The sequence below is a fragment of the Nyctereutes procyonoides genome, unplaced genomic scaffold (genome assembly GCF_905146905.1).
Source record: "Nyctereutes procyonoides isolate TBG_1078 unplaced genomic scaffold, NYPRO_anot_genome, whole genome shotgun sequence".
In the NCBI taxonomy this organism is placed as follows: domain Eukaryota; kingdom Metazoa; phylum Chordata; class Mammalia; order Carnivora; family Canidae; genus Nyctereutes; species Nyctereutes procyonoides.
In genome coordinates this window covers 68,248,606-68,536,963 of record NW_026575052.1, presented here as the reverse complement: position 1 = coordinate 68,536,963, position 288,358 = coordinate 68,248,606, and the positions used below count along the sequence as shown (strand labels likewise).

The 288,358-nt window shown below is 38.1% G+C and overlaps 1 protein-coding gene and 1 pseudogene across 1 annotated transcript; both read left to right on the top strand.

The window, feature by feature from the left end:
- The first annotated feature begins 58,733 nt into the window (after nucleotides 1–58,733).
- MYO3A (myosin IIIA) lies at nucleotides 58,734–283,954 on the top strand. The gene is made up of 33 exons (XM_055332397.1): nucleotides 58,734–58,901; nucleotides 61,666–61,800; nucleotides 86,156–86,260; nucleotides 86,800–86,899; nucleotides 105,027–105,103; nucleotides 108,079–108,224; nucleotides 111,336–111,401; nucleotides 114,649–114,804; nucleotides 149,577–149,676; nucleotides 151,308–151,424; nucleotides 152,667–152,771; nucleotides 152,880–152,963; nucleotides 157,176–157,378; nucleotides 169,049–169,147; nucleotides 169,235–169,349; nucleotides 192,107–192,233; nucleotides 196,277–196,487; nucleotides 197,277–197,424; nucleotides 210,842–210,995; nucleotides 212,957–213,045; nucleotides 215,187–215,316; nucleotides 222,250–222,329; nucleotides 222,788–222,865; nucleotides 225,852–226,057; nucleotides 234,518–234,629; nucleotides 236,977–237,139; nucleotides 238,956–239,073; nucleotides 242,802–243,699; nucleotides 245,703–245,847; nucleotides 267,706–267,812; nucleotides 276,249–276,289; nucleotides 277,676–277,819; nucleotides 283,837–283,954. The coding sequence occupies exons 1-33, from the start codon at nucleotides 58,734–58,736 to the stop codon at nucleotides 283,952–283,954; spliced, it is 4,845 nt and encodes a 1,614-aa protein (XP_055188372.1).
- On the top strand, nucleotides 270,724–272,161 carry LOC129513561 (protein ARV1-like; annotated as a pseudogene).
- Nucleotides 283,955–288,358: the final 4,404 nt, after the last annotated feature.

Sequence of the window (288,358 nt, the reverse complement as noted above, 5' to 3'; positions counted from 1 at the left end):
GGTGCCTGGGTGGCTCAATCTGTTAAGCATCAGGTCACAAGTTCCCAGGGATCAAGTCCCCAGGATCAAGCTCCCTGCTCAGCAAGGAGTCTGCTTCTCTCTCTCTCCCTCTGCCCCTCCCCCAGATCATGTGTGCACGTTCTCTCTCTCTCCCTCTCTCTCTTGCATGCTCTCTCTCTCAAATAAATAAAAATCTAAAAAATAATAATAATACAATTTTATAAATAAATCTTTTTTAAAGTAGGTTTTTGACTGGACACATTGTCACCGTGATCAAAATCAGGCTTCTCTACTATTCTAACAATAAAGAAATGCTGTTGGGGAAGCTCTAGAATGGCCTTCACTCCAGAGCTAGTTTAGCTCTGCTACTAAGGCTTAGTGTACCCTGGGCATTCAAGGAGCTTTGTCATTGGCTAATCAAAACTCAACTATTTGGAAATCTTCAGTTTATCACTCCCTGGTAGTTCCTTGCTCTGCTTCACGACGTTTCACCCTAGAGAGACATTATTTCTATATATCTCCCTCCTCCATGAACCCCACAGTCTCTGCCGATGCATCTCAGGGAGTCATATTCTGCTTGCATTCCCCGTTCTTATGACACAGTTCTGCAGTACTTCCTGACCAAAATCTGGGGCAATCAAGGGCTCATATGACTTGTTTACATTGTCTCAGGTATCCCAACTGTATGCTGTCTGTCAACAAATGTCTCAAAACACTTTGTCAGGTTTTCCAGTTGTTTCCAGGGGAGGGCAAGTCTAGTGTCACTTACTACACTGTAGAGGAGGTGGAGAGGGAGCTTTCTGACTATCCATTTGCATAGTTTAGGTCATGTTATATAAACAAAAAATAATAATTTACTTCTTTTGAGTTACATATAACTCTCCCTTTGTTAATTAGTTGCTTGGAAAACAAAATTCATTTCCTATAGAAATCTCATTAAATATTTGTACATTTACCAAAGATGTAGGTTCCATGGCCTAAAATTTTAATCACAATTTATAAGACTGAGTTGGTAGGAAAATGCCTGAAAAATTCCAAATAGCATCCCAATGTAACAAGATGACCTCTATGCCACTAATCCTCCATTATCACAGAGGTCTTGCTTCCAAAAGCAGATCCCAATCATTCCAAATCTTTTGAAAATTATTATTATATATCACTTTGAAGTTATAATTACACAAATCTGTTATATCTTATAATAAGTTGTTATTACATATATGTCTTCCACATTAAGTAAAATTTAGGTTACTATTTTTGAGAACTTTACAGTTTATTTTACAACAGGCCTTAAGATGGAGGCTATGTGACTAAGATTCACAAATCTTATCATAGTTCATCCCGGATAAGAACAACTTTTGTAATTATATTAAATATATAATAATACATATAACATGGGGATCTAGGGTTAATTAGAAGTTAATGTGAATTTTCATGATTATGCTCTTGTTTTTATTTGATTTTGCTTTGTTTACTATTCAAAGTGCTTTTGAATATCTCTCTAAATATGTCTAACTCAAGGAGTTAAAGGTATTAGCTCTCATAAAGAAGAAATAATTCTCTGGGGGATCCCTGGGTGGCTCAGTGGTTTAGCGCCTGCCTTTGGCCCAGAGCGCGATCCTGGAGTCCCAGGATCGAGTCCCATGTTGGGCTCCCTGCATGGAGCCTGCTTCTCCCTCTGCCTGTGTCTCTGCCTTTCTCTCTCTCTCTCTCTATCATGAACAAATAAATACATAAACCTTTAAAAAAAAGAAAAGAAAAGAAAGAACTCTCTGCATAAAATGATTAGATGTAGCAAAAAGGCTGGTCTGCATTACATCTCTTAGCTTAGGATCATAGCGGAGAAAGATCCAGTTAAATCCAATGGGTGAAGGTTGACTGGAGCTGTTCCTAGACATGGTTTCTTGGGTTGGCCATACACTATAATACAGGTTCCAAGGCAGCCTGGGTGGCTCAGTCGGTTTTAAAAGGCTTATCAGGGTCATGAGATCAAACCCCACTTTGAGCTCCAAGCAGAGCAGAGAGTCTACTTGAGACTTTCTCTCCCTCTGTCCCTCCCCTACTTGAGCTCCCTCTCTCTCAAAAAGAAGAATAACAACAACAACAACAAAAATAGGTTCCAGAAGAAATGTCAGTCAAGTTAAAAGTGTTTGGCATCCAGAACCTAGGAGATGGGGCACAAAATATTCTGCATGTTGACATGGTGGCAGGAGAGGGGATTCTACACACACAAGGAGAAAGTAGCACATGTAATTCCAAAGCAAAGGCATTTAGAATCAGGCAAGCAGAGAGAATTAGCATTGAGGGAAATCTATCAGAGAATAGCAGGAACCCAGCAGAGTATCTAGGATTTGGGGCAATGGTGCAAGATTAGAAAGAGAAATGTGGGTTCTATTTCTAGAAAGACAGTAGTACTAGTTGAGCAGCAAGACAGAAAACCTGAGGTTCAAGTCAAAATGGCTGTGAAAGGACCCATCAGAGTCTCAGAGTGTTAGACAAGAACTCCAATCCACTTGGTCTTCTATATAGGTTTATCTGTTCAATTTTTGTGAAGCTGAGCCCAATGGAGGGAGAGGGAGAAAAAAAGAAGTCATTGGATGGGAACAACAGCAGGCCAGAAACCATCAGCCTGCCTGCCATGTGTTTAAATGTCTCATATTTAAAATCATTTTGGCTTTTTTAGAGGATCTGTTAATTTAAAAAATATTACCAGAGAGATAACACTTAAAGTCCCTAAGAGACCAGGCTTTAGCATTTATTAGGTTATCAGATTAGCTGTTAGGTTCAAGTGGAGAGAGTAAGGTCCTAGGGGAATGAAATTCAGATATTAGATTTAAGGGATATTTGAAGGAAATAGAGTTCCAGAGCAGGTAGGTAATATTATACATATCGAAAATTAGGAAGAAATTTGTCTTTTATGCCTCTCATTTCACATTTCCCTCTAGGCAACATGCATTGAGAATTTACTATGTGCCAGACACTTCCAAAGCCCTTCAAATATTTATTTCACTTAATCTGTCAACCCTATGGGTACATCTTATCATTTCCATACTAGAACTAGGAAAACCAAGACCCAAAAAATCTTCATGTCTGCACAGCTAGTAAGTTGCAGAACTTGGAATTCAAACTCATCTGTGTCCAATGACCCAACTATTCTTATAGGAGGGTCTTTCAAAGACCCAAGTGAGAGGCTTTGATAATTTTACTAGGGAAGGTGTCATTAGGAATGATGGGATGGGACTGGGGAAAAAAACCCACAAGTGTCATGGAGAGCAGTTCAACAGTCAACTGCTACTTGTGTGCCAACCATTATCAGGGGTTGTGCTGGGTACCAGGGATACTGTCATGAGAAACCAGATATGACTTAGAATTCATGGAGCTGACTGTCTAGCAGAGAGAAAACATTCAACCAATAGTAATAAATAACTGTAAATAAGTATCACCTTTAGGAAGAGTTTGACATCCAGAACCAAAGGTGCTGGGTGATGGTTGCCATCAATGGAACTGATACACCTGTTTTTGATAACTTATATTTAAGCAAAAGAAGGAAAGGAAAAATAATGCTGGAGGTGAGAGACAATGGAAGTAGGAAAAGAGGAGAAAGAGTAGTTTTGTGGGGGAGAATGTGCTGACATGGGCCTGTGACATGTTGAATTCAGGGTGAGTTTGAGACATCCAAGAATTGTCCACTACACATCTAGAGATAAGATCAGGTGCCAGAAGCGAGGGAAAGAGATGCCATCATGAGCTCCAGAGAAATACGTGGTATACAACCAAGCTAGATGCAATGAAGGAAGGTGCTCTGGGCTTTCCAGGGCATTATCTTCAATCTTGCCCAAGTCTCTAGCAGCCCGGGTGGAAGTGGAGAGGAGGGAGGACCCATGAGGGCCTGACAAGAAAACATGGTAGCAGGAAGTATGTGAAACTTTGTAAGGATCCCTTAAGAAAGTCATAGTCTCTTTTTAAATAAAAAGAAGAAAAAGAAGAACTAATACCACTCTGTGCTTCTGCTGTGCTTGGGTGCTGAGTTAGTCCTCTTAACACTGTGAAGAAACACCAAGAAAATGGAGCCCAGGGAGGGTAAGTAACTTCCCTGAATCCCATCACTAGGAAGGCCAGATCCAAGATGTAAACTCAGATGGGGCTTTAATCACTACAGATCAAGGGAAGAAAACCAAAGGACCTTTTCTTCCATTGAGTCCTGGTGTAAATGGGAGAGAATGAAGTTCCCTATTTTATCTTATAAAGATTTAAAATGCATAATTTTATATCCCAGGGCTAGAAGGGAATTGATATTTCTGCATCTCTGACTTCTACGTATTTTAAATACATTTTATCAGACCCTGATACTCTGAATTTCCTCTCATCATTTCCTTCCTGGTCCCTCTGAGTGGTCAAGATAGCAGGTGCTCCATCCACAGGTTCATACTAAGCTCCTCTCTGTGGCTGCTCCCATGAAAACTTTGCAGATCAGATGCAAGGGGAGAAGTTAGGATGCCAAAGGAGACATCAGAGGATATCTAATACTGGAAATTTTGGCTTAACGAGAAACTTCCAAAGTAGCCTCTGAAGTCTATGGGAAGTTGGGCCAGGATAACAAAACTCAGAAAGAAGAACTATCCCTTCTCTTAGCACTCACTAGAAATGGAGCATAACCATGGGAAATGACCTGACCTCTTTAACCTCTGTTTCCTCACTGATTTAATAGAGCTTATCTGAAAGTCACCCCATGTTGCCTTTGTGAGGATTTAATGAGATAATGCTTCTATACTCTCTGGATCGTATCTGGTGCTGACAAGGCCTCAACAAATGTTTGCCTTAAAAAGAAATGAGCTAATGTACATGAAAACATTTTGTAAGCCCAAAGTACTATAGAAATACAACTATATTTTTAGGTGCAGAAAAGAGAAAATAGTAGTATATGGTGAATGTGTAGTCAGTATGAAGACCTATTTCAAACTGAAATATTGATACTATTGTTTCTCTTTAAGGTTCTTCTTGTTTGTCATGCTTAACATAATATTATCTAAAAGTCACTTAGTATTTTCTGCACAAACATACCATTGCAGAACTGAATAATAAAAAAGTTGCACCTCTGAAAACAATATGAAACATTTAAGCACCAATGACCTATATTCTCATCTAGCTTTGTGACTTGTTATCTTCCAACATCAATGTTTCCATTGTCACTCTGCTGTTTCAGATAACAATACATTCTGGACACTTGCCGGCTAGCCATTTAAGAAATTAGGGGCTTTTTAAAAAGTCTACCACTGTGTTGATTCCCAGCTATACAGTTACCATGTGTAAATCAGTGGAGCAAGAAATTAAGGACTCACTGGCAGCCCTGCCTGTAAAATACCGATAACAACAAATGTACAGGATCATCTTGCTGTCTCTCTGCTGCCTGTTGTACTTTCCACTAAAACACCCCTCCTCCAAATACACATGTTTGTCTTAATCACCAGGAGGAATTACACAGGGCATGATGATAATCAGACTAGTATGTGATGAAATAAACTTCTTGCATTTTATAACACAAAAATGAAGATCTGTTTTTAATGCATCATTTTCATTATAATTCTTAGGTCTTAACTCTTACGCTATCTGTAGTTGTTTCTTCGGTTCGCTTAGAAATGCAAATTGTTCTGCTCCAATGATAGCTAATGACGAGTAAACAAAAGAAAGGAGTAGAAAGTTGTTGAATAATATGACACCTGAGTGAGGTTGGTTAGTTCCCAAACTCCAAGTGGTTTCCTCAGTCATTTGACAGTGCTTCTAAATGTTCTGGGAGCAACATGATATTAGTCCACTGGCATGCAAGATTTCTGGTGCAGGAAAATTACTCTAACACATATTAAAATATAACAGATATAAAAACACAACGTAACGCTACAATAATGAAAACTAAATGTCTGAGGCAAAAGAGCCAACAGACAGAACAGGCATCCCTGAAACTCTAGTATCTAATATATATGACAATGTATTTGAAAACAGAATATTATAAATGAAGAAGGGATAAATATGACTCTATAAATTCTACTGGAGATTGACTAATTACTTGAAACAATAAATAGGCAAGAGTTTCATCTTACAACATACTCCCAAATAAATTCCAGGTGAGAAATTCAACATAATAAGGAAACCCATTAGAAAATCAGAAGATGTAAACAAGCAAATAATCAGCTTGATGAGCAAGGACTTTAATGACATAAAAATAATGGAAGACACTATAAATTTTAAAATAGTGACAGATTGCATAAATATACAAAAACTGGTGCTTTCAATATAAACAGTTACATAAATAAATATCGATATGAATATATATGTATTCTTTCTATGTCTCCCCTCTAGTTTTGCTTACCGAGAGGGTCTGGGAGCAATGATACCACAGAAGCAATGAGCAAGCATGGTATCAAGACCTGGTTTCTAAATACCAACTTCCACTAAAAGAAACTAAGACTCTCAGGAGGGAAAAAAATGGCTAATTCCAGGGCTGAGGTGGGAAAGTATAAAATGAGCCTAGAACATCTTATTGTGCCCAAAGTAAGAAAGTGCTCAAAGAATATTGGGGACAAATCAGAAGGTCATAGGAACTCCCACTGGCCAAATCTGGAGTGATTTGTGCATCAAAATAAGTGATAGTTGTGGAGGCCGAGAAAATCAAGGCCATTCCACTTTAAGTTCAGCGTTAGCCCCAGTACAGCCATCCCAGGCCCCTGGGAATAAGAGCTGAACTTTACCTTACTACACTTACAGGAAGAAAACAGCTTACAGCTTAACGTCCTAGAAAGCCCCATATTAGAACAAGAACAGAGCCCAAGCCAAGGGCAAGAAGCCCCTTCTATTATTAGAATTATTATTATTACTATTCTATTAGAATAAGAACAGAGCTCAATGCCCTTGAAAGCCCCATATCAAAATGTAAACAGAACTTGAGAAATTCCTCCACCCCTTCTGGAGGTCCCCTAGACCAGCCTATACAAAACTAAGCTGAAACCCACCTCGGGGTGCAAGTCCCTGCTCCGCTGTGTCGGGTGTACTTGGACCCAAGCTCGAGCTTGTAAATAAACCCTCGTGTGCTTGCATCGGTGTCGGCTCCTCGGTGGTTTCTCGGATTCGTGATCTGGGGCACAACAATAGTAATAGATTACAACCCATTGAACATTGGGCAGCCCGGGTGGCTCAGCAGTTTAGCGCTGCCTTAGGCCCAGGGCTGATCTTGGAGACCCAGAATCGAGTCCCGCATCGGGCTCCCTGCATGGAGCCTGCTTCTGCCTCTGCCTGTCTCTCTGCCTCTCTCTCTGTTTCTCGAATGAAAAAGTGGAATCTTAAAAAGAAAAAAAAAACATTTTGAACAAAACAGGAATCCACGAGCTCATATTGATTTAAATTAACAATGAAGCAATTGAAAATTTGAGGTGAAAAATCCTTCCCCTCAAAATACTTATTGATGACAAAGACAGAAGGATAACTTTACAGTGAAGAATCCTGATTAGAGGGGCAGCCCTGGTGGCCCAGAGGTTTAGCGCTGCCTTCAGCCCAGGGCCTGATCCTGGAGTCCTGGGATCGAGTCCCACCTCAGGCTCCCTGTATGGAGCCTGCTTCTCCCTCTGCCTGTGTCTCTGCCTCTCCCTCTCTGTGTCTTTCATGAATACATTAAAAAAAAAAAAAAAAAAAGAATCCTGATAGACATAATGTTAATCAAGTGTTTCAAGTGAACATCACCAGGGTACCTGGGTAGCTCAGTCCCTTGGGTGTCTGACTCTTAATTTTGACTGTAGTCATGATCTCAGAATCATGGTAGCCCTGAGTTGGGCTCCATGCTCAGCAGAGAGTCTGCTTGAGGTTCTCTCTCTCTTTGCCCCTCTCCCCTTTCTTTAAAAAAAAAAAAATCTTAAAAAATAAAATTGAAAAAAAAACAAAAAAAATAAACTAGAACAACAGGGAAAAAAATAAATAAAAATAAAATTGATTTGTCACCAATAATGGGACAAATCCAAGTAGCATTCAACCTGATAGAAGGTAATAAGGCCATCACCTCTGGGATATTCCTGACAAAGCTGCATAACCCAAATCTAATCCCAAGGAAACATCAAACTCATTAGGGACCTTTCACAAAATAACCGATCTGTAATCTTCAAGACCAGAGTCACGAAAATTGAGAAAATACTGAGGGATTGTTCTACATTTAAGGGAGCTAAAGACATTGGCAACTAAATGCAATGTAATCTGGATTAGGTCTTTTTATATAAAGGACATTTGGGGGACAGTTTTTGAAACTGGAATGCGGAGGAAGATTAGGCAGTAGTCATGTAGCAATGTTAATTTCCTGAATTTGCTCCTAGGAAATATACACTAAGGTTTTCAGGAGTGATGAGGCATCATGTAAGCAGGTTGGTCTCCAATGGCTCAAGAATAAATAAATGTTCTTGCAACATTTTTAGAAGTTTGAGATTGTTTCAAAATAACATTAACAAAAAACCAAGTGTACCTCTTCCAAATTCTCGTTTGTCTTCTTCCAGTCCTATACATCTGAATATTGTGTTAGCATCATTATATATTTTTGGTGTATTATTGAGAGCAGTGCAATCTTTCCTTGTGCAATTTTAATGTCAAACATTAGGGAAATTATTAGATTATAGCTCTATCCTATAAATATTTTTAAGTGTTTATGTTTTGACAAATAGACAACGGCATGGAAAAATTCTTTTTTAAAAAAGATTTTAGGGGATCCCTGGGTGGCGCAGCGGTTTGGCGCCTGCCTTTGGCTCAGGGCGCGATCCTGGAGACCCGGGATCGAATCCTATATTGGGCTCCCGGTGCATGGAGCCTGCTTCTCCCTCTGCCTGTGTATCTGCCTCTCTCTCTCTCTCTGTGACTATCATAAATAAATAAATATAAAAAAAATTAAAAAACATTTTATTTATTTATTCATGAGAGACACACAGAGAGAGGCAGAGACATAGGCAGAGGGAGAAGCAAGCTCCATGCAGGAAGCCTGATGTGGGACTCGATCCCTGGACTCCGGGATCACACCCTGAGCCAGAGGCAGACCCACAACTGCTGAGCCACGCAGGGATCCCTAGAAAAATTCTTGTAGTGTTACATTGTTTTAAAATAAAATTGAAGTAGCGAATACAAATTAAACTGATTCTGCATATACATTTATGGCTTGGAGGAATGACAACATTTCAACCATCATTCTATCTGGGTAATGTGAATGTGAGTGATTTGCTTTTATTTTTATTTTGGTATCATGTCTCAATTCCCTAAAATGACCACCATTTTTAAGAACAAATATTGAAGATATAAATATAACTAATATAAAGTTAGGTGGAGGGACAAGAAAAAGTAGTTGTTAAAGGAGAAAGTCTCTGAGGATGTGTAAGCTGCTGTTGGCCTCATTTTCATTCTCTGTAATTTGATGTTGAAGATCAAAGACAGTATATATGAAACCCCCAGAACAGTGGCTGGTGTTCAGAAGAACTCTGCTGAAAGATGCTCACCATGACCTGCATTCATGCACATAAGTGACCCTCTTTCCCACCTACCCCGGCTGGTGAGGTGTAGATTGCTCAGCCTGCAATAAAGAAAGGGCAAAGATGTTATCAATAACCCATGAAATACAAATATTCAGTCTCCTGGCATACATGGAATCATTCTTATTTTCAAATCAAAAGGGTCTCTTTTCTACCAAACAAAACTAACTGCCTTTAACATTGAAACTACAGACAGAAATCCTCTAGAAAAACAACAGACATTATGGATTTGACAATTCATCATGCTCTCTATTCCAGGCTCAGTTTCAACATATTTGAAATCAAGTAGGAGGCTTATGCTGATACAAAATATTTGCAGACTTTGATTTACTGAAGCTAAAGTGATCACATACAGATGGTGAAGAAATATTAACTAGAAATGCCATATGACGAAGGGAAAAAGTTTCTTTGCGGAGAAATGTTTGAAAGTGTGATAAAAGCTGTCAGAGAATTAACATTTCAAAAGCCACAAATTCAGTATGTAGAAAAACTATGTCAGCCTTGGAGTCCAGCTTTCTGGGTTTAATGTCATGTAGATATATAATGTGACTTGGAGCAAGTGACTTAAACTCTGTAGGCTTTGGTTTTATCATACAATCAATGGGGGTAATCTCTCGCGATTATAGCAAGGATTGATGAGAGAAGGTATATACAAGACCTAGTATAGTCCCTAGTATATATGCAGAACATGATCAAAGTTATTATCATTATTATTTTTATAATATTAACAAAGGTGTGGTATTATATTTAATTAATATCTGCATGCTCGGAATGTATCCACAGGCATGCAGAAGAAGGTGTGAGAAAGGAGGAAGAGAAAACAGCAGAAAGTCAACGCTAATTCACTCTCCACCCCTTAACACTCACATCTTGTTTCTGTTCCTGGTCCTCTCCATCTCAGCAAATGGAACTACCCTCTACCCACTTGCTTTACGGGAGTATCTCAGAGTCCCTCTAACCATGCCCCTTTCCCTCCCTTGCCGGCCCGCTCACCCTCTGTGCAATCCCAGTTATTCCAGTCCCTATCATCCCTCCCTAGTGTTCTATACGGGCCTCCTAACTCCTTTCTTTGCTGTTGCTGGAAGCTCCCTCTGGTTGGTTCTCCACACAAAAGCAGAGCCATCTTCTTGAAACATCCATCAGATAATTTCTCTTCCCAGCTGGCAACACTTCAATGACTTCAGATTGTCTTTGAGTTAAATCTAAATGCCTCTGAGGCCCTACCTGACCAGCATCCTCTTATCCCTCCTAATGTCTCCCCCTGTCACTTCATCCTTCACTCCACGTCAGTTGTCAATCAAACCACACCCTTTCCCACCCCAGAACCTTTGCACATGCTGTTCTCTCTACCTGGGACACTTCCTTTGTATCACAAATGTCCAGTCCTTTCCTGACCCTCAAGCCAGAACTTCAAGATGACCTCCTCAGAGAGGCCTTCTCCATACTCCAGTGAAAGCAGCTGTCCCCTTTACCTCAGTTATTTTCTAGACTGGCACACTGTCTTCTTAACAGCACATAAAATAGTTTCTAATTATTTTATTTCGTTTTTTACTTTTTTGGGGGGAGGTGGGTCTGGGTCATCCAAAGATTGTAAGTAACAGATCGGGGGCCATATTTTTTTTTTTAAAGCATTTCCAAGATGTTCAGTAAATATCTGCTGAAACCTGCAGGCAATTGAATAACTGAATCTTGTAAATGTCCATGGTTAAAATATATTAGATGCATAATATTTTTTTTTACTCTTCATTGAATTTTCAGAGAGGGAGAAAGAGATACATATATTTTATATATGTATAGGTTTTTGGTTAGAAATAGCTCAGTGGGGGATCCCTGGGTGGCGCAGCGGTTTGGCGCCTGCCTTTGGCCCAGGGCGCGATCCTGGAGACCCGGGATCGAATCCCACATCGGGCTCCCGGTGCATGGAGCCTGCTTCTCCCTCTGCCTGTGTCTCTGCCTCTCTCTCTCTCTCTGTATGTCTATCATAAATAAATAAAAATTAAAAAAAAAAAAAGAAATAGCTCAGTGTATATGGAGAAGTTGTTTATGAATTCTCTGCTAATCAAGAAAAAGTTCATGTTAAACAGGCAAATGTAAGCTCAGGAATTTTGCTCATTGTAGTCACTTAAAAATTGATATTTTGGGGCCAATGGATCACATGAATCCATTTTCTAAATCTCTCTAATTTTAGAGGATACTGTGGCTTGAAACCAACAACATGACCACGTTTTATAGGATTCACATCTTTTTGATCAGGGATGATCAAAGACTAATTTCAAGTAGGTATTTGTTATTTGGGGGCTTATGTTCTCATGGGCCCCTGAATGATGCTTTTCTGAATAATTTTCTCTCAATATAGATAGATTAGATATAGATAGATATAGATATAGATATAGATATAGATATAGATATAGATATAAGCTGTCTGCAGTGGATGCTGTAGTGAGTCACCTGGATCCTCCATCTAAGATGGAGACCTTCATTCTCAGGCTGTTGGGGGTAGAGCTAAAGAGTAGTGCTTTGTCTAAGATCATGCCCCATCCTTGGGGAGGGTCCTCATCTATAAACTTGCCCTGGATATATGTGAGGTGGGGAGATCCAGCCTCTTGTCTGATAGGTCTCAACTTGGAGGGGCCATCCCAGCTCTGGAGCTCTGGATCAGCTCAGGCTTTTGTTGCACATACACTGCCAGCACTGGGTCCAGTACCTCCCTTTGCCCAGCCCTATTTCCTTCATAGATACTGATCCAGAGAATTCCTTAGTATACTGCCTGTACCCAAACCCTCCTCTCAAGATGGATATAGTGTCTCCTTCTTGAGACACTGACCGGATGCCACTCTTTTCCACCATCTTCCTTTTCCTTGGCTTGAAAGGACTACTCTCTGGAAAAGGCAAACAGATAGAATCTGTTGCCAGCTCTTCCCCAATGATAAATAGTATCTGACAGCAGGATTGGAAATGGTGATGACCTAATCCCCTGTGCCCTTGCCTAAACTGTCCTCAGTTTCCTTTTTCTACTCTTCTCTGGTGTCTTCTCACTGCAGAGAATATGGTAATAGAGACTACTTCTTTACTAATTAATTAATAGGAAACTAACCATAAGTATACACTCTGATATAATTATTTTTAAAATATGTTATGGGCTGAATTGTGTCCCCCCACTCCCAAATTCAGATGTTGAAATCCCAACCTTCAGTGCCTCTGAATGTAGTGGTATTTGGAGATAGGGTTTTTATAGAGACAGTGAGGATTAAATAAGGTCAGTCAGGTGGACCCTAACCCAATATGACTGGTGTCCTCATAAGAAGAGGAGATTAGGACACAGATCACACAGAAGGAAGGCCATGTAAAGAAACAGGGAGAAGATGGCCATTTATAAGCCAAGGAGACAGACCTCTGCTGAAACCAGCTCTATTGACACTTTGATCTCAAACTTCTAACCTCTTGAATTGTGGAAAAATAAATTTGTGTTGTTTCAACCACCCAGTATTTGTTACAGTGGCTCCAGCAAACTACTCTAACATGTAATCATAAAACCCATGTATTTTGTTTCCTGCCTTTAAATGCACAAAGCACACCTAACAAGGCCAGAGAGGAGCATCCATAGGAGGGCTCCAGGGAGTTCCGAGGGTGTGGGAATTCTTCATCTCTTGCCCTGCCCCATTTTTGTTTCCATAGTTTTATTTCTGTTTAATGTGGGTACATCAAGTTGACCACATTGTTTGGTCATGTTTCCTCCAGCCAGACCTGACCTTGCACTCTTGTATGTATCTTCTTTTGTTTTGATGCTGTGGTTTGGCCAATTCCTTATCCTGTACCCTGTGCCCTTGGCCCCAGGAAGCCATCCTGGCCAGCTTCCATGAGTCTAGCCTTCCCTGAGAGAGCAAATGGGCTAGATATCACAAGAACTCCCCATAGCTCAAAAGTCCCAAGTTACTAACTAGGAGCTAATTGCATTGATTTTATCCTGACTCTCCATCTAGAAATTTGGAAATTAGGTCTTATGGACAGCATCACAGCTTCCTCGATGTAGGGCATTTGACTATAGTATCAAAATAATTAGGAAAGGAAAAAATTAATACATATATATTCCACAAGAGAACATCATTGTGATGATTCCTGTTGTCCTCAGGAATCCTTCGTGTGACACCCTAGACTCCAGCCAGTCTTCTCCAAACTCTCTGATGATCACATCATCTTAGATGACAGCCTCCTACACTATGCTTCTATCATCCAACACCTGGACCACCTCAGATGCGTAGGAGTCCCTGGGAACCTGGGCTGGTCTACAGCAGAAAGGGCATGTTGGTGTCCTCCTTCTAATTGTGTTTAAGGAACATCAAATCTGTGCTGCCCACACAGAAACTCAGCTTCTGGTGTAACAGCTGCTCAATTGCTTCGCTTATAGCTTCCATCCTCGCCCTTGGACTCAGTCAAGGTCCAGGGACTTGGTTGAGTGACAGCTTTTGCTCCATGCTCCCCTCTGATGACTAAGGCTTTGTTTTTGGGTCAAGCTTGTCACGACTCTTTCCTCCCTTAGGGGAAGCTCTCTCCTAGTTCACTCCCAGTCACTCATGCAGAGATTCCAAGAGGCTGTCCTGCCAGCACTTGGAGCATGCCTGAGAGAGCCGAGTGCTAGCTTCAGAACACGCCAGGGACTTCCTTTACCCAAAACCCCCTTCACATATGTCCTCAGAGAGTGAGCTCCAGATGAAAATAAAGAAAACATGGCAGCTTCCACAGGGACAAGCTGAAATGCTGACAGGATTCTCCTCAGGAGAGTCTATGTTGCTCTTCCCCTCGTTGTCTGGTCTGAGACAGGACATCCAACTTCTGCACTATTATTACAGCAGATGATTCTATTGCCTCAACTTATTTACCAGAGAATGACCATGACACATTCTAGTTCCATCCCCTGAGTGCCCCATGCCTGTAGATTTCCTGTCAGCTGAATGAGTCTTTCTTAAGAAATTAGTGTTACTGGGGGCACCTGGGTGGCTCAGGGGTTGAGCATCTGCCTTGGCTCAGGTCATGATCCTGGGATCCTGGGATCAAGTCCCACATCGGGCTCCTCATGAATAAATAGAAAGGAAGAAAGAAAGAAAGAAAGAAAGAGAGAGAGAGAGAGAGAAAGAAAGAAAGAAAGAAAGAAAGAAAGAAAGAAAGAAAGAAAGAAAGAAAGAAATCAGTGTTGCTGTTCTGAGCTGGCTCATGAATTCCCTCAGTGGCACCTTGATCAAGGGAGGAATTCAAGAGCCCTTTCCGGGACAGTAGTCTAGAGCCTAAATGAAAAGTGAACACTCCTGGAGTGTCTGGGTGGCTCAGTCGGTTAGGCATCTGCCTTCAGCTCAGGTTATGTATGATTCCCAGTCCTGGGATGGATTCCCCACATTGGGCTCCCTGCTCAGTGGAGAGTCTGCTTCTCCCGCTCCTCCCAACTTGTGTTATCTTTGTCTCTGTCTCTCTCTTTCTCTCAAATAAATAAATAAATAAAATCTTAAATTTAAAAAAAAAGTGAACATTCCTATAAGTTTTACTTTAAAAATCTCATGTCTGGTTTGATGTGAATTTTTTTGTTTGTTTGTTTGATGTGAAATTGATTAAAGGACAATATGATGTGTAAGATGACATTACATTTTGGACCAGAGAGAGAATTATATTGTGTAGCATTATTTAAGAGTTTCCCATCACCTAATCCTTCAGGTAAGTTATTTAGAACACCTGCCAGCTGGAAATAACTTTGCTAAATAAACCCTTCCTAGAAATAAGTGATATTTTTCTCTTTTTTACTTGCCCGTAAATCTAAAGTGCTGTTGTTAGTAAAACAAGAGGGTAAAGCTAAGGTGCAGTGGGATTTTTTGTTTGTTTGTTGGCTAGATTTTCCATCTGGGAAAGGACAAGCAAATCCACTTTGAAAAAGACTGAGGGAAAATGGAAGCAAGAAGATAGATAGAAAAGAGTTAATTCAGCTGTTGTGGAAGAATGGCCCTTGACATCTTCACAGTACCTTCATCCCATCCAGAGACACGTTGTGAGCTGGTGGAGGAGATTGCTCAGGGGGCAGCTGCCCAAGGCCTGGTGTGATCTGGGTTTTTTTGCAGCTATTCTCTCTGCAGTGTACCAACAACCATGAGTAGTAAGTCTTGAGTGGGATCAAAGTTAAACACCAGATCCAAAGGCAGAACCACAGGAGGATATGAAGGAATACAAACTTGAGAAAACGCCAGATGGAGAACATCCACTTTGCAGCTTTGAAGTCTACAATCTGTGGTTGCGTCTTTACACAAGAGTGCAAATAACAAATCGATGGCCGTAAACAATAAAATTAGTACGAAAAAAAATCCTAAATTATTCAACTGAATTTTCTACATGTGAACTCTGCTATTATTCTTCTAAGCTCACATCCCTGGCTTTTAATTCTCCCTCTTACATCGATAATGCTTATTGCTAGGGCACTTGGAAAAGATTGCTGGGTGAGAGTATAAATGCAATGGGCACAGATTCCCCAAAATATAAATCATGCAGCAACCTTCCCCCTCATGTATGGTTTTTGTTTTGTGCAGTTTCAGTTACCCACGGTTAACTGTGGTCCAGAATCAGATGATTCTCTTTCCATGTATGGTCAGAAGATCAATAGTGGCCTAGTGCTCCCTCACAGTGCTTCTATCACTCTCCTCACTTTGTCTCATCACATAGGCATTTTTTTCATCTCACATCATCTTAAGAAGGGATGTGCAGTAAGATATTCTGAGAGAAAGAGAACACATTCACATAACTTTTATTATATTGTATTGTAATAATTGTTCTATTTTATTGTTATTGTTATTAATTGTTTATTGTGCCTAATCTATAAATTAACTTTATCGTAGGTATGTATGTATAGGGAAAAACATAGTATATATACGGTTTGGTACTATCTGCTGCTTCAAGCTGGGGGTCTTGGAACATACCTCCTACAGATAAGGGGGCACTACTGTATATTGGATTTTCACTAGTCTATATCAACTATTGCTTTATTTAAAGTTTATGTGTTCTATTTTCTTGTCCACATCATCTTCTCTGCCATCCTAGAGGGGACAAGGATCACATCATTGCCAACTACTATGTCTTTCTATTACAGGCTGCTCTGCTGGGACTTCTGTGCAGTTCCCAAAGGAGAGCACTGTTGTGATACTACCCAGGAGATATTTCCCAGTGGAGGAACTAGCCATCGTGGAAGAGAGCACCCCACTCTCCTTTCCTGAGAGAGCTACACTGAACCAGATATCCAGCCTGATTATGAACTGAATGTCCAGGCTATTAACTGGGTATCAGAGATCATGGTAACCCTAGATATGTGATAGGAGTCAGTGGTGGTGGCTTTGTAAAGGCAAATCCTCTTGGGTACCCTAAGGAATTTAAGTCTGGCAGTGGCCAAAGTCCTTGACATTCCAAACAATTGTAGAGTGTTTCCAAAAACAAGTCACTCCATTTTTTTTATGACAAAAACTAAAATTATAATAAGATGTAAATATGTTTGAACACTAGAGGTTGTAGAAGACAAGTAGAGTACAGGGAAACAATGGTCTATTACCCATGAAACTGAAAGGAAGCTCAAGGGTTAAACAAATACTTCCAAGTTTGAATATCAGCTTGGCTTTTTTGCAAGTTGCAAAAATCTCTCTGAGCTTTATATATTGCTCTGAGATGTAAAGGGTGTAATTTATGCAAAATACCTCAGGATGGGGCGTGGCACATAGTAATTATGGAAAATCCTAATTAAGGATTAACAGGTACTGCCAAAAAAGACTTTCAGGTTTAATCCACTCAGAAATTATAACCAAAACTTCATGGTAAATGATAAAGGCAGGATACCAACCAATAAACAAATAAGACTGTAATTGGAATTTTATCTCAAAATATAAAAACAAAAAACTTCAAAGGCTGGTTTTATGTATAATTGGACTTAGACTATAATCAATAGCAAATTCCTGTTCTAATCCCGTCTGTGGAAGGCCACTCCCTGGGAGCAGGAAGCAGACATAAGCAACACATTGCCTGCAGCTTACCTCCAGCCACCCAGGACGGCAGAAGAGGGGCGGGCCACCTTTTCCCAGTTCAGCTATGCTGACAAATGGAACAGGATATGAATATGCGTACCTTGGGCACCCGGGTGGCTCAGTGGTTGAGCATCTGCCTTTGGCTCAGGGGGTTGTGATCCCGGGGTCATGGTATGCAGTCCTGCATGGGGCTCCCTACTGGGAGCCCACTTCTCCCTCTGCCTATGTCTCTGCCTCTCTCATGAATAAATAAATAAAATATTTTAAAAAAAGAAAGATTATGCATACCTCTGATTTGCCATTTCCCCTGATGTGATCCAAAGGCCACTGGGACAGGCAACACCCAGTGGTTCTCAGGAGCTCCCACAAATTCTTTCCCTCAGGGCCTCAATATTTGCCTCTGTCATAAATCTGTCCCAAATTCCTCCTCAGAGCTTCCCTTAAGATGGAACTGAACAGACTACACATAGTTCTGCCTCCATTGTTTCCATTTATCTGGCTTTTCAATTTTAATGTAATTAGCCTTGTTGAGAAGTAGCCTCATTACCAGAGCAGCCACACTGGGTGTACATAGCTGAACCATGGTTCAATTTCCTAGTACATGTGGTCAATCTCCATATGAGTTCTTAAAGATCCAGAACATCTGGTGTCAGCCTTGATGGAGTAAGCCAACTTACTGGGACTGCAGGTAAAACCTAAATAGTGATCTGCAATAGGGGTGAGAATCCCTGTTTGTTTTTTCCCTCCCTTGCTGTCCAGCCTTGACCTGTGGGCAGGCCAACTGGCAGAAATGTGCTGCCAAAACTCCAAGAGAAACTCCCTCGTTCTAGTCAGTGGACCAGAAGAAGAGTTCTCAGTGCCAGACAGTGTGGCAGGAATCCCCAGTGGTTTTCTTTTTTCCTCCCAGCCCTGTCCTGAGGCCAGAGCCAGCTAAGCAACTGCTTTGCTGTGACAGCAATTGTTTCATTTAAAACCCAGGGAGAAGAGAGAAAACCTCATGTTGTCTAGAGGAAGAAGGGAAAGCCAGACACTGTGTGGGTTACTCTAGAGATAACGATGTTAAGAAAGTGATCTCCTATTCATTTTATGAACTCATAAGTCCTGAACTTATTACTGAGCTAAACATGTCCTGAACACACCCAAAGGAGCAATGAACTACGATATAAACCACTAGTCAAGTCCTAAACTAACTCCAAAGTGGTAGTCTACCCATCAGGCAGACCCAACTAGCATGACTAAGGTGAAAACTAAACTGTTATTGAAACCACCACCCAGACAATAAGAGATTGAAATTATGGTTGAAACCTAACTCCATTAATACCCATGAACATATATACTTAAATTATTGTCATGGTCAACAATACCATAATTACAAAGATTCAAACTACCTAAAAAATATTCTAGTCCCCAGAAAGGATGTGTTCTGACTATAGTTAATACTGGTTGATAGGTAAATAGGTACTTCTCAAATAGTTGAGATTCTTGAAAAGAAATAATTTGTCAACTTTTTAAGCGTTAAGAACCATTGTACAATGTATAGTTAGCAAAGAAAGGATCTGCTAATGTGAAAGCAAATTTAGACTGACTGTATCAACAATTTCACAAAATCCTCAGTAGTGGAGGACAAATGAGTATCTGTCATTCCACAGAACCAAAAGGTGGCAAAGCCACTAAAGGACAAAAGAGAAGATAGTTTTCTCTTAAAGATATGGAAGGGGTACAGATTCATCTCTTTTGTTATGTACTATTTAATAAGCCTTAACTGATAAGAAGTCAGGAATTAGTGTCAATCAAATTAAGTAACGATCTCTACCTAAGAAAATATCTAAGTGCTCTACAAATTCATTAACTGGCTCTACCAATGAACAATTTAGACAGAGTAATTCATCCAAATTTGTTTTTTTAGATGAAAACTTTTTGCCTAAAAATAATAATGCTCTTTTCATTTAAAAGTTCAACTTAACTTTCATTTAAAAGCCAAGTTTCATAAGTTAATATGTGGAGAGTGATTTTTTAAAAATATTTTTTAAAATTTATTTGAGAGAGAGAGAGAGAAAGAGAGAAAGCACAGGCCAGGAGAGAGACAAAGAAAGAGGAGAAGCGCACTTCCCACTGAGCAGGGAGCCCGATGTGGAGCTTGATCCCAGGACCCTGAGATCATGAGCTGAGCTGAAGGCAGATGCTTTACCATCTGAGCCACCCAGGTGCCCCGTGGACAGTGCTTTTATAGGGAATATTGGAAACTGTTTTTACTTAATAATCAAATTGAGAAATATAGAGATTCCTGTTTCTTCAAAATAGTTGGAAAATAAATAGTCTGTCTACTTGTATTTAAATGTAGGCTATGGGGCACCTGGGGGGCTCAATCAGTTAAGCACCTGACTCTTGATTTTGGCTCAGGTTATGATCTCAGGGTTGTGCAACAACAAGCTCTGCACTGGATGTGGAGTCTGTTTAAGATTCTCTCTCCCTCTCCTTTGGCCCCTCCCCCCCTAATTTTTTTCTAAAACATATAGACTGATGCAGTAGAATAATAATTTTGAAATGTTAATCTTTCTGAACATGTGTTATGAGTTGTTTAGCAGAAAATACATTTGTAATTATATTTGAAAATAGATTTATTCCTAGAATTTCTTTTGCCTGATGATATTTCCCTAAGGCATTAGCTAAGGTTCAATGATCATTTACATAAAAAGAAAAAAATGAGAGGCCTGGATAGATGAGGGTGGGAACAGAAATCCCACATAGATCTGGAGACTATGGCTGACTTATATCCCTCTATCCTGGATAGATATTCAGAAGGGAGGGGTACCTGGGTGGCTCAGTCAGTTAAGCATCTGCCTTCAGCTCAGGTCATGATCCTAGGATCCTGGGATTGAGCTCCGTATTGGGCTTTCTGCTTAGCTGGGAGCCTGCTTCTTCCTCTGCCCCTCCCCCTACTTGTGCTTTCTCTCGCTCTCTCTCAATAAAAAAAAAAAAAAAAAAAAAATCCTTAAAAAAAAAAAAAGGTAGTGGGATCCGAGAATCAGGACAGCTATTTGACAACATCTCAGAATTTTCCCAGATAGCAGGGTCAGGAGAGGCAGCATAATGAAACTAGGGCCCATGAGAAGCATAATAGTTAGTAAAAAGAATGAGAAGGAGGGCCGCCCCAGTGGCGCAGTGGTTTAGCACCCCCTGTAGCCTGGGGCGTGATCCTGGAGACCTGGGATCGAGTCCAGCATCGGGCTCCCTACATGGAGCCTGCTTCTCCCTCGGCCTGTGTCTCTGCCTCTCTCTCTCTATGTCTCTATGAATAAATAAATAAAATCTTAAAAAAAAAAGAGAGAGAGAGAATAAGAAAGAGCTAAAATCTGAAGTCAAAAATGGAAAATAACTCAGCAATGACTGTGAGGTGAAATGGAGTCCTATTACAGTTTTATAGATTAACCACCTAAAGCAATAATTGCAGTTAAGCATCCAAAGGCCATACAAACAGTAAATAGAGAAGCCAGGATTTATACCCAAGTAGGCTCCCTCAAAGTTGTGCAATAGCATTGTCACATAAGTAAAGAAGAAACCAATGGAATAGAGTAAGTAACCTAGAAAAAAAAATCCATTTATTTAGAAACTTTATTTATGACATTATATATCAGTAAGGGAAAAAAAATGGCCATTTACAAAAGTTGGCCTGGGCAAATTTTAATCAATATGAAAAGAAAGAAAGAAAGAAATTGGAGTCTTTTTAAATCATACATAAATTCCAAAAGTGAATTCTAAAATTATAAAACTTGTAGAACACGTAAATAAATATCCTTACTGCTGATATGGGGAAGGACTCCACAAACAAGATAAAAAAAATTGTAATTCATTACTAAAAATGTTAAATTAAAATTTCCAGTGTACCTGAAGACTACATAAAGGAAGAAGGAAAAAATGCATAACCTGGAAGAAGTTTCAACACATATGGGATGCCTGGGTGACTCAGCGGTTGAGCGTCTGCCTTTGGCTCAGGGTGTGATCCCAGAGTCCCGGGATTGAGTCCCACATCAGGCTCCCTGCGTGGAGCCTGCTTCTCCCTCTGCCTATGTCTCTGCCTCTCTCTGTGTGTCTCTCACGAGTAAATAAATAAAATATTTTTTTTAAAAAAATCAAATATGTGTAACTGACATCACATTTATACCCAAAAAATATAAGAAATTATTATAAAGCAGTAAAATGACGAGGAAACATGTTGGAATATGGGAAAGGACTTTTGGCAGAATTGTGCCACAATGTGTATGATATTCAGAACATATAAAGAGTTGCTGAAGACCCAGAGGAAAATAACAAACAACCATATGGAAAATGCACAAAGTGACACATAACTATTAACTATTTGAAGACAGGAGCCATTTCATTGACTTTTCTGTTCATTGGGTAACATAGCTCAGTGCTACACAGATGGGTGATTTGAATAGAGAGGAAATAAACACTTGGTCACTGAGAACAATCACAGTGTTAATAAGATATAACATTCTAAAGAAAGACACGAATAAGTTAAAGAAGAGGAAAAAAAAATGAGAGATTGAGGGTGGTGTGGGGTGGATTGCTAATGGAAAATATCTCCCTCCTGATCAGATTCACTTTGCCTTTTCCGGGGGCTTATCCACTAATAGCAATGATATCCAGCCTCTTGAAGTCGGGTAGCTGCTGGCACAAAAGATGATTTTGAGAAAAAGGGGCTCTGGTATCCTGGATCAAAGTGTCAAGTGTGGTCATGTATTTACTTTCAGAAAGACTCAGGCAATCAGATACTAACTGTGCAAAGTGTTTAAGAATCAGAAAGATAGGTCATAACCACGGAGAAAGAAATAATATATCACCCAGATACATATATGTTGTCTATTAATGTCACTATACGTGAGGCACTCAGGTTGGACAATCATGACCTTCAGTGACTTGTCCATGGAAGTCTCAAAGAAGTAAACAAGCAGTTTAACTCTCTAGTGGGAGCAATAATAGATTTAGCTAAAGAGTCTTTTTTTTTTTTTTTTAAAGAATTTATCTACTAATGAGAAACAGAGAGAGAGAGAGAGAGGCAGAGACACAGGCAGAGGGAGAAGCAGGTCCCCTGTAAGGAGCCCGATGTGGGACTCCATCCGGGATCCCAGGATCACACCCTGAGACGAAGGCAGAAGCTCAACCACTGAGCCACCCAGGCATCTCCCCACTTTTTTTTTTTTTTTAAGATTTTATTTATTTAGTCATGGGAGAGAGAGAGAGAGGCAGAGTTAGCTGAGCAGTCTAATTTGAGCTTTAATGTTTGCTATATTTTTCTGTGTGATTCAACCCACAGAGAAATTTCCTGATTATAAGCTTTTCCTAACTAACACCAAAGGAAACCTGGGGATCCCAGATCACAAAAGTGAGGTGACAACAATAAGATGGCGGCCGTATCGGTTAGGCAACACACATTCCATGAGTCAGCCTCCCTCTAGCTGCTAGATTTGTTCTGTCTCTCTGTAGCTTGTGGTTTGGGTTAAAGAAACTTCTGTGATCAAAGTTCACTCCTTAGTATAAAACACCCTCTGAAAATTAATCTGGCTAATTTTTGAGGAGGCTCTGACTACTTCTAGAGAAGGGCACAAGACAGGAAGTTTCTAGCCTTGGCTTATCAAGAAAAAAATTAACAAATTAGAAAGAGTGGGGCCACATGGATTCACTTTCTGTCCTGCCATCTTCCTGGACTAGACTTCTAATATGGGTGTTGCCATCCTGCAATGGGCTTCCTTCCTTGACTTTCTGCACCATTCACCTTCTAATTCTCTATCTTGAATTGCCAACCACTGTGGGATAAAAGATTCTAGTCCTGTGCTTGAATTGACATCCACTACTTTTCCCTGTTACACTTCCTCTTGGGTACCCAGCAATGTCCTGACTCTCTCCTTCTAGTTTCTGGCTACCAAATCCTTCTCTAGGAGACCTGGCCTCCACCCACACACATGCACAAGTACATGCTCTAAGTATACAACCATTTACTCTACTGAAAAGCACCGTATGGCACCAGCCCCATCTTCCTTTTATGTTCATCTCTCAATTTCAAATTCTACATATTTACTCTCTACGTCTTTTCCTGAAGACTAGCATTACCTTTCCATGGCTAGCAATGCCTGGGTATTCATGAGCCTTCTCTTTTTTTGCATTCTTCTAGACTCACTCTTTACTTCTTCCTCTTCTCTCTTGTCTTCTCATCTAGCCACTTATTCAATTGCCAAACAGAATTTCCATCCTGTGCTAAAGCACTGAGGACACAAAAATGAAAAAACGGTGGTCTTTGCCTTTGAGGAGTCACAGAAACAAAGATTCTAATATAATGGGATTGGAGTTGTTCTAACAATACTGAGGGAGAAAAAAAGAAAGTCCATGCTTCAGAGTTGTCTGAGAAAACATATGGCAAGTCATTTGCACAGGGCATGATGTATGTCCTTAACATATGCTGTATATTTTCTTTTCCAAGGTAGATTGGCATAGGATCTAAAAAAAAAAAAAAAAAAAAAAAAGATTGGCATAGGATCTTCAGTTGCTCCTTTTCTGTTGTCTCCTTTTTCTTGCTCTCATCTCCACAAGTCTGGAAAAAGCCTTTCCTACACCATTATCTTTCTTTCCCTTATCATCAGGCTTCTCAAAAGAGTCTCACCTGGTTAGTTTTTCTTCTTTGCTACCCATTTATTCTAAAAATATTTGTGAACTTGTTGAAATAGGAGTCATTCCAGATATGTATGTATGTTTACACACACACTATGAAATTCATTTTAAAAACAAAATCTTTGAGATTGTCTATATTTGTGTGTATGTGTGTGCACCATTAGAGATATTTGGCAAGAATAGTCATCTGGTATTCTGGTCTACCTGGTCTGTTATTCTGAGGCTTTTCTTGACCTGCTTTGCAGAATTATTTTAATCATACTTTGTTCTTCTAGGATAACTTTTTGAGATGTCAGACTCTCCAGAGTTTGCCATTAACCTGAGTCAATCCCTTGGGGAATGATAAAAGTTTATATCCTAATTTCCAAGACCATTCTAAAAATTAGATCTCCCTCCATGAGCCAGAGAATCAAGTAACATTTGCTGAGGAGGCATGTGGCCTGGTAAGTATAATGAGCCATGGATATAATCTTCCGTATAACATTTTCCAAAAGATATAGGTACTATCTATTTTTATTTAAAGACTTTTAAGTAAGGCTCCTTTCTTGATATTTTGTGTTGCCTAATTCACAATCTTTTTTGGAACAAATGCAGAGTGTCACTGGTAATGTGCTTCTGTGTAGATAGTTTCAATGTACATAGTGTAGATGTGCTTCTGGTAGTTTGTTTGGTTTAAACTTATACTTACTGGCCATAGTGAACGTGTGAATTATAGTCACCATAGGCTCACTTCAATGTAAACAGGAAATACTTTGAAATGGATGTGATACTATAGAAAATTATTTTTATTAGGGATACCTGGTTGTATTAGACCATTCTAAAGCTTATTCCCACAACCTTCTCTGTTTTTTTCTGTCTATTCATGTTTCTAATTTTGTCTCATGTCTGAATTCAACATATAACTAATACATTCCTCCAAATTATTTAAGTAATAAAATTGGTGGGTTACTAAATGGTTATCCATATTCTAAAGTTCTTAGTGTCAGTTGATTAGATAATGAAGAAGTGAATGGGATCATAATGTCTGATCTTTTTATTTCCTACTGTCCAACTTGGTGTAAAACACTGATCCAGACTTCATCAAGATAAGAAGCTTTTGCACAGCAAAGGATACAGTCAACAAAACTCAAAGACAACCTACAGAATGGGAGAAGATATTTGCAAATAACATATCAGATAAAGGGCTAGTTTCCAAAATCTATAAAGAACTTATTAAACTCAACACCAAAGAAACAAACAATCCAATCATGAAATGAGCAAAAGACATGAAGAGAAATCTCACAGAGGAAGACATAGACATGGCCAACATGCACATGAGAAAATGCTCTGCATCACTTGCCATCAGGGAAATACAAATCAAAACCACAATGAGATACCACCTCACACCAGTGAGAATGGGGAAAATTAACAAGGCAGGAAACAACAAATGTTGGAGAGGATGCGGAGAAAAGGGAACCCTCTTACACTGTTGGTGGGAATGTGAACTGGTGCAGCCACTCTGGAAAACTGTGTGGAGGTTCCTCAAAGAGTTAAAAATAGACCTGCCCTACGACCCAGCAATTGCACTGTTAGGGATTTACCCCGAAGATTCAGATGCAATGAAACGCCGGGGCACCTGCACCCCGATGTTTCTAGCAGCCATGTCCACAATAGCCAAACTGTGGAAGGAGCCTCGGTGTCCTTTGAAAGATGAATGGATAAAGAAGATGTGGTTTATGTATACAATGGAATATTACTCAGCCATTAGAAACAACAAATACCCACCATTTGCTTCAACGTGGATGGAACTGGAGGGTATTATGCTGAGTGAAGTAAGTCAATCGGAGAAGGACAAACAGTGTATGTTCTCACTTATTTGGGGAATATGAATAATAGTGAAGGGGAATATAAGGGAAGGGAGAAGAAATGTGTGGGAGATATCAGAAAGGGACACAGAACATAAAGACTTCTAACTCTGGGAAATGAACTAGGGGTGGTGGAAGGGGAGGAGGGCGGGGGGTGGGGGTGAATGGGTGACGGGCACGGAGGGGGACACTTGACGGGATGAGCACTGGGTGTTATTCTGTATGTTGGTAAATTGAACACCAATAAAAATTAATTTATAAAAAAAAATAAAAATTCTGTTATTAGACTGTCAAACATAGTAAAGCTTTTTTTTTTTTTTTTTTTTTTTTTTTTTTTTTTTTTTAGTGAATAGTATCCGTAGTAATTTTAGAGCTATAATATAATAATTTCTGAAGGGGAGTTTAGCATTTCCATATACAGAATTTCATTCTAAATATTCAAGTTCTGTGTTAAACACAGAAAGAATGTTTAACTATCTTTGTCATTTTCAGAGTTAAACCAAGTAAATAAAATACAGTAAGTATTTTTCTCCGAGAAGTTTAGAAAATGTTACAGATTCAAAAGTTTTGGTTTTTCCTGTAAGGAAGATCTTTGTTTAGCAAGTCAAAAATTAAGGAGACAAACAATCTTGCCCAGTGCATGCAGGTGTGTAGGTAGCAAATCCTCAAGAAGGCAAAGCCCTCCCTCTGCAAAAGAGTAGCACTGGTAATGATTATATTCAGTTTTTCTCAATTTTCACTCCAATATTCTACTCTCCTGAAACTCCCCCATTTTGGATGGTAGGATCCTTCATTTGAATTTAGTTTCACTTCAACCCCACCATCAAAGTTAGTGGTGCCAAGTCGCACACTCCCTCAGCGGTCTCTACTCATCAATCCAATAATTTTTTTTTTAAAATTTATTCAGTGGTTTAGCGCCTGCCTTTGGCCCAGGACACGATCCTGGAGTCCTGGGATCGAGTCCCGCATTGGGCTCCCTGCACGGAGCCTGTTTCTCCCTCTGCCTGTGTCTCTGCCTCTCTCTCTCTGTGTGTGTCTATCGTGAATAAATAAATAAAATCTTAAAAAATAAAAATTAAAATTAAAAAATTAAAAATATTTATTTATTTTATTTTAGAGAGCAAGAAAACAAGTGAACTGGGGGAAGGGCATAGGGAGAGAGAGAATCCTCCCACAAATTCTCTGCTGAGCTCAGAGCTTGATGTGGGGCTCAATCCCAGGACACTGAAATCATGACCTAAGGTGAAACCAAGAGTCTGACGCTTAAATAACTGAGCCACCAGGTGCCCCATCAACCCAACAATTTTTAACTTGTGATAATAATTTTCTCTTGTTAACAACCCTCCTCAACTGCCGCTAGTCTCAGCAGGGTGGGACTCTCCAGGATTTGGAGCCAGAAGATCTGAGTTTGAGTCTGAGCTCTTGACCTGTTACCTCATGTGTAACATGGGGATAATAATATTGACCTCACAGAAATGTGCAAGGATTAAACATATGTGAAAACAATTTCACAAATGCTATTAATCATTAATAACTAACATCCATTCTCCTGAGAGCCTTGAATGATTCACACATTGCAAGGAATTTCAGATTCGGTTGTTAGCAAATGGAGAGGATATTTTGAGATATCTATGAAGTTTCCTACCTTTCTATGCAGAACCAAATCTATGCATTAAAAGGCAATCAACCTCACTCCCCACCCATGAAAATGGCTACTGTCCAAAACAATGAAACGAATACTGAAGAAGATATGGAGAAATTGGAAACCTTAGGCACTGTTGGTGGGAGTGTAAAATGATGTATGCAAAGAGTCTCATGGGCATATGGAACAGTCAACTCTCAACATGTTTCCTTGTATAGATAAATTTGTTGAAATGAGAATTAATTATACCTTCAGGGTCACAATCAAAAAAGATGGTCACAGATATGTTTGGAAGGAAGGTTGGTGATCTCATTCTTTTTCTTGAAGGTAATGGGGACTTTGTGGCTTTGTAGCATCAGATGTACATTAGGCATCAATTTCTTTTTGGCACCACAAGAAGCAATAGTTTTGAGTGCTCACATCTCTGGCTCACCTGCTCATCCAGTCTAGACTGTCTCCACCAATGGGGAGAGCCACCCACAGCAAGGGCTAAAATTATTTGTTCTAATTTGCTCTGCCTGAAAGACATCCCTGCATATATTTTTAAACCTCAAAGCCTACAGCCTCAGAGGTGTAAAATCCACATATTTGGTGGACCTCAGGGGGAAAAACATGACATGGATCTGAAAACATTTGAAAAGTATTTCCAAAGGTGGATCTCGTCCTTTCTTTTTACTTTTTTAACATTTGCTTTCCTGGTTTTCCTGCTTTTCAGAGCTATCTTGTATAGAATCTACTGCTCCCATTACACTAATTAGCAATGTAAATATTTTAACAAACTCTGCGGGATTACTTTACCTCAGCTTTAAGCAAATGTATAATTTAACACCAGCAGGACAACTTGCATCACCCCATCATTTGATGCTTCTCAGCCTTGAATTCATAACGTGATAAAGAATTTTGCAGTTTTGAAATCGGAAATGAGTTTGTCAAGTAGGAGATGAGGCCATGCCTTCATTTCAGCTCCAGGAACTTTCAGAAAAGAATGTGCATTGGAATTGTTATTGATGTTGCTTAAATCAAAGAGAACAAAATGTACACGTCCTGAACCCTTGGCCTTCTAATTATTATAATCATAGGGAAGGCTAATTATATTGCTAATCAGGAAAATTTCACCCTGAACCATGTTTGCCTAAAAACTCCAGTTCATGGTCTTTAAATGACACTTATGTAATCACTCTGTGTCCTTTCCATTGTGTTGAAGGAGGCTTATTCTGGAGTTGGATACACAAAATTTATTTTTTTTCTGGTGACTTTTCTACCTCTCCTCTTTTTCTTCTCTTTCTGCTCTTGTTGCCACCGCCTCCAAAGTGCAGTATGTTTGAAAGTCTCTGTCAAAGAAGGAAGTTTTAGCAGTAATGAACTAACATGTAAACATGGAAAAAAATGCAATTGTTTCATAAGAATGGTTGCTTCCATCTGTTCTATGATTCACCTGTAATTGACTGTGTGATTCCTCCCTAGAATGGGTGGATCTGGCTTAAACCCTGGGGCTGTTCTTCTGGGGCTCCAGCCTGCCTTTCAGTTTTGAAGAGGTCAATCAAACGAAATGTGATGCATCTGAGTGGCAGTTCTCTGTCCTTCTCCATGAGAACTTGAGTCTGAGGTTCTCTCTTCGGTGACAGAACCAGACCCCCCCCCCCCCCCCCGCCCCGGGTGTGTTAGCCATGAAAAGGAGATGGGCAATTGCTCTGTGGGTCTTTTTATTTTGAAACATTCAATCATCTACCTGAAGGAAGATAGGATTCATTTACGCAATTCAAGATCCTCATTCAATGAAAGAATATGATTAACATGAAATTGTAGATTCTCAGGAGCCGTGAACACATCTTTATTTAGATTTCTGCAAATACTTAATATTGGGCAGGAAAGAAGTAAGAAACATTCAATTCTTCAGTGGTATTTCTGGAGGGAAAAATCTCTATCAGACTTGACTTTGGCTAGTTCTGTTTGAAGAAAGGCATAGTTTTTTGTTTTGTTTTTTTTTTAAAGATTTTATTTATTTATTCATGATAGACAGAAAGAGAGAGAGAGAGAGAGAGAGAGAGAGAGAGAGAGAGAGAGAGGCACAGGCAGACACAGGAAGAGGGAGAAGCAGGCTCCATGCAGGGAGCCCGACGTGGGACTTGATCGCGGGACTCCAGGATCACACCCTGGGCAGAAGGCAGGCACTTAAACTGCTGAGCCACCTGGGCTGCCCGAAAGGCATAGTTTTAGTATCAGGATTTTCCTGAAAGAAATAATAACTAAAGGCAATAGTTATTATTTGATGAGTGAACAAAGTACTAGTCCTTACATATTATTTTTTCAATTCTTAACATCTTTGAACTTGAGTATACCTATTTCTGTGAAGGCATTAACATCTATCTTGTTATACAAATGAGAAAAAAACAATGCTCAGAGAAATTAAAAGAATTGTACAAAATTCACACATCTAGTAATAGAGTGAATTTCAGTGCTAATAAAGACCACTTTCTTTTCGTGAGATTTTAAAGACCACTCTCCATGAAATTATCCAAGTTTCTTGATTCAAAGAGTTGGCATATTGGAAGATGAAGAAAAGAATTTTGTTATAAGCCCCTGACATCCTTTTGCGAGAGGAGAATGATAATTATAATACTGATGACAACAGTAATAATTAGAGCTAATACATGTTAATTATGTATTTTATGTCACTTAATGTACAGAGTTCCTACAATGATAACTTCATTTAATCCTCAAAATAGCTCTACAATGTAGATAATAGTCTTATTTTCCACCATTTTCTAGATGAGTACATTGAGGCACAGAAACTTTAAATAATGTACTAATTGCAAATATATATTGTACATCGCTAATAAGTAGTGGAGTCAAGAGGTCAACTGACAATAAATTAATTAAATGTGTATGATGAACTCTATTCTCCTTTTTTACTGCTAATCTAAATAAGAATTGAGTTTTGTATGAAAAAAATAAACTGACATAAGTGAAATAAACTATTGAAATATAATGGTGTGGAAGGGTCTAGATAACTAAAACATGCTGAGTATTATAGAATAGAGAATAGTTAGGGGGTGCCTGGGTGGTGCAGTTGATTAAGCATCTGACTCTTGGTTTCGTCTCAGGTCTTTTTTTTTTAAAATATTTTATTTATTTATTCATGAGAGACACAGAGAGAGAGAGAGAGAGAGAGAGAGAGAGAGAGGAAGAGACATGGGCAGGGGAGAAGCAGGCTCCATGCAAGGAGCCGGACACGGGACTTGATCTTGGGACTCCAGGATCATGCCCTGGGCTGAAGACAGGCACCAAACCCCTGAGCCACCCAGGGATCCCCTTGTCTCAGGTCTTGATTTCAGGGTCATGAGATTTGGCTCCATGCTCAGCACAGTCTGCTTGAGTTTCTCTCTCCCTCTGCCCCTGCCCCCATTCTCTCTCTCTAAAATAAAACAAATATATATATATATATATATATATATATATATATTTTTTTTTTTAGAAAAAGCGTAAAGAGTATGTTGGAAGCACTCATAAATTGGCAGTACTTTTATGACTCTAGGATGCTCTTATTCTGTTTACTCTTATACTTACTTTCTGCCATATTTATCGCTGAGGATTTTCTACATTTGTAACATCCTCAATGTTTGCCTGCTTTAGCATGGATATGTTCAAGCTTTCCTAGATATTATATCAAATATTAAAATGTCAATAGGAGATGTTAATACACATGCATATTGACCTGATAATTCCTTACATCCTAGTATCTGATCATATAAAGTGTTAAATGCTTTATTAGTTCCATAATTTTTGAAGTCAGGCATAAGATTTCTAAAAATCCTGGTAACTGAGTGGAAAACAAGAACTTGATTATATGTTTTTAGGTCATTTCCTTCCAAAATTGATTACACATCCATCTTTGTCACATTGTGCTGTGTGTACCCAGGAGCATCCAAATAACCACTTTACACGATTACTGGAGTCACTATTTTGTTTCCTGAGTGGTAACAATTTGCATGATGCTGTTAAATTAAGAATATTCAACCCAAATGTCTGTCAGCAGATGAGCATACACACACACACACACACACACACACACATATGCTCATATATATATATATATATATATATATATATATACACACACACACATATACTCACACACATACACACAATGGAATATTATTCAACCATGAGAAAGAAGGAAATCCTGCCATTTGTGACAGCTTGGATGAATCATGAGGGGATCAAGCTAAGTATCAGAGAATTACAAATACTATATGATATCACTCCTAAGTAGAATCTAAAAAAGCTAAATACCAAGAAATAGAAAGTAGAATAGTGGTTGCCAGGGGCTATAGGGTGGAGAAATGGGGAGATGTTGGTCAAAGGATGCACACTTCCAGTTGTAAGAATAATAAGTTCTGGGGATATAATATATAGCATGATGATAGCTAATAATTAATACTATTATTATATACATGAAAGTTGCTAAGATTGTAAATCTTAAAAGTTCCTACCATGAAAATGAAATGAACAAGATAGAGGAGTATTAGGTAATTCTATGGTGGTAATCATTTTGCAACACATAAACTTACACTAAGTTTACAACACATAAACTTGGACTCCCTAAACTTACACAGTGTTATATGTCAATTAGATCCCAATACAGCTGGAAAAAAAAAAAGAATCTCTCCACCCTGAATTTCCACAGAATTACTGTTGGATCAGAGCAGAACCCAGTGGCTGATTGATGTTCTTTCTTCCTTCTCAACCAGCTTCAGGAAATAAAGGTCTTCAGCTGCAGGACTAGTTCTCCAATGACTTCCTAAATTGTCCGGCTTACACTGTGTTTCACATTTCTCCTCCCCCAACATTGTGTCTATGTGTATATCAATGAAGCTGGTTTAAATGAACATCAGGAGAAACTGTGATCCGTAGAACTCAAGAAGCAAACACTGAGGGATGGCAGCTCAGGAATAGAGATTGTCTTCAGGGCAAATGTCACACAGCCTGAGAGAGTCATGAAAGCCTGTGGTGGGGAGGGGGGCATCAAAGAGAGCGGAACGGGTTGGATTCTGTTGGCAGTTGTTCTGCACAATCTCAGACTCATTGTGGGTTAGCTTCCAGCTCTGAGTTTCTTCTTCCTGTGTTTCCTCCTTCATTTCAAATTACTAAACACAGCATAGTTTTAGACAGAAGGTAAACTCTCCGTGGTCTCACCTCCATTGAGAGGAGTGAAGAGCAAGGAAACAAGGCACCCTGAAGATCTGGGTCCTTCTGTAGAGACAACCCTGCCCCATAAGAGGACATTTCATGGGGTCAAAAGAGCCTCCATGTTTCCCGTGCTCCAGCCACCATTTTGATTCTTGGATCCTCATTCCCATAGAGTTTGAATGCCACCTTCTTGGTAGGCCCTGCCCCTCCCCACACTACTTTTTATAGTCTCTCCCTCCAATCTGTTTATCCCCTCCTCTGCTCCATTTCTTTTCATGTTCGTTACCCTCTGACATGAAATATATTTGATTTATTTAGTCTCTACAACTAGAACATAGTCTTTATACAGGCAATTTTATCCCTACACTGAGAATACACGGGTATATAGGAAGCTTTTGATCCATATTTTTTAATGAATGAAATGGAAAATTATTTTCTTTTTTTAAAAGATTTTATTTATTTATTCATGAGAGACACAGAAAGAGAAGCAGAGACATAGGCAAAGGGAGAAGCAGGCTCCCTGTGGGGAACTGATATGGGACTCCATTCCAGGACCCCAGGATCATGCCCTGAGCAGAAGGCAGATGCTCAACCACTGAGCCACCCAGGAGCCTCAATTATTTATTTTCTTAATTCTCTTTATATATATTGATCCTGGATTGATGACTAGGATTCCATAACATTGACATAAGGCCATCTAAGTGGCTCTGTTTTCTGTATTGAGGTCCACAAGCATAAGTTTAACAATAAAGATCATAATAATTTGTACCTATTTGTATACCATGGGTCCTTCCCAACTGAGTTCCCTGCAGCTCAAACCCTTCCCTTTTAGTTAATCAGGCAGTGAGTGTAGTATTCTCGCAAGAATGTGAGCAAAAAGAAAGGTCAGGGCTCTTCCTTGGGTATATTACCTACTTGATATGTGACCTCAGGCAAGTGAATTAACCCCCAATGTCCAACTCTATAAAATAAGGTGTTGAAGCATATGATGCTGAAATTTCCCTTAAATTCCCTCCAACCACAACCCTCTACCCTCCAACCCAAAATGCTCCATGAGGAAAAAGGCACAATTATAAACAACCTGCAACAATCCAGAGAGAGCTTAAAAAACAAAAACAAAACCAAGAAATCTGTCACCACATTTCAAATTTTTAAAAAGCCATGTTAGTTATAAATATTCTGAAAGAAAGCTGTCAAATACCTTCTTCTACTTTCTAAAAAGATTTTATTTTTATTTTAATTAAGATTTTATTTATGTATTCATGAGAAACACAGAGAAAGGGAGGAAGAGACACAGGCAGAGGGAGATGCAAGGTCCATGCAGGGAACCTGATGTAGGATTCGATCCCCGGACTCCAGAATCATACCCTGGGTCGAAGGCAGGTGCTAAACCGCTGAGCCACCCAGGGATCCCTCCTCCCCTTTCTGAAAAAGATTTTACTTAATTCATGCCCTCAAAGATCCACCCCTCAAAAAGGACTTTGTATTGTAAAGTGCTTATCTTTATTAATTATCTTCATTAAATTTTCTTGGAAAACATACCTTCTAAAAAGAAACTTTTATTTTAAAAAAAAAGATGTATTTATTTATTTGAGAGAGAGAGTGAGAGAGTACAGCAGGGATGGGCAGATAGAGAGAGAGAGAGAAAGAGAGAAACTTCAAGTTGACTCCCCGCTAAGTGCCGAGCCCCGTGCAGGTGATCTCAGGACTCTGAGGATACAACCTGAGCCAAAGCAAGAGTCTATCGCCCAGCTGTCCGCACCACCCAGGTGCCCCTAAAATGAAACTATTTTTCATCTATTTATTTTTTAAAACAGATTTTATTTATTTATTCATGAGAGACACACAGAGAGAGGCAGAGACATAGGCAGAGGGAGAAGCAGACTCCTTATAGGGAGCCTGATGCAGAACTAGATCCCTAGAACCTGGGATCACATCCTGAGCTGAAAGCAGATGCTCAACCACTGAGCCACCTAGGCATCCCAAAATGAAACTATTTTAAAACTATGGTTTTATTTCTGATTCAGAATCCAAACCAAATATTTTTATTTTGATAATGTTATCTTGCCAATTCATGAGCTTCAGTGGAAGTATCTGATACTAAATGAAATTAGGTCAAGGTAAAAAAAAAAAAGTGACCACCAACAAAAAACATCATTAACCAAATAAGACATGTTATTTCTTTCTATTCATTGTTTTACTGCCTGAAACATAAGAAGCAAGAGAAGAAAGCCTATGCAATAAATGCTATTTGAAGCAGCTTGCATATGCTTTACAGTTGTGCACATTTCAATTAAATTACCTAGTGATATTATACAGCTCCTCCCTCCACACAGCATAATGCAAAGCAATGGCAGGAGTTCAAGATTCATAAAGAAAAATCAAGTAGGTGATCCCAAAGATCTCCAAATGTGGAATATTTTACAATCACATATAAGTCAAACCTTGGACTCTGCCTGAATAGATGAAGTAAAAATGATAGTTTTGATGTACTTAAACTAGCAGTAATGCATATGTAAATGTTTGTAGGTCCTTAGAGCTCAGAAGGTGATAGCAAGAGGGTACCCAGCCAAAGAGCCTGAAACAAAGATTAAGGAAACACTTGGGCCAACTTTTTGAACCAGTTATGAATCCAGACAAGTTAGATGATTTACATAAAGACTGTGGTGAAAGAATGTGTTAGTCTCAACTATCTGAGTATCATTTATATTAATAATCCTATATTAGCAGTCTGCCACATAGTTACGGAGTGTCAGCTCATAGAGAAAGAGCAAGGCTGCCAATGTTTTACAGGCATATATGGCAAAGAGGGGTTTCAAATTCAATGTCTTGTACAGCTCTAGACTATAGAAACACTTAATAAATATTTATTGAGTGATGAATCAAGAATGAAGGCATGAAATTCTTTTAAAAAATGCCTACTGTATCCATCATATTGATTCTGACAAATGCTTTTCCACAGGAAACAGACAATCAAGTGTATCATGACTGAGATTTGAATGGTTCAGTAAGAATCAAGGAGAGTGAGTGTTCAGTGTGAATGGAGCTAGAAAAAGGTCTTGAGAAAGGCTCACCCGGCCAAAGTCTAGCCCAACACCGGGAAGCCATAAATGGTATTTAGATAATTTGAGGCATCCTGATTTCATCCTCAATACCTCTGTGAAGATCAAACTCTATTTTGAGCATTTACCAAGGCGGCAGCCTTTGGAATTTCTTATCTTGAGGTGATTACCTTGATGAGATTGTGGCCTTTGAGACGTCATATTGAGGGTCTGCTTCAGTTTCCTTGTTGGTAAATACAGATGCCCACCTTACAGCAATTCCCATGAGAGAGGAATATCATGCATATGAAAGGAGATAACGCACTTGAAGAAAGTTTTCATATTTACAAGAGAGAGCAAGACCTGTTAGTAAGATCCACAGACTATTTATTATATTTTCTTGCCCGAGAGAATCACCACATAAGATGTGCTATCAATGTAAGGAAAGTTCTTACGAAAGGGTTGGGGAATGATTTAATGATTTAACTTACTATAAAATTGAAAGCACAGGGCAGAGGCAAAAATCCAGAGAGAGGTGAAACACTCTAAATGGTCTTGTCTAAATTAAGGCAACCCCAATGAAATAGAGATAAGGATACATTTAAGAATAAAAAAATTTTAAAGGACTTATTTATTTATTCATGAGAGACACAGAGAGAGAGAGAGGCAGAGACACAGGCAGAGGGAGAAGCAGGCTCCCCACAGGGAGTCCAATGCGGGCTTGATCCCAGATCCCAGGATGACACCGTGAGCCACCAAAGGCAGATGCTGAACTGCTGAGCCACCCAGGCATCCCCATTTGAGAACAAATTTAATTGGACTGAGGTTCATGTACAGATAGGGCAGGGTAGTGTTTCTGAGGTTCAGAAAGCAGGACTGAGTGTGTTCCTTCCTTTGCTTGCCCTCCTGGCTCTCTGCACCTGTTGTAGTGAGCTCACTCACAAGGTGCTATGAGCGTCCAAGGTGGAGGCTGATTCTGGCAAGTCCACTGAGTTGTCTGCTTTTGCCAGGCCTCCCTGCCTGACACTGGATGGGTGGGTTACAACTGGAATGAGAGGTAAGAGGCCAGGGCTCACTCTTCAATTCTGTTTGAACAGTAATGAAGATGGCATTCTACTTTGAGCTTGAGCTCCTCGTGGCTCATTTCTGATTTGCTAGAAATAATTCAGAGTATATGTGCGATTTACTCCCAGAAACCTCTGATGGAAAGGATGAGCATCTCCTGGATAAAACAGAAAAAAATACCAGTAGAAAAAAAAATATTATGAGAAGGCAGAGAACTAACCCAGTAAAAAGAGCTTAAAAGCAGAAAAAAAGTGACACAGAAGACAAAAGAAAAGCAAACCCTATCCTTTCTTGGGCAATAAACAGATATGGATCTATTCTAAATGAGAGAGACTCTGAACACTCTCAAAAAGCTTTATCTTATGCCTAATAATCATTTACACTTCAAACTCAATATATAAAATTTAGAATTCATCCTTTCCAATCCCAAATCCCATCTCCTACTGTTTTCTCTTTGGTTTCTGGGACCACAATTCTCTAGCTAGTTCACATAACTAGAACAGGTGGGTCTGTCTGAAGTATCTTGAAGCCAGATTTCAGAATTCATCTTATTTCCATCCCCCATCTTCCTAATCCCTCCTGTAGATTTTACTAGGGATTTTCATGTAAAGATGGAAGAGGTGGTTCCACCCCCTCATCCTCCAGCAAAATGTGATCAAATGGCTCCTGGGCCTTTCATTCTTTCCCCAGAATCTTTTCCTAAACTTTTTTTTTTTTTTTAAGATTTTATTTATTTATTCATCACACACACACACACACACACACACACACACAGGCAGAGACACAGGCAGAGGGAAAAGCAGACTCCATGCAGGGAGCCTGATGTAGGACTCGGTACAGGATCACGCCCTGAGTGGAAGGCAGACACTTAACCACTGAGCCACTCAGGTGTCCTGTCTTAAACTTTTCAATTCTATTCAGCAAAACAAAGCCCTTAAATGGCTGAATCCAACTATCCTGGAAAACAGTTCTGTCTACTGCCAAGAATAAGACTTAAATAAAAAATAAGACTCCTTAAGACTCCTTTCTATGTTATAACAGCCAAGGCAACATTTCGTTGATTCTCAACTCCTTTGCCTCTCTTCCACATTCAATCACCAAGTCTGGTCATCAAAAATCCTTAGGAGCCCTCAAAGTCACCTCTTTCTCTCTGTGTTCACTATCAGATTTTGGTATTCACTACCAAATATTCTTTAATAGCTCCCATGATCAAATATATCTATACTCTTTGGCTGGGCATGCAGGCCTTTTGGCCAAACTCACCCATTTTGCAGCTTTATCTCTAATGCCTCTTCAGCCATATTTAAGTGTTTTGTTTTCCTCCAGGTCTCTTGTTTTTCTGCACATGGTACTCTGTCTGATGTGAGATTCTTTCTCCTGTCTGATGAACTCCTACACTGCCTTCTGCGGCAAACCAAATATCTCCTCTGGGAAGCCTTCCCTGACTACCACCCTCTTCTGACCTTTATTCAACTTCTCAATCCAAACCCACATAGAATTTCCAACTTAATCCTTCATGCTTGTATGGCCTCCTGCCCTTCCTCTCAACAGAGCATTTATCATCTCTATAGAGATAAAAGTCCTGGTGCTTAACAATTTCATTGCACTTTTAAAAATATATTAAAGATATAAACCCTATTTGATCTGTTACATTTATTTCTTCTAGAGTATTGTTTCCCTTTTCATGTTTGTTGTTTTTTGGTTGTTTTGGTTGATATTTTCAAAGGGCATACCACATTATTTAGTTAAATTTGCCAATTGTTGGGGCATCTGGTGGCTCAGTGGTTGAGCATCTGCCTTTGGCTCAGGTCATGATCCTGGGGTCCTGGGATCAAGTCCTGCATGAGGCTCCCCACAGGGAGCCTGCTTCTCCCTCTACCTATGTCTCTGCTTCTCTCTCTGTGTCTCTCATGAATAATAAGTAAAATCTTTAAAAAATAATAAAATAAAATTCCCAATTGTTTTCCTATATGGTTACTTTTGAATATAAAATCTTTTTCCACCTAGATATTTGATAGATACTAATTTTTTTTTTCTAGACTTCGGGTTTGGTTAGAAGAAGATTAAATCCTTACATTATTTCTTTTGTGCACGGTATGACACACTGGTCTAATCATATCTTTGCCTAAACTAGCCAACACTCCTAAAATCATTTATTTTTCTCCTATATTGCTTTCTATGGCTTTACATCATATTCTAAATTCTTGTATTTATTAGCAAACCATAAAGGAAAATAATTGATAAATTTAACTCAAATCTAGTTTGAACTATTTAATCAGTTTCTTTTGAAAAACAAAAAGCCAGATTGAGAAAGTAAAAATCTACCTGGCTTTTTAGCAGACTGCTACAGCCAGCTGCAAGATGAACAGGAAACCATTATCCTTCTAAGGGCATGTTGTAGCTCTAAAGTTTTACTACAGCCATCTTCTTTGAGTAACTGCTACTTTCTTATTCGCTGGAAAATTATGTCTCTAAAATTACAGAAAATCAGGAATTTTAATTTTTAAATTATATCAGGAAGCAGGAAACATCCCATTCTTCCTTGGAGGTTCTAATTCATTTTGACACAGAGAAATGGCCACGGTTTTTCAGTTCAGGAACAGAGCTTCACGTGAGGTGTTTCTGAATATGACATTCCATGTTTATCCCAGGAAACAAGCCCTGGGTTCATTTTGCAGTCCTAACCTCATATTGACCCCTTTACTCCCAGCCTGGCTCTACTTTGAGCTTACCAAACCTCTGACTCATGGTTCCTCTGGTGGGGAGTCTCCACTGTTGCAATGAGTCAGTACACTTGACTGCGAGACCACAGGTTTTGTCCTTAACGGTCTTAGGCTGATTGGATTGTACCTACTGTTCTATTCTTGTGTTAGTGCCTTACTCTTAATTATTATAGTTTATTTTTTAAAAGATTTTATTTATTTATTCATGAGAGACAGAGACAGAGGCAAATACACAGGCAGAGGGAGAAGTTCCTTAAAGGTTCTCAAGCTTTTTAGTCTTGGACCCTCTTTTATGCTCTTAAAAATCATTTGAGGACACCAAAAAGCTTTTACTTATGTGTTATATCTACTGATATTTACCATGTTAGAAATTAAACTGAGAAATTAAAAAATACATTTATTTAAAAATAAATTTAAAAACACTAGTAAATTAATTAATGTTAGTGTAAATAACATTTTTTTTAACGAAAAATAACTGTAATTTCCAAAACAAAAGAAATTTAGTGGAAGAAATGACATTCCTTTACATTCTTGCAAATTTGTTTAATGCCTCGCATGACAGAAGATGTATGCTTCAGCATTGGATCTCTTGTGATAACACATAGTATGTAGTCACTGGAAAACTTGCCTCTAAACTTATAAAAGAATGTGTACAAAAAAGGAGTGAAAAAACCTCTTAATATTATTGTGAAAGCAATTTTGATTTTGCGAACCCCTTGAAAGACCTCAGATGCCCTATGACCACAGTCTGAGAACCACTGGTCTTAGATTTTCTAGTTTATGTGGTTTCTCAGATGAATTCTAGAATATTTTTGTCTCTTAATTTAGGAGGTAGTAATTATATATTTAAAGTCTTGTCTTCTCACTTAAGGATATCCTATGTCTCCCTAGTTAACAAAATATTTTATAAGTACTTTCTCAATACTTTTTCAGATCTGCTACATTTCTCATTTTTTAATCATTCCTAGTTATTTCATATTCTTTGCTGCTATTGTGAATGCGATCCATTTTCCCATTGTATCTTATTTATTTTTTAAAGATTTTATTTATTTACTTGAAAGAGAGGGAGAGGAAGCGTGAGCAGGGGGAGGGGCAGAGGGCGAGGCTGACTCCCCGCTGAGCGTGAAGCTTCATCCCAGGCCCCTGGGATCATGACCTGAGCCTAAGGCAGCTGCTTAACCAACTGAGCCACCCAGGTGCCCCATTCCCATTGTATTTGAGATGCTTATTGTTGGCCTATTTTGTATGTGGCCAGTTGGTTACTTCTTTTTATTATGCTAAATAATATATTTTATATCCTGGTTTTTAAAGAAGTAACTTGAAATTTTGGGTCTTTTTACATAAAGTTACATAAAGTTAGTATTGATATATTCTCAATATTCTGAGATATCCTCGGATATGAGATAGACGATATTCTGAGGGGGAAAAAATCGCTATTCAATTTCTAGATTTCGAAGGTATTTTCTGAGGATCTTGAATACGCTGAATGCCTTTTTCGTCCTCTATTCCAATGATCACTTTTTTTTTTTTTTAAGGCAGATGCGTTGATTAGGACTAGATAACCTCCGTCCTCTTCTAGAATTCTCACTTAGCTAACATCATTAATGTCAGGCCCATTTAGATCATTAGCAGAATGAAAGGACCTTTTGACCGCGGTTCGCACCTGTTGAAAGGGAGAAAGGCATAACCACGTGCAGTACGTTCCCTGAGGCTGTGCAGGGGACTCGGTCAGCGTGGACCCATTCGTGGAGCTCAGGACTGTCAGGACAGAGGACGGGGCTGGCAGGACGGCACCAGCCAGAGGACTGGTGGTTAGCAGGCGCCTTCCCGAAGCCCAGTTTGCAGCTCATTCGGCCCAAGCCGAGCGCCAGGTTCCTTAACCCGCCAAAGACATCTTGTACGTGGGGGCGACTACCTCCTTGGTCACTTATTTTCGGCCTCACGTAGCTTGGGGTAAGTTGGGGGGGAGAGGGGGGCGGGGACGCCGCGCATTAAAAAGAGGTGAATTGGGTCCAGGGCTCCAGGGCGCCCCAGGTGGGCGCTGCGCTACCCCCCCGCCCCCATCCCCGTCCCCCCGGTCCCGGGCGCCAGGCCGCGGAGGCACCGGCAGCCCGGGCCGCCGACGCGCAGGCGGCGGCCAACCCTCTCCGCGCGCTCCGGGAGCGGCGGCGGGCGCGCGGGGAGTGGGACGCACGTGCCCGCGCCCCGGGAGCCCAGTCGGCGGCGCCCGCTCCCGGCCCAGGTAGGGGTGACGGCCGCGCGGGGCCGGCGGGCAGCCTCCGAGGGGCGGGGCCTGCGCGGCGCGGGAGGCGGGGCGCTGTCCGGCCCCGGGGGGCGTGTGGGGGGGCGCCCGCGCGCCCCTGCCCGGCGCCGAGACCTCGCAGCGGGGAGATCCTGCGGGGAGCACGCACCTGGTCCCGGCGGTCCCGGGGGACCTGCGGCGCCGCGCCGGGTTGGCCCGGGAGCTCCTGCTCGGGGCTGATTTCTCTAGAGGCAGGTCGGTGGGGCGGGGGTTCCTGCAACTCCGCGCGCCTCTGCAGAGTTCTCTTTCTGAGGACAGAGAAAGTGCAGACGAGAGCATGGTGATCCTTAAGAAATAGGAGAATCCTACCTGAAACGACGTCATTTCGACTTGCCAACAGCCCTGTTTGCCTGTAGTTTCTGTTTGTACCTTGCAGAAGTTTTCCTAAGTGAGGTTTAAGACAAAAAAATTTAAGTAGTCGTTTATTACAGCTAGGGTGATAACTGGACGGAAGCCTTGCAATAGCCGTTGTATTTGGCACTAAAAAAAAAAAAAAAAAAAAGACTTTGGAAAAGCCGAAGAATCCTCATGGGTTTGTTTCTGCAGTTTTCTTGGTGATTGTAGGTGCTCTTAAAGCATTAAGGGTGTTTTGTTTTGTTTTGTTTTTAAATGATTCACATTGATCCAGTGACTCTAGGTTTGTTTAGTGCCAATACAGGAAATGAGGTGCTTTGTGCCCGTGTTAGTGGTGTAAAAATGCTAAGACGGGAGAAAAAAGTTACGGTAGTGCCACACTATGTAAGTGTTTTAAGTTCACCTTTAAGTTTATTTTCCCAGCTCCTAGATGCTTATCCGTGTAACACCAGGACTTTTTTGTTGTGTGTCGCAGGCCAAGGATCACAGCGGCAGCCTGGACGCCTTATCTCTTGTATCTGAGCGTTATTCATTACTTTCAGACTTTTCTAAAGGTAGGTGATCAAGTTCACAACATTTCTGGATTTGCTGGAGCCCAGGTTCCAAGTTTGGACAAATAAATGAGGGTCCGTGTTATTCACGCGTTATTGATTTTTACTACCTTTGAAAAGAATTGTTTTCAAATGGGAGAATTTAGAGATGCATAAGATTTCAACGATAACTTGTTTTTTATGAATGTATTGATGGGATGTTTAGCATGTGTGAAAATTACTCTCATTTGTCTTAGTCCTTTTTTTATTATTATTCGTGGGGTGAAAAAGTGCATAGTGAAAGATAATGAATGGTCTTTCACACCAGCTTTGTATATCTACTTGAAGAGATTTTGGTCACATCGCAGAAGAGGATAGATAGCATTGTCTTGCACTTCCTTTTTCAACTGTATCTTTACAGCCTAAATTTTTTTTGTGCAGATGTTTGAAAAGTAACTTATCTGCCAAATCCAAAATATTTGAAGGTCCATTAGTTGCTACCATTAGTTTGGTGAACAAATAAGTATTTGTAAGTGCAAATCTACTTTAGAGTATATGACTGTAGTTTTTTTTTTTTTTTTAAAGATTTTATTTATTTATTCATGAGAGAGAGAGAGAATGAGGCAGAGACACAGGCAGAGGGAGAAGCAGGCTCCATGCAGGGAGCCCAATGTGGGGCTCTATCCCAGGACTCTAGGATCATGCCCTGAGCCGAAGGCTGACGCTCAACCGCTGAGCCACCTAAGTGTCCCTATGACTGTAGATTATATAAAGTTTTGATATAAAAATGTTTTATGGGCAGCTCCGGTGGTGCAGCGGTTTATCGCCGCCTGCAGCCCAGGGTGTGATCCTGGAGACCCTGGATCGAGTCCCACGTCAGGCTCTCTGTGTGGAGCCTGCTTCTCCCTCTGCCTGTATCTCTGCCTCTCTCTCTCTGTGTGTCTCTATGAATACATAAATAAAATCTTTAAAAAAATGTTTTATCATTTTTATAATTTCTGCAGTGTCAGTGCTCTAAATTTTCATCTACAACTTTTTTTTTTAAACAAAGATCCTTTCATTAGTCTTCCCTTTAGATCTATAATTTGAAAGATTGTTTCTAACAAACTCCCTTTCCTTGGTAATAAGAAACAAACTCAGTTATCTGTCAGAGGGTGAATAGAAGATTTCCATTAGACTTTCAAAATAATTCACGCAAGACCCCTTACCACTTTGGGGACACATTGGGAGTCAGGAACCTCAAGTTGGGCACCATTACTCTTCTAAACTGAAATCATCTATCATCGATCACCAATTTTCTACCATAACCTTTGATCTGACCTTTTTCTTGACTCTACCGTATACCAGCTTTATAACCTTAAAAATTCTCTAATCCCAATCTTCTTTTCTGAAAATGTGAGTTACAGTAATATCTTTATGGAATATTTCTGATGAGTACTAAATCACATAATGCATATAAAACTATAAGTACAGTAGGCAGCTGGCATATGGCAGTCAGAAAAATGCTAGCCATCACTATTGTCTGTTTTTCCTGAGATTTGAGGATGATCACACCATGTGGTTAGGTTTATATCTGTTGGTCATTTCTTGACAAATAGCACAAAACCTCATGGAGAAGTCCTTAGGTGATGGCATAAAAGCTGAATTTGGTTTTTGGATATGTTGATTTGGGTCAGATCATTACTTTACAATAATTGAATACCTTTAAATTATTATTTTTTTAAAGATTATTTATTTATTCGAGAAACAGAGAAGCAGAGACACAGGCAGAAGGAAAAGCAGGCAGAGGGAGAAGGAGGCTCCATGCAGAAAGCCTGATGTGGGACTCGATCCTGGGTCTCCAGGATCATGCCCTGGGCTGAAGGCAGCACTAAACCACTAAGCCATCCAGGCTGCCCAAATACCTTAAAATTATTTACCAATATTTTAAAATTAGTTCATTTTACATAAATTCCCAAAGTCCTAGCTTTTCCTGAAAAAACAAGAGGGCTAGCAGAGGTAGAGCTTGCATCTGATTGCAGCTAATGCCAGGATGTGGTTGTCCCCTTTGGATGGGGTGCGTGTACACCCCAGTGTCCATCAGGCCCCGGCTTTTTTTTTTTTTTTAGGCCCCTGCTTTTAATTTCCTCCCACTTCCTTCCCTTATGTATTTCACCTCCCTTGCTCCTGCAGACTTTTCAGGCTGCGATTTCTGGAATATACTTTACTAATTTGAATGGGTAATTTGTAGGCCAAAACCATAACCCAAATTTTATCTTTAAAAAGAAATGGAATAATCCTATATTACAATTTATGAAGCATTTCCTTATTTGATGCTTAATGCAGAATTAGTTCAGACATGCATTATCATTCCACTTTATGGCAGTGGACATTGAAGCTTAAAGGTTTGTACCAAAGCTTAAAATTGTGTTCTGATGACTTCAAGTGTTTTTGGGTTCTCACTAATGCCACTTTTTAACTATGGAAAAATTTTCTAGGAAATGATAGCTTTTCTTTTGGTTCTAGCGTTTATTTTAAGCAAGTACTTTTATCCCCATAATTACAAACTAAGAAAATGAGTGGTAGAAAGAAGACATGTATGGAAGTATATAAGTAGACCTTGTTTTCCCTCTCTACAAAGCATCTTTAAGCAAATTGAAGGGAACAAAACATTGATTATGGCTCATTCAAAACAGACCATACATATAACTCAACTAGACAAGGTCTGTTTTAAACCATGCTTTATTACTATGTTATTGGAAAGCTGAAGGGATGTGTGTCCAGTTCATCTGGTCTGCATTTGGGCTAGACCAGAGATTTCTGTGGATCTGTTGTAAAGTTCTGTGAGAAAGGAAATACCCAGAACTTGTTTGGTGATTCAGCCTGGTGTCTCTGTAAGGTTGTTTATTATGGCAAACAGACTTTGTAGTGGCTTCTTTTAACCAGGAAGGCTTTATTACTTTCAGAATCATGCCAGCAGAATAATCTGTACAATAAATTGAAAGCAGGGATAATTCATCTGTGGGTGTAGTAACCGTATGTGATCCTGATGGTGTGTATATAAGGGAAGGTCACGCCAGCCATGCAGAGGGTTTGGGAAAGCGGCTAGGCCAAGACAACATGACATCCTGTAGCAAAAGAGGGTTTACAGGGTTCTAAGACCTGTCAGAAGGCAGGGGATCTAAAGACACAGGGAGTAGTGAAGAAAAACTTAGGGTGAGTTTAGGTGTGTCAGAAGGAGCCAGATCATTCAGGATCTGGAGACCACAGTAAGAATATGGATGTTGAAGGCTTGTTAGCAGGAGATAATGTGATCTGATTTTCTGTGTTGAGATCATCCTGGTGCCATGTGGAGAAGGACTATTTAAGTAGCTGACCTGTTGACGTTCCAGCATCTCTTCCATCATAGAAAGGAGCTCCTTTTGAACATAACTTAAACTTTATGTGGTGAAATTGAAACAGCTAAGCAGAAGTGGGTGCATTAAGGGAAGGATCCTCCAGTAATGTTCTGCAAAAATATATGATGAATATTTTAAAAAGTAAGAATCAGGTATTACAATATTGCTTGGCTTTGAGTAAAGCCACCTGCTACTTTCTTTACATACTGGTATTTTGAGGCTCTAGTGTTTAATGTATGTATTTAAAATGAATATTTATCTTAAAAGTTTGAAGTTATTCTTTCTAACCTCCCCTTTAACCATATACAGAATTTAGGAGTATTTAAATCCTATTACTACACTTTTCATTATTACTCATTATTATTCACTCTATTAATTTCATTATATTATAATTCATTATTATCTATTGTTGTGCCTTGCAGTCAGTGCTAGTTTAGATCTATGTGTATGCATAATAGTTTCTTTACTGTTTTTGGCAACAAGACCTTTCTTGTGGATCATTATCATTCTTGAAAGGTATTCTATAAACGTGCTCTTTCTCCAGGGTCATCATTGTTTTGTTTTGTTTTTAAAGATTTTATTTATTTATTCTTGAGAGACACACAGAGAGAGGCAGAGACATAGGCAGAGGGAGAAGCAGGCTCCATGCAGGGAGCCTGATGTGGGACTCGATCCCAGGACCCTGGGATCATGCCCTGAGCCAAAGGCAGACGCTCAACCACTGAGCCACCCAGGTGTCCCAGGGGTCATCATTGTTTTTTTTTTTTTTTTTTTGGTCATCATTGTTAAACACAAATTTTCTTTTGTTAAAAAATGTCGTTATCTTGCCTTTGATCTTGAAAGATACTTTTGTGGGTACTTTTGTTTATGAAAGTTATTTCCTTTCATTTGAATATATATGTATATATACATATATATATTGAATATTTCATAGTACTGCTTTCTATTGAAATATTAGTAGTCAAGGGGCACCTGGGTGGCTCAGTCAGTTGAGCGTCTTGATTTCTGCTCAGGTCATGATCTCAGGATCCTGGGGTTGAGCTCTGTGTGTGGTTCCCTGCCTAGTGGGAGTTTGCTTCTCTTTCTCTCTCTGCCCCTCCCCCAGCTCTTTCTCTTGCTCTCTCTCTCAAATAAATCTTTAAAAAAAGAAGAAATATCAGCACACATTCTAATTGTTTTCCTCTACATGGAATATATCTTTTCTGTTTGGTTGGTTTTAAGAGCTTTTCTTTGTTTTTGGTGTTTCATGGTTTTATTGTGGTGTGTATCTAACTGTGGATTTCTTTTTATCTACCCTACTTGAACTTCCTAAATTTGAGTGTTCACACCTTTCACCTCTTTAGGAAAACTCTCAGCCATTATCTGTTGCTTTTTCTCCATTTCTCTATTCTCTCCTTCTTAAATGGATTGGATGTGTATTAGACTGAATCAGTCAGGAAAACAATGAATACCGGCTAGTTCAACAGGGAATTTAAGATAGTGCTATGATCTGAATGTTTGTGTCCTCCCGAAATTCCTATGCTGAAATCCTGACCACCAGGGTGATGCTTTTGGGAAGTGGGGCCTTTGGGGGTGATTAGGTCAGGAGGGCAGAGCCTCATGAACAGGATTAGTATTCTTATAAAAGAGACCCCAGAGAGGTAGCTCATGTGAGGTTATTGTGAAAACACAGCTGTCTAGGAAGTGGGGCCTCACCAGACATTGAATCTACCAGTACATGACCTTGGACTTCCCAGCCTCTAGAATTAGGAGAAATAAGTGCTTGTTGTTTATAAGCTGCCCAGTTTATGGTATTTTTGTTATAACAGCCTGAACAGACTAAGGCATATGAAGAATTAATTATAAATGTTTTGGGATATCTGAATACCAGACAGGGCATAGGGAGTAAGTTAATGCTTAGCAATAGCAAAACACTCTTATCACTGCTTGGGCTGTAGGATTGCAATAAGGAGATGGTCTCTTCAGAACCCAGAAGCTGAGGCCATTTTGAACCATGGCAGATTCTAATTTAGACATAGCCACTGATGGAGATATCATAAAACCCAGAGAAAACAGAGGAGAAATATCCTGGTACCCTTTTCTTCTACCATCCAGTCTCCTGCCTGGGAGTCCCACGGACAGAATCTAGCAGAGGAGGAAGCCAAGGGAACAAGTGGTGTGGAAAATACAATTTTGAGATCTCAGCTTCCCAGACTCAGGACATGGAAGGTCATGCATGGATTTGAGGGCAAGCAGACCCTTCCATTCTCCTTTCCATATATTTCAGTTTGGCTTTCATGTTTTTCATTACTTTGTTTCCCTGTACTGCATCCTGGGTAATTTTTTATTGTAATGTGAATTACATACAATTTACACATTTAATCATTTTAGAATGTGCAGTTCAGTGATATTAAGTACGTTCACATTGTTGTACTGTTATCACCACTATCCATCTCCAGAACTTTTTCAACTTCCTAAACTAAAGCTCTACCCACTAAACAATAATTTCCATTCATTCTCCTTCCTCCATGTCCCTAGTAACCACAATTCTACTTTCTGTCTCTGAGTTTGACTATTCTAGGTACTATGTATAAATGCAATCATGCAATATTTGCCCTTTTGTGGCTGCCTTTTTTCACTAAGCATAATGTCTTCTAGGCTAACCTCTGTTGTAGCATGTGTTAGAATGTCCTTTCCCTTCTAAGGCTGAATAATATTCCATTGTATGTACATATAGCATTGTGTTAATGAATCTCTTCCATTCCATTGATGGACAATGTGAGTTGTTCCCACCTTTTAGCTATTGTGAGTAATACTTCTGTGAACATGAATTTACATATATCTCTTTGATAACATGCTTTTAGTTCTTTTGAATACATACCCAAAAGCAGAATTGTTGGTAATTCTGTGTTTTTCTTTTCTTTTTTTTTTATTTTAAAGATTTTATTTATTTATTCATGAGAGAAAGAGAGAGGGAGAGAGAGAGAGAGGCAGAGATGCAGGCAGAGGGAGAAGCAGGCTCCATGCAGGGAGCCTGACGTGGGATTTGATCCCAGGTCTCCAGGATCACGCCCTGGGCTGAAGGCAGACACTTAACCACTGAGCCACCCAGGGATCCCTTCTGTGTTTTTCTGAAGAACCATTATCTCATTTTCCATAGTAGCTGTAATATTTTACATTTCCACAATGCACAAGAGTTCCAATTTCTCCCAACCTCAACAACACTTGTTTTCTGTGTTTTTGTTAATAGCCATCCTAATGGGTATGAAGTAGTATCTCATTATGGTTTTGATTTGCATTTTCCTAATGAGTAGTGGTGATGAGCATCATTTCATTTGCTTATTGTCCATTTGAATATCTGTTTGGACAAATATCTCTTCAAGTCCTTTGCCCACATTTTAAATTGGGTTATTTTGTTATGTTGGTGGAGTTCTTTTTATATTCTGGTTAACCCTTTATGAGATACATGATTTGTAAATATTTTCTTCAATTCTGCAGGTTTTTTCATTCTGTTGATAGTGCCCTTTGATGCACAAGAGCTTTTAATTATTATGAAATCCAGTCTGTTTTATCTGTTGCCTGTGTTTTGGTGTCCTATCCAAGAAATCATTGCCAAATTCACTGTTACGAAGTTTTTCCCCTATGTTTTCTTCTAAGTTCTTTAGTTTTAGGTCTTATGTTTAAGTCTTTGATGCATTTGAGGTTAATTTTTTCTTTCTTTTTTTTTAAAGATTTATTTATTGATTTGGGAGAGAGAGAGAGAGAGAGAGAGATAGAGAGAGAGATTGAGAGATTGAGCATAGTGGTAAGGGGTAGAGGGAGAGAGAGAGAGAGAATCCCAAAAAGACTTCTTGCTGAGCCCAGGCCCCATGCAGGGGTGGGTTGGGTGTTGGGTTAATTTTTTGTGGCATAACATAAAGATTCAGCTTCATTCTTTTACATATGGTTGTCCAGTTTTCTCAACCCCAGTTGTTGAAAAGATTGTTCTTTCCCTATTTAATTATCTTGGCAGTCTTGTTGAAAATCATTTGACCATGTATATCAAGTTTTATTTCTGGGCTCTGTAATTTATTCTTTTGGTCTATATGCCAGGATCACACTCTTTTGGTTACTGTAGCTTTGATATAAGTTTTGAAATCAGGATGTGTTGAGACCTCCAAATTTATCCTTCTTTGTAGGATTTTTTGGGTTATTTGAAGTTCTTGGAGATTCCATGTGAGTTTTAGGATTTTTTTTTCTATTTCTTTTTGGGATTTTCGTAGGGAATGCATCTGTAGATTGTTTGAGGTAGTATTGACATCTTAACAGTATCAAGTCTTCCAATATGTGAGCACAGGATGTCTCTACATTTCTTTGTTTCTTGTTTAATTTCTTTCAGCAATGTTTCGTAGTTTGCACTATACAAGTCTCTTGTCTTGCCTCCTTGCTTAAATGTATTCCTAAGTATTTTTTTCTTTTTGATGCTATTGTAAATAGAATTGTTTTCTGAATTTCCTTCTCAGATTCATTGTTAATATATAGAAATTAAACTGATTTTGCATCCCACAACTTTCCTGAATTCATTGATTAGTTCTAATGATCCTTTTGTGGTTTCTTTAGGGCTTTCTACATAGAATATCAAGTCATCTGTGAATAGAGAAATAGGGATAATTTTAATTTTCCCTTCCAATTTGAACGTCTTTTTTTTTACTTTTGATATGGAAATGCTTTATTCTTTTTTAAATTTAATTTTATTTACATTTGATTAATTAACATATAGTGTATTATTAGTTTCATAGGTAGAGTTCAGTAACTCATCTGTTTAATATAACACCCAGTGTTCATTACACATTCCCTCCTTAATGCCCATCATCCAATTACCCCATCACCCCATCCCTCCAGGAATCTTCAGTTTGTTTCCTGTGGTTAAGTGTTTGGTTTGTCTCCGTTTTTTATTTTTCCCTCTCTTCCTCTATGCTCATCTGTTTTGTATCTTAAATTACACATATGAGTGAAATTATACGATAATTGTCTTTCTCTGATTGACTTATTTCACTTAGCATAATACCCTCTAGTTCCATCCACATTGCAGATGTCAAGATTTAATTTTTGATGGCTGAGTAATATTCCATTGTGTGTGTATGTGTGTGTATGCACACAACATCTTTATCCATGGATGTCTTTTATTTCTTTTTCTTGACTACTTGCATTGGTGAGGACTTCTGGTACTTTGTTGAGTAGAAATGGCGAAAGTAGGCCTTGTTGCCTGTTCTTGTTCTTAGAGGAAAGGCTTTCAGTCTTTCACCAAAGAGTGTGATGTTAGCTATAGGTTTTTTTTATAGATGATCTTTACTATCTCCAGGGAGTTTTCTTCTATTCTTAGTTTGAGTGTTTTTTTTTAAATCTTGATTATTAAATTTTATCAAATGCGTTTCTGCATCAATTTAAATGATCATTTTTTTACATTTCATTTTGTTAATGCCATGTGTTACATTGATTGATTTTCATATATTGAACCATTCTTGCATTTCAAGAATAAATCCCACTTGGTCATTGTATATGACTCTTTGGCTGTGCCATTGAGACACTTTGAATATGCTATTGAATTCAGAGTGGTGGTATTTTATTTGAAGATTTTTGTCTCAGTGCTTATTGGATTATTGGTTTGCAGCATTCTTTTCTTTGCCTGGCTTTGCTATCAGGGTAATGCTACCCTCATAGAATGAGTTAGGCACTGCTAAGTCCTCCTAAATTTTTTGGAAGAGTTTAAAGATTCTTAGTACTTGTTTTTTAAGAGCTTAAGGTGTTAATTTTTGTTTAAGGTGTTAATTTTTCCTTTAATGTTTAGTAGAATTAACCAGTAAACACATGTAGTCCTAGGCTTCTTTTGTTGTTGACATGTGTTTGATTACTGATTCAATTTCCTTACTTGTTATAGGTCCATTCAGATTTTTAATTTTTTCATGATTAGGTCTTGGAAGATTTTGTGTTCCTAAGAATTTACCCATTTTATCTAGTTTATCCACTGTGTGGGCATGTAAATTTTCCTAGTTCAATCCTTTCTATTTTTATGAAATCAGTAGTAATGCTCGCTGTTACATTTCTGGTTTTACTTATTTATGTCTTCTCCATTTTTTTCTTAGTCAGTGTACTACCTAAGATTTGTCAGCGTTATCTCTTGAAGAACAAACTCTTGGTTTTGTTGGGTTTTCTCTTTTCTTTTTTTACTTATCACTGCTCTAATAATTTGTTATTTCTTTTTTTTACTTTTGGCTTTCATGTGTTCCTCTTCCTCTAATTCTAGTTTTAGGGTATGAAATTAGGACTTGAGATTTTTCTTCTTTTTTAACATAAGCTTCTGTACCAATAAACTTGCCTCTTTGCACTGCTTTTGCTGCATACCTCAAGTTTTGCTATGTTGTATTTTTATTTGCTTCAAGGTATTTTCTAATTTTCCTTGTGGTTTCTTGTAGGACTCATTAGTTGTTTAATAGTGTGTTGTTTAATTTCCACATAAATGTGGATTTTCCAGTTTTCCAGAATTTAGACAGAATGATGTCTAAGTTCATTATGTTCCGAGTGAAAAAGGTATTCTGTATGCTTTCAGTCTTTTACATTTACTAAGACTTGTCTTATGGCCTAACATATGGTATATCTTGAAGAACGTTCCATCTACACTTGAGAAAAATGTGTATTCTGCTATTGTTAAATGGAACATTCTGTATGTGTCTGTATAGACCACCAATTGATCTATAGTGTTGTTCAAATTCTATGTTTCCGTACTGATCTCTGTCCCATTGTTTTATCTGTTACTGAAGGCAGGGTACTAAAGTTTCCTGCTACTATTGGAGAGCTATTTATTTCTCCTTCAATTATATCACATTTGTTTCATATGTTTTGGAGCTCTGATGTTTTGTGCATCTATATAATTGTTATAACTTGATGAGTTAATCCTTTTAGCATTATATAGTGTCTAGCATCTTTCATTTCAACCTGAAGGACTCTCTTTAGCAGTTCTTGGGGAAGTGTTCATGTCTCTCATTTTTAGGACAGTTTTGCTGCATATAAAATTCTCAGTTTATAAGTTTTTCTTTCATCACATTAACTATATTATTCCACTCTCTTCTGACTTAAAAGATTTCTGCTGGGAAATCATGTGAATGATGAATTGCTTTTCTCTTGCTGCCTTCAAAATTCCTTCTTTGTCTTTGACTTTTGACAGCTACATTATAATGTATTTCAGTGTGGGTTTCTTTGGATTTATCCTTGCAGTTTGTTGGGCCTCTTGGATCTGTAGATCCATCTACATGGATTTGTACATCCCTGTCTTTTCCTTAAATTTACAATGTTTTCAGCTATCACTTCTTCAAATAATCTCTCTGCCTCATTCTCCTTCTTCTAGTACTCATAATGCTTATAATGGTTCTTCTGATGGTATCTCGTAAATCCCTTAGGCTCTGTTCATTTTTGTACATTCTTTTTTCCCCTCAGACTTGATAATTTCAAATGACTTGTCTTCAAGTTTGCTGGTTTTCTTCTGTCTGTTCAAGTCTGTTTAAACCCCTCTAGGCAATTTTTCAATTCATTTATTTTAATTTGCATATCCAGGGTTTTTGTTTGGTTCTTTTTTTTTTAATAATTTATCTCTCTTTGTAGGTACTCTCAAGTGTTCCCTCTATCTCTAGTCTCTGAAGATAGATTGCATAAGATGACATACTTTCTTAAATATTTGATTCAATTCCTTGGTAAAATCATGTGAAATTTTTCTATTCATTTCTATCCAGCATTCAAGAAATACTTAGAATACTTCCTCTGTGCCTGTCATGGAATTAGAATCTTTGGGATATATCATTGAACAACCTGGATAAAATTTCCATGCTCATGGGCTTACATTCTAGTAGTATAGAAAAACAATAAATAAAACATAATAAATAGGAAGTGATGTAGTATGAAAGGAGGTAAAAAGTGTTATGAAAATAGAGCAGGGAAAGCCAGACCAGGAATTTGGAGGTAGGATGGAGTGGAAGAGGTCAGGTTGGCATTTTAAACAGGATGGTTAGGATAGGACTTCTTTAGGAGGTGATGGCTGATGCAGATATTAAAGGAAGTGAGGGACTAGGCGATATTGGTATCTGGAGAAAGAGCATTCCAGGCAGAGCGAAGACACAGCCCAATGGGAGATCACTCCTGCTGTGTTTTAGAATAAGCATGAAGGCAGTTTGGTTATTTTAGTAAAGGAGAATGAAGTGCAGGTGTACAAAATAGTCAAAATAAGTGTTGAGGTGAATGATAAGATCCTGAAGTAAGATACTTTTTTTCACTATATTATGGTCTTTTTTCTATCATGGAAAAAAAGAAAAACCCTCAGCAGCTCGATATATAATAAATCAACTTATTTTATTTTTTTTAAAGATTTATTTATTTTTTTATGAGAGAGACAGAGACAAAGGCAGAGAGAGAAACAGGCACCCTGCAGGGACCAGCACTCTGGGATCACTCCCTGAGCCAAAGGCAGATGCTCAACCATTGAGCCATCCAGGCATCCCTATAATAAATCAATTTAAAAAGATGATGATCTAGCTTTTAAAATGGAAGTACCTTTCTGGAATTATGGTAAATACATATGTCAAAATATAGTAAGTATATATGCCAAAAAGTTATTTAGCATATATGATCATATAATTAAGAAGTTAGTTTTCATTTTTTGAGGTAGAGACTTATTTTTTATTCTGTGAGTACTAAACGATTAGAAAAAAAAAGGATTCATTGCCATGTAGAATACTACTGTAATCATTAAATAATTAGTTGTTTACTAACTCACATTTTAATTTAATATTCTTAAATAATCAGTAGTGGAAAAGTACAGCTTAAGATTCAGAAGACTTGCTTCTATTCTAAGTTTTTGAATTCTTTAAAGTTTAATTTTGAGGAAGTCATTTGAGGCTTCATTTTACCTACTTGTTGGGAGTTTGTTTTTTTTAAATAAGATTTCACTAGGTGTGCTTTTGCTATTCTGTGATTATTGTTTTATAATGTTTTATAATAGAACAATGCACTACTTTAAATATTTGTCTTACCAAGAATTGTTAAAGAGGAAATTATGTTTTGGACAACCTTTACTTCATGTTTAATGTCCAGCTCCAATACTGCTTATTTTCTGTATCTTTTCAATATCACTTCAGAATTAATTGCATTTTCACCTGGCCTACTCTAGCACTTTATGCTTGTTTCTATTATCTATCACTTTTCATATTGTTACTTAGATATATCTATCTTTAAGTTGCATATCTTTGTATCCCCAGGACTCTAAAATACTCTAAACACGTTAGGTGTTCAGTCATTCTTAATTGAATTCTTATGCCTGTATATTTAAATACCAGGAGTTAATTTCTAATAATTAATGTAGGAGAAATTAAAACCGTGTTCAATAACACTACCACTTGAAAGGCAGTATCCCATATAATGAATGTTTCTTGTGGTTAAAAACGCTTATTTCAGGCATTTAACAAGATTTAATTTGGTCTTTTGGTCTAACTTTTACATTATATGGGTGGCATAAATGCTTATTTGCATGACTCAAGCATATAAATGTAAGAAGTAGTTATCTTGTCACTGATTGTGAAATCACTAAAGTGGATGATTATTACTGATTACTTCTTATTTATTCCATTGCATTTTGGATCAAAGGTACAAATTTCATAAAGATTAAGTGTTCTAAGAACTATTCATAAGTGTGTTTTTATATAGTGATGTAATTTTTAGCAGGCATTTATAGCCATTTACAAGATGATGTGCCCTTAAGTATAATGAATCAGAACATGATCGTTATTTTGTTCAGATTTTCAAATTCTTTTCAGCTCTCCCTAATCCTTATTTTTCTCCCTCATTTAAAAACTTCTTTTGAAGAACCACATTGATTAATTTATTCAACAGCTGTAATATTTAGCATCTAATATATGCCAGGCATAGAGTCAGGCATTATTAGATTTGGATGTGAACAAGATAGCTGAGGTCTATGTTATCAGAACAGGTAAACATTTGCCCATTTTGCCAAATTTACTAATTGCCCACCATATGCTAGGCATTGTTCTGGGATTTGCAGATACAGTAGTTAAAAAAAAAAAAAAGTCTTTACCCTGTTGTAGCTTACATTCTAAAGGAAAAATAAAATATGTGGGGAAAGCTAACTTTATGTAGCCTTTCTTTCTTTCTTTCTTTCTTTCTTTCTTTCTTTCTTTCTTTCTTTCTTCTTTCTAGATTTTATTTATTTATTCATGAGAGACACAGAGAGAAAGAGACATAGGCAGAGGTAGAAGCAGGCTCCCTGTAGGGACCCCAGGATCAGAACCTGAGCCAAAGGGCACCGCTCAACCCCAGGTGCCTCCCAAGAAAGGCCTTTCTAAGAAAGTGATGTTTGAGTCAAGATCTGAAGGTGGAAAGGAACTGAAGAAACAGATTAATGGAGGCCAAACAGCAAATTTCAATGATAGGTAATGAGAATGAACTCATGTTTGATGCGCATTGGTATGTAGTTTTCAGGATGAAAAGTTCGTGGTGTTAAGGCATTTATTGTGGCTTTTATCTTTTAAATTAATTGTTAAATAAGGGCATCAGTTGGGAAATTTCATGGGAGAAGATAGAGAAAAACACTTTGTTTGAAAAGAGAAAAAATGTGAGCAGAGGGATCACTGTGGAATATTGAGAAAGGAATAGGCAAACTAGGGAAGCACAGTAGGACATTTAGTGAGTGGTGAGGGTCTGTGTAGGTTTGTTATCTGAAGTGGAACCAGTCAATGTGGCTGGGTAGTTTTCTCTAATTACAGGCACAAGTGTGAAGAAATATAGGGTTTAACCAGAATTGGGGTTTTTTGTTTGTTTTTTTTAATCCTGGGAAACTGATGTTAGAGAAAGAGGAACAAGAGTGTTGAGGGTATTTGCAAGGAAGTCATAATAATTCAAGCTATAGAATTTATGCTGGTAAAGAAGCAAATGAAGAAGGAATGAAGAATGAATAGGGTTGGTGGCAATACGGAAAGTGAGAACTCAGCAGATCCATGGCGTGGCTGAGATTGAAAATTGTGGTTAGACAAATGGATTTCATGGGCTAACCTTATTACATAGTATTAATACCTATTTGTTAATAGATGTATTTCTGCGTGTTCACGTACACATACAAGCACAACTGTAGGCAACTCTTTAACATTGAAGATAGTGAGGGTTTGCACAGATAATTGAAAAACTATAAGGGCCACCAGAAGTTCTGGGAGCTCTTTCTGTTACTTTGTTTTTCCCTTGTAATTTTATACAAATGGTTGAATGTAGTATAGGGAGACTATAGAAGGTTAAAAACACTACTGGGAAGTCAAGAAACCTGGGGTCTTATTTCAGGTTACATATAACATCTTCATTTAAAAGTCACCTGACCTCATTGGTCATATGCTCCTAATTATTTCAGCACCGTGCCAGGTGTTGGGCCTGTTGTGTGATCTGGTGGGATCATGGATAGAGTGCTATGCAAGTACAGAGGTGAGGCATGCAACCCAAATGGAATGGAGAATGGTCTCATTGAGAGGAAATGACATCTAAGCTAAGATCTAAAAGATAAGTAGATGTTGGAATTTAGTAAAAAAAAAAACACAGGTGGGGGATGCCTGTGTAGCTAAGTGGTTGAGTGTCTGCCTTTGGCTCAGGTTGTGATTCCAGTGTCCTGGGATCGAGTCCTGTATTGGGCTCCTCACAGGGGGCCTGCTTCTCCCTCTGCTTGTGTTTCTGCCTCTCTCTCTGTGTCTCTCATGAATAAATAAATAAAATCTTAAGAACCATAGGTGGAAATGGGAGGGATTCATGTCCATTAAGATCCTTAAGCAAGAAAAAAATGACTCTAAAGGATCCTGAGTGACTGGTTTGTAGTATCTGAGAGAAAAGTTGAGGCATTAGCCTAGGGCATAAAGCAAAGGCCATACTTTAAAGGACCTGGTAGGTTGTGTTAAATTTCCTCATAAAAGAATTTTAGAGGGGACCCATTTTTTTGTTTTATAGAGGAGTGATATTGTATCTTATATGTGGGATTTACCTTGTCAACATCGAATTTTATCATCTTTAAGGTTAATTCTAAAATTTTTTATTCATTGTATTAATACCTGAGTATAAAGCAATATATCAAAGTAATTTAATATGTGCCTCTTATTTTAATGAAAAGAATGAAGAGCAATTAATATGGGACTATATTAAACAGAAATAAAGCCCTGTTTACAAAGCATTATTAAACTCATATTAATCTGTTTGCAAAAAGAATTGAAATTAAAATTTTCTATAATTCTGAGTGCATTTGGTTGCTGCTGTGTATTTTCCATCATATCAGTGAAATGTTAGATAATTTCCCATGAGTTTATGTGTGCCATTTAATATCACCAATCAAATGTAGCTGAAACTGTATTTTTTCTCTCCAGTGATTTAAACTTGTGAGATGCTTCCATTAACTGGAAAAACAATTATCTTTGATAACTTTCCTGATCCTTCTGATACATGGGAAATCACCGAAACTATTGGCAAAGGAACTTATGGGAAAGTTTTTAAAGTGTTGAATAAGAAAAATGGCCAAAAAGCAGCAGTGAAAATCCTGGACCCAATTCATGTATGTCAGATTATTTTTCTTTTCTCCTGCTAATTAACTTTGTTTTTATTTGTATGAAGCAGTAAGAAAAAAATCTGTAAGTAACTTGATTTATTTGTCATAACATCAATTACAGTTGAATGTAAAAAAAAAGTCTATTTGTTAGGTTTTTCTTGTTTATACACTTAACTTATAGGGACCAATAAATACTTAATAAACGAACAAATATATGAGTAAACAAATAAATAGAGCTCTCAAGAGCTCAACAGTTGACTTAATGTTATTTTCTATTTCAAAAAAATTCTAAGAACATGGACTCAAGGCTCTAGGAATAATTCTAAAATGTCATCTTGGTCAGATCTCTTTTTCTCCTGCATTTATTTAAGACTTTAGGCAGAATGTCCTTAAGCTAATGCAGAAATATTTTATTTTAAATTATAGTTCTTGCAGAGATGGGAGATTAATTTTCAGGTTTGCCAAAATGTTTGCAAAGCAGAAATGATATTCACTTATAATCAGAGTGAGTTTCCTTGTGAAGAACTGAAATTGCACGTGCAGTCCTTATGGCCTCTTTAAGTGATGCCTTAGTGGAGATCCTCTTTTGCCTTTTTTTGAAGCCTTTTTTTTTTTTTTTTTTTTTGCCTTGAAGAGCATAAAAAAGTTGATGAGGGTTTTTTTTTTTTTTTTTCTGGGAATGACAACTGGCTGTTTTAGAATGTTTTCAGCTCCTGGGAAATATATAGTTCTCCCATAGCACAGAGGTGAGCCAGAATGAGCTCAGTGATCACATAATCCCCAAAGTTCTACTGAGAGCAGTTTCTCCAGTTACTTGACTCTTGCCTTGATGGAGTGTGCCATGACAGACGTGACGTGATATGTCTGGGAAAGACGTGGGACTCCTGGTCCCTTTCATAGCTCTACACTAACAAACTGTAGGATACTGCAAAGGCCTCTGAATATCTTAGGATTGGTCTTTCCTTTTTATTGTTCATTTCTGCTAAACCAATTATAACTATAGTGTTTCATATTATTTTGAGCAGAGGAGAAGGGAGAGTGGGGGTTTATTTTCAAGCAGTAAGTTAGATACACCGGAAGAAAAAAAAAGACAGCTATATATAGGCTTAACTGATGCTGAATGTTTCCATATTCACCTGTTGGAAAGTTCTTACCATTTAAAAAAAAAAGATTTTATTTATTTATTTGAGAGAGACCAAGAAAGAGAGAGAGAGTGAGAGCAGTGGGGGGGAGGCACAGAGGGAGAGGGAGAAGCAGGCTCTCCACCGAGCAGGGAGCCCAATTCATGACTCAATCACAGGACCCTGGTATCATGATCTGAGCTGAAGGCAGCTGCTTAACCGACTCAGCCACCCAGGAGCCCCAGTTCTTACCATTTAAACTAAAGGGAGACACAAACCAAGCTGTACCAAAGTCACTGTACCTCTCTCCTTTGGTCTTTGCAAGTAAGGTTTGGGATTCTTGGTGGCTAGAGAAAGGACTCCCCCTGGATCCCGTGTCTGGCCCCATAACCACCTATGTCTCTCCCATTCCTCTACTTCTTAATGGAGAAGGAAAAATGGATTATGAATACATATGGCCATTATTTTTTTATAATTTACTCATGTTTCATATGATATGAACCTTAAAAATCACATTTGGTTTTATTGCTTTAATGAAATATATCGGTTTTATAACTGGTATAAAATTTGTTCTTTTACAGTGCTGATTCTTGTCATAGTACATGTATGTTTCTCTAAGAATTATTTATTTCCTCTTCATTTATCATGTCACAAGCCAAATAAAAAAGATTTATAACTGAGAGATTATAATCTTAATAAAATAAATTTAAATGCATACCAAGCATTTTGCAGAGTGGCTTTTTTATTAAAAGAATCTATTATGAATTTTGATATGGTAAGTTTCTATCTGAGAAAGGGAAAAAATGAACGGGCTTAGAAGGTGGAAACAGTCAACTTGCAGTCTGGTCGTGGATCTTATACTAACCAGCTCTGTGACCAACGTCTCTGAGCTTTAGATTCTTTTTCTAAAATTAGAGTTCTCCTCTAAAATTCTTTCTGGCTCTCTGAGTACATGATTTTGTCATAAAACAATGTGAACACTAAATATTACTGTAAAAACAGTATTAGAAAGCCTTCTAATTACTCTTCTTATTACTCTTGAGTTGTTTCACATACTGTGGTTTTCTAAAAACATGACTAAGTGGTTATCCTGCATCTTTGTTGACAGGGTAGCAACCTCTTCTACTTCTGGCAAATGGGCCTTTCACTAACTAAAGCTGTATGCCATGTTATGTATAACTTTATTTTACTTTTTTGGAAAGATAGGAATTTATTGCTTATATGACTAGCTTTTGAAAGCTTTTAAATATCCTATGTTTCAAAGAAACAAAATGAACCGGCTAGGTTTTTATTTCATATCAATGGCTTTGCCACTGAAACAAAGTTAACACTGCAAGGAAAGGAAGATTCTCTGGAATTGTTCTTTGTGTATGTTTCTAATTGTATACAAAAATAGTCTTTTATTTGTCCCCTTTTAACTCGATGAAATCAACATAATTAGAGATGTATTTGATTAGGAAAATCACAACCTCTCCCCTTAAATAATGGCATGAGAAATTTCAGTACATACTATTGAGCACAATAAAAGCCATTAGAACAATGGCTTGCTTTGACAAAATTAAATTCTCTATTTGGTGGTCTCTAATATGTCTCTTTGCCATAATTCATGTTTTTCTCACTGTTTTCTTCCTACGACTTTTTGTAACTAGGATATGGACGAAGAGATTGAAGCAGAGTATAACATCTTAAAAATGCTTTCTGACCACCCTAATGTGGTCAGATTCTACGGGATGTACTTTAAGAAGGATAAAACAAACGGAGACAAGCTGTGGTTGGTTCTCGAGGTAAGTGTTTCAACATTTCGTGTGGAAATTTAGTGTCCTCTCGGAAGGACCGAATGTTCATATGACATCGACACTGTGAAGCTGTTCCTTTGTTATGTTCCTGGCTGGCGATGGCCTCAGCAAAATATTCTGTCTGGTACTGGCCTTATCCTTTTTTTTTTTTAATTTTATTTTTTTTTAATTTATGATAGTCACAGAGAGAGAGAGAGGCGCAGAGACACAGGCAGAGGGAGAAGCAGGCCCCATGCACCAGGAGCCCGATGTGGGATTCGATCCTGGGTCTCCAGGATCGCGCCCTGGGCCAAAGGCAGGCGCCAAACCGCTGCGCCACCCAGGGATCCCTGGTCTTATCCTTTTAAGACACATTAGGAAATTAAAGAAAAGCCTCAAAGGAAAAAAAAAAAAGCCTCAAAGACTATTAAAGAGTAAAGGGAAACATTTCCACAGTGAATGACTCAAGAAACAAGGATGCTTTTCCTTGCAGAAGAACAAGCTTAAAAGGGACTCCATTATAATACTGATTTATTCATCCGTATTTTGCTCAGCTAACACGTGTCGGAGGGTCTGTGCCAGGTGCTAGGGCATAAGGGAAAATTAATGTAAGTGAGGCTTCATTAGACAAAAATGGTAAGCTGTGATTTTTTTTTCTGTCCTCCTTGAATACTAATGCCATAAACTGCAGAACCAGGTATTTACATTTATGGGGTAAAACCTTATCAGAAATGGTGTGGAATACTAAATAAGTTGTCAAAAGGAAAAGCTGTAGAGTGTCCTGAGAGGAGGTTTGGACAGTTCTCTCTGATGCAGGAATGCATAGGGGAAGGTGCCCTGTTAAAGTAACTGCCAGCCCTAGAAGAATGTAGTTTTTCTAATTTTCATTGAATATTATTAAAATGAGGTAATTACTTATTTTGATAAAATTTAAAATTTACAAGTGTTTTTAATAGTTGCTTCTATCAAACTCAGGACTAGTAAAACCTTTATTGGTTGACTGTAATAACATATATTTATTGTGTTCGTTATGATTTTTATTAGTGTTTGATTATTGTATTTCTTTCAGAATGTCCTGTTGGTTTTTCTGCAGTGACATACATATAAATTGTACTGTTTTCATACTTTTTTTTCTATTATGGTTTTTGAATTATTTTTAAATGACTTTAAAATGGATGATCATTGTAGAAAATACTTGAAACTATAAAAAGAACCCCTCTTAACATTTAACAGTTCCTTCATCTTTTTTTGTATGTTTTAAATGATTGGTAGTATTATTTATGAAGTTATCCTATCTTGTTACTTAATATAATTTTAGATAGAATTAATAATTTTTACCATTTACAAAATAAATACGTTCACTTGGTTAGCAAAAAGCACGTAGAACTGAAAGGCTTTTAATACAGAGCAGTAGTAATGTGGACCCAGTTCAGTGGGACCACCTTCTCCTGAGCAGATCTGTGCTTTTGATGTGTGCCTGGAAATGTATGGCTGAGCTTCTCTACTCTTTCATTTTGTAATCTGTGTTTTGAATTTTTAAAAAAAGATTTTGTTTATTTATTTGATAGAGAATGAGAGAGATCATAAGCAGGGGGGATGAGGGAAGGGAGAAGTAGGATCCCAGTGGAGCCTGGAACTCCATGAAACACTTGATCCCAGGACCCCGGGGTCATGACCTGAGCTGAAGGCAGATGCTTAACCAATGAGCCACCCACGTGCCCCTGTGTTCTGAATTTTGGCAAGGTTGCTAGTTGTGCCCCTAGGACCCTCTGTCCTCCTTCTCCACAGAGGAGGTCAGCCATGTATCAGACCTACCTCTCTGATATCTCTGATGCTCACCTAACTAGAAACCCACTCTTCCCCGAGTATCTCCCCTTTCCAGTTCACTCTCCTGTTTTAGACACCATTCAGTGGTCTATGCCTTCTTCTCATTATCCACTGTACTGATGTCACCAAATCTTGTGTCCATTCAGTTCAGTTTCTCTAGGCAATAAAACCTCCAGTTTCTTGCCTGGATATGTGTGTGTGTGTGTGTGTGTGTGTGTGTGTGTTGTGTGTGTAGTGTGATGTTGATATTTTGTATGTGAGATGAGAGGGTGTCAGTCTTTTGATTAGAGACTTCAAAAGTTCCCTTGTGTCCTGCCCCCTCTTCTCCCAGCTTCTGGGTAGATGTGCCCAGGTAACTACAAAATAGCCCTCACCTAGAGCTTTATTTTGTGGCTTCCTCTGCACTTCCAAATCAGCCCTCCCCGCTAAACTGATCTCTATGACATCATCTGCTTTCCATATTGAAAACCTCTGTTGAAATCTCCTGTCCACTGCTCTCCCCTTTTTCCATTCTTTTTTCTTGGGGTTTAAACTTTTTGATTTCCTTACCAAAATTTTTAAAAATTCTTTATTTGTTTATTCATGAGAGACACAAAGAGAGAGGCAGAAACATAGGTGGAGGGAGAAGCAGGCTCCCCATAGGGAGCCAGATTCAGGACTTGATCCCAGGACCCTGAGATCACGACCTGAGCCCAAGGCAGCTGCTCAACCACTGAGCCACCCAGGCATCCTCCGTTACCAGCATTTTAATGGAGATTCATGAGTGAGAGGAAATGCATTTATACGTTTAGTCTGCCACCTTTCATTGAACCATGGAGCCTTTCAGAATTGTGAGATAGTATTTTCCAGAACCTTTTCAAAACCCAAAAGTATGTATTACATTACTTTATAGAAGTTTAAAAGTTTTTTAAGTCATCAGTTGTGTCCTTTAAAAATAGGCAGTGTATTATGATTTGAGAATTACTTTGTTTTTCTCTATTAAGATTGCCTTATATTTATAGTTAAATCACATTAAACAAAGCAAAACTTTTAGTCATCTGAACTTTACCTAAGTAATAGAATGTACATTATGAACTCAAAACATTTTGCCTTGAATAAATGGAGAATTTTCAGTTTACTTCATGTTCGTGCATGTGTATTTGAGATCTAATGCTGTGCTGATTCTTAATGCAGTCTTGAATAAAAATCTGTATATTTATATCCTTAAAAACATTTTCAATGATGCATCTTTAATTTTTTTCTATGTGGAATCATTGGTATATTAACATTTGAATGGAGTCACAGGTATTCTGCTTAAAGTAGGCCTACATGGGCAAGGGCACAAGGTATAGATCTTTGCCCAGACTTTAAAAAGATTGAGTGAGATCAGTCATTTTCTTTTATGTCTATCAAATCCGTGTTCTAACTATATTGTGATTTCTCAGTATTGTCACTTGGAATTAGGCAAGAGTTGGAGACACCTGAACATAGTTAAATGTTCTTTTCTGACAGCAGAAAAGATTTGATTAAAAGGGTTTGGAACATCCAGTACAAAGCAGCTTCCCGAGCTAATGAATCAGTAGAGACTTAACAGCTTCTTTGAACTTTGTCCTTGTGTTTACTATCAGATGGAGGAATTAGAAATATCCCTAAATGACTTGAGAGAAAAAAAAACCTGGTAGTTTATTAAAATGGTATTTTGAAAATCTGATCTATCTCAATATACAACATGGGGGGATAAAGGGAAGCAGGAAGTTGGCAAACTGTATATAAGATAATTGACATATGTAAATTAGACTAATTACATATACACTGAAGTGGCTAGATGTACAATTACCTGATTTATAAACATGAATGGTACAGGTGCTGCTCTAGAGGTACTTTCAGAAAATTGGCTTGTGGCGTCAATACTTTATTCTACAAATGACTGCTAATTATACCTCTTACTGTAATAATGCCCAAATAAATTAGTTTGTACGAGGATAGCAAAAGAGTGGCCAGAGAGAGGCTGTAATATTACCTAGAGTCATGCTCATAATACTGGGCTTCTAGTATGAATCTTCTTAGACAAGGTGTGTCCTGCAGGGGGTGAGCAGTAGGTGACACCTCTCATGGTCAACCTGGTGTGTGGGGAGTCTATGCCAGCTTGGAAAAACTCCTGCTCAGTGACGTATCACTGTGAAAAATCATTTTACTTATATTTTAATCCAGAATTCAAATCCTGAGAAAAGCAATATTTACTCAGATCTTACTGGCCTCTTTTCTCTATTATTTAGCTGTGATTCTTGAATTTTTCTTTCACTTTTTTTAAAAAAGATTTTATTTATTTGTGAGAGAGAGAGATAGGAGAGCTTGAGCAGAGGGGAGAGGGAGAAGCAGGCTCCCCGCTGAGCAAGGCACCCAACTCAGGGCTGGATTCCAGGACCCTGGGATCATGACCTGAGCCAAAGGCAGATGCTTACCCAACTGAGCCACCCAGTGCCCCTATTTCTTTCACTTTGATACAGTTTTTCTCTTTTTTCCTTTGTATTTCCCTTTCATTTTGTTTTAAGTTTTTGAGCATGAAATAATATACAGAGCCCTGTTCGGGAATTATTTCCTTCTCCATTCTGTATGTTCACTTTCAGATGCTAATTGTTGCCCAGATTTAGGAAAAGAGTGCTAGTTGCTAGCCCTCTGGAATTCCAGTTGCATATTTGTAATGAAACTATCTAATAAGAGATGGTGTAGAATATTTTCTGCTGTGGAAACTGATAGAATGTCTATGGGGATTTTTTTTCCTCTAAAGATTTTATTTATTTATTCATGAGAGACATGGGGAGAGAGAGGGGCAGAGACACAGGTAGAGAGAGAAGCAGGTTCCATGCAGGGAGCCTGATACGGTACTCGATCCTGGGACTCCAGGATCACGACCTGAGCCGAAGGCAGACGCTCAACCACTGAATCACCCAGGCGTCCCTGTCTATGGGGATTTTTACTGCCACTTAGTATTTTAGGTTTTACTGATGATGTAGGCATAAAGGGAGAACCAGATTTTTCTTTTTACCTATGTCCCATTTAAAAATATCACACGTATATTCATTTCTACTATTGTTACCATATTTCTTGGCTGACCTGCATAGTAAAATATCAATACCTCTTTTGGCTTTGTGTCCTTTAGCTGCTAGTGTCTGTTCCTGATGGTCAGTAGCAAGGATGGAGGGGAGCCGAGGAGGTGTGAGTTGGTAAGGTTTCTACATATGTTTATCACTACTGACCCAGGAGACTAAAAACCAAGAGTCAAAATTTAGTTAAATCAGTCTGGTATTAAGCATTTGCTACTGATGAACACAAAGGGAAAACCTGAGACTTAACTATAATTTTCTCCTCCTTGGTTGGATGAACAGCCATATTTTAAGGATATAAAGAATCTAGTCTTCTGTCCCAGGGGCTCTTTGCTTAGTGTGCCCTCTGCCATAGTGGAGTCAAAATTCAGATTTCAGACATCTTTTTTTTTTAAGATTTTATTTATTTATTCATGAAATACACAGAGAGTCAGAGACACAGGCAGAGAGAGAGAAGCAGGCTCCCTGAAAGGAGTCTGATGTGGGACTCGATCCTGGGACCCTGGGATCAGGACCTAAGCCAAAGGCAGATGCTCAATCACTGAGCCACCAAGATGCCTCTCAGACTTCCCTCATAATCCAATCTTAGCTGTGATTTCTCCTTTTCTGGTGATGCTACAGATTACATTCTGTTATTTATCTGAACTGGTCCTGCCTGATTTGTTCACTCTTAATAGTGACATTGCTTTTTCTCATTGTTTTCCAATTACGGCAATTTTTCTCTATAAAATTATTATCCCTTTCAAGAGATCAAAGACTAGAAATTACAGGTGGCATTCAGAAGCACAAAAATTCAGTAGGTAGCCATAGAGGCTCTCAAATGCACATTTCAGGTAAACAAAGTGGTTTTCACAGATAATAAATCCTACTTTCACTTCTCACGTGTTATTGGTTATTCTGTTTTTATATTTATGTCTAGTAAGTAAGATAGAACCTGTCATGAGGGAAGGAAGCATAGGATGATAGAAAAAAAATGAGTCACCTCGAAACAAGTTGTTCAAGTTAACCCTTTAATGTTACTGTGCTGGAGATAACGTGGACACAGAAGGGGCCACTGCAGTGGTGCAGTTTTGTATATGTGGGCGGGGTCAGGGGAAGCTGAGAATTGTGGGAAGCTGGGCTTCTCTTTTGCCCTAATAGCATAGCATTGTTCCTTCCTTCCTTGAACAGCCCACAATTGCAGTGGAGTAGCAGGCTGACAGGGTGATTCCTTTCATGTTCTTGGGGCTGGAACAACCCTTCAAGCTCTCATATAAAAGGTTGTTATTTAGTGTACTTGCAACAGAACAGACAGCAAATTACTTAAGAGTTGTTTCATTTTATTTTTTTACTTAAAGGGCAAGATGGAAAAGCAGTCTAAATGTACTTCTTCATACTCTTCTAATGTAGGAAATTCATGCCTGTATGTCTTTCTTTCCTCATAGTGCTCCAGTGATTGCAAAAGCATCTGCTCTCTGAGTAGGATTGGAATTTATAGTGTTATTTCAGAGGAAAAAATATGAGGTCACCAGGGATGTTTTGCCATTTGACAAATACATATAATTTTACCATACACATTAAACTATTTCTGCTAAGTTCTTTCCTTTTGATTTTTTTTAATCATGGGTTTCTTGTTGCTAACATTACCAATATTTTATGGCATTTTCCCAAGAATTTTGAAACCTTTTAGGGTGAGAGAATTGTTTTATATTTTGATTTAGTGGTTATATGATCATATACAAATTACCAAACAGCATCAAACTGCATACTTAAATGAGTCAATTATGTGTCAATAATACCTTAAAAAATGCTAGCTTGACATTAGAAAAGTAATGTGAAAATTTATGTTAGAAACTACACATTAAGAAATATCTATTAGGTGATAATGCCTTTCTCATTAATATTTTATTGGAATGCAGAATTTGGTACATTACTATATTTTATTGAAATTAAGTCAGACATCCACACTTTGAAGAGGTACTTTCTAGATCATCATTTGAAAAGATGGCCTTTTGTCATTTTGTATGTGTGTACCTGTATGTGCATAAGTGTACAGAACTTAAGTTTTTTCATGCAGTCATTTATTAATCCGATAGATATTATGTTACTTTGGGCCAGGCCCAAGTTAAAATAATCTAAACCTATTAGTGCCTCTTTTTTGTTTTGTAGGTTTTGGGCATTCAATAGAGTACCAGAAAAACTCTGTCATCATGGTGCTCATAGTCTAATGTTGGAGAAAGACAACTTAGAGCTAAATAAACTAATTAAATATTTATCCATTTTTGTTAGTGCTATGAAGAATATAAATGAGATGTTAATAATGAAAGAGAAGACCTTTTATAAAGAAAAAAGTCTATTTGAGTAGGGAACATTTTAATCTGCCACCTGAGAGAAAAGGATAGTTTGGGTACTTTTATTTTTTTAATATTTCCTCCATTATTCTGGTGATAAACATCACCTTCATCTTAAAACAAAAACTCTGAGAATGAGTTCTTGAGAACTATTTTTTTAATAACAAGTACTAAAGTGATTCTTATCAAAACAAAGTTCAGAAAACACTATAAGAAGAGGTTCTTAGATCTCAGTGTACATAAAAGTAATCCTGGAGTTCTATTTCTGGCTATGAGAATAACTTGTGTCATCATGTTTTTATACCACAGATAACTAGAAAACTGAATAAAATATATTTTTATACATCTTTATATATAAAATATATTTTTGTATAGACATTGGAAAAGAGCTTAGGACTGTGACATTGAGAAAGGAAATAAGTAAGGGGAGCCCTACAATCACTTCAGTTTTATCCTTGGAAGCAGTCTCCAGCTCACAGGCACAAGGAGGGTGTTCCCATGGAGGTCACAGCAATCATGTTGAACTGGAAAGATTGGAAAAGCAAATGTGGCTGAGATTTGCAGAGAAGAGATGCTAAGTTGAAAGAAAGCATCAGAAATCTGCATAGGGGTTCCCTTGAGTATTTGATTGAAAACCATGCTGGATATGTATGGAGCAAGATTTCTGGCAGTTGGGCAAAGAACCAGGGAAAGAATTGCTGAAAAATTGTACTCTGAACAACTATCAGAGTTTGTGCTGGGTTGAGAGATGCTTGATTTCTGACCATCCAAAATGGAAAAACTTTGTTGAAACCTGAGGCATTTAGTAAAGCTCCTAGAAGGATTATGCATTAGAAGATGGCTAGACTAGCCCCAGAATAAGAGCTACCCTAGGCACACCCATAAAAAGTTCAAAAACAGGGCTTGAAAGGTTCACATTGGTCTATAAGTAAATTAACTGTATGCCAGAAGAAAATTCAACATTCATTAATGGAAGAGAACGAATCTAGGAATTCAAATATAAAATTAATAATATCTAGCATCCAGTAAAAAAATTACTAGATATGTAAAGAAGCAAGGAAATGTGATCCATTATCAGAAGAAAAATCAGTCAATAGAAACAGACCCAGAAATAATGAAGGTGATGGAATTAACAGGTAAAAACTTTAAAACAAACACTACAAATATGTTAAAAAATATCAAGGAAAACCTGAACATAACATTGAAAGAAATGCAAACTATAGAAAAGAACTGAATGTAACTTCTAGAACTGAAAAATACGTCAGTAGTGAAAAATATATAATACTATGGTTAATAGCAGATTAGAAGTAAAATGTGTGGAAGTGAAGATCAGTGGACTTGAAGACAAGAAAATTGAAGCTGTCCAGATTGAGCAGAAAGAAAAAAAAAGGGGGGGGAGATAAAAAGCCTTTGTGACCTATGGGACATTACCTAGTATTCTAACTTACATGTAATTGCAGTCTGAAAACAGGGGTGATGATTAGGGGAGGTAATGACTGAAATCTTGCTGAATTTTCATGAACACTGAAAAGCTGCAGATGTAAGAAGCCCCGAACCTCCCTTATAGGGTAAACAAAGAAAACCACATGAAGATATGCCATAATCAAGATGTCAGACACTCAGGCACCAAGAGGAAAAAAGACATTTACGTGTAGGAGTCAAAGATAAGAGTGGCCACTGACAACCAACAATGGGGGAAAATTGTGCTCTCAACCATTCTGTGTACAGTGAAAATGTTATTCATAAATGAAGTATGTATGATACTGATACTGATAAAGTATGTATGATGTCTGACTGATAAAGACAGACATCTTTATCAAAGAAAAAAAATTTACCACCACAGACATGCACTATAGAAAATGTTAAAGTTTTTCAGGCTGAAGGAAAGTGATTTCAAATGGAAACTCAGAGGGGCGCCTGGATGGCTCAGTTGGTTAAGCATTTGCCTTTGGCTCAGGTCATGATCCTGGGGTCCTGGGATTAACCCTGCTTCAAACTCCCTGTTCAACAGGGAGCCTGCTTCTCCCTCTCCCTCTGCCCCTCCCCTGCCTCCCACTCATGTGCTCAAATAAATAATAAAATCTTTTTTAAAAAAATGGAAACTCAGACCTACACAAAATAAAAGAAAAATAATATTAGTGGTAAATATAAGAATAAATAAGAAATTTTTGATTCTATATTTAAAAAATATTGTTAATAATATTATTTTAATATTTTTAAAAGAGAAATCTTGACTTAAAGCCACAATTATAGCTATATATTTTGGGGGTTTTAGCATGTAAAACTAAAATATATTTCAAAAATAGCAAAGAGGAGGGGGAAGGGGCAGGGAAAAAAAGAAAAAATAGCAAAGAGGAGAGAAAAAATGGAAATATACAGTTTAAAAGTCTTAAGTTATGTGTGAAGTGGTGCAATATTATTTTAAGATAGACTGTGGTAAACCACTAAACCAGTAAAAAAAAAAAATAAAATGAATAAGCGTAGCTAATAAGCCAATAGAGGATAAAATGGGATACTATGAATATTAAAACCAGAGAAAGTAGGAAAATAGGAAAAGGAGATTAAAAAAAATAGAAAAAATAGGACATAAATAGCAACACTGTGGACTTAAACTTAACCATATTTATAATTATATTAAATGGAAATAGTCTAAACTTCATTTCAAAGGCAAATGGTCAAACTGGATGAAAAGCAAGATCAAATACAAACACACTTTAAATATATATAGAGATAAAGATAGAGATAGATAAAAGCAAAAAGAAGGTGAAAGCTTTAAAATACATAAAGCAGAAACTAATAGAATTGAGAAAAGAAATAGACATACATCATTAAATGGAATGTTCAACATTTTTCCCTTAGTAACTCAAAGATTAAGTAGAAAATCAGTATGAATGTAACACTTGAGTATTCTGGACTATGAAACAAATCTCAACAAATTTAAAAATAGTGAAATAATGACAAAGTATATTGCCTGACCATAATAGAACTAAATTAGAAATAAATATATCAGAAAAACTCCCAAATATTTGGGAATTAGACCATACACTTCAAAAATAATCCTTAGCTCAGAGAGAGGAAATTTCAAGGAAAATGAGGAAATAGTTTGAAATGATAATGGAAACATGACATATCAAAATTCTGAGATGCAGTTAGGCAGTGCCTAGAAGGATATTTATATTTCCTTTCAATGCTTATTTTAGGAAAGAAGACAAATTCAATATCAATTATGTAAGATTTTTGCATTAAGATGCTAACAAAATCAAAGCAAATTAAGTCCAATATAAGTTGAAGAAAATACTGACAATGATAGTCATTTTAATTTCTCAATTAAATAGAAAATGAACAAAAATAATAAAAATGAAAGCAAAAGTTGATTCTTTGAAAGTTATTAATAAACTTGATAAATTTCTCTAGACAGATCCAGAAAAAAATAATAAAATACAAATTGCCAATATTAGGGCTCAAATAGGGAATCACTAGTAAATCTATAGATATTAGCATGATAGTAATGAAATATAATGAACAACTTTATGTTAATAAACTTAGCAATTTATAATCTGATGTTTTCCTTGAAAGATATAAACTGTAAAACTGACATGAGAAGAAGTAGAAAACATAAATATCTTTGTAATAATTAAAACCCTTCTCATTAAAGAAAATACCAGTCCCAATGTCTTCACTCATAAATTCTACTAAGTATTTATACCAGCTTAATTCCAGAGATAGAGGAATTATTATTCCTGAATAATTCTATTCCATCTTCCTCCTTTTTGCACCTTTGGTGTTATACATTTCACATAAATAAGTGGTACAATAATTTTTATAACTACTATGTATACTTTTATTTATTTTGAGAAAGTTGAGAGAAAAAGGACGGCAAGTATATAATTGTAGAGTTTTTTTTATATTAACTTTCTTTTTAACATTTCTGGTTCTCTATTTCTTCCTGTGAATTCAATTCCAGTTACCATCTGGTGTCATCATGTCAATATAGCTTTGCTCCAACTCACCTCTTTTGTGCTGTTATTGTCAAATATATTGCATTTCTATATACTAGAGAGCCAACAATATAATTATATAAATATTATTTTATAAAATTGCTTTTAAATCAGTTATGAAAAAAAGAAATATGCATGTATGTTGTCTTTTATGATAAAATAATTACCTTTACTGATACTCTCTACTTTTTCATGTGTTTCAAATAACTGTCTATGATCACTTGCTTTTTTTTAAAAAAAGATTTTATTTATTTATTCATGAAAGACACACAGAGAGAGAGAGAGAGAGAGAGAGAGAGGCAGAGACACAGGCAGAGGGAGAAGCAGGCCCCCTGCAAGGAGCCCAATGTGGGACTCGATCCCTGATACCAGGATCATGCCCTGAGCCAAAGCAGATGCTCAATTGCTGAGCCACCCAGGTGTCCCTGTAATTACTTGCTTTAATCCTAAAGAACTTTTTTTAGTATTTCTTATAAGGTGGATTTGCCAGCAACACATTGTCTCAGTTTTGTTTACCTAGCAATATCTTCATTTCTTCTTTAATTTTGAAGATAGTCTTGCTGGATATAAGACTCTTGGTGGCCGGTTTTTTTATTGAGTACTTTGAATAGTTCTTGATGAGAAGTCAGCAGTTGACCTTATTAGGGTTCTTCTTCCCACAATAATTCATTTTCTCCTGCTTTTTTCAAGATTTTATTTTTATTGTAGGCTTTCAACATTTATATTTTATATGACTATGGATCTCTTTGTGTTTATTCTACTAGAGTTCATTGATCTTCTTGGATATATAGATTAATATTGTTTTTATCAAATTTGGAAAGTTTCAGCCCTTATTCCTTCCAAGATTTTTTTTCTGCTCCTTATTCTCTCTCTCTCTTTTTTTTTTTTTCTGGTACACCTTTGCTTTTATATTAGTATGTGTAATTTGCTGGACACTGTTCATTTATCTTGATTTTTCTTCTCTCATATTTCATAATTTCCATCAATCTTCAAGTTTGTGAGTTTTTTTTCCTTACCAGTTCAAATTTACTGGTGAACCCTTCTGTTGAATTTTTCATTTATATTACTGTAATATAATTTTCAAATCCAGAATTTTTACTTGTTTCTTTTTTATTCATTCTATCTCTTTATTAACATTTGTTATTTGAAGAGAATTACTATCAAACCATTCCTTGCTTCTTAAAGCATGATTTTCTTTAATTCTCTGAACATATTTATAATTCTTACTTTGAAGTTTTTGTCTACTAAGGTCATCACCTGGCCTCTCTCATGGACAGCTTCTGTTGCCATTCGCTTTTGTGTGTATGAGTGACAGCTTTCTGTTTCTTTGCATATCATAATTTTTTTGGTTGACAATTGGACATTTATGTCATATATTTAATGTATTATAGACATCTAGATATTGATAAGGGGGAGCTTATTTTTTGTTTGCTTGCTTGGTTGTTTAGTAACATGGCTGAACTATTTTGGTGAAATTTGTCCCCCATGGTATGAAGCTTCTGATGTCCCTCCTCAGAGTACATTACATAGCTTTGGGCATGTGCAGTCACCCTCAGATGGCAGTGGTTTTAGCAGTGCATTCCTCCTCTCCTTCCCTGATCTTTCTATTAAACTGTCAGTCTCTGTTAGTTGAACACTCAGTTATTAGGCTCCACTAATTGCCAGCTGATTCTTCTATTATTTTCAACAATGTCCTAGGGCAAAAATTGCTTCCCATCTGATCTAATTAATTCAGGCCTCTATGTCTGGGTGCTTTTTTGAGGCTGGTCCTTTGATTTTTCTGACCCCAAAGAATTATTCTTAGCTATTTCTTTCCTTGAATCTCTCTGCTAAACTAGCTAGACAGTGGTTACCTTCTTGTTCTATTGGTCTTAGAGTTACCTGCTTCCTTATAATTACCAAAGCCTCCACTATTTTCAAGAATAGCCTTAATCTTGATCTTCCCCACTCTATCTCTCAAATGTCGGGTTCAGCTTGGAAGCTCTCTGTTTTTGTGGCCTGTCTCTCTCCCTGGGCAAAGTATCTGAGCCACTCTTCTGGAGCTGGCAGCATGTCTTGGATAGTGGCCCATATCATTTTATTTTATAAACAGCACTGTAGATCAGAGAGGTGGACTCTGGTCTTCTTAGCTGGCTTTACAGCACAAAGTTGGTTGAGGGGTGAGAAATGCTGATGGTGTGTCCCTCCCAAAAAGATATTGTAGATTTTAAATGGGTGCTAGTGGTAGGGTAAGCCCATCATCTTAGTAACACTCACATAGAGTAGAGCTTTTGTCACTTTGCCCTGGTTGGGGGTGAGGACAGCAGGGTCATTCAGTTGCCACAGAATTTTGCCATTCTTACCAAGAGTTAGTTATGTTCTCAAATGTTTCTCCATTTGCTGTATGTCCTTACAGCAATTCCAAAGACATTAAATGGCTGTTTATATTTATAATTCTTTTTAAAATATTTTATTTATTTATTCATTCATGAGAGACAGAGAGAGAGGCAGAGACATAGGCAGAGAGAGAAGCAGGCTCCCTATAGGGAGCCCAATGTAGGACTTGATCCCAGGACTCCATGATCACAACCTGAGCCAAAGGCAGATGCTCAACCATTGAGCCGTGCAGGTGCCCCCTGTATTTATAATTTTTACAATTATGGTTATTTTATGGCAGAATAGGTCCACAGAGTTCTTCACACCACCATTCTGAGAAAAAGAAAAAAGAATCCCATGAAATCTTTAAGAGAGAAACAGAATCTTGGTGACTTTCTATGAGGCCAGCATTATACTGACAAAAGGAGGCAAAGATATAATAAGAAAACTACAGTCTAACATTCCGCATGAACATATATGTAAACATCCATCACAAAATATTAACAAATTCAGTAGTAGATATAAAAATGTTAATATATCATGCCTGGATGAGACTTTTCCCTAGCATGCAAGTTTCCTAAAATATTTAAAAAACTAAAATTCTACATCATAATTCACTGCATTAACAGAATCAAAGGAAAAAAATCATGAGAAACACATGCCAGCATCCAATATCCCTTTTTGATAAAACAGTCTCAGAACACAAGGAATAGATGAAATTTCACCTAACAAGGTATATCTACCCACATTTTAAAAAAGTGAACAAAAAGTTTGGACTCTTCACAAAAGTGTATATATAAAATATGTTCAACATCTTTAGAAAATTTTAAATTAAACCCACAATCATACTATAGTATGATTGGTGAGATTGTGGGGTACACTGAACTTACATGTTGCTCAGGCAGTGTGAAATGGTGCAACTACTTTGCACACAGTTTAACAGTGTCTTATAACATTACACGTAAACTTACCATATGATCCAGGTTTCACTTGTAGGCATTCACTAAAGACTGGTTTCTACAAAAAGATTCAAACATGAATGTTGATGAACGAAGTAAGAACTAGAAAGAATTTGAGAAAATAGAAGTTTCTGCTTTTGTGGCCTCCCACAAAATATGGTCAGACTAAACAAATGGCCTTAGAGCATTCCTGGAGTAAATGAAAAACAATGGAAGTCACAAAGACTTGCCTGACCAAATATAATTTTTGCTAAAAAAAGACTATAGTTAATTAATATGGTGGATATTATTGCACAAAAAGTCAGAGAGGTGAATGCAGTGAAAAAAGAATCCAGAAACAGATCCATAATGAAAAAAAATTAAAAATAACAAGTCAGAAATGCCAATTATAGAAATTAGTAGTCTTATTTCAGAAATTTGAGTAAAAATGTATGCTCTCCAAACACAGTGTAGACAGAATACATTTAGAAAACTTGTAAAGGCTGTCTTTAGAAGTTAGTTGTAATGGTCTGTTTATATAATCTCATCCCTTTTGATTTAGATTGTTTTTTAAAATGTTTGACTTCAGTCTGATTAGAGAATTCATTTTTAGTGCTGCTCTGTTATTAGTGTAACTCTTGGTTTAAGAAAATTATACTTCAATTTTGTTAGGTTAAAGAACTTTAAGGGCTTCTAATAGTATTGTATTGCAAAAGTATATTTAAGGGTTTTTCAGTCCCCCATTACAAATCTCCATTTTAGTTTATGTTGGCCATTTAAGAATTGCATAGGCTAAATAGGATATTATTAATTCATCTTGATGCAGTTCTTTTTAAAGGGAAACCTAAGGTCATTTTCATTTTTAATGATCTCATGCCTAATTCAGAAACATCTGCGTTTCATTTTATATATTTTAATCCTTCATGATCATTTAAGAACAAATATACTTCCATTTAAAATTTATTATTTTTATTTCTCTTTATATGAAAGGCACATTATGCTAGTTGAGCAAAAGCATATTTTGAAATTTCACTAATTCTAAATGAGGATCTTGAGAATTCATAATGCTGTTTCATTTTGAACATCTTTACGAATAGTTCAACCACAGATTAATCTGTGGCTTATTGACATTTGGCATCTACAGTCTGTTTCATAATTTTCTTATTTGTTGTATTTGTCCTCTTCCCCCCCCACTGGGCTTTCATTTCAACCTAATTTATTAAAAGAGTCATTTGGAAGACTCTTTTCTATCCTTGAAACTAAACCACTATTCCTGCCTCAGACTGCAGCTAGAGAAACAAACTTTGCTATTCCCTGTTTGAAACATGTGTAGGAGGCGTTGGCAGGGTCCAAGAAGGGGAAAATGTTCACATCTTCAGTTCCTCCTGGTCAGGGTCCACGTGAAGCTTCACCTAATAATTTTCCCCTAACAACCATGGTCAAGCAGAGCAAATAGCATACACTTAACAAGGGAGAGGTTTCAATTTAAAAATATTTCGTTATTTGTGATTTTCTCTGTCATTAATCTCTTAAAAAAAACAAAATACTTGAAGGCAGTTTTTTTCTTCAAGTGTAAGTAACCAAAAAAATAAAATAAAATGAATCGATAAATAAGTGGATAAAATGTATATGACTCAAGCTATGTAAAATGGGAGTTTTATGAATTCAAAGGGCAAGTGTCTAGATTTACACTGACTCTTTCCAGCTTTTGGAGCTGTAAATACCAGAAGATAAAAAAAATTTCTATTCTTTTTTAAAAAAAATATTTATTTATTCATGGTAGTCACAGAGCGAAAGGCAGAGACACAGGCAGAGGGAGAAGCAAGGCTCCCTGTGGGGAGCCCAGTGCCGGACTTGATCCCAGGACCCTGCGATCACGAAGACGCTTAACCACTGAACCACCCAGCTGCCTCTTCAGTACATAATCCTTATGAAGTAGATGCACAGAAGTAAAAGGCATGTTCCCCTTTCTCTTTATTTCCTACCTTAACACTACATCCAGATGGAGAATGAGACCGCTTGCTAAAAATATCACACAGCAGAGTCTCTGGGGAAGTTCTGTCTCTGATTTCATTGTTGCTTTCCATCCCTTTGAAATTTTATGTTGTTTTGTTGTTTCTTTGTTTCCTGGTTTCTAAACAGGAGTTATTTTTGGCCTTTGTACTATAATCTCTCCTTCCCTGTTAGGATAGTGTTTAGGACCTTGGTTAGGTGAGACACAGATGAATATTGAAAACAGACTAGATGCTCCCGAGGAAGGATGGTGAGAGGAGGTCTGTGCTAGGCAAGGGTAAGGGACCATCCTGTTCCTCATCAGGAAGACTGATTCTCAACTTGAGGTAGTTCATCAATAGCTGTCATAGGGTTACACATGTAATAAGCATCAGATACTTAAAGTGTACTCTCTAACCAGGCACTGATTATTTAATGAAGCCCCAGAAAATCAGTGATGATATGCAAATGGTTAAATTGGGCATGGATTTTAATGAAACCTAAGTATCAGAAATTAGACATTTTAAAAACTGCAAGTATTTGGATATTTAGTTTAAATAACACTTCTGAAAACAAGCTGCACATTTATTATTGACACTCACAATATATAGCAAACAATACAGTAAAAGATAAGAGGAAATAAGGCTTCTGTTATTTCAAATATGCATTATCTGTAAGTAAAATGTGAATATCTGATTTTCATAATTTATGTATTCTATTTAATTTATTCTGTTCCTCCCAAGTATTAAACTCAATTGATGTTTTAGAGTTTATATTTGTTTTTCATAAGGGTCCTTTTTTCTTGAAAAAGTAAGCATTTGTTAGAAATAGGAATAAAGCTCTTAAGATTGTAGTTTACTATTTGTAAAAAAATTATTTAGCCTATGTAAAATAAAATATAAACTAATTATATACTCTGTGGAAATTAGTATCTTAATTAAAATGCTTAAATTATCTAATAGATTTTTAGGGAATTATCAGGTGAAATTAAAGCAACAAAATTTAAATTTGATGGTAAGAGGGTATTTATTTGGTTTAGATTTCTGTATTTATATTTTCAGATAGGCTTAGATGTCTAGCCCCTTGATAAGGCACCATTATTGCTAGTGATGGCAGTTAGTATATTTGATGTGTGTAGACTGTTATCATGGCCTCTTGTTTGCCACTTCATTGTCTAGAAATGCCTAATTTTTTCCATATTGTTTACCTAGATTTATAAAATACAGGATTATACAGGAAAGGCATTTTATGCTAGTTGAACAAAAGTAAATTTCATTCAAGAGCATATTTGAGATTTCACTAATTCTAAATGAGGCTTTAGGAAAGTTATGGTGTGATCTTACTTTGAGCACCTTTAGCAAGATTTCAACCACAGATTGATATGTGGTTTGTTGCTATTTGGTATAGTCTGTTTAAGTCATTTCTTTTTGTGTCACCACTGACTTTCTGTGAAGGCCTAGAACATTGGTGTTCATGTCTTTTACTTCAGTTTCACACTGATTCTAGTGTGACTTTCTTTCTTTCTTTCTTTCTTTCTTTCTTTCTTTCTTTCTTTCTTTCTTTTCTTTTCTTTTCTTTTCTTTTCTTTCTTTTCTTTCTTTTCTTTCGTTCTTCAGATTTTATTTACTTATTCATGAGAGACACAGAGAGAGAGGTAGAGAGAGACAGAGGGAGAAGCAGGCTTTGTGTGGGGAGCCCCACGTAGGACTCAGTCTCAGGACCTCAGGATCACGCCCTGAGCCAAAGGCAGATGCTGAACCACTGAGCCACCCAGGTGCTCCTGTTCTTTCTTTTTTAAGAAAGGAGCTCATGGAAAAACTGCATTTTATTGTGGCCAATTGTGAGGTTCTGTCTTGGCACTACAATCCAGCTCAGTGGTCCTGCAGAATTAGAGCACAGTATTACTAGTTGTTAGAGTGAATGACATTCTTTCTTTTTTAAACTTTAATTTTTTTCTGCTTTGGTTCTAATATACATATTTGTTTTTAAAAGTCCAGTGAACTTGAGTAAAGTCATGGAAGGGAAATAACTTAATTGCTATGTTGTGAGGCTCATAGAAATCTTCCTTGCGGGGCAGACCCGGTGGCGCAGCGGTTTAGCGCCGCCTGCAGCCCAGGGGCATGATCCTGGAGACCCTGGATCGAGTCCTACGTCAGGCTCTCTGCGTGGAGCCTGCTTCTCCCTCTGCCTGTGTCTCTGCCTCTCTCTCTCTCATGAATAAATAAATAAAATCTTAAAAAAAAAAAAAGAAATCTTCCTTGCATAGTTACAAATCTCACCCCAAGAACAGAATTTCAGATTTAAGAGGAAGAGCTATATGTGCTTCCTTGATTCCAAAAAATCTCCTTTTTATAAAGGCTGTCTGTACTGAAGTAACTTGTACCTTGTGTATTTCTTTTGAGTCTGTCTCTAATAACAGGCTATATTTGCTCTTGGCAATCTGTCTCAGTTTTCTTTTTTTAAAAACTAAGTCAAACTTTATTTTCAACACAATCTGTTCTAATTACCCTATCCAGTCTGGTTGCTTCTTTACTTAAAGTGACTTTAGCGTTCTTCATGAACCATTATTGAAGGCTGGATGCCAAGGTAAGAAAGAAACTAGACAATGTGTTGTAACTCAGTAGCTTGCCAGCTAGTGCCGTGGGCTGCTTAATCTGCAAATTTCTCCATGAATCAGGTTTTTTCTTACATAGCTCTTCCTCCAATTACTTGCCAACTTTCATAAATTAATTTGGATGAATATTTATTGGATATGCCAACTATTGCTTTTATAAATAGTATAGCTCTTTGAGACAGTCCTTTACCCATCACTGTCTTCTTCATCATCATCATCTTTTTTTTTTAAGATTTTATTTATTTATTCATGAGAGATACAGAAAAGCAGAGATATAGGGAGCAGGAGAAGCAGGCTCCCCCTGGGGAGCCTGATGTGGGATTTGATTTCAGGATCTCCCAGGATCACTACCAGAGCCAAAGGCAGAGACTCTAACACTGAGCCACCCAGGTGTCCCCCATCACCGTCTTCTTTTCTCTCTTCCCCTAGACCTGCCACATCCCTTTTCAAGAGTAACCTGATTGATACTATATGAGAACTTCCTGTTGAGCCCTTTGGAGTTCTTTATTGATGAACACATTTTTGCTAACATCATATTTATATAGGAAGTACCTATATTAAATATAAAATATTCTTCTAATATTTCCTAAGCATTAATAAACTGGAGTTTTATTTTTCTTTTTTGATCTATAATTTGAGAATTTTAGTGGGCTTTAAAAAAATCTTACCCACTTTGGAAGTTTTCTTTGTTGTTTATTTTTTTAACTTTTAGCCATTAATTGGTCATTGGTGATTTTTTTTTTTTTGTAACTTTTGGTCATTCTAGCTTCATATTGTTAAGAGTTTCAACCAATAAGGGGTCACTCTTTTTCAAATGTCTTATGAAATAATTACATTATTAAAATAATGTATTGCGTTCAAATTATTTATAGCTCTATCTTTAAGAAGCTGATTCTGAATTTCATCTAGAAGTGCAAATGTGCAAGAGAAGCCTAGAAATTTTTGGAAAGAGAGTAAGAGTTGACTTCTTTTATTTGATAAACCAACTCTTAAGTTACAGGATTTATTTATTTATTTATTATTTATTTATTTTTTAAGCTACAAGCTTTAAAACAATTCGATACTTGACAAGAATAGAGAGATCAGAAGAATTTTATAGATAATCTAGAGAAAGACCTAGGACATTCACTAGAAGCCAGTATATAGCAATGATGACATCTCATACGTTGCTGGACTATCAAGCTGGAACAAATATTTAAAACCTTGTAAGTGAGGGCCACCTGGGTGGCTCAGTCAGTTAAGTGTCCGACTCTTCGTTTCAGCTCAGGTCACCATCTCAGGGGGGGCATGAGATCAAGCGCCACATTGGGCATGGAACCTGCTAAAGATTCCTTTTCTCCCTCTCCCTCTGCCCCTCTCCTGCTCTCTTAAATAAATAAATAAATCTTTTCAAAAAATAAAATAAAAGGGATGCCTGGGTGGCTCAGCAGTTGAGTGTCTGCCTTCAGTTCAGGACATGATCTCCTGTTTGGGGATCAAGTCCCACAGCAGGCTCCCTCCAGGGATAGTCCCACATCACTATCACCCCAAACCCATAGTTTACATTAGCATTCAACTCTTGGTGTTGTAAGTTTTACAGATCTTGAGAAATTTCTCCCTCTGCCTATATCTCTGCCTCTCTCTGTGTCTCTCATGAATAAATGAATAGAATATTTAAAAAATAATAATAAAACCACTGTAAGTGAATTAAAGATCAAAACATGTTAAAAGTGACAAAATTATAAAAATAAAACAGAAAGATATTTTAATGGTCTTAGTTTAGGGAAAAGCCTTCTGAGCATGACCAAATAAGAGAAAACAGTGAACATTAAGAAAAGATAAATTTGAATCCCACCCTCCTCCCCAAAAGTATACTTCTTAATTGCAGAAGACACTATAACCAAGGTAAATATACCAGGACAACCTGGAGAAAACTGTTGTTAATATATACAAGTCTATCCTGTCATTAAATCTTTTTCTTTTTGGGGGCACCGTGGTGGCTCAGTGTTTGAGCATCTGCCTTTGGCTCAGGTCATGGTCCTGGGGTTCTGGGATCAAGTGCCACACTGGGCTTTCCACAGGAAGCCTCCTTCTCCCTCTGCCTATGTCTCTGCCTCTTTCTCTTTGTCTCTCATGAATAAATAAATAAAAATCTTTAAAAAATAATCTTTTCCTTTTTTTCCCTTCCAACTTGATGTTACCAGCTTGTAGTATTCTTTAGTACTTGCTCATTATTATTTTCCTGTATAATTTAAGACCTAACATATAATTTAGGTGATTTTTAAAAATCTCTTTAATGCAGTGTTTTTCAGTCTTTGGCTATTAATGTTTTGGCCTGAATGATGTGGATTGTCCAGTGCAATGTCAGATATTTCGCAGTGCCCTTGACCTCTAAATGCTAGTAGGAGCTTCAAGCCTCTTCCTAACAATCAAGAATATCCAAACATTACCAAAGGTCCCCTTGGAGTAAAATTGTCTCTGTTTGAAAACCACTGGTCTGACACTATTTCAAGTTTACTGGGAGCCAAAGCTGCCCTGGTCATCTCTGACCTACTTTAGTGTCTCAGTGCTTTGCATATAGTACCAATTCATTAAATATTTGTTGAGTATAAAAGAATAATAATGATTCTTTTAAAAATCCCTTATACCAAATATACTATTATAAGGAAAACATATATATCAAGAATATTTTCTGTGTTTATATATCATTTATGTTAAATGGATATAAAATGCAATGGTGAGTAGAATAATTTAGTTTCTGAGAAGACATTTTTGTAAGGGGCTTGTTATGACATAGATAAATTTGGTATGTTCCTTCATTATTATTTTAGGACCTTTTCACATTTTTGTTTGAGCAGTTTTAGTTTTGTGGGAAAACTGGGTGGAAGGTACAGAGAGTCACCATAAACCCCGTGCCTTCCATGTTCCCTGTTATTGACATCTTGTGGTTCACATGGTTCAGTTGTTACAGTTGATAAGCCAATAATGATCCCTTATTATTAACTAAGGTCCATAATTTACATTAGGGCTCATTCTTTGTGTTGTACCTTTTGGGATTTTTAAAGATTTTATGTTATTTTTTATTTATTCATGAGAGACACAGAGAGGCAGGGACATAGGCAGAGGGAAAAGCAGGCCCCTCACAGGGAACCCAATGGGGAACTCGATTGCAGGACACTGGGATCATGCCCTGAGCCAAAGACAGATGCTGAGCCACTGAGCCACCCAGGCGTTCAGGTGTTTCCCATCTGGATGCAGAAGAAAATGCAGATTTTGAAATGCTGGGGCTGCACCTACTCTATAAAGCTGAAAGAAGTTTTCTTTGAATGTAAAAAGATTTCAGCTACAAATTGGTTTAGTGTGAAGGCTCCATTCTAGAATCACTGTCCAAGTTCCTGGCTCTGTCACTACTGTAGGATCATTCATGAGTTACTTTATCATTTTGTGATAATTTCCCAGTCTTTAATTTGGGGATGATAATACCTACTTAGAGGTGAGGTATAGAGATAACTCATGGGAATGGATTAGAAATGTTCCTGGCACAAAATAGATGCTCAACACACCTGAGCTATGATTACCTAATCCATAATGTATCAGGAGTGTTGGGCATCCAATAAAGTTGAATTAACCATATTAGAAAAAAGTTTGGGAGAAAATGTTCAGTATTTCAAACAAGGATGCCAGGAGTTAATTTCCTCTACCTATGTTGTCTGCCTCCATATTTGTTAGTGGAGTCAGGGAAATTATGGCTTTTAGATCCCAGACACTGGTGGGTCACAAGGCAGGTGGGAGAAGAAGCTAACAGGTCAGGGTGAAGGGCAAGGTGACCATGGACCAGAGCCCCAGAGGAGAGTCAGGCAGAAGGTAGAGGCGAGAAAGAGTCAGAGATGAATGGATCAGGTACTCATGGGATCCAAGCTCCATTGGGACCGTTTAACTAGTTATCGTCCCTTATATTCCATTGATAATAACAGTGCTTCTCTGTTCTGCAGATCTGCAGCTTTTTTGAAAGTTTTCTATGGGATTTAATGTTACCTAACTTTGGAGAACCTGACTATGAAAAATCCCCTACCATGGTCTTCCCTTTTGTTTTTTTCACTTAGATTCCCCTCCTTTTGGGGAGAAGGGGAGGAAGGAAGGTAAAGAACATGAGAAGCATGGTATTTAAAGCAGTTTTCTGAAATGTTATTTGTAGTCCTCATTTCAATGCATTCTGAAATTTTGCCAGAAAGGAGGCAGGTTTTTTTTGTGTGGTTTTTGTATGTGTATGTGTGTTTTAAGATTTTATTTTTATTTATTTGAGAGAGAGAGAGCGCATGAGATGGGGGAGGAACAGAGAGAGAGGGAAAAGTAGACTCTCCACTGAGCAGGATGTGCTCAATTCCAGGACCCTGGGACTATCACCTAAGCTGAAGGCAGACACCTAACCAGCTGAGCCACCCAGGTGCCAAGGGGGCATATTTTTAAATTAATGGATATACAGAATAGCCTTGTATTGAGGTCATGAAATCTTTTTTTTTGTATATTTTTTATTAGAGTTCAGTTTGTCAACATAAAGCATCCCGTCAATGCCCCCCTCAGTGCCTGTCACCCAGTCACCTCAACCCCCAACCCACCTCCCCTTCCACCACCCCTTGTTCGTTTCCCAGAGTTAGGAGTCTCTCATGTTCTGTCACCCTCTCTGATATTTCCCACTCATTTTCTCTCTTTTCCCTTTAATATCTTTCACTATTTTTTATATTCCTTGAATGAATGAAACCATATAATGTTTGTCCTTCTCCGATTGACTTACTTCATTCAGCATAATACTCTCCAGTTCCATCCACGTTGAAGCAAATGGTGGGTATTCAAAGAGATCATGAAATCTTATTACTCTGTAAATTAAACAATCGGAAATCAAGAATACTTTTTTGAAACCCTAGATCCTAAATTTGGGACTAATTTGCAGAACCATAATTATTATCCTTGAATTTAAAAATCAAGCCCCCCCCAAAAAAAATAAAAATAAAAATCAAGCCCAAGGCTTTTCTGGATTCTCTTCTAAAAGGTAACTCATCTGAAAACTGTGTTCGAATAATTAATTGTGCATTAGTACAATTTACATGTTCATTTTATTTATGAAGCCATAAAGATGAGGATAATCATTTGAAACACAAAATCAGAACAGTTCTTTAAAAAATGTGTCTAGAAAACCTTTTAGAGCAAGTACTAAAATGTCATTTTAATATTTTGGAATATTCCTTTATAGCTGTGCAATGGAGGATCAGTGGCTGATCTCGTGAAGGGATTGCTGAAGAAAGGCCAAAGAATGAGTGAACCCATAATTGCCTATATTTTACATGAAGCACTATTGGTAAGGCAATTTAAATTGTTCATGCATTAATTATGAGGCAGCCCTAGTTCAATAAAAAATGTGGATTTTATTTTTAGAAAAATGCCACTACATTAGTATTGATTGTTGCAAGAGTATATGCAAACTCTGAAATGTTTAGCATTACTAATTCCTTGTTTTATTAGACACCTACCTACCTTGTGTGTCAACAGAACTCTGATGTCCCAAGTAAATTTCTGAGACTGATCGTGATGAAGGCAGATATTGTGTATTTTTTATGAATAGGTTCTTCTTTGCCATTATTTAGAATAAATATACAGAATGTTTCATCTACTGAGATCAGCATGTTTTTAACGAAATATTTGATGAATGAAGGAAGGGTGTCTCTGGTTTATGAATTTTTATTTGACTTTGATTTGATTAATTCAGTGTGAAAACATTTTAAGGATGTTTGCATGTTAATTTTGACAAGTATTTCCTATTAATTTTGCACAAATGCATCCATCTGAAAAAATGTTATTTGATGCTTTGAAAGTCATTATCTGTTTCCCACCCATTAGGGACTTCAGCATTTGCATAACAACAAAACTATCCACCGTGATGTAAAAGGAAATAACATTCTATTGACCACTGAAGGTGGAGTCAAACTCGTAGATTTTGGTAAGTTTGGCTTGAAATGCTTGAGTTTGGGATGCAGAATGAGTAGTATGAATATGATTTGATCATTTTCCATCAGACTCACTTTCTAGGCATTGAAAATGGAGGAAAAACAGTATCCCACTGAGGTAAGAAAGTGCAGAGGTTTTTTGTAAATTTGGTCAGTGAAAGATTCCCAAGAATGACTCTTTTCAACAAATCAGCGAGCTTGTACCCAGAACACCACTATAGCAGTATGTGTGGGCAGATTCCCACCATAGACAGCACCCCAAATGATTCCAGTCAGCCTCATGGCAGTCCCATGGCCCTTATAGGTTGCTTTCTTGTTGCGGTCCTAAGAAGGAGGCACAGAGAGAGGTGGTCTGTTTCTTGGGACCCTGTCTGTCTTATTGCCATGCATGAACCTGCTGAGGCACCTCACCCTATCCTGAGGTGCTCCATCCCAAGTGGAGAGCCACCTTGGGAGAGGTGGAGATGAGAGGTGAAAAGAATGAGGGCCCTTGATGGTATTATCCAGCCACTAAATCACCAGATGCTGGCACCTGCCCTATCTCTAGACCTTTTGTCATATGAGATAATACATTTCCATATTTACTAAGCCAAATGGATTTCTGTGTCATAGCCAAAGGCACCATACTGATAGCACTCTGCATCTGGGCAATTAGGTACAACAGTGTCCTTCTAACACCTCCTGGCATAGTATTCCTGTAAGTGCACTACTCCCAGGAGGATGTACCAAATTATTCTAGAACTCTTAGTGTCCTCACTGTGCCTGGGGAAGGTGAGCCTCCTTGTGCTTCTTTACCTTTATATTTCTTGCTTTTTGTGTTTATCATAAAAAATAGGATTTTCATTACCTATTTTGGTCCTTATACGTTGTTAAGGATACTTAGGAAGATAGGTACACGGGGTCCTTCAGAGGTAGAATTTCGTCTATTTTGTAGACCTAATGCTTTGGGGTGTAGTGGAATTCTAGTAGTGGAATGAATGAATGTAACTTCATTTTGCATTTTGGAAACTGAAACTTAGGGAAGATGGATATTAATTGTGTTTAATATCTAAGTGTATAGCTCCCTAGTAATCTGGCTCACCCCAGGAATGAATTTCAGAGCACCTATAGAGGAATGGATAGATAACATATCCTTCAAACAGCCATGCATGTACCTACCTTTTTTTTCTCAGTTGAGCTTTTGAAAGCTGTGATCAGCAGTGAGCTTGACAGTGAGTTTCTAATTAACTAATTGGATGCAGCTATCTGTGCTGCTGGTTGAGCTCAGAGCTGTGTGTTTGAACACTGACTGGATTAGGACTAATGTGTGCCTGAAGTGGAAAAGAACAACAGCAAAATACTTTTCATTGCCCCCCCCCAGGAAGGGCCATTCTCTTCATTTTCTTCATGAAAGAAGAACTGGTAAACCAGTAGCTTTGAGAAATGCAATTTCCTGGGATACCTTCCACAGTAGTCTGGATTAAAAATGTAACCCAAATAATTAATAAAGTGGCCTTCTATGTGATACCTTTGTAAATAATCATAAGTTGGGAAACTGACAAAATGAGAGCTTTGGTTTTAGATTAATACTGTTACAGACTTTATTTTTGTCAACAATTAGAAAAGAGGGCCAGTCACCTATTAGTGTGTTCATAGTGTCTGATACTAAATTGCTATTATTTGCATGTAAAATAATGTTTCTATTCTTATTCTCCATGGTAAGAGGACATGGATTCAGTTTGCCTAAAATAATTTGTAGGTTTCCAGATGAATTAAAACCTGAGGGTGGAGGTGCATGTATCATGAAACTCTTCAAGGACAGTAAGAGTAAGATGTGATAAGCCACTGAAATGCTGAAAACTGATGTCCTCATTTAATGTTTAAATGAAATTTTCAGGCAAGGCTGAAGCTGGGAGTAAAGTGTTTTAGAATACATCTTATTTGAATTTCTCACCTCACCAAATAGATAGTAAGCTTATTATTGGCTTCCGAAGAAGTGTACCTGGATGGCTGCCAGTCCTTAAAATGTCCAAATGGAACTCCACCACCTCAACCATCCCCAGAAATCTGCTTCATTTCAAGTTCTTATCTTAGAAAAAGTCACCAGTCCTGTTTTGCTGCTTAAGTCAGAAATCTTAGGCTCATCCTGAGTCTTCCTTTCCCAGAACCAACATCCAGAACTAGTCACAAAGCTCTCTCTATTATATATGTCCCCAGACTCCCATTTTCTTGCCTAGTCCTAGCCATCATCTCTGACCTGACCTCCCACACTTCTACTTCCCTGAATTCCTTGCAGCCAGACTTCCTCCCTCCCTCCCTTCCTTCCTTCCCTCCTTTCTTTCTTTCTAGTCCATTCTCCACACTGCAGACAAAGGGACCCTTTTGGAAAGCATAGCTGGTACTGGCATTGTCTTACTCAATATTCTGGTCAATGGCCTCCCATAGCCCTGTGTAATTCTTTGCCTTATGATCCTCTGTGCTGGCACAGAGTAAGCACTTAATAATTGATGCCTTTTTTTTTTTTTATGCCCCTTTGTGTTCATCAGGTACCTTCTCCTGCTATTACCTAGGAGCCAGGTCAGCTTTTTTCAGTTTCTGAAATGTGCCACATTCTTGCTCATTCGGGCTCTTACACATGCTATTGAGTACTTCGAAATATATTCACATGCTTTTCTTTTTTTGCCTAAGAGCATGATCTTCACCCCAGTCTGCCTGAGGCATCTCTCTATCTTGGGGGAAGATTAAGATTTGTTCCAGAAGGGGGATGCCTGGGTGGCTCAGTGGTTGAGCATCTGCCTTTGGCTCAGGTCATGATCCTGGGGTCCTGGGATCAAGCCCCATGCGGGGAGCCTGTTTCTTCCTCTGCCTATGTCTCTGCCTCTCTCTCTGTGTCTCTCATGAATAAATAAATAAATAAAATCTTTAAAAAAGAAGATTTGTTCCAGAAGGAATGCAAGAAAATGACGGGAGTAATGTTCAGTTTTTAACATTCAAAAATAAGAATTTGTAGCAAGACCAGGCTGCCTCTTGAGAAAGATCTGTCTAAATTGTTTTATCTCCCTCTTTAGCATATAGAGAGGAAATTTCCAGGGATACACCAGAGGGTTTCACACAAGAGACAACAGAAAGAAGAGGGAATTCCTTTCCAATCCTGGGGAGATTGTGGAAAGATGAAACAGATAAAGAGGCAGGAGAGTGAGGTGAGCTCTCAAAAAGTGAAGCTGCCAGCGAGGGCAGAAAGAGGCTCTCACCCACATACTCTCCTCCATTGTCATCCACACTCCAGAGAGGCCATCGCTGAATCGAGCTATGTCCTTGTCATTTACACCTGGAGATGTAAAGTGATTAAGTAGAAGAAATACTCAAGTCGAACTTCCCCAAACCCTTCCCTTAGTGTCCAGAAACTCAAAAGTCACTGAGAATCTGGTAAGTTCCTAGAGGGATTCTTCAGGATGGGCAGTAAGGCACAGCATATCACCTGGGCCAGGTCTGAATAAGAATCACAGCCAGACCCCAGAGTGTTCTCAGCTCCAGTTGAAACCAACGTGGACCTTAGTCTGCCCAGAGGAATTACAGGAAGCCCTGCCTGTAGGAAGAGAGTGGACCATGAGCTCACCTGATATCAAGGCCAGTGAGGGAGGCCAGTAGCCAGACAGCAGGTACATGACTCCAGAGGCTAGAGACCCACCACATCTGAGGACCCTCCCTCTTTTCCCTGCCTGAAGGTCTTATATGTCATCCCTTATCCTGTATGCATGGTACCATCTTCAGGAAGGAGGGAGGAGAAAGGTTGCCGTCTGAGAGATGGAGCAGGCTTTCATCCAAGAGAGACTCAGCTCCATCTGAAAGGACGTTACAGGTTTATTAGATCTGACTAAGGTTTACTGCCTTCCCAGTCAGTAGGTAGGAGCATAAAGAGAGGCCATAACAGAGGCAAAAGGAAGAAACTACAGTTTCTCTGTGTGTTAGTATAGTATTATTAAATTTTGTGATCAGTTACAGATGTGATGCTTTTCCTGCATAGAAACTTCCTTTTATTACTATGCCCAGCCGACTTCTGCTTGCCTTGATGAGCACCTCCCCAACACCCCCTGCTTAGTTTAGCCAACCAGTTGTCATGCTTGATTGCAATCACATGTTTGATTTGACTACCTTCCCTGCTAAACTATAAGCTTCATGATGACATGGTCTCTGTCTGGTCTAGCACTTTGTACCTAGAGCCAACCATAGTACCGACACCTTGAAAGTAATAAATACTCTCAAATGAGTGAATGAATGAGACGTAGGATTTTCCATATAATTGTGTGACCTTGAGAAAGTCAGTGACAGTCTCCAAGGACATCAAAATGCTCATCTACAAATAGGAAAAAAGAATAGTCTTTACCTCATATGGTTGATTGCTGTGATGAATAAATGTCATGGTACAGGCAAACTACTTAGTATAATTATTGACAGTAATTTTAAAAATTTGAGTTATTACCATTATCATGAAATAGTATTCTCAGCCCCTAGGTCAGTGTTGTACACATAGTAGGTACTTGATAAATAGTAAATAAATATTTTTAAACATAGTCGCTAAATACTGAAAATATGAGTTCCCAGAATAGCTTTTTTCTGTTTCAAAAATAAGTAGCCCTTTGCTAGGATAAATCCTGTATTACTTTAAGTATGAAGCTACTTAATTAAACTAAAAGTGAGATTGAGTTTGCTAATGCTAGTTATGAATACAGCCTTTAAGAAAACCCTTTTTGTTGTTGTTAAATGGATATGTTTTTACAGAAATCCCCCAGACACCCCAGAAAGTAAAAAGACAAAGGAGCTTGTAAACGTTATTAATGAAATACATTAGCAGTCACTGGTATATAATCAATCAATAAATAATATGATCTCCCAGTAGGTAAACCCCTTTAGGCAAATTGACTAATGTCTGGAAAAGCAGTCTTTATCTGGACTGGAAAATGAAAGAGAGACTAAATTTGAAGGGCAGTTCTCAGTTCTCATTTCTATGGATTTCTCTCTGGGGAACTTCATTTCTAATAGGATAGTTAACATTTCAATACAAAAGTACAGAATGTACTTCTTGTGATTTATTTAGACATTCTTCTTATGACAGAATATTTTATGGCTTTAAATCTCTTATTAGCCACATGCCCAATTTTAGATCAAATCCCCAATGAGTAATGTAGGTCAAAGAGAAGTTGTGATTGATTTATTTATTAATAACCCACTTTCAGCACCAAGTGAGGCAGTCATACCTGAACTTGAAAACTGTGAAGTTCCTTTCATTCCCTCCTTTCTCCCCAAATAATTCAGAATTAAAGCCTTTAGGTGGGAGTGAGCAGGCATGGGAGTGTGGGGTGTGGCTCAGCATGTGGCTTGGGCCTGAAGTGGGTAAGGAACGCATCCACGCTGGGAGGGTGGTTGTGGTGCTTGCTGAGGAGTGCTAAGTCCCCGAATGGGACAAGTAGAGCATCTTCCTAGGAAGATGATGATGACAATCACATCAGGTTGTCAGAGCCCAAGCTGGGTAAGAGGGACATTTGTGTAATGGTCAAGATGGAGACATGAGGTTGTTACATAAAGAGGGATTAATACCTTCAGGAAATATAATGAGAACAAGGGGAGTCCGGTTTCTTTTATTTATTTATTTATTCATTCATTCATGACAGACATGGAGAGAGAAAGAGGCAGAGACACAGGCAGAGGGAGAAGCAGGCTCCATGCAGGGAGCCCAACATGGGACTCGATCCTGGGTCTCCAGGATCACACCCTGGGCCGAAGGCAGCTCTAAACCGCTGAGCCACCCAGGCTGCCCAGGAGTCTGGTTTCTTAATGTTAGAGAAAGGAGTTACAAATATGGAAAGGAAGAAAACTGAACTCAGTAGTGTTTGATTGGAATCAGAGGTATCAGTGTGAATGCATGGTTTTCAATTTATAGAGACAAATATAAAAATAAATATGTTGGAATGTGCATGTAGGGTGTGTGTGTATGCCTGTGTATGTGTTACTTAGCTATTTCCATTGAGAGGGCTAGCAAACATTGATGCCCCAAGAACAAGCCTATCAAGCACATAACTCTTGGTTTTTAAATATAATTCTCAACTAAGAGGAAGCCAAGAGTCTTGGAGAAAGGCTGACTTTAATGGCTGTATTAAGGATACAGCCTGAACCTGGAATTTAATGTGCCAAAAAGGAAAGAAATATTAAAAGAATAATGGAGATATGTTAAAAGGACGTAAAGGACAGAAGCCACATTGAAGGAATTCTCACTGGCAAACCTGGGAATACTTGAGCATCAAAATAATGGTAATAATAATGGTAATGATGATAACCCACTGAATAAAATAGAAATTATTAACCCATACTTGGATACTTACATATTTAAATAAATGAATGGAGAGAAGCAAAGGTTTTCCCTTACAGGAGAATGCCAACTAATAAATACAGAAGGAATAATACTGATAAATACAGAAGGAATAATGAAATTTTTTAAATTATCATTTGGCAATCATCATAGTAATAATTCATCCCAAAACTTCAGTGGATCCAGTGAACTAGTACGTTAAGTTTTGGTTAGACCTAGGATATTTACATAGTCTCAAAATACTTCATAAAATACATAATTACAAAAGAAAAACAAAACTTTACATCAGAGAAGCCACGCAAGCAAAACTTAATCAATTGATCAAAGTGAACCCAACCAATAATGTGGAAGTGGAAAATCACATACCATGGGGCAGGTGCAATAGAATGACCTGAGTATCACTTCCGTGATCTTCTCACCAGAAATATAATCGTGAGAGAATATCTCACAAATCCAAATTCAGGAATATTTTACAAAATAAGTAGCTTGACATTTTGAAAAATGTTGAGGTCATAAAATTCAAGGAAAGATTAAAGAACTCCAAATTGAAGGAGGCTAAAAAGACATGACCGCTAAATGCAACACATGATCCTGGATTGGATCCTTTTGTTGTAAGGACAGACATGTTTGGAACAATTGATGAATTTTGAATAGAGTCTGTAGATGAGATGGTAGAAATGTATCAGTATTAGTTTCCTGACTTTGTTAGTTGTACAGCTGGTGTGTTAGGGGCATGTCCTTGTTTGTAGCAATCACACACTAAAGTCTTTGAGGTTAAAGGAGCATCATGGCCTACTTACTTATAAATGGTGAAGGAAAAAGGTTACTTGTACTTCCCTTGCCAACTTTTCTCTAAGGTTGAAATTATATCAAAAAACTTCTCTAAACTATGGAATAGAGTTGGAGGTTGAGCATAGAAGTCAAAAGATATTTATATACATGCCTAAAGATACTATATGTGTGTGTGTGTGTGTGTGTGTGTGTGTGTGTTGGTAGTTGGATGTTATGAATCCTGAAAATTTGAGAGCTAGTGCTTTATTTTTTTTTAAGATTTTATTTATTTATTCATGAGAGACACACAGAGATTGAGAGAGAGGCAGAGGCACAGGCAGAGGGAGAAGCAGGCTCCATTTAGGGAGCCCAATGTGGGACTCAATCCCGGGACTCCAGGATCACGCCCTGGGCCAAAGGCATGCACCAAACTGCCGAGCCACCCAGGGATCCCCAAGAGCTAGTGCTTTATAGAATGAAGTAATGAGGAAAAAAATAGGAGGAAGAACCATTTTTATTTTTATTTATTTATTTTTTAAAGATTTTTATTTATTTATTCATGAGAGACACAGAGAGAGGCAGAAACATAGGCAGAGGAAGAAGCAGGCTCCCCTGCTGGAGCCTGATGCGAGACTCCATCCCAGGACCCCAGGATCACGCCCTGAGCCAAAGGCAGATGTTCAACCACTGAGCCATCAGGCACCATATTTAAAAGTTGGCAAAGCTTTAGAATTTTCATACCTATACAAAAATTAATATTTCATTCAGCTAGAATTTATTTTTGTGCTTTGGGGAGATGACCTTTATTGGAAAGAAAAGACATTTGTAATTCCTTAGTTACCTATAGCAGAACCATGAATAAAGAGACTGTTTCTTTTATAGCTTTGTGGTTCCAGCTGATTTTAGTATATGTGCTACCAAAGCAAGCACTGTGGTTCCAGCTGAACCTATAGGCTTAAGTATTCCAAACTGAACATTTTCCAAAGTTGAGGTACATTATTTAACATTATAGATAATGTTGTACGTGTCAGTCAAGAGTCTGCATTGTAAGGACAGGAAAACCAAACGAGTTCCAAAAAAGAATAAGATAGAAAAGGCAATCCCATAGATAGGAAGAATAGGACTCAGGGGACTGGAACCAACAGAGGAATGGAAGGTAAGACGTGTAACCACTTGCTGCCTCTTGCTCTCTCACTAGAGAAAACAAATCTCTCCTCTCTATTCTCTCTGGGTGTCTACACACCAGCCTCTGGAGTTTTCATGTTGTACATCATGGCTACTCAAAATAGCAGCCCCAGTCTTCTCAGCCTATATGACCTGTGGGTCCAGTGCTAGCAGCTAACTGACCTGGACTTTTAGCACCCCAAAGCAAAAGGAATTTGAAGTAGGACAAGGAGCTCAGTTGGACAAACTAGGTCAGATAAGCTTTTTTGATCCAGTTAGCCATGACCAGGAATGGGCTGTTGTGGTATAAGCAAGCCTACCTGAACCGTCCCATTTTGCAAGTAGCTGTGAATAAAGAAATATTTTTTTTAAAAAAAGGGTTATGGCAAAGGAAAGACAAAGATATTCTCTAAATATTCTAGATAACATGTTTTCTGATTGATGCACACAGCCATATATTCCAAGAGATAGTCAAAATTTTAGTTTTCTTAATTTTAGTTTTTAATGGTTGAAATTAAACTACATGAAGTATACCTAAAAATTCTATTATGAAGTCAAGAATGGATTTCAGATGTTTTGAAAGAGTTTTTATTTTTTAACGGAGAAAAGAAAACTTTATATTTAGGGATTTACCCAATATTAAAACAAATTATCTCAATGCAGCTGTAGAAATTTTAATAAAAGTACTAAGTATGCTTCTCCATAGAATGATGACCTTAGGTGAATCAAAGAGGATTTTCCTTATATTTTTGTAAGAATCACTTCTTTGCTCCCTCAGTTTTTCTTTTCTTTTCTTTTTCTTTTTTTTTTTTTTTTTTTTATTTAAGAGAGGGAGGGAGGAGGAGGTAGAGGGAGCAGGAGAGTGAGAACCTTAAGCAGGCTCCATGCCCAGTGTGGAGCCCAACACAGGGCTCAATCTCACAACCCTGAAATCATGACCTGAGTGGAAATTGAGAACCTGATGCTTAGCTGACTGAGCCACCCAAATGCCCCTAGTTTTTCTTATTATAACTCAGTGTTTTGGACTAAAATTACATGATTTTGGTCTGCAGCTTTAAAATTTCAATTCCTGAGAAGCTTCAAGCAGAAAGATTTTTATAGTAGAGCAGGAGACAGGACAGTGGGAGAGGGGATTGGGGATAAAAGGGCATGAAAAAATAAGATAAGAGATCAGTGATGATAGTGTACCATAAATGAAGAGTATTCTATATACAGTTGGCCCTTGAACAACACAGGTTTGAACTGTGCAGATCCACTTATATATGGATTATTTTCAATACAATATAGTAATGTAAGTGTATTTTCTTCATGATTTTTTTTTTTTAAAGATTGTATTTATTTATTTGAGAGAGAAAGCACAAGCAGGAAGAGCAGAGGGAGAGGGAGAGAGATAATCTCTAGCAGACTCCTTCACTAAGCATGGAGCCAATGTAGGGCTTAATCCTGTGACCCTGAGATCATGACCTGAGCTGAAACCAAGAGTCAGCTGCTTAATTGACTGAGCCACCTCAGCATCCCTGTGATTTTTTAAATAACATCTAGCTTACTCTGTTCTATGAATACAGTATATAATACATATGACATAAAAAATATGTGATAATTGACTATTTATGTTATAGTAAGTTTTCCAGTCAATTGGTAGTTAAATTTTTGGAGAATCAAAATTTATATGCGTATTTCTGTCTGTGTGTGGGGGATTGGCACTCCTGGGCCCCCCATTGTTCAAGTGTCAACTATACTGAGTTATATATATATGCTCAGTTATATATATATATATATATATATATATATATATATATATCTCCAGTACTAAGGTCCAGTACTATACATATATACACATGTACAAAGTCATACATAATGAAATGACACATACAGCTCAAGGTGTGTGGTTTATATGTTTAAAGCCAAGGAGAGTACAGTGAGCAGTGTGATCTTGATGTCTTTCTTAGAGAAAGTACTACACACTCTCCATTACAAGGTATGAGCTGAGTATTAAAAAAAAGTGAAAGATCTAGTTCCAGGTATACTGGAGAGAGGACAGATTGCTAAGAGAAATCACATTAGTATGGATAGGAGTAGTGGTTGCACAGAATCACTTACCTTGTGTCATCTTACAGAAAACTAAAGCTAGAGATAACCTTGAATGTCATTTGGTATATTAAGTATGAGAATGTCAGGAGATTTTCAATATCCTTTATATGCAAAACTTTATGTGAATATGAATTTCCTGGTGAGAAAGTATAAAGCTTTCACAAAACTCACAAAGTAGTTTGTGACCTAGAGGTCATAAAGAATCATTGGTTTATTCCAGTCTCCTAAACTGTCAATAACAAAACAAAAGCCTGGGCTGTGAGATGCATCTGAACTAAACCTCATTGCTTACCTGCCCTCTGCTAAGTCTCTGCTCTGACTGATGACAGGCAGTGACATTTGGGGTCTCCTGGAATTAGTGTCAATTAGTGTCAATTCAGATTTAGCCTCTAGCAATGGAAAAGTCTCCTTATTTCCGTTTCCCCAGTGCACGGTCACCCATTACAAGGCTATTGGTCCCTTTGGGGAAGGCTGGAAGACAATTTAACAGTGTAAATTTTTGGCAGTATACTGGGGTCCTTTCTCAAGGGGAGACCTCCTCTTCATTTAAAGGGTTCTGGGTCTGTAAATCAGCTCAAATTTTGGGATCAATTGAGGGACACATGAGTATTTTGATGATTCATATTAGACTTGTTCACTTGACTTAGAACTATTTTGCTTTCCATATTAATGTAAGAATTTAGTAGGCTTCCCATCTATTTTACTTTTAGTAACACCAAGATCAACTGGGCAACACCATAGATGTCTGCAATTCAGAGACTTCTGATTGCTGCTTTGGCTCTGCTGCCCATTATGGTGACTGTGCCCACCTTGCCTGTTGAGGACCACCACTGCCACTGTGTAATCCAGTTACTCCTATTGCACTTAGCTTTCCTAATTCAGTGGCAGCAGTTACTGTTGTAAGTTCTAGGCTATACAGAAGAGTGATATCAGAGCTCTCAAGGTTGCCGGGGTCCTCTCAAAAATGTGTTTCTTGCTGTTATATTGAAAGGCATGTCCTCTGGATGCTCCCTTGTTGGGTGAGGAGGTCTTAAATGAAAAATCCTCTCTAACATTCCAGTCTTAGGTCTTCGAGTCTCTTCCTCAAGACCAGTGTTGTTCTGGCATTTCAAGGTCACTTACTAGGGCAACTTTTTGGTCTATGTCTGAGCCAACCAGCCAACCCTTTCTGACTTTCTAAGCTACAATATTAAATGCTTAGTATTTGCTTAGTAGTCCATATCTGCAAATTCAGCTTGATCCAAGTTTATGTTCCTTCCACCATTACTTCACACCATTAACAAGATGATTCTAGATTTGGCTTTCAGTGATCTCAACTCTGCATCTACTGGAGAGAAGGGTCTCTTTCAGGAAGAACATAGAAGCTTTCAGGTCATTTATGCAGCAGTGCTGGAGCTGGGAATTTAAATCTCTGAGATCACCCTTTCTTTCCCCTCACTTTGTCCAGCGACATTAGTAGAAACCAGCCAATTTTATTATATTCATTAGTTTGACAAAATGTTCAAAAATACCACCATGAACCATAAGTATTTGATTAGAAGTATCCAATGCTGATATTTTGTGTACCTATTGCCACATCATGCCATGGACTGTAAGTGTTCTTTACTAATGGAAATAGAGCCATTAATGTTTCTAATCTAACCAGATTAGAAAGCGAATTCCAGAAACCCCAGAACCAATTTAGAAAACTCATCTTTATGATTCTGTTCCTCTAGAACCACTCTTAGTACCAAAATCTGTATCAGCCAGGGTTCTCCAGAGAAACAGAATCAACAGGCTATGGTGGATGGGGGTAGGGGGTGGGAAGGGAATTGACTTGTTTTAAGGAAAGGTTCATGGGACTGTGGAGGCTTGGTGACTCCAAAATGTGATGTTAAGCTGGCAGCGTGAAGACTGGGGAAGTTAGTTTGAGTCCAAAGGCAGTCTGCTGGCAGAAATCCTTTTTACCCTGTGGAGGTCAGTCTTTGTTCTGTTAAGGCTCTTCACTTACTGAATGAAGCTTATCCACAGTATGGAGGATAATCTGCTTCACTTACAGTTAATTTCATCCAAAACACACCTTCATGGAAACATCCAGAATAATTTTCACCAAATACCTGGGTACCATGTCCAGATTAATCATCAGACTCTCCTGACTTCATCAACAAAATGAGGATATTAGATGGTGTAATAAAACGTATGGCCTCTTTTTATTGAAAAAATACGTATTTTTATAATTCTAATTCTCATTCCTGCGGTATTTTATTTTTAGCAACAGCAACAGAATCCCATGCTATTCCTGTTGCCCTCTTTAGATGTCAAGGTTTTGCTGTATTTTTATCACAAATCAAGTTCCCTGAAGTTGTCTGGTCTATTGAAACCATATGGGAAACCACATATTTAATGTTTCTTCTGACTCCCTAAGGCTCTTTGAGACCTCTTGGCATGTATTTCTCCCTAGAAACAGGATGTATGCAATAGGGAAGAAAGTGGCTGTACAGCCATCAAACAGCCCAGGGAGGCTTGTTGGAAGGGCTACAAATAGCATGGAAAATGGATCATCATCCTCTCTTCTAGCCTGTTTTCTGCTCAGCCCTGATCTCTCTCTGGCCTCCTATTCCTTCCAATAGCCTCGCACTATCCCAACTTTCTGCCTGAAATTTTCCACCTTTTAGCATCTTCTCCCTTGAGACACTTACATAACTGTTTACTTTGGCAACTTATTCCATTATTTCCTCTCTAGACAAGATGCTTTTCTTAAGCCCCTTTACTTCCTAGGGCTCCTGAACTCATCATTTGGACTCCTATTGCCTTTTAAAGTAATTTATGGCAATCTTTTAAAATAAATTTGGCATTTTTCTACCTTCTTAACTACTTTTCTTGTGAGAATTCATACAAAAAAAAATGCCATTTGTCCTCAGGAAACTTACTTTTCTCTGTAGCTGAAGTTTACTAACCTGAAAATGAACATGTTAGACTTTATGACCATTAAGTTGCCTTCTTAGCTCCAAAGCTATTTGTTTGTGTTGGTAAAATAATGTTGAGGTTTAACAATGGCAGAAGCATTCAACACACACGAAATTTGGTAAATGCCTTCTCTGTCACTCTTTCATAGTTGGGTATGTGTCTTGCTTTTTTGTTTTTGTTTTTTAAAGATTTTATTTATTTATTCACAAGGGACACAGAGAGAGGCAAGGACATAGGCAGAGGGAGAAGCAGGCTCCCCACCGGGGAGCCGGATTAGGGTCTCAATCCCAGGACCCTGGGATCACAACCTGAGCTGAAGGCAGACGCTTTACCACTGAGCCACCCAGGCATCCTGTATGTGTCTTGTTGTTAATGTGAAAATCATCCAATATTATCAGATTTAGGCATTTCTTTATTTCTTAAGGTTTTTTTTTTTTTTTAATTTGAGAGAGAGAGAGCATAAGTGGAGGGGGGGGCGGAGGGAGAAGCAGACTCCTCTGAGCAGGGAGCCAAATGCGGGCTCAATCTCAGGACCCTGGGATTAAGACCTGAACAGAAGGCAGACGCTTAACCGACTGAACCACTCAGGTGCCCCAACTCAAGGGTTTCTTATTCTACCTAGTGGCATTGTTCCTTTGTCACTTATTTGGGAGTTTTTGTTTTTCCTTCTTCACATTCTGGGCTACATTTTTCTTGTTTCTGTACTGTTTATAGTTTTACAGTGTCTTTTTACCTTATACAACCAGGTGTCAGTGGAAACATTCTTTCTGCAAGTAAGGCCTCCCAAAGGCCACTAAATGATATGTGAGACCCCATGAGCACTGTAATTTATTATTCCTGCATTCTGACCAGTGGTCTTTGAAGGGGGTGTCAATACCAAAGTGATTGCAAATCATCATTGGGGGGCAGAAAAAAATTCGTATCTAATTATGACCTATTCATGATATAGTTATTATTTAATCTCATCCTTTAAAATTATCTTCATATGCTTCAGAATGCATATATTAATATAGTAGTAAATATATAGAGAATATCTATAGCTATATCTATATTGAGTATGCTTGCTCAAAAGTTTCTTCTTTGGGATGTGTGATTTTTTTTAAAAAAAATTTATTTATTCATGAGAGACATAGAGAGAGAGGCAGACATAGGCAGAGGGAGAGGCAGGCTCTTGAGCCAAAGGCAGACGACGCTCAATCACTGAACCACCCAGGCAACCCGTGATGTGTGATTAAAGAGTTTGGAGGCCAAACATTTTCTTAGAAAATTTTTTTTTCTTAGAAAATTCTTAATCTCATAGTAATATATAAATGTAATATAATCTGATATTAATATAAAATCTAATGACTCTTAGGCTTTGTAAACTCATTATTGACTATTACCCTTATTAATTTGCTCCTTTATATGTAAGATCATTTGGGTCTTGTATTAGTTAGAGTTCCTTGGTTGTGAGCAACAGATACTAACTTTGACCAACTCAGGCAAGGATACTGAAAACAATACTGATAGGCTTACAGAGTCAAGGGAGAAAGAAGTTGGGCCATCTGACCTCCTAAGAATAGAGCTATGGGAGCCCTGGTCCTCAGGAGCAGCATCATCTGGACTCATCCTTAGGGCCCTGCCATCGGATGACTTAGCTCTAGTTAACTCCTCTCCAAGTGTGCACTCCACTCAAGATTCACATTTCTAAGAAAAGGAATCTGAATGGACTACCTTTGGTCACATATCACATTAAAAAACGTTTTTTCCAGTATCCTTCCATGTATATTTATTTCCTATGGAGGGTGGCAAGAAGGTCCTTTCCAACCATCCATGTTTATAAATTCAGACACTGGGACATGACTACTTGCTAAGAAATGCCAACTTTAGTGACATAATCTTTTCTTCATATTCAAAAAGGGAATAAAAATATCACATGATTACTCTAAAAGGTCATTTCCATGCCTGGAACAAAAGTTTTGATTTTTTTTTTATTACTTGGTTGGGTTTTTTTCCTTTCCCTTTACATTTCAGTTAAATGACATTTGAATTATTATTATTATTATTATTATTATTATTATTTGACATTTGAATTCTTAAACTATCTTTATGAAATTGAAACAAAAATGTTGGGTAAGGATCAAGTATAATATAAATTTAAATAAGTAAATAGAAGTCCTTAAAATAAATGTTAGTAAATTTAGAATCAATTTTAAATTGAATTGACTTTATCTTTTAAAAAAAATCTGTTTATTTATTCCAGAGAGAGAGAGAATGAGAGATAGCACAAGCAGGGAGAGGGGTAGAGGGAGAAGGAGAAGCAGACTCCCCACTGAGCAGGGAGCCAATGCAGGGCTCAGTCTCAAGATCCTGAGTTCATGACCCAAGCCAACGACAGATGCTTAACTGACTAAGACACCTATGTGCACCAAATTAATTGATTTTAAAATCCATTTGTGGGGCACCTGGGTGACTCAGTTGGTTAAGTGTCTGACTTTGGCTCACGTTGTGATCTCAGAGTCCCTGGTTCCATGTCAGACTCCACACTTAGTAGGGAGTCTGCTTGTCCCGCTCCCTCTGCCCCTCCCCACACTCATACTCTCTGTCCCTCAAATAAATAAATAAAATCTTAAAAATTTTAAAGATCCATTTGCTTTTCCCACTTATGTAAATAAATTACATTAGTCTGATACTATCACAAAATCCAAGCTTTACCACTTCTACTTTTAATTCATAGAAAAAGACAATATGAAATGTTTAGATTTGAATTTAATTTTTCTGGGGTGCCTCAGTGGCTCAGGTGATTAAGGCATCAGCCTTCAGCTCAGGATCCCAGGGTCCTGGAATTGAGCCCTACATCGGGCTCCTTGCTCAATAGTGAGCCTGCTTCTCCCTCTTCCCTGCCTGCAGCAACTCCTGCTTATGTTCTCTCTCTCTCTCTCTCTGTCAAATAAATAAAGAAAATCTTTAAAAATAATAAATAAATAAATAAATAAATAAATAAATAAATAAATGATTTAATTTTTCTGAAGGTTAAAATCCCTGCAGTAGCAGTGGAGGTAGAGGGTGTATTATTCTGGAGAAATATGCCATTGAGTGATAATTCTCTTTCTTCAGATAGTTAGAAAATGTTCAAGGGAGAATCTTCAAGCACAGATTAGATAATCTCCTTTGAATTTGAAAAATTATTTAGTGAGGATATTTTTTCTGTCAAATAACTTTTTTGAAGACCCAATTTGAAGGCCTTAGATGAAGATTCTGTTTAGGACAGGATTTATGCATCATTAGAATAGATTAGTTAATTGTGAGATGCAGTTAATGTGGAACTGAAATGTACTGCCTATCCCTCTGCCCAAGTATATTCCTCCAATATTTAAGCATATTTCCACCACCAAAATACCCTTTTGGCTGGATATGGCCTTTAAGTGTTAGGATAAATGTCAAATGGCAACTTGGAAGAATCAAATGTATTCTAATTTAAATCTTAATTAGTGTCTTTGTCCTACTTGGCTTATAAGATAAATAGCCAGAGCCTAAAATAAATGTGACACCTAGCAGGTACTTTCCAAAACAGGGAAATCAGGGGGCACCTGGGTGGCTCAGTTAATTAAGTGTCTGACTCTCGGTCTCAGCTCAGGTCATGATCTCAGGGTCATGAGATTGAGCCCTGTGTTGGGTCTGCACTCAGCATGGAGTCTACTTGAGATTCTCTCTATTTTCCCCTCCCACTGCTTGCTCTCTCTCTCTCTCTCTCTTTCAAATAAATAACTAAAGTCTTCAAAACAGGGAAATGAGAGAGTAGAAGCCTATGGTTTTCATGTAACCCATCAAATTCGGAGCAGGTTAGGAGAAGAGCACTGGACAGCCAGAGGCCACCAGACCTGCCTGCATGGAGAACAGGAGTGTTAAATGTGAGGAGAGACTTTATTCCTATTTTTCTTAAGGATCAGTTATAATTATATCTAACCAGGTGTAATTAGTGGGATGACATGATTGAAATATTTGGTTATAACTCTTCATTGTAGTCTGTCCTGCAATCTCTCTAAAGGAAAAGAACTGAACCTATTCATAGTATTGGATTAAATAGATACCATTAATTTCAAACTTGTAGACAGGTGTGATTTGTCCGAAGGTGATCATGTAATAGAAAATCATTTTATTCACATTCACAAGTAACCTACTATGTACATACCACTGTAGAAAAATTCTCAAATTCACCAGAACTTGGTAGTGGGCAGAGAAAGGAGGAGGTAGAGGAGGAAGCATATCATTCAAATAACAATGACAGGGGCACCTGGATGGCTCAGTCATTGAGTGTATACCTTTGGCTCAGGTTGTGATCCCGGGTCCAGGGATCAAGTCCCGCATCAGACTCCCCACAGGGAGCCTAACTACTTCCTCTGCCTGTGTCTCTGCCTCTCTCTCTGTGTCTCATGAATAAATAAATAAAATCTTAAAAAAAAACACAACAAATAACAATTACATGCCAAAGTATGTTTTAACTGTCTCCAAAGACAGTTAAAAATGTAGAAGGTCAAAAAATAGAGGTCAGTGTGATCAGGAGCAGATTAACTGTCAGCATAGGTAAATAAAACTTAAAATGGGTCTTTAAGGATGAAGATATTTGGATACGAGAAACAGAAAGAGGACCATTCTATATTTTGGCTATGACAAAATCCTGGCTTAGATATTTTAATGTGAAGTTCAAGTCCTATGGCAGCTTTCAAGAAACAGAATTTTAATATTAGTTCGTAAGCAAATTTACTACAAGTGGAATCTCTGTGAGCAATTAATGCAGGAATTGAAGTGTTCTGTCTTTCTTCCAGGTGTGTCTGCACAGCTCACCAGCACTCGGTACCATCGGAATACATCTGTAGGAACACCATTTTGGATGGCTCCTGAGGTCAGATAGTTTTGGAAGGAGGGACAAGTGTAATATTTGAACCTTCTCGACCTTCTTTTTCATGCATATCCTATCTCCATATGTGCTTTGGAATGTAGCAGAAGAAAATGTCAGTTGTGTTGTTTTTATGCAAGATTTTTGCATGGGTTAGAAAGAACGTGGAAGGTGCTCAATAAATGAGCTGTGAATGATGATGTGAATAAATGAAGGATTGAACAAATGAATCAGATGAAGAGAAATTGCTTGCATTCTTAATTTTCTATTAAATTTACTTTTAACTGCTTAGTATGTCTATATTATTGATATTTAGATTCTGGTTTTACATGATAACAGAAATATTATGAAAATCCCTAGCCTTTGTTTAAGATCATATTTTTGCTTATTAACCTGTATAACAGGTTCCTCCACTGAGTCAGTCTGCTTGTGGACAATGCTCAGCTTTAGTAGACTCTTTTCAAACCATTACCTTTGGGAAGTTGTGGATAAACTGCCAAAATTGCTGAGGGAAGAAGTTTTCTAGAGTCCCATCTTCTCTCCACAGCCACTGTTAATGCTTTAATCTTTTTAATTATGTTTATCAGTAAAGAACACTTATGTTTTGAAAGCTCTTTCTTCAACCTCTGGGAAAAGTTCTGCTATTTATTTACCATTTTCTAAGGAGTGAAGGGAGGAGAAGTGGTTCAAATACTACATTAACATTGCAAAATCTTAGAATTAAATGTGTTTGAGCATTAAACCCTTGTGTGCTGTTTCTATTTTAATACTAATTCAATTATTACTTGCAAAAAAGTAAAATATAAATGGAATATAAAACATGGAGAAAGGATACATTATCTTAAGAACCTTTTAAAAAATCCAGTGGATTCAAAAAATTTTAAAGGGTGTACATCTTGGAATAAACATAGGAAGTGTAGTCAGACATATAAACAGAAATAAAATTGAATGAGAGAACCTCAAAGCGAGAGCTTCTTCAGTTTGTTCTGATATATTACTAGTGTTTTAAAAGCTTATGAAAACATTTAAAAAATGAGAGATTAATAAAATATAGGGATAATATTAAAGTGTGGCTTATTGATGTATATTAACAATGTACATAATAAATACTATAATATGTAATAACTACTATTTGATTAATATTAAATATTTAATAGTCTAGCTTTATATTTTCCATGTTACAGTAACAAAGCCATTGTTATATGTTTAAGTTTACTTTTAGTAAAAAAGCAATTTTGATTAATGGACCTTAGAACCACTCTATAAATAAAAGATCTATCTAAAATTTAATTACTAGAGTAAATAAAGTAAATGAGTTAATAATTAAAATCGACACTCCTTAATATGCAATTACCAGACTGTCATTTCACTGGTAAGTCATTATTTATTGTTAGTAAGCCTCCTAAAGCACAAACAGGATTTGAAAGTGCTTTTCTGCTTAACAAGCCAATGGATGTTACATAAAAAAGATAGGTTTGGTGTGGTCTTTTCAAGCTGTCATGTCAATATGTTTATGTTCCAGATTTTGTGCATATTATACTCATTTCTGCAATAAACATATTCCAACTTATGCATGATTGGCAATATTTCAATAAATTTCCATTTATCTACAATTGTTGAGGTGTATGTATTTTGAATAACCAGCTCTCTAGCTCATGAAGGCGTAACATATATATCAGCTCTATGTTATTAATGACATATCTCTTAGAATTAGAAAGCAGCAAGGTAAATAAAATTTAATATATTCTCCATAATTAATGGCTTAGAATTATTTTAGTGTTTTTAGGGCCTCAGAGGCAAGATCATTTAATTATGAGTTGAAAAGTGAAATTCTTGATTTGACATTTTTAAATTAAATTCTAGTTCAAACGTAGCATTTGTAGCAGTAGTTGGTTACATGAAGCCATCCTTCCCAAGCTGGAATCTGTCAGGATAAAAAGGGTAAGGGAAGTAGTGACAATAGTGACCATATAATTTACAAGCCATGACACTTTGCAGAGAAAATGGGGATGGTATTTTTTTTTTGGAAGATTTTATTTATTTATTCATGAGAGACACAGAGATAGAGGCAGAGACATAGGCAGAGGGAGAAGCAGGCTCCCTCTGGGAAGCCCAGTGCAGGATTCTATCCCAGGACCAAATGACCTGAGCCAAAGGCAGATAGATGCTCAATCACTGAGCCACCCAGGTGCCCAAGGGAATGGTATTTATAATAACTCTAGGAAAGCATAAACCAAGGATGTCTTAGGCAAATTGGGACATAAATTCAGCCAAGCTTTTGGCGAGATATTCCCAGACCACATGTATGAAGCCATCAGATAATGAAAAAATTGGTGAGGCAAAATACATTTTTATACTAAGGAAGACAAAGATACACAACAGGACGTTCATAGGAATGTCTCTTTTTATTTTTAACAGCTGCTTTGAGATAAAATTCACATATCATAGAATGAACTCATTTGACATGTGCAATTTAATGATTTTTAGGTGTATGTTTATAGGGTTGTACAGCTATCACCACAGCCTAATCTGAGAGCATTTTCTTACCCCCTAAAAGAAACCCCTTAACAGTCACTCCTCATCTCCTTCCAAGCTCTCCTATACTGGGTAACCACTAATTTGCTTTTTGTCTGTAGAATTGCCTATTCTGGACATTTCATGCAAATGGAATCATACCATATGTGGCCTTTGTGTCTGGCTTCTTTCTCTTAGAGGTGTTTATGCATGTTGTAACATGTATTAATAGCCCTTTCTTTTTGATGGCTGAATAGAATTCTGTTGTATGTATACACAGTATTTTGTTTATCCCCTGCCAGTTGATGGACATTTGCATTGTTTTCACTTGGGGCTGTTATGACTAAAATTGAATATTTGTCCACATGAATTTTTGATATAAAACTTAGGACTTTTATGCTTGCTTTTGCTACAATGCTTGCTAAACTCATAAACTTCACCTTTTTTTTTTCTTCATTTTCTACTAGGTGATTGCATGTGAACAGCAATTGGATACCACTTATGATGCCAGGTGTGACACATGGTCCCTGGGGATCACAGCCATTGAGCTAGGGGATGGAGATCCTCCACTGGCCGACCTGCATCCCATGAGAGCACTTTTCAAAATACCAAGGTCAGAGGACTAACATGGGGTACAGCATCTGTAGCCCATCTTACTTACTCCAGCCAGTGAGTGCTCATTAGGGAAATATTCAATATATTTCAGCAAGTTGAGAGCACAGGGCTGATGCTGAGCCTGATGTGGGACTTGATCCCTGGTCTCCAGGATCACACCCTGGGCTGAAGGCAGGCGCTAAACCGCTGAGCCAACCGGGCTGCCCCTATTCCCAAATTTGTTAGGAAGGCTGTAGGCCATAGTTGGTGCAATAGTGATTAGCTTTGTTTCACTCTATCGATCCAATAATTTTATACTACTTGCTAAGACTATGGAAGTTTCAAATGGTGTTATTAATAAAATTATATACAACATTTGCTGATAAAATAGTAATGACTTTAAATATGTTAATATTTGAACACATTAATATAAAACAGTAAACTTAGAATAATCTCTTTGAAGCCATGAAAGCACTTTCCTATCTATGTAGACTCCTCCCCTTCAGTGTGTATATTAACACTCTTTCCCTTCTTTATCCTATTACTAATTAAAGACTATTTTTATGTATTTTGGGGGTAGTTCCTAGATGTTTCAGGAGACTGATGTGAAAAGACTGCCTATTGATATTATATATGTGTTATCTTTTAAGGACTGTGTTAAAGGATTGTACCTGGTACCATAATCCCAATGGAATGCATACCCAAGGCCTATGGTGACAGGGGTCCAGGGCAGTGGTAGGGTGGTATGTTATATAGTTTTATGAAACAAATTGTGTCATCCTAGTGCCCATAGCACATGGAATCATATATATAAATCCCTTGGGAACAGTTCTCCTCCTAAAGAAGTAATGCCAATATGTTATATTCATGTCTAAATGGGTCCTTTAGGAATATTTGGCATGTATTTAAATTAGTATAAGACCAAAGAATTTGAATGTATTTTTAATTTTATCTTTGAACTTCCTGTCTGATATATATGTTCTGAATTATAGTGTCTTACCATCCTTTACATAACAATTTCAACATAAATCTCAGACCTAGCTATTTGTAAAATATGCTGTTTATTTGGTAAGTGGGGAAACAAGATTACAAAAAAAACAAAACCTGCCATATACCAAGTCTAAGATATTTCATTAAATTTAAAGAAAACAAAAAAAAAATCTGTTTCCTAACTCCCACTGTCATTCCATCTGTAAGATGAAGCCCTATAACTTCTTGAGCCATTTTAATTATGGTTTAAGCTGCCGTAAGTAGTTGGATGCGGTTATTCTTGGTGATGACACCAGATGGAGGAAGGAGGACACCGCTGCTGTTTATTGTACCTGTGAGCCAGGTGCTTCTGTAATATAGGTGAGGTATGGTGGGGTGATGCCTGCAGCGATGACCAAGAAAGAATTCTTGAGATGTTTGGTGCAAAATGGTGGTTTTACTAAAGCCTGGGACAGGGCCTGTGGGTAGGAAGAGCCGCTGTCCTGGACTTGTGAGGGGTGGCTGATTATATACTTGGGAGTTGGGGAAGGTAAGGACAAGAGAGGTTTCAAAAGGATTTTCATATGCCAAAGAGGACTCACAGGATATTGGAGGCCTTGCCATTGTCAAGGCAAGGTTATTTTTCCCTCTAGTAACGCATGAACATGAAGGCAGTTGGGAGGTCCCAGGAGGAATGTCACACATAATCCACCCCAGAGTTGGGAGGCCGGGAGGTTTGCAGTGTGTCAGCTTGTGCTTTGTCCTCAGCAGTTTTCTGTTCCCTCATCACTCTTAACTTACTTCTTACTTCTGCCACCAGTGTGTCTCTAACATGAAGGTCTTAGAACACTAACTGTAGAAATAATTAGAAAAAAACGGGATCTGAAATCATACCTGTTCCGAATGTTTTAAAATCATCAAAACTTTGGGATCCCTGGGTGGCGCAGTGGTTTGGCGCCTGTCTTTGGCCCGGGGCGCTATCCTGGAGACCCGGGATCGAATCCCACATCGGGGTCCTGGTGCATGGAGCCTGCTTCTCCCTCTGCCTGTGTCTCTGCCTCTCTCTCTCTCTCTCTCTCTGTGACTATCATAAGTAAATAAAAAAAAAAATCATCAAAACTTTGTTATACCCAAAGCAAGCCAGTAAATCTCCAAGAAAGGAAATTTTTAGGAGGGCAAGAAACAAAAACAAGACTACTGGGAAAGAGAATTCCTTCTTTTAATGTGCAAATCAGCAATCTTCAAATAGTCCTAAGAATTGTACAATGAGCTCGAGGCGTGATCCAGGGTAGATGAGTGGCTGCACTTTTCTTTAATGAGCCTATACAAACTGTACACTAATTTCATTAGACGCTATTTAAGGAGTAATGCAGAACTGAAGACAAAGTGTTTCCATTCCACTAATGAAAACAAAGAGCTGTTAAGGATTAGTGTAAAGCCATACTTCAGCAAATTCAGCTATCATGGTTGATCAATGCTGCTTGATTACAGAGTTAGATCAACCTCATTTCCAAGTGATGTGCCTTTGTATTCATGAACATGCCAAAAAAGAAAAAGTCTTCTTTGGCCTAAAAATAAAGGGAACTGGTAACAAAATCTTTTAAGTGGCATTCAGAGCTTTATAGCTAATCATATTTTCCAGTTCCTTACTGTTGTAACTTTGTTTCCAGCAACAACAGAACAACTCCAAAAGGCATTCTACTATGCCCCTGTCTGCTACAGTTTCCCTCGTGTTCGGAATGACACACCTTTCAGGTCACCTCTGTGTACTCTGGATAGTCCTCATGAGGCTTCTCCAGTACTCAAAGTAAAAAACAAACAAACAAAAAACAATTCCCCAGTATTTGCTGTTTTTGCTTTGCCAAGTATTGATATTTGCCTCTAGGGCACTCAGGTAAAAGCAAAAAGATTCGTTAAAAGAAAAAAATGATCAGTTAGAAAAATTGGGTTGTATATGAAGTGCTTTCAGAGAAACAAGGAAGCTGTCATTTTATATGAAGAATGATTAATAACTAATTATCTGTCTTTGAATTGGAAAATTGTGGTCATGCTTGATAATGCCTAGCAGAACCTGATTGCAGTGATGCATCAGTCTGTCCTGCTCTGATTTTGCACTGACTAACCAATGTGCACAATCCAACCTCGATGCTTATTTTTCTAGGAATCCACCCCCCAAACTAAGGCAGCCTGAGATCTGGTCAGCAGAATTCAATGACTTCATTAGCAAGTGAGTAACAACGGAGTGTTTTTTTAAAAACAAATGGATACCATCCTGCTAGAACTTTGAAATGTGCCTTTTACAACCTTTCCTCTAAGCTTCTGAATCTCCTCATTTCTTATCTGTTGAACAGCCCCAGAGGGTTTCCATTATTGTCTTAAAAACCAGCATTTGTACTGTCCTCTGAATGTTCAGTGAATCCATTATTCCTCAAATAATGATTTTAGGGTCATGTTCATTCGCCTAAAGATAGTTATTCTTCTGAGGTTGCTTTCTTGTCCATGAACACATCCTTCCGTCTACCTGCCTTTTGCAAGCTGTGGCCTCTGCATGTCCCCCTCCTCACCTACCATCTATTCAATCAGTATTTTTAACCCTTCATTTATCTGCATCACTTGTTCCCATCAAAGGAATTTTCATTGCATTTGGTGAATCTGATAATTGTATCGATAAAATTCTTATGTATTTGAAATGCAGTGAACATTTTCTTTTAAAGATTTTATTTGAGAGAGAGTAAGAGAGAGAACACAAGCAGGGATTAAGAGTAGAGGGAGAAGCAGATTTCCTGCTGAGCAGGGAGCTGATGCGGGACTTGATCCCAGAACTCTGGGATCATGACCTGAGCCAAAGTGCTCTGTAGTGAACATTTTTAATTTGACAAATATTTAGCATAAGTGTAGTGCCTCTGGACAATCGGCTGGAAGATATGAGTCAACAGTTTTTAAATATCTGTTCCATGAACTTGTTTTCAAAATCTTTCTATGTCTTCATCATAAATGATGATGATGATGATGACAACGACAATGACGATGCTAATGCGGAGGATGACCCCAGGTTGTAAATAGGAGGCAGGGGACATTAAGCTTACATATATAAGGGGTGTCTAGATGGCTCTGTCTGTTAAGCGTCTGCCTTCAGCCCAGGTCAGGATCCCAGAGGATCCCCCCCCCCCTCAGGCTTCCTGCTCAGTGGGGAGTCGGCTCCTCTGCTCCTCCCTCTCCTTTTGCCCCTTACTTCCTTGTGCTCTCTCTTTCTCTCACTTGCTCTCTCTCTCAAATAACTCAAATAAATAAAATCTTTAAAGAAAATCACAAGTGTCAGATACCACTCAAAATGTAGAAAGGGCAAAGAAAGTGAAGGAACTAGTTATACATGTACTACAATCATTGGGTGTTGTTTTTTATAAGATTTTATTTATTCATGAGAGACACAGAGAGAGAGAAAGGCAGAGACATAGGCAGAGGAAGAAACAGGCTCCATATAGGGTGCCTGATGTGGGACTTGATCCTGGGACTCCAGGATCATAACCTGAGCCAAAGGCAAACGCTCAACCACTGAGTCACCCAGGTGTCCCTCATTGGTTTTTCTACCAAGAATATCTACTTATTCCTTTATTCCTGTAAAGACAAGAGGTTTAGAGTTAAGGGGTGTGAAAACCCGAGGATTGAGAGTCCACTTTGCTCCCCGGATTTCGCATAAGCATATATTACTGAGTATCTACTGTGTGCACTACAGAGTGTTTGATAAAGTGCAGTCAGATTTCATATGTCTTGGGAGAACCCCTGGTAACTTTGAAGGTCTCCCCACAATTCGTAATTCCCCCCACGTCTGCGGTCCCTCCACACAGATCCTCAGTGGAACTTGGTGACTTTGACATGTGTCACACCATTTTACCTCCGAGAAACATTTCCTAATTTCCTCCAGGCAACTGGTTAGTATCCTGTCCTGTGTGCTATCACTGGATTCTGTTCCTCTTCCATTAGTAACCCTGCCACTTTTGCTTAGCTGCCTGTTTAGATGCCTCTCTTCCCAGCTAGACAGTGAATAACTGCAGGGCACTGAATATGCCTCACTTGTCACTGTAATGCCAGTGTCCAGCAGAGTGCCTGGTACATACCAGCTATTTGATACAGTTTTACTTGGATCAAATAATTTCATATGTGACTATAATCAATCGATCGAACGAGTACTGCAGATGTCAGAAGCGCATGCATTCTGTTAAGCTAGATGGACATTAAGAGCACTTATTCTTATTTTCAGATACTGTCATCCTTATTCCTTAACATATTTTACCATCCCTGGGAAATATGTTACTGGTTAAGCCCAGGAAAAGAAATTGCCAAATTATCATCCCCAGGGAGAGCAACAGTATAGATTAGAAATGCCAATGCCCTAGTCAAGCCATGGGTTTCTTCTTCCTCTCTTTTTTTTTTCTTTTCTATGTCCCCAAGTGCCAGCTGAGCTCTGACCAGTTGTCTCACAACCATAACTCCTCTGAATCTCAGGGTTGGAACAATACTAGAAATTGATACAGCCCAAACCGTACCCAGAGCGTAAATCCTTCTCGAACATGGGTGCTGAGTGGCCATCCCATCAGGATATCCTCATCCCTAATAAAGGTGATCATCCCCAGTGCAACCCATTCTAACTCTGATAAGCCTCACTGTTGAAAAGTTCTTCCTTATACTGACCTGAAATCTGTTTCTCTCTTAATTCCACGAATTGATCCTGGGTTCTTTGTCTCTTGTAACCACAGAAAGCTAGTCTAATCCCTCTTCCAAATATTTGAAGACCTCTGTTGTGGCTGATTAAATGCCCTCTTTGTTCAAATGTCCCTCCCATGTTGCTGTTTCAGGTGTTCTCACTAGCTTTATCCTTTCTCATGCAATGATCTCATGGAACCTACTGATAGGTATGGCATGCTTTAGTACCTCTGATAAAAATATCCCCTGATGTGAAGTTTCAACATCCCCAGAACATTATTAGCCTCCTCAGATAGCTTAGCAGTTTTATCACGTAGAAAGAAATAGATCAATTGAGAAGCCTTTAAAAGTATTAGGGGAGGGAAACAGAAAAGTTTGTTTTAATTTTAGATAAGCTTTCAAACTGTAATGACTTCAATGCCTCATTCTTTAGCTACTGACTTGTAAAGGAGACTTTGCAGGGGAGGCCTCATTTAATTACCACTAGGCCAAAATGCTTGCTGGGGCCCTAGGGAGTGGAGTTGAGTCAGAAACTGGTAACTCTGCAGTAGCATTGCTCACAGATGTGTACTTTTTCACAAACATGCATTTCATCATATTGCAGTGTAACATTTTTTGAGATATGCTGCTCAGGATGAGCATTTGTGAGGAGCATTGCTTTCTTGTGTTATAGTAGTTTTTAGGAATATGAATAATAATGTCAAAACTCGAACTTACCTAGTAATTACATGTTCTTTCTTTCTTCCTTTTTTCTTTTTTTTTGGCCAGTGCAGGTGCTTGACTAAAGATTATGAAAAGCGTCCAACAGTGTCCGATCTTTTACAGCATAAATTCATTACTCAAATCGAGGGCAAAGATGTGATGTTGCAAAAACAACTAATGGAATTCATTGACATTCATCAAGGCATGGGAGGCACAGAAAAGGCCAGGTAATCCAATAACATCTTCACTCACGAAGTCCAAACATCGTCTAACAACGCTGAACTATTTTGTAATGCAATCGTTGTGAAGGCGAGAAAAGACCTCATTTGAATTAGTTCCCTGTGGTTTAGAGATAAGGGGATACTTGCATGTAAACTGAATTCACGGTTGAGTTGCATCCCAGTATTGGTAACATTGCTCACAGCATTTCTAAAGAACTTCACCAGAAGAAAGAATGTAAACTTTAGTAGATGGTTAGTATTGGCATATATTTTCTTGTGTTTTCTGCTCTTCTGTAAAGTTAAGGTATCTTAGATTTGAGATTTAAAAAGGAACATAAACTTTGAAAGACTTTCTGATAAGTATTATTTCTTGGTATCATTTTTTCTGGCTTAGCTGCATTCAAAAATCATTTTAAATATCATTATCCTACTTCCTATTTGGATATCTAATAATCTGTTATGTATAGTTTATAGAATATTGAATGTGCCTTTTACTTATTATAGATAGTATATATGTTTATTTCAAGGAGTTTAGAAGATAGAGAAGTATATAACAAAATCAATCGAGTATTACATTTTAATCTATAACCTTTTAGTATCTTATGAATCGATACACATTTTTTAAAAATTGGAATTTACTTATGTGTGTTCCAGAGCATGGTTTTGTTTTTTTCTTTGTAATCCCCATCACCTATTTCATCCATCCCCCTATACTCTCTCCCCTCTGGCGACTACCAATGTGTTCTCTGTGTTTATGAGTCTGTTTTGGGGTTTTTGTTTGTTGGTTTATTTGTTTTGTTTTTTAGATTCCACATATAAGTAAAATGATATGGTATTTGTCTCTTTTGAGTTTATTTTACTTAGCATAATACCCTCTAGGTCCATCCATGTTATTCAAATGGCAAGATCTCATTCTTTTTTATAGCTGAGTAATATTCCATTTGTGTGTGTGTGTGTGTGTGTGTGTGTGTGTGTGTACCGTATCTTCATCTGTTCACCTTTCCACAGACACTTGGGTTGATTCCATATATTGACTATCGTAAATAATGCCACAGTGAACACAGGGGTGCATATATCTTTTAAATTAGTGTTTGCATTTTCTTTTTTTTTAAGATTTTATTTATTCATGAGAGACAGAGAGAGAGAGAGAGAGAGAGGCAGAGACACAGGCAGAGGGAGAAGCAGGCTCCATGCAGGGAGCGTGATGTGGGACTTGATCCCGGGTTTCCAGGATCACACCCTGGGCCGAAGGCAGGCGCTAAACTGCTGAGCCACCCAGGGATCCCCAGCGTTTTCATTTTCTTTTTTTTTTTTTTTTTAATTTTTATTTATTTATGATAGTCACATTGAATGAGAGAGAGAGAGGCAGAGACACAGGCAGAGGGAGAAGCAGGCTCCATGCACCGGGAGCCCGACGTGGGATTCGATCCCGGGTCTCCAGGATCGCGCCCTGGGCCAAAGGCAGGCGCCAAACCGCTGCGCCACCCAGGGATCCCCGCGTTTTCATTTTCTTTGGGTAAATACCTAGTAGTGGAATTACTGGATTGTATGGTATTGCTATATTTAATATTTTGAATAACCTCCATACATTTTGCACAGTGGCTACACTAGTTAATATTCCCATCAACAGTGTGTGAGGGTTCCTTTTCTCCATATCTTCAGCAACACTTGTTTCTTGTCTCTTTGATTGTAGCCATTCTTCTGCGTGTGAGATGGTATTTATTATGGTTTTGATTTGTATTTCCTTTCTTCTACATCCTCACCAACACTTTAGTTTCTTGTCTTTTTGATTCTAGCCATTTGAACAGGTATGAGGTGATATTTGTTGTGGTTTTGATTTTCATTTTGCTGATGATTGGAGATCTTGAGCATCTTTTCATGTGTCTGTTGGCCATCTGAATATCTTTGGAAAAATGTCTATTCAAGTCTTATTCCTATTTTATTTTATTTTATTTATTCATGAGAGACACACAGAGAGGCAGAGATGTAAGCAGAGGGAGAAGCAGACTTCCTGCAGGGAGCCTGATGCGGGACTCCATCCCAGGACCCCAGGATCACGACCTGAGCCAAAGACAGATATTCAACCGCTGAGATACCCAGGCGTCTCTTCTTCCCATTTTTAATCAGGAAGAAAGAAAAGAACATGTAATTACTAGATAAGTTCGAGTTTTGACATTATTATCCATATTCCTAATTTATTTGTTAGTGTTGGATTGTATAAGTTCTTTTTATATTTTGGGTATTAAAACCTTTATTGGATATATCATTTGCATATATCTTTTCCCATTCAGTAGGTTGCTTTTTTCATTTTGTTGATGGTTTCCTCTGTTGTGCAAAAGCTTTATATTTTGATGCAGTCCCGATAGTTTATTTCTGCTTTTGTTTTCCTTGCCTGAGGAAACGTATCCATAAATATGTTGCTAAGGCCAATGTCCAAGAGACTACTGTCTATGTTATCTTTTAGTTTTATGGTTTCAGGTCTCACATTTAGGTCTTTATCTCGAGCTTATTTCTGTGTATGGTGTAAGAAAACGATCTAGTTTCATTCTTTTACATGTAGCTGTCCAGCTTTCCCAACACCAGTGAAGAAACTGTCTTTACCCCATTGTATATTCTTGCCTCCTTTTTAAAGGTTAAGTGACTGTATGAAGTGAGTTTATTTGGACTCTCTATCCTCTTCCATTGATTGATTGTTGGAACCTGCTTTTTTTCACTAAATAGTGAATATTCATGTCATTAAATCTATGTCATTCATATTCTATGACAGATCTTTTTAATTGCTGCAGACATTACCTTGCATGACTGCTCAATAATTGATTTAAATAATCCTCTATCATTAGACATTTAGGTTGTTCCTAATTTTTTTTTAAAGATTTTATTTATTTATTCATGACAGACATGGAGAAAGAGACAGAGACATAGGCAGAGGGAGAAGTGGGCTTCTTGCAGGGAGCCCAATGTGGGACTTAATTCCCAGACCCGGGATCACAACCTGAGCCAAAGGCTCTCAGTCCCTGAGCCGCCCAGACGTCCCAAGTTCCTAATTATTTTTAACTCTAATAAGTAACACTCATGAACAGAACTGCACACGAATCCCTTATTGTTTCCTTAAGATAAATTCCTAGAGACAGTACTAAGTCAAAGAGTAGTCTTTTATAGTTTCAGTTGATTCTTGAGAATTCTATTAGTTCCATTTCAGGAGCATATCACTATTTAGGGCTAAGTTAGGAGAAGTGAGTAAAAAATAGTGCATGACTTAAAAGATGATTCTGTTTGAATTCCTGTCAAGGTTTACACGTTTCATTGATATTTGCTTAATGCCTAACTGAGTGCCAGACGTTAGGACTTTCTATTATCTCATGTGATCTTACAATAGCTCTGAGGGAAGTGTTATAGGATGCCCCATTTTCACAACTAAGAAGAACCAAAGTTTGTGGAGGCTAATTAACTTGTGCAAGGCTACACAGGTAATGAATGGCTTAGCTGGAATTCAAATCCTGATCCCTAAACCCAGGCTTTATTCACATGAGTAAAAAGAGTAAGGACGATAGACATCTCTGGAGGTAATAGTCTGCCTATATGAGTTTACAGCCTTGCTGGAGAGACAGAACTCATATTCCTGTAATGAGGAAACGTTACGTTGTGAGTGGAATGCATTGCAGAAAAGAAGGAAGCAGGCGTGTAGTTTACAGTGAGTAGGTGGCCGTGGACTCATACATGTTCATCCTTTCTTTGTGTGAATTCAGTTCCATGGTTGGCCATGACCCCATTCTTTCCATAGCAAGCAGATAAACAACAAGCAAACAAACAAAAAGAACAGAAACTGAAGTGTACCAGCACTGTGTAGGGTGTTCAAGAACTATGGAGGATTTGAGATTTTACTTTTTTTTGTAAGCTCATAGTTGAGCTTGCATATTGACAGAAGATACGAGATGCCAGGATCAGAGACAAAGGGCTTTACTACTCTTGTTAAGCTAACAACATGAGTTTTATATTCATGTTGGTTGTTCTTGCCCCACATGTGCTAGGGCTGATGTGAAATGACCTAAGTGGATGGGTATATACAGTGGGTTTGCCTCCCAGTGTAGGAACCTGAGCTTAGAAAACTCCAGTCTTTGAAAACAGCTGGCAAACTTGCCCAAGGTTTGTCTTAGAGTGACATTATCTTACTATCCTGTTCAACAAACAAAACTTCTATCTGTTCTGGAGAGAGACATTCTAACTTCCAAGACCATTTGCTATACAAGCATCATTGGAAATACAGTCTGGAAAAAAAGCTAATATAAGACATATAGAAATCTGAGAGACCCATGGAGAATTGCCTCCCAACATCCAAGCATCATAAGAATGGTTGAATTACACAATATTTAGATTCTAAGCCTGTTGCTCCAAGTTCCAGAGATTAAAATAAGGAAAAAAATTATTGAAAACAACTATAGATTGGGTACCGCATTAGGCTCAACACTTGTATTTCTGAGTCACAAAATTGATTCTTGTTTATCCTGTTAAGAATTCAGAGTATGTCTTTGATATGAGAACTTTTTTTTTTTTCGATGTGAGAACTTCTGTTTCACCCAGTTGTGGAAAATTTCCAGTCTTTATTCTGTTAAATATTGATCCTCTTTTATTCTTTTTATTTTCTACTTCTAAGAGATAAATATTGCAGTGTCTTGTATACCTCAAGTATCTTATACTTTCTCTTTTATGTTCGTCATTCATTTATTAATTTCTGCTTTTTTTGGGATGATTTCTTCAGAATTGTTTATCAATTCACTAATTCTTAGGACTTGTCTAGAGTTACCCTGAATACGTATTTTTCATGCTGATATTTCTGTCAATAGCTCTATTTTTATTTCTAGAATTTCTTACTTTCTGTAAACATTTATTCTTTATTTATATCTGAGTTTATTTCTGGCTATTCATATCTGGCTACTTTTTTTTTTCTTTTTTTGTGAATGTGGTTCTTTTCTTTGTCTCTGTAGACTCTTTAATAGTCATTTCTTGATTTGCATTTCAAAACGGATGAGTTGTCCTGATTATTGAGTTCATTTGTTCCCTTAATATTTGGTTTTCTTCTGGGGTTTAGAATTTTGGTTTGCTCTGCCACTATGAACCGGAAGGGTTTTTGTTCTTCTTTTTCTTTCCTTCTGCATTTTCTTCTTCTTCTTCTTCTTTTTTTTTTTTTTTTTTTTTTTTTTTTTGGAAGCTTTGCTTTTGCCATAATCTGGCTTCAGGAGCCCTTCTGCCCAATAGGATTTGGAGGGCATTATAGATTTGGTCACTGAACCAGTGGGAAGTAGACCTTGTGTCTGTGACTCCTCTTGTCATTGCAGGCACTTGGCTCCATAAAAGGAAGAAGATGCAGAATTTTTTCAATGCTCTCTTCCAGGTAAGAGACATCCCTTCCCCCACATTCAGCTGCATTCTCTCTCGCCAGCCTAGGTCAAGGCCTTCATTGTGAGTGGGGCATTTTGTTTCCTTTACCTTCCAAGCCTCTTCTGCCTTTTTCTGGTCCTGGGCTTTGTGTCAGCCTGTGGTTTCTGCCGTCTTGTCCAGGGTGTATCTGACCTGTTTGGTCCACTATAATGCTCATCTTGCTTTCAAGAATGTCTTTGCTGTTTTAATACTACTTAAAAATATTCAAACAAATATTCTGTCTTTCACAAGTATATATTTGGAGGAGATGGGAGTAGAGTTTGGATCATTAATGCACAACACCTTTTGACCATGGATCTTAGTCCATGAAAAGAGTGAAACATACTCTGGCAAAAGGAGGGAGGCTGCGGGGCGCCACTGGCAACATATTGGTGGGGGGGAAGTAGTCTTCAATATTAGGTGGAATTATTTGATCCCAGCATTTTTAAGGTTGATCCAAAATCTGTGCTAAATCAACATAGCTATTCAAAGCTGACATTTTTTTTTTAAGATTGATTGATTGATTGATTGATTCATGAGAGACACAGAGAGAGAGAGAAAGGCAGAGACACAGGCAGAGGGAGAAGCAGGCTCCATGCAGGGAGCCCAACCCCAGGTCTCCAGGATCGTTTCCTGGGCTGAAGGTGGCGCTAAGCCGCTGAACCACCGGGCTGCCCGACATTTTTTGTTTTTTGTTTTTGTATGTGACATTAACCTGTAAAATCAGATTGATACATGTCTTTGGCTGGATAATTCTTAAAGAATCATAATTCAGTTTTAAAGACGACTGTCCTAAAATAAATTGAATACAAACTGAGTACTTTAAATTTCCTGATAACGGCAAGGGGGCAGTGTTAGAGGGCACTGTGGGATGGATACAAGAACTTTGTATCTTAAGTCAAGGCCAGGTCACTCTCATAACTTACTCACCTGCTCTGAGGAATCAAGAAGCATATGCAGGCAGCAACTGCTTCTGTGACAGACTCTCCAGCCATGGAAATGTGTTTTTCACCAAAGTTAAATTGACAGTGTTACAGTGCAGACTGTATCCATGAAAACTTTAAATTATAAAAGATTTTAAAAGAAAGGTTTGGCCCTTGAATCCAGTATTTTAAAGTATTCAATTGCATGATTTAATGGGAATAGATAAAAGTCATTTGTAATTGAAATGTACTATTCAGCATTCTTGACTAAAAACAATACAAGCCAATTTAAGAAGAAAAGCAATTGAGTGAAAAATACTGAATGGCTTCAGGGGATTGAGAGGAAGGCAGAGAGCCAGGCCTAGGTATGAAACAAAGGAAGCCTCAACTAGCTTTCCCCAAGAACTGCCTAGGAAGCCACCACTGATACCTACTCTCCACTCCAAGTCCTGCGGCAACACTGGTTTCTTGAATGCCACAACCACTTCAAAATGTTTGCAAACTGACCTTGAGCTCTGTCGCTCAAGATTCTAAGTTCCATACAAGGCCATCTGGTTCCCTATGCTTAGATCATAGATTCATATTGTACAGGTGAAGAAATGCAGTGAGAAACACTTGCTTCTCCCTCGCTTCCAGTTTCTTTCTTTCTTTCTTTCTTTCTTTCTTTCTTTCTTTCTTTCTATTTATTTATTTATTCATTCATTCATGAGAGATACATAGAGAGAGGCAGAGACATAGGCAGAGGGAGAAGCAGGCTCCTCGAAGGGAGCCCGATGTGGGACTTGATCCCTGGACCCCAGGATCACTCCCGGAGCCGAAGGCAGATGCTCAGCCACTGAGCCACCCGGGCATCCTTCACTTCCAGTTTCTGTGTGAGAGGCAGAATGCTTTCTTGCAACCATCTTGGAATTTCTTCCCACAAAGGATATATTGAGATACTATAGCAGTGAATTATGTGGAAAATGGAAACAGGTTTCTAAAATTCTTTATTTTTTATATCTTGAACATATACCTAAAAGTATTATTTAAGGTATGATTTGCATTCCTTAAATAAAGGAAAAACCTAGCCCAGTACCCACTTGAATGATAAATCCCAACTCAGAATTTCATTTTGTGGGGCACCTGGTGGCTCAGTTGGTTGAGCTTCCAACTCTTGGTTTTGGCTCTGGCCCTGGGATGGAGCCCTGGGTCAAATTCCATGCTCAACAGGGAGTCTGCTTGGAAGATTCTCTCCCTGGGCCCCTCCCCACAACTCACTAGCTAGCAATCAATCAACCAATCAATCAATCCATCTTTTAAAGAATTTTGTTTTGTGGTTATATTATTAGCATGTTACCTTGAAAAATTTATTTTGTTTTACATACAAAGCAAAGTAACTTTAATATTTTACTTGATACCCTGGATATGCTAGTGGTGATTAACTTTGATGTGTGTAAATTCTGTTTTGCATATAATTTTATAAAAGCAAAAAGGAAGGACGCCTGGGTGGCTCAGCAGTTGTCTGCCTTCAGATCAGGGTGTGATCCCTGAGTCTGGGATTGAGTCCGGCATCGGGTTCCTTGGAGGGAGCCTGCTTCTTCTCCCTCTGCCTATGTCTCTGCCTCTCTCTCTGTGTCTCTCATGAATAAATAAATAAAATCTTTAAAAATAAATAAATAAAAGCAAAAAAAAAAGTATTTGTAAGAATTTAGTAACCCAAACATAGTCATTTCTTAGGCCCAAAATACAGCTGTACTTGTGATGCTCTTACAATCACCCCACTAGTCCCAGCATATATGGTTTTGAAACCAAGATATAAGGCAACTTTGAGACATATCTGACAGGATTAACAAATGAAAGACAAACTAAAAAATTATACAACCATTCAGTACTGAAAGCCTGATTCAAGCTGTCAATTCTTTATTTAGATATAAGGCTTTATGTCATGTAAATTTCAGTTGAAAGGGATTTTGATTTTACAAAAAAAAGAAAAGAAATAAAAAAAAGGAAGCAGAAAAATCAGTGGGAGGTAATAATAGGGATTTATTCAGTGGGATACAATGCGTGATTCTATTTTATTCTCTATTTTCTGGGCTTGATAATTTTTCTCTAATGGCTATAACTATGTCTTTGTGAGAATTATTCACCCTTTGGAACGTTATACTCATTTCCCCTAATATGTGGGACTTTTAAAAAGCTTATCCTGGCTGCTCTCATAATAACTACTCTTTTGATTCCCATATCTGTGTGAATATTTCAAAGTTTCAAAGACACTTCAAACTGAACATGTCCAAAATTGAATTTATGCTGTCCCATCCAAAATTAGTACTTTGGTCCCTTTCTTATTAATGACACCACCACTCAATTCCTTCTGCCAACCAGAAATCTAGGGATTATCTTGGCATAGTCTTCTTTTCTATTTTCTGTTTTTAGCCTACAGCACGACTAAATTTCTTATGCCTTCATTCAACCCAACACCAATTGTGATATGATCCTTGCTACCACGGAAATCATTATTTATTATTTGGTGTGTGTATCTGTGTATGTGTGCTTATAGTCTAAGTAAATTTTATTTTGGAAAATTCCAATTTTATCTTGGCCAAAACAACAGGTAAAGGAATTGTCCGTATGAAATCCAAGAGAAGAGTTCTCATTAAGGCATGAGCTGGTGACAGTGTCTGTCCAAGAGAGGGAACTTAGAAAAATGATAAGTGGAGCTGGGGGATATAGTAAGGGTTCATTTAGGACTAGGAAATTTAGAAAATAAATAATAACTTATCTTTCTCGACCTGAAATATTTCCTTATGCCTTTCTTTACTACTTCCTCTTCCAGAAAAATTCCCAAATAAGAGCTTTTAAGCATGATCTCTTGGGGGAATTTTATAGGAATAGGCTATTGATTAAGCATTCCCAAGGGTAAGACCATTATGACTATCTCTGCTTTTAAGCTGCAATAAATAAAGGAATTCAAATAAACAGGAAGAATAAGTTGTTAAAATGTGCTAACAAGCTATAAATAATTTCTAGGAGTTAAGTTACTTTGATGCTTCAGAGTAAAATGCTTTATAAACAGAGTGAAAAACCATCAAGGAAAGGGAACAAACCATCAACCAAGGGGAAAAACAAGGCTTGTTCTGGGTCATTTTATATCCTGTCATGCAGAAGAGCTGGAGCCCGACCCTATTTGCCCTAACACCTAGTTCAGTTCCTGTCTGGATCATGCTGCACCCTTTTTTTCCCACCAGAGAATAGTCATGCCAAAATAGATTTATTACTGGAAGGGAACTTTTCTTCTGGTTACTTATTTGAGAGACCAGAGAAACTGAAGTCTTGCCAATTCAATAACTAGTTCACAACCCATGCAGAGCTGTAGCTCAGATCCCATGATTTTCAGACCAGCCCTCTTACTAGTTTCTGTATCCCTCACCAGTAGTAGAAATTAGCATTCACAAAACTAGTGATACTAAGAGTTTTTGCTGGATTTTTGGGAGCTGCTTTGTATGATTTACTCATAATGGGTATTTCGGCTTTCACCAGCTTCTTTGAAATACTGCAGTTGGAGTTTACTGAGTAGTGTATTCAAGGGTCAAGAAATCTTTGCTCATGTTTCCCTAGATTTTTTTCTTTTAATTAAGAGGGTAGAGTATAGAAGTAACTAAGTTTAAAATAATTTAGCACCTTTGAAATATTTGGGATACAGTCATGTTGTAACTTGATTTTAGTGACTGTTTGACATGAATTGATGATCATCAACATCATGATCTTTTCCTTTCTTTTGAAAAGAGTTTAGGGATTTGCATTTGTTGTTGTTGTTTTTTAGATTTTATTTATTTATTTATTTATTCATGGGAGACAGACAGAGAGAGAGAGAGAGAGAGAGAGAGGCAGAGGGCGAAGCAGGCTCCATGCAGGGAGCCTGACCTGGGACTCTGTCCAGGGTCTCCAGGATCATGCCCTGGGCTGAAGGTGGCGCTAAACCGCTGAGCCACCAGTGCTGCCCTGCATTTGTTATTAGTAAACAAGTTATCAGCAAGTGCCAACAAATCTGTGTTAATTTATAAAAGATTTCGTCTCCTTTCTCTGGCAATTACTCCTTGAAGTTATACCACACTCTAAGACTTCTAGTGTGCTATTTTTCAGTCTTTAGTTTCATCAAACTCTCAGTGACTCCCAGTATGCCACTGATGACAGTCTGTGGGCCTGTGAGGATCAGTGTGTCCATCCCTCCCCCTGTATCCTCACCTTGGCCACGAGGCCACTTGCTGGGTGCTAACACTGCTATGCATTTTCACTCCTTTCTATTGGAGCTTATACAGCGTTCTTTCCTTGAAATCTCCCATCTTCACTCTGTCCTTGAAAACATACTTCAAAACCATATCTCCAAAGGCCAGTTTAGCACTTTTGAGACACCTTTCCCCAAAGCCCCGAGTATGTATTTACATTTTCTGCCCTCTGTGGTCATGCAGCCCTTTGTTCTTGCTTCAAAGTCAGAAAGACCTGGATTTAAGTCCTCATCCTTCAGGGTACTAGTCGTGCCACGTACTAGTTTTGTGACCTTGGGTAAGTTACTAAACCTCACTTATGACCCAGTTAATTCTTGTTTATGAACTGAGAATACAGATGATACCTACCCCATAAACCTGTGAGGATAAATGTAATAATGCCTAAAAATGGGCTGAGCAGGGACGCTTGGGTGGTTCAGTGGTTAAGCGTCTGCCTTTGGTCGTGATCCTGGGGTCCTGGGATCGAGTCCCGTATCAGGCTCCTTGCAGGGAGCCTGCTTCTCCCTCTGCCTATGTCTCTGCCTCTCTCTGTCTCTGTCTCTCTCTCTCTCTTTCTCTGTGTGTCTCTCATGAATAAATAAATAAAATCTTTTAAAAAATGAGCTGAGCACAGTACCTGACATGGTGTAAGTTATCACCATCAATTAATGGTACTTACATACAATATATTTTGTGAATCTTAATCATCTTTGTATCTCCAGTGCTGAGTCCAGGACTTTGCATGCAGTGAGTGCTCAATAAAGATACAGATGACCCTTGAACAATATGGGGTTAGGGGTGCCAACCTCCTATGCAGTTGAAAATCCAAGTTATAAATTTTGACGTCCCCAAAACTGAACTAATAACTCACCGTTGACCAGAAGCCTTACTGAGAATGTAAACAGTTAGCACATCATGCATATTATATGTATTACAAACTGTATTTTTACAATAAAGGAATCTAGGAAGAAAAAAATGTTATTAAGTAAATCATAAGGAAAAGAAAATACATTCATAGTGCTATACTGTATGTCTTGAAAAAATTTCACACACAAGTAGACCTGTGCAGTTCAAACCCATGTTGTCCAAGGGTCAACTGTGTGTATAATCTTGACTTGAAGAGTTTGGGTTGAGATCTGGGTTAGAAAGCCCTCATCTGGCTTTATATATTTAATAGACACAATTAATAGTGCATTTAGCTATTTCTTAAGTGTAAAAAATAAAGGAGAACCAACATGAAAGATTTTTCTTGAGAGAAATGTTTTTAATTTTTTTTCTAGAGAAAACTTATTATAGTTCTCTTACTGGGTTAGGGACAAGCAAAAAGAGGGGGGCACCTGGGTAGCTCAGTCAGTTAAGTGTCTGCCCTCTGCTTAGGTCATGAACCCAGAGTCCTGGGATTGAGCTCCACAGGGGCTCTTTGTTCAGCCAGGAGTCTGCTTCTCTCTCTCCTTGAATGCTTGCTCTCTCTCAAATAAATAAAATCTTAAAGAAAAAAAAAAAAACAAAAAGAGGACATGGAAAAAATGATAAAATTTACATGAACATCTCCTTTGTTCCTAGAATCATTTCTATGAAGTTGTGTGCTATGGGTCATGGTCCTTCTAGAAGAATGCCATTGAGGCACAGTGAGCTCCTACAGAGCCAGGACTAGAAGTTCTCACTTTCATCTCTGTGTCATTTCTTGAAATTCAGTTATTCATTCACCAAGAGAATCTAACCAATACCCCTAAGGGTAAATCAGAGGTGTTTAGAGGGGTTTTGGTAGTGGAATTATGGACTGAATAGTATGGCTATTCCAGTGTCTTATAACCAGCACACATGGTTCTACAATGTAGATGCTGGCTTTTGCAAGGGAATATTGCATTTTCTGTTTGAGGCCCCAATTTAAAAGGCTCAAGTTCTCATTATCATGCTGGTTTTACCAGTTTTGCCAATATGCTCCCTCTTAATCTTTGCCTGTCTCACTCCATTACTTTTCTCAGATAGGAGCCATTGGAATCTTTTATTTTGAAACCTGTTTTGGTTGTCTCTGCTTCTTAATTCCTCTGTAGGAATAATGAATGTGAATATTAGTTTATTTGTAAAAGTGACTGTTACTTATTATAAACCCAATAAATACATAAAAATATAAAGAGGTTTTAGGAAATCACTTGAAACCATAGCACCAAGGGGAGAAAAAACCAAGCACAAACATTTGATGAACACAATTCCAGATGTCTTTCTGTATGTGTATGTGTGTGGCAAGAGAGATAGGGAAGTTCTTACAAAAATGGAATTCTATATATATTATTTTTGTTGAAATTTTCATTGGTATAATTATAAATTTACATGCATTTGTAGGAAATAATACAGAGAGACCCATGTACCATCTACCTACCCAATTTCTCTCAATGGTTATATTTCACCAAACTATCTAAATACTGTTTTAAGTATTTTACTCACATTTAACAGAAGAAAGAGAAACTTAGGGCAAAAAGGAAGAAATTGTTGAAAGTCAGAATAATGTTTTTCTTCACCACAAGACTTTTGCTAAAATTAAAAGGTTAGATTCATTCTAATTCCAATTCCAGACAATATCTATTAAGCTCCTTGCTCTGGAGAATGAAGCACAGTTACACTTCCTCCCATCTCCTTGATTTCCATGTCCTGGACTTCTTACACTATTCTTTTATGTAATCAATGCTTTGCATTGGTAGTATATAAGCTTAATTTGTAGGGCTGTTTAATCTTTTTTCTGTATTTAAGTTGGTTCAGTGCTCACGTCAAGTCTTTTTTTTACTATGCCCTCCCTTATTTTAATCATTCTCTTGGGTAACTAAATTGTGTCATCTCATAGTAATTTCCTCAAACCCTAAACTCTCGCCTGCTTGAGCTCAAAGCTCACTTTCGTTAGATACAGTATACTTAGCTTAGCATTTACTTTTCCTTAAAACATCGCAAACACTGTTCCACTCTGTATTTGGCAGTGTGTATTGCTGTTGAGAGAACCAAGGCAGTGAGCCTTCTCCCTTTGTTCATGGCTGGTTCCTTCACAGAATGTCTGTGGGTGTTCGCAACATCACCAAGCTGTGTTTTAGCGACCATCCTTCCATATCCATTTTACTAACATCCTGCAATTTACAGGAGCCAGCTCATACTGCCTCACGAGAGCCAACTGAATCTTTGTTCTTTTTTTTCTTTCATTTTGTATGCCTTAACCCATGTATCTCACCCTGTCTATGAATCCAGTCATGCTTGGTTTACATCTTTTCTTCTGTCATGATTTTTTCTCCATTCCTTTTCTGATCACAACCAACTCAGTTTTTATCTCTTTCTGTTGTCATATGTGATTTGTTTATTGAAGCTTCGTACCATCTCTTTCAAGAGAAAAAAATCTTCAGATTTCTCCTTTTTAATGAGAAGACTGTATAAGAAATACCTTTGAAGGATGGAGAAATTTTCTCTGAACTTTTTCTGTAATTCTTTCCTGTGGTAGACGCTCTTCTTTTGCCTTTGGCTTATAAGCAATCTGTATTAACTTATAAGCAATCCTTAACTCTTACCTCACTTTTTTTTTTTTTTTTTTTTTGGTTAGAAGTATGTATGGTGATGAATGTCTTCTCAAGCGGGACTGGAAATAGTTGTGTTCTAGCCAAAAAAAGAAGTGCGAATGGAGGAAGGATGATTTGAGAAGTCTTCACTTTGGATTAGGTTGATATTTTTGAACACCTTCCCACCCACTCTGTATATTGTCTTCTCCCTTCAGTTTGAAGTCACCATACAAGGCCATTGGCTGGTACAAGCCCAGGGAGCACCATTCATACTGTGTCCTCTACATGACAGTCTTCCTGTGTCATGATGGTGTCATGACATATCTAGCGTATTGAATGCTGCCACTTCTTTCTCCCTTCCCCCAGCCTTCCACTGGCCACCAGCCACTCCTTTACTGGATGAGCAGATGATAGGTCACTTTCCCATGGTCTTCCTCTCCCACTACCTGCTGTCCTGAATATGAACTGAGTCTCATCAGGACTTTTTTCCACTTCCCACTATGAATTCCTCATGCCCTTGGAACTGACAGCTCTAAGCAAAGGCTCATTGAAACCGCCTCTCGGGGAAGTGCACTTTCTTTTAGAAAAGTCTTTTTTTCTGGAAATAACCATGCGATGACACAATTTAGCTATCCAGGAGAATAATTAAAATAAAGAACTCAGAAAAGGAGAGGCATAAGGAGTTATGTGTTGGTTCTCAGCTTCCTTTCTCATTTTAATACAGATTTAGTGGTATTTGACAGTTATGACTGTGGTTTGGGACTATGGCCATTTCTGTTTTTCATTAAAGAAAGACACTTAGCCACTCTTCATCTTTTTTGTTGTTTAGTGAGTTGTCAGGGAAGGGAACAGTTACTTTACTCTGTTATCTTTAATGTGAAGTAACTCTTTCCCAGCTTCTTGGCAAAATAGGACAGGGTGTAGATTATAGGTTGCCACAGTTTTCAGATGCTTCTTGTTGGGGAGTCTGTGTTGCTCACCCTTAAACCCCAGCATTTCCTGTGACTTCTTCAGTTAATAGAAGATAGCAGAAGTAAGGCTATGACATTTTTAAGCCCAGGCCTTAAAAAACTGGCAGTGTCTGCTTCATGTCTCTTGAAACATTCTCTGAGTGCCCTGAACTGCCGTGAAGGAAATATGACTACCTGTGGTCACCATGCCAGAGACACGTGTAAGCAGCCACTCTGATCAACAATCCTAGTTGAGGGATCCCTGGGTGGCGCAGCGGTTTAGCGCCTGCCTTTGGCCCAGGGCGTGATCCTGGAGACCTGGGATCGAATCCCACATCGGGCTCCCGGTGCATGGAGCCTGCTTCTCCCTCTGCCTGTGTCTCTGCTTCTCTCTCTATCTGTGTGACTGTCATAAATAAATAAAAAAAAATTAAAAAAAGCTTATCAAAAAAATCCTATTAAAAAAAAAAAACAATCCTAGTTGAGACCAGCTTCCCAGTGCCAACTGTATGAGTAAAGCTGTCTTGGCCTCTCCAGACCAGCCTACCTACTAGCTGGATACCACTGAATGACCTTCACTGATGCCACATGGAGTGGAAGAATTTCCTACCCACGAATCGTGCATGAATCCCTAACTCACAAAATCATGAGATATACAATAAAATGCTGGTATGAAGCTGCAGAATTTGGGGATGATTTGCTACACAGCAATGAATAACCAGAATAAGAGGGTATTGAAATCACCAATATTCATAGTATTGATGGAGCTTAAAAACCCTTAGGTGGTTTATGTAACAAGTCCCACCTTGAGTGTAAGGGAGATTCAGACGTAACTGAGCAACCAGTGAGGTGAGTCTGTTCACATAGGCAGAGGGCACCCAGGCCTTTTGGGAAAGGAATGGAAACTGTGCCCACTTCAGCAAGCCAGGCATTTCTAGTGAGCAGCAAATTTGCCCAGCAGGAGTCTTTTGGCCAAGAGTCGTAGAATCTTCTCACAGATGACTGATACTAAGGGAAAGAGCACAAATTTGACCTAATAACAAAGCCCTAGTTGTTACAGGGAGTCACAACTCTAAATACAAGTATTGGCTGTTAATGAAAACCATCCCAAGCCAAATCCATCCACAATGGGTGTATATCCATGACCTAAGGAAGGGTGAGATTAAAAGTGAAAACTGAAAGAGGTACTTCACTCAACCTATAATTGGGGTACAAGCAACAACTTGCCCTGTCTCAGTCAGCATGGAACCCTAAGGAAAAAGATCCATCATTTCCACTTCCCAAAGGACTCTTGGTGACTAGGACAGCAGAAGTGTGATAGCCATGCTTGATGGGCTGAGTAGCCACACAACAGTACAGGAATCCATCCAGAGGATCATCAGCAGAGGAATAAACTACCTGATGGAACACCTGGAGAGACTGCTTTGCCTGCTGAGTGACACCTGGAGAGACTGCTTTGCCTGCTGAGTGACAATACCCAGCCTAGCTGGCAAGGACTCCACATGCTAGGGAGCAGCGAGAGCTCTGAGTAACCAACAGCCACTGTCTGCCTGGCAGTGTGGGAAGGAGACAGATACTCAGTTGAATACCAACTGCGTAGTAACAGTAATGTCTAGCTGAAGCAGACTTGTCCGTGAGCAATTGTGAGACATACTTATGGCAACTTTCTAAGACAACAAGAGTCCTACGTTGATGGTAACAAACCAGCAAAATATGATTACTTGTGTTATGACCTCTGTTGTACCCCTAAGTGATACAGGGTGGCCCAGGCTGTACAAATCCAGGAGGCACCATTTGTTTCATATTTTACGTGAATGGTTTCACCCTGGAGCACTGAGGTACAACTTCATGGTGCCTTCTAAGGTTGTGCAGTGTGAACTGAGAATCAGGAGCCTGGGGGCAGCCCTGGTGGCTCAGGGGTTTAGTGCTGCCTTCAGCCCAGGGCGTGATCCTGAAGACTTGTGATCAAGTCCCACGTCAGGCTCCCTGCATGGAGCCTGCTTCTCCCTCTGCCTGTATCTCTGCCTCTCTCTCTCTCTCTCTCTCTCTCTCTCTCTCTCTCTCTCTCTCTCCCTGTCTCTCATGAATAAATAAATAAAATCTTAAAAAAAAAAAAAAAGAATCGGGAGCCTGGGAAAATTCTGAGTACATTTGTTTTACAACCGAAAATCTCTGTGATATTAGCTATGTACACATGATTTTAGCCCAGGCAGAGAATTAGATAGAGTAAAAAGCTCTCCCTGGTTCATTGTTTATTATTAGGGTCCTGATTTGCCCTGAAAAATGTTGTCCCCCTAAGTTCTTTGGCATAAAATTGCTTTGACATAAAAATGTTATCAGGGAATACATACAAAGATGAAATCTTATGGTATTTCCTTGAAGTTCAGGTAGACTAATTTATGTCATTTTCTTGATATCTTCAGCATCAGTTAATGGAAGGTTGTTTTCCATTAGTGTTTAGTATTAAATATGCTATTTATAGTATATATATAATTTATAGGGAGATTTAAATTTTTTCAGATATTAGGACACTTTACAAATTCTGAAAGCTTGTATCAGATTCCCAAATTCCTATAATATTAATTTGGCAGTGATATTCTAGAAATCATTATTTTAATGATAGCATTACCCATTTTTAGATATATTAAAAGGAGTCAAACCCTTACCTGTTTTAAAAATATTTATGCTGTTTATTATAATTATTTTATTTAAAGAGTTTCTGAAAATGATCACATTTGATTTCATGGGGTAAAATGCTATTATGAATCCACTTAGTGTATATACTTAAATAGAGCAAAATATGACATTTTTCTAAAAGTAACAAAATTTCCTGAAAAAGACTAAATCTTTAGTCTTTCTTTTAAAGGCATTAGTCTTTAAAAAAAAATTTTATTATAGAGGGGAAAAAATAACCTAAGGGATTGTCAAGAGCCTTGACCTACATTTTAAAGATCGCAAAAAAAAATACTGTAATATTATATGTTTCTTTTCTTTCAAATTAGCAATAGCCTAGGATTTGAATGCATCCATTTTTTGGTATTGTTGTCAAAAGGCAAGATACATTTGCATAGAATCATGTTAACTGTTGGATTCTACAGTGTCTCACAGGAGACAGGATACCCAGTATGGATATTAATGTGTTTTTGTTTTTTCTTTTTGCAGCAGAGCAAGATGCACAGGGTGAGTGGAGGGTAGACCTACCATTTTCCCTGAGCATTTTCACATGTTTAATCTTTTAAATATATTTTTGCCATCATGTCAAAGATATTAATAAGACAATTGAGCATAACTTACTGGAAAATTTTGTGCCTTAAACAAGCTAAAACTTTTAACTGTCTTTTGCTGGGGAAGAGGAGAGAAATATTTTTTAGGGATAGGAGTCAAGGTTTAGAGCATAATATTTCAGTCTTTGAGTAGAATTTAAAATGACATGCCCCTCATTCCTTACTGCCAGGCTCATAAAGCTTTATCTCTGGCTGTTCAGCTGCCGTAATCTTGTTTGTGTCCCCATTTAGTTTTGTAATCTCTGGGGAAAAAAGCTGTATTTAACAGAATTTTTTTTTTTTTTTTTTTTTTTTTTTTTTTTTTTTTTTTTAGTTTGGAAAGATTATGATTCACTGGGAAGTTAGATTTTTATACATTTATATAAATACAGCTGGGTTTTTTTTTTTTAGGGAAAAATTTGAAGTCAAAACGTTCAGGGTTTTTTCAAAAAGAAGAAAGAGAAATAAATAAATACTTAACTATGGCAATTCTAGTCTTGGAAATAGAAATTGAAATGGAGGGGCACCTGGGTGGCTCAGTGGTTGAGCGTCTGCCTTTGGTTCAGATCGTGATCCTGGGGTCCCAAGATCGAGTCAGGGAGCCTGGTTCTCACTCTGCTTATGTCTCTGCCTCTCTGTGTGTCTCTCATGAATAAATAAATCTAAAAAAAAAAATGAAATAGAATACTATTATGTCATGTTTGATTTTTATATGGCTATTACTGTACCACAAGTTCCTCAAAAAAAAAAAAAAATCGGGATCCCTGGGTGGCGCAGTGGTTTAGCACCTGCCTTTGGCCCAGGGCGCGATCCTGGAGACCTGGGATCGAATCCCACGTCGGGCTCCCGGTGGATGGAGCCTGCGTCTCCCTCTGCCTATGTCTCTGCCTCTCTCTCTCTCTGTGTGTGACTATCATAAAAAAAAAAATCTATATCTATACTTATATATCTGTCTATGTAAACATTCTCTGGGCAGCCCAGCCTAAAATGTGGGTGTTGTTCATGGTTTATGGATGATAATATCATTCGCCTGTATTTATACAAATAGGGTGGAGGGTGGTTGTGCATTCTCTTTGGGGGGTGTTAAATTTGACTTGCCAATGAAACATAAGTAGAGTCACTAAGTAGGTAACTGGATATAGGAGTCTGGACTTCAGAGAGGAAGTTCATGTTAGAAATGGTTTGTATGTCACTCACTTATAGAGCAAATGTCATGGCGCTGAGTAAGGTTACTGAATGTGAGTATTTAGAAAGAGAAGAGAAGGGGACCTAGGTCAGAGCTCAGGGAGACACCAACATTTAGGAATGTGGCAGAGGAGAGGGGATTGAGGGATGTAGTCTGTTGCAAGCCACATGAACCAGATGTTTCAAGGAGAGAATGGTCCACTCTGCCAAGTAGCACTGAAAGTATAAGAAAAAAAGGTTAAGGAGAGAGGTGTGAGGAAGAAGAGCTAGGGAAGATGGACTACTCTTTCAGAAAGCTCAGCTGTAAAAGGAGGAGATATGGCACAGCTGCTGGAAGGCATGGAACATTAAGGGAGAGATATTTATTCATTTATTTATTTATTTATTTATTTATTTGGGAGAGATTTTTAAAGCTGGGAGCCAGTAGAGCATATTGATGGACTGACAGGGAGAGAGGTTGGCAATGCCAATAGGAAGGGTTAGAGCAGTGGCTCTGGGAGAAAGCATGGAAACAAGTAGATGAGCCGGCCTTTGCTCAGAGCACAGACATTTCATCCATCCTAACCAGAGAAGAGGCTGAGAGAAAAAGTTGACTTGTTTAAAACATACCATATATAGAAAAAAAGACTAAAAGGAAACACTGAAATGTTAACAGTGTGATCTCTTCGTGATGGAGTTATAGGTGATTTTTTTCTTATACCTTTTGACATTTTTCAATTTCTTAAAGAATGTATTTTATTTTCATACTTGGAGAATAAGTGAATGTGATAAAGATAATCACACACTTTCAAATGACCCTTCATGCCATCATTCTTTGACCAGGCAAACTACTCAGAACTCCTCAACCATGTTTGTTCTTAACCAGATAAACTTCCTATAATGGTATTTGCCCTATTGTGGATACTTACTGTGGCACTGGTAACTCTGCATATGAAAGGAAATGTGCTCTCCGTCTTTGGCACAAAATTCTACTTAACAGAAACACTCTTCTCTCCTTCTCCTGTCTCTAAGCTAAGAGTGTGGAGAATAAAGAGGTTAGGAGCACTTGGCAGATGGACAACATCCATCAAATATTCTTGCAAACTCATATGTCAGTCTTATTTCAGCATCATAAAACAGATCAGTCTATCTAGAATAACAGCCCAAAGAAGTCACATTCACAACAGAGACAGACAAGATTTCCTACAAAGAACATTTTTTTGTCAGCCTCCAGATATCAGATTCCTTCTTAAGAGTACCCACGGTCCCTTTCACCCTGCCCAACACGAGAGATTACCAGGTGGCATGTGTTACTTAAAATCTGCTAATTGCCCTAATAAAATTAGTCCTTTTAATAAATGAGATTGTGTCCGACTCATAAAGGATTATATCCTTTTTCTTGATGAGGTTGCTTCGTAGTTATAAATCAAAATCTGAACTAGAACATAACCTACATTTTCTTTTATTCTGTTTTTTGAATAAGTAATGCATGCATATTGAAATAGTGCAATAGGGTAGTCAGCAAAAAATAGTCTCCTCACTTACGTCCCTTCTCAAGGCAACCAATATGTCCAGTGTTTTGTGTGTATTTCCAGAGATCTATTTATACACAAACAAATAAGTACAGCATTAACAGAAGATTTAACAAGGCTCTTAAGCATTGTTTTAGCATTCTTTATCACTTTATCAAAGACATCAAGGATGCCTATAATGTTAGAAGCCACTGAAAAATAGTAGTTGGGGAATTTAATATTTTTCTGAAATAAAAATATGAGTGATTAGAGAAAAGATTCACTTTCTAAAACCTTGATCCCCATACCTCTTTCATGGGCACATTAATTATATTAAATGAGATACCTCACTTGTTCTGCAACTAGCTTGTGGGTTTTAATGTAATACCAAGCACTTCATGATTTAATTTTTTTAATAGTTTTATTCTCTTGGTCATCAAACATACATTAATCTTTAATACATTTCTTTTTTTTAAAAAAAAAAAGACTACCTTTTGACCCTCTGATCATCAGTACTATTTGCTGTCCCTCTCTTCTAGAATCTTCTTTTTGCCCCAGATCTCTTGCCTAGCAGAGGGTCAGCAGGCTCTGGCTTTCAGGCCAAATGTGGCCTGCCTCCTAGTTTGTAAATGAAATTTTATTAGAATAACAATCATGCCTGTTTGTTCATATATTATCTCTATGGCTGCTTTCACACTTAATGACAAGGTTGAATAGTTGTAACACAGGTCATATGGCCTTCAAAGCTGAAACTATGTATTTATCTGTTTTTTTACAGGGAAAACTTGCCAGTCCCTATTCTAGAGTATGGAATGGTATGAATGGGTAAATAGCATTAGAGAAAAGAAAAATCAAGAAGTCATTTTAAATGTGTCAATAATGAAATTCTAATGGTACAGAGCATCATATAACAACATGCAGAGTATACACAAAATCCTTGGGTGTTCATTTATTTCATATGCTTCAGTACTCACACAGAGAAAGTAGTAGAGAGATTTAGAATAGTAGGGAGAAAATAGGATGATTTAGTGCAGAGATTTAGAATAAGTTAAGGAAGCTACTAACACAGGTATAGGTTTTCATCTGCTTTCCTATATCACTTTCTCAGCTTCATCCTTCCTTTTAGCATCGCCACAGATTTTATGAACAAGTGTGTATCTGTATGATCCAGGTGAAAGCACATCTTTACAAAATTATATGTGAGAGAAGAAGAGCTCTGTGAATGAAAAGGGCAATTAGAAATGTAGTGGAGGTTTGGTGACTATGATATCTGTCACTCCAGTCCAGTCATTGTCGGAGTTGGCCTGCTGATTAGGTTGGCCAGTCTGATGTGTGCCCCCTTCCCCGCCATCATTTCAGAACTACATACTGGCCAATGGGGCGCAAGTGTAGGTATATAAAAACTGGTCTTCCAGGCTATACCAGTGAGAGCCTACAATCCCATTGGTACCACCAGTTGTGACTTAGTTACTGGAATTTAAAGATGGATAAAGAAACTAAAACAAAACTGTTGATTAGATTTATGTTTGATGAAGGATTTCTGTACTATCCCCAATGGCTCCTGAATCACCTTGGAAGGTAGGACTTGATATTTACAAGAATATATTTTACCAAAGTAAAAGCAAATAAAGCTATTGCATTACAGTAGTACAACTGAATAGTAAGGATAAAAATTTAACATCAGGCAGCAATAGTTGTTTCTTTTTTCAGTGTGTAGAACTGAAATACAAGTGAAGCTATAATAAGCACCCTAAGGGTATTTGTGACCTTTGACAACACAGAAAGAAAATATTTATAGTCTGAAACTATGTCTCTCTAGTATAACAGAGTAAATGAAAAATATAATCTGTTTAACAAGCTGTACTTTTTACAAAAGGACAAAACTTACAGAATGATTCTCACTTTGCTTTTTCCAAGTCTTACAGAAACAAAATATTTAATAAAGTAACAGGAATGGAAACCATTTCTATAAAATTAACGCAAAAGGAAATGTTAGAAGTGTAAAATTATCTTGAAAAAATATATATATATACATAATTTCAATTGTTTATTACCAGAGGAAAAAAAATAATAAAATTTCTTTGGCTCCATAGTAAATGAACATTTAGTAAAGCAAAGTATTCACTCTTTTATCCATGAAATATATTTTGAGAACCAACCATTCAAGAATCAGGTCTAGGAGTAAGGGGTAAGGCAGCCAACAGATTAAAAAACAAACAAAAAGTGAAACAAAACATTAAAACTGATATGTGGAGCTTACATATCAAAGTCAAAACTTAAAATAGTAAATGATGTAGTATGTTAGATGGTGATGTATGCTAGAAGAAATGTAGAGAAGGGTAAGGAGGATTGTGAGTTCTGGCAGGGGTGGGAGAGTAGAGCTGTAGTATGTAAGGGGATACCCAAGTGAGACCTCCCAATGGGGGAGGTGCATTAATTAGCCTGTGGCTCTGCAGGTGGAGGAAGAGTCAGGAGGCCTGTGAGGCAGGAGTGTGTCAGGTGTTGGAGGCCCTGCCAGGAGGGGGCAGGAGGACAGCTTTAGGAGACAAGATCTGACACAATGGGGTAGGGAGGCAGTTCATATTGGCCCCTTCTCTGTTACGGGGCCATTGGAGGGCACTGACCACAGAGTGACCTATCTGACTTACCGTTCTAAAAAGGTCATTCTCACTATTTGTAATAACCCAAGTAAGAATAATGGGAGCTTAAGATCAAGAGAGTAGTAGTGGAGGTCTTACCTTAGAAATAGACATTTGAGGTTTTATTAAATACCCTCTCCGAGTTAGGAAAGCAGAATATTGTTCAGTTATAAGAAATGACCCCCCTTTCCCCCCCATGTATTAAGTCAGCCGCCCTGGGCAAACTTTCTAAACTGTTCTTACATGTGTTCTATAGCTTTCATGACATCCTTTTTTTTTTTTTTTTCCCATGCCTTTCTTATTATTCCTAACCTCGATCAATGGGCTGTCCTCTCCTCACTGGAGATGGAAACCCAAGAAATTTTAAGGAGATGAAAACAATGTAATCTGGTGATAAAGTGGATATAGGAGGTTAGAGAGAGAGAGATTTCTAGTATGCACAACTAATCAGGTGGTGGGTCAGTCAATGAGACAAGGAACACTGGAGAAGTTCTAGGCTCTGTTGTGGAAGAGTGTGTTTTGCGTCTTAGACATTTGAAATTTGAATGCATTGAAGACATCTGTGTTTCTCAATAATCATGCCCTCCCCAATCTAGTTTCCTCAACCTCTGGCATCTCCCACACTAGCACTCTACATTCTGGCTACAGCAGATTGACACTATCCTGTGGTGCATGCCCTGCATTGCCAATTCACATGTGCTACTCCCTCAGATTTGACTACCCACCAGTCCCCACCGCACATACAAATACTCTTCCCCAGGTTATAGAATCCTGCTCCTACTCAAATACCAAGATTGAATGCTAAATCTACTGGGTGTCATTCCCCATTCACCAGAAGGAAAGTATTGCTCCTGCTATTTACATAACATTTAATTTTTACTTCTGTTTTGGCACTTGCCATATGCCATGTGTTGTTTTAAATGTTTTTATACCTCCCACTTGATTGAAACTCATTGAATATAGGGTCTAGATCTCTTTTCACTTATAGTAACCCCTCAACACCTAGGACAATGCCTTGCACATAGCAGGATCTCAATAAATATGGGTTAGATTAAATTGCACAGTTAAATTTTTATTAAAATGACACTGATGTAAGAAGATTCTAAAGAAAATGCCCTTCTGAAATCTTTGGCTATCACTTCTATAGACATGTTTTTTTTTAACTATCAAAAATTTTTTGCCTTACAATTCTATTGTCTGGTACTTAGTATGTAGTTAAACCGAACAAATCATTGTATGCATTTTTAAATACATTTGGTACCAGAAAAAATGAAAGTTGACCAAAACAATGGTAGTCATGATTAACTAGATTTTCGCTAATGTAAAAAGTTATAGAACCATTTAGATGTTCTTTTGAAAATCTATGTGTACTTCCTCATTTTAAGAAATAACCAAAGTATACTAGGAAAAATTCAAAGCTTTTATTTATGTATAAATAAAACTCTAAGGAATTCAGTTTGTGTCAGACAAACATGGATATCATATTAAGTAAGGTAGTGACAAAGATTGGACGAGACATCTTCCTTTGACAAGTAATCATTTATTCAGTTACTTGTATTTATTGAGTACCTACTATCTCAGCACAGATACTGTTTAGGTGCTTAGGATACATTAGTGACCAAAAGAGATGTAAGATATAAAATATTTTCACAATTACCAATTCTTTTAAAATTTTCATTTGCAGAATATAATTCAGTTTTTCTTAATCATTTATTACAATTTTAATAGCTTTCTAAGTGTTTAACTTATGGAGAAAGCTTTTATACACTAACTGTATGCACCTGAATTAACTGTGAATGACATATATTTTCAAAACCCATGCAAGCAAATACAGCTTTGTCAATTAATTGAGTAGTATTTAAAACGGTAGCCAGTGCTACATCCTTGATTTTAACATATTCTTCTTCAAAAATGAATCTATCCAAACATATCAGTCCTAGCTCAAACTATCTTTTTTGTTTATATGTGTATTGTTAAGTATTCCATCAGGATGTGTGCTCTGTATGAGCAGGGACCTTGTCTGTTTTCTTCATAGCTTCATCTGAGCTCCAAATTGCCTGAAACATATCAGATGCCCCAGAAATTTAAATATTTGTTGAATGAACAAATGCAGTAATGGATATTGAAACATGTATAATGTAAGGTTGTGTGTGTGTGTGTGTGTGTGTGTGTGTGTGTGTGTTTGGGGGGGAAGGGAAGTGTAACAAACCAGAACAGGAATGGAGATGGCCTATCGATCAGTACGTCTGAAACTAATGATGTACTATATGTTGGCAAGTTGAATTTAAATAAAAAAAAATCACCTGGTTCATTGAGTTTTGCCACAAGGTCAGACACGTCACAGGCTTGCTGACCTCGTTTTTCACAATTTTTAAAATGGAAGGAAATTGGACTGTAATATATTTAACTGTTCTTGTCAGTCTTATACCCTCTGATCTTGTGTATTGTTAATTGGGTAGATTTTAAATGTTAAGCTAATTTTAAAGCTGAACAGGGATATTATTGATGCAACTAGTCATGTATCAACGCCACATAAAAGAGTAGAAATGTGAGTCACTCACTGGTGGTGCTACTTTGTTTTGACAGCTGTAACTGTTCTTTTTTTGCTTGTTGTCTCCATAATGCGTAAGACTCAACCAAGTGACAGCAATGCTGACCATGCTTCCAAGAGCAGCCCATTGTGATGTCCCTAACAGTAACTGATGGTGCAGATGTACAGAGAGGCAATTCCAGTGGCCAGGGGGCTTCTCCCATTCTACTGCCCTGGCAGGGAGCAGCACTCAGTCCTCATCAGTGAGAGATGGGAGGGAGGTGTGCTGGAGCCAGCGTGTCCCTGACAGCTGTGTATCTTCTCACCGTGAACCTAAGCTTTGACTCTGCTCTGTAAAGTCAGTCTTGGACACTGCAGTGAGTACAGAGAGGAGAAAAAAAAGTTGTTTCCCTGTCATCTGATAAAATGCACAATTCCTGTTGAGCTACTATATATAGGATTTAATAATAAATACAGCGAAATCTTTTGTAAGACCTGGGCCCAGATTCTGCTTGATTTATGCTAAGTCCAGTGTCAGGTATTTACAGTTCATGTTCATTGAAGGTAGAAGAGTATCTGTGGAATGAGAAGAGGATAGAGACAACTAAATTTGAAATATAATTAAATAGGAATTAAAAGTAAATATTAAATATAAATATAAAGTAAATGAGGATTGAACGCATGACCATAAAAATAATAATAATAGCTAAAATTTATTAAACACAGAAGGTACTGAATGAATCACTTCACCTATGTTATATAACTTCATCCCACAACAATCTTATGAAATAGATTCTTATTATTATTATAGATCTGAGAAAGCAGAGTAAGTTATTTGCCCCAGGCCACATGGCTAGTAAGTGGTAGAGCCACAACTGGAATAATAGTAGCTGTTATATATTAGGCATTTCCATATGCCCATTCTAAATAAGCATTTTCCATGAAATAATCTATTGTACTTATTCTCACAAAGTCTTTTGTTGTTTGCTCTGAGCATTCTCATTCTAGAGCCCATGCTCCTCATACTACTAGGGTGTCATGAATATCACAATCTAAACAAAGGAAAGCGTTAGTACAGCTTCAGAAATAACTTGATTTTCTGTATAACCATCTCAGAATTCAGTTCAGGGTCTAATAACTTGTCAGTGAAATCTACAATCCACCCTGACTTTATACCCATTATTGTAACTGGCTCAACCATCCTCCACATCCCTTAGCCCCTCTACTCTTGAATTAAAGAGAAATCTTAATAGAGGAGTCATGTTCTAGAATAGGGTCAAGCCATCTTTACAATCACCCCAATAAAGTCTTTATAAGGACAAAGAAAAAAATGAGTTTTTTGGAGTCCATTATGAACTTTCTGTTCATAATGAAGCAGTCACCGAACTCCTAGGTAATACACCTAATCAATATGCAAAATTATCAAGCCCATTAGGTTGACAAATTATAGAATTCCAGGACTGGAAGAGGCAACAGAGATTATATGATTCACCTATTTTAATACCATCAATCTAGGTAAGATAAGTAGCTTTCAGTATTTTCTGGTGATATGTCTTTCTTGGAAATGGTAGTGATAGATTTATCTTTCCAAATCAAAATAGAAAAGCCTAAAATTTGTATGTTTAGTACAATTTTACTATCCTAATATCTCGTGATATCTCACTTTCAGTGCTCTTTTTATTGAATTTCAAAAGCTCTTGAAATGTTAAACATATTAATCCTCTGTCCATCATACATACTGCAGATTTTTTAATTTTCCTTATAACTTGTGTTTCTTATTCTACTCAGATTAAAATTGTTATCCTGCCACATCTACCCCATATTTTTCATTCTCTTTTCTATCTCAGTCATACTTACAAATTCCATTCCTATCCATTATTATTTTACAACCGTTCTTCTGTATCTTCTCCAGAAACTTTTATGATTATATTTTTAAATCTTTAAGTTTGTTAATCCACCTGGAATTTATTTTTATATAAGGTACATGATTCCCAAATTTTCAATTAGCTGTCCCTGCACAATTTCTTGAATTTTTTATTTTCTCTACTAATCTGAAATACTACATTTATGATATGTTCTTAGAATGTATTATCCTCAATTATAAGATATTCACTACTGGAATTTTAACAGTTCTTGACTGTCCTTAGTGTGATAATGTTTAGCAATAATGTTTATTTTTAGAGTATAGTAAAATGATTTTTTTGACTAAAATATGCTACTGCATTCTATTTCCAGACTCTTTCCTTTAAAAAAAAAAGATTTTATTTATTCATGAGAGGCACAGAGAGAGAGAGAGAGAGAGAGAGAGAGGCAGAGACACAGGCAGAGGGAGAAGCAGGCTCCATGCAGGGAGCCTGATGTGGGACTCGATCCCGGAACTCCAGGATCACACCCAGGGCCAAAGGCAGGTGCTCAACTGTTGAGCCACCCAGGCATCTCTCCAGACTTTCTCTCTTGATTAAAATGTTTCATTGGCTTCCCGTTATGTCCAGAGCCCAAGTTCACCAGGCACCATGGTCCCTCTCACTGTTTCAACTGCAGGGCTCTTCCCCGAGTGCATGGAGTACACCGTGTACTCTCCTGCCTCTAGGCCTCCATGCATGCTTTTCCCAGAAGATATCAGCCTGACAACCTCCCTATACTTGGGTATAAAATTCTAAATTTCATATTTTCCATTAAAACTGAATTAACGGGCAGCCCTGGTGGCTTAGCGGTGTGATGCCACCTTCAGCCTGGGGTGTGATCCTGGAGACCCAGGATCGAGTCCCACGTCGGGCTCCCTGCATGGAGCCTGCTTCTCCCTCTGCCTGTGTCTCTGCCTCCCTCTCTCTCTCTCTCTGTGTGTGTGTGTCTCATGAATAAATAAATAAAATCTTTTTTAAAAAACTATTAATTAACCTGGGTGGTTAATTCACTGAAGTGTCTCACTCTTGATTTCAGCTCAGATCATGATCTCAGAGTTGTGAGATCAAGCCATGCTTAGCATGGAACCTTCTTAAGATTACCTCTCTCTCCCTCTCCTTCTGCCTCCCCCCACTGCCCCTCCCACTTATGCTCTCTTTCCCTCCCCCCCCAAAAAAACAAAAAACCCTGTGAATCCCAGAATTCAATTAAGTGGATATTAAAAGAGTTGTAAAAGTTTAGAAAGATGATAGGTCAGGTAGGTTTTGATGCCAGCTGACTTACTAAAGGATTTGCCAGAAATCATGGGATATGCACTAAAAGGGAAGGACATAGGATTGGTCACACCGAGAGATATTATTCTTTGCACACCAGCTAGTTGGGTGGGGCTCAATGTTATGATTCAAACCACCAGTATATTTCATGCCTCTGTATTTTTGATGCCAGACATAGAAAGATGAATTCCACTTGGGCTCTCCCCACAAGTTTCTCCTAGTCTGGTAAAAATGGTGAACATACCCAGCTAAAGGTGAAAGTTTCTCTGTTAGTGGCACATTCTCTCTCCAAAGTCCTGCAACAGCTTCACAGAGAGGTTGATATCTGAGCCTGATTTTGCATGATAAGTAGAACTTTGCCAGACATGGAAGGAAAATAATTCCAAGTAGAGCAAATGGAATGAGCAAAGCACAGAATCTCAAAATACTTGGCATGTTGGAGAATATTCAGTACAGAGATGATGGCTGATGATGCTGGAAATGCTCTTTGAAACAGGGCTGTGAAAGGCCATCAATTCCACACTAAGGAGTTGTTAAGCCATCCTGTAGAAAATGGGGAGCCATCTGAGGCTTTCAATGATTACAATAACAAGATTTTGTCTAAGTTTTTGGAAACTAATACCAGAAGCATCAAGGAGGATGAATTCACAGGAGTGGAAGAGTGAGTGTACTAGCAGCCAAATATTGATCCCCCTTATCTTCACCATCTGCTTCTTGTAATTCTCCAGGAACAGTCTTTAGCTGCCAAATGGGCCCATAAGAACAGATGAAAAATTCAGGGTCCTTCAATTAAATGGATAATTGGATTTCTTTCTCTGTTATCTCAAAAATAATATGGATCTCTTTGGAAATAGGGGGATAACTAACATCACTAACTATTGAATTCAGCAAATGTGGAAATTCTGTGCCAGAAATTATGTGGGATATACATTGATTCATTCATTCAACTAACATTTATTGAGAACCTACTATGTTTTATTTTTTAAGATTTTATTTATTTATTCATGAGAGAGACAGAGAAAGAGGCAAAGACAGGCAGAGGGAGAGGCAGGCTCCATTCAGAAAGCTTGATGTGAGACTCAATCCCAGGACTCCGGGATCATGCCCTGAGCCAAAAGCAGACACTCAACTACTGAGCCACCCAGGCATCCCAAAGAAATTTTCTTTAAAAAAATTTTTTAAAAAAATTTGACAGACAGCTCCTTACAGAGCTAGGGCCTGATATGGCACTTGATCCCAGGACCCTAAGGTCTACTTGCTTCCCAGATACAATGGGGAACCAAAGACACATAGTCTCATGCATCATGGAATTTACAGTGTAGTAAGGGATTGAGATATTAACTAAATTATCCATACCAGTAAGTGCATATTCATGAATTTCTGTAAATGTCATCAAAATTGAGGAATCTAGGAGTTGAAAATAGGAGTAAAACTAGCCTTATTAAATACATATCCTTTATCGGGTATGTGATTTGCAAATATTTTCTCCCAGTCTGTGGCTTTGCTTTTTGTTGTCTTAACAGTATCTTTCATAGAGCAGGAATTTTTTGTTTTAATGAAGTCCAACTTACTGATTTTTTATTTCATGGATGATACTTTTGATGTTGTATCTAAACACTCATTTCCAAACCCAAGGTTATCAAGATTTTTCTCCTGTGTTATCTTCTACAAATTTTATAGTTTTGCATTTTACATTTTTGTCTGTGATCCATTTTGAGTCAGTTTTTGTGAAAGGAGCCAGGTTGGTGTCTAGATTTTTAAATTTTTGCATATCGTTGTTCAGCTTCTCCAGCTGCAATAGGTTGAAGAGATAGCCCCATCCTGAGGAACTTTACAATTTAGTAAAGGAACTAAGATCCATATACAAATGATTGACTGAAATGATATAACTAAAATATTTGTCCTGAAGATGTATAGATTTATGCTGAGAAGTTTTAAAGAGGGGGCATTTGAGGTGAAATGTGAAAAGTCAATAAAGTTTCATCACACAAGGAGCTGAGGAGCTGAAGCACAAATCTTACTGATTACCATGTTATGGAAAGTGTAGAAGGCAAAGGTGGCACAGGGAAACCTCTTGGGTGGGAGGCAATAGTGGTACTGGGATGCAATATGGTGGAAGGTGATGGCAGTGAGAAATGGCTGGTTCTAGATAGAATTTAACAATAGAGCCGATGGAATTTATATATGAATTGCACAAGGGAGATAAAAAAAAAAAAAGAGCCAGGGATCACTTGAACAATCAGAAAAGGGAAGTAACCACCTATTGGGATGAGAATCATGAGGCAGGAGCAGGTTTGGGGCTACGTATTCAGGAATGTGTTTTGGGATGTGTTGTTAGGTCTGCCTATTAGACTTCCAAGTGAAGTGTTGAGTAAACAGTTGGATGCTTAAGCATGGAGATCAGCAGAGTTGTCAGTGAGTGAGTGGTAATTAATGCTATGAAATCAGGAAGTGAATGTAGGCAAAGAAGGAAAAAAATGCAAGGATTGAAGCTCGGGAGATCCCAAACATAACAGAAAGATGAGGAGGAACCAGAAAAAGATTCTCAGGTGGAGATGCCAATGAGGCAAGGAAGAGAATCAAGAGCAGTGTACAGGACACCAAAACAAGTGATTTAAGAAGGAATTTGTCAGTACTGCCAGTATGCTAAGTAAAATGAGATCTTAGACTTGCCCATTGGATTTAGCAGTGTGACGCCATTAATGTTCGTAACAAGAGCTGTTTCCGTGGGGTGAGAGATGGTAGCCTGATTGAAGTGAGTTTCCTTCATAGATGGAAAGAAATTAAGTATAGATAATTCTTATGAGGATTTTTTGCTATAAAGTAAGGAAATAGAGCAGTAGATGGAAGAAACTGGAAGTCAAGGCAGGATGTTGTGTTTGTTTCTTTCGAGAGAAATACTATAGTAGTTGAGGGAAAATGAGTGATGTTAGGAGTGAGAGAGGACCAATGGTGTCCTTGAATAAGTGAGAGAAAACAGAATCCAGGGAACCAAAGGAAGGGCTGGACGAAGATAGAGTTGGGGACAGTTTATCAATAGTAACTTAATTCTAAAACAACGGGGATGTGGAGCAAAAGGAACCCTTGTGCATTGTTGGTGGGAATGCAAAACAGTGCAGCCATTGTGGAAGATGGTACGGAGGTTCCCCACAGAGGGAAAAATAGAACTACCATAGGGGCACCTAGGTGGCCAGGGGTTGAGAATCTGCCTTTGGCTCAGGTCGTGATTTTGGGTCCTGGAATCGAGTCCCACATCAGGCTCCCCACAGGGGGCCTGCTTCTCTCTCTGCTTAATCTTTGCCTCTCTCTCTGTGTCTCTCATGAATAAATAAATAAATAAAATCTCTTAAAAAATAGAAATACCATATGATCCAGTAATCACACTACTGGGTATTTTTTTTTTTTTTACACTACTGGGTATTTACCCAAAGAATACAAAAATGCTAATTCAAAGGAATACGTGCACCCCTGTGTTTTTTAAAAATATTTTACTTATTTATTCATGAGAGACACAGAAAGAGAGGCAGAGACATAGAGGAAGAAGCAGGCTCCCCTTAGGGAGCCGGATGTGGGATTCATCCATGAACTCCAGGATCGGGCCCTGAGCCAAAAGCAGAGCTTAACTGCTGAGCCATCCAGGCATCCTGCACCCGTGTGTTTATTGCAGAATTACTTACGATAGTCAAACTGTGGAAGTAGCCTTAGTGCCCACAGATAGATGAAGGGATAAAGAAGATGTGCTATTATTTAGCCGTAAGGAAGAATGAAATCTTGCCATTTGCAACAATCTAGATGGAGCTAGAGAGTATAATGCTAAAGCGAAGTAAGGCTGTCAGAGAAAGATAAATACCGTATGATTTCACTCAGAAAGATAAATAACATATGATTTCACTCATATGTGGAATTTAAGAAACAAAGGAATAAAACAAACAAACAAAAAAAAAAAAACAGACACTTAAGTATAGAGAACAAACTGGTGGTTGCCAGAGGGGAGGTGGGTGGGAGGATGGGTGAAATAGGTGAAGGAGATTAAAGGACACTTATCATGATGAGCACGGAGTAATGTATTTTGAATCACTGTATTGTACATCTGAAATGAATATAACACTATGTTAACTACACTGGAATTAAAATTCCTTAAAAACTAGTGACTTAATTCATAAGCAATAAAAAATCATTAAAGTTTGCTGAGTAAGTGGTATGGTTCTTATTATTCCTTACAGTCTACTTATTCCTTTTACTAATAGACAAATTGAAATGTTTAAATGTACAGTTGCTCCTTGAGCAACACAGGTTTGAGCTGCCTCAAACCTTGCATACAGATTTTTTTTAAATAAATACAGTATTAACAATGTAAGTGTATTTTTTCTTCCTTATGGTTTTCTTCTTTTTTTGTTTAAATTCAATTAGTCAACATATATGCTTACTTTCCAATGCAGTGTTCGATAATTTATCAGTTGCATATAACACCCAGTGCTCATCATATCATGTGCCCTCCTTAATGCTCATCACCCAATATTCTTAATAGTATTTTCTTTTACTAACTTACTTTATTGTAAGAATACAGAATAAAACGTAGGAAATATGTGTTAATCAATTGTTTATGTTATTGGTAAGGCTTCTGATCAATAGTAGATTATTAGAAGTCAAGTTTTAAAGAGCCAAGTTGTACTTGGATTTTTGACTCCATTGGGGGTTGGCACCTCTAACCCCATTTTGTTTAAAAAGTTTATTGTATCTCCAAAAATAAGCACTGAAGATACAGTTTTGTTCAAAATACCAAGGAGATGATAATTTCATGTCCAGAAAAGTTGAAACAAACCCTGATGTTTATCACAGCAACTTCTCCAGCCTTCATGTCAAATCAAGATCTTCTGGCTGTTATCAGAAGTTGCTGAAATGTTTTACTTTGAAAATAAACTTCGTACTGCCTGAAGCCAATTTCCCACATACATTTAACCATTTGGAAATCCACAGTGGTGTTTATTTTGTATTCCTCTTAAATTTTTTTGGATAATAATTTTTGATCTTACCATTCCTTGGCCACCAATGGCCTGACACTATCTCAGACAAAATCAGAAATCTAATGAATTCAGATCTCTCTGACTCACCACTTTCAAACAGATTGAATCACACATAGGAATTTAGAGGAAGCTTTTTAAGGCAAATTATATATAGGAGAGTTCTTGATAGAAATAATGAACTCTTTTCATCATCCGTGAAGTAAGTTTGACATGTTGCAATTTTCCAATAGAGAGGAGAAAACAGATCAAATATATTAGACGATGTTCTGGTAAATGATTAGCACTGAATTGAAGAAATCAACTTCACAGAAGTTTTGTAAGTCTCATATGTATCTAAAACTTACCTCCACGGTGATCAGTAATAAGTTCTCAAGACAAAAAGTGTTTCTCTCTCTGTACTGCTCCACAGACACGAACGTCTTCACACCAAGAAGAGTAACTTCAGTACATCACTAATGTCCAGTCTGAAGGATGTAGATGATTTAGCAACCCTAGAAGTTTTGGATGAGGTAAGAGACTCAGTTTAATTAAACTTAAACATTCTAGATTTTGTTTTATTTACAGAGGTGGTATGTGCAGGAGGTTGTTTGAATAATAGCATCTGTAAGCTTTCCTTGTCTCTTAGCTTCCCGATTATCTCTCCTATCTTACTTTGACTACATGTAACTCAAATTCCCAGATCTCTACAGCCTGATGTCCATTTTTTCCTTTTTTTTCTTTTTTCTTTTGATAGTCAAATTACAAGGATGTGGGATCCCATTAGCATGTGTTGTCTATAAATTACAGACTCTCCTTCCCCTGAATTCGTTTTGGGAGTCTCAGAGGGATGATTTACTGAGGTCAGAAAATGGTCTGCCTCCTACAACCTCCACACAGCATCCTCCCTGTATTTCTTCTGCTCCATGCTCAGTGGCTGTATCCAGAGGCCTCTATGAAACCCTGAGAGGCTCTCTTATCTGGTCATTATTCCCCTCATGAGATCCCAAAGTTCCTGTTCTCACAGGGCTAGCCCTTTAGGGCATTGAATTCTGCTTGAAACTCCTTATCCTAGTGACTTCAGAACTATTTCAAGTATCTCTTGTGAAGGTACAAATCCAATTATAGTTATGGCTTCCCTTCCCCCTCATCTCCCTTTATTCTGGTAATCAGATCATTAGAGAAATAAATAGCTCCTTTTCAGTCAAAGATTAGGATCTCTATCCTGCATGATCAACTGGTTTTTTCAAATACATCTAATGCATGCCTGAGATATGCTTAGAAATTCAACAAATCAGGAGACATTTTCTGAACAGAAGTAGTCATTTGGTAAATTAAGGGTTGCTTAAACAACTCAAGTACTTCCTCAAAATAATCTTTCTTGAGAATATCAAACATTTTGTAATCAAGTAGTATTTGCCAGTCGGAGATTACCAACACCTTTATGAATCTTTTCATACCGAATTCTCCAGTGATGGGAATTTCTAGGCTCATGGATTATTAAGAAGGCTTTGTTCATCATATTGCTGACCTATATATTAAACATTGGGCTTGCTTGTTTCTGTTGTCTGTGCTTTTGTTTTTGTCTCATTTTTGAGCTATGGTCTTCTATTCTCCTCTTGTGTCATACTGTAAGTGATGATTTCTGACACAATTAAAATTGATTTCATATACTCACGATTTATCAACTGTGAAAGTTACTTTTCTGAACTTTTTACTGTGCCTCATAAAGCCAACTGTCTCAGCAAAGGGCTAGGACATTCTATACAGCCAATAAATAACCTTGATTTGCAATAAAGTCATGTTCACTCTATCTTCCCCTTCCTTTTCTATTAATTTTTCCTTTTTATTTCATCTCCTGCATTCACTTATTTTCTGGAAGGCTCCCTACATATAATATCTATGTAATATATAGCCTTTGGAAAACACACAGAACAATGCCATCCCTCTGTGGCTCTCAAGACCAAAGAAAATGCCTGTCAGGTGGAAGAATAACACTGACCAGAACACTGCAGAATGCTGATCTAGTGTTATACTACTTACTATCAGTATAGCTATTCCTTTCTGATCTTTGACCCGAATTCCAGATGTTTTATTTATTATTGTTTACATTTTAAGTTATAACTGACCATAATGATTTTTTTAATTTATTTTTTTATTGTAGAATACAGTCTCAGAGCAACTTGAGAAATGTTATTCCAGAGATCAGATTTATATCTATGTGGGAGATATACTCATTGCTCTTAACCCTTTCCAGAGTCTGGGTCTTTATTCCACAGAGGTATGTGGTGTGGCTTGCATTCTTTTACTTTGTGCTAATAGTTATACTATTAAGATACTCAAGTTAATTTAGATGATGCCAAAGATAGTTTTATTCAGTGCCTTGAAGAAACAGTGAAATCAGTTGTTAGAACATAGAGATAGAAATAGAAGGTGAGTCAAGCTGGATGTGATTCGTGGTTTTTTTCCGAAAATATATGGCAGAATGGTAATTACTTACAGTCATTAGTAACTGGTCTATACTATGTATTATATTAATAAAGAGATACCTGCAAAAGTGCATGGGTATTGTTTACCTCTGAACCCTGTATGGGAGAGTCAAAATATAATTATATTGTCTCACATGTAATATATACATAGTGGCTGTGAAACTTGTCATTATGAATTTAAGAATTCCTTTTGACATATTGGTTGGTTTTTAGTATCAGACGATGTGTGTTTTATGAATACAAATATATAATTATCCATTATTCAAACCCTAATGGTTTAAATGTAGAACAGTATTCTGGAATTGAACTAAGCTGTCTTTCATTTTTAATTGGACCTATTCTCTTTTAGCTATTTGTATATTCTAGAAAATCATTTAATACTGTGAATAATAGGTTTTTTTATATGTGAGAAATAAATAATTCTGTCATACTCTACCACCTTAAATTTTACAAGAACAATGGCAAATTTATGAACCTTGAGCTAAGTTCCAGAAATCTGGGTTTTCTTCTAATTCTTCTATCAGTTAACTTGGTGATTTGGACAAATCAAAGACTGTATGTCAAATGACATGAAAGGAGAAAAGTGGCAATCATATGTCAGACATTATCATATCATATCCAGACATCACCATATCCAGGGAATAGTCAACAAAATGATACCTGGTTCTTATTTATAGTCTATTTTTATTTAAAGAAATAATAATATTTTGAAACATCAAGTTCTGCTTTGGAAGTGATATGCACTTCCCAGAGTCTTCTTTTAAATACTGCTATCAGAGTGATACTATATTCTATTATGTCACATCATATTTCTGGGTTCTTTTACGTCAGGCTTTTATTTTATATAATGTGTATGATTTGTATATATGTGTGTGCAGTATGTGTGTGTAACATATGTAATGTTTTGGTGATATGAAAATGTATTTTGATTTATGTTTTGCTTTAAAAATTGGGTGTTCTGCCTGTAAATAATCTAGGATTTAAACAAAAACAAAAAGGAAAGTCTCACAAAATGTGTTCATTTTGACCTTTAGCATTCCAGATTATATATTGGAGCAAAGAGAACTGCCAATCCTCCTCACATTTTTGCAATGGCTGATTTAGGATACCAGTCAATGGTAGCATATAATTCAGATCAGGTAAGGAGAGTCTCACTTCCTTAGAAATTTCTGGTTTTAGCTTCTTGTGTGTGAGCCAGATGTTGTGAAGAGGAAGTCTTCTCATGGTTTCCTTTTCTCACTGTGCAGTGCATTGTTATTTCTGGAGAAAGTGGTGCAGGAAAGACAGAAAGTGCTCATCTTTTGGTTCAGCAGCTGACAGTGCTTGGAAAGGTACCATGTTTTCTCTCTATCCTAACAAATACTTGTTATATTTCAGAACCTAATAGGGCTGATTCAGTTAATGTTCACTAATTCCCACATTTAATAATCTAGGGAAATGATAAAACACACATGCTATTCTCTGTGAATTTAAAATACAACAAACAGTAGAAAAAGTATATACAATGTTTTGAGGATATTCTAACTTTTGTCTTTTGTCACTCTTACTAGGAAAGACTTTATAAATGTGATTTTCTCCCTTTAGCCCCAGCACATTTACTGAATACTTTCTTTGCTTTTCTCTTTTTGTTGCTTTCAGGTTAAAGGGAGGTTAATATACAAAAAAGAATTGTATTTATATATTTTATATACATTATAAATGTATATACATCACATATAGTACAAAATTTAATTTGCATTATATATATATATATAAACCAGCAATGATCAATTAGAAATTTAAATTTAAAAGTCTTATTTATAATAGCATCAAAAAATTAGCTATTTAAGTCTTATAAAACTTGTATGAAATTTGTCTGCTGAAAAGTAGAGAAAATTGATAGAAGATATCATAGAATACTTAAATAAATGGAGAGATATACCATGTTCATGGATTAAAAGATTCAATATTATTATGCCAGTTCTTCACAAATTGATCTGTAGATTCAGTGCTATTACAGTAAAAATCTCAGCAGGATTTTTTTTTTTTTGTAGAAATTGACAAGCTGAATCAAAAATTTATATGGAAAGGCAAGGGAACTGTAATAATCAAACAATTATGTTTGAATCCTCCAAACAAAGTTGGAGGATTAAAACTACCTGATTTTTTAGACTTACTAGAGAGCTACAGCATTTATATTCCACATTAAAAATATAATCCACAAAGGAAAAAATTAGATTCACCAAAATTAAGAATTTCTGTTTCCTAAATGACATTGCTGAGAAGATGAAACCACATGCTACATGCTCAAAGAAACTATTTACAAGTCACATATCTAATAAGACTTGGATCCTTAATGCATATATTGTAAAAAGAAACTCTTAAAACTCAGTAAGAGACCAAGTAATAAAAAATGATCAAAAGAGTATATTAGCTATACTTAAATAAAAATTTATTTTAAAAATGAACAGATTTGAAAAGTACTTCACCAAAGATAATCTGTAGATGGCAAATAAATAAAAAAAATGGTCAACATCAGTTGTCATTAGGGTAATGCAAATTAAAACACAATGAGACATCATTATACATCTATTAAAATGGTTATTTTTTTTTAAATTAACAATACCAATTGCTGAGAAGGATTTAGGATAGCTGGAACTCTCATATATTGCTGGTGATATGCAAAATACTGTGATCACTTTGGAAAAGTTTGGAAGTTTTTTATAAAGTTAAACTACACTTACCTCACAGCCCAGCAATCCTACTGCTAGGCATTTATCCAAATAAAATGAAAACTCATGTTTATGCCAAAAAAAAACACCCACAAATAAATATGTATAGTGGCTTTATTTGTAATCTCCAGGAAGTGGAAACAACGAAACTGGAGATTGGATAAACAAACTGATACATCTATACAGTATAATACTGCTAAGTAACAAAAAGGAACAAACACTGATACAAGAATAAAATCTATAATCTTATTTGCATTGTACATTTCTGTCAAAGAAGTTAGATTCATAAGATTGCATACTATCTGATTCAATTTATATGTCATTTCTCCAATTTAAAATTATAGAGACAGAAACAGACCAGTGATTATCAGAGGCTGGGGAGGAAGGGAGGGGCTGATTACAAAGGTAATGATATAGTTTTGGGAAGGGATGGAACTGCCCTATGTTTGGGTTGTAGAGGGGGGTTATATGATTTTATATGTTTTTAAAAACTTTTAGGGGGCCTAGGTGGCTCATTCAGTTAAGCATCTGACTTGGGCTTAGGTCATGATCCCAGGGTCCTGGGATCAAGCCCCAAGTTGTTGGGCTCCCTGTTCAGCGGGGAGTCTGATTCTCCTTCTCCCTCTCCTTGTGCTCTTGCTTGCTCTCTCACTCTCTCTCTCAAACAAATAAATAAAATCCTTAAAAAAGTATCTATTGTAAAAACCTTTTAGATCTGTATTCTATAAAGGATGAATCTCACTGTATGTTAAATATACCATAATTTTTGAAAAAAGGAAGTTGATGATAGAGATTTGGCTTGATTCTCCAGGTAGGGTCCTTGAAATAAGTCAAGAATTAATTATATGTTCTTATTAGAATGACTTAAAAAAGAAAAAACAGAAAACCATTCTGTACAACTTATCCCTGTGAATATTTTTATTATGATCCACATAGTTGTGTAGTATTATGTTAAACTTTTTGCCATCACTGTGATCATAAGAATCTTGTGTTATAAAGTACTGCAAGTGCAAGCATAGATCTAATCTCTCTATAAAAGGATAAGGCCTCTTCTTCCTATCAGAACAACTGCTTAATTGAGTCTAATTCATTTTTGGAATAATGAGTTGAAATATTTCTGTGTTTATATTAAAAACCAATTAACTAGTTTGAATATTTTCAAACATATGTGTGGGTATGGAATAGAAACATAACTTTGCTCAGTGGGCTAATTTGCCCTCCTTAACTAACTAGACCTGTGACATTCCCCCTCCCCCTGCCTCGGGACTAGAAGAAGAGCCAGAAGAGACCAGGAAGCTAGTGCTCAGGACTGTCGTCTCAGTCCTTCCTCATCTCACTGCCCATCAACTTCCCCTCTCCTTACTTCTAAAATAAGCATCACAGTGAAAAAAAGATGTAATTTTGGAGGGAGTATGGTGGTGAGGCACAGTATACTGTCCTACCATAATTAATGGTTAAATTTTTTTAAATTAATTTTCTCAGGGGCCATCCATGAGGGCCTTTGCTATTCTTTCTTGGTTTGTGGTTTGATAGAGGGTCTCATCAATGATGGATTAACTTGTGTGAATTTTGTTTTGTAGATGCCAGCCAACTTGCTTATCTAATCACTTTACCTTATCCTAGATGTAAAAATGGGACTCAATATTAATCTACAAATCTAAATAGTAATCTGAAAATGGGACTTAATATTAATTGGGGATATAGATAGATAGAGCTCCCAGAATCCTAACCTTATTAGATCTTAGATCTTATCATGTTTTTACTTATCTTTTTGATAAAGATTTACCAGATACAAAAAATGGGATGTTTGGTGGATTGAATGCTTTCTCACCTTTCTATGAATGCAAGGCCACCCCTAAACATTTTAGAAGAGTCAAGTATGCCCCAATGCTCATTACTCTCTTCTTTTAATTCTCATTGCCTCTTTTAGAAGATACTAAAAAGTTTGATATGCACTCAAACCCTCACTGTGAATGCCTCCTCCAGCTCATCTATGTACTAATGTGGGCTATGTTCCAGAAATACCAGCTGTTCCTCTCTCTTATATAATTTGCTTACCTTTCACATAACTGATCTCAACAAGGTTTTACATGACTCATAATCTACTCAATCTACTTTCTACTAAGATGTGAATGACTGATATCCCCTTAACCATCTTAGAGTGGGGAATGCTTCTAAAAGAGGTTGATTTTTTAACCAAATAAATTTCTACTTGGTGGAATTTCCAATAAAGTAGTAAGTAAGTAAATAATAATAATGACAATGCTTGTTCAAGGGAAGGAATATATGAGAGGGGGTAGGAGAAAATGGGGACAGCCAAGCCAAGCAGGCTCTCTGACCTTGACTGGGGTTCACTCCTTCCATCCACACTTGAGCTGTTCTTAGTTTTCACAGTAACTCCATTTCCCCTGCTTCTGAATTCACAAATTATTCCCTTATTTCGATGTTAGCAGCTTCCATGGAACCAACAGAAATGTTTATGACTTTGGGGAACATTTAGATGGGGGCCCAGGGTGGGAGAGGAGGAAAATAATAAAATGAGAGGTTTACCCCACTATGTATAGACTGCTTATAAATTGTGTTTATAAATCAGGCACTGAACAGAACTATATTTCAATAGAAGTATAGAAAATCTCTGCCCTTTGAAGAAAGCAAATGGGAACACACTTATGGAAAGGGAAAAATAGGCCAGGTATTGTAACGTCTGGTGGTATGCCAAGAATGTACTCTCAATACCTTTATGTCTATGTAGAGTGCTTATCAAAGAAGAGACATTTTATTATATACAAAATTAATTTTTTACATTTGAAAAAATCTTGACATTTTCTCTAGGCTAATAACAGAACCCTGCAAGAGAAGATTTTACAAGTGAACAATTTGGTGGAAGCCTTTGGCAATGCCTCCACTGTTATAAATGACAATTCCAGCCGATTTGGAAAATACTTAGAAATGAAATTTACCTCTTCTGGAGCTGTAGTGGGAGCACAGATTTCTGAATATCTTCTGGAGAAATCACGAGTTATCCACCAAGCTCTGTAAGTACATTTCAAATATTTTTTTTCTGGGAAACTAGCAAAGATAAAACTTTTTGTTTTTAAAATAGTAAAATGTCTTACATATTTAAAAAACTCAGCGAAATGGTATTGATCATCCACTATGTGCAAGGTACTTACTACTAGAGTCAAAGAGGTCCCTCAGCACTGTCTTATCCTCACAGGTTACATCTAGTAGACTAGTTAATAAATCACCTGAAATATATGATATCAGATATAAAACCTATGCCTATTATAGATACTAGCAGGATAAATTGGAGTGATTTCTGAAATGGAGGGAATTTATTTCTCTACACAAAACTAATGTGAAACTTAATTAGAAACAGGAATATATATATATATATATATATATATATATATATATATATATATATATATCTTTATATTAGCTCTTTCCTTCCTACGGTTGTCCCTACAAGGGACCAGATCACCAAATAAAAGATTCAGGTATGGGCTTAATTGTATTGCCTTTTTAATTTCTAGCTGATCAAAGCCACCAATATGATATTTTGATGTTAGGTTGAATGAGTTCCTTTTGGCAGCTTGTACCTGAATGACAAAAGTTCTCTCCTGTCCTCATGATTCCAAAATATCTTTGTTATTCTTATATGGAAAGTATAATCAAAACATTAGATTTGTACCCGGGTGTATGTATTATTTTTAAAAACTGTAGCAAGTTCTGGGGGGCACCTGGGAGCTCAGTCAGTTAAGCATCTGCCTTCAGCTCAGGTCATGATCTCAGAGTCCTGGGATTGAGCCCTATATCAGGCTCTCTGCTCAGTGGGGAGTCTGCTTCTCCCTCTGTCCTTTGCCCCTCCCCCAAAGCTTGTGCTCTCTCTTTGCTGTCTCTTTCTCAGATAAATAAGTAAAATCTTTTTTAAAAAATGTAGAAGTTAGGGGCACCTGGGTGGCTCAGTCGGTTGAGCATCCAGTTCTTGATTTGGGCTCAGGTCATGATCCCAGGATTGTAGAAGCAAGCCCGGTGTTAGGCTCAATGCTTAGCATAGTGTCTGCTTGCCCTTTACCTTCCCCATGCACGTGTGCTCTCTCTCTCTCTCTCAAATAATAAATAACTCTTTTTTTAAAAAGTATGGCAAGTTAGAGTCTTTCACTTGTCTTATGTAGATTTTACACCAAGCGTATCTCCATTACTATAGTAATAATGTCATTTGTTAAATTCATGAGAACACAAATTTTGTTATGTATTAGTACATTATTATTTAACATAAATACCTTCAAATTTACTACTCTTCAATTTATGAATAAATTGTGAATATAAATTGCCTGGAGTCCACCTCCTGAATTCAGCTTTCAATGTGGAAAATTATCCTTTGGTCCTCAGTTCAAAATACATAAGGAATGATTACAAGATGAATACTTTGAATTGCAGCTTCACCACATACTAGTTCACTTTGGGTAAGATATTTAGACCCTAAAAACCCTTCTCAGATCTTGGTTCTGCAATTTACTGTGTATGTGATTTGAAATACTTAACCTCTCTGTACCTCAGTTTTTCATCTTTAAAATGAAAATAACAGGGATCCCTGGGTGGTGCAGCAGTTTAGCGCCTGCCTTTGGCCCAGGGCGCGATCCTGGAGACCCGGGATCAAATCCCACGTCGGGCTCCCGGTGCATGGAGCCTGCTTCTCCCTCTGCCTGTGTCTCTGCCTCTCTCTCTCTCTCTGTGTGACTATCATAAATAAATAAAAAAAATGAAAATAACAGTAGTACCTACCTATCAATTAAGATAATGCCTATCAAGGATTTAGCATGATAAACACCATAGTAAGAACTTCATAAGTTTAAGGCATTATTAGCAGTAATAGTGTGGATAGTTGTGTGAAGCTTAGAAATAACACCTAGTGCAGTACATGGGACATTGAAGATGTTCAGTAGATGGCAGCCACTATTATTGATGTGCTGGGTCCCCAGAACTCAGTGGACATGCATGTGCCTCTGCCCATGCCTAGAGGAACCTTGGAGTCTTACACACAGATATGGAGACTTCACTGGTTCTCAAAACAATCTGTCCTGTTCTCATAACCATGTAAGACTCTCCTTCAAGCCTTTGGGGAAGAACTACCTAAGGGACTGAATTACTGAGATTTAGGTGGGACCACCATGATACACAATATCAAGGGGCACCACTCACAGTGGGTTGTATGGAGCCGTGTGCCAAAGCACCATTCCCAAATTCCTTGTGTACAGTGACCTTTGGAGCTACACAATGAGGCCCTGGGTTTGTAACCAGAGAAATAATCTTGTTCATACCTATTGATATATTTTGTAGGATATATTCTAGGAGATTGCATAATTCGGATTATATTTTGGACATACCATGAATTAATTAAACTTTTCTCCAACCTCCCTAAAGAACTGTTCTAGTTTTACAGAGTTGTTTATTAAGTCCCCCAATAAAGCACTTTAAGTTCCAAATTTACAATTAGGTTGAAATCCAACTCAGTTTGTAATTTGAGCACAGCTGCCTTATAATTTTTCTATTTTTTTACCCCTATTTTTTTAACTTAATTTCAGTTGCATTTTTAAATTCTAGAGAAACGTTGTGTGATCTTTGAAAATGAAGTATCAAACAGATAATTGAGGAGTTCTTTGCATCACAGAGCATAAGGCATAGAGTGGAGAATGGATCTGAGGTGGCAGAAAAGAACCAGAGCGTTTTTGTCTTTTAAATGAACCTTTTTTTTAAGGGAATAAGTTCTTTACTCTTTTTGCCTCTGCTATATCATCCCATCCTAATCGCTGATTACATTTATTTTTATGTATATTTTATTTATATATGTTCATATATATGTTTATATATTAAAGTGCTTATAAATACATATGTATGTTATATATGTTTATATATATTTTTGTTTCTAATGGTTTCTAATGTCCGTTGTGGCTAGAATTCTCATCTAAATGTAGATGATTTTATTTATTTTTATTTTTATGTTTTTTAGATTTTATTTATTTGATACAGAGAGAGAGAGAGCACAAGCAGGGGGAGCAGCAGGCAGAGGCAGAAGGAGAAGCAGGCTCCCTGCAGGGAGCCCAATGCTGCACTTGATCCCAGGACCCTGAGATCATGACCTGAGCCCAAGGCAGACACTTAACTGACTGGGGCACCCAGGCATCCTTAAATACAGATGATATTAAAGAAGAAATTCATAGAAGAGGTATTTAATTTTAAGAAGAAAGTGAGCATATTGAAGTCAATGCTCAATAATAATCACAAATATAAATTATAGATGTTTCACTGCACATTTCTCCCATTTCTAGAGTTTCCTGCAGCAAGTATTGATGGTGTTTCTCTCAGATGCCCAGCACTTTACCAGATGCTGTAGGAGGCATCTACAAAAGTGGCAGATGTGGAGTAGTCTCTCTGTGGAGGAAGGAAAATATTATTTCTGGAGCACTTACTGTGTGTTGGGCACTGTGCTAATAAACTCTCTATATGCATTATCTATTTTAATTTTTATAGTGATAGGACAGGATATTATTGTCTATTTTGTACATGAGACTAGAACTGAGAATTGTAATGAGTCGCCTAATGCCAAAAAGCTAATAAATGACTGAGTTGGGTTTTGAACCCATGTCTCTATCTGACTCCAAAGTCCACCATTCATTCATCCATTCATTCATCCATCCATCCATTTATCCATCCTTTTGGCAAATATTTGCTGAGTGCCAAATATGTGCCAGGAACTGTAATAGGCACAGGAAATATAATGCTGAATGAGATAGGATTCCTCCAGTAAAGCAGCTCAGTCTTCTGGATAATGTATGCTTTGAAGCAAAGCTTGCTGATTACTTACTTGATGGTTTCTAGTCTCTGTGTAAAGTAGGCATTGAGTTCATTGTGAGCAGGTAGGGGGCAAGGGAGAAGAATTGAGAAGACCATGTGTCTTGGAGGAAGGAATCTTGGTGGAGGAAGCTGGAATTAAAAGTGAAAAATGAAAAGCACTGTTTCTTGAATATCCTATGAGGCCTTATGAAGACAAAGCTGCATTATTGGCTTTCCAAGCCTTCTTGCTCACCACTTTGTCAGTGATTCAAAGGTTTTGTGAGACCTTTGTGGTTTTTTTTTTCTTTTTTTTAAAGATTTTATTTATTCATTCATGAGAGACACACACACACAGAGACAGAGACACAGGCAGAGGGAGAAGCAGGCTCCCCCAATGGGGAGCCTGATGCAGGACTCTATCCCAGCACCCTGGGATCACGACTTGAGCTGAAGGCGGATGCTAAACCACTGAGCCACCCAGGTGCCCCCCATCTGAGAACTTTGCCACAGTTTTGAGAGTGTTAGAGGTCTTGGCTGCATAGGTGATCTCAGGGGCCAGAGTAGGTGAACACACGTGAGATAGCCCTGAGGACCTTCCTCCAAATGGCTGAGTGGAACTCTAAGGAAGATTCCCAATTAGGGGTGCGGTCAGAGTCAGAGAAATATTTGGTAACTTGCTGAGCCCTACATTTCCCCGTAGCCATTCTGACCTGGGAACCACTGGTCATATGAACATGTATGGGATGCTATGGTCCTCTGTCTCAAATGCAGTTTTGATGTAGTTAGGGTAAGATATGGGTAATTATTGGCAGTATCTTCTTTTCCTGTTTCTTTAATTCTCTGATTGTTTATCCAACTGAAGGTCAGTGTGTTTCCTATAGCATCTCCAGGCCCTGTCAAATTATAATTCTCAGTAAATGTAAACTGATAATTAAAGAGAAAACCACCAATTTTGTGTGTCTACATTTATGACTCACATCTCTAATTATACACTGCATCGTTTAAGCATTAAAGGTGTGACACATAGGGCAATCAAAGTGATTTCATTAGAACAAAGCAAACTAAAGTATGTGCTGTGCCAGTCTTAGAGAACTTTTATTATTTTGTGGTGATAAAAGACAAGAAGTAAACTTTTAGCTTTGTTCTAACCTTCTCATGTACAATGTTGGTGTTCATTGAAATATCACTGCTCACTGTACAAGAAATGACAAGTAGCAAGAAAGGACCTCCATTCTGAAGGACATGCTGGTCCTCACTTCAACATCTGAGTCTATGGACCACCCTTTGCTTGAAAAGGTCACCTGTCTTTGGCTGCCTGACTAGATTCTCCTGATTCCTTTCCTACTTCTCTGATTTTTTTCTCTCTGATGTCGATTCGTCTCTGAATCTATCCAAGTACCTAGCTATCCTTCTGCCATATAAAATTTGACTGAATATGCATTGTCCTAAATGTCTTTATTTTCCTGTGATCATTTTTGGGGGTAAGGAAACCATCCTCCTCCATTTATATGAAGCCTCTGACCCTTCCTTCACTCCACATGTCTAAATACTTGTGAATCAATTATTACACTGGTTTTCACAACTCTGCTTTCCCCTCCTCTGCTGCTATTTTATCTCAAGCCCTGTTCCCTTGGCCTCAAACTTTTGAAAGATTTGTATTTTCTGGGCATTTGAACTGTCTTCCATGGCGGGGTGATATTATGCCCTCCCACACTCAGGGAACAGTCTCAACCCAGAATGCATACTAATAAAAAGCAGTATTACTTTTTTCTTTCAAAATGTTTTCCTTCTTTCAGAAATACTAACAAGGAAGAGTAGGAATCCACATTAATCACTTCATCAAGTTGCACACCTTTGTATTTTTATTTGTTTAAGACCAAATAAAGCATCTTAAATAGTGATTGATGAAGCACAAATATCAAATGTTTAGCCATGTTATTTTAAGCCAGCATGAATTGTGTGTTGGAGCCCAAAATGAGCTTCTGTAAAAATTATTCTTGTAATAGTTTTTGGCAGAACCTTGAAATAAAGCTAGAGATTATAAGATAAAGCCACCAATACCCTGTAAGTCCAAATATTTTTTACTGCATGATTGGAGAAGTAAATGCATGTGGATATGTTCATCTTTGTTTCTTAGGAAAACTATGTACCAAAAGAATAAATAAAATTTGGAAAGAGAACAAAGGTAAAATTTCTATCTCAACTGAAATTATATTGCATGCAGGAAGAGAAGACCTAGGAAAATTTTAAGACTTTATTTTTTACAGCAGTTTTAGGTTCACAGCAAGAGAGACACACACAAAGAGAGACTGAGGAAGTCAGTGGGATTTTGAGTGGGATTGAGGAAGGTACAGATACATTCCTACCCCATACATGCCTAACCTCCCCTATTATCAACAGCCCACACTAGAGTGCTACATTTGAAACTATACTGACACATTGTAATGACCCAAACGGTGGAGTTTACAATAAGAGTCACTCCTGGTGGTGTACTTTCTTTGACTTTGGACAAATGCATGACAAGTATCTACTATAGGAGTATTGTATATGAGTACTTTTACTGCCTAAAAAGTCTTTTCTGCTCTGCATAGTCATCCTTACTTCCCCCAACTTCTGGCAACCACTGATCATCTATCTTACTGTCTCCGTAGCTTTGCTTTTTGCAGATTGACTTCTTTCACCTAGTAGCATATGCTTAAAATTTCTCCATGTCTTTTCATGTCCTGATAGATCATTACTTTTTAGCCCCGAATTAATATTCCATTGTCTGGATGTACCACAGTTTATTTATTCATTTACCTGCTAAGAACTTCTCGATTGCTTCAAGTTTTGGCAATTAGGAATAAAACTTCTACAAATATCCTGCACAGGTTTTTGTGGGAACCTGTTTTGAACTCCTTTGGGTAAATACCAAAGACCTTGATGGTTGAATCATATGGTAAGAGTATGTATAATTTTCTAAGAAGTTGCTAAACTGTCTGCCAAAGTAGCTATACCAATTTGCATTCCTACCAGCAGTGAATGAGAGTTCTTTTGGTTCTACATCCTAGCAAGCATTTGGTTTTATCTGTGTTTTGGATTTTAGCCATTCTAATAGATATAGAGTGATATTTCCTTGTGATTTTTATTTCTTTTTAAATTTTAAAAAAGATTTTATTTATTCATGAGAGACACACAGAAAGAGAGGCAGAGACATAGGCAGAGGGAGAGGCGTGTTCCATCTAGGGAGCCTGATACGGGACTTGATCCCGGGACTCCGGGATCATCCCCTGAGCCAAAGGCAGATGCTCAAGCACTGAGCCACCAAGACGTCCCTTCCTTGTGATTTTAATTTGCATCTCCCTAATGAATATGATGTGGAGCATCTTTTCATATATTCATTTGCCATCTGTATATCTTCTTCAGTGAGGTCCACTTTTTAATTAGGTTGTTTTCTTGTTGAGTTTTTAAAGTTCTTTATATATTTTGAATCACAGTCCTTTATCAGAGATATCTTTTATAAATGTTTTCTCCCAGTCTGGCTTATCTTCCCATTCTCTTGAAAATATGTTTTATAGAGAAGTTTTTAATTTGAATGAAGTCCAGTTTATCTTTCACAGATCATGGCTTTGGTTTTGCATCTAAAAAGTCATCACCATATCCACCATCAGCTAGTTTTTCTTAGTTGATCTTCTAAGAGTTTTATAGGTCTATGAATTTTTTTTTTTTTTTTGTGAAAGGTATGTGTTTAGATTCCCTTTTTTTTTTTTTTTGGCATGTGGATGTCCATTTGTCTGCTTCATTGTAATGCTCTTGGCCCTCTTTGTTTGATATATTTGTCTTTTTTTTTTTTTTTGATCAATACTATACTATCTTGATTACCATAGTTTTATGTAAAATCTTGAAATCAGGCAGTGTCAGTCCTTTAAACTTTTTCTTTTCCTTCAATATTATGTTGGCTATTCTGGGTCTTTTGCTTCTCCATATAAACTTTAGACTCTGAATGTCAGTATCCACAAAATAACTTGCTAGGATTTTGAGTGGGATGATTGACTTGTATATGTTAACCTGTATCCTGCAGACTTGCTATAATTGCTTATTAGTTCAAAGAGGTTTTGGGGGCAGCCTGGGTGGCTCAGCAGTTTAGCACCGCCTTCGGCCCAGGGCGTGATCATGGAGACCTGGGATCGAGTCCCGCATCAGGCTCCTTGTATGGAGCCTGCTTCTACCTCTGCCAGTCTCTTTGCCTGCCATCCCCCCTCTCTGCGTGTGTGTCTCTATGAATAAATAAATAAAATCTTAAAAAAAAGAGGTTTTTGGTCAGTTTTTTAGTTTTTGCTATATAGATGATAATCTCATCTGTAAAGAAAGACAGTTTTATTTCTCCCCTCTCAAACTATATGCATGAGTTAGGACTTCCAGTACATTGTTGAAAACAAGTGGTAAGAGGGGACATCCTTGCCTTGTTCTTGATCTTAGTGTGAAAACATTGCTTCTCACCATTAAGTAGTTTTTATAGACATTCTTTACCAAGTTGAGGAAGTTCCCCTGTATTACTATTTTACTGAGAGTTTTTGTCATGAATGGTTGTTGGATTTTGTCAAATGCTTTTTCTGCTTCTGGTGGTATGATCATGTGTTTTTTTCTTTTGTAGCCTATTGGTATGGTGGATTACATGGATTGATTTTTGAATGTTGAAACAGCCATATATACCTGGGGTAGATCCCATTTGGTCGTGGTATTTCATTCTGTTTATTCATTGCTGGATTCAATTTGCTAATGTATTGTTGAGGATTTTTTCATCTAGGTTCATGGGACCTATTGGTCCATAGTTTTCTTATGGTATCTTTATTTGATTTGGTATTAGGATAATGCTGGCCGCATCAAACAAGTTAAATATTCATTTTGCATCTACTGAAAGAGACTGTAGAGAATTGGTATAAATTCTACATGGAATGTTTGGCATGGGACGCCTGGGTGGCTCAGCGCTTGAGTGTCACCCTTCAGCTCAGGTCATGATCTTGGAGTCCTGGGATCGAGTCCCATATTGGGCTCACTGCATGGAGCCTGCTTCTCCCTCTGCCTGTGTCTCTGCCTCTCTTTCTCTCTGTATCTTTCATGAATAAATAGAATTAAAAAAATATTTGGCATAATTCAACAGTGAACCCATGTGGGACTGGAGCTTTCTGTTTTGGAAGATTATTAATTATTGATTCAATTTCTTTAATAGATTTTGAGCCTCTTCTATTTCTTCTTGTATGAGTTTTGGCAAATTGGATCTTTCAGAGAATTGGTCCATTTCACCTGGGATGGAGTTGCTTGTAGTACTCTTTTATTATCCTTTTAATTTCCATGGGCCTGTAATGATATCTCTTCTATTATTTCTTATATTAGTAATTTTTATCCTCTTTTTTTTTCCTTAGCCTACCTAGAAGCTTATTGATCATTTTTTTAAATGCTTTTGGTTTTGTTGATTTTTCTCTACTGATTTCTGGCTTCTAATTTCATTGATTTCTGCTCTATTTCATATTATTTCTTTTCTTCTGCTTGCTTTGGATTTAATTTGCTTATTTTCTAGTTTTCTAAAAAAAAACTTGGATTGGTTTTAGATCTTCATTTTAATATAGTCATTCAAGGCTATAAATTTCCCTCTAAACACTACTTTCACTATATCCCACAAATTTTGGTAAGTTATGGTTTCATTCTCATCTAGTTCAAAATATTTTAAAATTTCTTTTAATATTTATCTTTTGACCCATGTGTTACTTAGAACTGCATTGTTTAAACTTCACATATTTTGAAATTTTCTAGTTATCTTTCTGTTACTAATTTCTAATTTTATTCCATTGGTGTTTAAGAGCAGAAATTATATGTCAGTTATTTTTAATTTGTTAAGGTGTGTTTTATGGCCTAAGATGTGGTCTCTCCTGGTGGATGTTCCATATGATCTTAAGAAGAATGTGAATTCTGCTATTTTGGGAGGATTTAGTCTAGAGGGTGTCAGTTATATCCAACTGATTGATATTGTTATGTTCAACTGTGTCCTTACTGATTTTCGGCCTGCTGGATCTGTCCATTTCTGAGAGACATGTGTTGAAGTTCCCAGCTATAATAGCGGATTCTTCTATTTCTCTTTTCAGTTCTATTAGTTTTTGCCTCACATAGTTTCATGCTCCTACTGTTATGCCCATAAAAATTAAGGATTATTATGTCTCTTGGAGACTTGAACCCTTTATCATTATGTAAATACATTTCTTAATCCCTGATAACTTCCTTGAAGTCTGCTCTATATGAAATTAATATAGTTGTTCCTGCTTTCTTCTTCTTCTTTTATGATTTTACTTATTTATTCATGAGAGACACAGAGAGGCAGAGGCAGAGACATAGGCAGAAGAGGAAGCAGGCTCCCCTTTGGGGAGCCTGATGCAAGACTCAATCCCGGGACCTCGGGATTACCACTTGAGCCAAAGACACACTCAACCACTGAGCCACCTGGGTGCCCCTTCTGCTTTCTTTTGATTAGTGTTAGCATGGTATATTTTTCTTTATCCATTTTTTTTAAAATTTATTCATGAAAGACACAGAGAGAGAGAGGCAGAGACACAGGCAGAGGGAGAAGCAGGCTCCATGCAGGAGCCCGATGTGGGGCTCGATCCCGGGACTCCAGGATCACGCCGTGGGCCAGAGGCAGGCGCTAAACTGCTGAGCCACTGAGGGATCCCTTATCCGTTTATTTTTAATCAATATGTGTCTCTATATTTAAAGTGAGTTTCTTGCAGACAACATAAGTAGAGATTTTGTTTTTTAAATCTTTCTGACAATTTTTGTCTTTTAATTGTTGCAATTAGACCACTGATGTTCAAAGTGATTACTGATACAGTTGGATTAAGATCTATATTTGTTACTGTTTTCTAATTGTTGCCCATGTTCTTTCTTCCTATTTTGGTCTCCCACTCTTTTTGTGGTTTTAATTGAGCTTTCTCTATAATTCCACTTTCCCTCCTTTCTTAACATATTTCAGTGGTACTTCTTTTTTCACTTTCTTAGTGGTTGCCTTAGAGTTTTCAATGCACGTTTACTACTAATCTACCTTCAAATAACACTATAGTCAGCACCTTATAATAATAAAATAACCCTAATTTCACTCTCTAGTCCCTTGTATCATTGCTATTGTTGATTTGATCACATATAAGCATACACAGCATATATAAACATGTATATTTATTACACGTATGCATAACCATACATTGTTGCTATTACTCCCTTATTTGATTTATTGCAGAATCTGGGGAATGTTTATACATAGGCTACAGAGAAAGATTTCTCATGCAAGAGAGAAAACTGAGCCCCTGAAAGGCAGTTAACAAGGTGGTTAAAGATTCAGGCTTCAGAGTTACACAGCCCTGGTTTAAAACCAGTTTAGCCATCAACTGTGACCAAGGGAAGAATGGTACCACCTCTAAGCCTTGGAATCCTATGAGTAACTAGGGTGTTGTGGCAGGTAAATGAGATAATGTAGCACTTCTGACCATCTGGTGTATCATCATAAAAATGTTTCTTTTTCTCTCTGCTCCCACTGGCATGTAAAACCCAAGAGTTTAGAGTTGTTGACTGTTTTACTCCTGCTACATTTCCAGTATCTAGAACAATGTCTGGTCATCACTCACAAATGTGCATTGAATGATTCATATAAAGTGTTGAGCAGTGTCTGGAATTTAATGACAGTGGTTGTTGAAAATAATAACAACAATAAAAAGCCAAAGTCCAGTACTCTGGGAGCCCCACGGTAGCACTCATAGTTGTTGTTCTGATAATTATATTGCCAGGTAATTTTAACAATTAGTAAATATCCTTACTAATCATCTTACAAAAATATCTTATTTTTTCAGCGGAGAAAAAAATTTTCATATTTTTTACTACATCTATGCTGGATTAGCTGAAAAGAAGAAACTAGCCCATTACAGATTGCCTGAAAATAAGCCTCCCAGGTAACCTGGCAGATGGTACTTTTATAAGTAATATTTTCACTTTCCATTGAACTTTAGATTTTGACCCATCTTTTCCTATTTTTTCAGATACCTACAAAATGACCACCTCAGAACAGTACAGGACATGATGAATAATAGTTTTTATAAATCCCAATATGAATTAATTGAGCAATGTTTCAAAGTCATAGGTTTCACAATGGAGGTAAGTATGAAAGACATTTGAACCTCTTTAGGAAGTATCTTTTTGTCATCACTAATGGTAAGAATTGGCATTTATTGAGTGATTAATCTATGCCCGGTGTTGTGCCAAGTGTTTTATGTGAATTATCCTTTTAATTACTGAAACAACCTTATGAAATAACAAGAATATTTACTAGAATATTACAATATTTATACAAAAAGAAACAGTGGTCTTGACATATAATTGAATTTGGTTTTGTTCTTATCCTTTCACTTAGATTTGCATCTCCCACATATATTTAACATTTTACATAAATGCATAAATGGGAGCATATGACATTCTTTCTTAGTGCAGTCTTTTTTAGTGCAGTTTTTTAATACAGCTTTATTAAGATGTCATTTACATACCATACAAGTCAGCCATGTTAAGTGTACATTTTAATGACTTTTAGTTTATTCCCAGAGTTGTGCATCCATCACCATAATCATTTTTAGAATATCTTCATGCTCTAAGGTGTCACCCTCAAAAGAAACATGCTAGCAATTAGTAGGAGTTCCTCTTCATTCCTACCCAATCTCTGCTTTCTATCACCATAGGTCTTTTTATTCTGGACAGTTCCATGAACAGAGTGATGCAGTGTGTCATCCTTTGTGGCTGGCTTCTCTCTTTCCACATACTAATGTTTTCTTATTGTAGCATCTATCGGTACTTTAGTGCTTTTCATTGTTGAATAGTATTTCATTTTGTGGATATACCTCATGTTATTTATCCATTCATCAGTTGGTAGACATTTGGGTTGTTTCCATTTGGCGGCTATTATGAATAATGCTGCTATGAATATTCATGTATAATTTTTTTGCGTGGACATAAGTGTTCATTTCTCCTTGATATATAACTAGGAGCAGAACTACTGGATCATTGGGTAACACTGATTAACCTTTTGAGGAACTCCTAGACTGTTTTCCAAAGCAGCTGCACTGTTTTACACTCATTTAACCAGCAGTGTATGTAGGTTCCAATTTCTCCATATCTTCCCCAACCCTTAATCCCTTAATGTCTGTCTTTTTTATGAGAGCCATCCTAGTGTGTAAATGTTTCTCACTGTGGTTTTGATTTGTGTTTCCCTAATGGCTTATGACCCTAAACTTCTTTATATGTACTTAATGGTCATCTATATATCTTTTTTGAAGAAATATCTATTTACATCCTTTACCTCTTTAAAAAAATGGGGGTTGTGTTTTATTATTGAGTTGAAAGAATTATTTATGTTGTAAATACAAATCCCTTACCAGATACATTATTTGCAAAAATCTTCTCCCATTTATTCTTTTTCCTTTCTTGAGTGTCCTTTGAATTGTACACATTTTTAATTTTTATGATGTCTGATTTACCTCTTTTTTCTTTTGTTGCTTGTGATTTTGGTGTCAGATAAGAAACTCTTGTCTAATCCAAAGTCACAGAGATTTATGCCTTAGTTTTCTTCAAAGAGTTGTATAGTTTTCACTCTTACGTATAGATCGCTGTTCCTCTTTGAGTTAATTTTTACCTCTGAGGTAGCTTCTTTTGCTCATAGATATTCAGTTGTACCACAACCACTTGTTACAGACTCTTCCATCCCCATTGATTGGTTTTGGCCTCCTTGTTGAAAATTGGTTGACCATAAATGTATAAATGTAGAGATTTATTTCTGAACTCTCAATTCTATTATAATGACTTCTCTGTGTTTATGCTAGTACCATGTTGTCTTGATTACTGTGGCTTTGTAATATGTTTTGAAATTGGTTCCTCCAATTTTGTTCTTCTTTTGCAAGATTGTTTTGGGTCTCTGGAATTTCTATGCAAATTTGAGGATAAGCTTGTCACTTTCCAGTGCAGGCTTTTGAAACTTTCCTATTTCACTCCTTCCATCGATATCTGCTCTCTTTCTCTTTCCCCAGCAAGTGGATGTTAACAACTCAGCATATATACTCCATTATTTCCTATTTGTCTCCCTGCTCATAAAACACTCTTTGTAGACACAACATACACATGTGTACACATACACGTACATGTACACGACTCTGAGGGGGATGGTCATTGTTTTATTAATATGGCATTATATTACACATACTTTTCTATGCCTGGTTTCTCTCACTCGGCGATACCCTGCAGAAATCCCTTCAAGTCATCTAGTCATCTAGCACTAAATCATTTCTCTTAAAGGCAACATAGTATCCCATGGTATGTACCACCATGATTTATTCTGCTATTCAGATTGAGGAGGCATACAATTCTTAATGTTTCCAGATCTTTGTCACTCTGAGCAAAGCCAAAATACGCCTTTATTTCCTGGTGCTTTTATTTCTATGGAAATATCCCTAGTGGTGAGATTGCTGGGTCAAAGGGTGTGTGTATTTTAAATTTGAATATGAATTGCACCACTGCCTTCTAACAACTATGAAACACTTCATATTTCTACCCAGCAATGTGTGAGTACCCACCCCATCACCCTCTCTGCCATGTGTTGTAGTTTTTTAAATATTTGTTAATCTATGGGTATAAGTACCTCATTTTGAGTTTTCATATCCTTGATTAATAGTGAATCTGAATATCTTTCCATTTGTTTGCTGGCTACTTAGGTTTGTTTTTTTTTATGAATAGCATATTTATGTATGTTGCCCTTTTTATTGAGCCATTTCTGTCTTATGTCAATCTGTAAGTTCTCATTGAACATTATAGACATATTTTTATCATCTGTATTATAAATATATTTTTAGTTGTATGGCTTGTCCATGACATACTTCCTTTTTTTTTAAAGATATATATTTATTTATTTATATGGGGGAGTGTGTGCACCCAAGCTGGGAGGGGGCAAAGGGAGAGGGAGAAAGAGAATCGCAAGCAGACTCTGCACTGCTCAACACAGGGCTCGATCTCACAACCCTGATCAGGATCATGTCCTGAGCTGAAACCAAGAGTCAGACCTTAACTGACTGAGCCACCTGGGCACCCCTGTGACATACTTTTTATCATATCTTTTATCATATAAAAATGGGGTTTTAATTTTCGTATATTCAGACAAGTTTAATAATATCTGGGTTCTAGTCTTGGTTTGAAAATTCTCCCCTTTGTCTGAATTATACATGTAGTCTCCTAGATTTTTTTTAAAGTTTTAAAAAGTATATTTAATGTATTAATTTATTTAATCCATTTGTAATTTATTTTTTACATAATGCCAAATGGGGCATCATTTTTATTTTCTTCCCTATGGAGAGCCAGTCATGCCTCACTTCAAGACTATACCCTTTGCCTACTGGATTGACTTCTTACATATGAAAGTCTTATATAGCATGGAATCTCTTTCTGAGTCTCTGTTTTATCCACCAGTCTATGTTTCTGTCTCGCTATCAATATTCTGTTGACTTGATTATGGTGGTTCGATACTATATTTTTAGAAAGGCATCCCTATCAAGAAAGGCATGTTTCAGTTTCTTCTTTTCAATACCTGCCTTAGCTATTGTCTGGCATTTGTTTTTCCATATAAACTTTAAGATCAACCTATTTGATTCTCAAACCCCCAGCTGAAATTCTAAGGAGAATTATATTAAATTTATATATTAACTTTTGGGGCATTGTCATTTTTATGATGTTATTTATGTCTTCTCATTCCAGATCATGACATGCTTTTCCATTTGTTTAGATGTTGCTTTGGTTTCTAACAATTTATAGTCTTATTTATCTGGAACTTAAGCTTTATTTTTAGTTTTTCTAACCAGGTCATGGTTTTTGGTGCCATTCTAAATATTTTTTTCTGCTAGTAGACTTTTGTAAATATATAATCGTGTCATCAGCAGAAAGAATAGTTTTATACTTCTTTCCTGTTATATATTTTATTCTTTTGTGTACTTAGAGCATCTAGGACTTAGAGTGTAAGTCAGTATTATTTACTAATGATTATAACTTGCCTCCTTCTCTCCTTTCTGATTTTAAATAAAATGGTTTTAGTGTTTTGTTCTTATTTCTGATAAAGAGCATTTATCACAATAATTTCCTTTTATTATTGCTTTGCATAGGGCAGTTATTAGGAATCCTGCAGAATTTTATCAAATGTCTTTTTATCATCAATTGACATAACCATATTTTTCTCTAGCAGCTTGTTGATATCACTTATTATGTTGATAGACTTCTTTAATATGTAAGTGTCCTTACATTTCTGGAATAAATCTAATGTAATCAAATAGTACTTCTCTTTTGGCAGATTTCTGGATTCCATGTCTTGGTGTTTTATTTAGAATTTTTGCATCTATATATATAACAATGGAATTTATCTATTATTTTCATTTTCTTTTATATCTTTATCAGATTTGTATATTAAAGGCTTATCAGTGAACTTTTTAATCTTTTTTCTTTGCCTAGAAATGTTTAAATCAGAGGGGTGCTTGGGTGGCTCAGTCAGTGACTCTTGGTTTCATCTCAGGTCATGATCTCAGAGTCCTGGGATCCAGTCCTGCATCCAGCTCCCCCACTCAGTACCACTGAGTCTGAGATTCTCTACCTCTTCCTCTCCTCTGTTCCTCCCCTACTCCTGCACTCACATATGTGCACATGCTCTCTCTCAAAAATAAATCTTTTTTAAAAAGTTTAAATCAGAGTTAAAATTAGTTCTCGGTCTCTCTGTAGACATAAGACACCTGGAAACAGATACTTGGGTCCTATCCAGACCTGGATATAGGAATATCCAAGGAAGAGACATATTCATCTGGGAACTTTTATAAGCACCCCAACTTATTCCTATCATCTGAGAAGATTGGGCAACAGTGGTCTTTAAAAATTTGAGTTAAGAAAGGGGTGGGGCAAGATGGCGGAAGAGTAGGGTCCCCAAGTCACCTGTCCCCACCAAATTACCTAGATAACCTTCAAATCATCCTGAAAATCTACGAATTCGGCCTGAGATTTAAACAGAGAACAGCTAGAATGCTACAGTGAGAAGAGTTCACGCTTCTATCAAAGTAGGAAGAAGGGGAAAAAAGAAAGAAACAAACGGCATCCAAGGAGGAGTTAGAACAGGATCCCAAGAGGGGCCGGGATGCCGTCAGGCTCCCAGGAACACTAACAGAACACCTGCGCCCTGGGGAGAGTGCACCACACCCCGCAGCCGAGCTCCCTAAATGACTGCAGCACGGGGCTGGACCCGGGAGCAGCTCAGAGGGGCTCGGCCAGCGGCCCCGCGGGGAGGGGCCTGCACCGCCAGGATGCGAATCCAACAGCGCAGGCTGGGAGCACAGCCCAGGATCCGGCCTCCCCCCGGGAGAGGCAGAGGCCGGGAGGGCCCAGGGCCGCAAGGACACTCCTGCCCCGAGCTGAGCAGATCAGTGGCCCCGCCCCGTAGCATCCAGGCCCCTGCAGACCTAGAGCTCTGGAGTTACTGCGGGAGCTGACTCCAGGGCTCCAGAGCTGGCCGCCACCACTGCGGTTGTTCCTCCTGGGGCCTCACGGGGTAAACAACCCCCACTGAGCCTCACAGTGGCCTCACCGGATAAACAGGATAAACATCACTCACTGAGCCCTGCACCAGGCAGGAGGCAGAGCAGCTCCCCCAAGTGCTGACCCCCGAAAATCAGCACAGCAGGCCCCTCCCCCAGAAGACCAGCTAGACGGACAGGGGAAAAACAAATTATTGACCAAGCAGTTGGAAAGTTCCAGGGGAAGTCGAGGGACTTACAGTATACAGAATCAGAGGATACTCCCCCTTAGTTTTTTTTTGTTTTTTGATTTTTGTTTCCTTCCCCCCCTTTTTTTTCTTTTCTTTTCTTCTCTTTTTTTCTTTTTCTTTTCTTCTTTCTCTTCTCTCTTTTTCTCCTTTTCCAAATACAACTTGTTTTTGGCCACTCTGCACTGAGCAAAATGACTAGAAGGAAAACCTCACCCCAAAAGAAAGAATCAGAAACAATCCTCTCTCCCACAGAGTTACAAAATTTGGATTAAAATTCAATGTCAGAAAGCCAATTCAGAACACTATTATAGAGCTACTGATGGCTCTAGAAAAAAGCATAAAGGACTCAAGAGACTTCACGACAGCAGAATTTAGAGCTAATCAGGCAGAAATTAAAAATCACGTAAATGAAAAAAATCAATTAAATGAGATGCAATCCAAACTAGACATCCTGGGATCCCTGGGTGGCGCAGCGGTTTGGCGCCTGCCTTTGGCCCAGGGCGCGATCCTGGAGACCCGGGATCGAATCCCACATCGGGCTCCCGGTGCATGGAGCCTGCTTCTCCATCTGCCTATGTCTCTGCCTCTCTCTCCTTCTCTCTCTGTGACTGTCATAAATAAATAAAAAAAAAACAAAAAAAAAAACTAGACATCCTAATGATGAGGGTTAACGAGGTGGAAGAATGAGTGAGTGACATAGAAGACAAGTTGATGGCAAAGAGGGAAACTGAGGAAAAAAGAGACAAAAGATCATGAGGATAGATTAAGGGAAATAAGTGACAGCCTGAGGAAGAAAAATCTACTTTTAATTGGGGTTCCCGAGGGTGCCAAAAGTGACAGAGGTCCAGAATATAGAGGTTCAAATACATATTTGAACAAATCATAGGTGAAAACTTTCCTAATCTGGGAGAGGAAACAGGCATTCAGATCCAGGAAATAGATCTCCCCCCTAAAATCAATAAAAACCGTTCAACACCTTGATATTTAATAGTGAAGCTTGCAAATTCCAAAGTTAAAGAGAAGATCCGCAAAGCAGCAAGAGACAAGAGATCCCTAACTTATATGGGGAGAAATATCAGATTAACAGCAGACCTCTCCACAGAGACCTGGCAGGCCAGAAAGGGCTGGCAGGATATATTCAGGGTCCTAAATCAGAAAAACATGCAGCCAAGAATACTTTATCCAGCAAGGCTCTCATCCAGAATAGAAGGAGAGATAAAGACCTTCCAAGACAGGCAGGAACTGAAAGAATATGTGACCTCCAAACCAGCTCTGCAAGAAATTTTAAGGGGGACTCTTAAAATTCCTCCTCTTTAAGAAGAAGTCCAATGGTACAATCCACAAAAACGGACTGAATAGGGATCATAATGACACTAAACTCATATCTTTCAATAGTAACTCTGAACGTGAATGGGCTTAATGACCCCATCAAAAGGCGCAGGGTGTCAGACTGGATAAAAAAGCAGGACCCATCTATTTGCTATCTACAAGAGACTCATTTTAGACATAAGGACACCTACAGCCTGAAAATAAAAGGTTGGAGAACCATTTACCATTCAAATGGTCCTCAAAAGAAAGCAGGGGTAGCCATCCTTATATCAGATAAACTAAAATTTACCCCGAAGACTGTAGTGAGAGATGAAGAGGGACACTATCTCACACTTAAAGGATCTATCCAGCAAGAGGACTTAACAATCCTCAATATATATGCCCCGAATGTGGGAGCTTCCAAATATATCAATCAATAACTAAAATTAAGACATACTTAGATAATAATACACTTATACTTGCTGACTTCAATCTAGCGCTTTCTACACTCGATAGGTCTTCTAAGCACAACATCTCCAAAGAAACAAGAGCTTTAAATGATACACTGGACTAGATGGATTTCACAGATATCTACAGAACTTTACATCCAAACGCAACTGAATACACATTCTTCTCAAGTGCACATGGAACTTTCTCCAGAATAGACCACATACTGGGTCACAAATCAGGTCTTAACCGATACCAAAAGATTGGGATCATCCCCTGCATATTCTCAGATCATAATGCCTTGAAACTAGAACTAAATCACAAGAAGTTTGGAAGGACTTCAAACACGTGGAGGTTAAGGACCATCCTGCTAAAAGATGAAAGGGTCAACCAGGAAATTAAGGAAGAATTAAAAAGATTCATGGAAACTAATGAGAATGAAGATTCAACCGTTCAAAACCTTTGGGATACAGGAAAAGCAGTCCTGAGGGGGAAATACATCGCAATACAAGCGTCCATCGAAAAACTGGAAAGAACTCAAATACAAAAGCTAATCTTACACCTAAAGGAGCTAGAGAAAAAACAGCAAATAGATCCTACACCCAGCAGAAGAAGAGAGTTAATAAAGATTCGAGCAGAACTCAATGAAATCGAGACCAGAAGAACTGTGGAACAGATCAACAAAACCAGGAGTTGTTTCTTTGAAAGAATTAAAAAGATAGGTAAACCATTAGCCAGCCTTATTAAAAAGAAGAGAGAGAAGACTCAAATTAATAAAACCATGAATGATAAAGGAGAAATCACTACCAACACTAAGGGAATACAAAAGATTTTAAAAACATATTATGAATAGCTATATGCCAATAAATTAGGCAATCTAGAAGAAATGGACATATTTCTGGAAAACCACAAACTACCAAAACTGAAACTGGAGAAATAGAAAATCTGAACAGGCCAATAACCAGGGAGGAAATTGAAGCAGTCATCAAAAACCTCCCAAGACACAAAAGTCCAGGGCCAGATGGCTTCCCTGGAGAATTCTACCAAACGTTTAAAGAAGAAACCATACCGATTCTACTAAAGCTGTTTGGAAAGATAGAAAGAGATGGAGTACTTCCAAACTTGTTCTATGAGGCCAGCATCACCTTAATTCCAGAACCAAAGACCCCACCATAAAGGAGAATTATAGACCAATATCCCTGATGAACATGGATGCAAAAATTCTCAACAAGATACTTTGTCAATAGGATCCAACAGTACATTAAGAAGATTATTCACCATTACCACGTAGGATTTATCCCTGTGATGCAAGGCTAGTTCAACACTCGTAAAACACTAATGTGATTCATAGTATCAGCAAGAGAAAAAACAAGAACTATATGATCCTCTCAAAAGATGCAGAGAAAACATTTTACAAAATACAGCATCCATTCCTGATCAAAACTCTTCAGAGTATAGGGATAGAGGGAACATTCCCCAACATCTTAAAAGCCATGTACGAAAAACCCACAGCAAATACCATTCTCAATGGGGAAGCACTGGGAGCCTTTCCCCTAAGATCAGGAACAAGACAGGGATGTCCACTCTCACCACTGCTCTTCAACATAGGACTGGAAGTCCTAGCCTCAGCAATCAGACAACAAAAAGACATTAAAGGCATTCGAATTGGCAAAGAAGAAGTCAAACTCTCCCTCTTCACTGATGACATGATACTCTACATAGAAAACCCAAAAGCCTCCACCCCAAGATTGCTAGAACTCATGCAGCAATTTGGCAGTGTGGCAGGATACAAAATCAATGCCCAGAAGTCAGTGACATTTCTATCCACTAACAATGAGACTGAAGAAAGAGAAATTAAGGAGTAATCCCATTTACAATTGCACCCAAAAGCATAAGATCCCTAGGAATAAACCTAACCAAAGAGGTAAAGAATCTATACCCTAAAAAGCTATAGAACACTTCTGAAAGAAATTGAGGAAGACACAAAGAGATGGAAAAATATTCCATGCTCATGGATTGGCAGAATTAATATTGTGAAAATGTGAATGTTACCCAGGGCAATTTACACGTTTAATGCAATCCCTATCAAAATACCATGGACTTTCTTCAGAGAATTAGAACAAATTATTTTAAGATTTGTGTGGAATCAGAAAAGACCCCGAATAGCCAGGGGAATCTTAAAAAAGAAAACCATAGCTGGGGGCATCACAATGCCAGATTTCAGGTTGTACTACAAAGCTGTGGTCATCAAGACAGTGTGGTACTGGCACAAAAACAGACACATAGATCAATGGAACAGATTAGAGAACCCAGAAGTGGACCCTGAACTTTATGGTCAACTAATATTCGATAAAGGAGGAAAGACTATCCATTGGAAGAAATACAGTCTCTTCAATAAATGGTGCTGGGAAAATTGGACATCCACATGCAGAAGAATGAAACTAGACCACTCTCTTTCACCATACACAAAGATAAACTCAAAATGGATGAAAGATCTAAATGTGAGACAAGATTCCATCAAAATCCTAGAGGAGAACACAGGCAACACCCTTTTTGAACTCGGCCACAGTAACTTCTTGCAAGATACATCCACGAAGGCAAAAGAAACAAAAGCAAAAATGAACTATTGGGACTTCATCAAGATAAGAAGCTTTTGCACAGCAAAGGATACAGTCAACAAAACTAAAAGACAACCTACAGAATGGAAGAAGATATTTGCAAATGACGTATCAGATAAAGGGCTAGTTTCCAAGATCTATAAAGAACTTCTTCATCTCAACAGCAAAGAAACAAACAATCCAATCATGAAATGGGCAAAAGACATGAACAGAAATCTCACAGAGGAAGACATAGACATGGCCAACATGCACATGAGAAAATGCTCTGCATCACTTGCCATCAGGGAAATACAAATCAAAACCACAATGAGATACCACCTCACACCAGTGAGAATGGGGAAAATTAACAAGGCAGGAAACCACAAATGTTGGAGAGGATGTGGACAAAGGGGAACCCTCTTACACTGTTGGTGGGAATGTGAAATGGTGCAGCCACTCTGGAAAACTGTGTGGAGGGTCCTCAAAGGGTTAAAAATAGATCTGCCCTACAACCCAGCAATTGTACTGCTGGGGATTTACCCCAAAGATACAGATGCAGTGAAACGCCGGGACACCTGCACCCCAATCTTTTTTTTTAATTTTTTTTATTTATTTATGATAGTCACAGAGAGAGAGAGAGAGTCAGAGACACAGGCAGAGGGAGAAGCAGGCTCCATGCACCGGGAGCCTGACGTGGGACTCGATCCCGGGTCTCCAGGATCGCGCCCTGGGCCAAAGGCAGGCGCCAAACTGCTGCGCCACCCAGGGATCCCCACCCCAATCTTTATAGCAATAATGTCCACAATAGCCAAACTGTGGAAGGAGCCTTGGTGTCCATCGAAAGATGAATGGATAAAGAAGATGTGGTCTATGTATACAATGGAATATTCATCAGCCATTAGAAACGACAAATACCCACCATTTGCTTCGATGTGGATGGAACTGGAGGGTATTATGCTGAGTGAAATAAGTCAATCAGAGAAGGACAAACATTATATGGTCTCATTCATTTGGGGAATATAAAAAATAGTGAAAGGGAATAAAGGGAAAGGAGAAAAAATAAGTGGGAAATATCATAGAGGGAGACAGAACATGAGAGACTCCTAACTCTGGGAAACGAACTAGGGGTGGTGGAATGGGAGGTTGGCAAGGGGTGGGGGTGACTGGGTGGCAGGCACTGAGGTGGGCACTTTACGGGATGAGCACTGGGTGTTATTCTGTATGTTGGCAAATTGAACTCCAATAAAAAATAAATTTATTAAAAAAAACTTGAGTTAAGATTAAATAAAAGTTAGCTGTGTGTGCCTCTGATCCTGGGCCTTTTTAAAATTACCTGATTCTTCTAGGATAATTACCTACTTAAATCTTGTGGTGGGGTAGCTGTCTGTATTTTCCTAAGAAATCATCATCATATCTGATACCAAAGATATGACCGATGCTTTTTTCTTATGCTTTTAATCTATTCTGGTTGTGTTCTCTTTCACGTAAATACATATATATTTGGCCTTACTGTCTTAATCTCTAATTGGACTTACAAGAATTTTTCAGTCTTAAAAACAAAAATAAAACAGCAGCTATTGGATATAGTTACCCATCCTGTAACTTTTTTCACTGTCTATATTATTGATTTCCATGTTATTTTTATATTTTATTGATTTAGTCACTTAGAGTCTTTTGTTGGACTTTTTCTTAAGGAGAATACTTTGTTCTTCATACTTTTTTTATTTTTTTTTAAATTTTTATTTATTTATGATAGTCCCAGAGAGAGAGAGAGGGGCAGAGACATAGGCAGAGGGAGAAGCAGGCTCCATGCACCGGGAGCCCGATGTGGGATTCGATCCCGGATCTCCAGGATCACGCCCTGGGCCAAAGGCAGGCGCCAAACCGCTGCGCCACCCAGGGATCCCCTCTTCATACTTTTTAAAAATATTTTTATTTATTTATTCATGAGAGATTCAGAGAGAGATATAAGCAGAGACACAGGCAGAGGGAGAAGCAGGCTCCATGCAGGGAGCTTGATGTGGGACTCGATCCCGGGACTCCAGGATCACGCCCTGGGCCAAAGGCAGGCGCTAAACCGCTGAGCACCCAGGAATCCCCTTTTCATACCTATTTAATAATGAAGACATCTAGAGCTTAAGTCATAAAGATTTCTTTCATGCAGTGGATTGTATATTTTTAGTTTTTGTAACAAAGGGACTCCTAAAGGCTTTTCAAGAAGCTTTAGGTCTCTGCTCTTAACAGTTTACTATTTAGTGTGTTAAATTGATACTGGGGTAAAAGCTATCACTTCACTCTGAATGTGAATCAGGGTTTTAGATGAACTGTTTCAGGAAGGTAATGTGCAGTTTGTTGAGTTTTAATTTCATTTTTATAAATGACACTCCTAATACATTAAAAATTAATGTGTCTGTTTAAGAAGTTTACTGATATTCCTTGGGTTATCAGATCCCTACTAAGAGCTTGAGCTAAAAATAATACCCATAACTTTGGAAAGTAATCTTCAGAAATTTGTAAAATAATCTTCCAAAATTTGGAAAATTTTATCAGCAGGATATAAAATGTAGAGGTGCTGATAGAAGTGACATACAAAAGTCATTCAAACTATGTGCAGTGAAGTTACTGAACTCATCATTTTAAGGCAGAGCTATCCCCTTCTAAAGGGAAGGCAGTCAACAATAATTGAGTCAATTGGTCCATTTGCTTTCCAGAAAATAGTATTTCTAAAGATGTGCATGTTCTTGACATAAAGTTTGCTGCCAAGTGCATTTTCTCCAAATATGGAGCTATAAGATATTACCATAAAGTAATATACTCTTGCTTTCTCTTTAAAAGCTTTTGCCTGCACATTGGGTATCTTGCTGCAAGCCAGTGGGGAGGATATTCTCAAGACCTGGAATCTAAGGAGTGAAGTTGGATCTCTGCCAATTGAGTGAGGCTGGAAAAGAAGTAGAGATAAATAGCTTTTCTTTTGACTTAAAATTAGGGCCCTACCTTTAGGCCCTCATGGTAGGTTTGGATAAAAACCAAGATAATCTTTGTCCATCAGGAAACACTTAAACTTTTAGGGTTCATTTTTTTCTAATGTGACAGACCTTCTCTCTGTCAGTGTATTAGATAGCTTTTAGGCTATAAATGGGACACAGAATCCATTGTTTGATAAGATTTCTGAAGGTTTTGGAGGAAGCTTTTACTCTGCTCTTCGCTATGTTACTGTGAAGAGCTTTCTCCTGGGAGACAAGATGCCTGTTTCTTATAGTGGCCAGTGTATGAATCTCATTTCCCTGTCCCACCCTCACAAAAGAGAAGACAACCACAACAAAAGTTGCATGATGACTGGATGAGTATATGAGGATGGAAGAATTGGCTTGACCAATAGCAACCTTTGATGGAGAGCAGGAAGAGAGACAATGAGGATGGCATAGGAGTTTGACCATGGAGGGATTCTTAAGTGTATAGAGTTTACCGTGTTCATCTCACATAAAAAGTAGACTGGTGTACACCCTTATATGTGCTCTGAGGTCTGGATGTGGCATCGTGTCGTGCTGAAAATTGTTACCCTAACCTGACTACCTTCTGGGAACAATGAATAAACTGTCATATCCAGAGTCACAGATAACCCTAACACATTCCTAATAAAATAGTTTATTGTTGTAGGTAAATGTGTTTGTCGTCAGTTCAGCTCTGAGCGAGGAGGTCCCTGACTCGGGAGGCATTAGTTTCAGCCGTGTCCCAGGTCTCCTTCTTATGCTCTACTTCTGATGTCCCAAGCATCACAGGTGGTCACTTGGGTCTTTTGCTCTCTGGCTTATAGGACCAAGATCTTGTCCTCCCCTAAGTGTTTCAGCACTGTATAATCCTAGATTAGCTGCATCATGAGTAAAAAAATAAGATGTTTGCAGCTCTACTGGCTGACATGGTACCAATTAGTTTACCCCTAACTTTACCCTAACCCTAGTCCCTCCCTGGGCCCAACTTCCTCACTGGCAAAACTGACATTCAAATCTGGTTCTTCCCCTTTCACTCCTCCTCCCTAACCCAGCCCTTACCCACTGCTTATACCTGTGGAGACAAATAGATTTAAGCCCTGGAGGTATCCTGGCTCTTAAAGCAGAAGCCAATTTATTTGTGGGTGCAGTGAGTAATGAAAAAAGGAGCCCTCTACCTTTTTCTCCAGTCCTTGGTTATAAAATGAATGTTGCTAGTGATAGATGCTTCTTTGGACTGTGGTCTGGCCCTATTGGTTGACCAGTTAGGGGGACACATCAGAGGTTAACTGCATCTCAGGGCATTCTCCAAACTGGATGCATGTCTTAAACCAGGCAGGCAGTTCCTGCTTCTGACCAAGGCTGGATCTCTTTGTATTCTTTTCCCCACTTTTGTCATCATAAGAAGAGCTGATCTTTTTAGCAATTCCCTCCCCCATAGGTTGCTATCTTAGAAGCAGAGAATTATTTTTAATTGGTTTGTTTACTTCTAAGCCCCACTCATCAGAGGCAGAGTTTTACGTATATTTGGCTCAGCTCCTTTCTCTTGCTTGGGAGACCGATATTTAGTAACATTAAAATGAAACCATGGGATCCCTGGGTGGCGCAGCGGTTTGGCGCCTGCCTTTGTCCCAGGGTGCGATCCTGGAGACCCAGGATCGAATCCCACATCGGGCTCCCGGTGCATGGAGCCTGCTTCTCCCTCTGCCTATGTCTCTGCGCCTCTCTCTCTCTCTCTCTCTCTCTCTCTCTCTCTCTCTCTGTGACTATCATAAATAAATAAAAATTAAAAAAAATTTAAAAAAAAATGAAACCAGTACAGTTAACATCCACTGACAATTATAATTCACTTCTCTAAAACATAATATTCCAAACTTAAACATACTCAGTGTTTGCTGAACATGCAAACATCTAAACACACAGCTTAGAATAAAGGAAACAAAAAAATCTGTTTCTGGAGTGAAGCACAATCACTGCTAAATATCTTATGAAGACTCTTAATCAAGTACTGGGCGGCTCTCCTAAGATGTGGTGTCTCCCATCCAAGAGCAGAGACTCTGAGACCTAGCAGGGCAGACCATTCAGGTTTGGAGACAGTAGAATTAAACTGAGTAGATATTTACTTCCTTTTTATCCAAATCCTGATTTTTTTTTTAATGCCACTGGCTTTGTTGGTATGTCCTATGTCAATGGCTGCTTCAGTTCCATTTTGGAATTAGGCAGTTTTTAATATCAAGTTGAGTAGTATGATTCTCACATTCCCCAAGCACAGCTTGAAGCCTTCACACTTCACTGCAGCATACTTACAGTGATTCTTCAAGATGAGTATCTCTTTCTCCCTCTTTCTTTCTCTCTCTCCTTATCATTCTCTGATGTTGACAGCACCTGGTGTATGTGTTCCTTTAAAGATCCATAGGGGCTGCAGTTCACTTGTGTACTGGTTGAGTCAGCATAATCCAAAGGAATGGCAGGCAAAGCAAAATCACATATTCTCTAAAAAATCACCCTAACTGGAAAACTCTAAAAGTTTTTAAAACATATGACTTTCCTAAGCCATTTTTCTGCCAGTTTTAAAATAAATGAATACTAGTTTTATGATTCAACTTATTTTAGAGACACTATTTACTATGTCATGACAGGAATTTTTATTTGTTTTTCTTTGCACAGTCATATGTCTTAAGTCTAAGATGAAAATACCTTTGTCTAATTTTGCTTCCATTTCTTATGTCTAAAATAACAATCTAATATGTTTTCTTTGGACTATGAGTTATCACTTTTATTATGAAAAATAGTATGTATGAATATTAAAAAGACATTTTTTAATATTTAAGTGAATTTCTGTGAAATGCTTCATCTTAAAAACTTGGTTTTGGCTGGGATGAGAGAGGCATATCAGTCCTTTTTAGTCATCTGATAAGGATTTAAAAAAAATAAGTGGATACCTACTTGTCTTCATTCAAAATGCATAAAATAAGTTATAATTCTAGAATGTCATAACTTAGTCAACATTGATGACCTGAATTAAATAAATGACATGACCCAGGAACGTTGTCAATTAAAATAACAATAATTCTGTAGTAGGGAGTCAGGACCTGTGAGTTAAAGTCCGTGGCATGGCTTGTCTCTATCTCTGTATCCTTAGACCAATAACTGAATCTCTCTGATACAGTTTCATTATCAGTACAGTAAGTGTCATTATCTGTGATTTGATAACTACAATTGAGAGCTCTTTAATTTTATTCTAATCTTTGCAGATTGGTCATGTCATTTTATGGCTTTAAGTATGTGCAAAATTCAACCTACATACAGAGAACATATTAAGATCCCTTATATATGAACAACAGCAAATGCTAATGGCAGAGCTTCTCCTTTCCTCCCATCAGTTCCTATCTGGCTGGTAATGTGGGCTCTGATAGTGTCCTGGCCTGTGGGGACCTGCTCTGGTCTGATCCTCCCTATCCTGCCTTCTCTGCCCTTTCTCAATGGCAGCATCAGCATTTTGGCTCTCCCAGGACTAAACTGAGTAGTGCCACCCCCCTCAGCCTGGGCCGCTGTCACTTTGCCACTCTCTGTGGTGATTGGCACCTACTTAGAGGTCCAAGAATTTTCCTTTTTCTCACCACTCTCTTGAATGAGGTAAGGAAAAGTTTACTGTCACTTAATCAACCCAAAAGAAAACAGCTTGACCAGCATTAATTGAGTGCCATGAATGAAGCACAATCTCTATTCTCAGTGAGTTTATAATCTGATAGAAGACACATACATTAAGCAGAATTTCAAGAAAATATAATCAATTCCATGATAACAAGCAGAGAATGTTCTAGAAACATGAAATCTAGTGGTTGGTCACTACAAGGTTCTAAAAAGAGATTATAAGAGTGAGGAAAAGAGAAACATGAAATGGAGCTAAGGTGTGAAAACATGGAATTCTTGGGAACCTACACCGACGTGTCATTATGATCCAAAGTCCATAATTGACATTAGGATTCACTCTTGGTGAAAACGCAAGTTTTCAATTCCTTTGGGTAAATGCTGTGGATCTCAGTTGCTCGATTATATGGTAAGAGTATGTTTAGTTTTGTAGGAAACCATCAAACTGTCTACCAAGGTGGCTGTAACCGTTTGCATTCACACCAGCAGTGAAGGAGACTTCTTGTTGCTCTGCATCCTGGTCAGCATTTGGTGATATCAGTGTTTGGGATTTTGGCCAATCTAAGAGGTATGCCATGGTACCCCCTTATGGTTTTAATTTGCATTTCCTGGATGACACATGGTATAAAACATTTTTCATAGACTTGTTTGCCATCTCTCTTTTTTTGTAAAGTGTCTATTAAGGTCTTTTTTTTTAATTGGGTTGGTTAATTTAATTGGGTTGGTTTTTTTACTGTTGAGTTTTAGAAAAATCTCTGTTTTGGATAATAGTCTTTTATCAGATGTGCCTTTCACAAATATTCTCTTCCACTCTATGGCTTGTCTTCTCATTCTCTTGTTACATCTTTTATTCAATTTCTGCATGTAACAATCTTTGTACAAGAATAGAAACAACTTTGGGTCAACTCCACTGACTTAACTCATAAATATAACCTTAAGTTGTCTGAAATGGACATAATTAATTATGTATTTTAAGTGCCTGAAACTATGTAAAAATTTAGTACATCTCAATCTTCCAGATATTTTAAATGATTGGCATAGCAATCTTACAAGGACCAATAAGGACTTTCTAAACTTTCTAGTCCTTTAACTAAATCTTAAGCACCTAAGCTTATTAGCCCTGAAAATATGATCATTCAAAATTATTAATGTAGGAGATCATGTTATCTTATTTATGTGAATACAATTTGCAAGTAAATTATGTTAGGCTTTTCAAATTAAAATTATAAGTGTATTACCAACTAAGTGCTTAAATTCAAGTCACAAAAGTCATTGTCAGATTGTTTTACAATGTCTCTAATATTATCTAAAGATTTTAGATAGTTAAGAATAAACACACTGATTATCCCAAGGTCATACATCTTATTCATAAATTTAATTGAAAAGCATTGATACTATATTTCTTTGCTGGGGCTGCCATAACAAAGCACCATCGAGTGATTATTTAAACAACAGAAATGTATTTCCTCACAGTTATAGATTAGAAGTCTGTGACAAGTTTGTTTTTTTTTTCTGAGGGCTGTGAGGGAGAATCTGCTCCATGCCTCTTCCCTACTTTCTAATGATTCCCTGGCAATCCTTAGTGATCCTTGGATTACAGATGCCTCACCTTAAGGGCATCTTCTTCACGTGGCAGGGGGCACCTGGTTGGCTCAGTTGGTAAAGCTTGTGACTCTTGCTGTTGGGGTTGTGAGTTTGAGCACTATGTTGGGTGTAGAAATTATTTAAAAATAGAAATCTTGGGATCCCTGGGTGGCTCAGTGGTTTAGCACCTGCCTTTGGCCCAGGGTGTGATCCTGGAGTCCCGGGATCAAGTCCCATGTCGGGCTCCCGGCATGGAGCCTGCTTCTCCCTCTGCCTGTGTCTCTGCCTCTCTCTCTCTCTCTCTCTCTCTCTCTCTCTCTCTCTCTATGTCTATCATGAATAAATAAATAAAACCTTAAAAAAATAGAAATCTTTTTTTTTAAAAAAGTTCTTCTTCATATGACATTCTCCATGGGAAGATTCTCATACTCTTACTATGTGATCCAGCAATCAGGGTTCTTGGTATGTACCTAAAGGAATTGAAACCTGTGCACGAATGTTTGCTGAAGCCTTATTCATAATTGCCAAACTTGACGTAACTGAGATGTCAAGTTCAGTGGGCAAGTGGATAAATAAACTGTGGTATATCCCAGCAAGGGGATATTATTCAGCGCTAAAAAGAAATAAGTTATCAAGCCATGAAAAGACATGGTGGAACCTTAAATGCACTTTACTGATGAAAGAAGCCAATCTGAAAGGGCCATATACTGTAGGATTCCAACTATATGACATTCTGGAAAAGGCAAAACTATGGAAATAGTAAAAGACCAGTGGTGGTTAGAGGTTGTGAGAAAGAGAGATAACTAGGCAGAGCACAAAGGATTTTTAGGCCAATGGAAATACTCTGTATGATACTATGATGGTAGGTATGTGTCATTATACATTTGTAAAAATCCCGAGAATGTACACCACCAAGAGTGAACTCTGATATAAATGATGGACTTTGGGTGATAATGCTGTGTCAGTGTAGTTTCATTGATTATAACATATGTATCACTCTAATGCAGGATGTTGATCGTGGGGGAAGCTGTGTGTGTGGAGTGGGGAGGACAGGAGCGACATAGGAACTCTGCACTAGCCACTCAGTTGTGTTGTGAACCTAAAGCTACTCTACAAATAAAGCTTGTTAATTAAAAAAAAAAAACTATAATAAAAAGAGGAAGTAGAGCGACACCTGGGTGGCTCAGCAGTTGAGCGTCTGCCTTCGGCTCAGGGTGTGATCCCATCTGGGGATTGAGTCCCACATCAGGCTCCCTGAGAGGAACCTGCTTCTCCCTCTGTCTATGTCTCTGCCTCTTTCTCTGTGTCTCTCATGAATAAATAAATAAAATCTTTTAAAAATTTAAGTTGAGTAACTTGAATTTTTAAAAAATAAAATACAGGAAGTAGAAATATATAGAAATGATCCAGATAGAAATTCAGTATAGGAAATGATCCATATCCTTTGGTTTTATGAGTATGTAAATTGCTTGAGAGCAGAAATTATTATTTATTGGTATTTACCTAATATCTCACATAGTGCTTAATAGTCAACAGATGACGGTTGAATGAATGAATGGGTGGATGATTGAGTAAGAGGTGTAGTACAATAAACTTCTAGGAGAGGAAGAGTACTTCTAACAGAATTGCTTTGCCTTAGGCAGATTAACTCAGTGTAGAGAAAAGTGACCTCACCCTACACATGTAGTTTTGAGTTGCTGTCCACCTAGCAGATCAGCTTAGTGTACAAGAACAGAAGCAAAGCAGAAATGTCCAGAGCAGCTGTAGAGTAGATTGGAGGCTGATATATCAGAACAATGAAGGTCTGACTCTCCAACAAACCACAACTGTGTTTGTCCTTGAAGATACTGTAAAAGTAGCAGCAATCCAACCTCCTCAAGTACAGACAAAGCTATATAGCAAGAGGTGGAGTATGTAGAGGGAATTGTGAATGTCTTCCAGACTCTGAAGAGCACTTTTCCTGCAAGTCACTCACCAACTCTCCTTCCTGGGAAGATATAGCACATTCAGTGGGCTGGCAATCAGGATTCAAATCTCAGTTCATTCAATTATGGAAACTTAGTAGATTGCTTTATGCATTGGTAGTTTTATACATAAAATGAAAAAATGTCCTTGCACTCATTGTTAACCATCAAACAAAAATTGTTTTACACTCCTTGGGGTAACCAGCATTTGAGATGATTAGTCTTTGTAGCATGAATAACCCAAGTGCTTGGTCAAGGTCATAGCTGTACCTGAGGTCAGGCCCCCTTGAGCCCCATCAGCCTAGCTCCCAAGCCAAACTGAGCCAGGGCCCTCATTTGCTGCTGTCTTCTGAGCCTCCAACTTTAATCCAAAAGAGCATTGTGATTCTAGGATATCAAGGAGAGCCCCAGTCTAGAAAAATTATACAGTCATTCTAAACAATTGAATAAGAATTAAATGTTGATGGATTCAGCCTGTTATTCTCTATAATGCATCTCTAAATCCTGCTAAAGTATGACTTTGGAACTTACATATCTGAACTTTCCAGTCTGTGATTGACAAACACACAAAGTTTTGAAGGAACATAGTTTTCAACAATCTATTTATGGGGTATTCCTGGTGTAGACTATCCATAAGGCCTGTAGCTTCCTCAAGAAAAATCTGCAGGATGTCAGATGCTGTTTTTATTTCTCCATGTATCATTAAAGCTCATGCTGGTTGCTCCTTTCGAGTTATACATATTACAAATGGACATTCCTCACTTTTCATAGGAGAATTTTCATAGAAAAATGATTTTCAGGAGAATTTTCATAGAAAAATGATTCACATCCACCCCATCAGCATATTTATTGTTTTGCTTCCAAGATGTACCCCAATCAGTCTACCACTTTCCATCTCTACTGCTTACTGTCCTAATCCAAACCACCATCTCTCACTAGAATCCCACAATAGCTTCCTGTGATTCTACTTTTCCATCTGTCCCCAATCGGTTCATTTCCACATTGTAGGCAGACTCATCAGTTTAAAATATCACAACTACCAGCTTTGAAATTTCTAGTGGCTTCCCATGACAAATCAAATGAAACCCAAACTCTTTATGGAGGCCCAGGAGGCCTGGTGGATCTTGCCCATGCTCACCTCCCTGGCTCCTATCACACCATCCCTGCCCCTTACTCAATGTCCTCCAGCCTCGCTCTGACTTTCTTCCCTCAAGGCAGGTCCTCGCCCTTGCTGGTCCTCTGCCTGAAATAGTTTGATTCTCATTCTTTTCCTGGCTGATCTCCTTGTGATCCAGACCTCTGCCTCCCAGAGGGCAGCCTTCCCTAACCTCCCTGACTAAAAAGACCCTCCCTGCCCTTCCCAGTCACTCTCCCTCCTGTACATTTTATTTCTTGCATGGCCCATTTTGTTACTGAAAATGTCATGTTTGTCTATTTGTTTCTTTTCTTAATGTCTGCCTTCTCAGCTGCCTGAACACCCTAAGGAAACAAATATCTTAGTCCTGCCTCTCCTGAATTCCCTGTGACTAGAGCAGTGCCTGGCATAAAATATATGTGCATCAGATAAGTGAATATATAGATAGGTACAGATACATCTTAATATTCATTCAGTAAATATACTTATTTTATTTAATATATATTTATATGTTACATATGAATGAATAAATATCCCTGAAGATTCTTTTTCATATCCAGTTTTTTTTTGTTGATTTGTGTTTTTTTTCATATCCAGTTTTTATCATGACTTGGAATGTTGAGTGATTGGAATAATCATTTCTGATAAGAGTAGGAGCTGCACTAGAATAAAGGCCGCAACATAAGTAAACAATAAAGGATTTTGTCTCTTTCCTGTATCTTACTGCAAGTTGAATGTAGTTGGAATGACATGTAGAATTACCATACTCCTTGGTGAAATGCATCCAAGAACAGTGATATGTATGTGTGTGGTTTTGAATGTATTTTTCATGTACCTTATTTAAAAGGGTTTTACTAAAAAATTAAAATAAAATAAAATAAAATATTAAAATAAAAGGGATTTACTACTCTAAACTCTAAGCTGTACTCCAAAGTTCTCATGCCTATACTGAAACCACACATATCCTTTGATTTTAGTGCTGGGATCTTTGGATTTTTCTTTCCTAACTATCCTTTCTCCGCATGTATAACACACTTTTAAGATGGCCTCAAGAAAAAGGAACATCTGGAGTGACCATGTTAAGTTCTGAAGTTAAGTTTTACATAGATAGATTTATCTGTGGCCTAAAAAATTAGATATTTCTACTTCCTCCTAGGAGAACTCCTCCTTCTATTTTTTATACATATTTGCATTCACAACGTATTTTTTTCAGCACTCACTGGGTAACAGGCACCATGCTCACCTCTCATATTAAAATAACTAATGAGACTGAGCCTACTTGGGTCTCTTAGTCTGACATCTCATCTGTGGGATGACTTCTTATGCTGGAGCCTTGGGATTCTTCCCCACTCTGTCTCTGGCCATTGTCACTCCAGGAAAGGGTGATGCTAACATTTTTATGGTGTGTTTCAGCAACTTGGAAGTATATACAGTATACTGGCTGCAATCTTGAATGTTGGCAACATTGAATTTTCTTCTGTAGCAACTGAACACCAGATTGACAAGAGCCACATTTCCAGTCATGCAGCTCTGGAGAACTGTGAGTGTTATTATCTTCTGTTCAAAATTGAACTCTTGAAAAGTGTCTAATGAAATACTGTAAGTGTCTTATAAGGATAATTTCAAGCAATTGTACTTTTCTGGAATCCTAAAAATGAAAACTCTAATTCAATTTGTGTAAAATGAAGTTTATGAAGTCCAATATTTAAAACAGATCATCATGCCTACAAATTAACTGATTACTGCAGAAAGCCTTTCTAAAGACAGGCTTTCATGACTATTTTAGGAGCTATTTACATTTCAGTGTAAAAACACAGAATATACCATTAAAATTTAGTAAACTGAAAACAGTTAAAATTATTATTTTATAAACTTAGCATCTCTATAATTTTGTAAGTAATAAAGACTTGTATATTTATTTTCATACTGGATGGATTTTATACTCATTCATCCTGATTTTATGATCATTTTCTATATAAGAAGAGTGCATCATGGGATTTGCTTCAGATCAGCTTTTTTTCTCTAACTAGCAGAGTTTGATGAAGTATTATAATAACTTAAGATTTTCCACTTAGCTTCTGATGGCATAGCTTTTTTTATATAGGAGATGCCCAATTTAAAAAATTTTTTGATATAAACATAAACCCCCATAATTCCAGATTTGTTATAAGTTTCAATCATAACCTAAGGAATCATGATACAAATTTATATATTTTTCTGATTTATACTTAATCAGGATCAGAATGAGATGTTTTAGGGTAATTTCAGAGGACTAGATACCAACCGTCCCAGTCTGGACCTGTCCCCAGAGCCCTATCATCTCTATCCCACTATGTCTCTGGAACCAGTTTGGTAAAAGGACTGAGGTTGTCATGTAATGATTGGCATGGACCTGGGAACATATTCTGATTTTTCATATTTAAAGTTAGTTATTGGCACAGAAAGTATTAGATTGATTTTATTTATGTATGTATTTGTGTATTTATTTATTTATTTTCTGAGCCATAGAGATCCCTCCAACCCATGATGAACTGAGCATAGATAGATCAGCATAGATCCCAGACTGAACTTTGTTCAGCACATCTAGTATTTTGTGGCGACCTTGAGCCAGTAGCTCCAGGCTGATCTATAGCTCCCAGCAATCCTCAGTTAGCAGAAGTGGAAGGAAAAACAAAAACAGAAAACTACAATGATAGATTGAGATCTCACCATTGTCATAACTGGAAGAGTTATCAGCCATGAATAGAATAATTTACAACAGAGATATGTTGTAGATATGAGTGTATACTACCAAACTAAGAAATGACTTTGATAATTGAGAACCTATTTCTGTATAGAAGGAGGCAATCATATGGGTCACAGAAGGTTAGTATTAATATGAATATCATTATAATTCAATAAAGCACTTTCTGGAATAGCCATTCTTGGAAAATAGAAATTTTGCTAACTTACTTAAAATGGTTTATAATTAAAGTTGCAAGGAATTATCTCCACACCAAGGCCATGTTTTGAGATGGTTTTGCAGGTGCATTGTTTAAATCAGGCACCAGTTCTATCTATTCAATCCTATAAATATCTCTTGAATCTGATCACTTTATCTCCATCATCTTCATTCTCACTAAAGACAATATCACTTATCACCTGAGCTAAGGGACCTCCCCATTGTTCATTCTGTATCAGTTCTTGAACTTTTCCAGGCCATTCTCCACAGTTCATTCAGAAACCACTTACACATGTACCAGTGGGTTCTCTGAATTTCCCTCTCCCCCTGCTTGTTTCTCTCTCCCTCTCCTTTTATCTTCCCACTTAAATTTCTTAATTAGCTTCCCATTCCTTCTGGATAAAGATGATCAAAACTAGAAGTTTGTCATACAAGGTATTATACTTAGCATTATATTCCCAAGTAATTTTAATGCTTGGCATGTTGTAAACACTCAGTAAATATATGTCAATAAATAAACAACGCAGGAGTAGAAATAGACATATTAATCAATGGGAGACACCATCTAGAAATGGCATTACAAGTCCATAGGGAGTCAGTGTTGTAGAGACTGTGAACTAGCTAGCCCATTTGAGTGGGGGAGGGGGAATTCAAATTCTTCTCATACACCATATACCAAAATAAATTCCAAGCCTATAACAATTTAAATGCAAAAACACCATAAAAAGTGCTAATCCTGAGATGAGAAAAGACTTGAAGAATTTTATGTGCAAAAAACCAAAAGCAGAAAGGATTTTTAAATGCATATTTGGTCACATAAAAATTCAAATCCTTTCATACTAATACAAGAAAAATAAATGAAATTGTAATACAAGTGAAAAGTGAGAGAAAATATTTGCAACATATACATAAGCAATATGTGTGACTTATAAAGAGCTCTTCTAAATTGATTAGGAAAATTAAATATATCAATGACAAAAGGCAGTTTATAAAATAAAACCACAAATTACTAATAAAAATGTGAATAGAAGAAAAGTATTTAGCTTCACTAAGAGTCAGTTAAAAACAAATTAAAAAATAGACATTTTTTTCCTATCAAATTGGCCATTTTCAAAAGTAATCTGTGGTGTCCATGAAATTGCATTGAAATTACTGGTTTTTACTTAACTGATAATAATATAATTGGTTCAGAGTTTTAAAAGAGCAGCTAAATAGTGTACATCAAAAGGCTTAAATATGTTTATATACTCTGAACCAGTTGCTGAACTTAGGCAATTTATGCTAAGACAATAATACAAAACAGGAACAGTTTCATGCCCCAAATATTTATCCCAGCATTCTTTATAATTATGAACATATGGAAACACCCTAACCATCCAACAATGTAAAAATTATTCATATGATATATAGCAGAATTTTATACAGCAAATTAAAATTGTTTATAAGCAATATTTAACAAAATGAGAAATTCTTAAGATATTATATTAAGATAAAATACATATGCAGAATAGTGGCAATAAACATCCCTAAAAGGAAAGGAATGCAGAATGTTAACCTCAAAGTAAGATTTCTGCAGTGAGCTTGTATTACTTCTGCAATCTGAAAAAAGTTATAGTAATGTTCAATGATTTTAGTCACATAGTCAAGAAATAGCTTGTCCCAAATGCTAAAGGTAAATTCAGAATGTTGAAAGTAATTTGAAAGGAGAACAACTGATTTTAAAAAATAGTCTATCATGTAACAGTTTGCATTAAAGATATTTATTGTATTAAAAATGAATATTTTTATTCACTGAATTTCAGTATTATTCATTTAAAATTCCTGTGATATTTAATTATCATTAAATATGAATATATGTTCCAGGCATCACATTGTAACAAAATTTAATGATTGAAATACATAACTGAGAAGTAGTGTGGTAAAAATATATATATGAACGTCAACATAAGGTTTGTGCTTTTTTGATTCCATATTGCAGAAGTTACATAAAATACTTTTGTTTGGGTGTACCCCTGAAGTCTAAGTAAACTTCCAATTAATTTCTACATTTTGTGGGGCACCTGGGTGGCCCAGTGGTTGAGTGTCTGCCTTTGGCTCAGGTTGTGATCCTGGGGTCCAGGATGGAGTCCTGCATCAAGTTCCCCAGAGGGAGCCTGCTTCTCCCTCTGCCTGTGTCTCTGCCTCTCTCTGTGTGTCTCTCATGAATAAATAAATAAAATCTTTTAAAAAATTCTACATTTTGAAAATGTGTATATAATAATGGTGTTCAAATTATCCCAAATCTATTCATCATGCTTTTAAATTATTTAACATAATTCAGTGGAATTGTGTTTGGCGTTACATAAACAACCACTGGCTTGTGCAAATGTATTTCCCCATCAGCCAGTTTAGTTTGGGTTGTGCTATATTATTATATTATACAGCAGCCTACATTTGACCAAATAGAGAAAAATGATTGGAGCCAGGACTACTACTGAATAGTAACTTATTTTTACATTATAAATTCTTCACATATTTATTTCAAGTCATTTGAAGAAAGTAAACTAAGATGTTTTCATTCAATGGGAAGTTACTTCATTGCCAGAACTTTTTCTAACAACACATCTGTTTATTTTACTTTTTTTTTTTTTTTTTTTTTTTAGCTGCTTCTCTGCTTTGCATTCAGGCAGATGAGCTACAAGAAGCTCTTACCTCCCACTGTGTGGTCACTAGAGGAGAAACAATTATACGACCCAATACCGTAGAAAAAGCCACCGATGTCCGAGATGCTATGGCTAAAACTTTATATGGGCGTCTCTTTAGTTGGATAGTCAATCGTATTAACAGCTTGTTGAAGCATGGCACATCACCAAGGTAAACATTCTTATGGAAACATTTTTTTCCCAAATGTCAGGTGATATAAATCTGTTTTCCAATTTACTGATTTATGTATGAGTGTCTCTGAAGTTGTTTTTAATTCTTATTATTTAATTGCTAAAGTTCTCTGCTTTATTTCCTACTAGCACTTTATTGGGCCAGATAGCTACAAAATTTTTAAAGTCCTGGGACTTTATTTAAAACTAAAATATTTTTTTAAAAAATAATAAAATAGTATTTAATTGCATTTTAAAGTACTTTACTACAAAATAAATTCAAATATATTTATATCTTTCTCCAGGTTACCATTTATTCTATATTAAATATGAATGAATAACTCAAAAGTAAATAACAATTCTTTAAAAGAGATAAAATATTTTTAGCAAGATGTTTTAATTATCCTATAGTGAAAGACTAAATAAAGATAATCTTACACAGAATTTATGCTTTTCTGCTATAGTGTTTATTGAACATATTTTTGCCATGTCTAAAAGGCTGCCATGTCTAAAAGTGATTCATGAATTACTTAGGGCTGCGATCTAGAACCCATGAACCCACAGGAAAAAGTATAGGAGCTATTTCCGTAATACCAAATATGTGTCTTTTACATATTAAAATTAATGTTACCTACTTTAATTTTATATTCTATGAAGAGATTTTTCACTCTGTGTCTTGGTAGTAGTTTCTTAGCTAAATCACCAAAGTAAAACTCTAAGATACCCTGCCTTACATTCCCTCTTAAGAAACTAAATAAGAACTCAAAATAGTGCCTTTTTAATTTTCTAGTGGGAATGATGATGAACTGAGCATTGGCATTCTGGATATATTTGGCTTTGAAAATTTCAAAAAAAATTCCTTTGAGCAGCTGTGCATTAACATTGCAAATGAACAAATTCAGTATTATTTCAATCAACATGTGTTCACATGGGAACAGGTAAGTCAAAGGTACTATAAAGATGCATGCATGTGTGTGTTATACACAGAATTGTACTAATGAAGCAGGACTTAAATCATCGATTTCAAGCCTTAAATATATAGACAAAGGAAAGATTTTCTTTTCTGCATGATCATAATTAAAACAAAAACAAAACCAGAAAACAAGTATGAATTTGGTGTGTCTTGAAGCATGACCTTGAATGCCCTCCATCTAAAATCAATGCACCCTTTTGCAAAACTTAGCAAGTCTGAGGCTTGTAAACAAAGAAGTATCTTTGGAAATTTAAGTAAGCAGATGTGTCCAACTGTTTCTCTTTCTGTAAACTGCATAGCTGAAATTCTGTATGAAATTTAAATATCCATCTAAAATGCGTTAAAACTTCAGAATTCTGGTAACTAGGCAACAGAACACAAGATAATGGGTTTGATGCAAATGCCACAAAACGGCAATTTTGTCCGGGTACAGCGTGTAATTTATGATTCTGCTTCAAAAATCAGAGACTTACTTGAATTGCATTTGGCAAAGCTGTAGTATTAAAATTACTTCGACTATTTTGTCAGGTCTAAAAGAAACGGTCATATTTTTTATCATTTAGTATGTCATTGGTCTCCCTTTAATAATATTAAATTGTTTTGTGCTTATGATTAGAACTGAAGTTTTTTGTTAAGTTGAAGATAAGGCAGAGGTATATAAACCTCTTTTGATTTCAAATATTTAGGTTTGTTGAGGATTTGCTTTAAAATTGCATTTTGAAAACACTGGTAGCAAAGAAAAACATTTAAATTTGACATTTCCTAGGCCAAGAAAAGGGACAAAAATGTGATATTTTTATCTGTGTTTGCACAGCTCTCATCTAGCCCAGGATCTGGTCTATCAAATATCCATTCCTTTTCTTCCTTCTCCGTCTCTGGCTTTGTCTCTGTCTGTCTCCCTCTCTCCCTTCTCTCTGTTCCCTCCCTTAGTGCCATCCCTTAGTCTAGATAAATAATGAAATCTTTAAAAATCATTAAAAACAAAAGCCCTTCCCCAACCTGCTTATCTCTCAGCCATGGCCTCTGTCGTCCCTTCACAGCCAAATTTCTTGAAATCATATTCAGTATTCATTCCACTGCATTGATTTCTTCCCCATCTGAGTACCCTGAGTCTGTAGCATCTGGCTCTGACTTCAGCCATCCTACTGGAATGGGCCTTGCTGATCTCATCCGTCATTATTAGTATCAGAAACATTTTAGTCTCTACATAATAAGCCTTTCTGTAATTTCCAACCCTGTTGACAGATTCTCATTTCTGGAGAGTCCCTCCTTTGGCATCCCAAATACCAGTACCATCTCCTGTATCATGCCATAAGTAAGTAGTTCTCAACTCCAGCTGCATATTAGAATGACTTGGTTATCTTTGTCAAATCCCAGTGCCCAGACCCTGTCCCAGAGCAGTTAAATCAGATCTCTTGGGATGAGACCCAGGCATCAAGGTCTTTTAAAGTTTCCCAGTCTGTTCCAATGCACAGCCAAGGCTGAGAATCACTGTCCTAAATGCTAACTTATGCTCAGTAAGAAAAATCATCTGTTTCCATTATTTCAATCATCCCCTTCATTCTAGTGATGCCCAAGCCCTCATCTCCCACTCCCCATGTTTTTTAACTCCTTGCCTCCATTTAAGACAGCTTCCAGAACTTTATCCAGAATTGAACTTGTCACCTTTCTCTCTTCTTCAGTGAGTGACATCTCTGTCCACCCACTTACTCAAACCAAAAATGTCATGTTGCCTTTCATTTCTCATTACTGAAATCAAGAAAATTATTGAGACTTATTCACATACCTACCTCCTCTATACTCCAGTAAAAATATTTGGTTTATAATTTTGCCTTTCTTACGAGGCTGCAAACTCCTTGAGGTCATTTTGTATCTTCAGAGCCTGATGTACAGCAAGTGCTCAATAAATATTTATTAAATTAATATCTATCTTGCTTTAATGCCTCACAGTGTTCACAGAATCCATTCTAACCAGAGCCTGAAACAAATAAATTTTGTTTGTCTATTTGTTTAGACTTTCTGATAGGGATCTATTAGGATTATCTCCTTTATAGGACTGGCTGCATCTTCACATATTTCCCATCTGATGAATTAGCAGCTTGTGTTGGTAGATCTCTGTGTTTCTTCTCTTTGGGGGGTTGAAGTTAGAACCTACTTTTTTTGGAACTAGTCTTTAAACCAATGTCCATATCTTTCAATAATTATTTGCTTTTCACTTCTTTTAGGGTATTATAGTTTACAGTCCACTTTGATAGCTTTGAATTTTATCCATGATCCTAATGCTCTTAATGCTTTTTGCCCTTGGGCTTGCTACAAATGAAACTATTCTGGAAGGCTCTTTTAAATATCCTTGAGAGGCTTTCAAGACAAAACAACTCAAAATTGCCCCCAACAAATTAAACTTTCAACTGGAATCCAGGATTATACAAAGTAGTTTGAGGAATTAAGGCCATTCATAATCCTTTCAAGCGCCTTCCTAAGGTAACTACCCCAAGAATCCTTGCTTCATAATCTTACAGACCACTGAGTGATCAGATCGATGAATAATGTGATCCACTGGATTTGGGATTAGTCAGTGATTCTTTTGATATTACCATGTGGGTGCACGTGTTTTGTTTTGTTTTCTCACTCTGTCACTTCTGTGTGAATGCAAAAATTGTAACTCAGAAATGCTACCTATAGCTATGTATATTACCTATCACAGGTAGAGAATGCACTTATTTTGATTTCTATAAATGAGAAACAGCTATTAAGACAAATCATTAATTAAAGTCATGGTCACACTTTCCTTTTCATCATAGGTTTGACCTGAGAGCTCCTTGATTTAATAAAGCCATTATTGCTTATCAGTAGGACATACTATTATCAGTTTCACAGACGTTCAAGCAATCTGGGCAGTCAGAGCAAGAAACAACTCTCTGGCAACACCTTCACAAAAGAAACAATTTCTGGTTATATTTAAACCAACAAACATTATCTTTACAGACAGTCCTACAACATTGGAATATAAATAAAGGTTTGCTGAAAGGCTTTCCTTATTTCGCTCAAGTTCAGTTGACATGTAATATATAGGGGGACACTCCAGCAAAGTTGGTTATGAAGGTATTTTAAATATTGTTTTCCCATTACTTTCTTTTTGTGTGTGTGTTAATAGCATAATTTGAGAGAACCTGAGCCAGGTGTGCAAGGCCGGCTCTATGCTGTTTTTTTTTCTTAGAACCTTTTTCCACCCAGCGTGGAGCCCAAAGCAGGGCTTGAATTCACAGCCCCAAGATCAAGACCTGAGCTGAAGAGTCAGACACTTAACCAGCTGAGCCACCCAGGCTCCCCCCACCCATTAAAACAATAATCAGTAGACTATAGTAAAACATTTTTAGTGAAGGAGTTTATGGTACTGATTTAATCCATAGTTTGCTGGGTGGATAGTGTTAAATAATACATAGCTCCTGGAATTTTTCTGGAGTTTGATGTTTCATAATACGTGAAGCTTCCATACTTTTCCAGCATTAGAAGAAACATTATATATATATATATATATATATATATATATATATATATATATATATATAAAACATTTTATAAAATTATAAAATTTTGTTAAAATTTTAAAGAGACAATTTATACCTGAAAACAGTAGTCTGAAAATTAAATAAAAATCAAGGTCCCCACCCTTACAAATAAGGGTATAGTTATAATTTTGTAATATTCAAGATTCAAACTCTTCTAAACGAGTTACAATTTAGGCATTTATAATTTTCTGTCAGTTTTATTAATTCATTTGCCAGCCTCCTCTATTACATTTGCATTAGCATTATTTTTTAATGATTTTATTTTTTTATTGATGAGAGATACAGAGAGAGGCAGAGATATAGGCAGAGGGGCAGGACTCAATAGGGACTCATAGGCGGGACTCAATCCAAGGACCCGGGGATCATGACCTGAGCCACAGTTAGTTGCTCAACCACTGAGCTACCCAGGCACTCCACATTAGCATTATTTTGATGCACACTATTTGCTCCCATATCTCTCAAAAAACTTTAGGTTAGCAGCTTAAAGAGTAGCAGACAAGTAACCACATTCCTGATAAGGGAGACATCTTTTTTACAATAGCCTCCACACTGAATCTCCACACTGACTGTGTAGCCAAGATTTTGCTTTTATTTGGTTGTTTTTGTTTGTTTTCTAGCTTTCTTCCAAGTGAGAGAGAGCACAACAGTAATCAAAGTGTGATAGAAAGCTTGACATTCTCTTCACGTTAGACTCATGGTTATGCTGTAGTGGTGGGTTTTGTCCTTTCTTTTAATTACACTATGGTGTAATCATTGTGGTGTAGAACATACAGAGGAAATGAACCCCACTTTCTGGAAGTTTGTTTCACATCAAGGGGAATGAACAACCAGCCATTGATGAGTCACCAATGGGCATGAGTTTGAGTTGGAAAAAATGCCATTATTCTTTAGGACCATTAAGCACCCAGCACATAAATATCCAACAAAGTGTTATTCTAGAATTCTGAAGATTCACTCTACTTGTTTACACTCCTACTCATATCTAGGATGAGTTTTTTTACCCATTACCGCAGCATATCTTTCTGACTATTAACTGAACTAAAGTTCCTTTTAAAGTGAGTGAGCTATTAATATTTGTTCTGTACAGGCATAAGCTGTTACATATATCACTTATATATCCACCCATGGGTCTAGAATTAAAAGTTAGAAGTCATTTTATAAGCAGGAAACCATTTACAGCACATAATGCAAACAATAACTGCAATTATGGCTCGGGCTTTTCTTGCAGAAAGTGATGTGTATGACTTTCATCTCCAGCTGTTCATATCCTAAAGTTTGAGGCTTTTCAGATTTTGAATATGGGCTCCAACTCATAATTTGTGGCAATTTCAAAGACCAAAAATTCATTCATTATACAGTATCTACAATTTCAACTTCTTTTTACATTACAAAGTAAAAAGAATTAGTCATCTGATAAAAAAAATGTAGGTAATTCAAAATAGACCCTTTATAAATGACTTTAAATTGTTTTTCTTACAAAGTGTGAATTTTTATTTCATATCCAAATTTCTTCCCTATTAAACAAACCATTGTGTACAGTGGTGGTAGCATTTGTCTTATTTTAGCTCTCCAAGTGATAAATGGCATTTTATAGGCATTTTCTTTAAGTATTAAAACAGCCATGCATTTAAGAAACCCTTGATACAGCAAAGGGCGACTGGGTGGCTCAGTCAGCTAGTCTTTGACTTCAGCTCAGGTCATGATCTCGGGACTGTGGGATCCAGCCATGTGTCAGGCTCCACACTCAGTAGGGAGTCTTCTTGTCCCTTGTCCTCTCCCTGTGCCCCTTACCTCTCTTGTGCTCTCTTTCTCTCAAATAAATAAAGCTAAAAAAAAAAAAAGGAAGAAACTCTTGATACAACAAATCTTGTTTTTTAAATGCTCATCCAAGTTTTGGGTTACTGTTTGAGATCACGTACAAGTGTTCCTTAAACTTCTTGCATACTAAGTGAGTATGGAAGTTGATATCCAGGTGATTGGATGTGTGTAGAGCATACCTACAGCATCTCCCATGGGGTCCTCTCCTGCTGGCTCTTTGCTGGCAGCGTTCTATGCTCCCATGTTCCCATCATCCCTTGCCCTACACCTGTGCTACACACAATGTGTTTCTCTTTCATAAGTGAAGTTGAGTCAGTACCTTTAATGTGATGTGGGGATTTGTGATACTTACTTTGATAATTTGGTATAGTTTTAAGACATTTAAAAAATATTTTCATTATGATATAAAGTAATTTTAAAGAAATACATAACAGTGAGCATAGATCCATTCAATTACTATAGTTTTCCTCATGTCAGGTTAGAGCATACTTTTGACAAGATGAAATAAAAAAATTTTGGGGTAAAAAATATGACAGTGGGGGATAAATAGTTTAAGGTGAAAGAAATCTTGGTATATAAAAAAACTACATTTCTGAATTCCTGATTGAAATTCCTCCTTATCCTAAGCCAATACCTGTCACCTGTCAGTAGAATATAAATTTATAAGATCTTTTTGGCTTTTGAAGAGTTTTCAAGAATGGGTATCATACACAAAAAGTGACTAGATTAAAATGTTCATCTTACCATACTTTTTTCACTATAAGAAAAATACTCAGCTCACCTTGAGTAGCAATAGCACCCTAAATCCTAGATTTTCAACCTTCAAAATGTTTTTCCTAGAATGAAAATGATTAGAATGAGTAACTTCTCAATGGTTTCTTTCCACTGTAGGCAGTTTCTGTAAATGTGTACACTCATATGAGCAGTTGGTGAGTCGAAATTCTTTTGCTAAAAGGCAGACATCAGGGAATAAATGTGTTTATGTGGCTTCTTTCCCCTGCACATGTTCTGTCAACAGAATGTTTATGCATTCACTCATTAAGTTTCACAACACATTCAGGCAATTGGGACATTTTGAAATCTTTCAGATAGAAGAAACCTAAGTAGAACATCTATATGTCATAGATAAAAGTGACGCCTTGGGACTTGCTCAAAGGCTGATGAAACAAACCAGGACCAGAATCTGCATCTTCTGGTATGTATCATAGGTTCTTCTCACAAATGAACAAATAAACAAAGTTGAGAAGAACCAGGGACCTAACAAAATAACCTCTCATGCAGAAGAAAAAGGTGCTCTGTTGATTTGAAAGAAAGGAAATAAGAAGAAAGGGAGGAAGGAAGGAAAAGAGAAATAGAGATAGAGACAGGCTTTCACATGGAAGGCCAGAGGGTATCCACATAAAGTGGGAAAGAAGGAAACAAGTGGGGAGAGCATTAGCACTGGAGCAGGCAGCGGTGATAGCAGAGCCTGGGATGCTGGAAAAGGCAGAAACCACCTAAAAAGAAGGATGTAGAACTACAGATGGAACAGTTGAAAAAGAAATAGAGTACCAGCAAAGAGATCCTAGAATGTAACATCAGAGTTAGAAAAGCAGAGACTCTATGCTGTGCCCTCAAGGACAGGGACTCTTCCTTTTTGTCTTTATTTCTACCTTTTCTAGGCTCACCTTCTTCTAAACATACACACAACAGGTAGTCCACAAATGTTTGAGGAATGTCTGCATATGGTATCTTCTACAGTGGTATATCCGGAGTGCCATAAACCTAGGGGAATTCCTAATACCATCTCTTGATATAAATCCTATATCAAATGCACTGTTCTTCTAAAAATAGAAGGGATACTACTTTATAACTTCCAAACAGCAAACACAAGCACATAAATGTTGAGAATCATCTATACCAGCTATTAAAATATTTCTAGACTCTAAAATACCTGAAACTATGGAGCAGTGTCAAGTGATAGACTTACCTATATGAGAGAGAGAGATAGGACTTCATTTCAGAGGCAGAGGTTTAGTGAAAGACTCCATTGCACCCTGTCACTCTGTATGGCCACCTTTTATAAAAGAAAAATGTCATTTGAGCCAAATACCTTGATTGAAACCTTGGTGATTTCAGGAAAATCTTTTTGAAGCTTCATACTTAGATAAAACTATCAGATAGTAGTAGAAAATACTCTCCCACGGTATAATAATGAGGTGGTGTTTTGGGGGATTAGGTAGGAACTGACTTTTACATGGTGATGCAGTCTGCCTGTTTTCACAAATATGTGGGAATTAAACAATGTATTCCTGGACTACCAGTGGGTCAAATGGAATTGGAAAGAAAGATCAAAGACTATCTTGATGGACACCGAGGCTCCTTCCACAGTTTTTTTTTTAAGATTTTATTTATTTATTTATTCATGAGAGACACACAGAAAGAGAGAGGCAGAGACACAGGCAGAGGGAGAAGCAGGCTCCATGCAGGAGCCTGACGTGGGACTCGATCCCAGGTCTCCAGGATCAGGCCCTGGGCTGAAGGCAGCGCTAAACCGCTGAGCCACCTGGGCTGCCCCATAGTTTGGCTATTGTGGACATTGCTGCTATAAACATTGGGGTCCAGGTGTCCCGGGGTTTCATTGCATCTGAAAGATGCATGGATAAAGATGTGGTTTATGTATAGAATGGAATATTACTCAGACATTAGAAATGACAAATACCCACCATTTGCTTCAACGTGGATGGAACTCAAGGGTATTATGCTGAGTGAAATAAGTCAATCGGAGAAGGACAAACATTATATGGTCTCATTTATTTGGGGAATATAAATAATAGTGAAAGGGAATAGAAGGGAAGGGAGAAGAAATGGGTAGAAAATATCAGAAAGGGAGACAGAACATAAAGACTCCTAACTCTGGGAAACGAACTAGGGGTGGAAGGGGAGGAGGGCGGGGGGTGGTGTGAATGGGTGACGGGCACTGAGGGGGGCACTTGACGGGATGAGCACTGGGTGTATTCTGTATGTTGGCAAATTGAACACCAATAAAAAATAAATTTATTATTTAAAAAAAAGAAACTATGAGAAAAATACAAAATGAAAAAAAAAAGACTATCTTGAGACAAATGGAAATGAAAACACCACATGCCAAAACTCAAGGGATGTAGCAAAGGCAGTTCTAAGTGGGATGTTTGTAACAAAAAACACATACATTAAGGAAAAGAAAAAGAAAGGTCTCAAATAAACAAATTTAGCTTTATACCTCAATGAACTAGAAGAAACAAGCTAAGCCCAACATTAGAAGGAAAGAAATAAAGATCAGAGCAGACATAAATGAAATGGAGACTAAAAAGACAATAGAAAAGAACAGTCAAGCCAGGATCTGTGGTTTTTTAAAAAAATAAATAAAATTGATGAACCTTCAGCTAGACTAACCAAGAAAAAAAGAGAGAAAACTGACGTAATTCTGATCTCTGGCTTCCTGAATCTTCAGCAACGTCCCAACTGATGGTGATGTGATGCTATCTCTGAGCCCAAGAAGAAGTTATGTTTATTATTATCTGTTTCAGAGTGATAACACTCCTCATAGTAGCTGGCAGGCATTGTGTAACGTGTACTAACCAGAGATCTGCTTTATTTCCCCTCCAAACTGTCCTCTTAAGTAGTTGAAGATCTAATCAAAGAAATGCAAATACAGCAATACGCTATCATTTTCTCCTATTGAAAATATCAGAAAAAGTTTTTTAATGAGAATATTCAATGCTGGTGAGGATGCAGTGAGCTAGGAGTGTGTATGCAGTGATTAGGAAGCACATTGCTGCAAGAATTTAAAAAAAATCTATCTAGAAATGATCATCAGAGCCTATGAAATGTTTCCAAGTTGACAAGCTAATCTGTCCTAAAGATAATCCAAAATACAGAAAAACTTGGTGCACAAAGATGTACATCAGAGCACTATTTAAAGTAATAAAGAGGGGGCACCAGTCTCATTCAGCTGGTGGAGCATGCAACTCTTCATCTTGGGATCATGAGTTCAAGCCCCATGTTGGGTGTAGATATTACTTAAAAAAATAAAAAAAGAAATAAAATAGTTAAAAGAAGGAATCTAAAATGTCCCCAGGTAAGAGAATGGAATATAAAGCTACAGGATATAATCTCAGGTAGCCATTCAAATAATGTTCATGAAAAAAATATATATTTTTAAGATTTTATTTATTTATTCATGAGAGGCACAGAGAGAGCAGTAGAGACCCAGGCAGAGGGAGAAGCAGGCTCCGTGCAGGGAACCCGATGTGGGACTCAATCCCGGGACTCCAGGATCACACCCTGAGCCGAAGGCAGACACTCGACCACTGAGCCACCCAGGCGTCCTGAAAATATATTCATTACCTGTTCTCCATTCCATTTTGTCAAAGGGAATAAAGTAAAAATGGAATAAATAGTATGATTTTATATGAGCATCTATTACATTTATCATGTGCACATGCTCAGGATTATGCATGTGCACATGATTTATAGTTTTCACCACAGTCTTCCTCTCGCTAGAAAGAGCTTTTCAAAATGATTTTTAACAAAAGGAATCCAGAAAGCTCATGTATTTGTTTGTTGGGGCTGCCATAAGGTATCACAGACTGCGGAGCTTCAAACTGCCTCCTGGACTCACAGATAGCTGCCTTTCTCCCTGTGACCTTATGTGGCTTTTACTCTATGCAGTCACTTCCCTGGGGTCTCTTCCTCTTCTTATAAAAAAAAAAAAAAAAAAAAAAAAAAAAAACTTCCTGTGGGATTCCAGCCTTGCGCTTATGACCTCATTTGGCCTTAATTACCTCTCTAATGGCCCTATCTCCAAATGTCATCACACTGGATATAAGGGCTTCAATGTATAAGCTTGGGTTGGGGTGGGGGTGGGGGACACAGTTCAGTCCTTAACATGCAATCATTTATTTAACCTGCTCAGGTCTCCCTAGATAGAGGTAAGTAATAGGTGAGTAAAAGTGCTTGTCTTCCTGGAGTTCCCATTCTAACAAGAGAGGGAGACTAATCCAGTAAAAATGCTAGAAATGCTGTGAAAGAATTTAAAACATGGTGGGAGGGATAGAGCATGACCAACTGAGGAAGGGGGTTGCTGAATTAGTCTGGGCCATGGGGGAAGGTGTCTCTGAGAAGGTGAGAGTCCAGCCTCTGTTGTGTGACAGATTGTGCCAAGGGGTCAAAGGTAACATTCCCTGCCACCACCCTTCAAAGCCATGAGGAAGCTTGCAGCCTCTTGGCCTAGGACAACCACTCTTCCCAGCTACTGTGTGAGGCTGAGGACACAATGCTGTCATGAAGACTCTCTCCTGTGGTGAGACTTTCCCTTGTGTTTAGGCCAGAGCTCTGGATGGGGCGCACCTTCATGGGCTTTCTTGCCACTCTGTCCCTTTTTACAGCTAACACTGAAAACCCAATGAAAAATAAGCAAGAGCTTGACTCAGGCATGAAGCTTCCCAACATTTAAGTCTTCTGATTTCCCTCCCTCCTTGATTTATACTTGGAAAATTAATCATCTCCCCTTCTCAGAAGGGAACTCAGGCCATCTGAACAGGGCAGCGATTATATATGCTGAACAGCCCTCTATGGCAGTTAATAACTCCACTTATCTTCTGCTTTAAATATATTTTTAACATGCAGGGCATAGCAGAGGACTTTCTTAAGAGTTACACAAGCTTCGTTTCTCCACTTAGGCTTAAAAACAAAGTATTTTGAGGTCATAACTGCTATAAAAGTACATAATCTGTTGTTTTAGGCAGTTCCATTTTACTAGAAGGGCTTTATAAATCGTGAGTAATAGCATGTTCTCTCCATTGGTTTGCCTGGAGTACATAATCCTAACAAGTATCTTCCAGGGGAGCCCATTGTTTTGTTAGTTACTCATCTCTGCTCTGTCTGACCTGACCTGCCACAAAAGGGTTCTGTGGATTCTGACACAGGCAAATAGAAATGACAAATGCATTGATTTAGATCTTAACCTTGTGTGCTTTCTATACAAAACATACAAAACCTCTTCTGAACTTTGCAGTTGTCACTTAAGCTGTAATACGCTGTCAGCCTGATGTGTCTACTAGTAAAGTGATTCTGGGTCTGTATATTGCTCCCAAGGTAACCTTCAAATGCAAACGCTATGAAACTTCCAAACATTGTTTCCAATTTTATGTACCGGATAAACTAAATGACCTTCAGGTGATCTACCTTTTAGCCTAATGGGCACTGCCAAGTTTTTATGTATTAGTTTTTTGACTTAAAAATGTACATTTATTTTTACTAGTGACACCCTTGAAATGACATTTCAGTTTCATAAGATTCCAAAATACTGTTTAAAAGTTTTGACCCCACCTGCCATTTGCTAACTTCCTCCATGCAGTTGCCAGAAATAAGTTCTCTTCCTCTGAAGTCCTTATATTACATTCTACATACTGTTTATCTAACCTGTGTTACCTTGCATTTTGAATATTCATTTACTAACCTTATCACTAAAGTTAGATCTTAAATCCACTGAGGACAGGGAGTTCTATTAAACATCTCTTTAAAAATAATAATAAAATAGGGATCCCTGGGTGGCGCAGCGGTTTGGCGCCTGCCTTTGGCCCAGGGCGCGATCCTGGAGACCCGGGATCGAATCCCACGTCGGGCTCCCAGTGCATGGAGCCTGCTTCTCCCTCTGCCTGTGTCTCTGCCTCTCTCTCTCTCTCTGTGACTATCATAAATAAATAAAAATAATAATAATAATAATAATAATAAAATAAACATCTTTTTATCACCCATCACAGTGCTTTATTATAAGATGTTTAATGAAAATACTTAATGAATTAAAGAATATATTAAAATAATAATGAAGTGGCTCAGTCAGTTAGGTGTCCAACTCTTGGTCTCAGCTCAGGTCTTGGTCTATGGGTTGTGAGTTCGGACCCACCTTGGGCTCCGTGCTGGGCATGGAGCCTACTTTAAGAAAAAATTTTTTAAGTTAAAATAATAATGAAAATAGCCTGTCATTTTAAATTTGTGAGTGGTGCAGGATATTCTCTCCGAGTCCAGAGTTATTTCATACACTTCCCGGTTATCACTTTATCACTACTTTATTACCCGAGAACCAGTTAGCACCCTGCATGAGAGCATCACTACAAGTCATTGTCCAGGGGTCATGCATGTCCACTTATAGACTGCAGCACTGGGGTGGGGGCACAGCGTGAAGGCAGTCATAGAAACGGAGCAACAATGTGATGCTTAGTGCCCCTTTGGTGAAATAGATCAGTAGCATCTGTTTTGTTGGCACCACAATCTTACACTAATTGTTATTCATTGTTTTGGTTTTATGCAACTTCTAGTATACCCAATGGCAACTGATTATTAATGTACCAGATAGATTTACTTTGTTAGATGGAGATCATTTCTTCCCCGTGGTAGATGAGACAGTGGGAGATTATAGAGTAAAAAAATCCCAAAGAATTATATACACTAGTTAAGAGGCAGAACCTCGATATGAACCTTTGTGTTCTTGGCTCTAAATCCACTGATTGTTCCTATGACCTACAACTGTTCGTCCTACTGACAACATAAATGTTATCGTGACTGAGAAGTTAATGTTCTTGAGAGATCCATTTCTGAGACTAGATCAAAAGCTTACATTGGGGGAACTGTAACTCTGAGCTATACCTAATTGATATTCTGTAAATTCTGGAGCATAACTCTATTACTGCTCATTATCAACATATTCTCTTGTATTTTGAAAGCCTAAGATGTCTATCATTCTGGTAGAGACACTAGAAACTTTTTATGATTACCCTGAATTGGCGCTGACTTTAATGAACTGGCAGTTTTGGGGAAAGAAAAATAAAATGATACCCTCAGCTTAAGGGCAATGTCATAGGAAGCAATTTCTTATAATATGTGGAGAATAGAGTTTGGGATAATTACTGTCAAATTACATATCATTCACAAAATTTTTAGTGAATTTTTTCTATGTCTCATGCCCTGTTATAGAATGAATACCTAAATGAAAATGTTAATGCCAGAGTGATTGAATATGAAGATAACCGGCCCCTCCTAGATCTGTTCCTCCAGAAGCCAATGGGTCTGCTATCCCTACTGGATGAAGAAAGCCGATTTCCCAAGGCTACTGACCAGACTCTTATAGGTGAGTTTTATTTTTTATTTTTATTTATTTTTTATTTTTTATTTTTTTTGTAGGTGAGTTTTAAATCAGTATGTCTGCGTAGTTTTGTGCTACCGTCATGTAATGCTCTGAATGACTTAAAAAGAATTTTTTTTTTATTATCTGGGAGAAAATAGCGATCACAAAGCCTGCATATGTAACTTTAAAGAAGAGGCTTTGGTCTAATATCTGGACTAGCAAATGTTTATAATAGGATGAAGTATTTAGTGATGAATTAAACAAGTTTGGATACTGGACTTTTCCTTACATTATGGTAGAGCCTCATTCATAGGATCTTATGTTATAAGTAACCTTAGAAATTATCCAGCACTACCCCACCCCTAAAAAAAGAGATTACCCAGCCCCAAATTAGAAATTGGAGGGCAGGGCAAAAGGCCAGCTCTAGAATTTGAAAAGAGATAGCTAATGGGGAGGAAATAAATTCATCTAGTCACTTGTCTAATAGAGGCAAATAGCCTCCAATACCTTAATAGTCTCAAATTACAGTACATTAATAAATATTCACAGTACTCTTGAGTCATCAAAGAAAGCATAAACATATTCATTTTTTTCTATTTGAGAAGGCAAAGATACATATGCTGCATTTAAAAGATTATCATTGAGGGACGCCTAGGTGGCTCAGCAGCTGAGTGTCTGCCTTTGACTCGGTGTGATCCCGGGATCCAAGATCAATTCCTGCATTGGGGTCTTTGCAGGGAGCCTGTTTCTCTTTCTGCCTATGTCTCTGCCTCTTTCTCTGTGTCTTTCATGAATAAATAAATAAAATATTTTTAAAAATTAAAATTAAATAAAAGATTATCATCTAAAATAGTTAAAAATGTCTTATTCCTTAAAGAATAAAACTTTAGCTTGTTCAGGTAAAAAAAATAACAAAAAACCCCATTTTTTTAATGTAGAAATACCATATTCTGTGATGGTAAGAGACATTGATTATGTATAATAAATATTTGCAGAAAATTTGGATTCACATTTTCTCTCATTTACTTTGGGTGATGGAGTCTGTTTCTTACCATTAAGTCTGTGATGTTGCTTCCTGCTGACTCACTCACTGGCTTATTCTCTCCTCTAATTGGATAATACTAATAAAAAACAAAATAAGCCCAAAGTTCTGGGGAAAATTGTCACATAGCAATCACTTGATTTTGAAGTTAAATGTCCCTTCAAGGACATGGAGGAAAAAGTACTCTGAAAGTTATAGGACTGTAACTGCCTTAGTGACCCTCCATTTTTCCTATGTAATCACTAATAACTTAGTGCTTCTCTGATAGAAAGGAGAACCAGAATACCAGATTTCTAGGCTCATGGCTCCATATCAGACTGGGTTTCACAAATCTCTCTGATCAATTAATCTCAGGTAGTTTCCTGACTCAGTAACAGCGGTTCACAAAATGTGGTCCCGAGACCAGAAACAGCCATTACCTGAGAATGTGCTAGAAATGTGACTTCTCGAATTCCCCCAGTGCCCAGACCTACTAAGGCAGAAGCTCTGTGTTAAAATAGGCCCTCTAGGGGGTTCTGTTGCTTGAGGTTAAGAACTGCTACTCTGCCTGGGTAGCTCCGTGGTTGAGCATCTGCCTTCAGCTTAGGTTGTGATCCCAGGGTCCTGAGATTGAGTTCTGCTTTGGGCTCCCTGCAGGCAGCCTGCTTCTCCCTCTGCCTGTGTCTCTGCCTCTCTCTGTCTCTCACGAATAAATAAATAAGATCTTTTTTTTAAAAAAAGAACTGCTCTAAATCATAATGGAATGGTTAAATTGATAATCTTTAGTTTTGTCTCACCATTTATGTTCCAAATCTGCATTTATTAGCTATGTAAAATTGTTTTTTCACTGCACATTTTATGGTGAAAGAGATGATTCTGTCAATCAATACCTTCTGAGGATCTCCTACATGGCTGATATTGGAGTTCAATTTTTTTTCTATAGAAAAATTTGAAGGTAACCTGAAATCACAGTACTTCTGGAGACCCAAAAGAATGGAACTAAGTTTTGGGATTCACCATTTTGCAGGAAAGGTAAGGACTTTGAAGAATTATGACTGAGTTTCTCTTAGTCTTTCCTCAAATAATAATGGTAAACATGAAAATTATGGCCCAAAATATTTAGATGGTTATAATGAGATAGCCATCTGTGTCTGTCCCAATCTGGCCCTGACTCTGTTTTCCAGCTTCCTGTATTCTCTCTGACCCAGTGCCATCCACTCCCACTCCAGGGCATCTACCTCTAGCACCTATCCTGAAAAGGTTAAAAAAAAAAATCGTCCTCCTATTTTGACAAACACAATGTTACAGTTTTTCTAGAGGAATTTTTGTTAAGAGCCTAAGGAAAAACAAAGAAAAGAAAGAGACAAGCCTCAAAGCATCCGTCTTTCTGATCCTAAGATCTGGCTTTGGGTGAGATTGGCTGGCAATGGGAACCTACTTTTTCCTTCTTTTAGTGATAGCTAGGAACCTTTTATATAAACTGCCTTTTTCAGACTAGAGTTTCTTCTCTCTCTACGGCAGCCTTTGTCTCTCCTCCCATCCAACAGAAGAAAGTGACAGATTAGGGGTGTGGTTGGATGATGGAGCTAGCCTGGATGTGGTTGACTAATGGACTATTCAGCAGTTGGATGCCTTGATAGATGCATATTCCCAAACCGGAGCAAACCTCAGATATGTTGTCCTAAACCCAGAGGATGCTCTGTTTCCCATCTGCACAGACTAACAAGTCATTCCTTCACCATGATGTAAATATTGGAGGACCAAGAAGATGTAAAATCAAGAAAGTGCAGAGACTGAGAAATACATGAACAGAATAAAATAACACAGAACCTGGAAGATTTAGGTCTACTAGGACTTCAATATTCCACAGACTTTGTCACTAAAAAAAAAAAAAATCTAATTTGAATATTATAGTTATAGCCTCTCCCATAATGTTCAGCATATGATTTTTTCAAATAAGCCTTTTTAAAAACATCCATTAAGAATTTCCTATGATCATTTTATCCAGTTGTTTTTAACAGCTATATTAGTCTGCTTGGGCTGCCATAAGAAAAATACCACAGGATGGATGGCTTAAATAAAGCACAGACATTTATTTACTGGAGGCTAGAAGTATAAGATTAGGGTGCCTGCAAGGTCACTGTCTGGTGAGACCTCTCTCCCTGGCTTACAGATGGATGCATTCTTGTACTGTTCTCATGTGTCCTTTTCTCTAGGTATATGAGGTGGGGAAAGAGATCTCTGGTGTGCCTTTCTCTTGTTACAAGGACACCAGTCCTATAGGATTTGGGTCCCAACCTTAGGACCACATTTAACCTTAATTACCTCCTTGAAGATCCTATCCAAATACAGTCACATTTAGGGTCAGGAATTCAACATATTAATTTTGGAGGGACACAATTCAGTCCATCCTTAACAGCAACCATATTAGATCATCCTATAGAAATCTTTGGGTTACAATTAATCTTTAGAAAGCCTTAAAGTTATTTAGAAGTGCCAGAAACATGAATACTCTAAGTACTCATAGTGTACTTAGACCGTACTACTACTGGGGATCCCTGGGTGGCTCAGAGGTTTGGTGCCTGCCTTCGGCCCAGGGCGTGATCCTGGAGGCCCAGGATCAAGTCCTACATCGGGCTCCCTGCGTGGGGCCTGCTTCTCCCTTTGCCTGTGTCTCTGACTCTCTCTCTCTCCCTGTGTCTCTCATGAATAAATAAATAAAATCTTAAAAAAAAAAAAAAAAGACCATACTACTACTGAGACAAAAAGTCTATAATGGCCAATTCACTTGTGTGAATCAATTATCACAGAAATGAGAATGCCTTGGTGGCCTTAGGGTGCTTTCTTCATGCCACCTTTGACCCTCCAAGCATAGAAAGGAAACATACCAAACTTCATAATAAATAAGAGGAATCAAACCTCTTTTATGATTTCAAACCAAATAAAATCAGCAAGACAAATTTTTCTCTGACAAAAAATATTGCAAACCTGGAGAAATTTGCTCTTCCAACCAAGTTGTTAGGGACTGCCTTTATAAACTTTTGTATACCTCTCACTCAGCACAGAAGTTTTCAGTAAATACCTATTGATGATTCTGCTACTGCTGCTACTGATGGTGATGATGACAATGGGGATGACATTGATCGTGATACTGAAACATACTTTATCAACAGGTCCTCTATAACGCAAGTGGGTTCTTAGCTAAAAATAGAGACACTCTTCCAACTGATATTGTGCTGCTTTTGAGGTCATCAGAAAACAGTGTAATTCGGCAACTAGTCAGTCTCCCTCTGACAAAAACAGGTAAGCTAAGGCAATTTCCTTTAACCAAGAAATCTCCTCAGGTCCAATTCAGTAGTTTCTGATTGTGGTTTTCATGAGTATAATCCTCATTTTTTTTTATATTGGCTTGTTTTCAGGTCACTAAATATGCATTTTTAATACATTCTGCCCAAATTGCAGAACATGTAAAAATGAATATAAACAAACTAGGTTTTCATTAAAGAAGTGTTCGGGGGATCCCTGGGTGGCGCAGCGGTTTGGCGCCTGTCTTTGGCTCGGGGCGCGATCCTGGAGACCCGGGATCGAGTCCCACGTCGGGCTCCCGGTGCATGGAGTCTGCTTCTCCCTCTGCCTGTGTCTCTGCCTCTCTCTCTCTCTCTGTGACTATCATAAGTAAACAAAAAAAAAAAAAAAAGAAGAAGAAGTGTTCGAAGAACTAGCCAGAAAATATGGTGATAATTTAGCTACTCACCAGAAGAATATGTTTAGCTCTGACAAGTTCAGAATGACCTCTGTTTCGGGACTGCAGCTTTTGGGTGGTACTTTAAGATTCTATAGGTTTAGTGAGCTCTGCCTTATTGATTGGAAACTTACATGTCTTTGCTCCAGCCAACCCTATACTTTTTTGCATTTGCTTTTAAGTAGAAAAATAATGTAGTTTGGGCTGTTTTTCTTTATTGGAGTTTGTTTTATTATTTTGCATTTCTTTTTTACAGTTTTATTGAGATATAACTAACATACAGTAAATAGCACATGTTTAGATAGTAAAACATGATGAGTTTTTGACATGCATAAAGATCTGTAACACTATTACCACATTCAGTAGTGAGTATACTCATCACTTCCAGATGATATTTCCTCATGACTCTAATCTTTCCCACCATTCCTCCCAACCCCCCTCCAGTTGTTCTAGGTCCATTTGTTGAAAGGATTGTTCTTTTCCCTATTGTATTACCTGGGCACCCTGTTGAAAAATCAGGACTTTTGTATTGTGTGTACTGATATTTGTCTATCTTTTCACCAGTACTATACTGGTGAAATATTTCAATTTTTTTTAAAAAATAAAGCTATAGTAGTCAAGAATTATAAGCTACACAACTTTGTTCTTTTTCAGAGTTGTTGAGGCAATTATAATTCCTTTGCTTTTCCATATAAATTTTAGAATAAGCTTGTCAATTTCTACCAAAAATCCTGTTGAGACTTTGACTGGGATACACTGAACCTATAGGTTAATTTTGGGAGAATTGATATCTTCACAATATTGAGTCTTCCTGTCAGGGAGCCCAATAATAGCTCTCCATTTATTTAAGTCTTCCTTAATTTCTCTCAGCAATATTTTGTAGTTTTCAGTGTGTGAGTCTTATATATCTTTAGTTAAATTATCTGCTAGTATATCACATTTTATGCTGTAATAAATGGTAATTTTAATTAAAACTCTATTTGTTGCTAGTATGTAGAAATCCAGTTGGTTTTTTGTGGATTGATCTTTTGCCCTGCAGTGTTGGTAAGCTCATTTATTAGACTAGCTTTTTTTTTTTTTATAAATTCCATAGGATTTTCTATACAGATGATCATATCATCTGTGAAAAAAGAGTTTGCCCTTTCTTCTCTATTCTACTTTTTATGTCTTCATCTTGCCTGGTTGCACTGGCCAGAATCACCAATGCAATATTGAATACAAGTGGTAAGAATGAACATTCTTGCTTTATTCCTGATCTTGGAGAGAAAGTATTCAGTTTTTCCCCAGTAAAAATGATATTACCTATAGGTTTTTCATAGATGTCCTTTCTCAGGAGGAGGAAGTTCTTTTTATTCCTAGTTTTCTGGGTATTTATCAGATATGCATATTTGAATTTTGTCAGATGCTTTTTCTACATCTATTGAGATAATCATTCATTTATTTTTTTAATCTGTAAATATGAGTTACACTGATTGATTTTTGAATGTTATGCCAACTTCTTATTCCTGGGGAAATCCTGACATAGTCATGATGCATTGGAGTTTTATGTATTGCTAGATTAAATTTGCTAACATTTTGTTAAGAATTTTTGCATCTATGTCCATGAGGGTATTGGGCTATAGTTTTCTTATAATTTTTTTCTAATTTTGGGATCAGAGTAATACTGGCCTGATAAAATGATTTGAAAAGTATTGCTTCCTCAATTTTCGGGAAAAGTGGAGTGAGTATTATTTCTTCCTAAATTCCTTTGTAGAATTCACCAGTGAAGCCATCTGGACCAGAAAGGTTTTTTTTTGTGAAAAGGTTTTGAACTACAAATTCAATCGATTTCTTTAACAAATTGAAGGATATTTAAATTATCTAATTTTTTGAATGAGCTTTAGTAGGTTGTATCTTTTAAGAAATTTGTTTGTTTCACCTATGTAGTGAGATTTATTAACAAAAAGTTGATTACAGTATTCCCTTATTATCCTTTAATATCTATAGTTCTTGAAGTTTTATCAGCTCTCTCATTCCTGATCAAGTTTTATCAGCTCTCTCATTCCTGATCTGAATCTTTTGTGTCCTCTTTCACTTTATTCTTGATTGATTTTCTTTCTAGAGATTTGTCAATATTATTGATCTTCTCAAAGAACCAGCACATAGTTTATAGCTTAACTTCCTTTCTCCGTTGGTTTTGCTATTTTGATTTTTTTTCCTTTTCTTTTCCTTTCATTTCCCTCCCTTTCCTTTCCTTTTCCTTCTTTCTTTCTTTTGGATTTTTCATTTTTGTTTCCTTTCTTCTGTTTACTTTGGGTTTTATTTTGTCTTCATTTTCTAATTTCTAAGGGAGACCTTAGGTACTTGGTGTAAGAAAACATTTCTTTTCTAATATAAGTACTTATATGGATTATTTATAAGTATTATATTTTAATTCTAGAAATATTGGGATTTTCCATATCTTTATGTTGTGGCCTTTAATTCCATAGTGCTCAGAAAGCATATTTTGTATGATTTAATCAATTTAAATTTACTGAGACATGTTTTATGGCCCAGAATATGGTATATCTTGTTTGATGTTTCATTTACACTTAAAAATAATGTGTATTCCACTGTGTTGGGTGGAGAGTGATATAAATGTCAATTGGGTCAACATGGTTGATAGTATTGATCAAATCTTCTATATCCTTATTGGTTTTTTCTCTCCTGGTTCTTACTGAGAGAGAAATTTTGAAATATCTGATTATAATTGTCAATTTACCTGTTTTGTCTTTCATTTCTATAATTTTTTACTTCATGTATTTTTAAGATCTATTGGACACATAAACATATAGAATGATTATATCTTCTTGATGACTAGACCCCTTTATTATTATTAAATGATGCTTTTTATCCTTGGTAATATTCTTTGCTCTGAAACCTACTTTGCCTGATAATATAAAGACTCCCAACTTTCTTATGCTAAGTGGTTAGTGATATATCATTTTTAATACTTTCAACTTATTTTTATGTTTGTATTTAAAGTGGTTTTTTTTTTGTAGATAGCATGTAGTGGCTTGCTTTTCTAAATTCTGAACCATTTATATTTAATATGATTATTGATATGGTTGAGTTTGACTGACTCGACTATTTGATGTCTTTTATCTTGGTTACATCTGTTATTTTCCCTAGTCTTCACATGGGTTCCCCTCATTTCAGCATAAAACCTCTTTAGACAGGGGATCCCTGGGTGGCTCAGTGGTTTAGTTCCTGCCTTTGGCCCAGAGCGCGATCCTGGAGTCCCGGGATCGAGTTCCACATCGGGCTCCCGGCATGGAGCCTGCTTCTCCCTCCTCCTGTGTCTCTGCCTCTCTCTCTCTCTCTCTCTCTGTCTATCATAAATAAATAAATCTTTAAAAAAAAAAAAAAAACCTCTAGACAGAAAGCTGGAGTAATCATAGGGCTCACCTCATTTGTTTCCCTTCATTTAGGGATCAGTGCCCTGTACTGCTTGATGCACAGCGTATAAAAACTGTTATATCTAGATAAATGCTGATTAATTCTTCATAATAAGGTACTTAGGGCAAAGACATAGAGACAGAAACAGAATGTGGTTGCCAGGGCTGGTGGTGGGAGGAATGGAGAGCTAGTATTTAATGGGTATGAAGTTTTAGTTTTACAAGATGAAAAAAGTTATGGACATGGATGGTGGTGATGATTGCATTACATCATGAATGTTTTTAATGCTAATGACCTGTGCATCTAATCTCATGTTTTCTACCCTTATAAAATATGCAACCAGGCTCTCAACACTATGTTCTGTTTCCTATCAGTACCATGTCTCACTGGCCAGGGAGAAGAGAACTTCACAATCAAAGATGTGATAGTGACTCTGAATCTCAAAGATATCAGAGGCATTTGGGTTCTGTATTCACCTAGATAATGCAAACATAATAATAATGATGACAGCAATAATTATATAGAAATCTGTTTAGAGGGGATCCCTGGGTGGCGCAGCGGTTTGGCGCCTGCCTTTGGCCCAGGGCGCGATCCTGGAGACCCGGGATCGAATCCCACGTCGGGCTCCCGGTGCATGGAGCCTGCTTCTCCCTCTGCCTGTGTCTCTGCCTCTCTCTCTCTCTCTGTGTGACTATCATAAATAAATAAAAATTAAAAAAAAAGAAATCTGTTTAGAAATTGCAAAAAAGTACTGAGTACTTTTATTTACTCCTAATAGCAACACTCTGAGGAGGAATACTTTTACAGATGAGTCATTGAGTCTTGAAAATGTTTAGCAGCTTTCCCAGTGTTACCCCTATGGGAAGGCTTAGAAATAGGCTTGAAAGTTTGGGTTTTTCAATCCTGTATTATGCTGTCTCCAAGATTCTAAGATAACCATAGCCCTTTGCATGTATAACGTTAAATATGAAATACAGCTCAGCCATAATTAGGGGGAAATGTACCACAGTTCCTTACAGCTCACATCTCTACCTTGGTTTATTACAGGTTTGTTTATCAGGTCTACTATAAAGGCAAAGTGGATATATTTTCTGAAATAAGATCTATGCTAATTTTAGTTCCTGTTTCTATGCATTGATGAATTTTTAAAAGGCTTTCATTTATTTTGTTGTTAAATAGTTGATTAATGTGTAAGTGTTGTTATGTTGAAATTGTTAATCCCTCAGTAAATTTCCTCTAGCTGCTTAGTTTTTAGAGAAACTTAAATTTTTAGCTCTTATTTGGCTAATATTAAGTAATGGTATTTATTAAGTAATGGGTCTATTCTAATTAATGTGCTACTAGTCCTTTGTATATTTATTATGCTTCCAAGCAACCTCCAAGTCTATAGTAATTTTGGTAATTTTTTCTAAAACTTTCCCTTGAATAAAAAACAAAAAACAAATGGAAGTTCACAGCCGCCCCTATCTCTGTCCACTCTGCTGTCTGCAGTAAGTTTCACATTTGAAGGGTGAACAGTCAGTGTGCAGCCCAGTGTAAAAGCACACACATCCATTGCAGCACTTCTCCTGGGAACAAGGGAAGGGGGAAGACAGCAGAGCAGAGGCACTGCCAGCCACAACCCAGGCAGGGTCCCATGCACATCATTACCCCGAGCCAGCCTTTTGCCACCACAAAGAATGTGAAGGATTTGTCAAAACATGTAGCCTTAAAAACAAAACAAAACAAACAAAAAACCATGTAGCCTTGAGGCGCCTAGGAGGCTCAGCTGGTTAAGTGCCCATCTCTTGATTTGGGCTTGGGTCACTTTTTCTCAGGGTTGTGAGATTGAGCCCTGCATCAGGCTCCTTGCAGGGCATGAAGCCTGCTTAAGATTCTATCTCCCTCTCCCACTGCCCCCAACCCTGGCATGCATGCACATGTTCTCGCTCTCTCTCTCTCACTCTAAAAAACAAACAAAAAGTATGTAGCCTTTACTTCTCACCTAAAAGAATGAGAGGGAAAATAAATAATCTTTCTGAAGTGATACCAAATTCTGGAGATATATTTAAACATTACTATTGAGATGATGAACTCTTGGATTGTGGGTTGATTGTTTATCATGCTTGGTGAGGGGTGGAACAGGAGAGAAGGTGAACTAACATTTCTGGGTGCCCACCATGCGCCAGACATACTGTCACATGTCATCAAAATTCTGTAAGGCAGACAGCATTATCCCCTTGATGTGGTTTCAAAACGCAGCTCAGAGACTAAGTAAATGATCCATGGGCAACACAATTTAAGTACCACAGCTGGTATTCAACTCCAGGTCTGCCTGGCTTCTGCGGCCATAATTTTTCACTACACTAGAATATTTTTATACCTTAGTTGTGTGCATTTAAGTAGCCCTAGCGGGATCCCTGGGTAACTCAGCGGTTTAGCGCCTGCCTTTGGCCCAGTGTGTGATCCTGGAGACCCGGGATCAAGTCCCATATCAGGCTCCCAGCATGGAGCCTGCTTCCCCTTTTGCCTGTGTCTCTGCCTCTCTCTCTCTCTCTCTCTCTCTGTGTGTGTGTCTTTCATGAATGAATAAATAAATAAAATCTTTAAAAAAAGAATAAGTAACCCTAGCACCAGGCGCACTTATTTCTGAATGTTAGATTGAACACATCCATTGCTCTCAACCATTCTTGGTTTTCTTATAACCACTTCATATGAATTAATAATCCCTATGATTTTTAAGGCCCATTGTAAAGCTTACCTTTGCATTAAAGAAAATCTCAGATGTCATTTAACACATACACACATGAAACAAATTGTTCCATTTATCAGAATAATACCATATCTTGTGGCAATTAAAGGAAACCTAACACTTACCTGTACTTTTTCTAATCTCCAAGCTGGATTTTTTTTTCTGAAATTAAAATTTGTTACAAATTTTTATGTAATATTATTTTATCCCTAAATTTCTCATACATACTAAACCAAGGATGAATACTGTGGGATCAATAATTTTTTTAATACTTAAGTAAATGAAGAAAGTCTTCTAGTCATTAAGGATTCTAAAATGTATATTAATTTCATCCCCATTCCTACAGGTAACCTGCCACGTTCTAAAACTAAAAATATAATAAATTATCAAATGAGGATTTCAGAAAAATCAATCAACTTGACAAAGGTAAGAAAATGCATTTTGCATGACAATGAATCTAAGAATCTAACCTTTACAATGGCAGTGTTGAGTGTGCTCTTAAAAGTAAACCACATTTTAGGTTTTCTTTCTTTGATCTTTATTTTCTGCTTAACTAGTTATGTTCATATTACTGCTAGCCACTAAAGTAATCATGCATTTATGATACATTCCTAACTCTTCCTTTTTAGCTCATTTTAATGTTGCACTAAAACCAACTAAAAATATATTAGCTAAGTTCTGAGATATTCACATTCCTTAAAAGACCAATGAAAATTCCAATGAGGCTGACAAAACAATTACCCTAAGTAAAAATTTTAACATTTTGTTATTTTATGTATTTGAATGTATAGACCATGATAACTTGAAGGAAATTCTATGTGCTCCTTGGAGATCATAAAGTAGAGTAGATACTGAAGCATCACTGTCTTTCTTGGTCTTTATAGGATGAAACCGGAGAAGCCACACATCGTGCCATAGAGACAACCAACATGAAGACACAAACAGTTGCATCATATTTTAGAGTAAGATATTAAATTGTGATGTGTTATGCTTAGGAATCTCATTATTTCTTTAATTTTAGAGTCGGGGAGGGGAAGAGCAAGATGAAAAGAGAGAAGGACTCCTGGGTGGCTTAGTTGAGCATCTGCCCTTGGCTCAGGTCGTGATCCAGGGTCCTGGGATTGAGTTCTGTAACAGGCTCCCCAGAGGGAGCCTGCTTCTCCCTCTGCCTATGTCTCTGCCTCTATCTCTCTGTATCTCTCATGAATAAACAAATAAAATCTTCAAAAAAAAAAAAAAAAGATGAAGAGAGAGAATCCTAAGCAGACTCCATGCCAGCACAGAGCCTGACTTAGGGGTCGATCTCACAACCCATGAGATCATAACCTGGGCCAAAATCAAGTCAGAGGCTTACCTGATTGAGCCACCCAGGCACCCCAGGAAGGTTTTTAATTTTGAGAGTACAGATCAAAAGCTAGTAATAAATATCAGAGTACTATTAGCAAAAGTTAATTCTTATCATATTCCATTTATTATTTGTTAAATACAGACTATAGTAGAGAGTACTGCCAAAAACCTATGGATTGGTTTGCTTTGATATTTTACCTATAAAATTATTGCATACTAACTCGGTCTTAATGGAAGTTTACACCTTGGTTAAAATTTGTCCAAAGAACCAAATGCATTTCCACTGGAACAAAACCTGACAGGGTTTTTAATTCAGTGCTGTGGTAACTACCTATCACTTCTCCATCCCACTCCTAAATAATCTTAGGGTGGACAGATGGGCTAAATCTGAGCATCCAGGTCTATTCCATATCCCCCTGCACATAGACAAGATGAAAACCTCAAAAGAAAAATAGAACTGGTATAAGCACGGGGCAAGAAGAACGGATGCCAGGGAAATATAGTAACATGCCAAGAAAGTCAATCACTGTGTCCTTAGCATGGGGTCAGGTGAGAAAAGGCAGAAAGGAAGTACTTTATTTCCTCTTTGCTCTGAAGAACTCTAGATAACCCTGCCTTTGTTATTGGTGTCTGTTCTTATTTATCTCTTCTGATAAAATCATATTGAGGCACCTGGGTGCTCAGTCAGTTAAGCATCTGCCTTTGGCTCAGGTCATGATCTCAGAGTCCTGGGATCAAGCCCCACATTGGACTTCCTGCTTGGCAGGGAGTCTGCTTCTCCCTCCTTCTCTCCCCTTCTCCACTACTCATGCTCTCCCTCACTCTCTCTCAAATGAATAAATAAAATCTTTTTTTTAATTGAAATTTTTTAAATTTTAAAATTTTAATTAAATAATATGAATCCAATGAATATAGAGAAAATACCAACTAAAAATTGGAAATTATTAATAGTATCATTTAAGGTGGGAAAAACGGAAGAAATTAGGCTAAATTTACTATATGTATTCAGTAAGTAAATCCAGTTTTCTAACAGAATCATGAAATACTTTTAAAAATAGCTGAATGGTTTTTTTTTATATATTTTTCAAGTCCTAAGCTCATAGCAGACAGTGTGTGCTTAATCATCTTTGAGTAGCACCTAGTACATTAAGATATGCTTAATATCTCTCACATTTGCTGCTGATACATTCACCTTACACCAGGACCACAGCAGAGCTGAATTACCAAGCATATTTGCAGATGGATTATTTTTCTTTTTTTTTTTAAGTGAGTTATCCAAGACCATCATCAGTCCACTGTTGTTGACATCAAACACTGTGTGTATGTTTAAAACATTAGTTCATAAGATCGTTTTACTCCTCAGGCTGAAGTGAAAAATGATAGACGATCATTCCATAGAGTATATAATGTTTTTTTAAAAGTTATTTTTCATTCTGCAGACAGTGAACGTAGTGTAACACCATGCCTTGGTCCCTAGGAAAAACCAGTGCCTAAATTGTAGCATGCTCCTGCTCAGAATGCCAACAGCAAGTGAATCACTTCTGTTAATTCCAGTACCTGGCAGGTGCTTGCATGGCTACAGAAGGAATGATGGCTCACAGATAAGTGTAATGAAAAGGGGCCCCAAAGTGGCAAGGATCAGAAGATCACATCTGAGTTTCAGTGCCTAAGAAGCAGTCATGCAAATCCAGGGCTTTATCATTTTTGTAATTCCAGTATTTGGCTTGCTCTGAATTTGTAACCATAGGCTTCTATATTTCCAACACTAAAAGAAATCCAGCTGACACCAGCTGTCTATGTTTATACATTTGTTACCTTGCCAGTAAATTGCAGCGCTGGTCTTTAACATCCTCATTTTCTGAGATTCCACTTTTAGTTGAGCTGTGAACGTCCTAATATGTTATACTTAGCTATCCCGTAGTTGGCTACTGTTTTAATGAGCTGTTGCTGAACACACAGTTTTCATATCTATGTGACTTTGAAAATTCTAAAATAAAATAAAATTCAAATAAAAATTTGAAATTCTAAAATAAATAGCACAATTATCAAACTCGAGTAGATTAGAGTACTTAAATGAATTTGCTTATTTTTGTAACTCCTATATCCTATTTTTGACACTGCTTTAACTTCTCATTCCATATTTTAAACCAGGAGATGATTCTGACAGGCATTGAAGATTTACTTTCATACTTTTCTATAAAGAAAGAATTGAACAAGGAAATTAATAGTGTAAGCAAGAAATTAAATTGTATGCCTAAATATTACATATCAGCAAGCTTCTGTGAGAGGATATAATTACTTACAAATTATATGAAAAGTATTTTCATCTCTTAATTAAAGTTGCTTTAAGAATGTACAGGCAACCTTTTAATAGCTAAGTTCCAGGTTATTGCCTCTATATTTTTGTGGGTAAATCTGTGCTTTTAAAAATATGCCATAAATAAAATTTTCATTAATATGGGTTTTCCTCCATCGACTGAATTAATGTGAACACATGTAACATCCAATTTTCAGGGCTTTTTTTCTTAGAATTAAAAAAAAAAAAAAGACTTAAGTTTCTGTATGCTACACTGGGAAATTTATTTTTGTTGCATATTATAGTATTCCCTAATGGATTTGTTATCCAAAATGGTGGTGGGCCAACCTCACTTTGTCCGTTGCATCAAACCAAATAATGAACGTCAGGCAAGAAAATATGACAAAGAGAAAGTTCTCCTACAGCTTCGCTACACAGGAATTCTGGAAACAGCAAGAATTCGAAGGCTGGGATACTCACATCGGATACTTTTCACCAACTTTATAAAGCGGTATGTGGACTTCTTTTCAAAGCTCCATATAATGTATAGTTTGTAGAGAAATTCATCAGAAGAATTCTAGGAAACAACATAGGAAAAAGAATCACTTAGGTGTTCTAGAAGGGAGGTATTTTGTTTCTGTAAATGGTTCTGCACTGAAAGAGAAAGTAACTAAGGCTGGAAGTTTCTGTTCTCACCTGGAAGATCCTGTGTGGTCGCGTAGGATACATGTCATGGGCATATGATTGAAAAGCCTAAGCTTCTGTACGGAGTGGTTAGAGGGCCTGGGTTCTCATCCCAGCGCTCATGCTGTGTGACCTTTGGGTTGTACCAATGATTCTCAACAGAGGGAAATTCTCCCCCTGTTCAGAGAACATTTGTTAAGGTCTGGAAACCTTGTTGGTTGTCACAACTGGTGGGATCGGGATTGCTGTTGGCATCTTGTATATAGAGTTCTGGGATGCTGCTAAGCATCCTACAATGCCCAGGAAAGCCCCCACCCCCCACCCCCTGCCCAGCAAATAGTTATCCAACCTAAAATGTTAACAGTGCTGCTGAGATCGAGAAACCATGGCCTAGACCAAACCTCGTTTTCCCCTCATTTAATAAATCTGCCATGACTGCCTGGTGGAACTGCTCGCAGGATCAAATGAGACATTATCTCTAACAGTATTTAGACGACAAAAAGAGACTCAATTTGGTAGAAGAGGTCCTTTTTTAGTATTTGAAATTAATGTAAAATGAATTAGGCTATATATTAAATATATTTTAAGTAATACATTTGTGGTGATAGAGAGATTCAGTACCTTATGTATTTAATGCCCATGTTTCTGATATTTATCAATTCTGTGATTACTATTAGCTGTTAAACTTGGTTTGTTTTCCAAATATTACAATTTTCAGGAGAAACCTAGTATTTGAGGAATTCTCTATGTGTAACATTCTCTGGCCTTTTCCAGGAATTAGGGTTAAGAACAAAGCAAAGTTTCTACTCCCTCCCTGCAAAAACAAAACAAAACATTGTCTTATCCTGTATCAAGCATTCTTTTACTTGGGGTAACCTACACCCTTCCTAAATAAAATGAAAATTCTAATTATTTTTGCAAATTTTCATATTTTCAGGTATCTGTGGTAGTTTTTTGCCTTTTCTCACCCCTTTGGACACCTGGCAAAGAAAAGAAAGGTATTTTTAAAAAACACAAAACAGGTTTAGAAGCATTCAGGTATTCAGTAAGTAATTACTACCTAGCTTGTTTTTTTAAGAAATAACTTTTAAAAGCTAGGAAATAAGTAAATACCTCATTCTGATTTATAATTGAGAAAAAAAGATAAGAAAGGCATTCATTTTCAGCACCTTAAGAGATGAGGAAAACCCTACCACTTCTTCATGATGACAGAGAACCTAAACATACTTGATACGAAGGAATTTCAGATTTAAAATTAAAATCAAAATGTGAACTAATTTCATATTTTTCATTTTTTAGAAGAGTTGTTCTTTAACTTGCTTATAACTTAGTATAAATAATATTAATATAATATTACTATAATTTCCTTGGCATTTCAATGACCTTTTCTTTAGGCACAAGGTAATGTGCTGGGGTACCTGGGTGGCTCCGTCAGTTAAGTGTCCAGTTCTTAATCTGGTTCAGGTATTGATATCACAGTTTTGAGTTCAAGCCCCATGTTGGGCTCCACGCTGGGGGTATGCTAACCATTGCAGAGTACAACACATTTTAAAACTACCTCGGGGGCACCTGGGTGGCTCAGTGGTTGAATGTCTGCCTTTGGCTCAGGTTGTGATCCTGGGGTCGTGGGATTAAGTCCTACATCAAGCTCCCCACGGGGAGCCTGCTACTCCCCCTGCCTATGTCTCTGCCTTTCTTTATGTGTCTCCCATGAATAAATAAAATCTTCTTAAAAATTATGTAGAGAGAACTTCAAATGCTATATTAAACTTATAGTTTCAGTTATCCATGGTTTTACAATGTGGACAGTAAGGAGAACTAAACCTATTTTCTTGATGATATGGTAGTTGAAAGTTGCTTACTTAGAAGATCAGAAGTGAGAATAAATTCGTAAATGTATCTCAAAGTCCCATGCTATATAGAATATCAAGATACTATATGATAAGCGAGGAGTAGAAAAAAAAAAGTTCAGGATACAGAGAACACATGAATGGCTGTTCTGAATACAAGAAGTTCCAGAAATAAAAGGCTAAACCTTTTCTCTGTCACTGATTTGAAAGCTGTCATCTAAATTGGCAAAGACCCTTAGGAGGCAGAACAATATGCAAAGGCCCTGTAGATGTGTAAATAGGAGTAAATAATTGTCTGTCCTTCCTTAGTCTTTGAGTAACCTCTGTATGATGCAGAATTCATCAGACTCTTTGTCCATTCTGTTGTAGATAAACACTTCTGTTTTGTGACAAAGAAATAATCTTAAGGGAAGATACACAACATGAACTTGCACGGGATGTTTAGTGTAGATATTTCAAATGAACCTTATACTAAGAAGCCACTGAAGTGAGCTCCGTTTTTCTACGAGGCACCTATACAATGGTTCGGCTACCAGAGCTCTAGTTCAACCAAAACTATTTTTTTTTATTGGAGTTCAATTTGCCAACATACAGCTTAACACCCAGTGCTCATCCCATCAGGTGCCCCACTCAGTGCCCATCACCCAGTCACCCCAAGCCCCCGCCCACTCCCTTTCCACCATCCCTTGTTCGTTTCCCAGAGTTAGGAGTCTCTCATGTTCTGTCTCCCTCTCTGATATTTCCCACTCATTTTTTCTCCTTTCCCCTTTATTCCCTTTCACTAGTTTTTATATTCCCCAAATGAATGAGACCATATAATCCAAAACTTTTTTAAAAGATTTTATTTATTTATTTATTTATTTATTTATTTATTTATTTATGAGAGCCACAGAGAGAGGCAAAGACATAGGCAGAGGGAGAAGCAGGCCACTGCAGTGAGCCTGATATGGGACCCAATCCCATGACCCTGGGATCATGACCTGAGCCAAAGGCAGATGCTCAACCACTGAGCCACCCAGGTGCCCCTCAACCAAAACTTATTGAAGGCAGTAGTATAGTAAAGTACGTAAGTACACATGCTTTGAAGTCAGAAAACCCAAGTCTGAAGAGAAAAAAAAGGAAAGAAAATCCAAGTTCAAACCCCAGTTCTGTCACTATCTAAATGTGTGATCCTGTTCAAAGTTACTTTGAGTAACTGCTATAAGCTTCAAGCTTTGATCTTTCTCACTTGCAAATTGGGATAATGGTAATAGTATCCACTCTATATGTGGTTATGAGCACTAAATGAAATAATATATATATGAATTTTATTAATAGAACCTAATGTCATCAATACATATTATTTATAATATTTTCATTATTATTCTTGCCTCCACTCCAAGGTCCCAATATTGCTTATTACCTATAGTGCTGTGGTCTTGAATCCCACAACATAAACCATGAAGCTAGCCCATAAAAAACAAAGCAGAGCCAGTATGTTGGCTTTATTTATTTATTTTTTATTTATGATAGTCACAGAGAGAGAGAGAGAGGCAGAGACACAGGCAGAGGGAGAAGCAGGCTCCATGCACCGGGAGCCTGATGTGGGATTCGATCCCGGGTCTCCAGGATCGCGCCCTGGGCCAAAGGCAGGCGCCAAAGTATGTTGGCTTTAAAACAAGTCCTTAAAACAAGAGATGCAACAAAGCAAGAGTCTGGGGGCTTTCCTACATAAATTGCTTCTGATCTACTTCGATGTTTATTTTCATAGCAATTCCCAGAGGCAGGTCATTAGTCCTTCAGCAAATATTAAATTGAGTACCCAGTATGTTCTAGTCTTTGATAAAAAGATTAACCCAAATCTTATCCCAAAGATTGAAGATCCAAAGATTAATAAAAGAACTTCTGACATTAAGAACTCACAGACTACTGGTGGGAACAGGGACCTAATTATGTACATTATCCTACAATGTAATGTAAATTCCAGGAACAAAGGTGCTCATCTGCTGTGTTCACTGCTATGTCCTCAGCACTTAGAAGGATGCCTAGCATATAGTAGGTACTCAGTAAATATTTATCAAGTGAATGAAAGAATAGTGGATACTTTAATAAAACTATGCTCAGGACACTCAGAGCAAAACATGGAGATGGTGGAAATGAGGACAGAAGACTTCTTAGATTATAGTAGAAATTCAGATAAAGCAAAGAATGATTAAACTAATATATAAGTACATACCATAGATATCATAACTTAGAACATGAACAAATATTGATTTTTCAACCTTTTGATATAGGCTCAATTTTTTTCTTTGAATAAAAGTCCACTAACCAGAGTTTACTGGCTTTTTTACATAAGCTATCCATAATCCCTTATTTATGATTTCCAGTTACTGTTTCTTTTTTTTTTTTTTAAGATTTTATTTATTCATGAGAGATACAGAGAGAGAGAGGCAGAGACATAGAGGGAGAAGCAGGCCCCATGCTGGGAGCCTGTTGTGGGACTTGATCCTGGGACCGTGGGATCATGCCCTGAGTTGAAGGCAGATGCTCAACTGCTGAGCCACCCAGGCGTCCCACCAGTTACTATTTCTTGAGATGAAGCAGGAAGTTAAAGATATTTGTAAAATAATCATAGGGCTGAATATTTCTTGCTTCTTAAGATTCTCCTCAATCCTTTGTAATGGCTTTGTCTACATTTAATTCCATAAGGTTTAAACCACTTCTTTAGGAAGTCTTACCAAAGAATTTAATGCAGTTTTGTGGCAACAACTCTCTGGCTTTCCTCACTCATAGTTCATTAGTTTACATAATATGTTTTTGAATCATGTCACCTCAAGTGCAGCTGGCATAAACAGGTTTGGCAGCAAACAAAGCTCACCTGGCAGGAGCAGAAGCACACAGGCACCCGAGTGAGAGCTATCACCCGTGAGCTCCAAGTATGCAGTGGACACCCACCACTGCATCTTAATGTCAATTAATCAATTAGTCTATTCATTAAAGATAGGTTAAGAGAGTTTCTAGAATATTGAAAGAGTAAGTCTTCCTGAAAGGAACAAGCCATGAGGATGAAAGATGTGCAGAGAAAAACACATACAAAGGCATAGGGGCATGAGCAAACATGGCCTTTTGGCATAATTTTAAATAGCTTTTATTACCAGAGCTCAAGCTGTCCATAGAAACTAGCAAACGATGAGGCTGGAAAGGCAGGCAGGGATACAAAGGAGGAGGGAGCTTTCATGCCCATCTTCATATATGTCAACTAATTTTAAATGACTACTTTTTGGCAGGTATGACCTTTGCATTTCCTACATTTCTGCTGCTCGCCAACTTATATACATCATGTGCCCAGCTTTTGAAAGCACTTCTTTTTGCCATCACAGCTTAGAGCTTGGGATATTCTTGGAGACTTTCAAGTAGGGAAAGGACATGATCCGATTTTCATTGTGTTAAGACAATTCAGACACAGCTAGGGGAGGAAAGGGAGGGAGAATAGACATAACCAGTTGGAAGGCAATTAGAGAATGGAAGGGTGAGAAGGGGTGATGAAGTAGGTTCAAGGCAACGGCAGCAGGAAAAGAGAGAAAAAAATGAATTTCAGAGAGGTTTGTATGCTTGTTGGATACACTGAGTGGAGAATAGGGAAGAATCTGGGATGACACATGGATTTCTAGCATTACCGTCTTTGAAAAAGGGGCGATAGCATTCACAGGGATAGGAAGTAGCAGAGGAGAGGGAAGGTAATGGCTTGCTGAGTTTGGAGTGCCTGTGGGATAACCAGGTGGGGTGCGGAGCGGGCAGTCAGGAGTGATATGTTTAGAGTCTGTGGAAAGAGAGCTGAAAATGAAGATTTAGGACTCATCCACCTGAGAATGGTTGGAACTCTATATGTAAATGAGACACCTGTGGAGAGAGCCTAGAAGGAAATGGAACAGTGGAGAACACTAAGATTTGAGTGGCAAGTCTAAATAGGAAGCATGTTGGGGAGATGGACAAGGAGAAGAAGCAGGGAAACAAGGTGGGATGCAAACATGGGCACACCCAAGCCAGAGAAAGAGACAATCAGTATCCAGTGCTACAAAGGGAACACTTCAGTTCAGATTGAAAGGCATCCCTTTAGATTTCATCACTGAAACTTCTCATGTGATTAAAGAAGAGTCCTTACTACTTACTGTGAAACTAAATCTGATTCCAGGAACTGCAGAGTGATGGGAAGTGAAAAAAAAAATGGAGACAGTGATTTTAAGCATTCTTTCAACTGATCTGCAAAGCTAGTGGCAGAGAATGGTTTCAGGTGAGACAGGTGTGGAGGGTTTGTTTTGTGCTAAATGGAAGGAGCCAGAAGAGAGAAAAGGGATTGAAAACACATGGGAGAGAAAAGGGGGAGGAGATGGCATCTAGAACATAGGCAGATGGAGAATGGATGTCTCCTCCTCTGAAGAAGAGCAGAATCCAAAGTGGACAAGCCAATCCATAGCTGGGGACAGATCAGTAGAGCTTGTGTCTAGTGGCCTCTGCTAAAATCTCCCAGGAGCAGTGCAGAGAGTAGGAGCTGGGAGAGAACAGGGCAGCAGATATTAAACAGTTGTGAAGATTGAGCAAGAAACATGGTCATGGACACCAAGTAGGATTCTGGGTGTTTCTGTGGGCCTGGCTGACTCAGGAAACAGGAGGGTTCCTGGGGAACACACTGCAAATGAACAGTGATTTTTCTCTGGCAGGTTTCCAAAGCCTGACAGGAGGGCAGAGAACAATGACTGGGTGGCCCAGATTTGCCATGTTTGCAGAGCAAACAAATGAACAAGAGGGAGCCCACTAAGGGGTTGCTCACATGATGAACCAGGAGATCCTGCTAGATCTGCAAAGAAGTAAAACCAGGAGATGATTGGTAGGCTGAGAGGGCAGAGTAGCTCTTCAGTCATGGTATGTCCACGAGCAAGTTTAGTTCTCAAGGTGGCAGGCCTGTGGGTGAGGGCATGCTGATGGGCACCCCCTGAGGTTATTTGCACAAATAGCAAAAGCTATGGCCATCACATCTTTCTAGACCATTGGAGGCCAGGATTCTCCAAAGAGCCTAGCAGAAACTGGTTCATCTGCAAATTTAACAGGATGAAACTTGGTGGAGCTAGAATGTGTTCTTTTTTGTGTATATAACAATGTTTTTTATTAACTCAGTTAAACTGGACAAATTGCTTGAAAGATTTTCCCCCTTTTTTAAAAATTTAAATTCAATTAGCCAACATATAGTACATACTTAGTTTCTGGTGTAGTGTTCAGTATTTCATCAGTTGTGTATAACACCCAGTGCTCATTGCATCACGTGCCCTCCTTAAAGCCAGTTACCCCATTCCCCTACCCACCTCCCCTCCATCAACCCTCAGTTTGTTTCCTATAATTAAGAGTCTCCCATGGTTTTTCTCCCTCTCTTATGACTTCCCATTCAGTTGTCCCTCCCTTCCCCTATGGTCCTCTGCACTGTTTCTTATATTCCACATATGAGTGAAACCATATGATAATTGTCTTTCTCTGGTTGACTTAGAGATTTTATCTACAGGCTCATTTTTAGATGAAGCAATTGGTACTTGAAGAGGTTCCCTGATGTGTCTAAATTTATACAGGTGATAGTCAAGGTCAGAACTCTGCTCTCTTGACCAGACTACCTCAGTCTTCCGCAACGTATGCCCTCTGTTTCAAAATTCAAAACCTACCAAAACTTGATGCTTTGTCTCCTCCAGACTGACAGGTTAATCTTACACCAAGAAATTAAGTAAAAATAAGGGAGTGTTGAAAACTCTAGAAAACTGCCTTTTTGCCCAAGATCATTGGCCAAGGTAGACCGGGTTTTTATTCCTTTCATTTACCTGGTCAGCTTGAAAAACTTAGAGCCTATTTCAGTTCTCTCCTGCATTAACTCCTTACTCACTTCCTCTCCTCAATTTTATGTATTAAACCAATAGAGAAAGTCTCCAGTGAGAGACATAGTATAACTCAAGGAAATATAGTGATAAAAGGCATATATATAGGGGTGGAAAGTCTGCAGAGAATTAAACTCCTTTGTCCAATTTTAAGTTCAGCTTAAATGTTTTTGTGAAGATGAGAAAAGAATAAAATCCTTCCCTGTGCTGGCCACTGCAATCCTTGTACTTTTAGTACCCAAAGAAAGGGTGCTTTTTAAAAAAATACCCAACTGATTTTTTTCTTAAGTGGAGTTTTTGTGGGGAATTTTGGTGTTGAGGGTTGAAAAGGAATCACTAAACTGAGAAAATAATGCTCAAATTTACAGAAACAGACTGGTCTGGATTTTTGTCTGTCTACTTTAGAGTTCTGGGAATGCCTACAGGGTCTCCTGCACTAAGTCTGGGAGTCTCTTCCTTCCCTGCACAGAGCTGTCAAGTGTCCACCCGGCTACTGAGGCGTGGAACCTTTGTGAAATACTAACCAGCCCTTTCTTGCACCTGAAGGTACCATATTCTCTGTTACAAGTGGAATGAAGAGCCCCTAGTGAGCCCTGACACCTGTGCGGCCATTTTGGAAAAAGCTGGTCTTGACAACTGGGCCCTCGGAAAAACGAAAGTAATGTCTTCATGTAACTTTCCAGAAAAAAAATTTAATAATTCTGTTGGATTTACTGAGAATTGTAACATTTTACAGTGCCTGAAAATATTATGGCTTTTTTTCTGTTACAGAATCTGTAGCTTAAATTACAGAATTAAGTTGATAATTTATAAAGGTTTTCTTCAGCAAAATTAAACACTTGCTTGTTTGTAAGGTTTCTTTTAAGAAAAGTTTCTCTTAAAAAAAAGTTTCTCTTGAAGATTTATTTTCTAAAAAGATGAAATTTAGAGTGAATATACTTCATTTCAAATAGTACTGACAACATACTGACATATTATCTTTTTTGTGACCACCAAATATAGTCAGTAAATATTCAGAATGTATTAATATATAAATGAATATCATGTAGTATATAACATATACAGAATATATTCTGCAGAAAATCATAATGATCTGAATCACAATGATATAATTTGTTTTCCTAATTCTCAAATCTGTTTCTGTTGTAAACTTGAAATTTATCTGGAGCAAAATATTCACCATTGTTAGTAGACTTGCTATATGTGTTTGGATATCAGTGTGTTTATGGATTAGATTTGAGCCCTGAGAGATCTTAGCTTATTTAATCTCTTAGAGAATGAACTAAAAAAAAATCATAACAAATTTTGAATATGGAAGTAAGCAGGTGGCTGCATAGGCTTCTCAAATATCATCTCGCCTGAAAAAATGGGAGTGAGGAAATAGAGAGGATACCAGGTCTCGGGTACACTGAACACATCACTGGGGGACAATGGAAAAAGAGCCAATCTGCAGAAAAGAAGTACTCAGGAATTGACCACTCAGGAATAACCACTGCCAGCCATACCACAAACCTACAGAGACTGAAACAAACTTCCGTAGCAGTTGCATCTAGGGGTAGAAGATGCCGGGGAGAATTTTCATCATGTTTACATGAGAAGTTACTCCAAAAACAATTGAAGAGTTTTAAAAAATATATTTATCTTAGGCTGAGTGTCCCACATATTTAAAAAACCTCTATTTACTTCAGTATTAAGTAAGGGGAGATTCTGAGCACTAAAAAGGTGTGTATTTTATTTACACCATTTTCTTTTAGGTGATCACAAAGATGACTTTTGTTAGGCTGAAATCTCATGATTTCTGGTCTGAAACACATGCCTAACTTCCAGTGGAGTTTTAACTTGTTAAAAGGGCCGTTTGCAGTTCCAGTTCTGCCTTGTATTTAAGTAGCATTTCAAAGCTATTTGTATTTTTCCACTTCACCTTTCCATCTCATTAAGATGGATAAGAATATTCAATATGGAAACATTTCTAATACTGTGCAAAAAATAAATAAATAAATAGATGACCTTTTTAAACAGACTGAATTTTAAATGAATTGTCAACAGTGGAATAGACTAAATATATTAACATGTAGAATCCCATAGAAATTAAAACTAAATTCAATCAAAACCTATCATGCTCAACTGTTTGCCTGTGGTGCCAAGCTTTCAAGTAATGGAACTGCCCAGAGGATTGATTCTACATTCAATGTTCCCAGTTCTTATGGCTCAACTGTTATATTTGAATTTAAGTAACTTTCTTAGTGGATTCAATAAACTCTCTTTTAGGTGACTTTTATTAGTAAGTGTATCCTTTAAAACAACAACAACAACAACAACAAATCTTCGTATTTCCTGGAGGAGGTAGAAAACTCTTAAATGAGAACCACTCCAGGCTGTCAGGCTCCTCCATTTCCTCAATCCCTCTTGATTCTAGAATGGTTGAAAGTCAGCCATCCTTTCTCCATTGGTGGCCACTGGGTCTAGTGAGAATGTTGTTCTGTCTGGAGCCATCTCTCTGCCCTATTCCCCTTAAAAGCCCCAGCGGGCTGCCTTATTCACCTTTGTATCCACAGGAGATAAGTACATACAGCAGATCTTATAAACGTTTGATGAATGAATTGCTACAGCATAAGTGTCCTCTATCTTACAACTAGATTTGTAAAGATTTTTAAATTTGGGAAATAGTTGTTTTTTAAAAACATAAAACTTAGCTTTGCTCAGAGTGTATGTTGCTAAAACTTTGATAAAAGAGCTGAACATCCTCCACTCTTAGTGGCCCATTCAGCAAAACCTGTTGCAAATAACACTATGATTGCTAAACAGTATTCCTTCTCGAAAGAGGTTTTTTTCAAGAACAAAAATCTGTACCGGTATAGCAAAATTCAGGCCAAAGAAGCAAAAGATAGTGCTGTCCAAAATCTAAAAAATATTCGGAATATAATCCGTTCTTCAAAGCATAGCCCATGACAGTTTCACATTTGTGTGCCATGATTTTATTTGTATTTTATTTTAATTCTTTTAAGGTCTTCCTGAAATACTACCATGTGGAACAGTTAAATTTAATGCGAAAGGAAGCCATTGACAAGCTTATTTTGATTCAAGCCTGTGTCAGAGGATTCTTGGATTCAAGAAGATACCAAAAAATACAGGAGAAAAGGAAAGAGAGTGCTATAATAATACAGTCAGGTAATCACTCAGGTGGTCTCACGGTATAACAAAATATTAAATGTCTAAAGATGGACATAAAATCTAATATTATATACAAACCTCCATTCTTTTTTTTTTACAAACCTCCATTCTTATGTAGCTTTTGTATTTAATTCCAGACTCTGTCACGTTGATATTTTCTCTATACCAAATCTAAATCAGATTGTTTTAGTGATTGACACTTTTAATATTTGAATGTTTTGTTTTAAATAAAATAATTTAATTTTTCAATTTTCTGCCAAGCATCAATGAAACACAGTTGACCTATTGTGCAAGATACAACAAGTGATTGAATTAATTATAGATCTCAGAAATCATTATTATAATCCACTGGACAATAACATTTTTCCTACTTTATTCCAAAGGTTATACTTGCCATAATTTTTTACCATTTGATTAAATCTCATTTTGTTAAAGGGCATCCATTTATTTCTATTAACTGTAGGGAAATAATATTTATAATCATACTTCACAAATTTTTATTAAAACATATCAATAGACTTTAGGTTTCATTTTCCATTTTTCTGTGAGAAACTAAATTTAAAACCTGGCAAACTGAATTAATACAGTATCTTTCAAAATGTGTTGATTGGACTTCCATAGAAAAAACTATATTTTATTTTGCATTCTGTATTTTATATACACACATGCTACAAGGAATGCACTCTGATATTTTCAATTCCAGCTTATTCCAGTTCATTTTTAGATGCTAGATTTGGCCTACTAAGTCAATTTTATGATCCACCATGGATTTGCAGCCTGCTTTCTGAAGAACACTGACATGGCGAGCAGAATCACTAACATTTGAAAGATTCATGTTCTAGTTGCAGATCTGTCAGTTCATAATGGTTCACCTCTTTGGGGATTTAAAAGCCGGTACTTTCTCACTACAGAATCAAAATGCAAATCCCTATAATTTGGAATCCAATTCTTTATCCACGATTCTGAAATTTATAAAATACTTAAGAAAAGGGTTTTCAGGGATGCCTGGGTGGCTCAGCAGTTGAGCACTTGCCTTCAGCCCAGGGCGTGATCCTGGAACCCCAGGATGGAGTCCCACATCGGGCTCCCTGCGTGGAGCCTGCTTCTCCCTCTGCCTGGGTCTCTGCCTCTCTCTGTGTGTCTCTCACGAATAAATAAATAAAATCTTTAAAAAAAAAAAAAAAAAAGAAAAGGTTTTTCATAACTCATCTGGCAATGAAACATGACATAATATTCATAGTCCTTTATTCATTGTCCATAGTAAAAATACTACTTTTCTGGAGAAATATTCATGTTTTTGATGATGGAATGCTGCCCTGACATGGAGAATGTTAAGGAGGATATATGTTGTTTCCTCTGAATTACCTTTATAAAATAAAAAAGTTTAAATCAGAATTCTGAAAAATACCTGATACCAAGGACAATTAGCCAAAAAGTCCAAAACATATACTTAGATAATAAAGGCTTTCTCTCATAAATAACTGAAGTAAATTATTAGTAGATTTTAAGCAAATGAATACATTTTGTCTTTTTCATCAGCTTACTTCATCTCTTTCATTTTAGTTCATCCTTGAACTTGCCTTAATATAAAAGGCAATTAGTTATTTTCTTGCTATTGCTTGTCATCTAGAAGAATCTTGTTAATGAACAATATTTTTTAATGAACAATATTTTTAATGAACATGTTTTATTTGGAGTCTTTAATTCTATTTCCCCCTTTGACATTGTTGGTCAAAAAATTTGTTTCTATTCACTTAAGTAATTTCTTTTTCTTTACTATGATTAACACTACTCTGGACCTTATATGTTTCAGCTGCAAGAGGACATCTAGTCAGGAAACAAAGAAAAGAAATCATTAACATGAAAAACACAGCAACCATTCAGACTCATGATCAGAAATTTGACTATAAGAAAAACTTTGAAAATGAAAGGTATAGTGATGTTCGTTCTTATACCATTTTAACATTATACGTTTTTCAGGTTTCTAATATATATCCATTAAATGTCAGTGAACAGCCAGTGGCCACTCTTGTGTTCTTTGTCCTGTTTGGGAGTTCACTGGCATTTCAGCAATGACCGCCCTTTTGTGCCAGTTTTTTCTCCTTCCTAGGCTTCTGCCAGATTGCTCTCTGCTCCTAACTCTAAGTATCCTTTGCTAATTCCTCCTCTTCTCCCCATATTTAAATCCTCCTCCACATCTAAATATTATCTCTGGACATTCTCATTCATTCCCATGACCTTAATAACCAATATGCCATTAACTCCTAAGTCATAATCCAATCTTCAAAGCTTGGCACTTTGCCCTTTCTTCTCTTGACCCTTCATATCTATATTTCTAAGTGCATATTAGCAGATCCACCTGAATTCATTCATACAGAAGGCTTTATGTTAAGCTGTGGGGACACATAGATAAATAGACAAAACCCTGACCCTAACAATTGCTCACAGAATCATGGAAAGGAAATATAACCAATGAAATGCATGATTCTGGAAACACAAGTTAACTCTGCTATGAAACATGCAAAGGGTACAGTAGGGACATGGAAGATCTTGGTAAGTAATATGGGAAGGGATATAAGTATACAGATTTTGCCTTACTGGTAAAACTTAAGTTGATCGAAAGATGAATAAGTTGTATCTCTTTATACAACTCTTTATAGAGTTGTATCTCTTTTATGCATAAAGAGCATTTCAGCCCCAATCCCAGGACCCTTGTCTTTTTTTTTTTTTTCCAAATGTATCGGGATCAAATTGACATATAACACTGGGTCAGTTTAAGATGTACAACATGGTGGTTTGATACACGTATATATTGTGAAACAATTACCATGGTAAAGTTAGTTAACATTTTCATCACCTGTAATTACAACTGTGTGTGTGTGTGTGTGTGTGTGTGTGTGTGTGTGTGGTAAGAACATTTAAGAACACGTCTCTTAACAACTTTCAGGTCTATAATACGGTATCATTAACAGTCACCATGCTGTATATTAAATCCCCAAAACTTACTCATCTTTTTAAAAATTTCAACTTCATTAAGGTATAATTTTTATATAAAATTGTAAGATATTTGAAGTGTGCATCATGATGATTTGATATATGTATACATTGTGAAAGGATTTCCCCATCTAATTCATTACCACATCCATCACCTTACATAGTTCTTTTTTATGCTTTTTTAATGAGAACATTTAAAACATACTCCCTTAGCAAATTTCAGTTCTACAAAACATGTATAGTCCCATGTTTTACATGAGATCCTCAGACCAACTCATCGTATAGATAGAAGGTTATATCCTTTTACCAACTTTTATTTCCCCCACCTACCCTTCACAACCACAACTCTCTGTTTCTATGAGATTGACTTTTTCTTTTCATTTTCAGATTCCACACATAAATAATACCATGCAGTATTTATCTTCCTCCATCTAGCTTATTTCATCCATGTTATCACAAATGGCAGGATTTCCTTCTTCTTCATGGCGGAACGATACTCCATTGTATACATAGACCATACCTTCTTTATCCATTCATCCATTAATGGACACTTAGGTTATTTCCATCTCTTGACTATTTTGTGAATAGTACTTCAAGGAACGTGGAAGTGCAGAGATCTCTTTGAGATAATTGTTTTGTTTCCTTTGGATATACAACCAGAAGTAGAATTGCTGCTCGTAATGCTATTTAGTTTTTTGGAGGAACCTCCATATTGTTTTCCATAATGGTACTAATTACATTCCCACCAACATTCTCACTGCATAAGGATTCGCTTTTCTTCTCATTATCTCCAATACTTGTTTTGTCCTTTGTAATAGTAACCATTCTAAGAGGTGTGAGATGATATCTCATTGTGGTTTTGATTTGCATTTTTCCTGATGATTAGTGATGTTGAGTCCCTTTTCATGCACCTGTTGGCCATTTGAAAATGCCTTCAATCTTCTTTGAAAAATGCCTATTCAGATCCTCTGCCCATTTTTAAATCAGGTTATTTTTTATTTTTATTTTTTTTACTATCGGGTTGTGTGAGTTCTTTATATATTTTGGATATTAATCCTTTACTGGATATATGAATTGCAAATATTTTCTCCCATTCAGTAGGCTGCCTTTTCATTTTATTGATGGTTTCCTCTGCTGCCCAGAAGCTTTTTTTTTATGTAGTCTTGTTTATTTTTGCTTTTGTTGCCTTTGCTTTTTGTATCAAATCCCAAAAAATGAAAAGCAAACACACACAAAAAACCATGGCTGAGACCAAAATTATGGAGCTACATTTTCTTCTAGGAGTTTTATGATTTCAAGTCTTATGTTCAAGTCTTTAATCCATTTTGAATTGATTTTTGTATAGTATAAGATAGGAATCCAGTTTCATTATTTTGCATGTGGCTGTCTGATTCCCAACACCATTCATTGAATAGACTATCCTACCCCCATTGTATATTCTACTAACCCCCATATTAATTCGTAAATTAATTGGCCATAAATGTGTGTGTTTATTTTGGGCTTTCTCTTCTGTTCCATCAATCTATGAGTTTGTTTTTATGCCAATACCACACTGCTTTGATTATAGCTTTGTGATCTAATTTGCTTATCTTTTCCTCATTAACTGTATTTTGACTAGTATAGACATTCTCTGGGGGTATTATGAAGGTATTCAAAATACTAGCATAGCCACTCTGGAAATTATAGGTTCTTGGTACCCTACCTAGTTCTCTGGTCCCTAGTTCTCTGGTCCCTGTTATGCCTCCTCTTTAGCATAAACCTAAAGATGCTATCATAGGCCTAGGAAATAGCAAGTGGAATTAGGAAATTTGAGTTCCAATAACTTTCCAAGTTTGACTCTAAGATAAGCCCTTCTGTACAAACAGATATCAAGATATATCTTTGATATACAAGATGTCAAAATTCTCCAGTGGCTTTCCTGTACCAAAATGAAAAGTTTTTGGCAAACCACCCCACCCCCAATTATCATGTCAGGCTATGACTTTTTCACTGTACCTTAGCACCCTTTTCATGGCCATATTGCTCTTGTGAGGGTTTGGTCCTCATCAAAAGAAAAAGAAAAAAAAAAGCCATGTGGCTTAAAAAAAGAGAGCTGTAGAGATGTTATCTTCAAGGCAAGGGAATTTTGGAAGGATATTGGTAAAGTAACAATTGTGCAATTTTGGTCAACATATTGTATGATCATGAACTATAGCCAGGACACTGCTTCTCTTTAATATTGTAAGATATTTCCTGTGATCAGCATACTTTAAGCTGATGAAATACAGCCCATCAGCCTAGTGAACATACCCTGCTTCCTAGTCTCAAATTTAGATATATTTTCCACAACCTTTCTTCACTGTAGGTACTTCCTTTTGAAAAAGACATGTTTTGAAGTGATTAAATCCCTAGGATTTTAATGCCTCATTAAGTGAAAATATGCTAGGATATTTCTCCTTCTAAGTCAAAGCTGATTTTATCATTATTTGAGCAGCCGCCCATAGCTGTTGCCAGAGAGAATATTTGGGAAACACTTGATTAATGCGACTTGAGTTGTTTTTACTTTGAGCTTCTTCTGGCCCCTTTTACTATTCTCCCAACACCACGTAGTATGTAGCTATAGCCAGAAGAGGTAAGTAAGCTCCAGTTTAGTATTGTATATTCAGGTGTGATATGTTTTACACAGGGAATCTTTTGTGAAGAAACAGACAGAAAATGCACTCTCTACTAATGAAACAGTCATGCCAGCTCCAAACAACAAAGAAAGTACATCTGTAGTGAAGACTTCCAATTTCAAAGTTGAAGAGGAAGCCACGATGGCTATTGAAAATAACAACAGAGGATACCAAACTCAGAAAAAAATGAATTACATCACTGGGGAAGAGGCTAAGCAAGAACGGCATCTGGTGAGGGACACTTGGACAGAAGAACATCCCAAAAAGAAGTACACAAAAGACCTGGAAGAAAACTGTACAATAAGGAAAGTGGAGAAGGACGACAGTATGGTCCAGAATTACTACCAGAGATATTCAGAGGAAAGGAATGTTGAAGAATCAAAAGCAGCATATCTAGAAAAGAAGGCCCTATCAGAAAGGCCAGGCTACCCAGGACTTTGGTCAGTACAGAATGAGACAAAGCAGCCTTCTTTTAAAAAAACTTTGGAACCTAGTCTTAGCCAAAAGTCAGTTTATCAAAATGCAAATAGCAAGGAAAAGAAGACATCTGTAGTCACCCAGAATGCGCCAGCATGCAGCCAGCAGAGAAGCCATCCAGGGCCTGGGCCAGTCAGGGAGAGGCAGGCTAAAGCAACGATCCAAGCCCAGGAGGAAGACAGAGCAGCAGTGTTCATTCAGAGCAAATACCGAGGCTACAAAAGGAGGCAGCAATTGAGGAAGGACCGGATGTCTTCTTTTAAAAATCAAAAGATCGTTGCAACACCAATGGAAGTAGCAAGAAATCCTCACGATTTGTATTCCTATCCCACAAGGTATGAGGAATCCTTTAATAACAGGACAAAGAATGACAAAGATTTGAAAGCAGTTTTAGAGAAAGAAGCATGTGATTTGGCAATCTTTTCAAAACAGGTATGTAAATAAACAGACTTATTCACTAGTTGAAATCTCTGGGAACCACACTGTAACCAAAGAAAACATAGTTAATTAAAAACTGATACAGTCTTTCATCTGTTTTTATGGAACTGCAAACCTCCATAATGTCTCAAAGGTTTTGCTATTCAAATAGCCATAATTTTTAAAAACAATGTGCCATAAGAAATAGTAGAAGATAAGATAGAAATCTTACAGAATAAGGACACTCAACATCGGTTTTTGCAGCTAATTTCCATATCTGAGATCTTTCATTATAGCTAAAAAAGAAAGTTTTATAAATTCTCTGAAGTCTATGCTCTTTTTTCTGCCACACATTTTGAGCAGACATCACTAGGTGTCAAAATTAGGCATGTAGCCATACTCAGACATACGTGCAACGAAGAGGAAAAATTTACATGTTATATCATGAAAATGAGGAACCACAAAGAAAAGTTCCCTGTTGGAGAATATCTTGTGCCATGAGTAGACATGTTTCAGCTGTTTCTAAAAGGGGACAGGTGGCTCTAGGGCTTCTCATGGGTGGACGTGAAACACTGATAAATTAGTCCTAGGGAGGGTGAGACCACGGAAGCAGCTCCTGGAAATGCCACTTCCAGATCTTGTTTTCTGTCTAGGTATTTGACCTTAAGAAAATCAGTTCATGTGTAGGCACCATTATTTTCTTCTATGTAAGGTGAAGGATTTTAACTACACGACCTCTAAAATGCATATTATAAGTTAATATGCACTACCAGGACAGTCAATAGCATATGAAATTTCGGGAGAAGTATCATTTGGGGTGCCTGGGTGGCTCAGTCAGACAAGTCCAACCCTTGATCTCAGCTCAGGTCTTGGTCTTAGGGTTGTGAGATCAAGCCCCGCATCAGGCTCCATACCCAGCATGGAATCTACTTTAAAAAAAAAAAAAGGAAGGAAGGGAGGAAAGAAGGAAGGAAGGAAGGAAGGAAGGAAGGAAGGAAGGAAGGAAGGAAGGAAGGAAGGAAGGAAGGAAAAAAAAGACCAACCATCATGAGTTAGATTAAAAAGGGATTGCCTAATGCTCATGAGTCCCTAAACTCTGCTTTTTTGACTCTTTAATAGTGGCTGAGTCCATGGGGAAGAAAGCACAGTAGCTGCTCTTGGACACCTTTTTCATGTTAGAGGTTTGGCCCAAACATCTCCAGCTCTGGCTGTTCATAGAGATCTATCAGCCCCTCCCTGTCCTATTTTCTTTAGCACAGGGAATAGAGAGTTTAACGTACATACAGTCCTTCCTTTCCTTGGTGCATACGTTTTCTCATGCTAAAGACCAGATAGGGGATTCAAATCCTGACCTGCTGTGCATCAGAGGTGTTAAGAAGATGCAAAATTACCAAGTCATATCCCTAGAGCTGGCTAATCATGCTGCGGGAGTAGACCCTGTGCTCCATGGGGACAAAGCCAGAGGCAGAAAACAGGAGCCCCACCTGCAGCCCAGCAGGACAGCCGTGTTTCCAGAGCCACGATATAGATGAGTCAGAGGGGCCGGATGGAAAGAGTAGAGCCAGAGGAGAGTGGCCCGGAAGTCAGACTGAGAACACTGGAGTGGAAAGGAGGGACTTAACACAATCCAAGGCAACAGAGGGGATCTGCACACTAAAAGCAGCTTGGCAATTGCTGCAGTGATGGGGACAGAAGCCAGGTCTCAGGAACCCCAGGAGGAGTTGATCAGGACAGAACTAACGCTTTGTGTAGCATGACCTATTTGGTAGTTTTTTTTTTTTTTTTTTTTTTTTGGCAGTTTTAAATGGAGAATGTGAGATGTACAAGTAGCCCAGAGGGGGAGGCTTGGTCAGGTGAGGACTTTTCCAGACCTTGGTTTTTCAGACAAGGGTGGGTTCCGGAGAAGACACACAGAGTCCCAGGGGCCAGCAATCAGGAATTTACCAGACCCCGGGGTACCTGTGGAGCCCTCTGAATTCTTTTCCTTGATCTAATCTGACACATGACCTTCTTTTTAGATATCAAAGTTATCTGAAGAATATTTCATTCTGCAGAAAAAACTGAATGAAATGATTTTGTCACAGCAACTGAAGCCTCTTTATCTGGGTGTCTATCCTCATAAGCCAATTAATAGACGAGTTTCTTCTCAGCAGTGCCTTTCAGGTAAAAAAAATCAGTAGAGTTAGAACTCCCTGAAGGGAAAAGCAGTGCCAGATTCTTTGTTTATTAGTTTCTCACCTTTATTCTATGGCAGATTTGAGGTGACTATGTTCCAACTGTTTGGGGGAGAACCTTCATTTCATTCCATTTCTCCTAAGTAGATAAAAGCCTTTCCAGAATGTTCCACACACCTCCTACTTTCTCTAACTTAATTCTCCTCTTTTTTTCTTTTTTTTACTTTATATATTCTTTAACTAGAACTTGGTATATGGCACCAGAAGGGAATAGAGAGGGATGGAGTTTGGGGGAGTGGGGTGGGGTGCAGGTTTGATAAAAGGGAGCAAAAAATAAAATATATCTATTCCCTTTGCCAATGTCTGCCACCTTAAGTAGAGTATGGAAGGTTCAGATCTTCATTCGGATATACAAACCCAAATGCATTATTAAATTTTCTTCTGATCAACTTAAGTCACACTCTGGTATGGAATTCAGACTCAGTATTTATCAGGCCTTCCTCTCCCCAAGGCTGTGCAAAGGCCCTGAAGACTTATGTATCTACCAAAGGATCAGGTCGAGCCTGGGGTCACTACTTATTTGCCCTTAAAGTTACTGTCGGGACACCCATCTCCTTGCTGGCCTCATGACCCCTCCAAGTCGGGAGCTGTGGTGCTCCCCTACTTGCAGGGGACACCTGGAAACCGTCAAGTTGGGAGTCTCACCTGGTCCACATGTGCTCCAGGTAGCCCTCCTCTCTGCAGCCTTATCACCTCCCCCAGGGGGGGCAGCCACTGAGGGCCTTGCAGATCTCTCTCTGGGAGAATCTGTACTTCTTTTCCCTCATTTTCTTTGGAGACCTCGCACTCTCACCACCCCCACCAGGACACCTGGCAGCACCTCTGCAAGGAGTTTGGCTCTTGCCAAAGGCCGATAAATACTGCTCACCTCATCCAACTTCTGGAAAATCCCTTAGGCAGGAAAATACTGAGATGAGCTTTGCCACTGGTCTGATATTGAAGGGAAAATATCTTAGTGTTTCGGTCAGTTATCCTGCCATATTGTTTTCAAGTCAAAAGCTACAATGAAACTTTAAAAAAAAAAAAAAAAAGTGGCTCCCTGGCCCTTCCTACCACCACTGCTCTCAGGCCCTGGCCCAGAACCCCTTGCTATTAAGAAGCAACTTAGCAAGTCAGAGCCCAGGTACCCATTAGTTTGATGGCTGCACCTGATGAGTGTGCGGCAGGGAGGTGCTGGTAGTATATATAGGAGAAGCACAGGAAGCCAGGTAGTGTTCCCTGTATAAGCAGCTGAGTCCTGTGCTTATAGGGAAAGGAGGGGTGGGGTGGGGGGTGATCTTCCTAGGTAGGGTGTAGATAGGGAGGGAGGAGCGGCTGCTGATGTTTTGCTATGACTCACACTTTTAAATATCTTGGGGACTCTGTGTGTGTGTGTTTAATAAAAATTGTATATATTTAAGGTGTACAACATGATTTGATATGAATACACAAAGCGAAATGATTACTATAGTCAAGCTAATTAACCTATCTTCTCTTCACATACTTACCTCCCAAAATGTATTCTCTTAGCAAATTCTCAGTATTCAATACAATATTATTAAGTATAATCACCATGCTCTATATTAGATCTCCAGACTTATTTATCCTATATCACTGCAACCATATGCCCTATAACCAACATTTCATTTCCTCTGCCTCCCTGTGGCTGATAAACACAGTTCCACTCTCTGCTTCCATGTATTTGATCTTTTTAGATTCTGCAGATAAGTGAGATCATGCACTTCTTTTTCTTTCTGTGTTTCACATATTTCACGTAGCATAATGTCTTCCAGGTTGACTCACGTAAATCCTTCTTTCTCGTAGCTGTATAATACTCCATTGTGTGTGTGTGTGCATGCGTGTTGCATCTTCTTTATTCATCTGTTGATGGACACTTTGGTTGTTTCCATATCTTGGCTATTGTGAATAATGCTGCAGTGAACATGGGAGCACAGATATCTCTTTGAGGTACTGATTTCATTTTTTTTGGCTATATAACCAGAAGTGGGATTGCTGGATCATATGGTAGTTCTACTTTGTGTTTTTTGAGGAACCTCTGTATTGTTTTCCATAGTGGCTGCACCAGTTTGCCTTCCTACCAACAGTGTGTAAGTGTTCCCGTTCTCTACCTCCTCGTCACATTTGTTTCTCTTGCCTTTTGGTTATACACATCCTAACAGAGGTTGAAGTGATATCTCATTGTGATTTTGATTTGCATTTTCTGGATGATGAGTAATTTGAACAACTTTTCATATACTATTGGCCAGTTGTATGTCTTCTTTGAAAAAAAATGTCACTTCAGGTCATTTGCCAAGTTTTAAATTGGGGTTGCTTGGTTTTTTGCTATTGAGTTGTGTGAGTTTCTTACGTATTTTGGATATTTAGTCTTTATCTGATATTTACTCTTTACCTTATTTAGGTTTTGCAAATACTTTCTCCTATCCCACACGTTACCTTTTAATTTTGTTGATGGTTTCCTTTGCTGTGCAGAAGCTTTTTTGATACAGCTTTTGGTATCACATCCAAAAAATTAATTGCCAAAGCCAGTGTCAAGGACCTTTTTCCCTATGTTTTATTCTAGAATTTTTATGGTTTCAGGTTTTATGTTTAAGTCTTTAATCCATTTTGAGTTGATTTTTTGTGTGTGTGATGTAAGATAAGTCCAATTTCTTTTTTCCTTTTTTTTTGCCTGTGGATACCCAGCTTCCACAGCACTGTTTGATGAAGAGACTACCCTTTCCCCTTTGTGTGTTCTGGGTGCCCTTCTCAAAAATTAGTTGATCATATATGCTTGGGTTTATTTCTCGGTTCTCTGTTCTGTTCCATTGATCTAGGTGTCTGTCTTTAAGCCAATATCATGCTCTTTTGATTACCATAATTTTATAATATAGCTTAAAATCAGGAAGCATGATGCTTCCAACTCTGTTTTTCTTTCTCAGAATTCTTTTCTCTGGGACTTCATTTTTTTTTTCCTCTGGGACTTCAAAGAGACCTCAAGCAGCAGAATATTATTAGAAAGTTGAATTAGTTCACTTTATTTTTCTATCTGACTTTATTTTTTAAAGGGCCTAAGAAAAGTACCAGAAATAAATTTTTAGCTTAATTGAAGAGGATTGTAATTCAGTGACATTTCTTTAACTACAGGTTTAGAAGAGCCTTTTTGTTCTGTACACATGTAGAAAGGTTACATATTCTACTACACTTTTTTAAGGCTAACTTGGCAAACATCTGAGTTGTCCTGTGTCCCAGAGAGTAGCAGAGGAAGAGCCCACAAGAGAGTGTAAGGTGGCCTAGACAGAAGGATCTGAGTAGAACTGGTGACCCAGAACCAAAGACAAAGAGAAGACATTGGCAGAAGTAGTAGATGCCAGTGACCAGAGACTAGACCGTTGTTACTCTCAGCAGATGCCATTGAAAATCTAAGAGTAGCTACAGAGCAGATGGACTATCTTCATTGATGCTGTGAAACTGCAAAAGTCCGCACCCTCACCCCCAACTTAGATGTGGCCCAGGGGGGAAGGAGGAGGGTCAGAAACCTAAAATGACTAAGCTTACTGGTAACACACTAGGAAAATTGAAAGAGACTGAGTTTAATTCAGATTCATTAAAAATAGTGCAACACTTGGAGCTCCTGGATGGCTCAGTCAGTTGAGTAACCAACTTATGATTTTGACTCAGGTCATGACCTCATGGTTTCTGGGATCCAACCCTAGCTGGGATCCAGCTCCACATGTGCTCCATGCTCAACAGGGAGTCTGCTTGAGAGTCTCTCCCTCTGCCCCTCCCCCTACTTATTCTGTCTTTCTCTCTCTCTCTAAAATAAATAATTAAAAAATAATGACGTAACACTAGAAAGTGGAAATGAGCACTAAGAGGTAAACGTTAAGTTCACTTTTAGGAAAACTAAGTTGCATTTTTGTACATCTGAATCGTTATACACTGAAAATTCAACCATGCTGTAGACAACTGCATTTTTGAAAGATCATTTTGATTGCATTGCATTCATTGATGGCACAACGAATAAACACAGAAGGCCAGCAAGAGACGATGGTGGTTCAGATGCAGTGGTGGCTGACAAGGTGAACAGTCAGAAGCAAAGGTTAGTCAGTAGAAGACCTGTCAGGTAGGCAGGTAGATAAGTGCGTAGCGACAGAAGCCAAGCTCTTTTCTCACGAGAAAAGAGAGCCTAGAGCAGGAGTTCAGACACATACAGATCAGCAAAGAAGAAGCAACCAGAGAGCTGGGAAGAACACCAGGAAGCCCAGTACCCCAGAAGGCCCAGGAAGAAGGGTGTCATGTAGAATGACAGAGCAAGTAAGAACGGAATTATAAAATATCCATTGAATTTCTTATGCATTGACAATTACTTACTAAATTCCCCAGAATGTTTTTTAATGTTATAATAAATACAAATGGAAAAGGGGATACAAATAATCATTATGCTACATTTTTGGAAATTTCACTTATAACATCTGCTAGGATTTATCATTGGATATAATCTATATTCGTATATTTTAATGATATATGCAACTTCTTAAAAAATTCTTGAATAGCTTATGAACATTTATCACATATATTTGTTTAAAGAATTCCAGCTGAGGTCACAAATTGGGCCAGATATTGCTTGGTCACTTGTCACTATTCAATCCCTACAATGATTCTAGGTCTATTTTTGTACCTTTGGATGTGTTTCTTTTACCTCAGGATAGGCAAACTCTAGGCTAAATTTTAGACTCTGATTTTCATTATAAAACAACCTGAGTTTGCCAATCTTCTAACAACAATGAAGCCAAGAATTCCTGCCACCCATTCTGTATTCCTCAAGCTCTAGTGATTTTCCCAGGTATCTTCATGCACTTGCTGACATCACAGACTTCACACAGGTAGTCAGGTGCACATTTGTTGGAGGGAGTAGATTATCAGTACCATAGTCAGCATTCACTTATCCTCAAAGTTATTTTGTGTAGATTGGTTTTGTCCTCCTCAAATAGATTTCCAACCCTATGCAAGCAGGACCATTTCATATACTACTCCATACTCGTTTTTCTGTTACCCTGGCACACATTCATCACACAGTAGACATTCAACAACTGCTTATTAATTGGACAGAACACTGCTTAATTTCCCCCAGGAATTACAATAGAATAAAGTACAGTGGCCAGTGAAGATTTGAAAGTATGATTTTTACAATAACAAAAAAATGTAACATTACATTCTTTAAATGTTTATTGATTTGTATATATTATCTGATTTTAAACCCCTCCAGTCAGAAAAAAAAAAAAAGATTCTCTTCTTTTTTTTTTTAAAGATGTGTTTACTTATTTTAGAGTGAGAGAGGTAAGATGGGTTATGCAGAAGGAAACAGAGAGAGAAGTTCAAACAGACTCTGTACTGAGCACAGACCTGGCTTGATCTCACAACCCTAAGATCACTACCCGAGTGGAAACCAAGAGTCAGATTCTTAACTGACTGCCTTACTTAGGCGCCCCAGAAAAAAAGGTTCTTATAATATATAGAAGATCATCAGAATTAGTAATGCAGAATTTGGCACCCCACAGTACAAGCAACTGCCCTCACCTGCTGAGGCAGATTCAGCTGATGCACTGTTAGCTCAGATTCAACCGACCGCCCCTGGGATACTGACCTTCATGGCAAACCGTGCCTCCCCATGAAAAATTTCACTTAGGAAACCAAAATCAAGCTCATTTACAAGTAATTCCATCATTAAAATAAGCCTAAGTATCACCTGAAACTTTAGTTCTGTCATCATTGTCAAAAACCAATAGGCATCTTCAACTACTTGCTACCCAGAACTCTGTTGGTAAGACTCAGTAAGTTTCAGCTGGATTCTGTAAAGTGGCCTGGGAGAACTTCTAACCTGTTCTAAATAAAGCCCTAGAAAACACAGATAGCACATGAGGGTAATTAAATTTTTCTCTTCTTTTTAAGATTTTATGTATTTATTTGAGAGAGAGAGAATGAGAGAGCGCACAGGAGCAGAGGAAGAGGGGTTGGGGAGAGGGAGAAGCAGACTCCCACTGAGCAGGGCGCCTGATGCAAATGCAGGGCTCCATCCCCAGGACCCTGGGCTTGTGACTTGACCTGAAGGCAGATGCTTAACTGACCAAGCCACCCAGGTGCCTGGATAATTAAATTTTTCAAGTTAATTTTAACAAGCTATAACCTTATTCTGTAAGGTTTCTCTTTCTGTGAGACATATTTTTTAATGTACATAAGTGTCAAGGTAAAATAATGTCCAAATGAAGACTGAGCAGCTAGTTACGAAGTTTAAAAAATAAAATAAGGTAAGTACTTGAACTTATTTTATATCTTTGTTTTGATAATAGTTATCATAAATTGAAACTGATAGGTGCTAACTGCACTTGCATTTTTGTTAAGAGAAACTTGGTATAGGATATGTATAACTAGAGTGTGGCTGTTGGATCATAGATCGCAATAAGTATACAATGACATTCATTATTCATAAGTATACAATGACAGTGCATTATGTCTCCCTGAATGGTATTTTTGGGGGGATGTTTTTCTTCTTAATTATGGTACACCTGGCAATTTGTTTTGACCATTGTGAAGAGAAGAAAAAAGATTAATTGCAGGACAAATAAATTCTGGTAACACAAAAGCACATTCTCTTTCCTACCTTTATAAAGAAAGTATGACTGTCCAACAGGCTGTAATTTTTTAGCGGTTTGCAAGGTTAACAAATAAGGATACTATTGTAATTCTCATGCTTCATTTACATAACATCAAAAGAAAATTCAACACTAGATCAAAGCAGTCCCTTGCCATGCACACACACACAGTGGATATAACACAAATGTTTTTTATGTTGCTTTGAGAATAAATGTTGGGGAGGAAAAAAATCACAGTTTTCCATTTATTTCTAAATTTTAATGGCATTCAGACTCATGCAATTACCCTTAATACTTCAGTTATTATGATGCAGATTTGATCTGCTGTAGTTTTTAGGATTGTCTATCACCTTACCATTGTAATGCTGGCACCTAGAAATGCATTTTACAAACTACCAAGAATATATGACCACCTGTATCTATTAATGGGCTTACATTCATGAGAAAGCCAGGTAGCTCAAATAATGTGGGGTTATATATTTTATAGGATTATTTTTTCATTAAAAGTGAAAAGTAAAGAGATTTCAGAAGTTATATTGCTTCCCACCCACTGCTTATCTTCCTGAGTTTATTTGCTATCCCTCTTTCTTCATAAGAAGGAATACCAACTCTCCAAGTCTCTTAAGAAAACAAGTCAGTATATAAAATTAAGTGACTTTATTTATAATAAGTAAATAAATGATTCAGTGAGAATCATTAAATTACATATTAAATACTAATCGTATGAAACAGTTTACCTTTCATAAATTTACACTCTGAATTATAGATTTCTGATGAATTAACTGAATTAGTTCAGATGAAACATTTGGCCTTTGATGGTAACAGCTACACTCAAATTATTACCCCTCATTCCATACTTTGTATCTAGTCTACATGTATCTACAGAGGACATGGAGCTAATATAGAAGCAGGAGAGTAATGAATATACTTCTCCCCCCTCCAACTTCCCTTTAAGTTTTGATTCAGATGCACACACACACAAAAAAAAAAAACAATAATATTAGCAACACTGGAAACTGAATTTTTCTTTATATATTTTGGCACCATATTACTTAGCTACATGAGATCAATTCAAAGATAAATTATATAGCATAGTTTATACAATAATAAAATCAACACATGTTTAATATATTTATAATTTCATATGCTATAGAGATAATACCCTTTTTTTCCAAATAGCTAGTATAGTTTTAAAAATTGCTCTTTCTTTTAAGGTTGTATTTAAATTCCAATTATTTAACATAATGTTAGTTTCAGGTGTACAATATAGTGATTCAGCACTTCCATACATCACCTGATGCTCTTCACAGAATTGGGTATCATTGATCTTTTTCCTTTGCCCTTTGCCTCTTTCTTGGGCTCTCTCCTTTCCTCAACCTCTTTTGTTTCTTCTAACTAGACATACTAGGCCAGTCCACAAACTTAAACAAATCAAAATCGAACCAGATTACATTTCCTAGCCATAATGTAATTGAGATAGAATTGAAAAACACAGAGGTGCCTGGGTGGCTCAGTCGGTTAAGCGCCTGCCTTCATCTCATGTCATGATCCCAGGGTCCTGGGATGGAGCCCTGCATCAGGCTCCCTCCTTAGCAAGGAGTCTGCTTCTTCCTCTCCTGTCCCTCTCACCGCCCCCCCGTACTGCTTGTGTGTCCTTTCTCTCTCAAATAAATAAATAAAATCTTTTTTAAAAAAGAATTGAAAAGGATGCCCGGGTGGCCCAGTGGTTGAGCATCTGCCTTTAGCTCAGGTCATGATCCCAGGGTCCTGGGATTGAGTCCCGCATCAGGGTCCCTGCAGGGAGCCTGCTTCTCCCCCTGCCTCTGTCTCTGCCTCTCTGTGTCTCTAATGAATAAATAAATTAAATCTTTTTTAAAAAGTTGAAAAGCACAAATGAACAAATTAAAAATCAATAAGATAATCTAAAGAAATTATGATTAGAGCTATAAATTATTTTGAATTAATAAAAATGAAAGTGGCCACATAGAAAAACTATGAATGGAATGCAGTCTATATTCATAGGAAAATTCATATCATTAAATGTTTTTGTTATTAACTGAGAGAAAATAATGAAAAAAGAATATAACTTGGGAAATTTTTAAAGTAAATTGATGGTTATTCAACACCAGGAAAAACAGAAAAAAGAAGAACTACAATAACACAAAAATAGACCAAATATCTAAATGACACTAAGGTAATAGCTTCATTTAAAAATAATTTGAAAGTAAAATAAATTCCTATTTTCAAAAGAATACACAAAAAAATTAGAAATAAGAACATTACAACAAGTGTAGTTGATAATGCCGAAATCTTATCATACTATAAATCAATCAATTTCACAAAAACAATTTGAGCTGGAACATAAATTTCTGAAAAGAAATTAGTCAATATAATGATATGCCTGTCAAAGAAAAGTTGACAAGAACTCAATATTTTAGGCAATTGGCAACTTAAATTCATGAGACAGATAATTCCTACATTATGTAATCTGTTTGAGAAAAAAAGGGATAAAGTGAAAACTACCTATTTTATGAAGGTCATATCCTGAAACCTAAGTCTGACAAATAACATTTTAGAAAAGAGGAAGGAAGAGAATGAGGCAGCAGAGGGAGGAAGGGAGGGAGGGAGGGAGGGAGAAAGGGAGAAAGGGAGGGAGGAAGGAAGGAAGAAAGGGATGAGGAGGGAAGGAAGAGGTGAGGGAAGGAAGGAAGGAAGAAAGCTATGAGTCAGTCTCAAGAGATTTAGAGGTAAAACCAAGTGCCATTCTGACTAATTGAGTGCAATATTACATTAAAAGAATCTCTTAAGAGCACATATTAATGTAACAGTATCAAAAAGTCAAAAGAAAAAAGTCATCTTGTTAACCCTGATACAGTTTTCAATAAAATAATACCTGGTCCTGATGAAAAGACAAACTCTTAGTCAATGAGCAATAGAAGGAGATTCTTTAAATTGCCAAAATCATCATTAACTGTAAAACACTGGAAGCAGTTCCAGTAGAAAGTGGAATTAAGATAAGAACGCTGATGAAAACACTTTTTTCCATGATTTGGGAATTCTACTGTATGTAATAAGACAGGAAACAAAAGTCTCTATAAAAGCATAACTATTAAAAAAAAAGCATAACTATTGAAAAGGAGAAGTTGTTAGGGTATTAATACCAACATGAATGTTGGTCTTAAAAAATGCAAAGAATGAACCCAAATGATTGGTACTAACAATAGAATTCACCAGGGATATATATGTGGATAGAAAAATGGATATCCTTTCCTATAAAATTGGAAAAAAAGAGTTCATTGGAAATAATAACAACAAAAAAAAAACAGGGGGGTGGATCTTGAAATAAAGCTGGCAAGAAAACCACAAATAAACAAAAACATGTGGACAGTGGTATAATACACTGTGTTTCTGGATTGGAACATAAGATACTGTAAACATAACTATTCTATAATTAATTTTTAGGTTTAAAAAGAAAACAGCATTCAATGTCTATGAGATTTTCTTTAGAACTTAAGAAAGTGTTCCTAAAGACCATTTGTAAATTTCAGGAAAAAGGAAGAATTAGAAATGAGGATTTTCTTTATTAGATAGTAAAAAGAATAATATAAAGCTATAATAATGAAAACCATATACCTCTTATAAAAATCAACCACAAATTAATGAAATAGGGTAGCCCTAAAATTTACCCTGGTATCTATAAAAACCTGTCACAAAAAGATACACAGCTAAACCATAAGAAATAGATGAATAATGCTTAAAATTTTTCTGATGTGGAGAGAAGAAATAAGATAATCTTACTTCAGGCTGAAAACCCAAATATTTCCCAGATACATTAATGATTTCATTGTAAGAAATAAACCCAAAACAATCAAATGTTATAAACTGAGTCTTCACAACCTCTGCTTGAGAAAGGATGAAACGTAAGAAGTTATAAAAGGACTTAGAAAGAAGAGAGGTGCTATCTTTGGACTAGATAAGCATTAAAACCTTCCAGAGATTAGAAAGCATCATTAGAAGTTAAAAAACCAAATGCAAACTGGATGAAAAACTTAGAACAAATGGAAAGGGTTAACATGTGTATTGCACAATGGGCTCTTATAAATAATTAGGAAAAATATTAACACCCCCCCCAATGGAAAAATGGGCACAAGACATTGATTTACTTATAGAAGAACAAATGCAAATGGCAAATAAGCATATATATGATCACCCTAGAACTAAAAATACAAATTAAAATAAGGTCCTGTTTTTTATTTATCAAAATGACAAGGATAAAATATATTTAAGAATGTGCTCATTTAATTATTCTCAAACACTATTGGTAAGACTGTAGAGTCAATGTTTTGAAAAGTGATTTAGCAATATAAAAAAAATGGAAATAGTTTGCATCATTGACCCAATAAACCCACTTATGGGGACATAGCCTAAGGAAACAACTGAAAAAGAAAAATTTATGTACTGGCAAAAAATGAAATGAGACAATAAGAAAATGATTAATAAGTAATGACACATTCATAGATGGAATATTAACAGCCCCTAAAATTCATTTTTCAGAGAATAACCTTGGCAAACTGCTAGCTAATCTAACTATAGGATAAAATATTACAGAATTAGAATCTGAATACTGTAAATAATCAGCTTAACCTCACATGGCAGTTCATTAACAAGAGCATCTATGCAGAAAGCTCTAGAAAAGTCAAACAGACTGGTTGAGTGAGAACTAGGTGCTCACTCTCCAGTAGAGAGGACTCTCTCTCACTGATTTTTACCTTCAGAGTCTACTTCTGTATAGGATTAAGAATCTGAATAATGGTACTTCTTCCTGGTACAAAGCTTCCACAGTGATGTGGGGTAAGACTAGAATGTCATCTCCAGATATGTCATTTTTGTTGCCGGTCACTGAAAGCTTGCTTGACATTTCCTCCAGCCATGCTCTGGACCAGACAGGCTCTCGTAAGGAGTAAAGGCTTTATTAAAAATATTAGCATATTTCGTCTCACCTCGGTAGAAACCAATCTGAGAAAATGGCTGAACAGTCAATAAATTATTTTCTAAAATTTGACTCTTTGGGGAAAATTAACATAGGTTTCACTTCAGGCTATATACTCAGATATTTTTCAGATAGATTAAGATCAATATGATCTTGAAAAACAGCCAAAAACAAACAAACAAACCAAGTTGTAATTAGGGGGCCTTACATATGGTTCTCTAGGTCTCTAGGCAGGTAAGCATATATTTTGTTGTATGACTGTATCCATAGTCCTGTGGACACTCACACACAGGACACATGCTTCTAGTTCAGCATGACGGTCCACCATCCCCAGCACAGAAGGCACTCTTGAGATTCCATCAGTATCACTGTGTATATTCTCATATGCCTCTCTTAGGGTGCCCTGCTTTGATGATTGTGCATGAGTATGCAAGAGGGCTGGGAGAAAGGACATAACCAACCCCATGACTAGAACAAAACTACCTCTGAGGACTCTAGTCCAATACCTCTGCCCAATAGAGATGCCAGCAATAGGTGGCAGATATTTAGTGATCATGTCCAAGAGATAAATGATAATCTAGAGGGCATGTCTCTTCATCCCCCCACAAACAGAGTGGCTTTATTCTCCTCTGTCTTCTCCTGTGACAAAACTAGAGTAGACATGAGGAGCACGCTGGGGGTGGGGGGGGAGGGGCGAAGCACCTTACCTAAATCTAGGAGTAGTATAATTTAAAAACCACATGCTCAGTTTTCAATGTTCCTGATACTAGTGCAATGTACCCAAATCAGGGAGTGGCAAAAAGCTTAAAAGCCCATGCCCTACAGAATAAGTACAGGTGTCAATTGGCTCTAGGGTAGAAAAGAATGAGCCAAAGAAATTGCTTGAGTGTTCAAATGGGGATGGAGGCTAGTAGTTGCCTTTTGAGGTCAAAGGGAGCCTCTGAGTCAGATTCAGGGAATGGTAAGGCATCCCCAGAGTGTGAAGGACACTCAACAGAGTAGAAACACCTCCCCTTACAACCCTTCACCTCAGGTAGACTCAAAAGAACACAGACAGACCATAGAGCAAAGCAAGTGGCCAAATTCAGGGCACCCATGAGAAATGAAAAATGTTTCCAGAGTTGTGTGCCATGCAAGGCAGAGGGAAGCAGAGTAGAACTGAACTGGCCCACGAGTTCAGAATCTGAATCCAGTCTCCTCCAGACTGGCTGGCCTGGCTGAAGGGCAGATGAGATGAAAAGGCAGAACCAACAGCTTCTGGAAGGCAGGTTGCATCCCTGACTGCACAAATCCTGCCTTTGATGTGCAGAAATGAATATTCCTCCCTTCTAAGATTTCCTGTAGCCCAACTGTATTGATGAAAGTTAACAGACGGCAGTAAATGGAAATTTACCAAAAATTTAAAAATTGATTTCTTAAAAAATTACAATATCATAAGCACATTTCTGATCTGTTAATATCTGATTTATGACACTAACATAAGTGTATTTATGTTCTGCTAATAACTGATTTAGATGAGATCCTTATGCAGACTATCCTCTGAATGTTAATTACCATTAAAGTGCGAATAATATTGAGATATAATTTTCTAAAGCAAGTATTTCCAATGAGATTTATGCTTTCTTCCAAATAAAAAAATATTGAGCTGTTTGTCCTTTCATTATTCAAAGAAAGGTGCATTTCTGGTAAACTGAAACACCGAAATTATTATCAGAACCCATAGTATAAATAAATAAATATTTTACCTTCTGTCTATTTAATGTAGCAATAACCTTTACAAGCTAATATTTATCATGCACATCACACAAAATAGTCACAAACCTTATTTTGCTACTGACAACACTGATATGCTGCTGATAATATGGGATTACAAATGTTTACGTCACTTTTGTAATTAAGGGGTTAGAATGACATTAGCAGAGAGTGTTTGCACTCCCCCAAAAAGAACAAAATTTTAGAGGGCAAAATCAACTTGCCTTTCTGGAATATTTGTATGCTGATAAACTCAGGGGAAGTTTGCTCTTCAAAAATACAAAATAGTCTGGGGAAATTTAATTTAAATGCAATCAGACCCTGTTGAACACATTCATCAATAATTTTCTTACTGGCTGCCCACTTTGTATGGCAATATCTTAAGTGAGACACCTTTTAAGAACATTCAGCCCTCTGCTTCAGATTATCCTGGTGAAAGAAGAAAGTCAGTGAACTAACACAAGAGCAGATTCTTCAAGATACAAGAATTAAACAGAAATTCTGAAAATTCAACACATTTTTTTTTACTTTTTATCTCTATAAAATAGATATACCCACGTGCATATTTATAATTTTACATAAAGGAAATATTTTTTGATTTTCCCTTTTTCTTCCTGCTTCCTTCCCCCTTTCTCCATCTGAAGCCCACATTACTCACCCCTCAAGAGAACCCTAATCATAAAGCATGTATTCTTTCATGGATTTTGTAGGTCTGCACACATACACTTATGCATACATACACATACAGAGATTTCTGTCATTGTTTTTATGTAAATAAGATCATAATATAAAAACCTATACATCTTGGCTTTTTTCCTTCAATTCCTTAGCAGGAATCCCTGCACATCAGCTGGCACAGCTATAACTCATTCATTTTACTGGCTATATAATATTTCACATGGGTATCACAATGATTTATGTAAACTTTTTTCTCTTTCTAGATACTCACTGTTTCAGATTTTTGCCACTGTAAAAAATGTTGCAGTAAACATCTTTGAAGATGCCCTGGTATGCCAGGATTTTAGTTTTGCAAGATAGGTTCCCAGGGTAGGGTTATTGAGTTGAAAGGTATGTTTGGTTTTTTTTTTTTTTTTTTTTTTTGATAGGCTGCTTTCCCAAAAGCCCTAACAATTGACATTTCCTTCAATAGTTTGTGAGAACATACTTTTTTCTGGCATCTTGTACAGTGCTGTTATCCTTCTTTTAATCTTTGCTTATGTACCTAAAGTGAAATGATATTTTGTCATTATTTTAACTTCTATTTCCTTGCCTATTAGCCAGCTCAGGTGCCTTCCTATACTTACTGACTTTTTGGATTTGCTTGTCTTGAACTTCCTATTTTAACCTTTTGCCCTTTTTTTCCACTGGTCTGTATTTTATATTAATTTGCTTGGCCTTTTATGCATTACAAATACCATCCCTTGACTTGTCCTCTGTATTGTAAATATAGTTTTCCAAATCATGTGTCTTCTGACTTTGTTGCCATATTAAGGTCTTTATCTGTTTTTAATAGCCAAATATGTCTACATTTTTATGACTTTTGGATTTTGGTGAAGACATTTATACCTCTAGATCATTCATGAAGTCCTCGCGTTCTCTTTCGAGAGTTTTGTTGGTTCTTCTGTTTACACTTCTCTTGAAAGCATTGGGAATTTATTTTTCTATGGACAGTAACAGTGGTGATCCAGTTAACAAAATTCACTTACCGCTGTGTCTCTGAGTTAAAATGGAGTCCATCTAACCTCTTAGCATCTCCAAACACCTACCACATGCAGAACAACCATGAAGAGGCAGGAGAACGTCAAAACCTCAGTCATGATCTGTATCACTCAGAAACCTATGGCTCGACTATAAAAAAAAAAAATCACAGGTAAAAATAGTTAGATGTTATATGTTTGGTTAGAGCTGCATAACAACATCCCACAGACGGTAGCTTAAACAACAGAAATTGATTTCCTCCTAGTTCTGGAGACTAGAAAACCAAGATCAAGGTGTTGGCAAGGTTGGTTTCTTCTGAAGCCGCTCTCCTTGACTTGTGGATGGCTGTCTTCTCCCTGTGTCTTCACATGGTCTTCCTTCTGTGTGAGTCTGTGTCCTAATCTCTTCTTATAATGACACATATTGGGTAGGGCCCATCCTTGTCACTTCACTTTAAAGACCTTTTCTCCAAATATAGTCTTATTCTGAGGTACTAGGAGTTAGGTCTTCAGCATGTTAATTTTGAGGGGATATAACTCACTTCAAATGATCTGTATAGCATGTGAGTACTATTGTTGGTGCTCCCTGAGAGGGGGATCACTGGATAGTCAGTGAGAGCTTGGTGAAACAGCTGGTACTGGAGACAGGCAGTGAAGATGCTCAAGATGGTGAGAGGGCACCTGGGTGGCTCAGTCAGTTAGGCATCTGTCTTCAGTTCAGGTCAAGATCCCAGGGTCTTGGGATTGAGCCCCTCATCAGTCTCCCTGCCCAGTGGAGGGCCTGTTCTCCCTCTCCCTCTGCTCCAGCCGCCTCCCCACACCCCGCTCATTCTCTTTCTCAAATAAATAAAATCTTAAAAAAAAAATTTCAGTGAGTCTATTAGAATATGAGAATAAGCAAAATTATAGCTACAAACATGGTGTGTCAGGGTTCCAGTGAGGCCAGTAGACTGACCAAAGGAGATGGTTCATTTCAAGGGGAAGCGGGAGATAAATTTGTAACTGCTGTGATTGTAAGTAATCTGGATTTAGGAGAAGTTTAGCCTTAATCATAGAAGAAAAGAAAACAATGAATTTTTGAAAAGTGAAACTTCATAATTAAAATGATAGGTAAGGAAGAAGAATCTGGTCTTTGTGAGGTGAAGCATGGAGAACAGATTAAGGCTCTGCCAAAGTTATTAACTGAGCAATTTAGCCCAGAGTGGTAGCCATGGTAGACAAGAGGAAATGATGGGTGAATATTAGACATTCAAAGCATGTATCGAAAAATTGACGGAAGTTGATGATTGTCTGTTTATAGGAAATGAACAAGTGAGATAAGGCAAAAGTGATATCAATATTTTGAGCCTGGGGTAGAGGTAGACATAATGGTGTTGTGCCATGGAGCTTGTGATACACAGAATCCTACATGGAGAAGTAAAGTGACCACTGGTTCATTTGAGCCTGAGAGTTTGAGATGGAAGAAGTACTCAATAGGGAGGAAAAAATTGGGGCAGGAGCTCTGGCAGGGTGAAAACATCAAACCTGAGCTTTGTATCAGGAAGCCATCAGCATGGAGTACACCATGGGATGTGCAAGGAACAAAGAGAGGATTGATTCAGTCCAGGAGGCAAAGGGATTATTTACTCATTCAGCAAAATTTTATTAAACAGTGACTATATGTCAAGCATATCCTTAAGGCCAGGAATACAAAGATAAATAAGATAAGGGATCTCCCCTCAGAAATCTCATCATGAAGGTCAGGGGTAGTCAATAATGTTAAACGATGAAGGCAGCCATTGAAGGACAGATAAAGGGCCCTTGTATTTGTCAATAAAGTGATCACCCTTGACTCTCTAGAGGCAGTTTCAATAGAAACTGGGTGATAGAAATGAGATTGAATGGGGAACATTTGATGAGACAGTGGAGACAAGAGCAAGATTCTCTTTATTGCCAGAATCAGTTTTGTTTTCCACTCTCCTGGCCCTTATTCAGATTCTTTGCCACCTTCAGCTTAATTAACTTCTATTACAACCATGATATGCTGATATTGTAATTTAGACATTAACATTAAAGTCAAGGTAAAATCTAGTCAGAGGTCAGTTTCATGCTCCTAAAACCATAAAAACTTCATATTATATGTGTATGTTTATTGCCATTCAGTTTCAAATGAATAATATAAGTGGGTATAAGCAATACATTTTAAAATGATGAGACTTTGCAAGAGCCATAGAAGCTGTTTAATAATCAGCACTGAGAGAGATGGTTAGGGAAGGAGAAAGAAAAAAATAAGACCAGTATTTGCGGTAATGGCAAGAATCCAGCTTTTACCATCTTTCCTTGTGCTTTTGACAATCTTGGACAGGATTCGACAGGGCTCAGATACTTGAATTCCCTCCACCTCCTCTATTCCCATGGAGAGGAACAGAGAGAGGGAACAGAAGACGAATCGCCAGAGATTGGTTGGAAAAGTGCTTCTACTCTACTTGTCTATTACTAATCTCTATTAATAAGGTCCCGTTAACAAAGATCTCATTTTCTTTTGTCTTATTCGAAAAAAAGATTGTATGATTGTTGTGGTTTTCTCTGATTAGCATTGTTCCATGTATTATACCTCTATAAAATACGTCTAGGGGATCCCTGGGTGGCGCAGCGGTTTGGCGCCTGCCTTTGGCCCAGGGCGCGATCCTGGAGACTCGGGATCGAATCCCACGTCGGGCTCCCGGTGCATGGAGCCTGCTTCTCCCTCTGCCTATGTCTCTGCCTCTCTCTCTCTCTGTGTGACTATCATAAATAAATAAAATTTTAAAAAAATAAAAAATAAAACATTTTAAAAAATGCGTCTAGCTAGCTGATCTATCTTTGTCATCTAGCAATTTCCTATAGATTTTGAAATGAATGAGCTGGATTCTGTGAGAATGTGAATACTGTTGTGATAAGTATGTTCACCTAGTGGACTGGGCATAATACCAGAAAGTTGGACATCTGTGAGTCTCTATCCTGGCTGAAACTGATTTACACTACCAGTCATGGTTGTTTACACGTAGTATAAATATTCACCGATTTCATTCTATTTGACTTGATTTGGTTAGTATGCTTTGGAGAAATTCAGTTTCTCTGTGTATTTCTACATCTAGGCTAGGAATCATTCTTTCCCCTTTATTATACAAAATAATGATCTATTACTGCCTTTAAAGTCCAGCTAACAAATGTATGCTCAGATATAACTTGAATGTAAGTCATTCTCCAATAAGCACCCATACCTTGCTCCCACCCTGATCCTGATGTATCCATAAAACAGGCATTTCTGCACAAATGTAGTCAGGGGATGCAGTGGTCAAGAATCATGAAAAACAGACAAGAATACTTCATGAGAGGCTCATTAGCTCTGTAAATGTAAAGCCACTTGTGACAAACACTAACAACCAAGTATATAGAGCATCAGAAGCTTTAATGACATTGCTACAGGTATAAGAACTTGGCTATGTTGACAAAAAAGACCAGAAAAAGATGACAAACTTTATTCTTTCTTGGTGAAGGTTTTTCAAGTCAAGTCTGACGATTCTAATAGTTTGAGGTCCTACATTTCGAAGGAAGTCAAGCCTGCAAATGAGTAGTGTTCTTGTTTGGAGGTAACATAGGATATGGCCTTTGAGTAGAGATTTTGCAGGGCTTGGATGGATGGGTCATTGTATAAGGCTGGTGGTTGGGGGAATCACAGCAAAATTCTATGAGCATATTACCCTTTTTTAAGTTCTTATTTAAATTCCAGTTAGTTTAATATACAGTGTAGTAAAAGTTTCAAGTGTACAATATAGTGATTCAACACTTCCTGCAACACCTGGTGCTCGTCACAAGTGCACTCCTTAATCCTCATCACCTATTTCACCCATTGCCCCACCCACCTCTCCTCTGATAACCCTCAGTTTGTTCTCTATAGTTAAGAATATATTTCTTGGTTTGTCTCTCTTTTTTTCCCCCTTATGCTTGTTCTTTTTCTTAAATTCCTATTCCACATATGAGTGGAATCATATGATTTTTTTTAATCATATGATTTTTGCTTTCTCCAATGGACTTACTTTGCTTAGCATAATACTCTCTACCTTCATCATTGCAAATGGCAAGATTTCATTATTTTTTTGTTTGTTTTTGATTTCATTCTTTTTTTTGACTAATATTCCTATATACATACACACACACCACATCTTTTTTATCCATTCATCTATTGATGGACTCTTGGCTGTTTGAATAACTTATGTTATTGTAGATAATGCTGCTGTAAACAACCGGGTACATGTATCCCTTTGATTTAGTATTTTTGTATCCTTTGGGTAAATACCCAGTAGCGCAATTGCTAGATCATAGGGTAGTTCTATTTTTGACTTTTTGAGGAAACTCTGTACTGTTTTCCAGAGTGGCTGCACCAGTTTGCATTTCCACTAACAGTGTATGGGGGGTCTCCCTTTTTACCCATCCTTGCCAGCACCTGTTTTTTCTTGTGTTGTTGGTTTTAGCCATTCTGACAGGTGTGAGGGGATAGCTTATTGTAGTTTTGATTTGTATTTCCCTCAAGGTGAGTGATGTTGAGTATCTATTTATGTATTTGTTGGCCATATGTATGTCTTCTTGGGAAAAAATGTCTATTCATGTCTTCTGCCCATTTTTTAATTGAGTTATCCATTTTTGAAGTATTGAATTTTATAATTTCTTTATATATTTTGCATACTATATCTTTATCCATTATGTCATTTGCAAATATCTTCTCTCATTCTGTAGGTTGACTTTTAGTTTTGTTGGTTGTTCCCTATGCAGAAACTTTTTATTTTGGTGTAGTCCCAATAGTTCATTCTTGCTTTTGTTTCCCTTAGCTCAGGAGACATATCTAGAAAGCAGTTGCTACAGCCAGTGTCAAAGAAGTTACTATCTATGTTCTTCTCTAGGATGTTAATGGTTTCCCATCTCATGTTTGGGTCTTAATCCATTTTGAATATATTTTTGTATATAATGTAAGAAAGTTGTCCAGTTTCATGCTTCTGCATGTTGCTGTCCAGTTTTCCCAACACCATTTGTTGACCAGACAGTCTTTTTTCCACTGGATATTCTTTCCTGCTTTGTCAAAGATCAATTGACTGTGTAGTTGTGGATCCAATTCTGTGTTCTCTATTCTGTTCCATTGATCTATGTGTTTGTTTTTGTGCCCATAACATACTGTTTTTATCACAACAGGGTTGTAATATAACATGAAGTCCAGAATTGTGATGCCTCCAGCTTTACTTTTCTTTTTCAAGATTGCTTTGACCATTCAGGGTCTTTTGTGGTTCCATACAAATTTTAGTATTGTTTGTGAAAAATGCTATTGGTATTTTGATACAGATTGCATTAAATGTATAATTTGTTTTGGGTAGTATAGACATTTTAACAGTATTTGTTCTTCATCCATGAGCATGGAATGTTCTTCCTTTTGTGTAATCTTCAATTTCTTTCAACAGTGTTTTATAGTTTTCAGAGTACATGTCTTTTGCCTCTTTGGTTAGGTTTCTTCCTAGATATCTTACTGGTTCGGGTCCAGTTGTAAATGGGACTGATTCCTATTAGTTTCTCTTTCTGCTGCTTCATTATTTGTGTAGAGAAATGCAACAGATATCTGTACATTGATTCTGTATCCCATGACTACTGAATTCATATTTCAGTTCTAGCAGTTTTTTGGTGAAGTCTTTCAGGTTTTCTATATAGAGTATCATGTCACGTGCAAATGGTGAAAGGTTTACTGCTTTCTTGCCGATTTGGATGCCTTTCATTTCTTTTTGTTGTCTGATTATTGAGGATAGGGTTTCCAGTGCTATAGTGAATGAAAGTGGTGAGAGTGGACATCCCTGTCTTATTCCTAAGTGTAGAGGAAAAGCTCTGGGTTTTTCCCCATTGAGGATGATATTAGCTGTGGGTTTTTCATTTAAGGCCTTTATTATGTTGAGGTATGTTCCCTCTAAACCTACTTTGTTGTAGGTTTTTATCAAGAATACATGTTGTACTTTGTCAAATGCTCTTTATCTATTGAAATTATCATATGGTGATCCTTTCTTTTATTAATGTGATATATCATGTTGATTGATTTGTGAATATTGGACCATTCTTGCAACCCAGGAATAAATCCCTGGGTTGATCATGGTGAATGATTTCTTTACTGTATTGTTGGATTTAGTTTGCTAATATTTTGTTGGTTATTTTTGCATCCATCTTTATCAGAGATACTTGCCTGTAGTTATTTTTACTCATGGTATCTTTATCTGGCTTTGGTATCAGGGTAATGCTGGCCTCATAGAATGAATATGGAAGTTTTCCTTCCTTTTCTGTGTTTTGGAATAGTTTGAGAAAAATAGGTATTAACTCTTCCTTAAATGTTGGCATAAAACCCCTTTTTAAGGATTTTCTAGCACTTTCAACTCATCTCCCTATCATCCTCTGAACTTCTGTATGCTATTCCACAGTACCAAACTATACATTTTTTTCTTCCCCTTCTTTCCTTTCCCTTATCTCTCAAAGCCCCACACTACCAGACAAGCAGAAGGAACATGTAGTGAGGAATATGATAAGGGGTGGTTGGGGGAACAAAGAACTTTCCTCTTTCTCCAAGCTTAAGCCCCAGTTGTATGTATATAATTTCTTATTTACCCCCAAAGGAAAGCATTGCTTGATAATAGTCTTTGTAATTGAATACTTGTTTATGATCACCTTTCTTATAGGTATCTCTAAAGAAGAAGAGCCAAAAATATTGAGACCCCCAAGACGGCCCCGGAAACCCAAAACATTAAATAACCCTGAGGACTCCACATACTATTATCTGCTACATGTAAGTGGCTCACTCTTCCTATCAGATGAGAGCCATAGCAACTGCTAACACTCCGCTTCCTCTAGGTCCCAGCCTCTCCCTGCCCTCTAGCAGTCTTCTCTGCTGGTCCATTAATTGAGCTGAGGTGCAAATACCAAACCAGAAAGAGAAGTGCATCCTAAAAGGAGTTCTTCAGAGGGACCTTAGGTCAAAGGTCAAGTTTTAGGAAAAGAAGAAGAAAGGGAAAGAGGAAGAAGGAGACATTTACTTGAGCAGCTTTCAAATTCCAGGCTTAGACGGAGGGGCTTCACATATAGGTGACATCTCATCTTGTGAATAGCCCTTAAGATGGTGTCCTCATCTCACTGGTCAGAACTCAGACCCAGATAGGCACTGCAGAGCTGCCGGGGTCGTTAGCTGCACTCAAGTATTCTGACTGACCGCTCCTGCTTACTCCCTGTGTGCAACAGGAGGGCTCCCTGGCACCAGCCCTGCCCACCTGCCCTTCCTCTCCTGTTCCTGCTATCTGTGAGTGTCACCATCAACCACTGATGACCCAGACCAAGAACCAGGGGGGCTTCCTGGATCTTGCCCTCTCTCATTCCTGACATCTACTCTGTCACCTACAGTGTGGCTTTTCCTGGCCAGGACTCACTCCAATTCATGCCCTGCCTCTGACCCCATGAGCAACACTCTACTTCAGACCATCATCATTCCTCACCCAGAATATTTCAGGCTTCTGATCTCAGCTGCTCCAGACCCTACCAGAATGTTGCTTTAAACTGTCTTGTGAGTGTGTTTCTCCCTTACTGATCCCTCTAATAGTCCAGTACTTCCTTCCACATAAAGTCCAGATGCTGCGGAGGCCTTCCTCACTGGACCCCAGACTACTCTTGGGGCCCCCTCACAAGGCCCCCATGCCTACTAACTTTTAAGCTTACTGCTTAAAACCCTGCCGGTCAGTGCCTACCTGGCATGCTCCTGAGTCCTTTGTACCTGCTGGTCCTTCCTTCTGCAACACTTATCCACTCTTCCACTCCCACTGCCACGGGGAAGGAGCAGTGATTCTCTATGCCCCCATTTCACCCAGAGAATGCTTCCCATCCATTGAAATTACATTTCCCAGCTTCTGGGCAGAAAATGGAGCTCCCACTTGACTTCCAAGTCAGTCTTCTAGCCCTGCTTTCTCTCTGGGGATGTTTTTTTCCAGTGTCTTTGGAAGGCCCCTATCCTCCTTGGTGTTGCCTAGCATTCAATCTTAGGCTCTCTTCTCCTCTCATTACTTTTGGACAATCTCATGACCTCAGTTACTACCAATTTCTGAATCTTTATCTCTGTTTAGACCTCTCCAAAGCTCCAGACTCAGAACTCAAACTGGCTAGTGTTTATTTTACATACTCTCCATGGATGTACATGGGCATACACACACACACACACACACACACACACACACACACACACACACACAGCTTTATTATGTCACATTCCATACAATTCACGCACATAAAATATACAATTAAATAGTCTTCATTATATTCAGAGTTGTATAGCCATCCCCATAATCAATTTTAGAACATTTTCCTCACCCCAAAAAGAAACTCCATACCCATTCTCCATCCCCTCCCTCCAGCCCGAGGCAACCACTAATCTATTTTCTATTTGCCTATTCTTTTTTAAAAAATATTTTATATATTTATTCATGAGAGACACAGAGAGAGAGACAGAGAGGCAGAGACACAGAGGGAGAAGCAGGCTCCCTGCAGGGAGCTCGATATGGGACTTGATCCCAAGACCCTGGGATCACGCCTTGAGCCAAAGGCAGACGCTCAAACACTGACTACTCAGGCATCCCTCTATTTGTTTATTCCGAACATTTCCTATAAATAGAAATGTGTGATATATGGTCTTTGTGAATGAATGACTGGCTGCTTTTATAAACCAATGATCAGAATATTATCCTGGCTCTTCCCTCTTTCTTATCTTCCATATCCAAAATCCCACCACTTAAATATCTCCTGAATTTCTGTTTCTCTCTACCTCCTCTGCCCACAGCCTCCTCCTGGCCAGCATTTCCAGGTGATATCTCTGCATCTATCCCTCCTCTTACAGGGAGCTCTCCTGTTTTGCTCCCCTTCCCATTAATGCATCTTTCACATGGTAGCTAGAATAGTGTTTCTAAAATTAGCATCTAGTCATGCTACCCCTCTGATGGAAAGCCTTGTAATTACTTCCTAGTGGCCTGTGATAGAAGGGCTGGCCAACATCAGGGCCTTGCTTACCTTTCCAGCCTCAGCTCCTGACATTTATTTACTCCTGCCATTCCCTCTCATTGGCCTGTACCTGTTCTTCACGTTGTCTGTAGGCATTTGTCCCTGGACATGCTCTGTCCTCAGCCTACAACCCACTTCCTTTTTCTATTCTCACCTCATGGGGACAAAATACCCCCAGCCTAGATGTCATTTTCTTCAAGAAGCCCTCTTGATACTCCCAAATCCCAAAGGAGCTCTTCCTGTGTCCTCCCTAGGTGGTCCATACTTCATGTCACCATGCTGTATACTGCCAAAGAGTGACCAAGGTGGTTTCCGTGAGGTCAAGGAGTTTGCCTGTTGCATTTAGCCTAGCACATAATAGGCGTACAGTAAATATTTGTGGTACAAATGAGTGCAGTGAAATGTGAGCAAAATACAATTAGAAGCAAATCAAGGAAGCAAAAATTCCAGATAGCTGCATTTGACTATTCTTTATAAAAATCTTGATAAACACTGCCCACCCCAAAAGGAAGCAACTAGCCTGACATTTGTTCATGTAGTTAAATAGAAAGAAGAGCAGAGAACAAGATTAGAAATTACCAGACATTCCCTATTAACCCTGAAATAAGTGGTAAATGATGCTCAGTGACCTTTATTAACTGTAGCTGAAATGACAATTAACCATGAGGGCTTCACCAACAGATGCCATTCTCGATATGAGAATTTATAAGAGCTTGAAATTAGGTGCAGTGCCTGTTACTGACAACCACCTTCTCAGAATCATGCAGCAGATTCTGAGCCTCACAAATGAGTCCCTGCCCTCAAAAAGTTGACTTTGACTTTGCCTTTGTCCTCTTCTTTTTTAAATGAATGTAAAGGGTTTAATACCTTTTAATTTTAATGACTGGAATCTTTTTTATAACCCTATGTCTTGAAATCTGTGGCTTCAATGAAAAATAAAGCACAGAAAACCAGAATATTAGTACACCATGTGTTCATATTTATCTGGCCCGTACCCAAATTTGGGGCTTAACACATAGTGGAACCTATAGCCATGATGGGACTCACATCCTTTAGCCAGGAAAACACTTTCTGGAATGTTAGCTGGCTTTAACCAGGCAAGGGGATACAGACAGGGTGGCAGCCATTTCTACTGCTGCTTGGCCTCCTGCCTGTACAGGTACATCAAATGCAACCAAGAGGCCAAAGAATTGTACCAAGACTGTAACCATGCAGTCTAAAGGAGTGCTAAAGATAACCCCACAAATCCTCCATAAAACCAGTAGACAGATACATCTAGACAGATACATCACATCTGATCCTGTTATCATCTTGATTAATGCTATTTTATGCAAAGCCCAGGCCTACAGACTTCTTCTTTTCAATATTAAAATAAACATGCAATGGAAAACTCTGCCCATTTTGTTTGCTTCCTGAAGTGTACCTAAGGTGGTGGTGACTTCAAGATTCAAACCAGAACAGTGATCCTGATGACTTTATTAGATATACCAAGAAGCAGAATGTCTCTAGAAGGTTTGCAATTGCTTCTCTAGAACAAACTGCCTTTTTTTTTTTTTTTAATTTTTATTTATTTATGATAGTCACAGAGAGAGAGAGAGAGGCAGAGACACAGGCAGAGGGAGAAGCAGGCTCCATGCACCGGGAGCCCGACGTGGGATTCGATCCCGGGTCTCCAGGATCGCGCCCTGGGCCAAAGGCAGGCGCCAAACCGCTGCGCCACCCAGGGATCCCCAAACTGCCTTTTTTATTGGCATTTTTACTTTCCTGTGGGTAGAACGACCAATGACAGCAGAAAAAACAACAAAACTAAACAAAAATCTCAACTTCATTTTGCTGCTGAAAGCATTATTATGATTTAGCTATGGAAAACTCTGATTCCAGCTATCATTTGGGAACACAACAACACACTCCTGTGCTTCAGACTCATTAAAGTATCTGTCCTTACATCAAATTTTCAGGCAAATAGAGTGACCTCTGAAAGCTCTCCTTTTGGCCATCTTGCACCGCTTACTGATAGAAAGCACCATGGTCTATTTCTTCCAGAGGAGGGAATGGAATGTAGGAAGTGATTGTGCCATCTGTAACTCTCAAGAGTTTTGAAGAGTTGTATTCTTTGTTATCTGTGGCATGGCCAAATGCATCCAGAAAAGAGAAGACTGAAATATAAACCAAGCACCTCATTTCTGTTGAGCAAAATTAAGCAAAGATTTGGATACAGTTTCTAAAAAAGAAAGTTATGTCATTGGAAGCCCCCCAAAACTGCCATGCCTCTCCCCCTCCCCATATAAGAAACAACCAAACCACATAGAAATACCCACAGACACAGGGAATGCTGCTACAGGGAATAAGGTAACGCAACAAGTGAGGATTTATACCTTATAGACCACTTCCGGTAAGCATTTGAATTGAAAGAGGAACACGAATTCATGATTCACACACAATAAAAGATCTGTTTCAAAAAACCCCACCTTCTGTAATTTTAAATGGTTTTGATGAAACTCTTTCTAAAATATATTGCAGATTGTAAACCTTTTCTTGATGACTCAAGGCCACTGAACTGAGCAAAAAAAAATTATATTTATTTAGATTTTTAAAAAATTTTATTTATTCATTCATGAGAGAACTACAGAGAGAGAGGCAGAGACATAGGCAGAAGAAGAAGCAGGCTCCCTGCGGGGAGCCTGATGTGAGACTCAATCCCAGGACCCCAGGATCAAGACTTGAGCCAAAGGCAGACACTCAACCACTGAGCCACCCAGGCACCCCATATTTGTGAGGTAGCACCCATCCCTGTATTCACCTGGCCCTGCTTCATGGTCTTCAGAGCACTTGTACATATATGTGTTCTCCTCTCCTGTCTGCCTCTCCCCTCCAGTCTACGAGCTCTGTGAAGGCAGGGACCTGCTCACCAGTGACGCCCCATGGCTGCAGTTACAGTCCTCCCTCCTGGGCCTGCAGAGCCGTGGGGGTGATGTCCCTGCACCTCCTGACACAAACAGCTGTGCGCCCAACTGCATTACCTGTTCCCATAGTTCTTGTTTCTCCTTGGATGTCACTTCTCTCCGTGATCATTCTGGCTGCCTTAAATCAATACCAGCTCTCTTCTATGATTGGATGCTCTTAGTCTCTTACATCTAGGAAACATTGCTATTTTTTAAAGATTTATTTGTTTATTAGAGAGAATGACCACAAGCAGGGAGAGGGGCAGAAGGAGAGGGGGAGAGAAATAGAGAGAAGCAGAAGCCCCGCGAGCGAGGAGCCCCGCATGGGGCTCCATCTCTGGACCCTGAGATCATCCGTAGGCTGAAATCAAGGATCAGATGCTTAACCAACTGGGCCACCCACACGCCCCTGAAACGTTGCTATTTTCGTGTCCAGAATCAGAGTGAGCTGAGCCTAAGAAGCGAGCCCGAGAAGCCCAAGGAGGACCTGAGCTGAGCACACACACCCTGTTGTTTTGGCGTGTGGTGCCCGCTCTGCTACTCAGATCTGTGCAGCCATCAGCAAGGTGACTCAGGACCAACAGTTTGCTCAAAAAATGAGTAACAAAACACAATCACTTCAAAGGTCCTGCCAGTTTTATTTTCTTCAGTGTCTTCCCTAAACTAATAGGTAGGTAGGAAGGGTAGGTAGTTTGGCTACTGGGATATGGGGTTGTTGTTTTTCTCTTCTGCATTTTGACTGCCTCCTCCATCCTTGTGAAGCCCTGTAAGTACGTAGTTAGTGTTAGTGTATTTCCAAAAGGAATGTAAGATTGTGTCTGCCATAATGTACCAGATATGAATTTTAAAGTTCTGGGGAGAGGTTGTAGTGTAACCGACTGAGGAACAGATTCTTCAGAGTTCTCTGAGCAAAGATGTCCACCTTCCAAAGGCCTCCTCAAGAAATACCCACCCCAGAACATCTCTTTATTCCTATGCCATCTTTATCTCCTTTTCTCTCTTTCTTCTAGTTCTACAAGAAACTGCCATTGGACATTTGCTTCTTTCTTTTCATTTCAAGTTTCAAACTAGTAATTTATCATTTCAAAACTATCATTGAAAATATTTTTTTAGGGATCCCTGGGTGGCGCAGCGGTTTAGCGCCTGACTTTACCCCAGGGCGCGATCCTGGAGACCCGGGATCGAATCCCACGTCTGGCTCCCCGGTGCATGGAGCCTGCTTCTCCCTCTGCCTATGTCTCTGCCTCTCTCTTTCTGTGTGACTATCATAAATAAATAAAATAAAATAAAAATTAAAAAAAAGAAAATATTTTTTTAAATACATGTCATTAATAGAAAGTCCCAGGTGATAAAATTAGTATTAAATCCTTTCCCTGGAAGGACAATATGCTTCCTTCTTCACGATGAAAAATGCAGTTTCATGTTTCCCTCTGGCCCCAGCTGCCAGGTCACTAAGGGACCAATGTAAGGTTCCATCCTAACACTTTTGCCAACTTTCTTCCTCATTTACAACCTCCACTTTATTACCTTGCTTGTATAATTGCTTCCATTATAAACCACCTTGAATGATTTTTGGAAAAACATATTTTTGAGTGACGTTTCACTAGAATATTCTACTGCAGGCAAGACTGAAATAAGCATAAGCCTGGACAGTATTTCCTCTTCCTCTTTCCTCTTCCTGAGATTCTTATAACTGAGAACCAAATTAAATACACAGTCTCTCAGACGGAAATGCTGATCCCAAATAAAAAGGGGTCCCTTGCCAGCTTCAGAATTCAAGGACAAAACATTTGATTCATGGTGGTGGAAGGGAATCTCTGTCATTCAACATATTGCCATCATTTAAGCATAGCTTTGGATTATAGAAAATTGTTGTCAAGAACAAGAGACATTTTTTTTCAGACAGTGGAACAAGGAGGCAGGACCTCTGTCATATTAAAAGAACAACAACCACAACTAACACCAACTGAGTTGCAGAAATCATTCACTAGACTGCTAGGGGCCATTGTACCTATGGCGGTAATATAATTATTTGTGAGCACTTTCTGGCCCAGGGCATTGGATCAAGAACGTAATAGGAATGGGAAGGACGACAGGAATGTAATTGGTGTCCTGCTCGGTTAGCTCTTGAATGGTCCACTCCCAGACTTGATGCATTTAAGCATTCCCAATCTTCATCCTCCTTCACCCACTAAAATACCAACCAATAAGAAGAAATGAAACCATGAACTATTTGACTCATCCACCATTGTAGTGTATTACAAATGATAGATCATGAGGGAGAAAAAGGATTTAGGGTGCCTAAAAATACCGGGGACCACTCTCAATACTTATAAACCATTATTAGTTGCCATTTTTATTGTCTTGCACTTTTATGGTACAACTTGTAGCATTAGAGTTCCCACAATTACAAAATCTTCAGCCTGTTCAAGGTGAGTGTACTATTTGTTCTCTCAGCCTAAAAGACAGATACATGCTCTTGCAACATGTAAATAGGTGAGTTCAAATACCTTAAGCCAGAACACAGTGAAACACATTACTAGGTGATATTTCTTTGTATGTAAGGTAAAATGAAGTACCATTTCATTAGTGTTCAGATTGATGTATTGATTAAAATGTATCTAATTAAATCCAGACTTATATATTCTAATTTGTGCCTTGATACATAAAGTTCTTAACTGGAAAAAATTTTGCAAATGAACACACATATCATCTATTCTGTTGCTTTTATGCCGTAAATGGGCTCCTATAAGTTAGCGAAGTCACACTTCTACTCTTCTGTGGACTGTTAACATCTGCCTTCACCCATCTGCTTTGCCAGCAGACAAAGATGACATATACACAAGACATTAAAGCAGCCTAAGCAACTTACCTAACTCACAGCTGCATTTGTAATAGAGAAATGGGTTTTCTAGGAATTCTGACATGTTTTTTCCCATTTGTAGGCAGATGGACCTTAGGTAATTTTGTGTTCACTGGTCACTGTGTGGCAAACTCTTTTTTTGACATGGAATGCAAAGATTAATTACAGTCCAGGCCCAGTAAAAAGCAATCACAAATTTATAATTAGTAAATTTTGAGTGAATTATATTTCATTATGCTTTAAAAACATTATATCCACTTGCTTATGTCTAAGTTGACTTTATAGGAACAAATGTATTTATATATTAAGATACATCAATAATATTAATGAGTTACATTATATTAATCATATATTAATTTTTAAATTTTTCCATTCCCTTTAGAAATCAATCCAAGAAGAAAAACGAAGACCAAGAAAAGATAGGTAAATTATTATTTCTAAATTTCAATGACATCTTATCAAAACAAAATATAAATCCATATGTTCAAATTACAACTGAAAATCACCTATTTTTTAAAATCACCCATTTTATATGAATAGATTTGGAAAGTAGTATCCTCTCAATACATTTATATTATAAATATGTGGTTTATATGTAATTTAGAAGATCATCTTACCTATTAGAAACATGTTGAATTAGCACAGTGCCAAGCATACATTAAGAACTCAGATCATTTATGAGTGAATTGTATTGTCCACATGCAGAATTTGCTTTTCTCTGTCCATTAATATGGTTTTGATTGGGCAATCTGAACACACTTGGTGTCCATGAACTTTCTTTCCCCAAACTCCTTTGCTTTTTGTTCTTCCAACACATGTTCAATCTCACTCCTTATAATATTTACGAATTTGTCAGGAAACAAGGTTTGTGTTACCTTGCAGGTATGGCAACTTAGATTCACACTAGTCCCCTTTCCTGTAACATTTCATCCCACCAATAATTTACTATCTTAACATTATACCAATATTTCAAATTAACTGACTTCCAGGGAGTGCTAATAACAATCAAGGGTTTTTTTTTATTGAGTACCAGTGGACACTGAACTCTTGATTTATATATCAGTGGCATTCTGAAAGTTAATTTGTCAATTGGCATCTGTAACTTGAAAAGCAACTTCCCCAGAAACTCTGTAACACTTGGTCATTTTCCAGACCCTTCCCTGTTAACCTCTTATGAAGTCCGATCAGACTACAGGTACTGAGCATCACAGGAATCAAAACTAATGGGAGTAAATCCAAGAATTAAAATGGTCACAGACATACCCCTGTGTGTATATCCTGTGCAGGAATTACCATTTAGCACAGAAATTAACCCACTAAAGACCAACAGTAAGGAGAGGACAGAAGGTTACCTGTGAGAGAAGTAAAGTAAGATCATGAAACATTGTATACATCTGTACTTAACCGATGGTTGAGAAAATTGGAAAATGCTGTGTTGACACCTTAAGGTCAGCTTTTCTCATAGTGGCCCAGGGGTCAGTTGTGAACCCTGTCCTAGACTGGCCAAACTGGAACTTTATAATCCCTGGCTATCTAGCAACTGCTAGTTTTGGGCCAACGTGAATAAGATGAAGCCAGGAAAAGCTGCTCCAGCAGCTAATGCTCTCTTAAAGGTAAGAGATGAGAGTTTTGTTTCTCTTTTTAATTTATGGTGTATACTGTCTTATGTATTCCAAGACTCCTCTTGTTTCTATTGACATGTATGTGTTACTCCTAAATTATATAAAATAAAAGAAGAAAACAAGTATCCTGTAAATTTGAGTAGAAAAGTCGATTGAAACCATGATGTGTTTATGTGTTTATTTACAGTCAAGGGAAATTATTAGACCTGGAAGATTTCTATTACAAGGAATTTTTGCCCAGTCATTCTAGACCAAAGGAACATAACCCTAGTGTAAGAGGTGGAAGACAACATGGAGAACACCAGCATCAATATTTTAATGCTGACAACAGGTAATACACTATTCCTAAAGAATAGCATTTTCTATGTTTTACTAAGAATTCCATTTCTGAAGCAGTGTCATTGTGTTTGGACCGTAACAAAGTATTCTCACTGAATAGTGCCTCTTAAGACTGATGTGTTGTTTAAAAGTAAACTCAAGGATTATGGTAGAGTATTTAGACAACCCGTTTCATACCTGTTTTCTTGGTGTCATTGTTAACAGCACCTTCTTTTAAAAGTACCTCACTTTGCAGCATCTGGGTGGCTCAGTCAGTTAAGCATCTGATTCCTAGTTTCGGCTTAGGTCATAATCTCATAGGTTGTGACATCAGCCCCTCCACACACACACATTCACACACACACACAGTGGTGAGCTTTGCACTCAGCTGGGAATCTGAAGACTCTCCCTCCGCCCCTCCCCTCACTTGCACACCTGTGTGTGCTCTCCCACTCTCTCTCCCCCCCCCAAATAAATAAAAATTATTTTTCAATTTTTTTTAAATTTAAAAAGTATCTTACTTTGGACAATAAATTACATAGTCCTACTAATGACAAGCAGTAAACCAAACTCTGTGTTGAAGTACTAACCAATGGAATCTTCAACACTTACTGGCTCAGTTATGCTGTCATTTCTCAGAATCCATGACTTCAGACCCAAATAATATCTGGAAGAAAGACTCATATAGAAATACATGTTTGGGATTTGATTTCTCAGTTCACCACTAACTTTGTTTGACATTAAGTACTTAAACTATTTGTAGCTTACTTATTATTTTGGAATTTTTTCCCCAAAAAAAAATTCTCTGTGAAGTTTTGAGAATTGAGGGCACATAATAAAATGGAAATGTGGTTTATAAGAAATGGGAGTAATGACAGGCAATGGAAAACTGTTCTTCCAGAATCTTAAGTGAACATCCTGCCAGCATAGAGCACTCAGAACCCTCACCATTTCTTACACAGTGTGACCTGGTGGTTAAGGGAAGAAGTTTTAAAGTCAGTCAGCCTTAGATTGGATCCTGATTCTGCCACTTGGCAGTTGAGGACCTTGCTCATGTTACCAGACCTCTCTAAGCTTGTTTTCACATCTGGAAAAGGATTCACTAGTAACTACCACATTGTCATAGAGATTAAGTGAAATGATCATAGAGATTAGAGATTAAGTGAAATGATGTCTGTGAAGTACTTAACAGCACATGTGGCATAGGGGACAGGTTCCATAGATGGTGGATCTTTTCATCTTTATTTGTTTTTCCAGAATCTACTTGATTTCTGCCCCTTGTCTCCAAAAGATGTGTTTCCTCCATCCTGAGATCAAGAACTGTAACATTGGTGGAGCTTAGATGCCCCAGTCTAATCACAGGAGAATAACAAGTGCCCAAAAAGATTAAGTGACTTGCCCCAAGTCACACACTGAGTTAGTGAACTAAGATCCAAGGTTTTTCACTTCCTGCTCAAATTGTTTTCCATTGACGTATCCACTTCCCATTTTAACAACCCAATCTGCCTCCTTTCTAGTATATTCATTCTCCCCTTCCCCCCAACCACAGACACACATCTACTATAAAAAGCATTATATACCTGAAATACTGCCTGGTGTTGCATCCAGGTCTGCAGACGTGGATTAGTGTTCACTAGAATGGGAATGCTAGAAGCCAGCATTGGCTGAGTGCTTCCTTTGAGCTGGGTGCTATGCTGTTCACCCATTTAATTTTTACAGCAACCTTGTGAGACAGTGCCTCTCACTGCCCCATTTTATAGATGAGGAGACTACGTCTACAAAGTTTAATGACTGCAAAGTCACTTAGATAAAAAGCAAGGGAGCCAGAATCTGAACACAGGCCTTTTTGAGTTTAGAGTCAATGACATGAACCGCTATTCTGTATTGCTTCCCTGTCAAAGCCCTATGCTGGGTGTTTGAGGAAGGGGTGGACGCAGTGGTGCAAACAATGTCATCCTCATCACCAAAGAGCTTGACTCTAGAGAGAAAGTAAATGATCAAACGAAGCTAAACAAGGTAACTCCAAGAGGGGGATTTTTCTAAGCTAAGAAAGACTAGAGACAAAACTATAAATGCACCAAGTGAATCTTGATGGGATCCTGGACTTAAAATAGAAAACAATTGATGTGATGAGCCCTGGGTGTTGCATGCAACTGACAAATCACTGAATTCTACCTCTGAAACAAACAAGTAAATAAATAGAAAACAAAACACAGAAAAACAGCTCTAAAAGACATCTGGAGACAATTAAAGAAACTTGGCCTCAAAGTGTGTCTTGGAAGATATTATTGCAGAAAGAATATATATATAATTATTATATACATTAAATTATTATATGATAAATATATATCATATATTATATACAAACAAGTATATTATATATATATATATATTAAAGATTTATTTATGATAAGAGAGAGAGAGGCAGACACAGGAGGAGGGAAAAGCAGGCTCCATGCCGTGAGCCCGATGTGGGACTTGATCCCGGGACTCCAGGATCACACCCTGGGCCAAAGGCAGGCACTAAACCGCTGAGCCACCCAGGGATCCCCTATTATTTTATATATTAATAAATAAACATTATTTTGATAATATTTTATATATTCTATATTTAATATGCACATATACCAAGTATATGACTTATGTCACCCAGGAAGGTGTGAGTAGGTCTGGGAATCAGGGACCACAACAGTGATGATATTGGGCATCTCATGGATTTTAAGTGATTAAAAGTAGGAGCAGGTCATGATTAGAGGATGTCATTAGAAGACAACAGAACTAAGGGCCCCTCATCTCCTAAGGTGGGTCTTAGTGGGATCTCTGTTGAGCAATAATGAGAGGGTTTTTAAGGCATAGCCAAGTTTTAATTATGACAAGGAGATATAGGGAGGATGGTCAGGGAAGGAAAAAATGTGACAAGAGTGCCTTGGCCAAGGGATAGTAGAATCACGAAGAAAACATCAGCAGAAAAGAGGCAAAGGTGTACACTGGGGAAGGTATGAGATTTGAGTGGGTTGGACATGGATTTGAATCCTCATTCCACTCCTCACTTGCTGTATCAAGTAGAATCAGTCTGTTTCCTCATCTGCCAACGAAGTCTAAGGAAAACCTCTCAGGCCTTGCGATGCTGTCCGTAGAATTCAAGATAACATGTGTGGTGTACCTGGAAGATGGTTGATACTCAAAATGCTCACAACAGAAATGAGCTGAATAGGTATGAGAATTCAAGTCAGTTGATCAAAAGAGAATGATCACCTGCCCCATGGATACTCATGGGTATCCCAAAGACCTTTCCTGTCAAATATCCACTGAGTTCAAATGCCCTAAAAACCTTCCCAAAGGTGTCTTTTTTTAAATTCTCTATTCAGAATGGACTAGAATAAGGGCATACTCATCTGCAAGCAAAAGTTTAGCTGTCTCCTTTGATTATTATTTTCCCTGCTTTGCGTATACCTTCAATGATCCTGCCCATTTCTCCCTCAGTTAGTCAACTGGCAAACCCCAATGCTGGGCAAACCCAACTTTACCCAGTTCATACCTGCACGTCGTACACAGCTGTACATGGCTAGAGAAAAACACAACCAAACCTCACTCGAGATGTATGAGCACACAATTGAGGTGGGCCCCCTTACAGCTATTTTGCAATACTATATCTCCCTGAAATTCCACTGTCCCACTTTTCCAGGCCACTCTTTCAGATGCCTTCCTCTCCCCTCAAACCTTCAAAACCTCCTCACTTTCAGATGACAACCGTCTTTCCTGTTTCACTGAGAAAATAATAGATAACAGACACATACTCCTATGGCCAAACCTACCGCTTTCCTATATGCTTCCCTCAGTTTACTACGGATGACTCTCCTACTAATGAGGGCCAGACCTTGCTGTTGTTCACGGAATCCAAGTCCTTCTATCCGCTCAAGAACGTTGTCCTGCAGTTATTCCCCTCCCTCTTCTACATCTTGAATGTCTGTCCTACTACATCATTTCTGACAATCTGTGAACATGATATAATTGGACCCATCATAAAAAAAACCCTTGACTCAATCCCCCTTCCAAAACCCATGCTCCTGCTCTTCATGATAGCAAAAGAGCATTTACACGAGAGTGATCCTTCTTTCTCAATGCCCTTGCTTCCCATTCTCTCATGAGCCCCTGCACTCAAGATTCTGTCCCCACCAGGCCACTGAAACTGCCCCTACCAAGGTCACAAGTGACCTCAATTTTGCCATGTCCCATGATCTATTCTCAATCTTTATCTTGTCCTAGCAGAAGCATTTTGCATTTTTTTCTTTAAACCTATTTTTCACAGGACTCCAGGATAGTACTTCTTGATTTGCCTCCTACCTCACTGGCCTCTCTTCTAATTCTACTTTACTGATTCCTCCTCATTTCTCTTGCCTCTCTACATTGGAGTGTCCCAGCCCTTTGCTTTATCAACAAATACTCTCATGACCTTAAATATTATCTATTTACTTAAAATTCCTAAACTGAAATCTCTAGCCTAGATAAGGATGTATATATCCAACTGCCTATTCATTATCTCCTCTTGAATGTATAATAAATATCTCAAATTTTGAAAAACCCAAACCAAAACATTTATCTCCCCCTCCCCCCAAAAATATACTCCTATAACCTTCTTCATCTCATTAAATACCAACTTCACCCTTTCAGTTGTTGAAGCCAAAAACCACACAGCCATTCTTGATTCTTTTCATTTATACCCCACATCCAAAGTATCAGCAGACTCGTTCAGTTCTACTTTCAAGCATGACCAAAAGCTGGTCAGTTCTTTCCTCTTCTGTAAGCCTCACCATCAGTGTGGCTTGGACTTTTGCAGTATCTTTTAACAGACCTCTTTACTTCCCCTGTAGCAGTCAGATCTTTTTATGAACCAATCCTCCACTCATATCCCTCCAGTGTCTCCCTAGCTCAAGTAAAATTCAAATTCTTGCCCGGGTCCCAAAGCACTCAGTTCTCTGCCACATTTTCCCTTCATTCCTCCTACTCTCCTTCCTTGCTTGTCTCCCCCTTGCTTACTTTAATCAAGCCACAATGGCCTCCTTGCTGTTCTTGAACACCATACACACACCATAGTCTCAGGGCCTTTACACTGGTTGACCCATTATCCTGGCAGGACCACTCTTCCCTAAGAGATCTGCCTGGCTCACTCACCCCTCCTCTTCCTTCAGGACTCTTCTCACATGTGTCACCTTACCAGAGAGGCCTTTCCTGGTCACCCTCAATGGAATTGCTTGTACACACAAACACAAATGTCACACCAGTCTTCTCTCACTAGGCTGCCTTATTTTTCTGCATAGCACCTCTCACCATCTACCATGGGAAGGTTGTCCCTATAGTCTGCTCCTCTTCAACTCCATGAGAGTGGGGACTTTTGTTCACCTTTAGCCTACACTGAGGCTAATACTTAGCAGGTACCACATAAGTAAATGAGTGCGTCTGTGTAGCTGCATCTGGAAGAAGAGAGTGCCCTTCCTCCAGAGGCAAGTTGCTGAATCTAAAGGTAGAGTTGGTTCAGGAAACGTGGTGGAGCGGCCTCCCTTGAAAGAGCTGACAGGGACCACCACTAACATGGTTGATCCGATTTGGGAGGAGTGCTTCCGAGAAACATTTGAGCAGTTTTAAAGTGCAAAATGATGGTTATCTATTTAGGCGCTTTGAATGTTCCTGCTTGACCGAACCATGGCTGGAAAAAAATTAAGGCACTAAAATAAATATTTGTTTATTGGTTGTGAGTTCTTGCAAACCGAAGGAAGCTCACCTCTCCCAGCTACACCTTCGGCCGCCTTACTAGGCTGTCATCTGACACAGAGTCACCAGATTCCCCCGCCGGCACGGGGACAGTTGAAAACCTGCTGAGAAAATTGTGCAGCTGCACCCGCTATTTTGAAAGTGCGGTTCCTAAATGCCTGCGGGTGGTGGGAGGTGGGGGAATAGAGCCGGCTTTCCGGGTGGGCGGGGCTGCGCTGCTCGGCTGGCGCCTCTAACTCCGCGGCCCGGGTCTCGCTGCAGGTGCTGGGCGGAGGAGGACCCGGAGCCCGAGGAAAATGACCCCGCAGCGAACCCCTACGACTACAGGAGGCTCCTGCGTAAAACCTCCCAGCGGCAGCGCCTCCTGCAGCAGGTGTAGCCCGGCTGTCCCCGGGGCCACCGCCGGGGGGATGCGCGGGAGACTGGGGGGCTTGCAGGGGCCGAGGCGGGAGACCCTCTCGGGCGCTGGCGTCCCCGGGCGCGGAAGCCGCGGCCTTGACGGTGGCAGGGGCCTCTCCCTGCGCTCGCGCCTCCGGAGACGGAGCCCTTCCGACCGCACCGTCCGCTCCCACCGGCCCGCCAGTTGGGGCACCCCATCCCTGGCCCCCTGTGTATCCTTTTGCTCACCCATTTGCAACTCCTGTGGATCGGATGCGCCCGACCTCGCGCCGATCCCTCCTCTCTCACTTTGGGAGACGTCACCGATTTCTTTTCCCTTGGAAACGGCTCTCCCAAGCCCGCGGGACACTGGAGGGGCAAGTAAAACGAAGCCGGGGCCGGGGGAAGCTTTGAAGGTGAACTTCATCTCAGACTCGCGCTTTCCTTTCTCGTGATTGTTGAGGTGATTAAATAAAGAAAGTGCCTGGGAAAGTCCGTGGCTTTCGGGGCTGGGCCACCACATTCCCCGTTAGGGCTGGACGACTGCTGTCCAACCGTGCAGGTGCCCAGGGAGGGGGGTGACAGTGACTCTCGTCTCCACCAGCGAACAACGCCAGCCTGCAGCCTTCCCAAACAAACATACCATGTAAGTTAAAACCCAGATCTTGTGCCCCAACATGGCCTAGCGACAAATCCCCAAGTCTCCACTGCAACCCCCTGCCTGCCGACACACACACACACACACACACACTGTTAGCCCCACCACTGAGCAAACTGTCAGGGTTTTTAGGTTCTACTTGTCTGCAAATTTGAGGCAATCTCCCCGGTTCTGAATTTGGCCGTATTTAAGAGAAAGAGGAGGACCATGGGCGGGCAGAGGTTTGCCTTCCTTCAGTTGACTGCATCCTATTTTAAAACCTGGGTTGCGCCTATCTGGAACGGACACTCTCTGCGTCTAAGCGGTCTGAAGAGCGTCAGGAAGGATGGCGAAGGGATTTGACGGTCGACCGAGTTGGGGGAAGGGTTTTGGGATGGGGCTTGTTCCTCCTGCTGGTGTACTTGCTGCTGTGGCGCAGAGCCGAAATTTGGGGGAAAGTTTGGAGAATTGAGTGAGAATGGGTGAATGTTTGTTGTGCCACTCACCCATCTGTAATCCAACCCAAAATGTTGACTCTGAAAGGTACCCCCAGAGAGGACCGGCACAACCTCTTCATTTTACAATGAGACCTGCTCCAGGGGAAACCTCCTCCTGTGGCACGACTGAGCTCAGAGTTTAAGTGTATTGTAGGTCCTGCTCCTTCCCTGGGTTTTCTCCTTGTGGCCTCGGCTTGGGATCAGCCTTAGAGACCAACTGCTCACTTGTGACAGGCTGCAGGCTGGGCCTAGCACAGGCACCAGTGAAGCCCTCCCACCACCTGCGAGCCCTGTGCACTGTCGAGGAGGAGAGAGAGAGTCTAAAACCCGAGGTGAATGGAGTTCCCCCCACCCAGCCCAACCCACCCATCCACCCAGCACCAAGAGGCCCTCTGGGGGGAAAAAGCTAAGCTCCCCTTCCATGCCAGGCCCCTTCTCCAAGCTTCTAAAGTGGCCTGTGTGGACCCCGAGGCCCCGCCCTTCGGTTGCTGGATTGGGAAGCAATATGCTTCCTCCGTAAACTCTCTACCCCCTTTTTAAGTAGGAACTGGGAAAGGGAATGCAAACACTTGGTAAAAGGTTTCAGTGTTTTTATTTCCTTTTTTTCTTTTGTCTTTGTTTTCTCTCCTTTCTCTTTCTCTCTTCCTTTCCATCTCCCTTCCTTTTCTGTCCTTACACATTTAAACACTGAAAGACACAGGGGAAAACTTGTGCCAAACATTCTTCTTTGGGAGACCTGCAATGCCATCTCTGGATAATCCATAGACAAGAAATAGGTCAACCCAGGAAATCCGCCGGGGAGAGCAGCCCCAGGAGCAAGGGTTTCTCTCCCTCTATTGAGGAAGAGGCTTAGAAAGCTTTTCCGCGGAGCGCTGGCCCGCCTCCCCTTCCCATTTGGTGGCTGCCTCCTTTGTGAACTAATGACTGTAATTATTACCTCCCTGAGCTCTTTTGTTATCTCCAACGCCAAGCCAGAGAGTGTGGGGGGGGGGGGGAACAGGCTCCTTTGCGAAATCAAAGTCTTTATAAAGCAAATTGCCTTCTAGGGAGGGACCATGTTAAGGAAAGACAAATCAGATCCCTGAGTGCTGTGAAGTAGGGTGTGTTAAATAAAAAATGCAAATACCACCATTACATTCAAAGTACTCCAGAGCTGCTGGATTTAATCGAGTTCAAACAGTAGAATTTTAAATTGCGTTAAAAAATTATGTTATATCTAGGTGTTGTCGTTTCTATCTTCCTTGTTAGTCCGCTTCTTCCTTCGGGGCTTTGTGAGAATCTTTAGGCCTTCAACCACTTACCCATAGCAGAAAAGTTCTGCAACCCCAACCTGATGGGTTGAAGCAAAACATTGCCAGGATTTGGTATGATTGATACAAAGAACTAGTCTCTCTGACTCGCATCTGCCCTGGTGGAGCAAGAGCTGCGGAGCTGCCCTGCCCCGCACAGACAACCGAACCCTGAAGTCTTTACACCCAGGCATCGTTACTTGGGCCCACTGAAGCCGAAAGCATTGAGAAAGGTGGCGAAACAGAGGCCTGGGCTCATTTCATGCCCACCAAGCGCCGGCAGCCTGATGCAGGCTTCCCGACACAGAAGGCTTTGCACCAAGCCTATGGCAGGACCTGGCCAGCACCCTTCCCAGACACCACTCCCTGGCCACTGTTCAGATCCTACTGCTCTCCCCCAGTCCAACGCGTAAGAAGAAGACAGAGCTTCGTGGAGAGAATTAACCAGGCCCGCGAGTGTCTGGAGACACAGGACTTGGGCTTGCATGCGGCCACCGAGGCACCATGAAGCCCTTCCTAGGCGAGGATCGAGGGATGGTAGCGAAGACCGAGTGTCCGTGAGTCGCTGCTTTGGCAGCAGCTTTGGGGACTTGATTCAGGAGGTCAGAGAAATGAGGGCTCGTGAACGGCAGAGTGGAAATGATAATCGCTCGCCCAAGGGAATGCACGCCCGGGAGGCAGGACCCAGCGATCGCCCTCCCTCTAAGAGTCCAGGAGCCGTGAGGTCTGCTTGATGGCGATCTCTGCTACCGAGGGAAAGCAACGCGGCCCAGAATCTCGGGGCGTCTTCCCTTTGTTTAACAGCTTCTAGCGAAAGGATGTTGTAAAAGAGTAGAGATTTCGGACTTTCTCAGGAAAGAAGAAACCCCTTCCCACCAGGCCTCAGAAATAGTGAATCTCCCCACCTCACCACCCACCTCCCCACCCCAACCCACCCCCGCTACCGTGATGATTCTCGGAGGGGCCGGGGTGGGGGGGGGGAGGTCATTGATTTGAGGCCCGTTGACTCGAGGGCCCAGCAGGCATTTCCTTCTTTCCGCCTTGAATTTGGAAAGCTCAGATTGCTTAGCTGGAAACCCTGTGCGCGCCTCCCACACACACATCGATTCAGGTCACTCGAAAGCAGCAAACCCTTCCACGCCTCCGCGGGCCAAGGTCGCAGAATGACCAGATCCCATCCCCCTCCAGTCGTCAATCCAGCCTGCCTGCGACTCTCTCTCGCCCCCCTCCAAGAAGTTTCCATTCGTTTTATTTTTTTTCCCCCCCAGCCCGAGGTTCTCGGTGATAGGCTCCTGCACGGATTTTAATTGCCTCCATCAGCAGTCCTCCGGGCCGTCAGGCAGATCCTGGACGGGGGGGTTCGGCGACCGCGCTCCCCAAAGCGCAGGAATGACGCGCTCCCGAGCACCGCGGGGCTCAGTGGGAAGGCGTCAGGCTCTCCTAAGAAGCTGAAATGAGCCCTTCAGTGCGTAGGCGCCCTTCCTCCAAGCGTCCCCTCCCCAGGCTCACGAACCGCTCGTGATTCCAGCCCAGCCGCCGGGGCTCTCGAGGTCACAGCGACCTCAGCACCACCTTGGAAGAAGGCTGCGCGGAAATCGCGCCTCCTTCCCCGCAGCAGGAGCCAGACCTCAAACAATACGCCAATCGATGCCCGCGTGAGACTCGCTTCGGCCGCTCGCTCCGCCTCGCCAAGGTCTCTCTGGTCTACCCCTCGCTGAAGCCCGCGCGCAGTGCGCGGCGTTAGCACCCTGGACAGCGCTCGCAGGCTCGCGGCGAGCGCTCCCCGGGGGCTCCCCTGCGCGCCTCCCACCCACCCACTCTGACTCCGGCTCGTGCGCGCTGTCTGCCTCGCATCTTCCCTCTCCCATTTTTTTTTCTCTCCGCCGCCCCCTCATCGATCCCGATTGGACTCCTTCGCCTTCAATAGCAATCGGGTGTTCGGCGCCTTCGCATATTCCTGTTGCGCGGACCCTTCAGTCTCC

Coding starts and splice junctions, on each gene's coding strand:
- MYO3A (XM_055332397.1), top strand. CDS start 58,734: ATGCTTCCATTAACTGGAAAAACAATTATCTTTGATAACTTTCCTGAT. Junction 152,964..157,175: donor AGCTGACAGTGCTTGGAAAG/GTACCATGTTTT, acceptor CATTTTCTCTAG/GCTAATAACAGAACCCTGCA. Junction 222,330..222,787: donor AATCAATCAACTTGACAAAG/GTAAGAAAATGC, acceptor TGGTCTTTATAG/GATGAAACCGGAGAAGCCAC.